The sequence below is a fragment of the Schistocerca piceifrons genome, chromosome 6 (assembly GCF_021461385.2).
Source record: "Schistocerca piceifrons isolate TAMUIC-IGC-003096 chromosome 6, iqSchPice1.1, whole genome shotgun sequence".
Lineage (NCBI taxonomy): Eukaryota > Metazoa > Arthropoda > Insecta > Orthoptera > Acrididae > Schistocerca > Schistocerca piceifrons.
The window spans coordinates 468,392,032-468,680,389 of record NC_060143.1 but is presented as its reverse complement, the minus strand read 5'-3'; the positions used below and the strand labels follow the sequence as shown (position 1 = coordinate 468,680,389).

General features: G+C 42.0%; 1 protein-coding gene across 1 annotated transcript; it reads right to left on the bottom strand.

Annotated features, from left to right (window-relative positions):
* Nucleotides 1-121,906: 121,906 nt before the first annotated feature.
* On the bottom strand, nt 121,907-245,576 carry LOC124803385 (serine/threonine-protein phosphatase PP2A 65 kDa regulatory subunit-like). The gene is made up of 8 exons (XM_047264570.1): nt 245,471-245,576; nt 229,772-229,929; nt 229,525-229,683; nt 229,015-229,155; nt 123,008-123,143; nt 122,669-122,826; nt 122,423-122,581; nt 121,907-122,059 (listed from the first exon to the last, which is right to left on the bottom strand). Exons 1-8 carry the CDS (start codon nt 245,574-245,576, stop codon nt 121,907-121,909), a joined length of 1,170 nt encoding a protein of 389 aa, XP_047120526.1.
* Nucleotides 245,577-288,358: the final 42,782 nt, after the last annotated feature.

Here is a 288,358-nt window from a genome sequence, read left to right as displayed (position 1 = left end):
TTCCAGAAGCTACGTACTTTGATTTATAGCATTCATTACGTATCCTGTTTCAGACCTCACGCCATCCTGCGTGAGTTTAAGCGCGTGCCTTTCGGTTACCCGTCACTGTGGACTGGCTGTCTTGTCAGTCCACAACACCAAGCGTCTGACCAAAGAAATTTCAAATCTTACAAAGCTGGTAGACAAGACGCGAGAATTCCGGCGCATTTGGTATGATTTTGTTATAATAGTTCACCTAGCGAAGAACGACTGCAGATCCTTGAATATCTGATGGACAGCTGAATTGCCAAATGCTGCGACATGGTAACTGAGTGGCTCAACGCCCTCCATACTTGAGACACTGCGTGCAAAAAACTTACCGTTTCCCAACTTACTGCACAGACCACTGGTCTTCACCTCGTGAAACACTGTCTTTAAGTTCTGCAGATGACGTTCCCAGGTGGTACCTGTGATAATTAAATCATCTCATTAAGTAACTGCAGATAAGCATTTCTGAAATCTGACTTCGAGAAATAGTGTGCACCAGGCAACGTACCCAATTACAATTCGGTTGGAGAAGTTAGATAAACTTCCACCTCGCTACGGGAGTTAGTTGCCCATTTAAAATCGTGAACGGCGTTGCCCTCTGATTGTAAGCTTTTGAGGAAATAGCACCTAATTTTGGAATCATTGTTTTCCATCTTAAACTACATGTTTCAGAGCAAATGAGCAAAGGCTAGCACGACCAAAGTTAGGGGTCGCAGGTGGGTTAAGTGAGTGTGTGTCAAAAATTCCTTTCTTCACGACTTTTTACATAACACAAAAATACAGTGTGTACATTCCGTCGTTTGTTTCACAAAAATTATGGTTCTAAAAACTCAAACAGTTGGACTGGTGTAGGGAAACGTTACCTTCAAATTTTCCTTTTTTATTATTATTCTATTGGCCCCTTCCACTTATAATCACTAAACGACAGACATATTTTAAATTACAAATATATACAGAAGAATGATGCAACACAATTGAAATGAGTAGAACTGCATGCCAATAGTATTAAGTTTTCAGATGGGGACATATGGTCCATGTTGAGTTTACGTAAACTTTACGATATGTGTTCATTGAATCTGTTAACATCTATAGAGTAGCCACATGCCTCTTTAGTAATAAATATCTTTCACGTTAACAGATGGTTGCGATTATAAATGAAGTATTACAAGAGCATAATAAGAAAAGTAATGTGGCGTATGAACTAAAGCTTCACCAAAAAAGACACTAAAACATTTACACTCCAAAATTAAGTTTCATTGTGCATAGTATTTAATCACGGTAGAAATAATATAATTTTCTTAAATGACCAGCAGAGTCCAATATATGAAATATTTACTAGTTACATTCCACGCTATCTGCTTCGTAAAAATTTGGCTAATACGCTATACGGGAAATTAGTGGGGTCACTTATAATCTGGATATGTTACAACTTACGAGATATGTGCATTCTCTCCCTCGCCAGATTTCGGACATTATTGACGCGTTGTTACTCGGTATTAGCATCTTGCGATGACTAACTTTTCATTGGCTGTGCCTGTGACGTCACATGATCTCCATTGAAGTGCCTATGAGCTTCTCTTGTGAACAGGGATGTAAGGGACATAAAAGATACGTCTTCATAATATTTACAGTTACGACTGGGTAACTGATATGAATAACATTTATGACCCTTTCACTCAAGTGAAGACGGCTGATACAAGAGGTGGTAGAGTGGTGTGAACTGCCGGGTCCAGATGTCCTACAGAACGTTTCCACTGGGTGATCCATCTTCTCGCGAGACAACCAATGGTGTTATCTAATTACCTACTTCCCAGAAGGAAACCATTGAATACGGTAGCGAGAGAGCAGCGATACAGAGTCGAAGGCGAAATAAGTCGTTACATGCTTCTCATCATTAGAGGCATAACTTTTTTTTTCCAAAATGCAAGCGAACCTGCTACACGTTGAGAGTTAAGTGTTTGCTTTACGCGGAAGCAAGTCGAGCAGCGAAAACAACCTTACATTCCGTAAGTAAATCCTGCTGAAGGCGTAATTGCAAATTTTTATTGTTTCCAAATTCTATACTGACATTAAATTTTTGTAGACATAAAACAAAAACAAAGTTTGGAATGAACCTCACGTTGTGGAACGGCCCGCTCTACGCTGATATAATATGAAAGCATAAAGTGTCAAGTTCTTGTAACTGGGAGTTGCTTAACGGAATGTATTAATAATTTGCGATCGACTAGCGTCATAAGATGCTACTCTTAGCAAAATGTTATTGTATACGAGTGCAAAAAAGCCCCAACCTTCCCCACAGTCGCTACACAATGGGTATAGTACAGTGGGGGGTGGTCAGAAAAATGACGTCAACATACTTTAACATAATCAGTACGATTTCTGTAGAAATGATACCAGACACTACATGTTACTCATTATCAGCTGATTTCAGCACAAATGACTATTTATAAGTGATAGCCAAGTGCACATATATCAATAGTGTGCGCATATTATGAAACAAAGAAATTGAGATCTCTTCCCAACTAGAGGTCGCAGCTTTATCGTCTGCGACCGAGATCTTGCAGATATCAGAACTAGCCTCAGAAAACAGACCGAATTTACACAGTACGGAACTGGTAATTCAACGCAGGGACTGTGTTAAATTCACAGTGTTCGAAATTGGTAAACCAATCTGATAATATACAGTTTCAAGAGCTGGTGGCAGAAATACTAAAGGAAAAGTCGTATATCAGTTGAAAATTGAAATTATCACCATCGAGCTATGAAAGTACACTTTGGAATTAGTAGCTTTTACGATTTAGCGTAAGATAATATGGATCTAGGGACAGTTCTTACAGGAAACTTCATCACAGGGTTAACTGCAAACACATTCAACCTTCGTCCCAACTCTCACATCTGGATTCAGCTCCCAGATCTAGTGGTGTACCAGAAAGAAAACTGTAATTAAAGGAAGAAAATTTTCCCATGTATTGAACACAGATACAAATATATTTAACAAGGAATAATAACTTAACATTCTCAGATTAGGAAAATGAAAGCTTACATTTTCAGACTGCTGTGATATATACTGATGGCGCTGTGTGTTTTATTTTGTAAGGCTTAATAAAATTATATTTAAGACTATATTCTCAAGAAAAAGAAGACGAGAACCTACAACTTACATTAACAATTATTGCTTGAGTTTTCATTCTGCAATATTCTCTTTATACTTAGTTACGTTTTATCAATGAAATGTGATGTATGTGTCTTTCTAGCAGGCATATTTTCCTAAATCCCACTATTCATTAACAGGGCGGAAGTTGAAGTGTTAAGTAACGTTCTATTTCTTACCTACGTTAGTGTAAATAGTTTAAAATTGTTTTTAAAAAATGTTCCTTCGGAAAACAAAATTTGAACCGAAAAGAAAGTCCCAATATGGAAAGTATTGCTTCAAATCAATTTCTTGTCTCCCCTGTAAAAATTGTAATATTGGTACTTAGGCCCTTTTACTACTCACAGGATCAGATAGTGATGATTTTTTTATATGTGCATGTAAGATTGTCTTGTCAAATATTACAAAGTGGATATCGTGTCAAACTGTGGTATGTGGATAAGGTCTGCAAAATATCTTACGAATACAATTAATAGTAATGAAGTAGTAGAGTATACGTCATAATTGATGCTGCAATTTTGCCATATGAACAAAAAAAATTTAGTAGGTTTTCGTTTCATCGTTTTGTGGAGCTGTAGGCGAAAAAAAGAAACAGGATTAAAATTTTGAAATTACGTTTAAGATTTGTTGACAGTTATTGAGTGTCCTCATTCTCAAATACTCAAACAATCAAACACTAGTGACTCTACTCAGGGAAATGTGCCTTCCGCTTTAAGAAACGGTAGTATTTTCACCCATGTAAATTTTTGTGGCGTCATATGTTTTGAACTATGTATCGTACAATGGTGTAATTTTACGTGAACATTCAATGCTATATGTAATAAGCATTAACCTATCTTATTTCCATTACTGTGTGCCTTTTTGCGGGGAAGAGGGGTAGGGATGAAGAATCAATGAAAATTTTCTTCAAAAACTTTTGAAATGACTTATGGCGTTTGTTGGAGGTCGCTAATTGTTCTCATTTTGATATAAGGACGATAATCCGCCAAATGTTACCATTTGAAAGCAATCAGCATACACCTTAAGACATTTATCATACTGGGAGACAAGATGTTCTCAATTTGTGTGACTTTTCAATTGTAAAATTTGTCTCCGCAGGGACACTTGTGGAGGGAGCGATAGGATACCTTTCTGTAACATCATTATGTAATATCCTTTTGTGTTTTTGAATGTATCAATTGAACTGCCTTGGTTGTGAGGAATATATATTTTGCTGCACATTTATAAATGATCTGATTACATTCCTGTATTTGTTTTCATGCCATTGAAAATAATATAAAAATTTTACACAACTTAGGTAATTAGACAAACAGATTATACATTTGATTTCCTTGTTCATTGAAAATTTGAGAATTTATGTGTTTGATGATTGAGACCAAATGAGTGATAGAGGAGGGGTAAATCAATGACCAGAAAACAGTTCATACTCCACGACATAGTAAATGATTAGGGACATTAGACATTTCTTACTATAGCATATGGTGTGAATGGGTGTATTTCTTTGCTGTAAGGCCTTTTAACCACCTATCAAATGTTTATCGGGAGTCTGTGAGGTAGCAATGGCCCATGTGTCTGACATAATTCATACCAATCAGAGCAAAGCTTATATGAATGGCTTATTTCAATAGTGTGATAGTATGATTGTGGTTCGATGAACCCTCTGCCAAGCACTTAAATGTGGATTGCAGAGTAATCATGTAGATGTAGATGTAGTGGTACAAGTCCATTACCTCCACTTTTCTGTCTATAATGCTTCTGAAACTAATGGTCGAAACAAACAGAAAGAAAGGTTCATCTCTAGCAAGAAGCAATATGCTTGAATATTTCTGGTATCTCATCTGCAGATCTTTCAGCGCTCATTTAATTTTAGGACTCTGTATCTCAGAATGAATAAAAATGGACATGTACCAATATTGAAATAAGCCCATCATATGTACTCCTGCTGGATCGCAACTCCATGTGAGAGAATGACCCCAGGAGCGAATGAGGTCAAGCTAGGATGTGTTTCAGCCATAGGCAATCCTGATTGGCGAAGTTTTCTTTTTTCACGTACATATCTGTTACCAGGATGAGATTCTCCTATTATTTTCAATGATATCCTCTAGTTCGTGTCACACTAAGCAATACTGAAGTGAGACACTACCCATGCAAGAACCAATGGCAGGTAGAGGGCAGTGAGAAAGGACAAGTTACTCTCTTAGCTACTTTTCGTATATGGAAAATTATTAAATATTTTATTACAACCTGACGCACCTTGAGCGAGACTCTAGAAAGTTACGGGCTGAGCAAACATTGCTGGAACCTGGTAGAGCGATTTAAGCATGAGGTATTTTCATGGTTCTTAGCTCACAGAAACGGCATTTGGGAATTGAAAGCAATTGTCAGCGAGCCCATCCCCCAGTAAATCTTGCCGGACAGGCCCACAGCTTTACAGGCACACAGTGCAGCCCCTCGCCGAGATAGGTCTCCAGCAGAACAATGCTGCTATACATGCATTGGCGCCAGCCGAAGGCTGGGTGGAGGGCGACAGACTCAAGGGACGCATCTACACAGAAGAGACATGAACCTGACATTCTGTGTGGAGCCACACATGATAAAATTTCACAAGTTTTCTCGTTCAACGATACTGCAAATAGGCCTGTGACCCACGTCCATCGACAGCCTCGGTTATCTGAGAAACTCTGGCGTCTGAAAAACGTTTAGGGATGGAATCTTTACTACACCTCATGGCTAGCATTTAGATAAAGATCTTTAAGATTGTATCTGTTAGCTTGTTGATGTGGGAAGTGACACGACTTCAGAGAAATACATCTCCCTCCCTCTGCAAGAACTTTAAAAAGTCAGTAATTGTGAGTTTCCTTTTTTTCAGAGACACAGGTTTCGTAACTCTTGCCCCGGTTCAACATGAGTTCGTGCCGTTCTCTGTTTCGTAGAACACAGTTGGCCTCGGATGGATCCACAACATACCCACTCTTACACTTCATCGTGCGACTGAAACTACTGTGCACACATGTGTTCCTTCAGGTCGTCAAAGATGTGAAAATCACACAGTGAAACATAGAGGCTGTACTGAGGATGTTCTAGCCTTTCCCATCCAAATACCAGAAGAGTAGCCATCGTTCGACTGTGGTTCTATATCCGAGGAACTGGTTTCTGTATGATCGCCGGTTTCCATGTAGCTAGCGAGAAAGGATTTCAGGCCACGTCTGCTACACAGCTGTCTGAAGGGTTGTCTTCCAGCAGACGCTAGCCGCCCGATATTAAGACAGCTCTACGAATACACTAGACCAGTCTGCCAACAGTGAAGGTCATAACCCAACAACTATCAGCACCTGTGATGTGGCACTATGCTGGTCCCCTACCACAGTGGTGATAGCGTCGTAACGTGACAACAGTGGGCCCGCCTTTCGCGTGGACTGTGTGTTATTGCGCAGCTCCTTCTTCATTTCACTGCCCCTTACAATCTGGGTAAATTGCGAGCTCTGAGTTACGATGCCTCCTCCCCACAAATACACCTTCTAACTTTAATACTTGTGTTACTGCGTTAATATTAAATGTAAAATTATGCCCCTTAATGAGTAAATTATGGGAAAATAAAAGTTTTCTAGCCTGCCTAAACATTCACATAGGCAACCTGTTAATGCACCTAGTGACTGTCTTAGATGTATAACAACGCAGATGTAATAGCTGTAAAGTAAGGCGTTATCCGTCGTAATTAAGTATCAAATGGATAAAATGTCTTAAAATGGAACAGATATATCGGTAGGGATAAAATCATTGAAGCTGGAGTACCATGGTTCTATATGATATATTGCAGACTGTTCAGACATGCTGCAAGTGCGATGTAAAGATCATATAGTGGAAATCAAAATCTTCTTCCACACCCGCACTCGAACCTGCATTTCCTGCCTCTAGGAAACAGTAAACCAATAGGCTACCTCGACAGGCTTCCATGTTTGATCCAGACGTTGAACATGTTCTCTATAGTGCGTGCTCTAACAGCTTTGAGCATTTGTTCATCTTTGCTGCTGTGCAGCACAACTCTTCTACTGAAGAAGTTCCCAGAGCCTCAGAGCTATGCATATTAGAGCCCATGTTTACTAGATAACTTTCCTTGTTTCGAACTATACTGCCTCCTCCCATAAGGTGTAGTCGAAGATCCGCCATATGTACGTAATTTGTTTCGCAGTGTCGAAGATAAAGAGGAGCTCACAGCTCTAATTGCATACATTTTAGAGTTCCTGTATATTAGACATTTTTGCTTCGAATAATCTTTTCTGTCATATCACTAAATACTGACCATTTCACTTGGGCCAGTCTGTATGACCTACACGAATGATCAGGGGTGTAAGGGACAGAAAAGATAAATCGTCATAAAAGTTACAACTTAACAGAGATGAATAAGCCTTAGGACTCTTTGATGAGTACGATCAATACGTATAAGGAAAGTACTGATAAAGGAGGTGGTAGGTTGGTGTGTCCTACCGGGAACCTACAAAATATTCCAAGTAGGTGATTCGTCTTCTCGGGAGACAGCCGATGATCTCATCTGCTTACCGAATTCCAGGAAGGGTCCCGCTGAATGTGGTAGCAGCAGAGCAGTGGTAATGAGTGTAAAAAAAATAAATCGTTAAAGGTTTTCGTCTGGGTTTTGATTGGTCTCAGGAGCATAAAATATTTCTCGTCATACAATAGACAATTAACTGTTTCTATTTGATATAAACATCGCAAGGGCTTTTTCGCGCACGAAAGAAACTATATGTGCTGTGTGTAAATAATACTGGATTTGTTTGAAAATTCTGTACTATCATTAAATTTTTTATACGATGGAAGAAAGCCTGTAATCGGGACCTCCTATTGGAACTGTTCGTTCTACGTCGATCTAATAAGAAGGTGTAAAGCATTAAATTCTTGAAAGTGAGGGTTGTTTAGTACAACCTGTCAATAATAATTTACAATTGACTACTGCAATAGTGGCTACCGGTAGCGATACATTTTCGTATACGGATATGAACACAAACGCAATCTTATCATAAATGCAACATAATGGGTAAGGTAAAAAATGGATTTTCAATAAAATAATGGAAACATATGTTCATGTAATTAATGCAAAGATGGACAAGCTTTACCTTCTTGTACTTAACAATTGACAGTGCAGTGTATTCATATACCGCCCCAGTTAAATGAAACAACAAGTTTACTGCTACCAGACACCGTTTTATTTATTTCGACGACGCGTTTCGAAGGTTTAAACCTCCATCATCGGGTAGATTTACATTAGCTAGTATTACATTTGTGTTAGTGTTGTGTTACGATTTTTGGGGGAACTTGTGGCACTGCCTCCGTTGGTCACAGGTTCCTTTTGCTGTCGTAACACATCACATGTATACTGCCGCATTTGTAAACAAATATGGCGTCTGGAATTCAGTAACAGTCACGGTAAAGCCTAACCTAAAAATGTTCGCATTTAAAGTACCGCTACAAAGTTGCTGATAATTTTTTCCATTGGTTTTACAGCTTGCACAGAGTTATTCAGTGAAGTAATCAATTTTTTCCTTTTTTGGGGGTCTACTAATTTGACCGAAATATAGAAGGGACACACATTTCTGGTCAGATACATATAAGGTAATATCAACAGCAGCAGAAAATTGAATAACAGAAATAGGATTCGTTGTCAACAGGACGGCAGTTCAGAGATTGAGTTACTGTGCACAGTTCAGTGACAGGGTTACCCTCATCAGAATCGACAGCAAACCAACACTGACAACGATAATTCTTGTATACGTACAGACATCACAAACAGAAGAATAGATAGAGGAAGTACATGACAATATTAAAAAGGTAATTCAGTACGTAAAGAGAGATGAAAATCTAATAGCCGCGGGGGACTAGAATGCGGTTGTAGAGGAAGGAGCAGAAGAAAGGGTTGCGGGAGAATATGAGCTTGCTAGTACGAAACAGAGAGGAGAAATACCATTTGAGTTCTTCATTAAATTTCAGAAGGTAATAGCGAATACTCTGTTTAGGAATCACAAAGGAGCAGGCATACATGGAAAAGATTTTAGATTAAATCGTGATCAGGCAGAGATTCAGGAATCAATATTGGATTGTGAGGCGTACGTAGGGGTAGATATTGACTCACATCACTATTTGGAAATGATGAAGAATACACTGAAGTTTAAGAACCTAGTCAGGAAGATTTATTGCACATAGAAATGGGATACGGAAATATCAAGGAATGAAGTTCTGTGAAGTTATAGACACAAGGGTTATGATCAGCTGAGTGGGCAGTACAGTTGAAGAGGAGTGGACATCTCTAAAAAGCGCAATCATAGAGTTTGGAGAGAAAATTATGGTAAAAGGAATTCAACTGCGAAATCATAGTAGCAGTGGAAGTGCTTAGAGAAATGTTTAGAGAAATTCAGCAATACAGAAATACACTTAGGAATAAAATAAATAGGAAGCGCAAGGAAGATAAGACGAAATGGCAACGTGAAAAATGTGAAGAAATCCAAAAAGAAATGATTGTTGGAAGGACTGATGCAGCATATAAAAAAGGCAAAGCAGACTTCGGTGAAGTTAAAAGCAAGGGCGGTAACATTAAGAGTGCAAAGGGAATTCAAAGGTTAAATGCAGATGAGGGAGCGGATAGGTGTCAAGCATGTATGAAGGGCTTATTTCAATAGTGGTACAAGTCAATTTTTGTTCATTCTGAGATACAGAGTCCTAAAGTTAAATGAGCGCTGAAAAATTTGCAGTTGAGATACCAGAAATACTCAAGTATGTATATACTGGAATATTTTTGGTAACTCAATTACGGGTTTTTCAGCGCTCATTTAACTTTAGGAGTCAGTATCTCAGAATGAACAAAAATGGACTTGTACCACTATTGAAATAAGCCCTCTATATTTGGGGCGTCTATGAGGGGGAGGACTTAGGTGATGACGTGAAAGAAGAAGAAACAGTAGTCGACAACGAAGAGAAAGGAAATTCAGTATTAGAATCAGAGTTTAGAAGATTTCTGGAGGACTTGAAAACAAAAAAAGGCAGAAGGGGTAGATAATATTCCATTGAAATATCTAAAAGCTTTGGGGGAGGTGGCAAGAAAACGATTAATCATATTGCAGTATAGACTGTATGAGACTAGCGAAATAACATCAGACGTTCGCAAAAAACATCATCCACACGATTCCCAAGGTTTCAAGAGTCGACAAGTTCAAGGATCAATCATGATAACAGCTCATTTAAGTAACTAAATATACAGAAGAAGGAAAAATAAATTTTTGGATCTGCTAGATGACTATCAGATTGGCTTTAACAAAGGTAAAGGCAACAGAAACGCAGTTCTGACGTTGTGGTTGAAAATGGGAGCAAGACCGCAGAAAAATCAAGACACATTCATAGGATTTCTCTACTTGAAAAAAGCGTTCGACAATGTAAAATGGCGAAAGATATTCGAAGTCCCAAGGAAAATAGGGGTAACCTATAGGGAAAGATTGTCAATCTACAAGATGTACGAGAACTAAAGAGGGAACAACAAGAGAGAAAGACCAAGAACGAAGAGCACGGATTACAAAGCTTATAAGGCAGGGATATAGTCTTTCGCCCCTGCTGTTGAACCTATACGTCGAAGAAGAAATGACGGAAATAAAAGAGTTTCGAGAGTGGGATTAAAATTCAACGTGAGACGATATCAACGTCAAGACTCGTTGACAGCATTGCTCCCCTGAGTGAAGATGAAAAAGAATTACAGCATATGTCGAATGGAATGAATAGTCTAATGAGTACTGAATGCGGTGTGAGAGTACAACGAAGAAAGACGAAAGTAATGAGAAGTAAAAGAAATGGGACAGCGACAAAACTAACATCGTAACTGGTGATTAGGAAGTAAATGAAATTAAGGAATTCTGCTATCTAGGCAGCAAAATAACCTATGGCGGTCAGAGAATCAGAACCACAATAGCACTGGAAAAAGGGGCATTCCTGGACCAGAGACGTCTACTAGTATCAAACATAGGACTTAATAGGTGGAATAAATCTGTGAGAATATACGTTTGGAGCACAACATTGCGTGGCAATGAGACAGGGATTGCGAGAAAACCTGAACTGGGCAGGATAGAAGTATTTAATATGTGGTGATACAGAGGAATCTTGAAAATTAGGTGGATTAATAATGTAAGGGATAAGAAGGTTCTCGCAGAATCGGTAAGGAAAGGAATACACGAAAAACTGTAACAAAGAAAAGGGAAAGGACGATAGGCCATCTATTAAGACACCAGGGAATAAATGCCATGACACCAGGCGCAGCTGTAGACGGTAAAAACTGTAGAAGAAGACAGAGATTGGTATAATTGAGGATGTAGATAGCATCTCCTTCTCTGAGATGACAAAGTTGGCATAGGAGTGGAATTCGTGGTAGGACGCATCAAACCAGTCAGAAAAAGTTATTAAGTATCAGCGGACTTCAGCCTCAGTGGCCATTAAAAAGTGATCACAAGGTGTTTTTGTATCAGAAATATGATTATACCATCAAGCACGCCAGACAAAAGGCAGTCACCCTGCAAAATCCTCTCGTGTGTTTGAACCTCTGTACAAGTATCTCAGTTCAATCGCAATCCGGTAGAAAGTGATATAGGTGACTAAAGTATACGGTCAGCTGCAGCTCCCACAGATGATGTTCCCAAAAGCAAATCTGATAGCGCATTCGATTCTTCAGAAGTTGCAGGCAGATGATCTGTGATTCTAATTAGTCGTACTGGCAACCAGTTTCTATGAAATAAGTCCCGGGATGCCATTACTTTACGTTTACTTAAGAACACCGTCAAACTGTAACAGTTTGCTCACAAACGATTCCTCTCTCAATGCTAGTAAGTTCCGAGAAATAAAGTCGAATAATATAAACGAACGTTATCTGTATACAACGTATCGCCGACTCTCACGTATGAAGAGGGTTAGGGTACCTCCTATAGATGACTGGTGAGCTTGGAGCGCAACCGGAATCTCCTGCGTGCTTCGCAACTCATTGTAGACCTTCGTTCACCTTCAGGAAGTTAACAGTATTCCGTTGTTTATTGAATTTATGGGTTTACTGCATAGCGTTATTATTGTGGTGGATCGACACACAATTCGGCGAGCAGTATTCCTTTGTTTATTGAATTTATGGATTTACTGCGTAGCGTTATTATTGTAGTGGACCGACACACAATTCGCTGACCAGTATTCCTTTGTTTATTGAATTTATGGGTTTCTGCATAGCGTTATTATTGTAGTGGACCGACACGCAAGTCGCCGAAGTGGCGTCAACTCAAAAGATTTGCACCAGGCGGCGGGTCTACCAGGTGAGACGCCCTAGCCACACGACATTTCATTTCATTTCATTGTAGTGAAGCCCTGGTGACCAGCGTGCTCCTCCCAGTACCACTTAATGTCAGAAGATGATTAGTATTTAATAAAGCAAAATTGATGCCTCACGTCCACACTAGTGGTCCCCCTAAACCTCACTTGTCAAATAAAAGACTATCACAAGGCTCGGGTTCCCTTCTCCACCATCACGCGCCGGCCGCTGTTGCCGAGCGGTTCTAGGCGCTTCAGTCTGGAACCGCGCGACTGCTACGGTCTCAGGTTCGAATCCCGCCTCGGGAATGGATGTGTGTGATATAATTAGGTTAGTTAGGTTTAAGTAGTTCTAAGTTCTAGGGGACTGATGACCTCAAATGTTAAGTCGCATAGTGATCACAGCCATTTGAACCACCATCGCGATGTATGGTCCGGTTGCTACCTCTGTCTCCTTGGGAAGGGGTTTCTGTTCACTGGTGGCTTGATCTGTAACACTGCCTAATACTGTGAACTGAATTCATCTACGTATAGAGTTTCAACAGACGTAAAATTTAGAAAAATAAAACTCTTCAAAGTAAGGGACACTTCACACATTGCTTCGGTGTTTCGTTTTTATTTTTTTATATATTACTTTTAAACAACTGGGGCACTCACATACTCCCTTCGACGTTTTCTTTTTATTTATTTATGTATATTTTTAAATAACAGGCACAACGAATGACATCCCAGAAATAACTTTTACGCTCCATGGGTTGTTAGTAATACTACATGCAATGATATCGTGCAAAATTGTTCTCTAACGGCTGCGCACTAACCTTGTGGTTCAGAATATTGGACAACAAAAACGCACATATTTTCTTAGGTGTTTTCAAAATTGTTTTATTGAACATAATTCCAATTCTGGAAATAGTGTAGCCATGATATTGTGGGAGGTACTAGCATCCTGTGCATACGGGTCATTGCTTCTTTGCTATGCAGCAAGCTTTCCCGTTTTTCCTTTCAAGTTTCAAAACAGGTATAAAATATAGTCATAAGCTATTTGAAGCAAATTCTCTTGCAAAGATCTTATGGGAGGTATATGGAAAACAAATAGAATTTATAGTTCCAAGGAAATATGAAGAGGATACTTTCAGTTTCTGAATATCCACACAAGATTTTCATTATATTCGCTGTGCTCTCGTGATGTCTATATCCTTTATTTTTAATGAACATTCTTCAACAATTGATACAGAGCAATACAATGAAGGAAATCCTTTAATTTAAACATTATAAACAAGGGATACCAGATCTGAAAGCATTCCCTTTAAACAGAGTTTTTCGAGCATCGTCATCAAATAATCCATTACATTAATTAGATATAATTAAACAGTTTATTCACACTTTCTGCATTTTGCTTACCACCCAGTCGAAATCCAAAGGAGCACCTTTAAGCATCTAATCGTAACATAAACATAAATACAAAAATAGATACTTTCAAGATCATCAACAATACACATAGGACATTCATTCTCTGTTGAATTCATAAAACCAATGGGCCATCCACCACAACACTCTGAACAATCATTTACAACTTGATGGGTGATCTTTTATGGCCCACAACATTGAGACGTAATTTTTTATTTACATCATATTCCACTCGAGAGCAGCATCTGCTGATCCTGGTGCAATGTCCTCGTTGTGCCTCGGGCTGCCATTCTTACGCAGTTTCTTACTGCGTCCCGTTTCTTTATCGATTGGGACTCGGCTTTTTTTCCCGCTTTGGTCATTTCGTTATTATGGCTCCATATTTCAAACACATCAAGGCATGAAGCATTTCATTGTAGGTACACGTAACAGGTAGAAATGTTTTAGGTACAATATAATAATAAGATTTTACATTTCCCTTCATGTCTGTATCATAGTAATTTCTCGCAAATAATGATTCCCTTCCACCAGTTATGAAATAACAGCGCCCTATTGAATTCTCTTACATTAATGGAGACACCATTAGAAACAAACTATTATATGCAAAATACATATTTACCAACATCCATTAACAATGGCAAATTTCATATTTTTGTGTTAAAGCCAATTGGTCTGGCGAAGTGCCCCAACTTACTGTCTCTGTGACGTAATCGTGTACCACGGACATGCCAGTCGGCCACCACCTCCAGAAAGGTCATTAGCCTCAGGCTGACCTCTTGGCCTGCACCTCTTTAAATGACTCGCTATGAGTCACACCCCTCACGATGCATCAACCTATCTGCTGTTCAACCCATTGCAACACGTTTATGTTGACGAATATTAATCAGATATTTTATGCACAGTGGCATTTTTCGAATACAATATTCTTAGCTTACTACACACATACACTTTTATGTAACATTTAAGTCCTTTAAACAACGTCAATTTATTTACAATGAGGTTCTTCGTCCACTGCCTGGTATCCATGACGATCACAGACAAACAGCTTTTCCTAGGTACTACGGTATTTTTTTATATCAGGCACGTTATATACGCCGTGGGTCGGGATGTGAGACTTCTATGGGATTTGGATGGATACTCGGTTTACCATATAACGACTTTCAGAAACTTCGCACAAGTTCTTCATCTCATGATGTGTTTTCGATGATTTCCATTGTGTCCTAATTAGTTTGGTATGCCTATCTAGTCATACCTAGCCATTCACTAGCTTTGCTTCTCTGTCAAAATGTCTAGAGCCAGCTTCCTCTCCTCTGCGAAACTCATCTTTTGCTCTTGCCAATCAGTGGCAGTGATCACTACGTAGTCCACACGTATAGTAACTTTAGCCAATAGTCCTTCCCCTCGGGTCTTAAGCATTCATATAAATGACGCTGCAGAAATATTATTTTGTTCGAGCAACAGAACCCTGAACTGGTAACATCTGTCTTTGTACACAAAAGCTATGTATTTTCTTTATTTTTCTGGCAACTGAATCTGTCCTAGTTGTCAGCTGTCAAATCCAGAGTGGACGGTCTGCTAGCTCCTCCTAATTTCTGTTGTAGTTTTCCAGTATTTCCGGCCTGTCATTGTAAGGTTTAATTAATTTATTTAATACAGATGCAACTAACGTCACCATCATAGATCCGTCCTTTTTCTTCATAAACACGAAAGGTCTACAATACTGACTCATAGACCTCTTTAGATGTTGGAAACTCAACATTTTTTGCATCGTTTCTCTGGATCATTCCTTTTTGCTAACGGTGTCACATACGGTCTCAATTTCTCCCCTCATTGACCTAAGTTTACTAGAAAACATTATTTTACGGTTTGTAAGCAGATTATCCGGCTCTCTTTTATTGTCTTGACCCTTTGCGTCATCGTTACCTACTTTACATCTTAACTCGTCATCTGTCATTTCTACACCGAACATGTCTTGTTTTTCAGTTCCTCTCACACAGTAATTTTGTTGGGAACTATTTTCCACTGAAAACACGCAATATCTTTAGGTAGCATGTCCTCTGCGCGTTTTCAGTAGTACCAACACGATTACCCATTCTAATCTCACTTTTTGTATTGTTCACGATCACAATCACCCTGCATTTAACGAAACCTACAACAACAGTAGGGCCCACAAACAGCGCCCTTCCTATAATAAGGCCAATACAATGATCTGATACTATCATAACACTAGCCTCCAACATTATCCGCCGAATTCTCGCTCCTAGTAACACTTGACACTTACCACTTTACTCATGAAAAATACTGTTTTGTGCATTTCCTTGTGTACTATTTGATCAATATTTACCTAGGAACTTCCCATTGAATTTTTCGTAAGAGTGTTAGGATTCTTCTGCCTCCTGTTCCCCAAGACGGAGCACCCAATTCCCTATTCCGTTCTGCTAGTAACACAACCTTTCTCCTGTCGTCCCAGTTTTCTGGTAACACTTCGTTAAACTATTTTTTAAAAAGCTTTAGGATATAATTTCCCCTTTGCAATGAAACCATTGAAAGCACATACCTTCAAGTAGTGGTCCTCATTGTGAAAATTTCTACTATTTTTACTCACAATAATAAAATAATATTTTTTATTTGCAATTCATTCTCTTGGCAAGGGCGTCAGTGCCCCTAGCAGTAACATCACTGACCTCCTGCTGAATAAGAGCTACTTTATCGGAATCAGACACCTCTTTTATATTATTTCTTACAAAATTTTGAGCTGAACCCATACTGTTAGAAAAAGTACTTACATTTTCACATATTTTAGTTTAAATCTAGAGATTACGACATAGTGTCTCTCAATCTCTTTACCAAAATTATTGTCTAAAGTTCTGATTCCGTCAGCAAAACTCTTCATACATTTGCTGTTTCCACTATCGTCACCTCATCAGCAGTGCTTCTACGATATAATTCTTTGGTTACTTTGTTCCGTTCCTTCAGTTTCGCCTATTTTTCGTCTACGTCACTGGACTATTTGTTAGAATCTGTAATACGTGTCACTAATATATCATTAGTCTCTTTGTTAGTTTCCTGAATGGTTTTTCCTATTTCATCAAATTTTTGATTAATTTCGCTAAGCGATTTTTTATTTAGTTCACTCATTCATTTTATTTTAGTACATTAATCCCTAAAAGATTTCGTATTTACATCTCTCATTCCTCTCATATAATTCAGAAAATATTCCAAGAATGCCCTGAAAATCTATTTCCCATTTTATTTTTATTAGTTTCTTTTCCTGTACTAACAATCTGAGTACTTGCTTCAATAGTATGTCTTGTAGCATCCACAACTGCTGTTAATTTGGATACATTCTCACTAATAGTTTCCTGAGTAGCCCGTTGCCCTCTGGTAAATCATCCGGTAGGCTCACAGTCCAATGAGGCATTATCTGCTCCTCATTTACCGTTATATCATGAATTTCTATTTCCTATATTTACACTAGATACCTTAGCGGAGTATAAGTCACTAATTCTTTCATCAGAGTCTTCATTTCCTTGACTGATACTCAGTTCCACATGTTCTACAGAGTTATTCATTCTGATTTCTTGCCTTATACTTCCACTACTAGGTATTATACCCTCCTATACTACAAACATATTCTAACCACGCTCTTACAGCAGATGTGAAATTTGACTTACTTTAGATAACTTTCTGCATTCTCCACTAGTTGTAGCTGCTTGAAGATAGGGCATTTCTATACAAGAGATGTCCTGTAGTATCAAATATAGGCTTTAAATTGAGGAAGAAATTTCTGAGAATGTACGTTGGGGCCGTAGTATTCTATGTTAGTGAAACAGGGACTGTGGGGAAAATTGAACAGAAGAGGACAGAAGCATTTGAGAAGTGATTCTACTGACGAACGTTGAAAATTAAGTGGACTGATAAGGTACGGAATGAAGAGGTTCCCCGCGAATCGCTGAGGAAAGTAACATATATTAAACACTGACAAGCAGAATAGACAGGATGATATTACGTATGTTACATTTTCCATGCTATTTTGGGGATCTACATGGAGTAAAACTCGAGGGAAACACACAGCAAGACGGAAAAAAATAGTCCCAGGATGCCAATAAAATGCGTTTTTCTGCCAACACTGTAAGGCAGTAACAATTCGGTGAAATGAAACTGTTTCTTTCTCAAAGTTAAAAAGTTCCGAGAGCATGGTAAAGTCTATTAATATAAATGAGCAGTATCTGAATACGTCCTATTACCGAGTCTTACACACCGCTTGGTACGCAGATGAATCCTCTTGCTTAAATCGTAACAGTTCGTAGCCCTTCGTACATCTTACCAAGTTAACAATATTCATTATGTAACTCAATAAAAAGAGGGTAGTTAAATTCGAGAAATTTTTACTGATGCTCGTATCACTCTTTCGAATGCTGATTATATGGAAGTTCAGATGAGTAAAGTTGATACATTGTAATTTCTACTGTGGATAGTGGTTTTGCGACTCGTTTACAGGATGTGTTGGTAATCAAGTGTCAAACAGTTGTTGGCAAGCAGATAAATTTCAGATCTCAGGAATGTGCTTGTATTAAACGTGATGGAACAAATAATTTTCAATATTGTGGAATAATAAAAATCGGAATGGGTAAAGTAAATTTACATTGCAAACATTCGACTTTCCTAATGTGTGCAAATCTGCACATAAGTAGCGCGTAGTTGGCGGGCATATCGACACTTACCAAATGGATGTCCTTTCAACTTAAGTGACACTGAAAAGAGACGTGTCTTGCTATCGTTACTGAGAAGGGTTAGCAGAGTGCTTTGAAACTGAATCGTAGAGAGATGTATAAACTGCATGTATTATTATTATAGGACGTAAATTGTGCCTTACTAATTTCGAACAGAATGTGGTAATCCCCATCTGGAATGGCCGCACGAATACAAGGTAATACAAAGAGAAAAAACAGATTCAATTGCTTATTACAAACTATAAGCAATGGAAACGAATTGTGTATGTCGCTAGATACAGGTGGGTTCGAAGTGCTACGTTCACAGAGACACTATACCATACACTTAACACGAGCGCCATACAATTCTCGAGGAACACCGAAACGGTGTTCCGTTCCACTCTACACACGAATCAGTAGGTCCCAGTTTACTGAATCGACAGCTTCAACAATTCCATTTCTCAGCTCTTGAAGAGTAGCTATTACATGTGGGACAAAGACTCTGTCTTCTATGTACTACCACAGAAGAAAGTTGCAAGGTGTAAGGTTTGGTGACCTGGGAGACCAAAAACGAGTAACTAGATTTTGTTGTTCACCTCTTCCAATCTAACGCAGTGGAATACTGTTACTAAGATAACGCAGCGCTTCAAAGTGATAGTGATTTGCGGGGGGAAGGAGGAGGGGGGAGGGTGCGGTCATGGATAAAAATGAAGTAATTGCAATCTTTGTGCTTTGTACCCACGTATGACATTCCTATCGCAGTTCCCCCCTAAAAAAGAAAAGTCCATAAACTTTGTGATCAGAAACGGCATAAACGCACACGAATTTGGTGAGTCTTTGTCATGTTCGTTGATGACATCAGGATTTAGTGACCTCTAAATTCAGACACAGTGGCGACTGACTTTACTCTACAGATGACACGTCTATTCGTCCGAAGAGATAAGACGTTCGGAAAAAGTGTTCTCTCCCAAATCCTGGAGACACGAAATGCAAAATTCGTACCTCCTGTTATGTCCCCTGCGGCGCAGTTACTGCAGTAACTGCAACTTGTATGGCTCCATATGCTTTCGTCGTTTCAGAACACACCTGATTATTGTATTTTATCTACTGTATTTTTATCATATTATGGTTCTTATGTAAATGAAGAATAACTCTCAGCTCACACTGGCGACATTTATGGAGCATATAGGCAAACATATTTCTGGTAGCTACTGCACTTCAGTATGTTTTGTACAGTAACATCAGTCGCAAAATGACTGTGTGGTCGATATGGCCTATTTCACATCATATTTTAGTTCTAAGTGACGGTGCTTTTCTGAGTGTATTTCTGGGTTTATACGATGCCATTATGGCTTTATCACATTAGGACATGGTGTAGAACAGGTATGTTTTACCTTATTTTATCTGTACTCTCCCATTTTGTATCAGACTATATCGTAATAGGAAATACTGTATTGTTTTGAAGGATAGATCCTCTCCTGGACCCACCATCTCCAGACAACCCAAGCCAAGGCACGCTCCTGCCTCTGTCTCCTCAAGCTCCTTTTTGGCTGTACATGGGGTCTGGACCCCTCTACCATCCTCCACACCTATAAATCCCTCCATCCACCCTATCCTCTGCTATACCCGCCCTGCATGGATCTCCGCCCCTCCTATCTTTTACAAATCCCTTCAAATTCTAGAACGCCATGCGCTCTGCCTCACCTATTGCATCCGTCTCCCCTCCCCCACACGGATCCTATATGACGTTATTCTGTTCCCACACCTCCTCCTTTTCCTCGAACGGATACAGATCCCCTACACCTCCCCTAAATTTGACCCCCCCCCCCTCACCTGCTTGTCTGTCCCATCCTCTCACACGCCCGTCCGGTGCCGCGCCTGTATTCCCACGCTCTCCATCTCTCCACTCTCCATACCCTCGCCCAAGGTGGCTTCCTACTTCTCCCCCTCCGTGGTGATGCTCTCATCCCCTCCATCTACCATTCCTACCAACTTTGATCCTCCCCTTCCACACCCTTGCTTTTTCCGTAGGGCACCCTCTATCTCTTCTCTCCCTCCTCCCTTTCTCCCACCTCCTCCCCCGGGCTTCCCCTACCCCCCGTACCTTCTTTCCTCCCCCTCCCATCTCCTCTGTCACTGGCATCTACACCCTCCCCTCTCCCTCCTCCCCCACCTTTTCCCGTTTCGGCAGGTCCCCGGACTCGTACATGTCAAGTGAACAATCGCGCACCGAGGATCATCGCCATCGGTTCTTTGTGTGTGCCATCGGGTTAGTGCTTCAGTGTTTTCATCGCCCACGCTCAGTCGTTCACATGTGTCATTTCAGTCATCAGTGTACGTGTACAAGTACGCCAGCTCTGTAGCACAGCATGTTCGGTCAGAGGGTTAAGTACCCTCTGTAAAAAAAAAAAATAAATAAAAAACTGAGTTAAATGAACATCAATGAACTTAATGAGATGTCTTACGACGTCCGCCCTGAGCAAATACAACGAACTAAAGTGAACAAAACGAGATATATAAAAAAAAGAAAAGAAACTGCTGAATGTTTCTTATTTTACTACACCTGTGAACGGCTCTGTGTTATTTACTGTGTCTATTGTTTTTTATCTACCATTATGTTTCGTTTTTCTGTATATTCCTTGTTTCTATTTGTACTATCTGTGGCCAAAGAGCGGCGTGCTATTGCCATTGCCGCTACTGGCCCACCTTTTGTATAAGGTGTTAAAATAACAATAAAAAAAAGAAGGATAGACTACCCATTTGTTGCACATTTTTTATATTGTACATCTGAAAATGGTCATTACTGTATGATACCGATCATCATTGAAGGACTTAATATTGTGATCAAAGATTGGAACAAAATACATTTGACACATATCAATGTCCGGCATGTTAACTTTGTTTCCATTGTCCTATTGCATATCTTGAAATCCTTGCTTTCATTTTAGGCTACAAATAAACCATTCTGCCTTTATTGGCTGTTTAATGCATTCCAGTGACCACTCAGAAGAAAGTGAGTAACGGTGCCCCAGTGTTTTCTAGTGAGATATACAGCTGGCAGTTGCAATTTGAGGGCGTTTTGTTCAACCAAGCACAAGCAGTGCAACATATTAATGCAGTCAAAGCTCTAAGGTCAGTCAGTTTGACCAAAAAAGTATGGACTTTCGGTCGTTTTGTTGCAGATGTCAATGACCTTCCATGACTCATCCACAGGTTGTGGGCGCGGTTCTGGGAGACAGGTCAGTATACGAGGCGTGTTGGACAAACTGTACCTATGTCAACAGGCAACTTTGTCACCTGTGAAATGTGTTATTGACAGACGAGGCCAGACATCCTCTGATACAAGGTGATGGCTGTGTTCGTATACGGAAGCCTCTCGTGCGCGGTTCCTGCTAAATGTTGTCCAGTAAATCGAGGTATTTCCAATTGTCTGTGAAGACAAGCAAACGGACCTTGTCGTTTCCCATGGTCACCTCACTGGCCAGACGGTACATGGAATGTGTCCTGTTCGACCATATGGTAACTGCTGCATAAGGTGGTGGTCCTGAATTCGTTCTAAATCCAGAGCCTGGATTACAGGTGCCAAGGGATGTCTTGCGAAGCCGGACACTGAACTAAGGGAATGGCCGGCGGTGATTCGCTACCTCAACTCAATGTGCACATGTGGGACGTGCTTGTAGACACATGTTCCTTCTCGTCCTGTTCCACAACAGACTCTCCAACAACTCTCAAGGGCTCTAATTGAAGAATGGGAACGGATACTACAAGGTAACTTTCAAAGACTAACACGGAGCATGCCACGTAATTGACAGGGAACGATGAACGCTCACAGAGCCCATACGTAAGTGAAGCTCAATGTCGAATGAAAAGCACACAGGGTGACGAGCTGAATGGTAGTCTACACTTTGTTTTCGACTCCTTTCGGACGTTTCAGTTCTTTTTAGGCAAACGATCGGGGATGGAATGACATTTTGTTGCATACATAGTTTGTGAAATATAGATGTATAATTTGTTAACGTAACCAGTCCTCAAGTATTTCTAAATGAAATATGGTAGACGCCCAAAGTCATGTCCCTCAATTATTTTCAGCAGCGTATTTTTCAAACAGCCCGTATTTTAACTTCATGTAGTGCTTCACTGCAGACGTTCGCCATAATACCGTACCGTTACAAAAGCCCTCGTGAATTCTCAATATGATTGGTGGTTACAGATTTAACAGGCGCTATTATAATGTCTAATAAAGCGACGTAGTGAGCGGAATAGCGGAACGAAGTTTGAAGTTCTTCCCTGAGTATCGGGAAGTCGTATTAAAACCGCTTCTGCTCCCTTGGTCGCTCTAGACTCGTCTCTACAGAAGAGTCATAAAGCTTTACCACACCATACAGGTTTCTGCAGTGTCATCTGAATTTAATTTATTCATAGAGATAGGAACATCGTTTCATTGTATCGTGATCGACGAATGACGTTATTCAAATGTCATACAGCCGTAAATCGATTAGTAGTTGCGAAGGTAACAGCGGGAAAGACCGCAGCCCCTTTATTACTGCACAGGATCCTCTGCGGAAACACAAACCCACACTTTTAGATGCTTGGCGATTTTATATATCCTTTTCATCTTCTCGTCTGCTAACAAATTCAGTGAATAACAACACTGCTAGCAAGCTGAAGGTAACTGCCGTTCTGAATGTGCTCCTGTCGTTGTAGTAAACATAATTACTTTCACTTCAGCATATCACGTGACTGTGGTGACTTCAGATCTTCCGGAGATATAGACGTTGCGATTGCGAACAAGATCTACAAGAAGCGCGACATGGATCACGGTGAGATCCTTCCTCACGTATTTCCGACGTCGACTTTTCTCATACCATGGGATCAAGGGTATACCACTAACACAAACGAATTTTTTTTTAAAGAAGGTCTGTATAACACATTTTTGTCCGTCTTCCGCATACTTTTATCTACCTTCGTACAAATTTTCCATTATAATCAAACATTTTTCATCCCACTCAACAAGTGCTTGAATTGTGACACGAGGGAAATCTGCCGCCTGTGAGGAAACGCATTTCGTGTCTGCTATTTTCACTACTACGTCGTTGTTGAACCGTTGACCACCAAGGAACTGCTTTACGTACAGAAGCAGCTGAAAATCACTGGACGCCCGGTCTGAATTTTAATGTGGAGGTCCCGGTTGTTCCCTTCGAAAAGACACGGTTGTACATCTCGGCACTCTGAGAGATGATTCGGCTACAAGTGGCGTTCAACCGAGCACGTGGCATCCTGGGAGTACACGCGCATGCGTACTGTGGCGACCACGCGTCGTTCTCCCGCTTACTCACAAAGGTACGATATACAACAAATACATTTTACAACTCATTTCCGACGTACTGGTTTAAAACTATAAAATCGCAAACGGCAGGGGAAAATCTGCCAGGGCCATACCAAGCTCCCAGAAATCCAAAGAACTAAACCAATCGAAACCCTACAGAAAACAGAAACGTCAACAGCACACGTAATGTGTCTAAGAGATCAGACGGAGATATACCCGTAAAGAAGCAATTGTCTGTGTGTAGTACATTATTAGCAAGTCTGGGTTCTAAATGAGCAAATCCACAAGTGATTTCAGTCGGCGACCAGCTTACTTGCTCGCCCAGAACACCATAGGCTGTCTCCAGTACACAAGGTGCCTGTACGCAACCATTTTGCTGGCTGCCAGCATCGTTGGTTCCGCGTCCTTCCTTGCAATAACATTAGCGGCTGTTGCAGATACGGACCCTTCCCTCCTTCAAGTGGCAGGTAAGGACGAAAGTGCAAAATTTTATGGCTTAAGTGCTCGGGTAGGGTCTTGAAACGCTGGAAGCCCGGCTGGCGGTTCCATCTGGATGCCAGTTATTGTCGGGCGTGGCTGCTGGCGGGCGTTCAGCAGGCTGGCGAGGTAGCGTCTGAGGGAGTTTCTCAACCTCCACTGGTTGTTCTCCCCACCCTGTGGAACGGGGGGAGGAGGAGATTAGTGTTTAACGTCCCGTCGACAACGAGGTCATTAGAGACGGAGCGCAAGCTCGGGTGAGGGAAGGATGGGGAAGGAAATCAGCCGTGCCCTTTGAAAGGAACCATCCTGGCATTTGCCTGAAGCGATTTAGGGAAATCACGGAAAACCTAAATCAGGACGGCCGGAGACGGGATTGAACCGTCGTCCTCCCGAATGCGAGTCCAGTGTGCTAACCACTGCGCCACCTCGCTCGGTTGTGTGGAACGTGAACGCCACCGTAATCTTACGTAATAACCATGGCACGACAATTGCGAGTGTCATCCCCTTACATGTTGATGGGAAATATAGACGTCGTCCGGACAGGTTACAGGTATCGGAGATAGGTGGCCGCGTATTATGTTCATGTCGAGTTCGTAAATGTTACATACGTCTCGCACACCTTCATTCTCTGAACACGACCACAAAAAGTTGCCGTCCGTGTCGTTGGACAGTCACCCTTTCTGTCCACCCTGGTCGACGACCAAACGTGTAGGCCCAAACCAACATAGGCTTCCGGAAATGGGGCGTAGAACATGAACGATGGAGTCACGAAGCAGGGCGCAATAGATCCGACGCACGTACAGGGCCATTGTCCGTGTAGAGGCTCCGCTGGACTACGTTCATTTGCTGGGGTGGGGTGTTACGTGGCTATGAAGTGCGAAAGAGCGTCAGCTACTGCCATACCTCGCACTGCTTTCCTCATTTACGACTTTGCACCTTTCCATCCTGCCTCAATGTCGGATGTAGAGTGGATTGGGGGGGGGGGGGGGTGGGAGGTGGCGATATGAGTGGTCAGGAACTTGGTACCACTGTACCGACAGAACGCCTGAAACCCCGAGGCTCTACACCTCATGCCACTAGCAGGGACCAGCATGCAACAGTTGTAAGAATCCTGATGGTGAATCTCACGCTTGTGGTGGATGTCTGTGCCAGACAAGAGAAGCTGAACTGGGTGTCAACTAGGACCAACGACGTTTACCCAAGAAGGGGACCGTCGAAATTCATGAACACTCTGTGCCGCGGCTGGGCTGGTTTCGGCGACGGGGTAAATTTCTGGTAGATTCCCACTTCGTTATACAATCAGGCGTGACACTGTCTCACTGGACGATCGCTAAGGGTTCTTATCGCAAGCCAGTATAACCTTAAATGCTGTCGAGCTAACTCTTCCATGCGAGATAGCCCCCAGTGAGAAGATTACAGCAGCTCGAGGACGCCTGAATGGAGCGAAGGCAGAACTACAACGCGGCACTCATCATCCTCAATTGTAAGGAGCAACACTAACTGCCACGTACTGAGCCTCTCTATCACACAGAAATAAGGTCTAAATGGGGCTGGTCATCCTTAGGACGGTGGGTGGGCCTCCTAACTGAAACGCCGCAAAAATGCTGCGCCAATCTGATGGTGACTGTGGCTTCTCCTACTTCTTTGTCGATGATGGGAAAGTCTTGCAGTGTTGTTTCTAAAGGCTGGTCCTCCCTGTCACACTCCATATTAGGGCCAATGGGCAACTTATAAAGCACATCCTCATTAGCACGTTGTGTGGTAGACTGGAAATCGATTTCGTAAGAGTAACTGCTAAGAAATAGGCTGTAGTCTCCGCGGCATCTTCCCAGGGAGTCCCGTCTTAGGATTAAACAACGACTCCAACGCTTTGTGATAAACGACCAACTGAGCTTTGGAGCCACACAGGATAGCATCAGACTTAACACATTACATGGCAGCAGCATCTCTTCTGTCCACGAGTAATTCTTTTGCCAAGGGTGAGACGGTCTTAGATACGAAGGCAGCTGCTTGTTCTGATCCACCTCGATTTCTGAGGAACAGTATGCTGCCAGTCCCGTACAACAATGAGTCAGCAGCCCATATGAAGCTTTTCTTTGGATCATAGGTATCAAGGCAAGGGACAGAGCGCAACATTGTGTTATCCGCGTAAAAGCATAATGCCAAGCGTCTGACCAAAGAAATTTCAAATCTTACGAAGGTGATAGACAAGACGCGAGAATTCCGGCGCATTTGGTATGATTTTGTTATAATAGTTCACCTAGCGAAGAACGACTGCAGATCCTTGAATATCTGATGGACAGCTGACTTGTCAAATGCTCCGACTTGGTAACTGAGTGGTTCAACACCCTCCATACTTAAGACACTGCGTGCAAAAAACTTACCGTTTCCCAACTTACTGCACAGACCACTGGTCTTCACCTCGTGAAACACTGTCTTTAAGTTCTGCAGATGACGTTCCCAGGTGGTACCTGTGATAATTAAATCATCTCATTAAGTTGCACACTTCAGTATGTGTCTAACTCTCTGCTCGAATGACTGGGATAGACGAGTCGTCTAGGGCGTCTTGCCGCGTTTCGCGCAGCCCCCCTTCCCCCTCCCCCCCCCCCCCCTCCCCCCCCTCCCCCCCTCCGTTTGAGGTTCGAGTCCTCCATAGGGCATGGGATGTGTGTTGTCGTTAGCGTAAGCTAGCTTAAGTTAGATTCAGTAATGTGTAAGCCTAGGGTCCTCAGCAGTTTGGAACCATAGAACTTACCATAAATTTCCAAATTTTTCCGTGCTAGAAGGAAAGCTGGAAAATCCTTGGGGCTGACTCAACACTAAAGGGAAATCTGGTAAATTATAGAAGCGAGATGGCGTATTAATAACGACGACCTACCGCGACTCAGCATCCAGCATCAAGGTGTAACTGCAGATAAGCATTTCTGAAATCAGACTTCGAGAAATACTGTGCACCAGGCAACGTCGTCAATAACTATTCGGTTGGAGAAATTGGATAAACGTCCACCTCGCTACGGGAGTTAATTGCCCATTTAAAACCGTGAACGGCGTTGCCCTCTGATAGCAAGCTTTTGAGGAAATAGCACCTAATTTTGGAATCATTGTTTTCCATCCTAAACTACATGTGTCAGAGCAAATGAGCAAAGGCTAGCACGACCAAAGTTAGGGGTCGCAGATGGGTTAAGTGAGTGTGTGTCAAAAATTCCTTTCTTCGCGACTTTTTACATAACACAAAAATACAGTGTGTACATTCCGTCGTTTGTTTCACAAAAATTATGGTTCTAAAAACTCAAACAGATGGACTGGTGTAGGGAAACGTTACCTTCAAATTTTCCTTTTTTATTATTATTCTATTGGCCCCTTCCACTTATAATTACTAGACGACAGACATATTTTAAATTACAAATATATACAGAAGAATGATGCAACACAATTGAAATGAGTAGAACTGCATGCCAATAGCATTACGTTTTCAGATGGGGACATATGGTCCATCTGGAGTTTACGTAAACTTAACGATATGCCTTCATTGAATCTATTAACATCTGTAGAGTACCCATATGCCTCTTTAGTAATAAATACCTTTCACATTAACAGAAGGTTGCGATTATAAGTGAAGTATTACAAGAGCATTATAAGAAAAGTAATAAGGCTTATGAACTAAAGCTTCACCAAAAAAGACACAAAAACATTTACACTCCAAAATTAAATTTCATTGTGCATAGTATTTAATCACGGTAGAAATAACATAATTTTCTTAAATGACCAGCAGAGCCCAGTTTATGAAATATTTACTGGTTACATTCCACGCTATCTGCTTCGTAAAAATTTGGCTAATACGTTATACGGGAAATTAGTGGGGTCGCTTATAATCTGGATATGTTACAACTTACGAGATATGTGCATTCTCTCCATCGCCAGATTTCGGACATTATAGATGCGTTGTTACTCGGTATTAGCACCATGTGTCTTGCGATGACTAACTTTTCATTGTCTGTGCCTGTGACGTCACGTGATCTCCAGTGAAGTGCCTATGAGCTTCTCTTGTGAACAGGGATGTAAGGGACAGAAAAGATAAGTCGTCATTATATTTACAGTTACGACTGGCTAAGTGATATGAAAAACATTTATGACCCTTTCACTCGAGTAAAGACGGCTGATACAAGAGGTGGTAGAGTGGTGTGAACTGCCAGGTCCAGATGTCCTACAGAACGTTTCCACTGGGTGATCCATCTTCTCGCGAGACAACCAATGGTGTTATCTAATTACCTACCTCCCAGAAGGAAACCATTGAATACGGTAGCGAGAGAGCAGCGATACAGGGTTTAAGGCTAATAAGTCGTTACATGCTTCTCATCAATAGAAGCATACCTGTTTTTTTTTTTCAAAATGCAATTGAACCTGCTACACGTTGAGAGTTAAGTGTGCATTTTGCTTTACGCGGATGCAAATCGAGCAGCGAAAACAACCTTACGTTCCGTAAGTAAATCCTGCTGAAGGCGTAATTGCAAATTTTTATTGTTTCCAAATTCTGTACTGACATTAAATTTTTGTAGACATAAAACAAAAACTAAGTTTGGAATGAACCTCATGTTGTGGAACGTCCCCCTCTACGCTGACATAATATGAAAGCATAAAGAGTCAAGTTCTTGTAACTGGGAGTTGCTTAACGGATTGTATTAATAATTTGCGATCGACTAGCGTCATAAGATGCTACTCTTAGCAAGATGTTATTGTATACGAGTGCAAAAAAAGCCCCAAGCTTCGCCACAGTCGCTACACAATGGGTATAGTACAGTATGGGTGGTCAGAAAAATGACGTAAACATACTTTAATATAATCAGTACGAAGCTGGATATGTTTTATCTTTCTTTCTGTAGAAATAATACCAAACACTACATGTTACTCATTATCAGCTGATTTCAGCAGGAATGACTATTTATAAGTGATAGCCAAGTGCACATATATCAGTAGTGTGCGCATATTATGAAACAAAAAAATTGAGATCTCTTCCCAACTACAGCTTTATCGTCTGTGACCGAGATCTTGCAGATATCAGAACTAGCCTCAGAAAACAGGCCGAATTTACACAGTACTGAACGGGTAAATTCAGTGCAGGGCCTGTGTTAAATTCACAGTGTTCGAAATTGGTAAACCAATCTGATAATATACAGTTTCAAGAGCTGGTGGCAGAAATACTAAAGGAAAAGTCGTATATCAGTTGAAAATTGAAATTATCACCATCGAGCTATGTAAGCACACTTTGGAATTAGTAGCTTTTACTATTTAGCGTAAGATAATATGGATCTAGGGACAGTTCTTACAGGAAACTTCATCATAGGGTTAACTGCAAACACATTCAACCTTCGTCCCAACTCTCACATCTGGATTCAGCTCCCAGATTTAGTGGTGTACCAGAAAGAAAAATGTAATTAAAGGAAGAAAATTTTCCCATGTATTGAACACAGATACAAATATATTTAACAAGGAATAATAACTTAACATTCTCAGATTAGGAAAATGAAAGCTTACATTTTCAGACTGCTGTGATATATACTGATGGCGCTGTGTGTTTTATTTTGCAAGGCTTAATAAAATTATATGTAAGACTATATTCTCAAGAAAAAGAAGACGAGAACCTACAACTTACATTAACAATTATTGCTTGAGTTTTCATTCTGCAATATTCTCTTTATACTTAGTTAAGTTTTATCAATGAAATGTGATGTATGTGACTTTCTACCAGGCATATTTTCCTGAATCCCACTATTCATTAACCGGGGGGAAGTTGAAGTGTAAAGTAACGTTCTATTTCTTACCTACGTTAGTGTAAATAGTTTAAAATTGTTTTTAAAAAATGTTCCTTCGGAAAACAAAATTTGAAGCGAAAAGAAAGTCCCAATATGGAAAGTATTGCTTCAAATCAATTTCTTGTCTCCCCTGTAAAAATTGTAATTTTGGTACTTAGGCCCTTTTACTACTCACAGGATCAGATAGTGATGATTTTTTTATATGTGCATGTAAGATTGTCTGGTCAAATATTACAAAGTGCATATAGTGTCAAACTGTGGTATGTGGATAAGGTCTGCAAAATATCTTACGAATACAATTAAAAGTAATGAAGTAGTAGAGTATACGTCATAATTGATGCTACAATTTTGCCATATGAACACAAAAAATTTAGTAGGTTATCGTTTCATCGTTTTGTGGAGCTGTAAGCGAAAAAAAGAAACAGGATTAAAATTTTGAAATTACGTTTAAGATTTGTTGAAAGTTATTGAGTGTCCTCATTCTCAAATACTCATTATCAAACACTAGTGACTCTACTCAGGGAAATGTGCCTTCCGCTTTAAGAAACGGTAGTATTTTCACCCATGTAAATTTTTGTGGCGTCATATGTTTTGAACTATGTATCGTACAATGGTGTAATTTTGCGTGAACATTCAATGCTATATGTAATAAGCAATAACCTATCTTATTTCCATTACTGTGTGCCTTTTTGCGGAGAAGAGGGGTAGGGATGAGGAATCAATGAAAAACTTCTTCAAAAACGTTTGAAATGACTTATGGGGATTGTTGGAGGTCGCTAATTGTTCTCATTTTGAAATACTGGACGATAATCCGCCAAATGTTACCATTTGAAAGCAATCAGCATACACCCTAAAACATTTATCATACTGGGAGACAAGATGTTCTCAATTTGTGTGACTTTTCAATTGTAAAATTTGTTTCCGCAGGGACCCTTGTGGAGGGAACGATAGGATACCTTTCTGTAACATCATTATGTAATATCCTTTTGTGTTTTTGAATGTATCAATTGAACTGTCTTGGTTGTGAGGAATATATATTTTGCTGCACATTCGTAAATGGTCTGATTACATGCCTTTATTTGTTTTCATGCCATAGAAAATAATACACAAATTTACACAGCTTAGGTAAAAAGACAAACAGATTATACATTTGATTTCCTTGTTCATTGAGAATTTTATAATTTATGTGTTTGATGATTGAGACCAAATGAGTGATAGAGCAGGGGTAAATCAATGAGCAGAAAACAGTCCATACTCCACGACATTGTAAATGATTAGGGACAGTAGACATCGCTTACCATAGCATATGGTGAATGGGTGTATTTCTTTGCTGCAAGGCCTTTTAACCACCTATCAAATGTTTATCGTTTGTCTGTGAGGTAGCAATGGCCCATGCGTCTAACATAATTCATACCACTCACAGCAAAGCTTATATGAAGGGCTTATTTCAATAGTATGATAGTATGATTGTGGTTAGATGAACCCTCTGCCAAGCACTTAAATGTGAATTGCAGAGTAATCATGTAGATGTAGATGTAGTGGTACAAGTCCATTACCTCCACTTTTCTGTCTATAATTCTTCTGAAATTAATGGTCGACACAAACAGAAAGAAAGGTTCATCTCTAGCAAGAAGCCATATGCTTGAATATTTCTGGTATCTCAACTGCAGATTTTTCAGCGCTCATTTAACTTTAGGACTCTGTATCTCAGAATGAACCAAAATGGACTTATACCAATATTGAAGTGAGCCCTTTATATGTACTCTTGCTGGCTTGCAACTTTATGTGAGTCAATGGCCCCGGGAGTGAATGAGGTCAAGCTAGGATGTGTTTTAGCCATAGGCAATCCTGATTGGCAAAGTTATCTTCTTTCACGTACATATCTGTTACCAGGATGAGATTCTCGTATTATTTTCAATGATTTCCTCTGGTTCTTGTCACACTAAACATTATTGAAGTGAGACACTACCCATGCAGAAACCAATGGCAGGTAGAGGGCAGTGAGAAAGGACAAGTTACTCTCTCAGCTATTTTTCGTATATGGAAAATCATTACAAATTTTATTACAACCTGACGCACCTTGAGCGAGACTCTAGAAAGTTAACGGGCTGAGCAGACGTTGATGGAGCCTGGTTGGGCGATAAAAGCATGAGGCATTTTTATGGTTCTTTGCTCATAGAAACGGCATTTGGGAATTGAAAGCAATTGTCAGCGAGCCCATCCCCCAGTAAATCTTGCCGGACAGGCCCACAGCTTTACAGGCACACAGAGCAGCACCTCGCCGAGACATGTCTCCAGCAGAACAATGCTGCTATACCTGAATTGGCGCCAGCCGAAGGCTGGGCGGAGGGCGACAGACTCAAGGGACGCATCTACACAGATGAGACATAAACCTGACATTGTGTGTGGAGCCACACATGACAAAATTTCACAAGTTTTCTCGTTCACCGATACTGCCAATAGGCCTGTGACCCACTTCCATCGACAGCCTCGGTTATCTAAGAAACTCCGGCGTCTGAAAAACGTTTAGGGATGGAATCATTACTACACCTCATGGCTAGGATTTAGTTAAAGATCTTTAAGATTGTATCTGTTAGCTTGTTGCTGTGGGAAGTGACACGACTTCAGAGAAAAACATCTCCCTCCCTCTGCAAAAACTTTAAAAAGTCAGTAATTGGGAGTTTCCTTTTTTTCAGAGACACAGGTTTCGTAACTCTTGCCCTGGTTCAACATGAGTTCGTGCCGTTCTCTTTTTCGTAGAACACAGTTGGCCTCGGATGGATCCACAACATACCCACTCTTACACTTCATCGTGCGACTCAAACAATTGTACACACATTTATTCCTTCAGGTCGTCAAAGATGTGAAAATCACACAGTGAAACATAGAGGCTGTACTGAGGATGTTCTAACATTTCCCATCCAAATACCAGAAGAGTAAACATCGTTTGACTGTGGCTCTATGTCCGAGGAACTGGTTTCTGTATGATCGCCGGAGTCCATGTAGCTAGCGAAAAAGGATTTCAGGCCACGTCTGCTACACAGCTGTCTGAAGGGTTGTCTTCCAGCAGACGCTAGCCGCCCGATATTAAGACAGCTGGACGAATGCACTAGAGCAGTCTGCCAACAGTGAGGGTCATAACCCAACAACTATCAGCACCTGTGATGTGGCACTACGCTAATCCCCTACCACAGTGGTGATAGCGTTGTAACGTGACAACAGTGGGCCCGCCTTTCGCGTGGACTGTGTGTTGTTGCACAGCTCCTTTTTCATTTTCCCCTTACAGTCTGGGTAAATTGCGAACTGTGAGTTACGATGCCTCAGCCCCACATATACACTTTCTAACTTTAATACTTGTGTTACTGCGTTAATATTAAATGTAAAATTAAGACCCTTAATGAGTAAATTTTGGGAAAATAAAAGTTTTGTAGCCTGCCTAAACATTCACATAGGCAACCTGTTAATGAATCTAGTGACTGTCTTAGCTGTATAACTATGCAGATGTAATAGCTGTAAAGTAAGCCGTTAACCGTCGTAATGAAGTATTGAATGAATAAAATTTCTTAAAATGGAACATATATATCGGAAGGGATAAAATCAATGAAGCTGCAGTGGCATGGTTCTATATGATATATTGCAGACTGCTCAGACATGCTGCACCTGCGATGTAATGATCATGTAGTGGTAATCAAAATCTTGTTCCAGACCCGCACTCGAACCTGCATTTCGTGCCTCTAGGAAACAGTCAATCAATAGGGTACCTCGACAGGCTTCCATGTTTGATCCAGACGTTGAACATGATCTCAATAGTGCGTGCTCTAACAGCTTTGAGCATATGTTCATCTTTGCTGCTGTGCAGCACAACTCTTCTACTGAAGAAGTTCCCATAGCCACTGAGGTATGCATATTAGAGCCCATGTTTACTAGATAACTTTCCTTGTTTCGAACTATACTGCCTCCACACATATTATGTAGGCGAAGACTCGCCATATGTACGTAATTTGTTTCGCAGTGTCGAAGATAAAGAGGAGCTCACAGCCCTAATTGCACGCATTTTAGAGTTCCTCTATATTAGACATTTTTGTTTCGAATGATCTTTTCTCTCATATCACTGAATACTGACCATTTCACTTGGGCCAGTCTGTATGACCTACACTAATGATCAGGGGTGTAAGGGACAGAAAAGATAAATCGTCATAAAAGTTACAACTTAACAGAGATGAATAAGCCTTAGGACTCTTTGATGAGTACGATCAATACGTATAAGGAAAGTACTGATAAAGGAGGTGGTAGGTTGGTGTGTCCTACCGGGAACCTACAAAATATTCCAAGTAGGTGATTCGTCTTCTCGGGAGACAGCCGATGATCTCATCTGCTTACCGAATTCCAGGAAGGAACACACTGAATATAGTTGCATCAGAGCAGTGGGAATGAGTGTAAAAAAAATAAATCGTTAAAGGTTTTTCGTCTGGGTTTTGATTGGTCTCAGGAGTATAAAATATTTCTCGTAATACAATAGACAATTAACTGTTTCTATTTGATATAAACATCGCAAGGGCTTTTTCGCGCACGAAAGAAACTAAATGTGCTGTGTGTAAATAATACTGGATTTGTTTGAAAATTCTGTACTGTCATTAAATTTTTTATACGATGGAAGAAAGCCTGAAATCGGGACCTCCTATTGGAACAGTTCGTTCTACGTCGATCTAATAAGAAGGTGTAAAGCATTAAATTCTTGAAAGTGAGGGTTGTTTAGTACAACCTGTCAATAATAATTTACAATTGACTACTACAATAGTGGCTACCGGTAGCGATACATTTTCGTATACGGATATGAACACAAACGCAATCTTACCATAAATGCTACATAACTGGTAAAGTAAAAATGGATATTCAATAAAATAATGGAAACATATATTAGTGTAATTAATGCAAAGGTGGACAAGCTTTACCTTGTTGTACTTAATAATTGACGGAGCAGTGGATTCATATACCTCTCCAATGTTGCTAATAATTTTTCCCATTGGTTTTACGGCTTACACAGTGTTATTCAGTGAAGTAATAGATCTTTACCTTTATTTTGGCGGGGGGGGAGTCTACTAATTTGTCTGAAATGTAAAAAGGACAAACATTTCTGGTCAGATACGTATAAGGTAATATCACCGGCAGCAAAAATGGTATAAGTGGAATAGGATTCGTTGTGAACAGGACGGCAGTTCAGAGAGTGAGTTACTGTGCACATTCAGTGACAGGTTTATGAGAATATTAAACGTGTAATTCAGTAGGTAAACGGAGATGAAAATCTAATAGTCGTGGGGGACTGGAATGCGGTTGTAGAGAAAGGAGTAGAAGAAAGTATTGCGGGAGAATATGGGCTTGTTAGTACGAAACAGAGAGGAGAATGGCTAATTGAGGTCTTCATTAGATTTCAGAAGGTAATATCGAATACTCTGTTCAGGAATCACAAAGGAGCAGGCATAAATGGAAAAGATTTTAGTTAGATTAAATCATGATCAGGCAGAGATTCAGGAATAAATATTGGATTGTGAGGCGTACGTAGGGGTAGATATTGACTCATATCACTATCTGGAAATTATGAAGAGTACACTGAAGTTTAAGAACCTAGTCAGGAAGATTCATTGCACAAAGAAATGGGATACGGAAATATCAAGGAATGAAGTTCTGTGAAGCTACAGATACAAGGGTTATTATTAGCTGAGTGGGCAGTTCAGTTGAAGAGGAGTGGACATCTCTAAAAAGGGCAATCATAGAATTTGGAGAGAAAATTATGGTAAAAGGAATTTAACTGCTAAGTCATAGTAACAGTGGAAGTGCTTAGAGAAATGTTTAGAGAAATTCAGGAATACGGAAATACACTTATGAATAAAATAAATTAGAAGCGCAAGGAAGATAAGACGAAATGGCTACGTGAAAAATGTGAAGAAGTAAAAAAGAAATGATTGTTGGAAGGACTGATTCAGCATATAAAAAAGGCAATACAGACTTCGATGAAGTTCAAAGCAAGAGCGGTAACATTAAGAGTGCAAAGGGAATTCAAAGGTTAAATGCAGATGAGGGAGCGGATAGATGTCAAGCATATATGAAGGGCTTATTTCAATAGTAGTACAAGTCAATTTTTGTTCATTCTGAGATACAGAGTCCTAAAGTTAAATGAGCGCTGAAAAATTTGGAGTTGAGACACCAGAAATACTCAAGTATATATACTGGAATATTTTTGGTAACTCAATTACAGGTTTTTCAGCGCTCATTTAACTTCAGGAGTCAGTATCTCAGAATGAACAAAAATGGACTTGTAACAATATTGAGAAAAGCCCTTTATATTTATGACGTCTATGAGGGGGAGGACTTAGGTGATGACGTGAAAGAAGAAGAAACAGTCGACAACGAAGAGAAAGGAAATTCAGTATTAGAATCAGAGTTTAGAAGATTGCTGGAAGACTTGAAATCAAAAAAAGGCAGAAGGGGTAGATAATATTCCACTGGAATATCTAAAATCTTTGGGGTAGGTGGCAAGAAAACGATTAATCATATTGTCGTATATAATTATGAGACTAGCGAAATAACATCAGACTTTCGCAAAAACATCATCCACACGATTCCCAAGCTTTCAAGAGTCGACAAATTCAAGAATCAACCATGTTAACAGCTCGTGTAAGTAACTGAATATACAGAAGAAGGAAAAATAAATTCGTGAATCTGTTAGATGACTATCAGATTGGCTTTAACAAAGGTAAAGGCAACAGGAACGCGGTTCTGAGGTTGTGGTTGAAAATGGGAGCAAGACTGCAGAAAAATCAAGACACATTCATAGGATCTGTCGACTTGGAAAAAGCGTTCGACAATGTCAAATGGCGCAAGATATTCGAAGTCCCGAGGAAAATAGGGATAACCTATATAGAAAGATTGGCAATCTACAAGATGTACGAGAACTAAAAAGGGAACAACAAGAGAGGAAGACCAAGAACGAAGAGCAGGGATTACAAAGCTTATAAGACAGGGATATAGTCTTTCGCCCCTTGCTGTTGAACCTATACGTCGAAGAAGAAATGACGGAAATAAAAGAGTTTCGAGAGTGGGATTAAAATTCAACGTGAGACGATATCAACGTCAAGACTCGTTGACAGCATTGCTCCCCTGAGTGAAGATGAAAAAGAATTACAGCATATGTCGAATGGAATGAATAGTCTGATGAGTACTGAATGCGGTGTGAGAGTACAACGAAGAAGGACGAAAGTAATGAGAAGTAAAAGAAATGGGGACAGCGACAAAATTAAATCGTAACTGGTGATTAGGAAGTAAATGAAATTAAGGAATTCTGCTATCTTGGCAGCAAAATAACCTATGGCGGACAGAGCATCAAAACCACACTAGCATGGAAAAAGGGACATTCCTGGACCAGAGACGTCTACTAGTATCAAACATAGGACTTAATAGGAGGAATAAATCAGTGAGAATATACGTTTGGAGCACAACATTGCGTGGCAATGAGACAGGGATTGTGAGAAAACCGGAACTGGGCAGGATAGAAGTATTTAATATATGGTAATACAGGAGAATCTTGAAAATTAGGTGGATTAATAATGTAAGAGATAAGAAGGTTCTCCGCAGAATCGGTAAGGAAAGGAATACAAGAAAAACTGTAACGAAGAAAAGGGAAAGGACGATAGGCCATCTATTAAGACACCAGGGAATAAATTCCATGACACCAGGCGCAGCTGTAGACAGTAAAAACTGTAGAAGAAGACAGAGATTGGTATAATTGAGGATGTAGATAGCATCTCCTTCTCTGAGATGAAAAAGTTGGCATAGGAGTGGAATTCGTGGTAGGACGCATCAAACCAGTCAGAAAAAAGTTATTAAGTATCAGTGGACTTCAGCCGCAGTGGCCATTAAAAAGTGATCACAAGGTGTTTTTGTATCAGAAATATGAATATACCATCAAGCACGCCAGACAAAAGGCAGTCACCCTGCAAAATCCTCTCGTGTGTTTGAACCTCTGTACAAGTATCTCAGATCAATCGCAATCCGGTAGAAAGTGATATAGGTGACTAAAGTATACGGTCAGCTGCAGCTCCCACAGATGATGTTCCCAAAAGCAAATCTGGTGGCGCATACGATTCTTCAGAAGTTGCAGGCAGATGACCTGTGATTCTAATTAGTAGTAATGGCAACCAGTTTCTATGAAATAAGTCCCGGGATGCCATTACTTTACGTTTACTTAAGAACGCCGTCAAACAGTAACAGTTTGCTCACAAATGATTCCTCACACAATGCTAGTAAGTTCCGAGAGATAAAGTCGAATAATATAAACAAACGTTATCTGTATACAACGTATCGCCGACTCTCACGTATTAAGAGGGTTAGAGTACCTCCTATCGCCGACTGGTGAGCTTGGAGCGCAACCGGAATCTCCTGCGTGCTTCGCAACTCATTGTAGCCCTTCGTTCACCTTCAGGAAGTTAACAGTATTCCTTTGTTTATTGAATTTATGGGTTTACTGCATAGCGTTATTATTGTAGAGGATCGACACACAATTCGGCAAGCAGTATTCCTTTGTTTATTGAATTTATGGATTTACTGCGTAGCGTTATTATTGTAGTGGATCGACACACAATTCGCTGACCAGTATTCCTTTGTTTATTGAATTTATGGGTTTCTGCATAGCGTTATTATTGTAGTGGACCGACACGCAAGTCGCCGAAGTGGCGTCAACTCCAAAGATTTGCACCAGGTGAGACGCCCTAGCCACACGACATTTCATTTCATTTCATTGTAGTGAAGCCCTGGTGACCAGTATGCTCCTCCCAGCACCACTTAATGTCAGAAGATGATCAGTATTTAATAAAGCAAAATTGATGCCTCACGTCCACACTAGTGGTCCCCCTAAACCTTAATTGTCAAATAAAAGACTCTCACAAGGCTCGGGTTCCCTTCTCCACCATCACGCGCCTGCCGCTGTTGCCGAGCGGTTCTAGGCGCTTCAGTCTGGAACCGTGCGACTGCTACGGTCTCAGGTTCGAATCCTGCCTCGGGCATGGATGTGTGTGATATAATTAGGTTAGTTAGGTTTAAGTAGTTCTAAGTTCTAGGGGACTGATGACTCCAAATGTTAAGTCGCATAGTGGTCACAGCCATTTGAACCACCATCGCGATATATGGTCCGGTTACTACCTCTGTCTCCTTGGGAAGGGGTTTCTGTTCACTGGTGGCTTGATCTGTAACACTGCCTAATGCTGTGAACTGACTTCATCTACGTATAGAGTTTCAACAGACGTAAAATTTAGAAAAATAAAACTCTTCAAAATAAGGGACACTTCACACATTGCCTTCGGTGTTACGTTTTTATTTTATTATATATTGCTTTTAAACAAGTGGGACACTCACATATTCCCTTCGGCGTTTTCTTTTTATTTATTTATGTATATTTTTAAATAACAGGCGCAACGAATGACATCCCAGAAATAACTTTTACGCTCCATGGGTTGTTAGTAATACTACGTGCAATGATATCGTGCAAAATTGTTCTCTATCGGCTGCGCACTAACCTTGTAGTTCAGAATATTTGACAACAAAAACGCACATATTTTCTTAGGTGTTTTCAAAATTGTTTTTTTGAACATAATTCCAATTCTGGAAATAGTGAAGCCATGATATTGTGGCTGGTATTGGCATTCCGTGCATACGGTCATTGCTTCTTTGCTATGCAGCAAGCTTTCTCGTTTTTCTTTTCAAGTTTCAAAACAGGTATAAATTATAGTCATAAGCTATTTGAAGCAAATTATCTTGCAAAGATCTTATTGGAGACATACGGGAAACAAATAGAATTTATAGTTTCACGGAAATATGAAGAGGATACTTTCAGTTTTTGAATATCCACACAAGATTTTCATTATATTCGCTATGCTCTCGTAATGTCTATATCCTTTACTTTTAATGAACATTCTTCAACAATTGATACAGAGCAATACAATGAAGGAAATCCTTTAATTTCAACATTCTAAACAAGGGACACCAGATCTGAAAGCATTCCCTTTAAACAGAGTTGTTCGAGCATCGTCATCAAATAATCCATTACATTAATTTACATATAATTAAACAGTTTATTCACACTTTCTGCATTTTGCTTACCGCCCAGTCGAAATCCATAGGAGGACCTTTAAGCATCTAATCACAACATAAACATAAATACAAAAATAAATACTTTCAAGATCATAAACATAACACATAGGACATTCATTCTCTGTTGAAATCATAAAACCAATCGGCCATCCACCACAACACTCTGAACAATCATTTACAACTCGATGGGTGTTCTATTATGGCCCACAACACTGAGACGTAATTTTTTATTTACATCATATTCCACTCGAGAGCAACATCTGCTGATCCTGGTGCAACGTCCCCGTTGTGTTGCGTTACGGGCTGCCATTCATACGCAGTTTCTTACTGCGTCCCGTTCTTTATCGATTGGGACTCGGCTTTTGTTTCCCGCTTTGGTCATTTCGTTATTATGGCTCCATATTTCCCACACATCAAGGCGTCAAGCATTTCATTGTCGGTACACGTAACAGGTGGAAATGTTTTAGGTACAATATAATAATAAAATTTTACATTTCCCTTCATGTCTGTACTATATTAATTTCTCGCAAATAATGATTCCCTTCCTCCAGTTATGAAATAACAGCCTCATATTTAATTCTTTTACATTAGTGGAGACGCCATTACAAACAAACTATTATATGCAAAATACATATTTACCAACATCCATTAACAATGGCAATTATCATATTTTTGTGTTAAAGCCAATTGGTCTGGCGAAGTGCCCCAACTTACTGTCTCTGTGGTGTAATCGTGTACCACAGACATGTCAGTCGGCCACCGCCTCCCGAAAGGTCATTAGCCTCAGGCTGACCTCTTAGCCTGCACCTCTTTAAATGACTCGCTATGAGTCACACCCCTCACGATGCATTTTTCGAATACAATATTCTTAGCTTACTACACACATACACTTTTATGTAACATTTAACTCCTTTAAACAACGTCAATTTATTTACAATGAGGTTCTTCGTCCACTACCTAGTATTCATGCCGATCACAGACAAACAGCTTTTCCTAGATACTACGGTATTTTTTGATATCAGACACGTTATATACGCCGTTTACTAATTGTGGGTCGGGATGTGACACTTCTATGGGATTTGGATGGGTACTCTGTTTACCATATAACGACTTTCAAAAACTTCGCACAAGTTCTTCATCTCATGATGAGTTTTCGATGATTTCCATACCTAGCCATTCACTAGCTTCGCTTCTCTGTCAAAATGTCCAGAGCCAGCTTCCTCTCCTCTGCGAAACTCATCTTTTGCTCTTGCCAATCAGTGGCAGTGATCACTACGTAGTCCAAATATACAGTAACTTTAGCCAATAGTCCTTCCCTCGTGTGGTAAGCATTCATATAAATGACGCTACTGAAATATTATTTTGTTCGAGCAACAGAACCCTGAACTGGTAACATCTGTCTTTGTACACAAAAGCCATGTATTGTCTTTATTTTTCTGACAACTGAATCTGTCCTAGTTGCCAGCTGTCAAATCCAGAGTGGACGATCTGCTAGTTCCTCCAAATTTCTGTTGCCGTTTTCCAGTATTTCCAGCCTATCATTGTAAGGTTTAATTAATTTATTTAATACAGATGCAACTAACGTCACCATCATAGATCCGTCCTTTTTCTTCATAAACACGAAAGGTTTAAAATGCTGACTCATTGACCTCTTTAGAAGTTGGAAACTCAACATTTTTGCATTGTTTCTCTGGATCATTCCTTTTTGCTAACGGTGTCACATACGGTCTCAATTTCTCCCCTCATTTACTAGAAAACATTATTTTACGCTTTGTAAGCAGATTATCCGGCTCTCTTTTATTGTCTTGACCCTTTACGTCAACGTTACCTACTTTACATATTAACTCGTCATGTGTCATTTCTACACCGAACATGTTTTGTTTTTCAATTCCTCTCACACAGTAATTTTGTTGGGAACTATTTTCCATTGAAAACACAATATCTTCAGGTAGCACGTCCTCTGCGCAATTTCAGTAGGACCAACACGATTACCCAGTGTAATCTCACTTTTTGTATCGTTCACCATCACAGTCACCCTGCATTTTACGAAACCTACAACAACAGTAGGGCCCACAAACAGCGCCCTTCCTATAATAAGGCCAATACTCTTGCTTAAATCGTAACATTTCGTAGCCCTTCGTACATCTTACCAAGTTAACAATATTCATTTTGTAACTCAATGAAAAGAGGATAGTTAAATTCGAGAAAATTTTACTGATGCTCGTATCACTCTTTCGAATCCTGATTATATGGAAGTTCAGATGAGTAAAGCTGATACATTGTAATTTCTACTGTGGATAGTGGTTTTGCGACTCGTTTACAGGATGTGTTGGTAATCAAGTGACAAACAGTTGTTGGCAAGCAGATAAGTTTCAGATCTTAGGATTGTGCTTGTATTGAACGTGATGGAACAAATAATTTTCAATATTGTGGAATAATAAAAATCGGAATGGGTAAAGTAAATTTACATTGCAAACATTCGACTTTCCTAATGTGTGCAAATCTGCACATAAGTAGCTCGTAGTTGGCGGTCATATCGACACTTACCAAATGGATCTCCTTTCAACTCAACTGACACTGAAAAGAGACGTGTCTTGCTATCGGTACTGAGAAGGGTTAGCAGAGTGCTTTGAAACTGAATCGTAGAGAAATGTATAAACTGCATTTATTATTATTCAACTCTTTGAATGCTGGTACAAGGGTGTTTACATGCTAAGCAACTGCAGACAAGAAGACAATGAAAAGAAGTGATGACCAAAGATAGGACGTAAATTATGACTTACTAATGTCTAACAGAATGTGGTAATCCCCATCTGGAATGGCTGCACGAATACAAGGTGATACAAAGAGAAAGAACCGATTCAGTTGTTTATTACAAAATATAAGCAACGGAAACGCATTGTGTATGTCGCTAGATAAAGGTGGGTTCGAAGTGCTATGTTCATAGAGACACTGTACCATACACTTAACACGAGCACCATACAATTCTCGAGAAACACCGAAACGGTGTTCCGTTCCATTCTACACACGAATCAGTAGGTCCCAGTTTACTTAATCGACCGCTTCAACAATTCCATTTCTCAGCTCTTGAAGAGTAGCTATTACATGTGGGACAAAGACTCTGTCTTTTACGTACTCCCACAGAAGAAAGTTGCAAAGTGTAAGGTTTGGTGACCAGGGAGACCAAAAACGATTAACTAGATTTTGTTGTTCACCTCTTCCAATCTAAGGCTGTGGGATAGTTTTGCTAAGGTAACACAGCACTTCAAAGTGAAAGTGATTTGCGGGGGGAAGGAGGAGGGGGGAGGGTGCGGTCATGGATAAAGATGAAGTCATTACAATCTTCGGGCTTTGTACCCACGTATGACATTCCTATCACAGTTCCTTCCTAAAAAAAGAAAAGTCCATAAACTTTGTGATCGGAAACGGCATAAACGCACACAGATTTGGTGAGTCTTTGTCATGTTCGTTGATGACAGCAGGATTTGGTGACCTCTAAATTCTGACACAGTGGCGATTGACTTTACAGATGACACGTCTATTCGTCCGAAGAGATAAGTCGTTCGGAAAAAGTGTTCTCTCCCAAATCCTGGAGACACAAAATGCAAAATTCGTACCTCCTGTTATGTCCCCCGGGGCGCAGTTGCTGCAGTAACCGCAACTTGTATGGCTCCATATGCTTTCGTCGTTTCAGAACACACCTCACTATTGTTTGAGGATGTTGAAGTTCTTGCTCGTCTTGTGGACTTCCGAGTGCTTCGTGTGGACGCGTCTCGGATACCTGCGAAGTTTTCATAAAACATGCATCGGCAACCTGTGCTCTTACCACTGCACATGCAACCAGCTGCCAAGAATTTTGTATGCCAATCATATATCTGCTTGTGCGGGGGTGCCGTCTTACGAAATCGATGAGCGTTGCACTTGAACGACGGATTGATTTCAGGATAATTTCAAGACACAAAAGGATTTGTATTGTGGTGCGGCTTGCATGTTGCTACAAACAAACAACAGCGCAGCTGTGTCAAAACTTTGAACCTTCCTCAATCAAGTGATATGCGCATGTTTTTCTATCTAATGTAGTTTGTATGTAATAAAACAACTTCAAATGGCTCTAAGCTCTAATCTGAGGTCATTAGTCCCCTAGACATAGAACTACTTAAACCTAACCAAACTAAGGACAGCACACATATTCATGCACGAGGCAGGATTCGAACCTGCGACCGTAGCAGCAGCGCCGTTCCAGACTGAAGCGCCTAGAACCGTTCGGCCACAACGGCCGGTAAAGAAGTAATCTGTCCTTACTTCCTGAATCATTCCGTATACACAATATCTGTATTTGACACTGAAATTGTTACTTCCAATTTGTTTACTAAATTTACAGCTTAACTGTACAGCTTTATTTTCGTGCTGAAGCACTGGTGATCAATATGCTCATCCTAGCACCAGTTATATCAACAGATAAGAGATGGCATGCATATGAAGTAGGTGGCTTTCTGCCAACTCATTGGTCAACGCTCAAACGCACGTTCAGAATATTTGACATGCTCGATATTACTCTGCAATTTCGGAAAGACTCGCCAACATGCTATTCGACGCTATGACGTCAAAAACACTTTCAACGCTCAACGATCGGATACACGTCGTTGTTCCGACGACCTCCTGTACGCCAGGTAGACAAGCGCAATAGAACGGCGATTCACTGTTGTCGGGATATAACATTCCTGCCAGTGCTGTCGTTACCTGCTCTTCTTGGCAAAGGTCAGGTACCGCTGGAGTTTTTACCTGTTTTCTGATCCTTTCCGCTTATGAGTCGTGAGGTAGGCCACAGTTCTTCCAAGTTTGGTGAGACAACGTTTGTCTATATTGCCTTCGCTATGTCGGGGAGTAATTTACCACATAACAAAATCATGGATATCCTTATAATTAGTAGTGAAAAAGACGGTAGTGCTACTTGGGACCTTCCTTCGGACGGAGATCCCGATGTGTCATGATTTACTCCTGATTCTTCAACATCATGACGAAGTTTGCCAGAAGACTTTTCTTCTGAAATTGAAAAACGAAGATGAATTGGTACACCCAACTTGCTCACGAAAAAACAGAAAAAAGTATGTTTCTTTGAATAATCATCCTGTGACGAAACGCCATCATTTCATGAACACCTTTAGCGATACAAGTCAGCGATTCAGTAAATCATTTAGACTTTTTTTATACTTATGTCGTTTGAATTTGTTTCTGCCATTTGTGTGGCGATAAATAATACTTACATATTTCTTATCGAAAAAATGACGACAGTACCTAACAGGTTGTCACCGTGGAAGAATAAAGAGCCCGCAGAATTTTATTTCTTCTTGGCATGTTTCCCGCTTAAGCCAAGAACTAAAATGTTAGAAGTGAATAAATTTTCGTCAGGCAGATTCTTTGCTTCAAACACCAACATTTTCACACTTAATGTCGAGAGTTCAGTGCAAACGAATTTTGCGTTTATAGTACTTTAGTGACAATTCGGCAGTATCTCATGATATTCTTGTGGAAATACGTCTCATTGTACAGCACAAAACAAACACCGTCCGAACTGATATTGAAGGTCCAACTGTAGCGATGGCTGTTGTGTGATCCTCGGCCCTTAGGCGTCGCCGAATGCGGAGAGGCATGTTGTCAGCACAGAGCTCTCCGGCAGAAGTTTTCGCGACCGGTAAAGCAACGCCTCAGTCAAGTGGATCCTCAGTTGACCTCGCCAGGGCTGAGTGCTCTCCACCTGCCAACAGCACTCGGTAGACCGGGACAGTGACCCAATCAAGTGCAGCCAAGTCCGAAAGCGCTTAACTTCGGTTATCTGACTGGATCCACTGTTACCACGGCGGCAAGACCTTTGGCGAGTGTAGAGTACACAAAGAAGAAATTCTGTGAGACCGTAGCCCTTTTCAAAAATTTAGTGACATGAAAGTCTGCTATTTTTCAAAGGAAGCGTTCGATTTAAGCAGTATATATGAAACAGGCGTAGACGTATAGGTATTGAAATTTTCGTTCTTTTTTATATACAAAGCGATTATATTCTAGATTATACGGTCGGAACTAGTTCCGCCGCGGAAATCGAATGCGGAAATGCTGACTACGGAAAATCAGACGATGTTGTTGTGACTTTGTTATTGCCATTCATCAACAAAGTTTTTTTGGACAAGGACTATTCGAGCCGCAAATTATTCCTATGGTGCCATAAGAAATGTACCAGTGCCATTGGAATAGTACGGAAAAACAGGAAATATTTACCACTGTTGCCTCATATCTGAAAAAAGGGAAATAAAATGTCCTGTAGAACACTGTTGGCTCTAAAATGGATGTACAACAAAGACGTCTGGACGTTTGAAAGCGTACATGGACCAGATTTTGTGGAAACTGAGGCGAAGGAACATAAAACGGGCAAAAATAAACTGAAACTGGCTTGTGTAGTGAGCTAAATAAGTCAATGGCTGCTGTTGATAAGACTTGCATGATGTTAAGTTCTGTTCAGTGCATTCTAAGGACTATGAAGTGGCACGAGATAATATCCTTCCATCTGACTGACTTTCGTTGCTGAATTCAATAACAATACTTGAAATTAAAAAGAAACAGAAAAAAACCACTCGTGAAATTCCATTTGGTGCAATTCCGCCAATTGCAGGATAAATTACGTGGACAAACGTGTAAAACCCGAGATACCACAGACAACAAAGCTGGGAACTCCTTTTCATGTGCAAAATAGGGGAGGTCGTTACCCAGGATTCCTTGTAGCAACGTAATAAAAGGAAACTCCTCAGAGACGCTTTGCAGTATATGCTGCTAATTCATAGTGAAAAATGACACGCATACTACGCAAAAAGTGTGGTGTCGCCCTTTGCATGATGCCATTTTTTCTAAAAAAATATCACACACTAAGGAAATATTACGTGGTTTCAGTAAGTATGTATATTTCAAGAAAAGGAAAGTAAAAACAATAAAAATAAAGGAAATGAAAAAAATTAAAGGAAATTTTTAATTCAGTCAGAGGCAGGCCAAAACCTGCATAAATAATGAGGATGGGAAACCATAATACGGAATCGGACCGAACCTGGCAAACGGAAAGAGAAAACAACGAGCCGGAAGCAGGTACAATCTCACTGTCGAATTTTTTTTAGAGAATCGAGTTTTGGCTTTAATAACAAACTATCCAATAGGCTTACCACAAACTGAGTTCTACCAAAATTTTCCTTGTTTGGTTCTGTGTCAGACTATAAGAGACAAAAACATGTGTGTGAAATATTATGGGACTTAACTGCTAATGTCATCAGTCCGTAAGCTTACACACTACTTAACCTAAATTATCCTAAGGACAAACACACGCACCCATGCCAGAGGGAGGACTCGAACCTCCGCCGGGATCAGCCGTACAGTCCATGACTGCAGCGCCTCAGACCACTCGGCTAATCACGCGCGGCTATAAGAAACAATTTGTTTTTAAAATTCAATAACGATTATTAATGGTTACAGTAAGAATTGCTTGTCCGAGTCTCGGGCGTCTTCGTTACGAACCGCTCATTTAACTATGTGTCTTAAAACACATTTGTCCGATGTTAATGGAATTATATTGAGTTACAGACAAATACATTGGTAGAGTGAATCTCAAGTTACAGATTGTTTCAATAAAAATACAAAATCTTTAACCATTTTTCTAAAGAATCTATTTTCTCATCCAGGAGTAAATGTACAAAAAAGTGTGACTTAGTTTGGATGTTCTCTTTCGCGGTTATCACAAGCTGCTACCACTGTCACCTTACAGTGTGATACTGACTTTATAAAGCGAAGAGTGGTTCTAATGGTGATGAGATGCACTGCTTGATTGAGCTGTGTGTCTATTATTTTAGTGTGAGTACTGTGTCCATTGGAACAACAGTTTTCTGCGACAGAGTATGGAGCTACTTAAGCTAATGGTCTGAAAGCTGTTGTAGTGGCACCCCAGGTTGTTCCTTTTAACTTCTGGAGCATGGTTTTATGAGTTTTGATTTCAGCTGCCATATTTCGGAGATAGATTCTGTATGTCAAAGACCTGTCTAGGTTCATACCTAGGTATTTTGAAGCGTTGCAACATTGGAGAGTTTGATCTCAAAAAATGATACTAGGTTTGTAGTTTGTATGTTTATTTCATAGGTGAAAAGTTGATGTAACGGTCGTTTGATTATTTGGCTGGAGAGAGTTATGTTTGAAGTATTCGTCCACCCTCTTCAGGTCTGATGTTAGCGTTGCTTCAGTTTCCCTAAAACTTTGATTCTGAGCGGGCAGAGCAACATCAGCAACATTAGAAAATTTTCTGGGCATTGTTACTGAGAGGTCGTATGCATACAAGGAGTGGGGCTAAAACAGAACCTTGTAGGATACCATAATTTATTTTGTGAAAACTCATCACTACTGTAAGAAATTCATTTCCCTATCCAATTTTTATGGAATTAGTTTAGGTTCAATTATTTTTACTGATATTCACCTCATAACCTCTTGTAAATAGCTCATGCAATTATTAAATTGATCTTCCAACTTGTTTAATGTCACTGGAAAAAATACGTCAGTGGGGAAAGTCAAATGTGTCATGCATTACTGCTGAACTTGAATTTCCGCTCCGCATTTCTCTTTTAATTACCTTAATGCTTGCATACTGCGTAGAATGAGTTATGGTGGAGGGCAGACTACAAATAACTCTGTCTGACTTCTTTCCCAATTCTTCCTCCCTCGATGTCATTTTACTTGAGTTGATTTATGAAGAGAGAGATAAACAACAGTGCTCTCTGCCCATTTCTGTCTGCACCAAAGCTTGTAGAGTTTCACTCCCTGTGATTCCAGTAAAGCCAATCGGTACCCTTCATAAGTGGCAGGAGACCCTTTATTAGTTCCTCATTAGACACAGTTAATTCAGGTTGCCTTTCACCCTCCAGAGTTTCACACTGTAAGATTAGATGTGGTGCAATTTCATCCTTCTCACCACATTGTCTACACTTATGGTGTTCTTTATACCCATCGTTCGTAGTTGTTTCTGAAAGTTACCATGGCCAGTAATGAGTCCTACCATGATTTTAATCTGTTTTCTGTTCCGGTTCAGGATTATAGAACTTCTCCTGAAACATGGCGTCAATATCATTAGTCTGCCATGGTTTTCGTTTTTGGAGAGTAGTCTCGTATTTCATGTGATGCCTATAAATCGTGTTACATCCTTCTGATTTTATACTCACTTTAGTGATAGTTAAGACAGGTTCCGTTCCAATAAACAGCGTCATCGCGCCTGTCCTGTCCCAATCTGTCAGCTTGTTCATTGTCATTAATCACTGAGTGACCAGAAACCCACAGCAGGTTTACCCTTTTGTTTTCCCCCACCAGGGCCTTTGGGATTCTGCAACAACCTTTGATGTCGCTGCAGGGGGTGACGGAGGCTTCGAAGCTGCTTCACTGACAGAATAACTGTAGGTGCGACAACCCTTCTAGCATCTACACAAATTATTCTCCGCGCACTCCCTGATAGCGCGTAATTCCATCTGGAATACTGTGACCAGCATCCATAGAGATACTGCTCTCGCTAGTCTAGTACGTACCTCGTACCCTTCAGTCCCAGCATATATGTTTTCGGCTCGTCAGTAAACCAGACTACATCTCCTGTTGTTGTGTAGCGGTTCATTCTCCATTGCTTCCTTCTTCCAACAGTTACATTTAAATGTTTATTGAAGCAACTGGAAATTATTGTATGGTCATGCCATATTTCCATTCCTATATTTACTACACTCTCTTTATTGGTGTGAGATTCTGAACACCTAAAGGAATAATCCAGTTATTTCCCATCTTTGACCCTAGGATGCATGGTGTTGAAACTTGAATCCATAAGCAGTGCCTGCGAGGCCATATCCTCATTTTAAATTGTTGTCTTTGCATACACTCATTTTTCGGAGTTGAATTTATTTGCTTCAAATTTGTTTAGGTATTGAAATGTTACAAAGTTGTACTAAGAGAATCTCGTGACCCCGAGTAATATCGCATTAATTTTTTAAAATTGCTCTAAAATTTATTTTTTTCAGTTGCAACTACTTACATGCAACTGCCACAAATAATTATATTAATGAACTAATCAGTTCTACATGCGATATCAGTTATTAAGTTCAGTTCCTTGAACTACAGCGTCCTTATTTTGCACAGTAACAGGAATTATAAACCACTGTTGCTGTTGTTGTGGTCTTCTGTCCGAAAACTTGGTTGATGTACCTCTCTACCCTACTCTATCCTGTCCGAGCCTCTCCATCTCTGAACCTACATCTTTCTGAATCTTCTTACTGTGCTCATCTCCCGATCTCACTCGACGATTTTTGCGTTCCACTCTTCCCTCTAATACTCACGTTTTGATCTCTTGATGTCTCAGAGAGTGTCCTATCAACCTATCCCACTTTCGGTCAAGTTGTGCCACAAATTTGTCGTCTAACCAATTCTTTTCAGTACTTCCTCATTAGTTACATGATCGCCCCATCGAATCTTTAGCATTATTCTGTAGCACCAAATTTGAAAAGCTTTTCATGTTTTTATCTAAACTGTTTATCGCCCATTTTTCACTTCCATACAGGACTTCTTTCCATAAGGTACTTTCAGGAAAGGTTTCTTAACACTTAAATTTATATTTGATGTTTACAAATTTCTCTTCTTCGGAAAGACTTTTCTTGCTAATGTCAATCTACTTTCATTTTATATCATCTCTACTTCGAGCATCATCATTTATTTTGCTGGCCAAATAGCAAAACTCATATACTACTTTCAGTGTCTCGCTTCGTAACCTGATTTCCTCAGCATAACCTGCAATAGTTCGACAACATGCCATTATTCTTGTACTTTGCTTTTGTTGATGTTCATCTTATATGCTCCGGAACTGTGCGAATGCTACGGTCGCAGCATGGATGTGTGTGATGTCCTTAGGTTAGTTAGGTTTAAGTAGTTCTAAGTTCTGGGGGACTGATGACCCCAGCTGCTAAGTCCCATAGTGCTCAGAGCCATTTGAACCATTTTTATATGCTCCTTCAAGACACTGTCCATTCCGTTGAACTGATCTTCCAAGTACTTTGCTGCCTATGACAGAATTACAATGTCATCGGCAAACCTCAACGTTTTTATTTCTTTTCCATGAACTATTCCATATGTTTCTTTGGTTTCCTAAACTGCTTGTTCAATGTACGTGTCGAATAACGTCGGGAATAGGCTTCACCCCAGCCTCACTCTCTTTTTCAACTACTGCCTGTCTTTCATGCGCCTCCACCTTCATAACTGCGTCTGTTCTCTGTATAAGTTGCGCCGGCCGGAGTGCCCGTGCGGTTCTAGGCGCTACAGTCTGGAACCGCGTGACCGCTACGGTCGCAGGTTCGAATCCTGCATTGGGCATGGATGTGTGTGATGTCCTTAGGTTAGTTAGGTTTAATTAGTTCTAAGTTGTAGGCGACTGATGAACTCAGAAGTTAAGTCGCATAGTGCTCGGAGCCATTTTTTTGTATAAGTTCTGAATAGCTCTTCGCTCCCTGTATTTTACCCCCGCTACCTTCAAAATTCCAATGAAAATATTCGAATTTACACTGTCACAAGCTTTGTCTAAGTTTACAAGAGCTATAAATGTCGGGTGACCTTTTCTTAACCTGTCTTCGGAGATAAATCGTAGGGTTAGTATTGCCTCGCGTGTTTTAATATTGGTCCGGAAACAAAACTGATCTTCTCCGACGTCAACTTGTACCAGTTCCCTCATTCTTCTGTAATGAATTAGTGTTAGTATTTTTCAACCAAGATTTATTAAACTTATAGTTCGGTAATTTTCACGCCTGTCAGCAACTGATTTCTTTGCAATTGGAATTACTACGTTATTCATGAAGTGGCCCATATATCTTGCAACACCAGACGGAAGAGTTTTGTCATGGCCAGCTCTTGTCTAACCTCTCGGCCTTATTTAGACTGAGATCTGTCAGAGCTGTGTCAAATTCTTCTCGCAGTCTCATATCTCCCATTTCATCTTCATCTATGTCCACTTCCCTTTCTATTAAATGGTGTTCGATTACCTCTCTTCTATAGGCATTCTGTATACTCCTTCCACCTTTCAACTTCCTCTCTTCGCTTAGGACTGGTTTACCATATGAGCTCTTGATGTTGTACTCCATTTCGTCTGCTTCATTTGCAGCATTTTTAAATTTCCTCCATTCGTCAGTTAAATCAATATCTATTATGTTATTCAAGGATTTCCTCTAGGTCTTGTATTTTTACCTATTTTATTCCGTTCCTCCTTCACTATTTTATCTCAAATAGCTACCCATTCGTCTTCTCCTGTATCCCTATTCGCTGTTGTAGTTAACCGTTCCCTAAGGCTCCCTCTGAAACTTTTGAGAACTTCTGGTTTCTTCAACTTATGCAGAGCTCCCATCCACTTAATTTTCTATGTTTTTCCAATTTCTTCAGTTTTAATGTGAAGTTCATGGCCAATAAAGTTTGGTCAGAGTCCACATATGCACCTGGAAATTCAAAATCTGGTTCCTAAATCTCTGTATGACCGTTACATAATCGATCTGAAACCCTCAGGCGTCTCCAGGACACTTCCACGTATACATCCTCCTTTTATGTTTCCTAAACCAACTGTCAGCGATGATTAAATTATGCTCAGTGCAAAATTCTACCAGCAGATTTCCTCTTTCACTCCTTTCCAAGAGTCCATATTCACCACCTATTTTTTCTTTTGTTCGTTTTCCTAGTATTGAATTACAGTCCTTGATCACATTTAAATTTTCGTTCCTTTTAACTATCTGAATAATTGCTTTTATCTCATCGTAAATTTCTTCAATCTCTACATCAGCTGCGGAGCTAGTCGGCATGCAAACTTGTACTGCTGCGGTGAGCGTGGCCTTGGTGTCTATATTGGCTATGATAAACTCTCGCTACGCTGTTCATAGTAGCTTACCGGCATTCCTATTTTCTTATTCATTATTAAACCCATTCCTGCATTGCCCCTATTTGAACCTGTATTTGTGAACCTGTGTTCACCTGACAAGAAGTCCTGTTCCTTCTGCTGCCTAACATCACTATTTTCCAGTATATATAACTTTAATCTGTCCATTTCCCTTTATAAATTTTCTAACCAACGTCCTCCGATCCATAGAATGCCAATCATATTTCTTCTGATGACGTCATCCTCCTGAGTAGTTCCTGCCCTGTGGTCCGAATTGGGGACTATTTTATCCAAGAGGACGCCATCATCCGTTAACAATATTGTAGAGCTGCGTGTCATCTGGAAAAATTATGGCTGTAGTTTGCCCTTGCTTCCACTCGTTCGCAGTACCAGCACAGCAAGGTCGTTTTTGTTGATGTTACAAGACCAGATCTGTCAATCACCCAGGCTATTGCCCCTGCAACTTCTGAAAAGGCCCCTCTTCATGAAACCTATCAAGAGACACCCTTCCGTTGTTGTTGTACCTACCGTACGATTATCTGTATCCCTGACGCAAGCAAGACGCCCAACCGACGACAAGCTCCAGAGTTCATGGGGGAATTATACACTATATTTTCACAAATAACCATCATACATTTATCGTAAAAGTTGCATTTCTCTTACTTCACAAAATTTTTCAAACGAGAAGCGTGAAGAATGCCATTATGTTCATTAGAGAGTTAATTTCCACATTCCATACCTATCACGCTAATTTTTCTATATTATATTGACAATATCTGCACCTTTTTCTCGTTCCTGATGCAACTAAATGGTTCAGCGGTAAGACACCTTCTTACACACATCTGTACATGGAATCAGTTATTTTCTTTGAGAGTTTATGGATCCCAATTCGAGCTCCATTAGTGACCTTGCCGTTTCCTCTCCAAAACTCTTAGCAATAAACTGTATGTCGAATGTTGAACAAAAAATTAATTTTCACTTTTCATTGCTGCGACGTCCATCGAATTCATTCACAATGGAAATGGCAATTTTCTTGTCCGTTTCTTGCAGGTACAATGTTGAATCTTATGTTGTCTTGATCTATGGAGACTTTATGGAGTTACAGCACATTCTTATAACGTTTCTCTTTGCGTGAGTTTCATCGACGTCTCTGTCGTGATGCATTTTGCTAATGTAAAACACAGTTTTTGTTATTTTCTTCTTCTGTTCCTTTTTGCGAACATAAATCAGCACTTTTATTTGATCCCTGAAGAAAAATAACGATGAGTACCTTGCTTTTGCCCTGAACGACTTCATCCCACTGGGAATTTCTGGTTTATTTTGTTTGATTGTACCCACCACGAAAATTTGCTTCTGAAACACCTCACTACCAGCTGGATACTAGTGAAGCAGCTGTCAACAGTAATATCTCTATACGATTCTTCTACGCTCTTAGCAAGATCTTCCACCATATTCAAAGCAAATTCTTTTGAATTGGTTCACGTGCCTTCCTTCCTGTGTACACAGTCCCGTCTGAAGAATAAGCAGACGCAGCATCCGACAATCAAGACTTTTTTGTGCCATACTTAGCGGATTTAGTAGGCATATACTAGATAGAGCCTCATTTTCCAGGGAATGGGAGTAGCTATTCGTCAACTGTGAGCGAATCATTAGGAATCATTGTGTTCCTGCATTTGACAAGAAACAGTTCCCATACATAACGAACAGCTGCATGTTTTTTGTCTACAGATTGAGCTCCACAGGGCACCAGCCATAGAATTTTATTACTCTCTTTATATCCTGGAATCTGTTTACTGACACTGTGTCCTTATATGTAGGATATGTGTTTTCACCCAAGAGAACAGGTACATCCCAACTCTTTTCAATATTAGGACTAGTTACTCAGGGAGATAGCCCACTATTCCTGAGGCTCCTTTTATGGCTCATATTCCCATATGCCATGCACCCCTCAGCATGTATCGCATCACACCTTTGGCTGAGTGTCTGGGAAAATGAGAAAGGACTATGGGAGTGAATGGGGGAAAGATTGGACTTTGTCGGATTAACTTCTTTCTCATCCACTGAGGCATATGTAGAGTGTAGATTCTGCCAGCAGATGTGCTACCGCCAGTATAGTCTTCAGCAGTTAATGCAAGCGTCTCAAAAAATGGTTCAAATGGCTCTGAGCACTATGGGACTTAACTTGTAAGTCATCAGTCCCCTAGAACTTAGAACTACTTAAACCTAACTAACCTAAGGAAATCACACACATCCATGCCCGAGGCAGGATTCGAACCTGCGACCGTAGCCGTCGCGCTGTTCCAGACTGTAACGCCTTTAACCGCTTGGCCACCCAGGCCGGCGCAAGTCTCTCCACCCGTGCAAACAGTACTTCTACAAGGCGGTGCCCCCCATAGAGGCTTTCTCCCTCACGTACCCGACTCCTTTATTTGCAGGCTGCTTTCTGTACAAGTTTTAAACAATCTTTTGCTTCTAGTATTTTAATCCTATTAGTTTTCTAAATTCGAAAGACCTGATTCCCGTTTGCATTACTGAAAGCTTTTTATTAATCTAAAAATGCTGAAAATCTGTTAACTATTTATTTTCATATCATTACGTCGAATCAAAAGGTCTACGTTAAATGTTGAAGACCTCTCCAGTATGAGCTAATAAGTTAACAATTTAAATTAATAACGTAATGCATCTTTATTCGGAAGCAAATAACTGATATTTCTTTGTGGTTTTTAAAGCCTGTCCCCTATACAGATGGAGTCGGTTTAAAAACTCTGCGCTGTATGTGTTTGTGGTTTAGTGTGGTATTAGAGACAGAGAGATTCCCCGCAGTAAGCGACTCGGACAGCGCGGTGCTTTAGCAGATTATGGGGTATCCGGACGACTGGGCCCGCATTCTATGGCTGTAGTGCTTGGAAGCTTTCCAAATACTGCCGCTACAGGTCTCCACGCGCTATAGATGCATGACGACAACGCCATAAGCGGCTAATATCGAGCATGCGAAGGTTCCCGTCCTGCGCCGTGCAGTGTTCAGACACAAGCATACCGGAGAGGATACGTAATTCAGGAAATATCACGTTGATTCAGTGTAACACCGTCTTAAACTCGATAACCTCCTCCATTTGCGGGGGAAAAGAGAGTGTACTGGTTCCTTCAGGTATGTTACATATAGGTTTTTTAAAAAAAGATGTTGATCAAAAGTAAAGAAAAGTTGCTATAACTATATATCTGTAAACCAATACCTGTTGGAATATGGGTCAATCTGTTTTCTTATTCCCATCTGTCTTATGTAGAAGCAGGTACAATTGGCAGTGCCGCGTGTAGTTTCCACGCATCCTGACCCATCCTTAGCTGTGAATCTTGCACTCTGTCGAATACATCAGGCTTCATTCCCACTGCGCCACATACGAGTAAATTAGTAACATACTCCTGTATCGTCAGGACATTATCTATGAGTGAATTACCCCAATGTCTCTAAGGGGATAGGCCAGTGTAGAAATTTATATCTGAGCCTAATTTTGTTATTATATTAAAATGTTTTTTGAATAAAATATTTTTAAAATTAATTCATGTAAAGTAAGCCATAAACGTTAGAATATGTACACACTGCAAGTTTACTCCATGACACGTTAGAGCGCTCGAATGCAACTGATGGAATACGATAACACTTTCCTAGAGAATAGGGGTCATGTTGATTTCCTATGGTATCACGGAGGACATTACTATCAATTAAAATACTATACCCAACAAGATTTATCTTCTTAATATGATTCGTTTACGGTAAACAGTCTGGAAAACGCGCTTGCCTCGCATGTACCTAACTTGTAATTACGCCTATTTTTTATCCAAAGTAAAACGTGAGTGCTTGAAAATGACAAACAAACGCATTTATACGGATAGAAATATTCGAAATGTAATTCCAGACGAGCAATAGACGCTTCGATTTGTAAATGTACGCCAGTTAATCTACATAAACTAGTCAAAATTAGAGTGTTTGGTCATAGGCGTGCCGGCCGCGGTGGTCTAGCGGTTCTAGGCGCTTCAGTCCGGAACGGTGCGACTGCTACGGTCGCTGATTCCAATCCTGCCTCGGGCATGGATGAGTGTGATATCCTTAGGTTAGTTCGGCTTAAGTAGTTCTACGTTCTAGGGGACTGATGACCTCAGAGGTTAAGTCCCATAGTGCTTAGAGCCATTTGAACCATTTTTGAAAACACTTATTTTGTCAAAACAACTTTTTACGTGGCTTCGGGAGCTATGACTCACGCAGTTACATTTCACCTTTTTGTAATATGAGAGTCGACTTTTTGGGGCAGATTTTTATTTCAATATTTTGTGCACGTTTTCAGAAGACATGTTTTTTTTTCGGAAAAAATTAATTTTAATGCAGAGTGCCTCCATGTTGTTAAAAACCATTGTTTTTAAATATTTCTACATACAACGTTAGACATTGTTCAAAGCAGGTTTTGAAATTTTGTTCTAGGATGAAAATTGTGGCGTTCAGAACTCCCACCAACCGCCCTCGCACTCCGCGAATGACTTTCGTGGATGTCATGTACTGTTATCAGGGTGCCAGTTCTTTACTTATAAATAAAAAATATATAATACAATTTCAAGGGTGTTCAATAAATTATCATGTCAGTTTTGTATTTTTTTGTTATTTTAGTGAAGAAATATCACGAATATCGGCATCACACTGGTCTACCCCCTCAATTGTACACATAGCCAGAATTCAAACGGATTCAACAGGGAAGCCATCCTAACAGACCCCGTCGATCCAACTGTTACCCATGAAACATTGGGATGATGTAGTGTCGCACGATGCATAGAGAGTAAGACAGTACTCCGTCCTGCATACACCACAATCGTTGTCTTCCAGATAATGTTCTCCAAAAACACTCGAAATTCATAGCGCAGAAATTAGTGATACTCAGTACCTGCTAATCAGTTTTGTAAATGAGGATGGCCATATTAGTTTGCCACCGAGGCAGGATTCGAACCTGTCACCGTAGCGGTCGCGCGGTTCCAGACTGTAGCGCCTAGAACAGCTCGGCCACACCGGCTGGCCTTGTGGACTGGGACATGATAAGTTACTATTGGTTGCCTTTTACAGTTACCCACATTTATTTCTAAAACAGTAATTCCAGACTCAAGACGTTATTAATGAAGGAGTAAACAACTGTGTAAATAATGGTATTTTCAGTGCGTTACAATTTAGCAAATCACTATAAAAAACAGTCACTGGTAATTTAAAAAAAAAACAGCTGTGATCCCGGCTGAAGACCTCACAGGCCAAGAATTGCAATAAATGAAGAATGTTTAAGAGCTCGCTGAAATTACAACTTACAGGTATTGAAATATTAACAAGTAAGTGGCCACAAACACAGCAGAACGTATCAGACGGCAGGAATGGCAGTAAATTAGGTTTTAAGGCTTACTACTAAAATACAAATATCGGATTATTTTTTAAAGCAAATGATGACAATCACAGCTGAAGGCCCTACACGCCAGGAACACAATTATATAAAGAATTTAGAGGCCTGGTGTAAAACAGCAAACACAAGGAAAGGGCAATGAAAAGAAACAAGCAACTGACCACGAAACGGGTGAAATAAGATGATGGTAACCTTGTAACACAACTCTTACACTGCTAGATTTATTCCAGAAGGCGACTGGAACTATTAAGTAAACATATAAAACCTTTACTGTAGGCATTACAAGGTATGGCAATAAATAATACAATAATAAAACACAAGGACCAGTCACAGACATTGCTCCAGGAATCGACCTCTGAGAAGTTCCAGCAACAAACACTTTCGCGAGCGATGAGACAGGCAGCCAAGAGTTGCATTCACTTCACAAGACGATAACTCAGTCTAGTGGCAGTCTAACGAATGACTAATGATTATCTTGCTGAAGCTACCTTACGTCCAATAAACCAAATGCAAGAATACAACAACACGCCAAAGCCAGAACCGGTGGACTGCACTACGCCCCCAGAATACTGTGCTTGGAGCGCACGGAACAAGAAAGGAATCACAAACGGCCTACAATCATGAGAGCTGTCAAAACTACTCGCCGTACTGGACAGCAATGGCAAGGTTCAAAATGGTTCAAATGGCTCTGAGCACTATGGGACTTAATATCTGAGGTCATCAGTCCCCTAGAACGTAAAACTACTTAAACCTAACCAACCTAAGGACGTCACACACATCCATGCCCGAGGCACGATTCGAACCTGCGACCGCAGCGGTAGAGGCCACCAGGCAGGAAAAATACCGCTGGTTGAACTTAACAAATTGTAACAAGCTGAACGCAGTAAATAGTAATAATAAGTCGAGGAAAGCTAATCAGATCCGCTTTCCCCAAGCACTCCACTCGCTGCTCTTCACCTCGGCGACACTACGAGCAGCAACACGAACCTAAGTCACTGAGAATCGCGAGATGTCACAATGGTGGAGGTTTCTCTGCATGAATTGAAATGGACTCATCTTAAAGCCTGCGGGATCCGGTTTACGACGAGGTCGTGCACCCTCGTGACCACAGCCCTTCCATCCGGCAGTCCATGTGCGCCGCCAGCAGTAATGGCGTGTTCTTGCACTCCGCGGACCTGGCTCCTCCTGATTCCCCAACCGAACTCAAACACATAACCTGGAAAACAACGACGTCGCCCCAAAAATAGGGCAACAGTTACTACATATCGATAACCGCCGCTGCTGCCACTAGCGGACAGGGCACGCTTGCGAAACGCAGAGGCGCCAGTCAACAAAAAAGAGACAAACAACCGCAACCATGATAACTAAATGATACCGTCTGGCCTGCAACAGATGGCGGAAACCTACAAACGGCACCAACGCAAGCCGAAGCATGGCTCACTACCTATTAGTGACATATGAAAATCCGTGCCGGGACAGTACTCGAATTCGAATATCCCTTTTATCGCGGGCACTCGCGTTAACCACTTTGATTAACCGTGCACGTTCCCAAGATCGAACCTAACCTCACCATTGCAAGTTGTCTACTTCCTCATGTCATAGTCCACCATATTCACCACCTAACACTCGCTAACGTTAGTAATTGGATTCCCGCGCTATGGAGAATGAGACTATGAGGAATCGAGACCACGATGTTATCGTTGTACTCCTGTATGTCACTAAAAAGTTGTACATCTGCATCTAATGCTGCTGATAACAGAGAATTCGTAGTCAGTGAATGAACTTATTACAGCTGTGGATCACCATAAGAATCTGTGTTTTCAGACATGCAAGTAAGTATTACTAGCCTCGAAGGGCACACGACGATAACAACAGGTCTCGATACCTGATCGTCTCATTTTCTTTGGCACAGGAATCCAAGTTGGCGGTCATTAGGTGATGAATTCAGTGAACTATTCCGTAATGAGGTGGAAACGTCACATAGCGAGGATTGGGTCGGTCCGGGGAGCGTGCGTGGATAGCCCAAGTGTTTAAAGCATCTGCAGCCCCCGTAAGTAGGAAATCCGGTTACGTGGCCCAGTCCGGCACAAATTTTCATGTCTCACTAGAATATAATACATCTGTGGCAAACACGGACGATGTCTAACAATTAGTAGTCAGTGAATGAATTTTGAATCATTCATTGGTGCTGAAGCTATCCTGATACCTCACATCAATGATTGTCCGAGGTTCTACATCTACTGTAGTGGCTTACTGTGTCTTACCTTTGCAGTCATGGACTGTGCGGCTGGTCCGGAGGAGGTTCGAGTCCTCCCTCGGGCATGGCTGTGTGTGTTTGTCCTTAGGATAATTTAGGTTAAGTAGCGTGTAAGCTTAGGGACTGATGACCTTATCAGTTAAGTCCCATAAGATGTCAAACACATTTGAACTTTTTTTGTCCTACCTTATGGAAATGTCTTACATGTAAATACTACAAATTCCTCCTCACAAGTAAAACAACCCCTATCTGAATAGGCACTATTATAGGAATTTCTTCTAGTTCTGATTGCCTCCGGTTGAAACTTGTGACACGTTTCTATGAACACCACGAGTAGCTAACGCCACATGTTGATGAATACATTCAGTGCAGTATGCAAACCCCGTGGTTCACTCCCACACTTGAATACGTCAAATATGCAACCCACGCGCACTCTCCACGTACTGTGATGTCTAAAGCTCGTATCAGATGGCAGCTCAACCTTCTCCCAAAACTGCCGCAGAAATATCTTACATGGTTTTTAAAGGTCTCTATCGACATACTCGGCTGTCTGAAAAGGCTGAACAAGCTGATTTCTCTCAGTTATTTTCCCACACAGTCTGTCTGGATTACAGAGCCAAGTGATTCATGTATTATGAATTTCATAAGATAATGCAGCAATATGCTACGAAGGATGATAATGAATCTCGATTGTCTGAATATTGTAATAGGAAATTATAGTTAAAGTAACTTTAATTGTCCTCTGAGAGTAGATACACGATAACACATGTCAGTTCCAAACACCTTACAAATATTAATATCAGAAAAATAAATACAAACGTATCTTTTCAGCAGATTAACTTTCGAAGCTTTTTGGACACGTTCTACTGACACGTTATTTTATGCGTTAAGGCTTCTCGGAACTGAAATTAGACCAAGTTCTGTGTAGACTGTACACATGCACACTTGTCACTAAACTCGGTGCCAATGACCAAGATGATTCGCACTGCCTATGATAGTCTGCAATCTTTCGATATTTTAATATTTAACTGCTTTTGTCAGTAGCATATAAAAGTTGACATGTTTTATTTTTGAGTGCTGGTTTTCCACGATGTCTCGTTCCTTTTCCAGGAATCCATCTGGAATGAGAGTGATCTTGGAGAATTATCTGAGCACAAATTAATGCCCAGTTGCGGCAGTGAGGTAACAGATCACGACTATGACGACACTGTCGCAAATATGTAAAAGTTAGTGGCAGAAGAAATGAGTACGTCACGGCTATTGGAACGTAAGTATCTATGCACCATTTATGGAGGAGATACTACCACAATTAAAGGTAGTCAACCACATCTGCCGAAATGATTTTCTTAAGCTCATTGAAAAATACACTTTTTTAACCAACTATTTTATTAATATGAAGTAAATTTTCACGCTTCTTTTCATTGCAGGACACCAGGGTAATATTTCCTAGTGCTAAGAAAGGCACTGTCTATGATGACTGATATAGCTGAAGAAGCTGATGTGAAATTTTATGCTTCTCATGTTGTACCCATTTTGGAGAAGTTACTGGAAGATAAGGTACATAATGTGGTATTTAACTAATACGCACACTAAATCATTTTCTTCAACTTCCGTTCATGTTTACAGACTGGGCTTCGCTTGAAGGCGGCATGGGTTTTAATCGCCTTGTTTAAATGTAAGAAGCTTTATATATGCAAACGTATTTTTTTACTACTCTATAAATACGCAAATACGCGGAGGATCCATATTGGCAAGATCGGTTCTTCATTGCAAACAGCATTAATGATGAACGGATGTCAAACACTTGTTTTTAGTAGTGTTGGATACTACTTAAAGCCCATATAATTCTTTCGCAGTATTACTGAGAAATTCTTTCGCAGTATTACTGAGAGATACTAGTTACCACACGGTTAAATTGTAAATTTTCAAACTCAAGTAGGGAAAACCTTCAAGGAAATATAGTGCAACGAATTAAGCTGTGATGGTGGAAACGAGGCACTTTACTTCGATATTCGGATGTGAAACATTTTCGGATGACCGAAGACGGTGTACCGGCATTCTTACTGTCATCTTCCGTTTTCATGCCAGTATGGTCGCCGAGAAAATGTATAAGCGACTTACTGACTCTACCCAATACTGAGAGGTGTTATGATCTGCATTCAAATAGTTGGGCTAAATTTCGATATAGAATTCATTGAACGTTTCTCATATTGCACTAATTACTCTGATTTAGTTACCAATTAACCTTTGACTTCGCTGAAATCGAGGGTCGTAGCTTTATTTTCATTATAGGTTTGTTTATAAATAAATAAATCTTCTGCTACCAGTCACGATTTTTATTTTACCATTCGCACGACGCGTTTCGAGAAATAATTCCCATTTTCAAGTGCGTTTTTTTATGTGTGTTAAGCCATTTCTTTTGATGTTGTCAGTGTGTGTGAGTCTGCTTCATTTTGTTGACTTTTACTGTAATACGTAAGAAACGCGATTTTTAGTTGGGTATCAATTCTTTCTGTGAGGTTAGTGACTAAAGTTTAAGAAAAATTTGTACTTAGCGTTTTCTAATGGTCCATTTGTGTAGAGTCTCACACACACTTAACATCACACACAACTTGTACACTTTACACATCGAAAATATCTTATATAAACAAAACAGTTACAAAGATCTTCTTACAGGTAGTTCACAGAGATAACATTATATGTCTTCCACATATTATGATATGCTTTTGTACAGAGGTTATTTATCTTAACAGTTTGGCTCATGAATTACTTATATTGATATTAGAATTGTGCTTTTTTGTATGTTTTACTATTATCGAAACATCTGAAGAAATTCACTGATTCACTTTCAAGTTTTTCATTTAATTTTCTGTAATGTGTATATAACCCCAGTTCTTCAAGCAAATCCATTTTATGTCCTTTATTTAGTCGGTGGAGTACTTTGACATTTTGCTCTATTTTTCCAAATGGGTGTCCTGTATTGTGTATGTGTGCTGCTATTGCTGATGTAGTGTGTTTGTTGTATGTGTATGCTCTAATGTGCTCTGTGTACCTGGTGTTGATATTTCGGCCTCTCTGTCGTACGTAGAACTTGGAGCATTCCTGGCATGTTACCTTGTATATTCCAGAGTCTGAATATGGATCATGATTACACTTTATAATATGTATTAGTTTTTGGTGTAGTTTATTGGATGTAGAAAACGCAATTTTTACTCTGTGATTTTTGAAAATATTTGCAATCTTCTGTGATACATTGCCTATGTATGGAATGCTAGATATATATTTGTTTTTCTCTTTTTCTTCTGTGTTGCAGTTTGTACCTGGGTTTCTCTTCACTTTGTCTAAGATTGTGTCAACCATGGAAGCATTGTAACCATTGGCAACTGCAATCTTCTTCACTGTGTTTATTTCTTGTTGCATATTTTCCTGGTTCAATGGTATTTTTGTTGCCCTATGCAGCATTGACCTGTATGCTGCCTGTTTATGGATATTTGGGTGACATGAGGTTGCAGGGATTGTGGTGTCAGTCACTGTGTTTTTCCTATAAATTTTGAATGTGCATGTGTTGTTGTGTCTTGTAATATTTAGGTCCAGAAAGTTGATACTTTTATTTTGCTCATGTTCCACTGTAAATTTGATTTTCTCATATAGATTATTTAAATGATTAAGAATGTCTGTGATGTCTTTGGTATCTCCTTTCACTAACAGTAGTGTGTCATCTACATATCTCCAAAAAATTCTATTTTCCTTAGGCAAGGTTCTTGGCTGTCAAATAATTTTTGTTCTAAGTGATTTATGTATATGTCAGCTATGGTGCCGGATGTACATGATCCCATTGTTAGGCCATCTGGTTGCTTATAAATATTGTCATTAAAGGTAAAGTAGTTGTAACTTAGGGTTAGCTGATGGAGTTCCATAAATTCGACAATCTCTGTGTATGAAAGTTTCTTGTGTTGCATAAGGTTTTTTTGTATTACTGTTGGAGCTTTTTGTATGGGTATGTTTGAATAAAGGTTGGTGATATAAACTGTGCATCTTGGGGGAGCTTTGAGGTTCTTAGTTCTTTGGCTAGAATCATGCTGTTTTTATGGAATATGTTGTTTCATATGTATAATTTTTTCACCAGTATGTTATTCAGTTTTTGTGACAGTTTGTATGCTGGGCTGTTTATAGAGTTGACCACGGGACGTATCGGGTTTCCATTTATGTGTATTTTTTGCTGTGCTCTTAGGCGTGGTGCTTTTCAGTTTCTGTCAACAGGAAATGTGTGTGCTTTAATTGTTCCTTAATTTTACTTTGGGATTGTTTGGTTGGGTCTTTTTCAATGTGCTGAATATTATTAGCAGCAAAAAATTCATTTGTTTTGTCTATGTATTCTTTTTCTTTCATCACAACTAATATATTACTTTTGTCTGACTTTACAACTATGGATTGGTTGTTTTTCAGTTTATTATTTATAGATTTTTAAACTTTTGTATCATTTATTGTATATTTAGATCTAAACTTTTCTTTATTCATTTCTTTCTCAAGAAGCTTGCTTACTTTGTGACCTATTGCTGCTTTTGTATTTGAATTTAATTTTGCAGCTATAACCTGTTTCAGTGTATCGTTGTTGAGGTTAGGTTTTACTTTGTATTTTAGTCCTTTTTGAAGTAGATCGTTTTCTCTTTGGTTGAACTTTATGTCAGTGTTTTTCACCACTCTACTGTAAAATGTGTATTTGCTTTTGTCAGTTGTCTCAAGGTTGGATCTTTTGTCTTCTTTGGATGTCAAGGTCTGTAGTTTCTTGTTATGTGTGTTGCAAATGGTCAAGTACTCCTTGTCGACTATGTCCTGGATATGCCTGCAAATGCTGTCATAAACTGTAGGTTCCATGTTGTTTCCTGCTTCTATCTGCATGTTGAGCAGCTTTCTGTTTAGTAAGTCATTTTCCTTATGTAAATGACTTATTTCGGTTTTCAGCCAGAGTTTTTCTGCTTTGTGTTTTATAAGTTTTGCTATGTTGCTGCTAGAACATATTTTCACTTTTATATATTTCGGAATTATGCCTAGTTGTTGACAGTGCTTGTTGAATCTTATGTGTGCAACTGTTTTTAGTACTCTTATTTTGAGGTTTTTGCATTTAAATATAGCTGTCATTGCCTGGCTTGGCACTAATAATCTGATTTGATCCATTATAAATGGTTCTTGAAAGCCTGCGACTGTAGATACAATAGGTTTGTTTATAAATAAATAAGTCTTCTGCTACCAGTCACGATTTTTATTTTACTATTCGCACGACGCGTTTCGAGAAATAATTCCCATTTTCAAGTGCGTTTTTTTGATGTGTGTTAAGCCATTTCTTTTGATGTTGTCAGTGTGTGTGAGTCTGCTTCATTTTGTTGACTTTTACTGTAACACATAAGAAACGCGATTTTTAGTTGGGTATCAATTCTTTCTGTGAGGTTTGTGGCTAAAGTTTAAGTCGCCTGTGTTGCGGTGATGGGGACATGGCGTGGCGCGGTGACACGGTTTCGACACATAGTTGTAACTTTATATAAAAATTGCTCTAACCGAAAACAGTCGCGGGGAAGACCCTTGATAGTTACTTCACCACACTGTCATGACTACGGCCAACTTACAGATAACGCCTGTTGTGCTAATACTCTTGTCTTGGTTGGTTCCACACGAGATCAGGGAAAAGAGACGACGCTGCTACACAGGCTGGTTAAATAAGATGTATCAACGTTGGAAACCGAAATGTCACCATCAATATCCGGTTCTACAGTACATGTGATGCAACATAGTTAGTAAATTATTAACTCTTGAATTTTGCCACTTTCAACAACCTATTGTAAACACCAATTAAGAAACAAGCCAGGAGAACGTTAATAGTCTTACGCATCAGTGAATCTTTTGAGAACTAATTAATCATAGATATCACTGTTACACGACTGTACCCTTAATGTCAAGTAGTACCAATCTTTCACTGTAGATAACATTTAAAATTTCCGTTTGCTAGATTGATAGCCGTGGTGCATTTACTATCAAGCTAACAATGTAGCTCATAGAATAGAACATTTTACAATTATATTCAAACAATTTAATTTATTAGTATGGAAACGTTACCTTGATCAAAGTAAGTGATTATTACAAATTTGTTTTTATTCTTCTACTCGTTCACAAATTGCAGAGTTCACGAAGCACAGAGTTCACGAAACACTGAGTTCACGAGGCTTGAAATCCAGTTTCTACACAATTATACTGAACTTCTTCAAGGACACAGAAACAAGAGTGATCGCCAGTTTCAAGGGTATTTGAGTTATTTGGTCACACTGTAACGTCCCCACTACAAGTGAATGGCCCTGACTAACAATAACCTATACCTCTCATCAATCACTTACCTCTCAAAAACCTGCGTTACTCGAACTACTGCAACACTCCAAGCGCCAATACTGTCAGCTAAATAAAAGATTCTAACTACTGAGGGCCCTAACTACTGACAGGCATAGTTAGCAAATGAAGGATTTTGATAGAGAACAAACAATGTATTTACCTTAATAGTGTTCAGAGGTCATTATATATATATATATATATATATATATATATATATATATATATATATATATATATATATGTTCATGACATCCAGTCTTGCAAATTTCTTTTTTCTGATGGACACACATCCCGATCGCCCGCTCTCGAAACTCTGCCCTCTCTCTCCACTCATCCACACTGCTGGCAGCTCACCTCCAACTGCGCAATGCTATGCGCTGTTCACAACAAACTGCCCAACACTACAATAGTGAATATTCCAACAATGCCAACCAGCCACAGACTGCACACAGCACAGTCAGTGGTTGTCATATAGAGCGCTGCGTAGCGTTACCAATATAAAAACTAAAACAGCCTACTTAGAACATAAATTGAGGTGAAGGTGTCCTAAACTTCTTATTGGCACATTCTGTGGGAGATATACACGACACAAAATCCCGTCTGAGGCCTGTGATCATTTTTATGTTAATAATTGGCAACCAATACCGTAAAATCGCAATAAAGTTATTAGATGTTCAATTGACTCTTTAATTAAAACATCTTACCCGTTTCGGGATTACACCCATCTTCAGACATCTGTGACAAAAAAGTGCAAAACATAAGTGAACAGCTACTCAACACGTCTCAACGTTACAGAAAATGAGATCACGTCATATGAGTTACATACCATAAACTTCAGCTCTTTCCTAACCAATCAGGCGAACAGCCTTGACAACTCAAATAACGTGTCCCAAAACAGATGAATATAACTATGACACATTCAGTTTTGAAGCAGACCGTATACTGAAACTAAACAAGTGAACTAGCAGCGAAGCACCCTCGGTAGGGGGCGCTGCATGGTCATGTGCTCCCTGCATTCACATGTAATTTAATAATAATATACTCTGCATATAACATCTACCAGCGTGTAATTACGACTAGCAACCGGAATGGTACTTCTGTACATGTAATACTGAAGGATATTTTTTAAAAAATTTTAAAAACTCCACAATTTTTACATTGCCGTTTTGTACCTACAGCCAGTAGTGGCACCAAGCACAACTCAAGCCACATCTCAATAGAAAATAAATAATGGTGTGTGTGTGGGGGAGGGGGGGGGAGTTCTTTCATGAATAAACCTTTCAACCACCCAAATTTCTAAAAGAATACCACCAAATTAAATATAACCAACATTATCCATCATAATGTAAAACCCTGTGATCAGCTAGCGTACGTAAGCGTCTTAGACATCCACAATAGCGGCAGCCATCCACCTATTTAATTACAGCCAAGTGATATTCATGGGCCATGATTGCCCCAATAGAAGCCTTCAAACACCAACTTACACCCCTCTACCACATAGAAAAGAGTTTAATGGTGAGAGGAAGAACATTTTCATAAATTGAATTGCGTGGTTCTATGGGTCGCCCTTTCCGAGTTTTTGCATGATGATGCAACATCCTCTTGGAAAATGGGTGGGAATTTTGAATTTCGGAGGGAATTTTGCTCTAAGACTTACTCCTGCAGCTGAGGGAGTGTTGATCCCATTACAGGCTGCACATGATGTCATTCAATACAAATATAATTTGTTTAAATTTTTATAAATTTGTTTAATTTTTTACGAATTTATTTCAATTTGAAGAAATCTATTTAAAATTGTTGTCTACCTACAGCAGTAGCGGATTAGTTTGTTGTTATCACCAAAAGAGGCTGATATATCAGTGCTTGTTGATCTGTCGGTGTTCAGTTAGCGAGATGTTGGTGCCAGACAGGGGGAGTTTTAATAGCTGTATGACATGGCCTGAAGCATCCGAGGATGCACCCTCACAGCTCACTGCATGAGGGAGGAAGCGAGAATTAATGCTTGAACGTATGAAGAGGAAGAATAGGGTCCTGAAAATAAATGTTTTGCATTAAATATGCATTACACAGTGCATGGAAACATCTGTTCCGTTGGAATTGTCTGTCATTTCTAAAACCTACATATAAGATCCCACCACACAAGAGACAACTGCCTCTGATCCACCAGACCAAAGAACTGACCTGGTTCGTGAGTTCACCGCTAGAGGGCACCCGATAGGTCACATAATTGTGCAGGTCACATGTTTCTCACAGCTGCACGTCTGGCCCAGTCCCCCCCCCCCCCCCCCCCTCCAGCGGACAGGGAAAAGGAATCAGCCTGTTGTCGGCTGCTGCAGAAAGAAGGAAGGAGTGTACTTTAGTTATTTTTTTCAACAATTTATTTGGATACGGATTTCACCTAGTTTATTTATTATGCCGATACAAAACACTGACCCTGCCAGCATTCTGGAGTGGAAAAGGAATCAGCCTGTTCTGGGGTGCTGGAAAGAGGAGCGAGTGTACTTTATTTATTTTCGGATATTTTATTAAGTGTTAGCGACGGATTTGACCTAGTTTATTTATTATGTTGATACAACACACTCACCCTGACATGCTTGAGGTCGCAAAATACAGTTTACAGATCTGGAAACTACTTGTAAATAATTCAGTACACTGATGTACAGAGATGCAGACAACTCGTAAATTTCCGAAATAAACCATTACACGGCATGAAGACGTGCAAACTACTCGCAGATCACCGACATAATGCAAGCAAACACGCGCACAACGTTTAAACACCCGAAAATAAATCAGTGCACAAACACTCAGTGCACGTTCAAAAGGCTCTGAGCACTATGGGACTTAACATCAAAGGTCATCAGTCCCCTAGAATTTAGAACTACTTAAACCTAACTCACCTAAGGACAGCACACAACACCTAGCCATCACGAGGCAGACAAAATCCCTGACCCCGCCGGGAATCGAACCCGGGAACCTGGGCGTGGAAAGCGAGAACGCTACCGCACGACCACGAGATGCGGGCACTCTGTGCACGTAAAAAACGCAACTTATCAGCGACTCTAACCCTGATTCTACTGGATGGAAAGCCTAAGTGCATCCCCTAACACATGGAATCTGCCCAGATGCGGGAGAGCATGGTTAGGTTAGGGTATTTTATATATTTTGCTCGGGAAACTGACGCAAATTTCCATCCTAATTACGTAATTAATCAGAAATATCTGTCCTCATTACACAATTATATGCATAGCGATGCACAAGAACGGCTTAAAATGGCAAAGAATAACTGTACTTACTGTGCTTGGGCAAAAATTTTGCAGTACCACTCGAAACTGACCCAAATATCGATCCCAATTACGTAACTAATAAGGAAACTTCTGCATCTAAATCTACATCCATACTCTGCAAGCCACCTGACGGTGTGTGGCAGAGGGTACTTTGAGTACCTCTATCGAATTTCCCTTCTATTCCAGTCTCGTATTGTTCGTGGAAAGAAACTTGGTCCTAATTACACAAAATTCTATATCTATAGCATTTCACAAGGACTGGAATGTTCCACAAAAATTGACAGTACCATTCAACTGGTGTTATCCTGCTGGGTAAAAAATCTCGCAGTACCATTCGAAACCAGCGACAGAAATACTCAACTCAACCCTACCCCTACAAGCTAGGGGGGAAAAGGCTGGGGCGTAGTGTACAATCTTTATTACTTTTTGTGGAAATATGTTCAGCTGACTAGATGCTTGTGTTGGACAAAGAGGAGTTTAAAAAAGTGTATTACCTGCAAGCATATGTCATCTTTCACTGTTTGACATCAGAGTTCACTAAACACGCCTACAGCCTACTGAAACAGTGATCGCATACTTGACTGCAGTATGAGGAATCAGTCGAAATGGAATGCAAAGCCATAAGACAGAGGACATGGATCAGAATGTGTTAATGGCCGTTTAGAATCTGGCACAGACCTCGAAGTCGTGGCGGAAAAAACAAAATGTATGAATGTATGACAGTGTACAATCCGCGTTACAGCAGAAAAGAACAATGTTTCAAACAACGAGACAGGGTAACAGGGAGCGTCTCTTACAACTTGCAGTATAGTCCGTGGGATACGATCATTCTCCTACAGTACAGCTGATGAAACTTTAAACTGGTCTGTGCAGTTGACCTATACCTATTTATTTAATAGGATCGTCACATGTGTTCGATACCGGCATGCATGCGGTATCTGTTTTCGATACATGGAAGGAGAGAGATCCAGTAAAAATCTACTGAGTTCTCTATCGAATGAAGTTAGTGGAGCTTCTGTAGTTCGTAATTTTTCTCTGTTGGATGGTACAGAATAACTAAGATAGCATGTTGGGGTGACTGATGAGAATGGGCCCTGACATGAACATCCTAGGCGTAAATGTTTTTCAAGTCCTGAGCGACTGTCAAAATTGTGTGCCGAACATATAAGACGGACGCCTTCCTCTTAATGTCAGAAAGGACCAATCCACTGACAGAAAGTAACTTCGTCACAATCTCTTGTCGCAACTGGAAGATATGACGTTTCCACAGAAAGACGACCGCACAGCTGCTGCTGTTCCTTAGTGGGAAAAGTTGTGCTGTGTAATATGCCTTGCACAATACATACGTATACATAATTCGCACTTTCTCAATAAGTAAGGGTGTGTCGTTCATGTTTCAGTGTTGTCCCCTGATCAGTAAACGATTTTGAATTGAGACTCACGGTTTCGCGCGGACAGGGATTAATAGCAGCTCCGAGGGACGTTTGTCGATCGACACCAGTCGCTCATATGATTAGTGCTCCACTGAAACCCAGTACATTGAGAAGATTACTCTTGCCCTCCTTAAGTCGCGTTCCCAAGACATGGCACTAATCATAAATGATCGCATTTCAACAGAGGTGTCGCCGTAAGTCAACGGTACATCGCGGTATTTGGCCGCAGGGATAAGAAAAGACCGACGAAGCAGCTGACAGTGGACGGCAAGGCAGACATGTTGCGGTTTACCCACGTCTCCACTCTCTCATAATCAGAATTCAGTAAAGTGGGAGGATGAACATTATCAACAGCATTACGACCAGATTGATTAGATATCAACACAACGTCCCTATATGCCCCGATAGCTGAGTGGTCAGCTTGGCGGATTACCGTCCTACGGGCCAGGTTTCGATTCCCGGCTGGGTCGGAGATTTCCTCCGCTCAGGGTCTGGGTGTTGTGTTGTCTTCATCTTCATTTTATCCCCATCCGTCGTGCAGGTCGCCCAGTGTGGGGTCGAATGTAACAAGACCTGCACCAAGGCGGCCGGACCTGCCCAGCAAGGGGCCTCCCGGCCAGTGACACCAAATGCTCAATTCATTTTTCACAACTTCCCTCACTGGAACAACTCCTACCGTTATCACCTCGTTCCACACGGATGTGAATGTGGCGCCATGAACGGCCAAAAACTGACATAAAACGAGAAGTACCCGTGGTCTAGGGGTAGCGTCTTTGATTCGTAATCAAAACATCTTCCCTCCCGGGTTCGATCCCCGCCACTGCCAAAATTTTGATAAATAATCAGCATTGGCGGCCGGAGACTTCCGGCATAAGAAGTCAGCCTCATTCTGCCAACGGTCTTGCCAAAGAGGGCGGAGGAGCGGATAGAAGTTCAGGGCACTCTCTTGTCCTAGGGGTGGGAAATTGCCCCTAAAGGCGGAAGAATCAGCAATGATCAACGACATGAGGATGCGGAAGGCAATGGAAACCACTGCATTAAAGACACGTAACGTGTACCCACAGGACATGTGGCCTGTAATTGAAGAAGTGTCATGATGATCTCCCCATTGGCAAAAGATTCCTGAATAGTCCTCCATTCGGATCACCGGGAGGGGACTGCCAAGGAGGAGGTTAGCATGAGAAAAAGATTGAATAATCAACGAAAGGATAACGTTCTACGAGTCGGGGCGTAGAATGTCAGAAGCTTGAACGTGACAGGGAAACTAGAAAATCTGAAAAGGGAAATGCAAAGGCTCAATCTAGATGTAGTAGGGGTCAGTGAAGTGAAGTGGAAGGAAGACAAGGATTTCTGGTCAGATGAGTATCGGGTAATATCAACAGCAGCAGAAAATGGTGTAACAGGTGTAGGATTCGTTATGAATAGGAAGGTGGGGCAGAGGGTGTGTTACTGTGAACAGTTCAGTGACTGGGTTGTTCTAATCAGAATCGACAGCAGACCAACACCGACAACGATAGTTCAGGTATACATGCGGACGTTGCAAGCTGAAGATGAACAGATAGAGAAAGTGTATGAGGAAATTGAAAGGGTAATGCAGTATGTAAAGGGGGACGAAAATCTAATAGTCATGGGCGACTGGAATGCAGTTGTAGGGGAAGGAGTAGAAGAAAAGGTTACAGGAGAATATGGGCTTGGGACAAGGAATGAAAGAGGAGAAAGAGTAATTGAGTTCTGTAACAAGTTTCTGCTAGTAACAGCGAATACTCTGTTCAAGAATCACAAGAGGAGGAGGTATACTTGGAAAAGGCCGGGAGATACGGGAAGATTTCAATTAGATTACATCATGGTCAGACAGAGATTCCGAAATCAGATACTGGATTGTAAGGCGTACCCAGGAGCAGATATAGACTCAGATCAGAATATAGTAGTGATGAAGAGTAGGCTGAAGTTCAAGACATTAGTCAGGAAGAATCAATACGCAAAGAAGTGGTATACGGATGTACTAAGGAATGACGAGATGCGTTTGAAGTTCTCTAACGCTATAGATACAGCAATAAAGAATAGCGCAGTAGGCAGTACAGTTGAAGAGGAATGGACATCTCTAAAAACGGCCATCACAGAAGTTGGGAAGGTAGCTGCGAAGAAACCATGGGTAACAGAAGAAATACTTCAGTTGATTGATGAAAGGAGGAAGTACAAACATGTTCCGGGAAAATCAGGAATACAGAAATACAAGTCGCTGAGGAATGAAATAAATAGGAAGTGCAGGGAAGCTAAGACGAAATGGCTGCAGGAAAAATGTGGAGACATCGAAAAAGATATGATTGTCGAAAGGACAGACTCAGCACACAGGAAAGTCAAAACAACCTTCGGTGACATTAAAAGCAGCGGTGGTAACATTAACAGTGCAACGGGAACTCCACTGTTAAATGCAGAGGAGAGAGCAGATAGGTGGAAAGAATACATTGAAAGCCTCTATGAGAGTGAAGATTTGTCTGATGTGATGGAAGAAGAAACGGGAGTCGATTTAGAAGAGATAGGGGATCCAGTATTAGAATCGAAATTTAAAAGAGCTTTGTAGGACTTACGGTCAAATAAGGCAGAAGGGATAGACAACATTCCATGAGAATTTCTAAAATCATTGGGGAAAGTGGCAACAAAACGACTATTCACGTTGGTGTGTAGAATATATGAGTCTGGCGACATGCCATCTGACTTTCGGAAAAGCATTATCCACACAATTCCGAATACGGCAAGAGCTGACAAGTACGAGAATTATCGCACAATGAGCTTAACAGCTCATGCATCGAAGCTGCTTACAAGAATAATATACAGAAGAATGGAAAAGAAAATTGAGAATGCGCTAGGTGACGATCTGTTTGGCTTTAGGAAAAGTAAAGGGACGAGAGAGGCAATTCTGACGTTACGGCTAATAATGGAAGCAAGGCTAAAGAAAAATCAAGACACTTTCATAGCATTTGTCGATCTGGAAAAAGCGTTCGACAATATGAAATGGTGCAAGCTGTTCGAGAGTCTGAAAAAAGTAGGGGTAAGCTATAGGGAGAGACGGGACATATACAATATGTACAACAACCAAGAGGGAATAATAAGAGTGGACGATCAAGAACGAAGTGCTCAAGTTAAAAAGGGTGTAAGACAAGGCTGTAGCCTTTCACCCCTACTCTCCAATCTGTACATCGAGGAAGCAATGATGGAAATAAAAGAAAGGTTCAGGAGTGGAAATAAAATACAAGGTGAAAGGATATCAATGATACGATTCGCTGATGACATTGCTATCCTGAGTGAAAGTGAAGGAGAATTAAATGATCTGCTGAACGGAATGAACAGTCTAATGAGTACACAGTATGGTTTGAGAGTAAATCGGAGAAAGACAATGGTAATGAGAAGTAGTAGGAATGAGAACAGCGAGAAACTTAACATCAGAATTGATGGTCACGAAGTCAATGAAGTTAAGGAATTCTGCTACCTAGAAAGTAAAATAACCAATGACGGACGGAGCAAGGAGGACATCAAAAGCAGGCTCGCTATGGCAAAAAAGGCATTTCTGGCCAAGAGAAGTCTACTAATACCAAATACCGGCCTTAATTTGAGAAAGAAATTTCTGAGGATGTACGTCTGGAGTACAGCATTGTATGGTAGTGAAATATGGACTGTGGGAAAACTGGAACAGAAGAGAATTGAAGCACTTGAGATGTGGTGCTATAGACGAATGTTGAAAATTAGGTGGACTGATAAGGTAAGGAATGAGAAGGTCCTACGCAGAATCGGAGAGGAAAGGAATATGTGGAAAACACTGATAAGGAGAAGGGACAGGATGATAGGACATCTGCTAAGACATGAGGGAATGACTTCCATGGTACTAGAGGGGGCTGTAGATGGCAAAAACTGTGGAGGAAGACAGAGATTGGAATACGTCAAGAAAATAATGGAGGACGTAGGTTGCAAGTGCTACTCTGAGATGAAGAGGTTAGCACAGGAAAGGAATTCGTGGTGGGCCGCATCAAACCAGTCAGTAGACTGATGACAAGAAAAAAAAAAAAATGAAATCATACACATCAACTCATCGAGAGGCGGCCAAGGTTTCGGTGTTCATCCCACGCATGAGTGATCCACCTACAGTCCTAATAGCCGAATCGAAAGGAAAGGGGATAGATGTATCCACTTCGTAAAGAGACACTTAGCACTGAGGTAAGCCATCTACTACGTCAGCATGCCATGTCAGTTGGCGGTTGTCAGCTGCTGTAAGGGAAGTAATTTAAAGCCGAACTTGATGTCAGAGCAGATGGTATAACGAAGTGAGTGACACCACCACTAGTGATCTTAATTGCGATCGCACCCACAACCCGTCCATCGGGCGCAGCTTCAACTGCAAAAACTTAGTTTTAATATATTGCACATCTGCAATCCGCAGGGAGATGCGATTCACACCCTAGTACAAGTCGCGGTAGAGAGAATCATAAAGTTCATAATTTCCCCGACATTTCATATCTTTAGCGGACCTTCAGATTAGCCACGACATTCCACCTTTCCAGAGTCACGGAGTACTTCTCCAGCGGGTCGAAGCCTACGCTCTCACATATAGTGTGCCACATCATAGAAAAAAGGTTCTGTCAACGGAGCGAAGTTTAACATCCACAGGGAAAGGAATAGTTTCATTGGCTGACGACGAAGTTGGAGAGTGGCGGTCGAAGGTGCTCAGAATATCTAGCAGGGTTAACGTCGACTGCAAGGAAGCGATGGCCCTCACTGATCTCTGCGGTTGTTTCACGCGTTGTTGCTTGTAGGTTAGCACTGACAACTCTACGCAGACGCCGCTGCTCTCGATGGTTAACTGACTGTCGTCAGTCACTCCGTTGTCGGTGGCGAGAGGTACTGAAATGTGGTATTCTCGGTACACTCTTGACACTGTGGATCTCGGAATATTGAATTCCCTAATTCCGATCAGCAAGATGAGTATATCTTGTTACTAGAAGTTGCCGTACAATTCGTAAATTTAACCAACGTCGGATGTTAATACTTCCACACCCCCTTCAAGTGCCTAGAGCGTATCATCTTGCTTAAATCACGAAAATAATTAAAATTGGGAGACTGGTCAATAGAACGCAGAACTTAGCTAAAATCACCACCCAAAAATAGACCCCGAGGGCTTCGACGTAAAGTTAAATAATCTCCAGTTTATAAAAACGCGAACGTTACACTTTGTGACTAGAGCCAGAGGGACAGTGTAGGAGAACCAAGGTGTGGTCAATAAACCTACAGCCTCTCACTCTGTCAGACTGAAGAACCTATACCTCAGAAATGGAAATGCCTCCTTCAAAGAATAGTCTAAGACAGTTCCCGTCGAAAATTTGGCGTCACACTACAAACGGTTCGAAATCCGGGGAAAGTGCAAGTGGTAAATAAAACTTGTTGCAGAAACACTATACCCGTACAGTAGTCATACATAAACTGACACAGCGAACGTCAACGTCAACGTGATTGTTCCAAAGAGCACAATGGAGCTGCCACGAGCTTGTCTCTGACCAGTGATATAGGTGTTCAAGGACCTGTGGCACTGGAAGGCGGAGGATTCGCGCCCTCCCATCGGCATGATAAAGAAGGTATCGAGAGTCGTCAGACCATTCAACGCTCTGCCACTGCGCTAACGTTCAGTGCCGATGGCCACGTGCCCAATTCAGTCGTAGTTGCCGATGACGCGTTGTTAAGATTGGCACATGCATAGGTCGTCATCTGCTTAGGTTCATTGTTTGGAGTAATCGGTGCATTTCGCCCCCAGAAACACTTGCATTCTGCCCAGCATTAAAGTCTGACGTTGGTACAGTTCGCCGCCTGTGCCAGCTGCCCAGACTACCACGTCCGACATCTGTAATGAGGGATGGCTGCCCAACCTCCAGATGTTTGGACGTGGTTTTACCACCTGTTGATGACACTCATCAAAGTCTTCCTCGAACACCCGAGAAGTCTTGTAGTTTCCAAAATGCTAGTGCTGAGTTTCCGGTCCATCAGGATCTGCCAGTCTTAAATTCAGATCGCACGCCTCCTCCATTCTACATGGAGACACCACACTCACTGATACTCCATGCCGCGTGCTGGTGTCTGACTAATAGTTATTCCTCGCTAGGTGAAGCTGCTATTCCCTGGACAGGTTTATAACAGCATTAGGTTCGTGATCATACTGTTCTGGCTGATCACTGTGTATGCTTGAGACATCAAAGAAAGCAGAAGAAAGACACACAAAAAACAACACAGCAGAATGGCTATTCCACTAGGTGCCCGCCACAGTCTATCGAGGAGTCTAATAACGAATCCGAGAGCCAGCGGCCAGTACCGGTTGCAACTGACTCTTTACACTTGGTTATTTTGCGCGACGCTGCACCTTCCAATTGCATATTCCCTAAAGCTGACTGCGCTCTGGAGCTGGCGGCGTAGGCGGCTCTTTCACTAATTTCTTTTCAGTCCGTGATATTCCAGGGTCAGAGGCTTGGACCACAGAAGCGTCAGTCTGCAAGGCCTGCTAACTCTCTAATGGAGGTCAGTCAGAGTGAATCTCAGGTAAAAAACAAACTCCACCACGGGATTCGCAAGTGATGGCAAATCACGAGTCCCATAGTCGAGAACAGACAGAGGTGGGGGCTACTACGGAGGCGACCCTAACACACAGTCGCTCTGGGGCGGCCCACATGAACCACCCCAGCAACAGTGGGAATGACAGTGGCTGCCTCGCCGATCTCCAGCTCTCCAGGGCTATGTCGTATAACAGTATTGGCAGGAGTGACATACAACTATGGCACAGGAGAAGGTGGGACAGGGGAAGCCACAACTAACTCATAACCATCCCGAGCGCGGCAACTTCTACTACGAATCGCTCATGCCGCTGTCGGAGCAATAGCAGTACCTGTACCAGTGACAGTAGCGGGGCCAGGCTTGGCTTGCAACGGCGGAGAATCACCCGTAGTGATAGTGGAAACTGTTGGATGTGTGGTGTCACCGCCAGACACCACACTTGCTAGGTGGTAGCCTTTAAATCGGCCGCGGTCCATTAGTATACGCCGGACACGCGTGTCGCCACTGTCAGTGATGGTAAACCGAGCGCCACCACACGGCAGGTCTAGAGAGACGTACTAGCACTCGCCCCAGTTGTACAGCCGACGTTCATAGCAATGGGTCACTGACCAATACGCTCTCAATTGCCGAGACGATAGTTAGCATAGCCTTCAGCTACATTTGCTACGACCTAGCAAGGCGCCGTATTCATTTGATAATTAATATTGTGAAGCATGTATCATCAAGAGCGATGTGCTAAAAATTTGGATTAAAGTTAAGTATAACAAGATTTTCGTACTTTATTGCAATTCTCATGACATTGTCCTGTTCCAGACATCACGCCAATCTGCGTGAGCTTAACGCGTGCCTTTCGGCTTCTTCCGAGTGGCGTGGCTGTCTTGCTACGCCACTACAGGATGACCACCAGAAACGAGGGAAGATGTAGCTCTAAGTTCGTTACCAGGGAGACGAAGTCAGCAACCGTCAACTTAGGGCGCTATCGCAAAGAAGACCGTAAAACAAAAGCTCTTCGCAGACAGTTGGTTCGAAGACGGCCATGTTCATTGCACAGAAAACATTTTCTCACCTGTCCGCTCTGCGAAACATGAACATGACAGTCACAAATTTTCTAATGAGACGGATTATCCTTTTTAATTTGCATTTGCAACGAACATATGCTGCTGTAACAAATTAGTCTGTGTTGACTTGACGGCTGTTCACGGCGAATCTCTCCCAAGTCACCATCTCGTGCCAAAATTTCCTTAAGATAAATATCCTCCAACTCAGGATGAATATAGCATATTCAAACACTGATATAATCAACTCACACATTCACAAGCATCACCACACTGACCGAACCATCTGTATGCTAGAAGGCAACCTAATTTTCATGATTTAATAGGAACTTGTCAAGTTGTAGAGGATCTACGAATTTTGCAAATAACACATATATCTGTGTCAAAATATGAGATATGCACGTGGTTCGAGGTAACACGAAAATTTTCAGTAACCAGGAGTGGATTCCTGCACATCAGGGAAGCACAATATGTGTCGGCTTATCAAATGACGAACTCACAGCGCCTTTACGAGCAACACACTATCGTACTAAGAGGCTGTCGGATTCATGCCCAATGAAGGACGAGAACAGATGTCTCTCCTTTCGTTTTCTCCGTTTTACTACATCACACATTTCTCTCAACTCTTCTTTCAGCTACGATAATATCATTTCGACTCCCAGTGCTATGAAGTGCTTGTTCCTACACTACGGGCCATTAAAATTGCTACACCAAGAACAAATGCAGATGATAAACGGGTATTCATTGGACAAATATATTATACTAGAACTGACATGAGATTTCACGCTATTTTGGTGCATAGATCCTGAGAAATCATTATCCACAGCAACCACCTCTGGTCGTAATAACGTCCTTGATACGCCTGGGCATTGTGTCAAACAGAGTTTGGATGGCGTATACAGATGCAGCTGTCCATGCAGCTTCAACACGATATCACATTTCATCAAGAGTAGTGACTGGCGTATTGTGACGAGCCAGTTGCTCGGCCACCATTGACCAGACGTTCTCAATTGGTGAGAGATCTGGAGAATGTGCTGGCCAGGGCAGCAGTCGAACATTTTCTGTATCCAGAAAGGCCCGTACGGGACCTACAACATGAGGTCGTGCATTATCCTCCTGAAATGTAGGGTTTCGCAGGGATCGAATGAAGGGTAGAGCCATGGGTCGTAACACATCTCAAATGTAACGTGCACTGTTCAAAGTGCTGTCAGTGCGAACAAGAGGTGACCAAGACGTGTAACCAATGGCACCCCATACCATCTCGCTGGGTGGTAAGCCAGTATGGCGACGACGAATACACACTTCCAAAGTGCGTTCACCGCGTTGTCGCCAAACATGGATGCGACCACCATGATGCTGCAAACAGAACCTGGATTCATCCGAGAAAATGACGTTTTGTCATTCGTGCGCCCAGGTTCGCCGTTGAGTACACCATCGCAGTCGCTCCTGTCTGTTATGCAGCGGCAACCGTAACCGCAGCCATGGTCTCCGAGCTGATAGTCCACGCTACTGCAAACGTCGTCGAACTGTTCGTGCAGATGGTTGTTGTCTTGCAAACGTCCCCATCTGTTGACTCAGGGTTCGAGACGTGGCTACACGATCCGTTACAGACATGCGGATATGATGCCTGTCATCTCGACTGCTAGTGATACGAGGCCGTTGGGATCCAGCACGGCGTTCTGTATTACCGTCCTGAACCCACCGATTCCATTTTCTGCTAACAGTCATTGGATCTCGACCAACGCGAGCAGAAATCTCGCGATACGATAAACTGTAATCCTACCACCAGGTAGGAACCTACACCGACACCGCTGGATTCCTGGCTGGACATGTTCAATTTTGCTGGCTCTGTGTCGTCAGGGAGAACTCCTGCATTGTGAGTTCCAAAGCGCTAATGATTGCCTGCATGGGACTTTGCGCCCTGGCGTTCTTCGTTGCTTGTACAGAAGTACTGGACGGCTCATATGAATCAAGAAACGCACTGGTCTTGATACAGGAATCCGTTTGTGTCGCTGGTAAGTGGCGAGTCCGCTGTTTTACGCTTATAACTGCAGAGTCTCCAGTCGTATTCGTTGCTGTGTTTAATAGGAGCTCAGTTTTAGGACAAGATATAATAATCTTGCCATGGTATAGGGTCACAGTTATTTAGGTCAAAGATACGTCATTTGACTATGTACATCGTTTATGCTACTGGCCCCTTTCAAGTACCACAAAACTGGGCATGATCAAACTTCTATAAATAACGTCATCGTTGAAGTATGTTAAACTTGTTTAGTGTGACGCCTGCATTATACAACAAAGTTAAAAATATCTTGAAAATGACATTCATTTTTATAAGTCTGTTCATATGCGGCATTGTGGTACTTGAAAATGGCATATTTCAAAATGGTGACAGTACAGTACCATAAACCATCTGGTAAAGAAGTCCCATTCTTCTTGACAGAGCGTAGGGGAACGATGCGGGAGACCCGCAGCGCCATGCTAGGCAAGGTCCTAACGGAGGTGGTTTGCTGTTGTCTTCCTCCGACTGTAATGGGGATGATTGATGATGAAGAAGACGACACAACAACACCCAGTCATATCGGGGCAGGTGAAAATCCCTGACGCTGCCGGGAATCTAATCCGGGACCACGTACTCGAGAAGCGAGAACGCTACCACGAGAGCACGAGCTGCAGGCTTAAAACCATGTACACAATCAAATGGGAGATATTTCATTTAAATACTTATAGTACATTTTGTAAAGTGCTTTCAAAAATTAGTAGCGCTGTTTATGTAAAAGGGAATTTTTTGTCTTATTGAGCCTTAATGTCACTCGTATTACAGCAGTATTTTTCCATGCATGTATAATTAGGTATTTGTAAATTCTTCCCTTCAGTTTATTTTACTATCGCGTCTTCCAGAAATTACTTCCAGAAATTTTGTAATTGCTGAGTGACTTGTTGAATTGAATATTGATGTTTCCCTTTAATGGTAGTATGGAGGTTTCTGAAATAATTTCCACCTCATTTTATCATTTCCACTCACTTATCTCAGAACACTCTGCTAGGAGAGCGTGGTTACAGAGCAGCGAGGTATCTGAAATATAAAAAAATTACTTGATCATGGGGAAGGAATAGTTACTTTGCTAATTGATATACACTCCTGGAAACTGAAATAAGAACACCGTGAATTCATTGTCCCAGGAAGGGGAAACTTTATTGACACATTTCTGGGGTCAGATACATCACATGATCACACTGACAGAACCACAGGCACATAGACACAGGCAACAGAGCATGCACAATGTCGGCACTAGTACAGTGTATATCCACCTTTCGCAGCAATGCAGGCTGCTATTCTCCCATGGAGACGATCGTAGAGATGCTGGATGTAGTCCTGTGGAACGGCTTGCCATGCCATTTCCACCTGGCGCCTCAGTTGGACCAGCGTTCGTGCTGGACGTGCAGACCGCGTGAGACGACGCTTCATCCAGTCCCAAACATGCTCAATGGGGGACAGATCCGGAGATCTTGCTGGCCAGGGTAGTTGACTTACACCTTCTAGAGCACGTTGGGTGGCACGGGATACATGCGGACGTGCATTGTCCTGTTGGAACAGCAAGTTCCCTTGCCGGTCTAGGAATGGTAGAACGATGGGTTCGATGAAGGTTTGGATGTACCGTGCACTATTCAGTGTCCCCTCGACGATCACCAGTGGTGTACGGCCAGTGTAGGAGATCGCTCCCCACACCATGATGCCGGGTGTTGGCCCTGTGTGCCTCGGTCGTATGCAGTCCTGATTGTGGCGCTCACCTGCACGGCGCCAAACACGCATACGACCATCATTGGCACCAAGGCAGAAGCGACTCTCATCGCTGAAGACGACACGTCTCCATTCGTCCCTCCATTCATGCCTGTCGCGACACCACTGGAGGCGGGCTGCACGATGTTGGGACGTGAGCGGAAGACGGCCTAACGGTGTGCGGGACCGTAGCCCAGCTTTATGGAGACGGTTGCGAATGGTCCTCGCCGATACCCCAGGAGCAACAGTGTCCCTAATTTGCTGGGAAGTGGCGGTGCGGTCCCCTACGGCACTGCGTAGGATCCTACGGTCTTGGCGTGCATCCGTGCGTCGCTGCGGTCCGGTCCCAGGTCGATGGGCACGTGCACCTTCCGCCGACCACTGGCGACAACATCGATGTACTGTGGAGACCTCACGCCCCACGTGTTGAGCAATTCGGCGGTACGTCCACCCGGCCTCCCGCATGCCCACTATACGCCCTCGCTCAAAGTCCGTCAACTGCACATACGGTTCACGTCCACGCTGTCGCGGCATGCTACCAGTGTTAAAGACTGCGATGGAGCTCCGTATGCCACGGCAAACTGGCTGACACTGACGGCGGCGGTGCACAAATGCTGCGCAGCTAGCACCATTCGACGGCCAACACCGCGGTTCCAGGTGTGTCCGCTGTGCCGTGCGTGTGATCATTGCTTGTACAGCCCTCTCGCAGTGTCCGGAGCAAGTATGGTGGGTCTGACACACCGGTGTCAATGTGTTCTTTTTTCCATTTCCAGGAGTGTATTTAGTCTTGTATTTAATTTAGTGTAAGTTCCTTGCTACTGCTCTGTTTCAGCAAGGCAGGCAGGGTGATACCCGGGGTTGTGGAGAGAAGACCTCATTTACGTGTTGAAGACCATGATACTGACATGTCGGGCCAAGGGCCGGAAATTGCAGATGTCTCTGGGATGTTGTTTCACTTCCCACGATCTATCCAGACGCGAAGGAATCAGAGGTGAGTGATGCCATCTCCAGCAGTAATAGTGCTTTGGCAGAGTTAGTTCGCTAAGTTTGTGGAGGGTATAGATTCTAGGTTACTCGCAGGTTAATGCTACTAGAGCCCGCATTGTTCATTATGATATCAGGGTTCCGAATTTGTGCATTGTCATACAGCTGGTTGTGTGTGTAAATTACTGTCTGAATGGCTGAGTAATTCACTGGCAGGAACACAGGGTATGTTAGCTCAAGTGGGGAAGTTCCCCAAAGTGAAACCGAGCGCACTCTTGGGTCAACAGATACGAAAAAAAATTCGCTGTGTGTCCACTTCTATAGTTAATGTGGTTGTCAAGTTACGGGATGGTGGCATATTGCAGAAGATGCTGCCGAGGAAGTGCGGCTATTATTATTGTTATTCTTATTATTAAGGAATTGCGGAATATGGTGTAATTTTTTGAGTCGAGTACTGAACATTGTTGTCAGTTGCTGAGTCCCTAAATGAATCGAAAGTTGTAGAAGCGTTTATCTGAGTACATGCAGCACAAACTATCTTTAATCAATTCTGGGAGCTAGTTCATCGAAATAATCTACACCCACATGCTCGACGGAAGCTAATCGACAACGGCTACTTTGTGGTGCAGCGAAATGGAGAACAGTTAGAATGCCATTAATAAATCTTTCTTGTGCATCCAACCACGTCGGATCGATAAAATCCCACGAGCTTTCGTCGAAGCTGTCCTCGGTCATTTTCAAGATCAAACTGACTAATGTGTCACTGTGGCCTCGCCGTTAAATAGCTGTATCATTGGTTGTGACATCACTTGTGCTCTCTTTCAGTCCAAATACGGTAACACATTTTAACTACCTGACGCACCTGGAAGCTCAAGAGGATTTCATTAATTCACACTGCTGCGAGACCGTGCAGTCATACTGTTAGAATAGTATATTAAGACAAGCAAAAATAGCGCTACAAGTTCGTGTTTTGGTTCTAGCGTAGGGTAAATAGCTGAAAATACGAAAGAATTAGGGTGTTCTAGTGACCACTTTGGATTGCTGTTTTGTGACTAGCCACAAAGCTTAGGATATTTAAAAGATTTTGTGATTTGTGGGCAACCTGCAAAAGTATGCTGGCCAGAATTGGAATGTTATGATCCTCGTTGGCAGAAAGGTACAGATAGTAACCCAAGGCGGCAGTCACATCGTCAATTATAAAGTGTTTAAGTGTAAAGTGGGTAAACACACAGCAAGGAACTGTGAAACACAGGGAGGTTTAGTGATAGCTAACAGCACATTAAGGGGGGATCACGAAGGGCATTCCGCAGGATTACTGCTATTCCTAGTGGCCAAGTCCAATTTGGAAGTTTGATTTCAAATAGGGAGCCCGTTAGTGCCTTTCTCGTTAACGGAAATTCTGGCACATTGTCACAGAGGATTGGGCGTCCGCTTGGCATGAGCGGTATAGATTGCCGGAAAGTGTGGCAAAGTTTAGTTCTGTAAGCTGGCCGGTTCAGCAGAGATAATGCAGAGTTAGTGAACTATTAAATTTAATTTTCGAATTGGTATCTTGTAGCCTGTCTCCACCTGAAGCAAAATATTCAGCATTTTGCTCGCTCTCAGGTAGTTTAAACTACATCTGGAACGTCAACCATCTCTCTTAGATACAGACTACCAGGCACGCAGTTCGGTACTAGCAAAGCCAAGGCGTAGGCGGCGAATCTGCAAGTGGACACTACGCATTGTTAGCGCTCCCATTTGGCGGCAGGCACAGCCGTGACACTGAAAATGTCGTGGCCGATGACTTGAGTCGCATGTTTAACGAAAATGCGGATGAACACCTTGATGAAAGCTTCCTGAGAGGAAGCTCACCAGAATCACCAAGTAATCGAAAGTGTGCTATTCTTAGTGGATTTCCACTTCTCTAAGATATGGCGACGTAATAGAATGTAGATCCTGAGCTAATTGCAATTACAGACAGGATAAGGAAGGAAAAAGCCTATTGTTTGGAGGGAGAAGTATTGTGTCGTGCAGGCTGCGGGATACAAGGGTATGAGGTCAAATTGCCGGCTGGTTTAGTTTCCTTAGGATTCAAGTATTATCATGAAACACCAGTGGCCGGTCATCTGATCGTGTTCAAAACGCGGATTAAGATTAGAGAGAATTTCTTTTGAAAGGGGAAGGATTAACAGATTAAGTCACTGGCATTGCGGTCTAGAATTAGCGGTATTAGGAAACCTGCATTGCATACACTGCAGAGGGACTGTCATCTGATATCGTTAATGAGACTGTGCAGCAATTCCCACGCATTAGAGAGCGTAACTGGTGCGTTTTAGAGTGCGTATACGCGTGCACATGCTTCTGCTGGTTGTTGCCTACTAGCAATATTACCTCGCAAGGGTGAATAAGGTGTTTACAAGGGATGCGACTTACAGCCTTGTCGAGCTTTCATTTCCCATAATGCAACGGCGTTTACATCTGCTACCTTTCGCAGTTTCAGTTTTTAAGTTGCGGTGGCCCACAGTACTATTGCACCACATTACCCGAATTCTTCCTTTGCGGAACGTGGTAACAGGACTTGGGAGGTCAGTCATACTGACCATATTAAATGGGATAACCCTTATTGTGGTCAGGGTTTACTCTTAATACTGCGGTCCACAAGGCAATACCCGGTAGTCTTGTGTTTACCTTTAAACGCAACCCCCCGCCAGCCAATTTAAGGTCTTTAAACAGCCTGCTCGCGGGTGAGAGGGACTCTGCACTGATCAGTGCCGACTAGAAGCGCAGCCGAAATAATTTAAAAGTAGCTCATGAAAGGATGGACGTGCTTTGTATTGCTGGATCCGACCATCCTCACTCAATACAGGGAAAGGGTATTAGGTGAACAATCCTGCCGCGGTAAGACGAGGTGGCGACGTGATGATGGTAAACTTCTAGCCTAGGGTTTTAGGGCGTGCTCAGATTCTACGCTTCATGACATCATTCAGTACACGTACGATACAGATTGAAACGTGCTCGGAAAGAAGTGGAGTTCAGTGAGTATTATCACTCTATGAACCTAACTCCAATTTTTAATGTAAACTTGTCGGAGGTAATATGAATTCCATCTACACGTTTAGTGGCTAAGAAGCATTGAGGTTAAGTCTAAGTACTGATAGCATGGTTTTTAAAGTTTTGAAGTTGAATGTTATATGTGGGGACACACACGTAATCTAGAGAAGATTATTACTAAATGCATTTGGAAAATAGGATAGCTAAATGTTGGGAACAACTTCAAAAAGTCATTCTTGAGAGGGCAGTAAAAACTACCACTCTTAAAAGGAAATGGTGGAGTGATGGTGGTGGAGTTATAAAGAGATTATAGTGTTGAGTTAATTACAAACAGACAACGAGCTTAGAATGTCTGGAACGCAATTAAAAGAGATAGGATGAGGAAAAGTTTTACAGAAGCAGGCATACAGCCATCAAGGGGTCCCGAAAAGATCAGGGTATAACGTACAAGAAATTAACTAAAACCAGTTGAGACACAATTTACGCGAAATAATAAAACGAACTTTTATAAAACATTGAAAAACAATTTAAGAATGTGCACACCACCAAGTTTACAGTTTATAGGTCCAAAAACACAGAAAATTGCATATGTGATGACATTGAGAACTGCAGAATAATTGTGGACTACTTCAAACAACTATACTACTGCGATCCACCAAAGGAACAATTTCATTTTGCTAATGTAATCCAAATACAATCTGATTCAAAGCTGTGCACATTAGAGGAAATCAGAGAAATAATGCAAACAAGTTAAAAATAATAAAACATCCGGAGAAAACAGTATAGTTGCTGAACTACGGAAATACTCTAGTGACATCATTACTTTATGCCTAAATAAATCGTTGATGAAGTTTGGACAACGAACAGCTACATAGAAAAATAAGGAAAACTCATTCTAGCAACTACTGAGTAATCTCTCTCTTGCCAATGTGATGTATGATCTCGTCTGTGGCATTTTTAAAGAGAGCTGAAGTAATTCTTGACCCACAACTAGGAGAGTAGCAGGATTTAGGAAGGGAATGTCTTTTGCAGAGCAAATACTATATCTACAGAATGTAATATAAGGCAAATAAGAAACTTGACATACGTGATAACTCTTTTAGATTTTAAAATTCCGTACGACTGAATTGATAGAAAATCAATAGTCAATGTTATAATGGAATTCCGACTAAACAGTAAAGCAACACAAAATATTAAAGTAACTATAACAAACAAAAACATCAAAAGCAAAATCTATGTAGGAACTTTTAATAACGTTTGCAATAATATCATGTTTAAGACAGGGAGATGGTTAAGCACTGTTAATTTTTTATGAGCGTTAGAGATGGTTGTTTGAGAGTGGAGGAATCCATCACTACTAAGGGAGTTCCTACTAAGAAGAATCCCCAATAATATTGCCCCAGATTGTCTACTTTTTGGAAATGTCACAGCGCCATTTACTGAGTCACTACATACACACAACTACAGAATCACACAACTACAGAAAGAAGGAGGCAAAATGGGACAAAAATTATGATTTGAAAAAGCTCATTTCTTGAGAAATGTTAATGAAACCCCTCCAAATCCTAAAATTTATACCAGCTTAGTATCTAAAACAAACTGTTTTAAATGGCTAGGTGAATAGATAACAAGCAACACAAAGGACAAAATTTCCATAGAAAAACGGGAACATAAAATGGAAATGGCGTTCCAAATGCTCATAAAATACATAAAACAAAACAAAAACTTCGTCCAAGAAGGGAAAACTAAGATAATGCCAAACAATGGTAACGCCTCAAACACTGTATGTAGCGAAGACGATTATACTAACAGGATTTGGTGAACTTGAAAAATTGGCGCTGCCATAGGTCAAACGGATATCAACTGGGATTTTTAAATAGAAACCACAATTTTTATTACATATTCATGTAGTACGTAAAGAAATATGAATGTTTTAGTTGGACCACTTTTTTCGCTTTGTGATAGATGGCGCTGTAATACCCACAAACGGATAAGTACGTGGTATTACATAACATTCCTCCAGGGGGGACGGTATTTGCTTCGTGATACATTAACCGTGTTAAAATGGACCGTTTACAAATTGCGGAAAACGGTGACATCGTGTTGATGTTTGGCTGATGTGATCAAAATGCCCAACGGGCAATGCTGCTCGGTATCCTGGACATCATCCAAGTATCCGGACCGTTCGCCGGATAGTTACGTTATTTAAGGAAACAGGAGGGATTCAGCCACATGTGAAACGTCAGCCACGACCTGCAACAAATGATGATGCCCAAGTAGATTTTTTCGCTGCTGTCGCGGCTAATCCTCACATCAATAGCAGGCAAACTGCGCGAGAATCGCGGATCTCTAAAACGTCGGTGTTGAGAATGCTACATCAACATATTTCTATGCACCAGGAATTGCTTGGCGAGGACTTTGAACGTCGTGTACAGTTCTGCCACTGGGCACAAGAGATATTACGGGACGATGACAGATTTTTTGCACGCGTTCTATTTAGCGACGAAGCGTCATTCACCAACAGTGGTAACGTAAACCGGCATAATATGCACTATTGGGCAATCCACGATGGCTGCGACAAGTGGAACATCAGTGACCATGGCGGGTTCATGTATGGTGCGGCATTATGGGAGGAAGGATAATTGGCCCCCATTTTATCGATGGCAATCTAAATGGTGCTATGTATCCCGCTTTCCTACATAATGTTCTACCGATGTTACTACAAGATGTTTCACTTCATGACAGAATGGCGATGTACTTCCAACATGATCGATGTCCGGCACATAGCTCGCGTTCGGTTGGAGCGGTATTGAGTGGGATATTTCATGAGAGGTGGATTGGTCGTCGAAGCTCCGTACCATGGCCCGCGCGTTCACCGGATCTGACGTCCCTGGATACCTTTCTGTGGGGTTAGTTGAAGGATATTTGGTATCGTGATCCACCGACATGCCTGATAACATGCGTCAGCGCTTTGTCAATTCATGTGCGAACATTACAGAAGGCGAACTACTCGCTGGTGAGAGGAATGTCGTTACACTTATTGCCAAATGCATTGAGGTTGACGGACATCATTTTGAACAATTATTTCAATAATGTGGTATTTACAGGTAATCACGCTGTAACAGCATGCGTTCTCAGAAATGCTAAGTTCACAAAGGTACACGTATCACATTGGAACAACCGAAATAAAATGTTCAAACGTACCTACGTTCTATATTTTGATTTAAAAAACCTACCTGTTACCAACTGTTCGTCTGAAATTGTGAGCCATATGTTTGTGGCTATTACAGCGCCAAGTATCACAAAGCGAAAGAAGTGGTCCAGCTAAAACATTCATGTTTTTTTACGTACTACACAAATATGTAATAAAAATGTGGGTATGCTATTTAAAAAAAGCGCAGTTGATATCCGTTTGACCTATGGCAGCGCCATCTAGTAGGCCAACCATAGCGCCATCTGGTTTCCCCCTTCAAACTAGACAGGTATCGTTCATTGTATTTTTTTCGTTTGTCGCTTCTTTCGTGAGATATTTTGCCCAGTCACGATCAATGGACCACCCTGTATACAGAATGGATTGTAACAGATTAACGTAGCAGATTTTCAACTTACTAAACAACTACAAATCCAAAAACGACATCGTTCACCGAAATTGAGAAAGATGTGAATGAATTAGAAATGAAATAGTAGATAACAGAATACTTTTAAGAGAAGCAACACATAAGCAAGATTTCAGGATAGAACGAGGTCTGAAAAAGAAAGAAAGTGGATCCAGGGAGAAAAGCAACCTCGCTGTCAAAGTATAATGGAACTCCGGGAGCAACGAAAATTAAACATAAAGCAGCAAAATCGAAGTTGATTTATTGGGTCTTTCAAAAGCATTATTCGAATAAATAAATCAATAAAATATGTGGATTACTGTTTTTTATTTATTCTGAATTGTGAGGACAGCAATTTGCATAGGGTGGTCCCCGATGCATTCGAAGTCCAACTATGTCCACAGCCTCCTAGACAAAGCTGCCTGCCGTCTGGTGTGAGTTCTCTTCCGCGACCATCGTGGAACGTGCAGAGACCATTTGCCGAGTCCATCCCGTAGAAGGCCTTGCTAGACATTCGTTTTTGATCCCTCCGTATCGTCAACAGCGGTGCCCAACATCGAGTGACCCAGCCTAATAATGATCGCCTACTTGCGGTTGTGAACCCTCTTGTTCTTCGATGCGTGCACAGAAGTTGTGAGAAAATAGTTTGTGAAATAGTGCCCTATTTGTGATTCATAAACAGTTGCTGTGGCTGACTAAAGGAAAGTTTGCTTTTTTAGATTGATGAATGCGGGGGCTACGGTCATTTTGGTTGCCCAGTTTTGGAAGAAATTATAACAAGTCATAAACATTGGATAGCATTTTATGTAAAGGAAAATAATTTTTTATCTTACTGAGGCTTAATGCTATTCATGTCACAGCAGCACATTTCGAAAAATCGATAACGGGGAATTATAAATTTGTTTTATAGAATTTGTAGTATTATTATGTCTTCCTTAAATTACTGTAGGTGCGTTTTGCAATTGCTAAGGAAGCTGATGAGATGAATATTATTCTTCTCTTTTAAAGATAGTTCGTGAAATAAAAGAGTTATGTGGTTTGAACAAAATAGTTACGTGGTTTGAAGAAAAGAATTACACTCACTTGTATCTGAACCTTCCACTCACTCACACCGCATAAAATTCACATTTTTTGCTAAGCTTATAGCTCAATTCCCTAAACTTTAGAAAGAGGCAACACGTGGATATGTGTTTGACGAGGGGTGAAAGGGTATTACCTCTATGTGTCCCGATTCATTTTCTTCGTTCACATGGTCAGACACGTAGATTCCTTAAGTGTATTCGTAGTTGCTTTCTCTATACATTACATTTTAATATGTTGAAAACACTGGTTTGTACATTCATTTCCACTACCCTGTTGCTCATGTAACACAGCGGAGCGCATAAACAAAATATACGCATGCGCGACTGTATATTGTCGTTGAATCTGTGCGATGGCTGATAAATATGAGTTACTTACCGCTAAAAGTGTTCATATTTTTGTTTATTCATTGTCCGCAAAGGAACGTAAAATGTGCGTCTATAAAGGCTGAGAACACCGAGTGAAATCTGTTGCAAGCGTCAGTTACTGAAATATCGGAGGACAATGTTGTGTCATATTCTGATGTTCGTGAAATACAAGTATCAGCTTTCTAAAAATTTTGTTCAATTGCTTTCTGGGCCATACTCGCATGTGTTTCAGGAACCAAAATTCTACGTAATTAAATGAATATACGAACGAAAACAATAGATGAAATGGCTTCTAAACCTCATATTGAAAACCAGTGTATTGCATACCAATGGGGAAAACATTGAGGCTTGACGCGGCGCATGAACTACTTTCTCGTTAATGTGTGTAAATAGTTGCAAAACTGGTTCGTAAATGCGAATTTGGAGCAAATTGCCTTCGATGATCTAACTTCTTGTTGCGATCTACATTGCTGTCAGCACACAGCAAAGCCTATGCCTCGTGTATAACATATGAATTAAAAAGACGGTCCCTTCATTCCCAATCAGACAAGCAAAGGCGCCAATAATAGGCATTGACAGAAAGTGACCCGTGACGTTGCCTAGAAACAGTCTGAGGCTTGCTAACGAAGAAAGCGATTTGCTCTTAGCAGTTTTCTTCTTGCCTTGCCGGTGAAGACTCTTGTAGCGCAAGGTAAGCATCAAATACTTCTCGTTTAATTGTCTGCCTAAGCTGTCGACAACTATTTTCACTGTTGCATCTGGGGTATAACGCAGTCTGATAACAAGTTACATCAGTCCGACTTCGATGAAGCACGACACGCAGAACTTTATATTCTTCTGTAGATCGCATGTAGTTAATTTGCGATACAATTCCCAGGACACAGCTACAGGGCAGGCGTATATGGATCAGTGAAAATATAACTATTACTTATCCGCCTCTTAAAATACTATTCGGGTACAATTTAGTATGATGTTATAGTTAATTGTTGAGTAATATTCATAGGTCACACCACGCATTTCCGTCACATGTCACGGCTTGCAACATATTGGGTGTTTAGTGACACCAGTTTGCACTAATTTAACTGCGGACTAAGAGATGGAGTAAACAGATGTGGCAGCTAGGACGAAGCTAATCTCGAGATTCCCTCGCACGTCATTGTGATTGCGTGCAGCGTTAAGCGTACTGCGTTAGTCGCATTGTAGATTCTTTTCGGATACGCTGTGAAAAAATGCAGCCATGCTTTGCGGCAGCAGAGGCAGGTGGTGATGGAGTGATTTGTTCCTTTCAGATTCTACATGTTTAAAAAATATCTTGAGCTGTCACTACTTTGAAGTGTGATAGATATGCTTGAACAGCTACGACCAGACCTCATGAAGTAGGGCAATTTCAGGGTTCAGTTCGTGACAAGAGCCTCCTTTGTTGGCGCGTTTAGAAGTTGTACTTCCACTAGGCCCTGGTCTCCGAGATATAGCTATATAACTTCGCACAAGTACATTAAATGCGCTGCCTGAGTTTTCTTAGTATTTCCATATATTATACAAGTAAGTTATTTCGTTTACTTTAATCATCTCATAACAAGTTTTTATCCGCTTCAAACCCTAGTTGCGCCATTTTTGCATCAGACAAGCTGCATGACTATAAACATTTATACTGCATTACATCATAAAATTGCAAAATTTTAGGGTCAAATTGAAACTGTATTTTAGGACAATCATATCAGTTAGGTAGTATCTGTGGTTGAGTCATACTATACAGGCACTACTTCTTAAGAGCAGTTCCTCAATGTTTCTTCCTCTTTACTGTTCTAGTATCTTGAGCAAGCTAATGAAGAGGAATGAAGGAATGTACCTCAACGGCTACATTGTTATGTCAGTTCCAGAATATTCAATACGAAAGTAATACCGAATGTAGTTTTGAAAAGTAAAGTAACTGTTTTTCAAAATCAGAAGGCACTTCCTTATTTTACGCCGATCTGATATCAAATGGTTCAAATGGCTCTGAGCACTATGGGACTCAGCTGCTGAGATCATCAGTCCCCTAGAACTTAGAGCTAGTTAAACCTAACTAACCTAAGGACATCACAAACATCCATGCCCGAGGCAGGATTCGAACCTGCGACCGTAGAGGTCTTGCGGTTCCAGATTGCAGCGCCTTTAACCGTACGGCCACTTCGGCCTGCGATCTGATATCAAAAACTAATTTTGTGCCCAGGAAGTGAACTCGTTTGAAGGAAGAAATTAACGAAGTGAAATGAAATATTACTCTGTTATCAGGTAGGATACAAAATATTGGGTCTCCGAGAAAGCGATGTTCTTATGCAGAATTAACAATACAAATACCCAGGGAGACAAATTTTCTAGACGGCCCAGACTCTTTAAGTGCCACATTAACGCATTTCCTTCAATTTCTGTAGGATGTAATTCGAAGATGTCGACAACTTTGGCTTCATTGAACAAAGTCTACTCTGTCAGATAACAGTGTCTAAATCTTGTAAATATCGGAGTTCGTCTAGATGATCTAGATCTCCACTTTAGGAATATATTCTAAGTACGTCTGAATCGAGCGACGGCCCACGCAATATCAATAGTGATATTGGAGTGAATCGAAGAATTCCTAATTAACAGATGGCAGTATGATGCATCTAAAAATTTCTCTCTCCATGCCTGTTAGAAAATGATGCAACTGTGTACAGCTACGGCAAATCGTCATAAAATATAAGAAAATTTCAAAATGAAAGCAAGACTGCAGATTATAAGAAGGTGAGCGATCACGTATATTGCATGCAAACACATAAGATGAACCGACAACTTTCATCTAACATAAGAATTGACAATTTGCAGAAGATAGAAACGCCTAATTTCTATCGATGAGCTCAGTAAAACTTAATGCACATCCACGACGGAACAAACATATTCATGAGGAAGGCTTACGACCGACTTCAGAATCTACCTCTCATTAATATGAATTCTTAACACCGAATATTGTTTCTGCTTGATAATCATCCAATATACACAATGGTGTTTATCTTAAACACCTTAATTTCAATTTTTCCATGACTGGAAACGCATCTCACTACATTACTCTTGTTTGGTGTTCGCGTTTTCGCTGTGTTTCTTGTAATTTGACAACATAGTTAATTCCTTGAACATTACTGTTAACAATAGTGATACCAGCACTGTTGAATTTATTGTTCCCAAACAGAAGGAGAAGAAGCTACAAAGGGCCCCATTGTTGCCAATCAGCCAAACACGATGTATTAATTAGCATGAGCAAATGTATCAGTTTGTGCTCTACCTCCTGAAGCCTTTAACTGAAATTAGTCAGCACATAAGTCACAATTTTGTATTGTATTCAACTGGAGACCTAGAAACGACGGAGAGGCTTCGTCTCCTCCGTAGCCCTCAGTGGTACACAACCCTTCGCCACTCCACGCTGAACACAGGGTTATTGTGATTTTCGAAAAATGGTTCAAATGGTTCTGGGCACTAAAGGGACTTAACATCTGAGGTCATTGGTCCCTTGAACTTAGAACTACTGAAACCTAATTAACCTAAGGACATCATACACATCCATGCCCGAGGCGGGATTCGAACCTGCGACCGTAGGAAGCGCGCGATTCCGGACTAAAGCACCTAGAACCGCTCGGCCAGTGCCGCCGGCCTGTGCGTTTCGACCCTCAGTGGACTCGCCCGGGAACGTCTCTCACCAGACGAGTGTAACCTTAATGTTTGCGTGGTAGAGTAATTATGGTGTACTCGTACGTGGAGTAAGTGGACCTCGACACTAATCCGCCGGGCGGATTCGTGCCGGGGTCCTGCTCGCCTTCCCGCCGGGAAAGCGGTGCGTTAGACCGCACGGCTAACCGAGCGGGCAGTCCCAATATTACTTCTCCAGGGTAATAATACCGCCACCGCCGTGTCAGAGGTAAGTACGTGGTAGTAAGGCCTCCGAACAAAACGAGTCATGTTAAATCTGTCGTCAAGAGCCTCAGTCGATTTCCGAGCAGTACTAACCAATGATCAGAGCTGTCCTGGTCCGGATCGGAGTACTTCTAATTCTCAGCAACTTTCGCAAAATAAGAATGCATGTTGATTATATGTCACCAGAGACCTCATGCAGAAATTATTGTTTTGCAGTCAGCAGTCTCTGAGTGAGACCAGTTGTACATTTGGCGCAGATGGAGGGCAGACTATGGTTTCTTACGTTGCTTGCACCTTGTTAGTGAGTAAATTAACAGTCGACTTACTGTCTACGTAATACTGAAACGTGTTACAATTTTCATCGAATACTCCGACTAAATTTTTATATTTGATTTAAAGCAACAGTCTCTCTCCACTGCTAACCGTCGCTGACGAGCGAAGACCCCAACATCTGGTATTGGTAGCAAGCGAAGTGTGTCGTTGCATAGAAACAGTCAGAGGCTTGATCAAGAAGAAAGTGGTCTGCTCGTAGCAAATTTCTTCTTGACTTGCCAGTGAAGGCTCTTCTAGAGCGAGGTAAACGTCAGTATTTCATTGTCTGTTTAAGCTGTAGATAGTGAATTCATTGTCAGATGTGAAGTATAGAACGGTTTGATAGCAGGCGACCAGGCGACTTCAGTCCGAAATTGTTAACGCAGTTCTGAATATTTTTCTTCAGATCGCATTTAGATAATTTACGATATAATTCTGAGGAAACAGATACAAAGCAGGCTTACACGGCTCAGCGAAAATTTTACTATTGTGTACCTACTATTTAAAATAATTCTCAGTGAAAAATCCCGCCGTATGTCAAGCATTACGATACGTTTTAGGTTTAGTGACATCAATTAACATGATCCGATCTGTGGACTAAGCAATGGAGTAAAGAGATGCGGTATGCAAGACGAAGCCACTCTCGACACCCTCTCTGACTTAGATGCGAACTCGTCTATCTTAAAATATGTGAACTAGTACTGAACTGTATCAGTCACATTCTAGATTGAGTAGGAACCGTGACGTGAAGCTGACATAGTCCTTTGTGGCAGCAAAGACTGTTTTGAAGGTAGTGTTTAGTTCCCTTTCTAAGTGCGCATGTTTAAAGTACATCGTGGTACTGTAAGGACATTACAGAGTGATAGATAATCTTCAATTCCAAAGGCCAGGTCTCAGCAAGTAGGAGGAATCCTCTGTTTTCGTGATCAAGAGAGACGCCATTACTGGCGTAGATAGAAGCTATCTTTCCGTCATGACGTAATCTATGAGATACAGCTTTGTAAAGTTTGTCCAAGTGTATTACATCACCCTCCTAATTTTCTTAATTTTTAAGTGTTATGTAGGTACGTCATTTCATTTCTCTTCATCACCACGTCTTAGCATTTTACCCACGTTCCTGCACAATTTTTTATCTCATCAGATGTTTGTTTCAATGTGAAAATTCGCATCTTATCGCATGGTAAACTGACAATAAGTCTTAAATAAAATTAATGAAAACTATGTTGTAGGACAACAATATACGTTACGCAGTACCATGAAGCAGTATCCCTGCGCTAAGTTATCGCAGACAATGCTTCAGAGCATTTCCTGTGTAGTGTACTAGTATTTTAAGTAAACTAAAGAAAATAATTTATTTATCTAACTCTGACTCCTGTAGTATTATGGAGGCTGTAGTGTTTTAAGGAAACAAATGAAATGCGTAACTCTCACTACTGTAATAAAATGGCAGCTGCGGAAGTTAAAAAGGGAAAGTAACACGAGAAACTGCCGTCCAAAGTGAGGCGCTTATTTTTTAAATGTTGTAAGCATTTCCGTATATTACGTCGATACGATGTGTTCAAGAAGTAATTATTTTGTTGATGAATCGAACTTACTTCCAGGAATCAACTTATATTTTGTATGATTACGGATATACTACAATAATACGACTGTATCTCCGATCAGAAATGAAAACTCACGCAGTCACAGTTGTTGTAGTTGTGGTCTTCCATCCAGAGACTGGTTTGATGCACCTCTCAAAGCTACTCTATCCTGTGGAAGCTTCTTCATCTCCGAATAACTACTGCAACCAACATCCTTCTGAATTTGTTTAGTGTATTCATGTCTTGGTCTCTCTCTACGATTTTTACCCTCCTGCTTCCCTCCAAATACTAAATTGATGATCCCTTGATGCATCAGAACGTGTCCTACCAACAGATCCCTTCTTCTAGATAAGATGTGCCACAAACTCCTCTTCTCTCCAATTCAATTCAGTACCTCAACATTAGTTACGTGATCTACCCATCCAATCTCCAGCATTCTTCTGTAGCATCACATTTCGATAGCTTCTATTGTCTTCTTCTCTAACTTATTTATCGTCGATGTTTCACTCCATTACATTGCTACCATCCATACAAATACTTTCAGAAAAGACTTGTTCACACTTAAATCTATATCCTATGTTAACAAATTTCTCATCTTCAGAAACGCATCCCTTGCCATAGCCAGTCTAAATTGTACATCCTCTCTACTTCGACCATCATCAGTTATTTGCTCCCTAAACAGCAAAACCCTTCTACCACTTTAAGTGTCTCTTTTCCTAATCTAATTCCCTCAGCACCACCTGATTTAATTCGACTACATTCCATTATCCTCGTTTTTTCTTTTGTTCATCTTATATCCTCCATTCAAGACACTGTCCATTCCGTTTAATTGCTCTTCTAGGTCCATTGATGTCTCTGAGAGAATTACAATGTCAGCGGCGAACCCCAAAGCTTTTATTTCCTCTCCTTGGGTTTTAATTCCTACTCCGAATTTTTCGTTTGTTTTCCTTACTGCTTGCTCAATATACAGATTTAATAGCATCGGGGAGAGGCTACAACCCCGTCTCACTCCCTTCCCAACCACTGCTTCCCTTTTATGCCCCTTGATTCTTATCACTGCCATCTGGTTTCGGTACAAATTGTACAGATTTGATCCTACTTACATCAATCTGGACATTACGTCTGCTACGGATGATAACGTCTTCAAATTAGATGATACAATCCAAATTTTCCTTCTTAGAAATCGATATATCCCTGCATACTGGTACAAAAATTCTTTGGGCCATATATCTTTTACTCTTCACGTCTAGGTAAACACAAGGAGAGGTTTATGTGGTTTCGCTATCATCTGCAGACGACTGACTATCGACATTAAAGCCGACATGTATCACGATCCTCTCTGAATATATGAAGATTTACCATTATTATTCGAATTCCTAAGAGGCATCGCAATTTTTTTTAATTAATTTTTTTGCTGATATCCACGATTCACGAGCCATTCAACAGATACTGATATGGCCGTTTGCATTTCGTAGATGTTTCGGAGCTTGTTCCGGAGTTTGCTGTGCAAGAAAGGAGGATGCTGCCTCTGGGTGTTCCTCAGGCGTAGGCAGCCCTTCTATGAGGATGATGATGACGAGATGATCTGCGACCCGGGCATGAACATCGCGATGTCGCATTGGTGCGGTGCCTCGCTACCTGAAGAGGTATGTCACACCACTAGCGCAACAACGGTCATTCTGAGATTACCTTCTGCAGTTACACATTATATTAAGGTCACGTTTGCTGTAAGACGCCATATATTCTCTCCCCTATTCATATTTTTAAATTAGAAATTAAAATTAAATTCCGAAGAAAATATTTGCTAGTCGCATTTCACTCTCATACTCGAATATTCCAAAAGTGTAGGTCATGGTGCACTCCCCACATAGGCGCACATTTTAGAGCACTTGTTAAACGGTGGTGCTGCCTTCCGGGGTAATTGTCGTGGAAAAGTCATACATCATGATTAAAGTTCTTTTCTACGATTCCTTCCAGCCAGGTGTTCTCACATCGTTATTTTGTCAGACAGTCGACACAAATTACAGAGCTACCACAATCACATACTTAGAAATTTGTAAGATAACTTATCAATTCCTTACGAAGGGTAACAATGAATCTTGACTGTATAAATACAGTAATAGAAACGCGGAATTAAAATAATTTAAGTTAGCATCTGGGATCATGATAATGCATATATGTAACAAACAGATCATAACTATGATCAACAGTGAAGTAGACCCAACATGCTCTTAGCAGATAAACTTTCGGAGTTCTTTGGAAACATTCTATAAACACGTTGTGGAACACGTTAAGGGCGACCAAAACTAAAATTACAACAAATTATCACTAAACTGGGTGCTGAATTTGGTGTTCTAAAGACCAAGTTGGTTTTCATTGTAAATGACAGTCGGCATTTGCTCTAGAGCATGGGGTTTACCTGGATTTTCACAATTATATACAGATGTTGTCAAACATTCTGTTTTCTGTGTTCGTTTTTCTTAACGTTCCGTTTATTTTTCAGGCTCCCACTTGGTATGAGTGTGCTCTTGGAGAAGTATACGAGCACAAATCAACCATCAGTTACGGTGGTGACGTAACACATCAGAACTATCGGGACATAGTTGCGAATATAGAAAAGCTAGTGGCAGAAGAAAGGAGTACGTCTCGGCTATTGGCTTGCAAGAAGCTATGCGCCATTTATGGACGAGTTACTCCTACAGTGAAGGGTAATTAATCAAATCTGATGAACTGTATCCTTGAAGCTTATTGGATAAGAAACCTCTGTAGCCTCCTATCATTTTGAAACTAATTTGATTTTCGTATTTTGTTTGATTGCAGAGTACCTAGGTGAACTGTTTCATCGTCTGTGTGAGGATGAAGATATGCTAGTGCGAAGAATGGCACTGTCCATGTTGCCTGCTATAGCTGAAGACGCTGATGTCCAGTTTTTTGCTTCTCATGTAGTACCCATTTTCGAGAAGGCCCTGGAAGATAAGGTACATAAAGACAATTTTTATCCACTTACGCTCTGTAACTAGTACACATAGCGAATCAGTTTTTACAACTTTCGTTTATTTTTACAGATTGGTCTTCACTTGGAGGCGACACAGGCTTTAATAGCTTTGCTTAAAGCTAAGAAACTATCTGATGATGTACACAGACATCTTCTGCCAGTTCTGTATAAATACGCAGAGGATCCATATTGGCAAGTTCGGTTCTTAATTGCCAACAGCATTAATGATGTAAGTATGTTAAATATTTGTTTTTCTTAGTGTTGGATACGTACTTATAGTCTATATAATACTTCTTAGTGTTACTAAGGGACACTTGTAACCGCATTGTTAAGTTACAACTATTCAAATTCAGTTCAAGTGCACTCAGCTAAGTTGTGATAATTGAAAGAAGGAAGTGTATTTCTTTCCATTTGTGAGCAGGGATACCTGCGCATCTGGAGTAGTTTCTATATGATCTGACATATTGGCAATGTACCTGATACAGCAGAACATTTTTACAATTTTATTCTAACAATTTATCTCGTTAGTACATAAATGAAACGTTTATAAAATTATGTGGTTATTATAATCTTGTTGTTCATCTTTTATAGATTCACAACTCTGTGAGTTCGTTTATCCTGCAATCAAGCTGCTTCTCACTGATGCTGAAGTTGTCAAGCGACGCAGAAACAAGAGTGCGCTCTGCAGCAGATCGCTGGTTTCAAGGATGTTTCAACTTTTTGGCGACATCAAGTGAGGTGTAGGTGTCCTAAACCATATTGGGACGCACAGTTGGAAATTCGTAGCAGTGATGTTTCCGAGTTAACGCCACATCACAGCCTGTCATGTTGGGCCCGGTTTACTAAAGTACAAGTGAACAACTCTAAATGGTTTATTCTGAAAAGTTTTGGCAATAAAACCCATTTAAATCACCTACAGTGGAATGTTTTATTGTAGAAATTAGTAGCAGTTCGCAATCCATAATTGACAAGATGCTAAACGTAATTCTCTTATTCAGTTAATAATTTACGCTTTCCAAGGTGTATTTTACTCCGGAGTCAAGGTTACTACTTCTTTTCCAGGATGAATTGTACCCACATTATTCTTCCATTCTTAAAACAACGGATACATCAAGACCAACCAATTAGCATCCCGCCGCCACCCCCCCCCCCCCCCCCCCACTCACACACATTCACCCACCCACTAACAAACACACACATACAGACTCAGACGCACTCTGACAAGAATTTGATACTGTTTCCATCTTCACATAAAAGGCAAAAAAAGAAGAAAAAATATTATCTAGAGTAGAATGAACTTGCTTCACCGTTTTCAGCGTTTTCAGTACATGTAGAAGTCAAGGAGTGAGGAGCATACAGTCCAGTATGGTACGTTATTAACGCGTGTTGTACTTATTGGGTTTATGTGACACACATTAATGCAGACTCACCATCAGCTACTGTCAAAGACTTTCAAAGTTATGTATCCAGATAGGAAATGTGTATTAGTGACGTGTAATAACAACAACACTGAAGCTTTTCTATACTACTTAATGAGAAGACAGGAAACAGGGAAATGCCATAAAATGCCGTGCCAGGATATTGTTCACATACCGGCCGAAACTAGTAGTAAATCTAATTTTTTGTAGCCGCTGATTACGTAATTCTACAACTATATCTTTGGTGAAACATATTGAAGTTGTGGACTGCCACATTATGAAAATATTCTTAGGTTTATACACCATAATGCACAAAATTGTGTTCTCGTGACCGCGAACATTCACAAATGCAGAAGACAAACTATGCTAGATCCTCCTTAAAAAACAAAAACAGTATACGTTTGAAATGGTCTGCGATGGATTATTTGCCGGAATAGTTGTTGGCAAAAGGATATGGAATTTGCCTACAAGGTGGTAATGCTGGGAGTGAGTAAGTGATGTTTAATTCTGGCAACTGAATATGAATATCAGGCCATCTAAAATGGAACTTCTTGTAACAGCGTTTTCTGGATAGTGCAAAATCTACGGGGTGTAAAGTATTTAAACCGACAAACTCTGAGAGGTTGTAGGGGACATCAAACAAATTTTTTTCCAAAAAATGTTCAAATATGTGTGATATCTTATGGGACTTAACTGCTAAGGTCATCAGTCCCTACGCTTACACACTACTGAACCTAAATTATCCTAAGGACAAACACACACACACACACATGCCCGAGGGAGGACTCGAACCTCCGCCGGGATCAGCTGCACAGTCCATGACTAATATTTTTCCCTAATATCATTTTCTCCTAAGAGGATTAATTAAACCGGTGGAGGCCGTATTACGCTCTTCAGTTGTTGGATGCCGTGTTACGCTCTTCAGTTGTAGGCAACTGCTGCCCACCAGTGCAGTAGCGCATTGTCTCTCTTTACTAATGGAGCGATACACCTGAGTGGTCTTTTTGAGCGACCGCATTTTGTTTTCTCTCAACTGCAACCATTCAGTTTCCCACTGATGCATGCTGTGTCAATCACAAAATGATATGATGGTGTGCAACAGGATGGGACACTGATGGACAGCACCACCGAGGTACACTTCCTCACTGCTTTGTCGGCCACGTCGTTACTCTGTATCTCGATGTGGCCAGGTATACAGCAAAACATCACCCCCTTGCCACGGTGTTGGATCTGCTGTAAGGACTCATGGATGAGGTGAATCAGATGATCTATTGCATACATTTTGTGAAGTGCTGGTAGTTTACTAAGCGAGACGGAACGGACAAGAAACCTTGTATAGTGATGTTTGTGAATCCTCTCCAGTGCCATCAGAATGCCATGCCAGTCAGAATCATAATTTGTAAATTGTTCCGGAAGATGCACTTTGAGAACCCAATCAGGCAAAACAGCAGAAGCCCTGAGAATATTCTCTTGCTGGAACCCATCAGCACAAATAACGATAAAACCGAGGTTCATACATAAAATGGACGAAAACAGAGTTGTAAAAACATAATCTGAGTACAAGTTTTCTTATACCACGTCAAACTTAAAAACACTTTGTGCCTCTGAAGACACCAAGGCGGCAACTCTTTCCATCCCTGGCTGTGTCTTTGGAGCTCTGATAGATCCATATTCATGAGACGGTCGATAGTGCGTATCCCTAATGGCTTGGTTGTATGGGGCCGATTCCTGAACAGTCGTTTAGTGGTGGCTTCGACCACTACACTAAACGCCACTGACCGAGGTGACTCTGAGAATTTCAGTGCCCGTCGAGCCAAAAGGATACATCGCCGAATTCAGAATGATGGTTCACCAGCCTCTACCACTGACTGTGAACTACTCTCGTCGAAACGGCTCCAGTCGATATCCAAGTACCATCAAGGCGCACAGCGTCTAACATCTTGAGGTAGGAAATACGGGCTGATCTATAGACCACGCTGCCATAATCTAAACGTCATCGAACAAATGTCCTGTAAAACTGCAGAAGGCGGAACTGTCAGCTACCCACGTTTTCCACTAAGACATTTCAAAATATTCAATGGCTGGCATCGTCGTCTTTGTAACGTTAGAGAAAGAGTAGAAGATTGCAAAGTCATCCACAAACAAAGAGTATTTGACAGGGCTCTTGGCTGTAGAGGAAATGCCATTGACAGCTGTGGCAAACGGTGTGACATTGAGTACACTGCCTGGGAAGACACCATTCGCTTGAACATAGCAGTCAGAAAAAGCATCGCCAACCCGATCTCGAAAACGCTGGGCCTCGAGAAAGGATTGGGTAAGAAGTGACAGGCGTCCACGTAGTCCCCATTCCTGGAGTTGGTTGGCTAAGGATGTTGTACATCCAAGTAGTGTCGTATGCTTTTTCGAAGTCAAAAAGCACACAAATAACATGGTTTCGGTGGTAAGAAGGACTCCTGTATCGCCGTCTTCAGTACAGTTAAGTAGTAAGGGGTGGAACGGTAGCGCCTGAAACCGCAGTGGGAGCGGATCAGGTGACCTCAGGATTCGAGCAGCAAGACAAGGCGGCGGTTGACCATGTGTTCATGAATATTACTCATAGTGCTGGTAAGGGCTACACTATGGTAACTGTTAGGGGCCCTATGGTCGTTGCCATATTTCTAAAATGGAATTAATGCTGCCTTCTTCCAAGGCCTGGGGTAGTGTCCACCAAACCAGATCTCATTGATACAAGAGAGGAGGTGTCGTTTCGCTTCAGGGCACAGATGACAAAGCATGGCATAATGGATCACATCAGGTCCTGGGGCAGTGTCTCTAGCCACAGACAGAGCTGATTCCATTTCCCACATGGAGAACGAAGGTTGTACTCATTATGCGATGAGAAATGGAGCTTCCTCATCTCGACATGCCTATGGAACATCTGGAAAGCACCTACTTGTCTGGATGACGTAATGACAGTAAGAAAGCGTTCAGCTAAAACCTGAGTCATGTCTTCTGGTGCGTCCGCCAAGACCACATTACTTGTAATTTCGTAAGGGATGTGCACGGGCCTTGCCTGAAATTAGCCTTATTAAGTCCCAAATTTGTGCAGTGGAAGTGGACCAGTGGATCAATTATGGGAAGTTGTAAATTCCTTGCAGGAAGCCCTCTTCCGTTCTTTTATCACTCACCTCCATGTGCTTTCGTGGATCCGAAGGCATGTAGGTTTTCTGTAGTTGGATGGTGTTTGAAGTTCTGCAGAGCTGTTCGTCTGGCCCTGATTGCCAATCGACATTCGTCATTCCACCAAGGTACAGGCCATAATCATAGGTGGTTACTAGACCTTGGGATGGACTCTGCAGTAGCCCATTGCACCTCACAAGTTAAATGGGCCACCGTCTCTTGTACACAATCCTTTTGCTCAAAATTAGCCTGTCGATTGTACTGCCAACATCTTACCCTTTGTATCACACATCTTCGTGGTCTCCTGTCAGTCTCCATTCAAGGCAGCAGACGGATCCACACAGGGAAGGGGTCACTAGAACATAAACCTGTAGTCACTTCCCACTGAAATAAGTCTGCAATAGCTGGGGAACAAAAACAATGGTCAAGGCCTGAAACAGACCTTGTAGCTGTGGAAAAGTGTCTCATCTGATCCGTGTTCAGAAGGCAGAATTTCTCGGAATGGAAGCGTCGCTCAATCGTCCGACCACTGGAGCAAGTGGTAGCCGAGCCCCACAGCACTTTGTGTACTCTGAACACCCCCAGAAGGAGGAATGGGCGTGGGATTGCCCATAAGAGTTCTGTCAGTGCCTCTACATCCAAGGACATCAAGAGGTGGAAGATACAAAGGGATAGCGTGGTGTTAAAAGGTGCTAGAACTATCATGGCAGTTGCTTGTATGGTCATGGCAACAGAGACAGGAGAGGAATGTCATCTGTCATCAACGAAAACAGCCATTCCACCTTTAGCCCCGTCTCCAGTTGTATTGTCCTTCCTGTAGGGGTGGTAACCCTCTAATGCAGGTGCGTCGGCGACTTTAAAATGATTGTCTTGTAAGCAGATGCAGAGCGCCGCGCGGTTTGAGGCGTCATGTCACGGACTGTGCGGCCCCTCCCGCCAGAGGTTCGAGTCCTCCCTAGTGCATAGGCGTGTGTGTTGTTCTTAGCATAATTTAATTTAAGTAGTGTGTATGTCTAGGGACAGATGACCCGAGCAGTGTGGTCCCTTAGGAATTCAGACAAATTTGAACATACAGATGCAGAGCGGTTTTTCCTGGACTAGGAGCTGTAATTCTTCCACATGAGATCGGTATCCTTTTAAAATCCACCTCTACGCAGATGTCCATGCGGAAGTCGTTGTTTAGCGATGCTTAGTAGTTTCTTTCTATCTCAGAGGCGGTGTTTTACTTGGGAGGACAGGGGGAACAGTAGTCGGTTCCCGGCTCTCCGCTTTCTCCGATTCAAATCCACACCCTAAAGAGCATAGTCCAGGTCTGAGAGGGATGCGAACGATTAACTGCCACTTTCTTCAACTTGGAACTACTTTTTGAAGGACGTTTTTCCTTAATTGTGGGAGGAGTTGGTTGCTTAGATGGAGGGAATGGCTCAATAGGCTTCTGATGGTCGACAGTGGTGTGTTGTTTGATGTGTTTTAGGGCGCAAAAACAACTCGGGTCATACGCGCCTATGTCAAAACTGTAGAACGCGAAGATAAATAGAGGAGTTAAATGCGACTACACATTAATCCCAATAGATAGAAGAGAAGACAGTTTAAACAGGGACATGGAGAAAAGTCTATAAGATACGCCACAGAGAAACGGAGGTCCACAAGTAAAAATTAAATGGCCGTCGTCATAATGCTGCGACGGATGGAAAGTAAAATGCGCTCGAGAGCCCGCCCGTCGTTCGATAAAGCGGCAGATAACTCAGACGGCAATCACAAACGTGAACGAAAGTGGTTAAAAATAGGGCATTCCATCAGGAAATGGCGGTCAGTCAAGCGTTGGGCACAATGTGCATAAAGTATTGGGAGGCACCACTTAACAGATGCCGATGGCTAAAGAGACAGTGGCCAGCACACAATTTAGTAAGATGATCTGTTTGCCGCGAGAGGGCCGAGAGGAGGTCGTCCAAGCCGCTAGGAGAGGCTTAATAACAGGGAGCAAACCGAGATCATCGCAGTATAAGAACTAGCGGGCTGTGGTATGAGGGCTGAAGCCTTGGCAGCAGTGTCAGCGGCCTCGTTTCCTGTCACTCCGACGTGACCAGGAACCCACATAAATATCACAATGGCTCCATCAATAGTGAGCAAGTGACAGCTTTCCTGAACCAGTTGCACTAAGGGATGGACGGTGTACAGCACACTGAGGCGTTGAAGGGCACATAGAATCGGAGGAGATGGCGGAATTGATAAGCCTGTGTCGTCCGATGTACTGCGTGGCCTGATGCAGAGCGAAGAGCTCTGCTGCAAATACTGAGTAGCGTTCCGGAAGACGATGCCGAGAAACGTTGGCGCCAGCGACCAAGGCACACCCGACAACATGGTCAGTCCGAGAGCTATCAGTGTACACAAAGCTACTATTGTGAAATTCCAAGCGAAGATCGTCAAACGGGAAGGCGTTAGAGCGAGACTGGAATAGTGTCCTTAGGAAGTAAATGAAGACCAAGGTGAACACTGGTAGTCGCTCGAAGCCAAGGTGGTGAAGGGTACACACCAACTGGGAAAAACGTAAGTAGCGTGAAACTAAGCTGTTAGAACAATGAAGGTGTCCGATAAGGCAGAACGCACATGTACCTTGAAAACGAGGTCTTCCAAAATTTCCGAAGGAAATGGGGCACGTTGCCACGGAAGCCCCATGTGTAGGAAGGCGGAGGACACCACTCATCCAGCAGGTGTCGTAGGCTTTCTCCAAATCAGAAAATACGGCCACAGTTTGGGATTTCTGCCGAAATCCATTCATACCATGGGTGTATAAAGTGAAGAGATGTCAGGGCGCTGATGACCTCAATGTTGAGCGCCCAAAAACCCCTACACACACGGTCGCCCCCTACGCCTTGGCTTTGCCACTACCGAACTGCGTGCCTGGTAGTCGGAATCTAAGAAATTGTTGATGTTCCAGATGTGGTTTAAACTACTTGAGAGCGAGCAAAATGCGGAATATTTTGCTTCAGGTGGAGCGAGGCTATAGAAGACGTTCGAAAAATCACAAATTCTAATATTAAATTTCATATTTCACGATCTCCGCATTATCTCTGCTGAATTGGCCAGCTTACAGAACTAAACTTTGGCTGACTTTCCGGGAATTTATACCGCTCACGACGACCGGACTCCAAATCTTCATTCATCAATGTCCCAGAATTTCCGTTAACGATAAGGGCTCTAACGTGCTCCCTATTTGAAATCAAACTTCCTAATTGGATTCGGCCACTAGGAATAGCAGTAATCCCGTAGAATGCCCTTCGTGATCCTTCCATAATATACCTTCAGTTTTTCGCTAGAGCTTCCCTGTCTTTCACAGTTACTTGCTATGTGTTTACCCACTTTACCCTTAAACACTTTATAATTGAAGCATGTGGCTGCCGGCTTGGGTTACTATCTGCAGATTTCTGCCAACGAGGAACATAACGTTCCCATTCTGGTCGGCATATTTTTGCAGCTTGCCCACAAACCACCAAATTTTCTAAGTGACGTAAGCTTTGTGGCTTGTCACAAAACAGCAATCCAAAGTGGTCACTAGGACACCCTAATTCAAGCGTATGTGCTATTTTCCCCTTCGCTAGAGCCCAAACACGTACTTCTAGCGCTATTTTTGCTTGTCTTAATATACTACTCTACCACTATGACTGCATGGTCTCGCAGCAGTGTGATTTAATGAAACCCTCTTGGGCTTCCAGCTGCGTCAGGCAGTTAAAATGTTTTACCGTATTTGGACTGCAAGAGAACACAAATGACGTCACAGCCAATGGCGCAGCGATATAACGGCGAGGCCACAGCGACAGACAAGTCATTTGCAACTTGACAATGCCCGAAGAGAGCTACGACCAAAACTCGTAGGATTTTAGCGATTTTAGCTACGTTGCTGGATGCCCAAGAAGAAATTATTAATGCTATTCTATCTGTTCTCCATGTCGCTGCACCACAAAATAGCCTTTGTCGATTAGCTTATTTCGAGCATGTGGGTGTTGATTATTTCGATGAATTAACTCCCAGAATTTATTAAAGATAGTTTCCGCTGCATGTCCACCTCTACAACCTCCGATCCGTTTAGGGACTCAGCAGCTGATAACAACGTTCAGTACTTGACTCAAATAATTATTCTACGTCCTGCAATTCTAAAATAATAATAATTATTATAATTATAATTATAATTATAATAGTAATAATCCCACTTCCTCGGTAGCATTTTCTGCAATATGCCGCCATCAAGTAACACGCCAACCACATCAACTATATAAGTGGACACTCGACGAATTTGCTCTTGTATCTGTTGACTAGAGAGTGTGCCCAACTTCACTTTGTGGACCTTCCCCACTTAGCTGAGATACCCTGTGTCCATACTAGTGAATTACCCAGCCATGCAGACAGAAATTTACACACACAATCAGACTGTCCGACAATGCACAAATCTGAAGCTATGATATCGTGACGAACAATGCGGGCTCTAATAGCATTTACAGCGAGTAACTTAGAATCTATACCCTCCTCAAAGTTTGCGAACCAATTCTTCTAAAACAGTCTTAGTGCCTGAGCTGGCATCACTCACATCTGATCCCTGCGAGTCTGGTAGGATCGTGGGATGTGCAACAACATCCCAGAGACATCTGCAGTTTCAGGCCCATGACCCGACGTATCAGCATCATGGTCTATAACATCTAAACATGTAATGATACCCCGGTATCTCCCTGCCTGCGTGCTGAAACAGAGCAGTAGGAAGGAATTTACATTAAATTAAATACAAGACTAAATACATCAATGAGCGAAGTAACTATTACTTCCCCATGACGAAATATGTTTTTATATCTCACACACCTCGCCACACTATAACCACGGTCTGATAGCATAATGTTATGAAATATGTGAGTGGAAATGGTAAGCTGAGGTGGAGGTGATACTTTTCTTCAAAAGCCGGCTGGAGTGGCCTTGCGGTTCTGGGCGCTACAGTCTGAAACCGAGCGACCACTACGGTCGCAGGTTCGAATCCTGCCTCGGGCATGGATGTGTGTGATGTCCTTAGGTTAGTTAGGTTTAATTAGTTCTAAGTTCTAGGCTACTGATGACCTCAGAAATTAAGTCGCATAGTGCTCAGAGCCATTTGTACCATTTTTTTCTTCAAAACACATTACACTTTTATTTCAAAAACTTCCATACTACAACTAAAGGAAAGCAACAATATTCAATTCCAAAACTTACTCAGCAACTACAAAATGCAACTACAGTAATTTCTGAAAGACACGATAATACGATAAATTCAAGAGAAAAATTTATTTTATATGAATATCTAATTATACCTGCATCGAAAAAACATTTCAGTAAGACGAATGACATTAAGCCTCGATAATACAAAAAATTCCCTAATTTTTGATAGCAGTATATAAAATATTCTATAAATTTTTAAATGAAATTTCTGCCATTTGATTGTGTAGATAGCTTATGCTACTATAGAACCACGATTTTGGACATCGCCATTTTCAAGTACCACAGTGCTGCATATGATCAGCCTTCTATAAAAGAAAGTCACCTTCGAGATATTTTAAACTTTTTGTATAGATGCAGTCCAGGCGTCAAACTTAACAAGTCTAACATATGTCGACAATGGCGTCGTCTATAGAAGTTCGATCATGCCCAATATTGTGGTACTTGAATATGGCCGAAGGCCGATATCATGACTGTACAGTAGCATAAACGATAGATAGTCAAATGGCGGAACTTTGATTTAGAATAACTGTGACCATATACCATGGCAATATTATTACAGCTTGTCCCAAAACTGAGCTGCTATTAAATACAGCAACCAATATGACCGAAGACAATGCAGTCATAAGCTTAACACAGCAGACTCGCCATTGGCCAGCGACACAAACGGATTCCTGAGTCTCGCCCAGAGCTTTTCTGGATTCAAATAAGCCACCCAGTATTTCTGCACATGCAACGATGAACACCATGGCTCACAACCCCATGCGGACGACCATTAGCACAATGGAACTCACAGTGCAGGAGCTCCCCCTAACGACATTGAGCTAGCAAAACAATCATGTCCAGACAGGGATTCAGAGGGGTGGACTCTGCCGACGGTAGCTGCAAGTTCCTACCTGGTGATGGAAGGGAACTCTCGTTGTCACTAAGCAGCAGACGGCAGACAGATTCGTTTAGTAGGCGCCTCATTCGCACTGCCCACAGCGACACTCAACATCGCTAGAGGCAAGAGGATGCGTAAGTGTTCTAATGCATTGGAAGATTGGTGACTTTTGTGACGACACAAAATTGACATTTAAAACACCAGGAAAGCATGCATTCACTGTTATTTCAGCGACAGTTTACGAAGTACGTAGCACAAAATTGCAGTTGGCAAGTATGATAGGCCAACGCGATATGTTCGCATTCGGCTCTTGTCTATGGGTCAATCTTTCCAGTGTGACGTATTAATTAGAGTTTTGAGGTACATCATTTTCATACAAGTTATTAACCATTCCAATGAGGGCCAGAATAGAGAGAGATTCTGAATTCAGGGTCACACTGTAAATCCGTGGAGCCTTCCTGCTATTATATTCGACTCTGTATCGTGTTTCAACATTGCAGTTTGTAACGTCACTTCTCGTTACTCAATACGAGGGCTTCTGTAAATAAACAAATACGTGATACAAGCAGAATATTTTCGTGATGGGTGCTGAATTCAAATGTAGTAACAGTTCATTCATCTGCATTGCCAGATCTAAAGATGAAATGTGTTATGGAATCAAGTATTTTACTTTCATGGTTTCTTGATTGCTTGACATCTTCTTATGAAACCGGCCACTGAACCAAGTGCCGAAGCGAGCAAAAAAGTGTGTACTACATACACTGTTCTTATGTGAATGTCTGTCATCTTGGAAGACATCAGATGGTGACCCAATCAAACAATCGCAGATTCTACCGGAATGTTTGCTCACGCCGTTACATCCGCAAGTATTGTGAATATTTGGCATTAAATTTAACGCACCTCTCCTCTAATTGGTTGCGTCTGTTGACAGCGAAAGATACTTAGATTTATTAAGTCAGATTATTTTCTGCCACTGCGGATTATGAATATTGCAGTGACCACTTTTGTTGGAAACGAAGGTATATTATAAATATGTCAGCAGCAGTTTACCATGTTGTGTCATGATGCTTTACTAATATGTTTATTTGATTCAGTTTTTGACGTACTTAAGTATTTTCAGGTTTCGTTGATGTGTCTGGGAGATACATCTTCTGTTTATTTTGCGCTTTCAACAAACGGCAAAGTTCTCCATTTTGAGACACGAAATCGTTAACTGAATCTTTATGTTTCACTAATGTCTCTGACTCATTAGAAGTGAAGTTCGGCAGAGCGCTGAGCTATATTGTAAGCAGGAATAAACTAATAAACCAGTATTGATGCTACATTCAATATGAACATTCAATCCTTTCAGATATTAGAAACCACAAGACAACAGCTTCAATGTTTCGCTTTATGTGGAGGCAGTGTCGATGGACTATTTAACGACTCTTACTGCAGACAGCTCAAAGGATTCAAAGTCTACCGCCGTCTGGACTAAACTAATTATTGGTCGCACACCGAATCCGACTGACTACTAAATGACGGAATCTACATGCCGTCTCTGTTGACACATAATAAACACACAAACTGATTTTCCATATCCCAGAAATGGACAACTCCAAGGCCTCAACTCCGAATCGTAAGGGCTGTGAACATTGCAGCGCGATAATCAGTTCTGTTCAAGAGTAGTGAAAATTTGTATGGGCCAGTGAAACAGCCGTAAAACATACCTTGAATGAGGGTATCACTGATCTTGCGGAGGAATATTTAGAGTAATGTACTGAATGTTTTCAATCAAATGATTAAAGTCACATGGTACAGCCTGATACTATTATTCTTGGACCGTAGTACATGATCTTTCTATACATGGACAATATCATGACCCTTAAAACAATACTGTTTCTACTCCGTCTATTTAGGAACAAATACTTCACAGCACTGATATTCGATATGATGTTAGAGTAGCTGAAAGAGGAATTGAGAAAAATGTATGATGTAGTAAAACTGAGGAAAGTAAAAGAGAGAAATCTATTCTCGTCCTTCGTTGGATATGAGTCTGAAAGCGTATTAGTCCGCTCCTGTTTATTTACCATGGCGTGTAAGCGTTTTTTTCGTAAAGGCACTGTGAGTTTGTCGTTTGATAAGCCGACACGTAACGTGCATCCCGGATATGTAGAAATCTACGCCTGGTTACTGGCAGTTTTCGTGTTACCTCGAACCAAGTGCATGTCGCATATTCTGACACAGATATACGTGTTATTTGCGAAATTCGTAGATCCCCTTCAACTTGACAAGTTCCTGTTAAAGCATGGAAATTAGGTTCCCTTCTAGCATACAGATGGTTCGGTCAGTGTAGTGCTTATGAATGTACCAATGTTCGAATATTCTATCTACTTCCGGAGGTGGAGGATATTTATGTTCAGGAAGGTTTGACGCGATATGGTCACTTGGGAGAGATTCGCCATGAACTTCGGTCAAGTCAACAAAAGCTATAATGAAACTTCCTGGCAGATTAAAACTGTGTGCCCGACCGAGACTCGAACTAGGGACCTTTGCCTTTCGCGGGCAAGTGCTCTACCATCTGAGCTACCGAAGCACGACACACGCCCGGTACTCACAGCTTTACTTCTGCCAGTATCTCGTCTCCTACCTTCCAAACTTTACAGAAGCTCTCCTGCGAACCATGCAGAACTAGGACTCCTGAAAGAAAGGATATTGCGGAGACATGGCTTAGCCACAGCCTGGGGGATGTTTCCAGAATGAGATTTTCACTCTGCAGCGGAGTGTGCGCTGATATGAAACTTCCTGGCAGATTAAAACTGTGTGCCCGACCGAGACTCGAACTCGGGACCTTTGCCTTTTGCTGTGAGTACCGGGCGTGGCACACCTGCATTTCAGGGTTACCACCCCTACAGGAAGGACGATACTACTGGAGACGGGGCTAAAAGTGGAATGGCTGTTTTCGTTGATAACAGATGCCTTTCCTCCCCTGTCTCTGTTAACATGACCATACAAGCAACTGCCATGAAAGTTCTAGCACCTTTTAACATCACACTGTACTTTTGTATCTTCCACCTCTTGATGCTCTGGATGCAGACGCACTGACAGAACTCTTCTGGTCACTCCCACGCCCATTCCTCCTTATGGGCGTCTTCAGTGCACACAATGTGCTGTGGGGCTCGGCTACCACTTGCTCCAGGGGTCGGATGATTGAGCGACTCTTCCATTCCGAAAATATCTGCCTTCTGAACACGGGTCAGATGACCCACTTTTCCACAGCTACAAGATCTGTTTCAGCCCTTGACCATTGTTTTTGTTCCCCCCCTGCTGCAGACTTAGTTCAGTGGGAAGTGACTACAGATTTATATTCTAATGTCACTTCCTTGTGGTGACCCGTCTGCTGATTTGAATGGAGGCTGACAGGAGACCACCAAGATGGGTGATACAAAGGGTAAATTGGTTGCAGTACAGTCGACAGTCTACTTTTGAGCAAAAGAGTTCTGTACTAGAGATGGTGGCCCATATCACTTGTAAGATGCAATGGGCTGTTGTAGAGTCCATCCCAAGGTCTAGTAACCATCCAAGACTATGGCCTGTACCTTGGTGGAATGACGAATGTCGATTGCCAATCAGGGCCAGACGAACAGTTCTACAGAACTTAAAACACCATCCAACTACAAAAAGCCTTTATGCCTTCTGATCCACAAAAGCACATGAGAGGTGAGTGATAAAAGAATAGAAGAGGGTTTCCTGCAAGTAATTTATGACTTCCAGTAATTGATCCACTGGTCCACATCCACTGCACGAATTTGGGATTTAATAAGGCTGATTTCAAGCAAAGGCCGTACACATCCCCTCACGACCTTTTCAAGTAATGTGGTCTCGATGGATGCACCAGAAGACATGACTCAGGTTTTAGCTGAATGCTTTCTTACTGTCATTACGTCATCCAGGTGTTCCATAGGACTGTCGAGATGAGGAAGCTCCATTTCTCGTCGCATAATGAGTAGAACCTTCGTTCTCCATGTGGGAAATGGAATCAGCTCTGTCTGTGGCTAGAGACACTGCCCCAGGATCTGATGAGATCCATTATGCCATGCTTTGTCATCTGTGCCCTGAAGCGAAACGACAGCTCCTCTCTTGTATCAATGAGATCTGGTTTGATGGACACGACCCCACGACTTCGAAGGAGGCAGCATTAATTCCATTTTGGCAACATGGAAACGACCATGGCGCTCCTAACAGTTACCATAGTGTAGCCCTTACCAGCAGTATGAGTAATATTCCTGAACGCATGGTCATCCGCCGTATAGCGTCCCTTGTGCCATATTACGAAAAGACTTAGAAAACGGTATTTATAAAGAAGAGACATTTAAAATTTTAATAATAAGTGGGCACTAGCCGCTTAGGCGAGCATACATTTTTCTCTATATTATAATAGTTTCTCTGTGTACGTTTCGAGGGCAAAGAAATATAACAAAATGATCTAAAGAGACGACGAGATACACTCTTTTGATAATTTTTTAGTCGACTTCACTTCTTCTCTTATTTTGGCACCTTGGTTGTGTGTAGACGGACATCTTGCGAGTGCTGGCAAATGTAAGCATATTTGTATGAGTTAAGCAGCTAATATATTGATTTAATATTATTGTGCACTTTTAATTTGTAAGAGGTGATCCCGATTTCATGTCTGCCTTCCTTGAATTAACCTGCATTCAAGTAATTTACAATTCAACAATCGCAGCGGCCGATGCAGCCAACGTGGCGATAGTAAGTTATGAAAAATTGGCGGAAGCGAAAAACTCGCCCGCTATTAACATAATATTAATTTTTTTCTACAGCCGCCAGACGTTGCAGAACATACGTAGGTTTAAGATTCTTATTTTCAGTACCATAGCCGAGAGTCAGAGCCAGGACTCCGACTACAATACAATGGTTAACGGAGGTAAGAAAAGTACTCTCGCGCGTGTGTGGGCCGCAATTGTAATTAATAGCTAAAGATCTTTTGCTTTAAAGTGAGCTGACTAACCGAGGAAATTAATATGAAAAGTTTATTACATTGTTCAGCTTATATGCTCTGTTTTAAGATTCAGCGAGTCTAACATTCATTAACGTAACAAATACACTCCTGGAAATTGAAATAAGAACACCGTTAATTCATTGTCCCAGGAAGGGGAAACTTTATTGACACATTCCTGGGGTCAGATACATTACATGATCACACTGACAGAACCACAGGCACATAGACACAGGCAACAGAGCATGCACAATGTCGGCACTATTACAGTTTATATCCACCTTTCGCAGCAATGCAGGCTGCTATTCTCCCATGGAGACAATCGTAGAGATGCTGGATGTAGTCCTGTGGAACGGCTTGCCATGCCATTTCCACCTGGCGCCTCAGTTGGACCAGCGTTTGTGCTGGACGTGCAGACCGCGTGAGACGACGCTTCATCCAGTCCCAAACATGCTCAATGGGGGACAGATCCGGAGATCTTGCTGGCCAGGGTAGTTGACTTACCCCTTCTAGAGCACGTTGGGTGGCACGGGATACATGCGGACGTGCATTGTCCTGTTGGAACAGCAAGTTCCCTTGCCGGTCTAGGAATGGTAGAACGATGGGTTCGATGACGGTTTGAATGTACCGTGCACTATTCAGTGTCCCCTCGACGAGCACCAGTGGTGTACGGCCAGTGTAGGAGATCGCTCCCCACACCATGATGCCGGGTGTTGGCCCTGTGTGCCTCGGTCGTATGCAGTCCTGATTGTGGCGCTCACCTGCACGGCGCCAAACACGCATACGACCATCATTGGCACCAAGGCAGAAGCGACTCTCATCGCTGAAGACGACACGTCTCCATTCGTCCCTCCATTCACGCCTGTCACGACACCACTGGAGGCGGGCTGCACGATGTTGGGGCGCGAGCGGAAGACGGCCTAACGGTGTGCGGGACCGTAGCCCAGCTTCATGGAGACGGTTGCGAATGGTCCTCGCCGATACCCCAGGAGCAACAGTGTCCCTAATTTGCTGGGAAGTGGCGGTGCGGTCCCCTACGGCACTGCGTAGGATCCTACGGTCTTGGCGTGCATCCGTGCGTCGCTGCGGTCCAGTCCCAGGTCGACGGGCACGTGCACCTTCCGCCGACCACTGGCGACAACATCGATGTACTGTGGAGACCTCACGCCCCACGTGTTGAGCAATTCGGCGGTACGTCCACCCGGCCTCCCGCATGCCCACTATACGCCCTCGCTCAAAGTCCGTCAACTGCACATACGGTTCACGTCCACGCTGTCGCGGCATGCTACCAGTGTTAAAGACTGCGATGGAGCTCCGTATGCCACGGCAAACTGGCTGACACTGACGGCGGCGGTGCACAAATGCTGCGCAGCTAGCGCCATTTGACGGCCAACACCGCGGTTCCTGGTGTGTCCGCTGTGCCGTGCGTGTGATCATTGCTTGTACAGCCCTTTCGCAGTGTCCGGAGCAAGTATGGTGGGTCTGACACACCGGTGTCAATGTGTTCTTTTTTCCATTTCCAGGAGTGTAATTTAAGATTAATATAGTTAAAAAGGAGAACTTCACAAAAGCATTTGACTGTAAATCAAAATTAAATGAAATATCATTTTTATTAAGGCCCACCACGTAAGTCGGCAACAATCAAATTAATAATAATAATACATTAAATTACGACGGCCGACGGACGCGATAGGCGCCTTGTCTGGCTGCTCGAAGGCTGAGGTTACCTGAGCCGCTCCCAGTGCGGTTTCAGGCGCTACCGTTCCACCCCTTACAACTTAATTGTACTGAAGACGACGATACAGGAGTCCTTCTTACACCGAAACCATTTGGTTTGTGTGATTCTTGACCTCGAAACAGCATACGACAGTACTTGGAGGTACAACATCCTTAGCCAACTTCATGAATGGCGACTACGTAGTCGCCCTCCACTTCTTACCCAATCCTTTCTCGAGACTCAGCGTTTTCGACATCGGGTTGGCGATGCTTTGTCTGACTGCTATGTTCAAGAGAACTGTGTCTTCCAAGGCAGTGTACTCAATGTCACACCGTTTGCCGTTGCTGTCAATGGCATTTCCTCTGCAGTGAAGAGCCCTGTCAAATACTCTTTGTTTGTGGATGACTTTGCAATCTTTTGCTCTTCCTCTAACCTTACAAAGACGACGATGCAGTTACAGCTGACCTTTAGGCGGTAGAAACCCGGGCCAGGACAACTGGTTTTCGGGGTCTCATCAGAGAAGACAACATGGATGAATTTTAACCGTGCTCATCTAAGATTTAACCAACCTGTACTCACAGTGGGGGGACAATAATTTGCGTTCTCAAGAAACTGATCGCTTTTTGGGTTTGTTATTTGGCTCGAAATTTACTTAGGCTCCCACACCTGAAAGACCTACGAACAAAGGGCTTCCAGCCATTGAACATTTTGAAATGTCTTAGTGGACAAACATGGGAAGCTGACGCTTCCGTCCCCTGCAGTTTTACAGGACATTTGTTCGATTACGTTTAGATTATGGCAGCGTGTTCTATGGATCAGCCCTTATTTCCTACCTCGTAATGTTAGACGCATTTCGTGTGGAGAGTATTAGGAAATCGACTGGAGCCTTTCAGACGAGCGTAGTTCACAGTCTGTGTGCAGAGGCTGGTGAACGACCACTCTGAATTCGACGATGTATCCTTTTGGCTCGACAGGCACTGAAAATCCAAGCGTCACCTCAGTCAGTGGCATTTAGCGTAGTGGTCGAAACCACCACTGAACGGCTGTTCGGGAATCGGCCCCATGCAACCAAGCCATTTGGGATATGTACTACCGACTGTCTCAAGGATATCGATCTATCAGACCTCCAAATACACAGCCAAGAATGGAAAAGCGTTGGTGTCTTCAGAGACCCAAAGTGATTTTAAGCTTGACATGGTATAAGAAAACTTGTACTCAGATTATGTTTTTACAACTCTGTTTTTGTCCATTTTAAGAATGAACATCGGTTTTATCGTTATTTGTGCTGATAGGTTCCAGCAAGAAAATATTCCAGGTGTTGTGCTGTTTTGCCTGATGGGGTTTTCAAAGTGCATCTTCCGGAACAATTTACAAATTATGATTCTGACTGGCATGGCATTCCGATGGCACTGGAGAGGATTCACAGACATCACTATACAAGGTTTCTTGTCCGTTCCGTCTCGCTTAGTGAACTACCAGCACTTCACAAGATGTATGCAATAGATCATCTGATTCACCTCATCCATGACTCGTTGCAGCAGATCCAACACCGTGGCAAGGGGGTGATGTTTTGCTGCATACCTGGCCACATCCTGATACAGAGTAACGACGTGGAGACAGTGGACTACCGCACTGGTGGACAGCAGTTGCCTACAACTGAAGAGCGTAATACGCCCTCTAACAACTGAAGATCATAATACGGCCTCTAACAACTGAAGAGCGTAATACGGCCACCACCGGTATAAACAATCCTCATTGGAAAAATGATATTAGGGGAAAATATTTCTTTTCATGACCCCTACAACCTCCCAGAGTTTGTCGGTTTAAATACATTTCACCCTGTAGATTTAGCACTATACATAAAACGTTGTTACAAGAAGTTCCATGTTTTGTGGCCTGATATTCAAATTCAGCAAACGTAATTAAATATTACTTACTCACTCCCAGCATTACCACCTGTAGGCAAATTACATATGCTTTCGCAAACAACTATTCCCGCAAATAATCCAACGCAGACCATTTCAAACGTATAGACCTACTCCTTTTGTTTTGTAAGGAGGATCAAGCATAGTTTGTCTTCTGCATTTGTGAATGTTCGCGGTCGCGAGAACACACAATTTGGTGCATTATGGTGTATAAATCTAAGAATATTTTCATCAGTTGGCGCTCCAAAACTGCAATACGTTTCACCAAAGATATAGTTGTAGAATTACGTCATCAGCGGCTGTCAAAAATTTGATTTACTACTAGTTTCAGCCGGTATGTGAACAACATCCCGGCACTGCATTTTATTTCATTTCCCTGTATCCTGTCTTCTCATTAAGTTGCATAGAAAAGCTTCAGTGTTGCTGTTATTACACGTCATTAATACTCACTTCCTATCTGGATACTTTAAAAGTCTTTGACAGTAGCTGATGGTGAGTCTGCGTTAATCTGTATCACATAAACCTAATAAGTACAACAGGCGTTAATAACATAACATAGTGGAGTGTATCCTCCTCCCTCCTTGACTTCTACAAGTACTGGAAATGCTGAAAACGGTGGAGCACGTACATTCTACTCTGGGTAATATTTTTTCTTTTTTTTTTGCCTGTTATGTGAAGATGGAAACAGTATCGAATTCTTGTCAGAGTGCGTGTGTGTGTGTGTGTGTGTGTGTGTGTGTGTGTGTGTGTGTGTGTGTGTCTGCATGTGTGTGTTTGTTAGTTAGTGGGATGGTAATTGGTTGGTCTTTATGTAACCGTTGTTCAAAGAATGGAAGAAAATTGTGGGTACAATTCATGCTGGAAAAGAAGTAGTAAACTTGACTCCGGAGTAAATTATATCTTGGAAGGCGTAAATTATTTACTGAATACGAGAATTACGATTAACATCTTGTCAATTATGGATTGCGAACTGCTGCTATTTTCTACAATAAAACATTCCACTGTAGGAGCTTTAAATGGGTTTTATTGCCAAAATTTTTCAGAATAAACAATTTAGAGTTGTTCACTTGTACTTTAGTAAACTGGGCCCAACATGACAGGCTGTGATGTGGCGTAAACTCGGAAATATCACTGCTACGAATTTCCAACTGTTCGTCCCAATATGGTTTAGGACACCTAAGCCTCACTTGATGTCGCCAAAAAGTAGAAACATCCTTGAAACCAGCGATCTGCTGCAGAGCGCACTCTTGTTTCTGCGTCGCTTGAGAACTTCAGCATCAGTGAGAAGCAGCTTGATTGCAGGATAAATGAACTCACAGAGTTGTGAATCTATAAAAGAAGGAAAACAAGGTTATAATAACCATATAATTTTATAAACCTTTCATCTATGTGCTAACGAGATAAATTGTTAGAACAAAATTGTAAAAAAGGTTCTGCTGTATCAGGTACATTGCCAATATGTCAGTTCATATAGAAACTACTCCACATAGGCAGGTATCCCTGCTCACAAATGGAAAGAAATACACTTCCTTCTTTCAATTATCACAACTTAGCTGAGTGCACTTGAACTGAATTTGAATAGTTGCAACTAAACAATGCGGTTACGAGTGTCGCTTAGTAACACTAAGAAGTATTATATAGACTATAAGCACGTATCCAACACTAAGAAAAACAAATATTTAACATACTTACATCATTAATGCTGTTGGCAATTAAGAACCGAACTTGCCAATGTGAATCCTCTGCGTATTTATACAGAACTGGCAGAAGATATCTGTGTACATCATCAGATAGTTTCTTAGCTTTAAGCAAAGCTATTAAAGCCTGTGTCGCCTCCAAGCGAAGACCAATCTGTAAAAGTAAACGAAACTTGTAAAAACTGATTCGCTATGTGTACTAGTTAAAGAGCGTAAGTGGATAAAAATTGTCTTTATGTACCTTATCATCCAGGGCCTTCTCGAAAATGGGTACTACATGAGAAGCAAAAAACTGGGCATCAGCGTCTTCAGCTATAGCAGGCAACATGGACAGTGCCATTCTTCGCACTAGCATATCTTCATCCTCACACAGACGATGAAACAGTTCACCTAGGTACTCTGCAATCAAACAAAATACGAAAATCAAATTCGTTTCAAAATGATAGGAGGCTACAGAGGTTTCTTTTCCAATAAGCTTCAAGTATACAGTTCATCAGATTTGATTAATTACCTTTTACTGTAGGAGTAACTCGTCCATAAATGGCGCATAGCTTCTTGCAAGCCAATAGCCGAGACGTACTCCTTCCTTCTGCCACTAGCTTTTCTATATTCGCAACTGTGTCCCGATAGTTCTGATGTGTTACGTCACCACCGTAACTGATGGTTGATTTGTGCTCGTATACTTCTCCAAGAGAACACTCATACCAAGTTGGAGCCTGAAAAATAAACGGGACGTTAAGAAAAACGAACACTGAAAAACAGAATGTTTGACAACATCTGTATATAATTTAAAAATCCAGGTTAACCCCATGCTCTAGAGCAAACGCTGACTGTCATTTACAATGAAAACCAAATTTGTCTTTAGAACACCAAATTCAGTACCCAGTTTAGTGTTAATTTGTTGTAATTTTAGTTTTGGTCGCCCTTAACGTGTTCCACAACGTGTTTATAGAATGTTTCCAAAGAACTCCGAAAGTTTATCTGCTAATAGCATGTTGGGCCTACTTCACTACTGTTAATAGTTACGAGCGGTTTGTTACATATATGTATTATCATGATCTACGACAATTACCCCGGAAGGCAGCCCTACCATTTAACAAGTGCTCTAAAATGTGCGCCTATGTGGGGAGTGCACCATGGCCTACACTTTTGGAATATTCGAGTATGAGTGTGAAATGCTCTAAAATGTGCGCCTATGTGGGGAGTGCAAAATGGCCTACACTTTTGGAATATTTGAGTATGAGTGTGAAATGCGATTGGCAACTATTTTCTTCGGAATTTAATTTTAATTTCTAATTTAAAAATATGAATAGGGGAGAGAATATATTGCGTCTTACAGCAAACGTGAACTTAATATAATGTGTAACTGAATAAGGTAATCTCAGAATGACCGTTGTTGCGCTAGTGGTATGACATACCTCTTCGGGTAGCGAGGCACCGCACCAATGCGACATCGCGATGTTCATGCCCGGGTCGCAGATCATCTCGTCATCGTCATCCTCATAGAAGGGCTGCCTACGCCTGAGGAACACCCAGAGGCAGCATCCTCCTTTCTTGCACAGCAAACTCCGGAACAAGCTCCGAAACATCTACGAAATGCAAACGGCCGTATCAGTATATGTTGAATGGCGCGTGACTCGTAGATATCAACAACAAAAAAATTGCGATGCCTCTTAGGAATTCGAATAATAATTGTAAATCTTCATATATTCAGAGAGGATCGTGATATGTGTTGGCGTTAATGTCGATAGTAAGTCGTCTGCAAATGATAGCGAAACCAGTAACTTCTCATTGTGTTTACCAAGAGGCGAAGAGTAAACGATATATGGCCCAAAGAATTTTTGTACCATTATGCAGGTATATATCGACTTCTAGGAAGGAAAATTTAGATTCCATCATCTAATTTGAAGACGTTATCATCTGTAGCAGACGTAATGTCCAGATTGATGTAAGTAGGATCAAGTCTGTACAATTTGTACAGAAACCAGATGGCAGTGATAAGAATCGAGGAGCATGAAAGGGAAGCAGTGGTTGGGAAGGGAGTGAGACAGGGTTGCAACCTCTCCCCGATGCTATTCAATCTGTATATTGAGCAAGCAGTAGGGGAAACAAACGAAAAATTCGGAGTAGGAACTAAAACCCACGGAGAAGAAATAACAACTTTGGGGTTCGCCCCTAACATTGTAATTCTCTCAGAGACATCAAAGGTCCTAGAAGAGCAGTTGAACGGAATGGATAGTGTCTTGAAAGGAGGATACAAGATGAATATCAACAAAAGAAAAAACGAGGATAATGGAATGTAGTCTAATTAAATGAGGAGATGTTGAGGGAATTAGCTGAGGAAATGAGACACTTAAAGTGGTAGATGGGTTTTGCTGTTTAGGGAGCAAATAACTGTTGATGGTCGAAGTAGAGAGGATGTACAATGTAGACTGGATATGGCAAGGGATGCGTTTCTGAAGATGAGAAATTTGTTAACATGGGATATAGATTTAAGTGTGAACAAGTCTTTTCTGAAAGTATTTGTATGGAGTGTAACAATGTATGGGAGTGAAACATGGACGATAAATAATTTAAACGAGAAGAGAATAGAAGCCATCGAAATGTGATACTACAGAAGAATCTTGGAGATTGTATGGGTAGATCACGTAACTAATGTTGAGGTACTGAATAAGATTGGGGAGAAGAGAAATTTGTGGCACATCTTACCTAGAAGAAGTGATCTGTTGGTAAGACACGTAGTGATGCATCAAGGGATCATCAATTTAATATTTGGAGTGAAGCAGGGAGGGTAAAAATCGTAGAGAGAGACCAAGGCATGAATACACTAAACAAATTCAGAAGGATGTAGCTTGGAGTAGTTATTCGGAGATGAAGAAGCTTCCACAGGATAGAGTAGCTTGGAGAGATGCATCAAACCAGTCTCTGGATTGAAGACCACAACAACAACAACTGTGACTGCGGGAGTTTTCATTTCTCATCGGAGATATAGTCGTATTATTGTTGCATATCCGTAATCATACAATATTTAAGTTTGTTCCTGGAAGTGAGTTCGATTCATCAACAAAAGAATTACTTCTTGAACACATCGTATCGACGTAATATACGGAAATGCTTACAACATTTAAAAAATTAGCCCCTCACTCTGGACGGCAGTTTCGAGTGTTACTTTCCCTTTTTAACTTCCGCAGCTGCCATTTTATTGCAGTAGTGAGAGTTACGCATTTCATTTGTTTCCTTAAAACACTACAGCCTCCATAATACTACAGGAGTCAGAGTTAGATAAATAAATTATTTTCATTAGTTTGCTTAAAATACTAGTACACTACAAAGGAAATGCTCTGAAGCCTTGTCTGCGATAACTTAACGCACGGAGACAGCTTTATGGTACTGCGTAACATATATTGTTGTCTACAACATAATTTTCATTTATTTTATTTAAGACTTATTGTAAGTTTACCATGTGATAATATGCGAATTTTCACACTGAAGCAAACATCTGATGAGAAAAAAATTGTGCAGGAACGTGGGGAAAATGCTAAGACGTGGTGATGAAGAGAAACGAAATGACGTACCTAAATACCACGTAAAAATTAGGAAAATAAGGGGGGAGATGTAATACACTTGGACAAACTTTACAGAGCTGTACCTCGTATATTACGTCATGACGGAAAGATAGCTTCTATCTACACCAGTAGTGGCGTCTCTCGTGATCACGAAAACAGAGGAATCCTCCTACTTGCTGAGACCTGGTCTTTGGAATTGAAGATAATCTATCACTCAGTAATGTCCTTACAGTACCACGATGTACTTTAAACATGATCACTTAGAAAGGAACTAAACACTACCTCATAAACAGCCTCTGCTGCCACAAAGTACTATCTCATTTTCATATCGCGTTTACGCACTAAATCTAGAATGCGACTGATACAGTTCAGTACAAGTTCGCACACTTTAAGATAGACGAGTTCGCATCTAAGTCAGAGTGGGTGTCGAGAGTGGCTTCGTCTTGCATACCGCATCTCTTTACTCCATTGCTTAGTCCACAGATCAGGTTATGTTAACTGATGTCACTAAACCTAAAACGTATCGTAAGGCTTAACATATGACGGGATTTGTCACTGATAATTATTTTAAATAGTAGGTACACAATAGTAAAATTTTCACTGATCCGTATGGGCCTGTTTTGAATCTGTTTCCTCAGAATTATATCGTAAATTATCTAAATGCGATCTGAAGAAAAATACTCTACTTGTCATTAAAATTGCTACACCACGAAGATGAAGTGCTACAGACGCGAAATTTAACCGACAGGAAGAAGATGCTGTGATATGCAAATGATTAGCTTTTCAGAGCATTCACACAAGGTTGGCGCCGGTGGCGACACCTACAACGTGCTGACAAAAGGAAGCTTTCGAGCCTGTTCCTCATATACAAACAGTAGTTGACCAGCGTTGCCTGGTGAAACGTTGTTGTGATGCCTCCTGTCAGGAGGAGAAATGCGTACCATCACGCTTCCGACTTTGATAAAGGTCGGATTGTAGCCTATCGCGATTGCGGTTTATCGTATCTCGACATTGCTGCTCGCGTTGGTCGAGATCCAATGACTGTTAGCACAACATGGAATCGGTGGGTTCAGGATGGTAATACGGAACGCCGTGGCGAATCCCAACGGCCTCGTATCACTAGCAGTCGAGATGACAGGCATCTTATCCGCATGGCTGTAACGGATCGTACAGCCACGTCTCGATCCCTGAGTCAACAGATGGGGACGTTTGCAAGACAACAAGCATCGACACGAACAGTTCGACGACGTTTGCAGTAGCATGGACTATCAGCTCGGAGACCATGGCTGCGGTTACCCTTGACGCTGCATCACAGACAGGAGCGCCTGCAATGGTGTGCTCAACGGCGAACCTGGGTGCACGAATAGCAAAACGTCATTTTTTCAGATAAATCCATGTTCTGTTTACAGTATCATGATGGTCGCATCCGTGTTTGGCGACATCACCGTGAACGTGCATTGGAAGCGTGTATTCGTCATCGCCATACTGGCGCATCACCCGGCGTGATGGTATGGAGTGCCATTGGTTACACGTCTCGGTAGCGCTTGTTCGCATTGACGGCATTTTGAACAGTGGACGTTACATGACCTCAGATGTTAAGTCCTATATTGCTCAGAACCATTTGAACCATTTTTCGAAAAGCACCATAACACGGTGTGTGGTGGCGGAGGGGTGAATGGACTGCTGTAGCCTTTTGTGATTTTGTGTACCACTGAGGGGACGAAGCCTCTACGTCGTTTCTAGGTCTCCAGTTCAATACAATACAACACAATATTGTGACTTATGTGCTGACTAATTTCAGTTAAATGCTTCAGGAGGTAGAGCACAAACCGATGCATTTGCTCTTGGATATTAATACATAGTGTTTGGGTGATTGCCAACAATGGGGCTCTCAGAACGTTATAGCTTCTTCTCCTTCTGTTTGGGAACAATAAATTCAACAGCGCTGGTATCAGAAATTTCATCGCTATAGTTAACAGTAATGTTCAAGGAATTAAGTATGTAGTCAGATTACAAGAAACACAGAGAAAATGCGAACACCAAACAAAAGTAATGTACTGAGATGCGTTTTCAGTCATGGAAAAATTGAAATTAAGGTGTCTAATATAAACACCATGGTGTATATTGGATGATTATGAAGCAAAAAGAATATTCGGTGCTACGAATTCATATTAACACACGGTAGTAATCACACTCTTAAGATGAAAGGCAGAATCTGAAGTCGGTCGTAAGACTTCCTCATGGATATATTTATTCCGCCGTAGATGTGCATTAAGATTTACTGAGCTCATCGGTAGAAATTCGGCGTTTCTTTCGCCTGCAACTTGTCATTTCTTATCTTAGATAAAAGTTGTCGGTTCATCACATCTGTTTGCATTCATTATACATGATCGCTCAGTTTCCATTCACCGCATACCTCTTATGATCTGCAGTCTTGCTTTCATTTTGAAATTATCTTATATTTTCTGACGATTTGTCGTAGCTGTACACAGTCTCATCATATTCTAACAGGCACGGAGAGAGAAATTTTTAGGAGCATCATACTGCCATCTGTTATTTAGGAATTCTTCGATTCACTCAAATATCACTATTGGTATTGGGTGGGCCGTCGTTCGATTCAGACGTACTTAGAATATATTCCTGAAGTGGAGATCTAGATCATCTACACGAACTCCGATATTTACAAGATTTAAACACTGTTATCTGACAGAGTAGACTTTGTTCAATGAAGCCAAAGTTGTCGACATCTTCGAATTACGTCCTACAGAAATTGAAGGAAATGTGTTAATGTGGCACTTAAAGAGTCTGAGCCGTCTAGAAAATTTGTCTCCCTGGGTATTTATATTGTTAATTCTACATAAGAACATCGCTTTCTCGGAGACCCAATATTTTGTATCCTACTTGATAACAGGGTAATATTTCATTTCACTTCGATGATTTCTTCCTTCAAACGAGTTCACTTCCTGGGCACAAAATTAGTTTTTGACATCAGAAAGTGCTTTCTGATTTTGAAAAACAGTTACTTTACTTTTCAAAACTACATTCGGTATTACTTTCCTATTGAATATTCTGGAACTGACATAACAAGTAGCCGTGTGATGTACATTCCTTCATTCCTCTTCATTAGTTTGCTCAAGATACTAGGACACAACAGAGGAAGAAATATTGAGGAACTGTTCTTAAGAAGTAGTGCAAGTATAGTATGACTCAAACACAGATACTACCTCACTGATATGATTGTCCTAAAATACAGTTTCATTTTGTCCATAAATTATTGTAATTTTATGATGTGGTTCAGTATAAATGTTTATAGTCATGCAGCTTGTCTGATGCAAAAATGGCGAACCTAGGGTTTGAAGTGGATAAAAACTTGTTATGAGATGATTAAAGTAAACGAAATAACTTACTTATATAAAATATAGAAATACTAAGAAAACTAAGGCAGCGAATTTAATGTACTTGTGCGAAGTCATGTAGCTATATCTCGGAGACCAGAGCCTAGTGGAAATACAACTTCTAAACGCGCCAATAAAGGAGGCTCTTGTCACGAACAGAACCCTGAAATTGCCCTACTTCATGAGATCTGGTTGTAGCTGTTCAAGCTTATCTATCACACTTCAAAGTAGTAACAACTCAAGATATTTTTTAAACATGTAGAATCTGAAAGGAACAAATCACTCCGTCACCACCTGCCTCTGCTGCCACAAAGCATAACTGCATTTTTTCACAGTGTATCTGAAAAGAATCTAGAATTATCGATTTACGATCGCACGTTCGGTATGTATCGTTTGGAACCCGCCACTTCGCTAGGCAATCATTCTTGGAAATTACCACAGTTAGCTATAACTTCATACTAAATTGTCAACGAATAGTATTTTAAGAGGTGGGTAAGAAATAGTCTATTTCCACTGTTCCATTTACGTCTGCTTTTTAGCTGTGTCCTGGGAATTGGATCACAAATTAACTACATGCGATCTACAGAAGAGTATGCAGCTCTGCGTATCGTGAGTCATCGAACACGGACAGATGTAACTTGTTATCAGACAACGTTATACTGCAGATGCAACAGTGAAAATAGCTATCTACAGATTAGGCAGACAATGAAACGAGAGATATTCGATGCTTACCTTGCGCTACAAGAGTCTTCACCGGCAAGGCTAGAAGAAAGTTGCTACGAGCAAATCGCTTTCTTCGTTAGCAAGCCTCAGACTGTTTCTAGGCAACGTCACGGGTCACTTTCTGCCAATGCCTATTGTTGGTGCCTTTGCTTGTCTGATTGTGAATGGAGGGATCCGTCTTTATAATTCATATGTTACAGACTAGTCACAAGCTTTGCTGTGAGTGACAGCAATGTAGATCACAACAAGAAGTTAGATCATCAAAGGCAATTTCCACCACTTTCGCGTGTCCGAACCAGTTTTGCACCTATTTACACACACAGCCGCGAACGTACTGTATGCGATCATATTAATTGCCGCGTCACTCTCCAATGTTTTCCCCAATGGTATGTGATACATTGGTTTTAAATATCAGGCTTAGCGTACATTTCAACTTTCACTTTCGTTCGTCTATTCATCTAATTAAGTACAATTTCGGTTTCTGAAACACATGCGAATATGTCCCAGGAAATAATTGAACTAAATTTGTTAGAAAGCTGATTGTAGCATTTCATGAACGTCAGTATACGACATAACATAGCGTTCTGCTATTTTAGTAGCTGACACTCGCAACAGAGTTCACTCGGTGCTTTCAGCATTTATAGACGTACATTTTAGGTTCCTTTGCGGACAATGAATAAACAAAAATATTAACAATATTAGCGGTAAGCAACGCATACTTAACAGCTATCGTACAGATGCACCGACGATATACAGTAGCACCTTCCGAACTTACAGTTTTCCCTTCTAATAAAACTTGACGGCATAAAGTTTTTCGTCCTCCTGACACATTCCTTTATTTTGTTTATTCGCTTCGCTCTACTATGTGAGCAACAGGGTGGAGGAAATGAATGTACAAACGAGCGTTTCCCGCATATTAAAGCGTAATGTATAGAAAGCAACTACGAATACATTTAATAAATCTACGTGTCTGACCATGTGAACGAAGAAAATGAATCGGGACAGATGGAGGTATTACCCTTCCGCCCCTCGCGAAACACAGACCCACGTAATGACTCTTTCTAAAGTTAGGGAACTGAGCAGTAAGACTAGCAATAATTATAACTTTGATACGTTGTGAGTGAGCCGAAGGTTCAGATTCGTATGGGTGTAATTCTTTTCTTAAAACAACATGACTCTTTTATTTGAATAACCATCCTTAAAGGAAGAGAAGAATATTCATCTCTTCGGCTTCCTCAGCAATTACAAAAATCATCTACAGTAATTTAAGGAAGACGCAATAACACTACAAATTCAATAATGATTATCGATTTTTCAAAAAATACTGCTGTGACATGAATGGCATTAAGCCTCAGTAAGATAAACAAATATTTTCCTATAACTTAAACAGCTGTCCACATTAAGGAACGCTGTTAATAAAACTTGTTATAATTACTACCAAAACTGGGCAACAAAACAGACTGTAGCCACCACAGTCATCAACCTAAGAGAGCCAACTTCCCTTTGGCCAGCCACAGCAACGTTTTCTGAATGACAAATAGGACACCAGATCTCAAACTATTTTCTCAGAACTTCCGTGAACGCATCGAAGTACATCAGGGTTCACAACCCCAAGCATAATACCATTGGCAAGCTAGGTCACTCGATGGTGGGCATGGCTGTTGACGATACGGGGGCAGCAAAAACAAATATGTCTAGCCAGGCCTTCTACGGGGTTGACTCCGCAGATGAGCGCTGCTCGTTCCAAGCTGGTGGTGGGAGGGAACTCGTCTTGTCACTCCACAGCAGACGGCAGGTAGCTTCGCCTAGGAGGATGAGAACTTAGCTGGAGTCAAATGCCTCGGATCAGTGGCGACTTCTGTGTCTCCATCACCAACACTTCCTAACTTATAAGCAGTGATTTGTGGGAAAGAGGGGGAGACTGAGGGGGAGTAACCTATGCAAACTGCCGTCCCCACAATTCAGAATAAATAAGAAACTGTAATCCACATATTCTATTGATTTATTTATTCGAATAATGCTTTTGGACGATACGGTAAATAAACTTCGATCTTTATTCTCTGTGTTTAATTTTCGCTGCTCCCAGAATTCCATTATATTTCGAGAGTACTTTTCCTTTTCTCCTGGATACTATTTCTTTCCTTTTCAGACCTTGTCTTTCCTGGAATCCTGCTTATGTATTGCTTCTCGTAAAAGTGTTCTGTTACCTGTTATGTCATTTCTCATTCCTCCATGTCTTTCTCAATTTCGGTGAACCATGTGGGTTTGGATCTGGAGTTGTTTAATAAGTCGAAAACCAACTTGGTTAATGTGTTACTATCCATTCTGTATATATGTGCAGGAAACTGTAGGCTTGTTTTCCGCATTGCGTCAGATGGCTTTTCAATTTTGATATAGAGCTCTCTGTTTGATCTTAATTTTTATTCAATGTTACTATTACTTCTGGTCCACAGTAGTTCCTTTATAGTTCTTATTTTAACTTTCTTCAATTTTAAAGGTGCCTTAAATGCTGTCAGTTTAAACGTCTTTGCTGCATATCGTGTTTCAGATCTTAGCATTGTTTGGTATTGTCTTAGTTTATGTTTCAGGACGAAGTTTTTGTTTTGTTTCATGTATTTTATTATCATCTGGAACGCCCTTTGCATTTTATGTACTCATTTCTCTATGGAAATTTTGTCCTTTCTATAGCTTCTAATTCATTCACGTAGGTATTTAAAACAGTTTGTTTTAGATAATGTGCTGCTAGAAATTTTAATATTTGGAGAGGTTTAATTGATATTTCTCATGAAACGTGTTTTTTTCCATTTTGCTTCCTTGTTTTTGTAGTTGTGTGATATGTTCGTTGCCACTCTGCAGCGCCATGTCATCTGTAAAAGCTAGACAATCTACGATGATATTAATGGGGATTCTTCATAGTAGGAACAAACATTCTTCTCAAACAACCTTCTCTAACTAACAGTGGTTAACCATCTCCCTGTCTTACCCATTATTTTATTTCAAAAGTTTTTGACAGTTCCCGCATAAATTTTACTTTTGATGTTTTTGTTTGTTAAAGTTGATTTAATTATTTTGTGATGTTTTACTGTTGAGTCCGAATTCCTTTATAACATTGACTACTGCATTTCTATCAATTCAGTCGTATTGCTTTACAAAATCTAACAGAATTATCGTGTATGTCAAGTTTCTCATTTGGATCAGTTCTATTATCTTTCTAGGCATAGTATTTGCTCTGCAAAAGACATGTCCTTGCTAAATCCTGCTTGATACTCTCCTTTTTCTGGGTCAGGAATTACTTCAGCTCCCTTTAAAAGTGCCATAGACAAGATTTTGCATTACACTGGCAATTCGAATATTATATTTAATAGTTCACGAACTTCGCACTATCTCTGCTGAATTGGACAGCTTACAGAACTAATCCTTGCCTGACTTACCGGGAGTTTACACCGCTCGTGACAAGCGGACACACATTCTGTATTGTTCAGTGTGTCAGAATTTGCGTTATCGAGAAAGGCACTAATGGGTTCCCTATTTGAAATCAAACATGCAAATTGGACTCTGCCACTAGGAATACCAGTAGTCCTGCAAAAATGCCCTACGTGATACCCCCTTAAAATACCCTCAACTATCGCTAGAGCTTCCTTGTCTTTCAGAGTTCCTTGCTATGTGTTTACCCTCTTAACACTTAAGTACTTTATCATTGGCGCATGGGGCTGCCGCCTTTGGTTACTATCTGTAGCTTTCTCCCAACAAGGACCATAGCCTTCCCATTCTGGTCAGCATACTTTTGCAGCTTGCCTACAAATCACTAAACCTCCTAAGCGACGTAAGCTTTGTGGTTAGTCACAAAACAGCACTCCAAAGTGGTCACTAGGACTCCGGCATTCAAGCATATTTTCCGCTATTTGCCCTTCGTTAGAACCCAAACACGAACTTCTGTCGCTATTTTTGCTTGTCTTAATACACTATTCTAAAAGCATGACTGCATGGTCTCGCTACAGTGTGAACTTATGAAATCCTTTTGGCCTTCGAGCTGCGTCCTGTAGTTAAAATGTCTTACCATATTTGGACTGCAAGAGAGCGCAGCTGACGTCACAGCCAGCGGCGCAGCTATTTAACGGCGAGGCAACGGCGACACACCAGTCATTTACAACGTGACAATGGCCGAGGAGATCTTCGAAGAAAGCTCGTGGAATTTTAACGACCTGACGTTGGATGCCCAAGAAGAATTTATTAATGCCATTCTAACTGCTGTTCAAATCGTTGCACCACAAAATAGCCCTTGTTGATTAGCTTATATCGAGCATGTACGTGTAGATTATTTCGATTAATTATCTCCCAGAGTTTTTTTTAAGATAGTGTCCCTGCATGTCCCCAGATAAAGACCTCTACAACCTCAAATCCATTATGGATTCAACAACTGATAACAACGTTCAATAGTTAACGTAAATAATTACGCAAACTCCTGCAATTCCAAATAATAATAATAATTCCACTACCTGTGTAGCATCTTCTGCAGTATGCCACCATCGTGTAACTGGCCAACCGCATCAGTTATGGAAGTGGACACACGACGAATTTGATCTCTTATCTGTTGACTTAAGAGAGTGCTCAATCCCACTTTGAAGAACTTCCCCACTTGAGATAACATACTCCGTCTAACAATGCACAAATCTGGAGCCCTAATATCATAATGAAGAATGCGGTCTCTATTAGCATTAACCTGGGAGTAATTTAGAATCTATATCGTCCTCAAAGTTAGCGAACCAACTCTGCTAAAGCAGTCTTACTGCTGGAGATGGCATCACTTACCACTGCTTCCTGCGGGTCTGGCAGGATTGTAGGAAGTGCAACAACGTCCCAGAGAAACCTGCAGTCTCAGGCCCATGGCCCCAAGTGTCAGCATCATGCTCTTCAACATGTAAATGAGCTTTTCTCTCCACAACACAGGGTATCTCCGTGCCTGCCATGCTGAAACAGAGCAGTAGTAAGAAAATTATACTAAATTAAATACAAGACTAATTATATCAATCAATAAATTAACTATTACTTCCCCATGACCAAATAATTTTATTATATGTCATACATCTCGCCACTCTCTAGCCACGCTCTGCTAGCATAGTGTTACGAAATAAGAGAGTGGAAATGCTAAGCTGAGGTGGAGGTGATAATTTTCTTCAAAACACATCACACTTTTATTTCAGAAACTACGATACTACCACTAAAGGTAAACAACAACGTTCAATTCCAAAAGTTACTCAGTAATTTTTGAAAGACAAGCTAATACAATAAATTCATTAGAAAAATTTATGAATACCTAATTATACACGCATGGAAAAATACTGCTGTAAAACGAGTGAAATTAAGGCTGAATAATACAAAAATCCTCCTTTTACATAATCAGCGCTCCTAATATTTGAAAGCATATTAAAAATGTACTATAACTTTTTCAATGAAATTTCCGCCATTTGATTGTGTAGATGGTTTATGGTATTGTACAATCGCTTTTACGGACTTTGCTATTTTCAAGTACCACACTGCTGCTTATGATCAGACTTCTATGGATGAAAGTTATTTTCGAGATATTTTAAACTTTGTAATATAGTACAGGCGTCACGGTAAACAAGTTTAACATACTTAAACTAGGACGTCGTTTATAGAAGTTCGATCGTGCCCAATATCGTAGTACTTGAAAATGGAAAAAGGCCGAAATCATGACTGTACAATAGCATAAACGATATATACAGTCAAATGGCGAAACATTGATTTAAAATGACTGTGACACTATACCATGGTAAGATTATTACATCTTGTCCCAAAAGTGAGCTCCTGTTAAATACGGCAACCAGTACGACTGGAGACACTTGAGTTATAAACTTAACACAGTAGACTCACCTCTGGCCAGGGACACCGACGGTTTGCTGAAACTCGACCAAAGCGCTTGTGGACAGCAAATAAACCAGCCAGTACTTCTGCACAGGCAACGAATAACACCAGACTCACAACCCTATGCAGACGACTATTAGCACATTGTAAAAAACAATGCAAGCACTCTCCCTGACGACAATGAGCCAGCAAAATCAAACATTTTCAGCATAAGATGCACTGGGATGGATTCCGCTGCACGTTCCCACCTGGTGGTGGAAGAGAACTCGCGTTTTTCACTCGGCAACAGACGGCATGGATGTTTCTGATGTCCTTAGGTTAGTTAGGTTTAACTAGTTCTAAGTTCTAGGGGACTAATGACCTCAGCAGTTGAGTCCCATAGTGCTCAGAGCCATTTGAACCATTTGAACAGCTTCGTTTAGTAGGCGCCACAGTCGCACTGCCCAAAGCGTCATCCGACATCGCTAGCCGCAAGCGGCTGCCCATGCATTGGAACGGTGGCGACTTATGCGTCGACACAAAATTGACTTTAAAAACACCAGAAAATCATGCATTTACGGTTATTTGTTCGATACTTTACCAAGTACGTAGCACAAAATTACAGCTGGCAGGTATGATAGACCATAGCGAACTGTTAGCATTTGGCATTTGCCAGTGGGTCAAACTTTCCCGTGTGACGTATTAGTTAGAGTTTTGAGGTACATCATTTTCACACAAGTTATTAACTATGCCAATGAGGGCCAGAATAGAAAGGGATTCTGAAGTCGGGATCATATTTTAAATCTGTGATGTCTTCCTGGTATTATATTCGACTCTTTATCGCATTCGGCATTTTACGTCTTTTTTCGTCTTTACAGTTGGCAACATCACTTTTCCCCACTCTATTCGAGGGCTGCTGTAAATAAATAAATATATGATACAAGCGGGATACTTTTGTGATGCGTACTGAATTCAAATCTAGTAACAGTTCACTCCGTTCACACATCTGCATTCGTAGATAAAATGATGAAACGTGTTATGGAATCTAATATTTTACTTTTATGGTATCTTGATTGTTTGACAGCTTCTTACGACCCTTGCATCGGCCAGTGAACCATGTGCCGCCACGAGCAAAAAAGGTTGTGCTACATACATTGGTTTTACGGGAACGTCCATCGTCTTGGAAGACATGAGATGGTGAGCCAATCAAACAATCGCTGATTCCACCGGAGTGATTGCACACGTCGTTACGTTCACAAGTATTGTGAACGTTTGGCATGAACTCTAACGCACCTGGCCTCTGACTGGTTGCATCTATTGACAGTCCCAGCACGTAGATTTATTAAGTCAGATCCTTTTCTACCACTGCATAATATGAATACTGCAGTGACGACTTCTTTTGGAAATGAAGGTATGTTGTTAATGTGTCAGTACCAGTTTGCCGTAGTGTGATATAATTCTTTACCAATGTGTTCCGTTGCTTAGGTTTTTAACGCACTTTAGTATTTTTATATTTCGTTGATGTTTGTGGGAGATACATTTTCTCTTTATCTAGCGCCAGTCAACAAACTGGAAAGTTCTTCATTCTGAGACACGACATCGTTAATTGAATCTTTATGTTTCACTAGCGTTTGTGACTCGTTGGAAGTGAAGCACGGCAGAGCGCTTAGCTACATTGTATGCAGGAATAAACGAATGAATCAACGTTGATGCTATACTGAATATATACATTCAATCCTTCCAGCTGCTAGAAATCACAAGGCAACATATTCAATGTGGAGGCAGTGTCGATGGACTATTTAACTACTCATATTGCAGACAGTTGAAAGGATTCAAAGTCTACTGCCATCTGGACTAAACTAAGAATTGGTCCCACACAGAATCCGTCTGACTGCTAAATACCAGAATCTACATGCCGTCCCTGTTGGCACATAATTGACACGCAAACTGATTTTCCCTATCCCAGAACTGGACAACTGCAAGACCTCATTGCCGGTTGGTGACGGCTGTGAACATTGCGGCGCGATGTTCAGCACTGTTCAAGAGTAGTTCAAATTCGTATGGGCTATTGAAAGAGGACGGAATATGCACAAGGATTCTGAAACCCTACCACCATGCGCACTTCCCTTGAATAGTGGTATCCCTGAACATGCAAAGGAATATTTTGAGTAATGTACTGAACACTTTCAATCAAATGATTCAGGTCACGTGGTACAACGTGATACTTCTATTCTCGCGGCGTAATACATGGCCTTTGTCTAAATAGGCAACACCATGGTGCTTAAAACGGTACTGCTTCTACTCCGTCTATTTAGGAACAAATACATCACAGGACTGGCATTCGAAATAATGTTAGCGTAGCTGAAAGAAGGTTTAATAAAAATATGTGACGTAGTAAAACTGAGAAAACAAAAGAAATCTATTCTAGTCCTGCGTTGTGTGTGAGTCTGACAGCTGTTAGGCCGCTCATGTTTGTTTCTCATGACATGTAAGAGTGTCCCTCGTAAAGGTACTGTGAGTTTGTCGTTTGATAAGCCGACACGTAACGTGCATCCCGGATATGTAGAAATCTACGCCAGGTTACTGGCAGTTTTCGTGTTACCTCGAACCAAGAGCATATCGCATATTTTGACAGAGATATATGTATTATTTGCGAAATTCGTACATCCTCTACAACTTGACAAATTCCTATTAATGCATGGAAATTAGGTTGCCTTCTAGCATACAAATGGTTCGGTCAGTGTGGTGATGCTTGTGAATGTGTGAGTTGATTATATCAGTGTTTGAATGTGCTAAATTCATCCGGAGGTGGAGGTTATTTATCTGAAGGAAATTTTGGCACGATATGGTGACTTGGGAGACATTCGCCGTGAACGGCCGTCAAGTCAACACAGACTAATTTGTTCCAGCAGCATATGTTCGTTGCAAATGCAAATTAAAAAGGATATTCCGTCTCATTACAAAATTTGTGACTGTCATGTTCATGTTTCGTAGATGTGAGGAAATGTTGAATATGGCCGTCTTCGAACCAACTCTCTGCGAAGAGGTTTTTTGTTTTACGGTTTTCCTTGCGATAGCGCCCTAAGTTGACGGTTGCTGATTTTGTCCCCCTGGTAACGAACTTAGAGCTACATCCTCCCTCGTTTCTGGTGGTCATCCAACAGTTTCCACTATCACTATGGGTGATTCTCCGCCGTTGCAAGCCAAGCATGACCCCGCTGCTGTCACTGGTACAGGTACTGCTATTACTTCGAGAGCTGCACGAGCGATTCGTAATAGTAGTTGCCGCGCTCGGGATGGTTATGAGTTAGTTGTGGCTTCTCCTGTCCCACCTTCTCCTGTGACATTGTTATATGACACTCCTGCCAATAGCCCTGGCGAGCTGGAGATCGCGGAGGCAGCCCCTGTCATTCCCGCTGTTGCTGGGGTGGTTCATGTGGGCCGCCCCAGAGCGATTGTGTATTGGAGTCGCCACTTAGTAGCGTCCAGCTCAAGTATAATTGGTAGTACCATGATGCCCCCCTCTCATCTGTCTGTTCTCAGGTATGGGACTCGTGATTTGCCATTAATTGCGAACACCGTGGCGAAGTTTGATATTTCAGCGTTGTTTCTGTGGGATTCCCTCTGATTTCCCTCCATTACAGAGTTGGCATGCCTTGCAGACTGACCCTTCTATGGCCCAGGCCTCTGAAACTGGAAAATCACCGACTGATAAGGATGCGGTAAAAGATCCACCTACGTCACAGACTGTTACTCCTCGCAGTCGAATTAATATGTGTGTGACGTAGGTGGATCTTTTACCGCATCCTTATCAGTCGGTGATTTTCCAGGTTCAGAGGCCTGGGCCACAGAAGGGTCAGTCTGCAAGGCATTCCGACTCTGTAATGGAGGGAAATCAGAGGGAATCGCACAGAAACATCGCTGAAATATCAAACTATATATATATATATATATATATATATATATATATATATATGTGTGTGTGTGTGTGTGTGTGTGTGTGTGTGTAGCAAGGTGAAGCGGTGTGCAAATCAACGAAGTGTAAAGTGTCAGTTGCAACTAGTACTGGCCCCTGGCTATCGGATTCGTTATTAGACTCTTCAATTAATTGTGGCGGCAACCATCACAAAAGTCATTCTGCTCTGCTGCTTTTTGTGTGTCTTTCTTCTCCTTTAATTGATGGCTCAAGCATACACAGTGAACAGCCAGAACATCATGATCACCGACCTAATATTTCTATAAACCCTTCCAGGCAATAGCAGCGTCACCTGGCGTGGAACGACTGCTAGCACGGGGCATGTAGTAACAGTGAGCGTGTTGCCTGCGTGTGGAATGGAGAAGGCGTGCGATCTGAATTTGAGGAGAGCTGAATCTGATGGACCGGAAACTCGGCACTAGCATTTTGGAAACTGCAAGGCGTGTCGGGTGTTCGAAGAGTACTCCGGTGAGTGTCTTCAACATGTGGTAAAACCACGTCCAGATATCTTGAGGTTGGGCGGCCATCCCTCATTACAGATGTCGGACGTGGTAGACTGGACAGCTGGTAAAACACAGGCGGCGTACTTTACTAACGTCAGACTTTAATGCTGGGCAGAATGCAAGTGTTTCTGAACGCGAAGTGCACCGATTACTCCAAACAATGGACCTACGCAGACGACGACCCATGGATGTGTCAATCTTAACAACGCGATATCGGCAACTACGACAGAAATCGGCACGTGACCATCGGCACTAAACGTTCACGCAGTGGCAGAGCGTTGAATGGTCTGACGACTCTCGATACCTTCTTTATCATGCCGAATACATCGCCTTCCAGTGCCACAGGTTCTTGAACACCTATACCGCTGGATAGAGACAAGCTGGTGACGGCTCTATTGTGCTCTTTGGAACAGTCACGTTGGCGTTGACGTTTGCTGCGTCAGTTTATGTATGACTACTGTGCGGGTATAGTGTTTCTGCAACAAGTTTTATTTACCACTTGCCCATTCCCCGCATTTCGAACCGTTTGTAGTGTGTTGCCTGAATTTTCGACGGGAACTGTCTTAGACTCTTCTTTGAAGGAGTCATCCTAATAGCTGAGGTATAGGTTCTTCAGTCTGACAGAGTGAGACACTGTAGGTTTCTTGTCCACACCTTGGTTGCCCTACACTGCCCTCTGGTGCTAGTCACACAATGTAACCATCGCGCTTTTATAAGCTGGAGATGATTTAGCTTTACGTCGAAGTCCTCGGGCTCTATTTTTGGGTGGTGATTTTAGCTAAGTTCTGAGTTCTATTGACCAGTCTCCCCATTTTAATTATTGTCAGGATATAAGAGAGTTGATACGCTCTACGAACTTGAAGGATGTGTGGGAGTATAAACATCCGACATTGGTGAAATTTACGAATTGTTCTGCAACTTCTAGTAACTAGATTTATTGATCTTGCTTGTCGGATTAGATGGGCGATCGCCTTCTTGCAACCGATTTTAACCCTGCTAGATATTCTGAGCATCTTTGGCCGCCGCTCTCCAACTTCATCGTCAGCCAATGAAACTATTCCGTTCCATGAGGATGTTACACGTCACTCCGTTGATAGAAGCTTCTTTCTATTATGTGACACTCTATGTGTGGGAGCGTAGGCCTCGACCCGCTGGGAAGTACTCTGTGATTCTGGAATGGTGGAATGCCGTGGCTAATCTGAAGGTCCCCTAATATCAGGAATTTTCGGGGAACTCATGAAGTTTATGATTCTCTCTACCGCGACTTGTACTACGGGTGCGAATCGCACCTCCTTGCGGATTGCAGGTGTACAATGTATTAAAACGAAGTTTTTATAGTTGAAGCGGCGCCCGATGGAAGGGTTGTGGGTGCGATCGAAATTAAGATCACTAGTAGTGGAGTCACTGACTTCGTTATACCATCTGCTTCGACATCAAGTTCGGCCTTAAATTACTTCTCTTACAGCAGCTGATAGCCGCCAACTGACATCGCAAGCTGACGTAGTTGATGCCTTACCTCAGTGCTAAGTGTCTCTTTAGGAAGTGGATACATCTAGCACCTTTCCTTTCGATTCGGCTATTAGGACCGTAGGTGGTTCCATCACGCGTGGGCTGAACACCGAAACCTTGGCCGCCTCTCGATGAGTTGGTGTGTATGATTTCATTGTCACTTCTAGTTTTATTCCAGTTTTTGGCCACTCTTGGCGCCACTTTTACATCCGTGTGGAATGAGGTGATAAGGGGAGGAGTTGTTCCCGTGAGGGAAGTCGTGTTGATACCTAATCATCCTGGTCGTATATACCGTTGATAATTTTCACCGTCTCACTTTACTGAGTTCTGTTTATGAGACAGTGGAGACGTCGGTAAACCGCTAGATGTCTGCCACTGCTGTCCGCAAGAGACATAGTTGACTTCGTCGTCGCTTCCTTTTTACCTTTGTGACCGAATACCGCCATCTACTGTTGAAATACGAACACACCTCTGCTGAAATGCCATCATTGATGATTAGTGCCATGGCTCGGGAACGCGACTTAACGAGGGTAAGAGTAATCTTCTCAATTTACTGAGTTTCGGTTGAGCAGTAACCATGTGGGCGACTGCTGTGGATCGACAAACGTCTCTCGGAACTGTTATCGATCCTTGTCCGCTCGAAACCTGGCTCTCAATTCAAAATCGTTTACTGATCAGGGGATAATACTGGAACATGAACGACACACCCTTACTTATTGAGAAAGTGCGAATTACACTCCTGGAAATGGAAAAAAGAACACATTGACACCGGTGTGTCAGACCCACTATACTTGCTCCGGACACTGCGAGAGGGCTGTACAAGCAATGATCACACGCACGGCACAGCGGACACACCAGGAACCGTGGTGTTGGCTGTCGAATGGCGCTAGCTGCGCAGCATTTGTGCACCGCCGCCGTCAGTGTCAGCCAGTTTGCCGTGGCATACGGAGCTCCATCGCAGTCTTTAACACTGGTAGCATGCCGCGACAGCGTGGACGTGAACCGTATGTGCAGTTGACGGACTTTGAGCGAGGGCGTATAGTGGGCATGCGGGAGGCCGGGTGGACGTACCGCCGAATTGCTCAACACGTGGGGCGTGAGGTCTCCACAGTACATCGATGTTGTCGCCAGTGGTCGGCGGAAGGTGCACGTGCCCGTCGACCTGGGACCGGACCGCAGCGACGTACGGATGCACGCCAAGACCGTAGGATCCTACGCAGTGCCGTAGGGGACCGCACCGCCACTTCCCAGCAAATTAGGGACACTGTTGCTCCTGGGGTATCGGCGAGGACCATTCGCAACCGTCTCCATGAAGCTGGGCTACGGTCCCGCACACCGTTAGGCCGTCTTCCGCTCACGCCCCAACATCGTGCAGTCCGCCTCCAGTGGTGTCGCGACAGGCGTGAATGGAGGGACGAAGGGAGACGTGTCGTCTTCAGCGATGAGAGTCGCTTCTGCCTTGGTGCCAATGATGGTCGTATGCGTGTTTGGCGCCGTGCAGGTGAGCGCCACAATCAGGACTGCATACGACCGAGGCACACAGGGCCAACACCCGGCATCATGGTGTGGGCAGCGATCTCCTACACTGGCCGTACACCACTGGTGATCGTCGAGGGGACACTGAATAGTGCACGGTACATCCAAACCGTCATCGAACCCATCGTTCTACCATTCCTAGACCGGCAAGGGAACTTGCTGTTCCAACAGGACAATGCACGTCCGCATGTATCCCGTGCCACCCAACGTGCTCTAGAAGGTGTAAGTCAACTACCCTGGCCAGCAAGATCTCCGGATCTGTCCCCCATTGAGCATGTTTGGGACTGGATGAAGCGTCGTCTCACGCGGTCTGCACGTCCAGCACGAACGCCGGTCCAACTGAGGCGCCAGGTGGAAATGGCATGTCAAGCCGTTCCACAGGACTACATCCAGCATCTCTACGATCGTCTCCATGGGAGAATAGCAGCCTGCATTGCTGCGAAAGGTGGATATACACTGTACTAGTGCCGACATTGTGCATGCTCTGTTGCCTGTGTCTATGTGCCTGTGGTTCTGTCAGTGTGATCATGTGATGTATCTGACCCCAGGAATGTGTCAATAAAGTTTCCCCTTCCTGGGACAATGAATTCACGGTGTTCTTATTTCAATTTCCAGGAGTGTATGTATACGTATGTATTGTGCAAGGCATATTATACAGCACAACTTTTCCCGCTAAGGAACAGCAGCAGTTGTGCGGTCGTCATATTGTGGAAGCGTCATATCTACAAGTTGCGACAAGATATTGTGACGAAGTTACTTTCTGCCGTTGGATTGGTCCTTTCTGACATTAAGAGGAAGGCGCCCGTCTTATATGTTCGGCACACCATTTTGACAGTCGCTCCGGACTTGAAAAACATTTACGCCTGGGATGTTCACGTTAGGGCCCATTCACATCAATCACCCCAACATGCCATCTTAGTTATTCTGTACCATCCAACAGAGAAAAATTGCGAACTACAGAAGCTCCACTAACTTCATTCGATAGAGAACTCAGTAAATTTTTTACCGCATCTCTCTCCTTCCATGTATCGAAAACAGATACATGGAAAACCTGCCTCGTTGTTTGAAACATTGTTCCTTTCTGCTGTTACACGCTTTGTGCACTGTCATACATTCATACATTTTGTTTTTTTCCGCCACGACTTTCAGGTCTGTACCAGGTTCTTAACTGCCATTAACACATTCTGATCCATGTCCTCTCGCAGAAAACTAGACGTCGCACAGTGTGAAATCATTTTGTTTCTCCTTCTACCATAACATACCACACACACACTGGATGACTTTAAATAAACTCCAGTTACAACATAAGGAAACTGGAAGAGTTTTGCAGCTTTGTGAAGAGTTTCCACACGACAGTCTGAAGGTGATTGACGAGCTCTACATTTAGACTCATTTGCCACAGCGACAGGATAACTTATGGCTTTGCATTCCATTTCGACTGATTCCTCATACTGCAGTCAAGTATACCATCACTGTTTCACTGCCAGCTATCCCCAGAAAGTGTTACCCCTCCACAAGTCTCTTTGTCCAACTCAAACAAGAGTTTTCGGTCAATTATTATGTGGTAACCAACAGCATAAAAATCACCCACTTCTTGTTCTTCTCAACTGCCAATGATAAATAATCCCTCGCAGAACGGCGGGTGAGTTCTCTACGATACTGTGGCTCTCGTTTGGTCCCTACTGGAGAGTCCACTTGATGTTAAACAGAAGTGTTTTCCATCCGGGGACGAGAGGCGTTGGAAACCTGTCTAGTCCGTGACAGCGGTGCCTCCTAGAAGTTACGGTCGGCAGCGCCACTACAGATGACCAAGACACATTTGGGGAGATCCGCCCTTTTATCTCATAGTTAACTATAACTGCTTTTCTGTTGGCAAAGCGTGATTGCATCAAGGCGGGCGGCGGCCAGTACGAGCCACGAGGCTGTCGGCAGAGTAGCTACATCATGTATGTTGATTTTAGGTAGTTTGTGATTGTACATGGAGGAGAACACACATTCAATAGCAGTCTTTCAGTACGACGGTTTTCCCCAGTATATGTGATCCATTATAGCCCGTTCAGTACGAGTGCTGGTTTTTTCGCGACAATTTCGAAGAGTAATTATAGCTTTGACGCATTTTTTCCATCAGCTGTGATAGCATGTATTGGCTTCAGTTAGCTTGGCTGGAGGGTGATTTTAGTAGGTATGTGTAGTGAACTCTGATGTCAAACAGCGAAAGATGCTATACGCTTGCAGGTAATACACTTTTTTTAAACTCCTCTTTGTCCAACACCAGCATCTAGTCAGCTGAACATATTTCCACCAAAAAGGATAAAGATTGTACCTTACACCCCAGCTTTTTTCCCCGTAGCTTGTAGGAGTAGGGTACAGTTAGACTGTTTCCGCCGCTGGTTTCGAGTGGTACTGCGAGATTTTTTACCCAGCAGGATAACACCAGCTGTATGGTATTGTCAGTTTTTGTGGAGTATTTCAGTCCTTGTGCAGTGCTGTGCATATAGTCTGTTGTGTAATTAGGACCAAGTTTCTTTCCACGAACAATTCGAGACTGAAATAGAAGGGAAAATCGATAGAGGTACTCAAGGTACCCACTGCCACACACTGTCAGGTGTCTTGGGGAGTATGGATGTAGATGTAGATGTAGAAGTTTCCTTATTAATTACGTAATTAGGATTGATATTTGCGTCAGTTTCGAGCAGTACTGCAAAAATTTTTTCCCAAGCACAGTAAGACCAGTTGTATGGTGCAGTTAGTTTTTGCCATTCTAAGCCGTTCTTGTGCATCACTATGCATATAATTGTGTAATGAGGACAGATATTTCTGATTAATTACGTAATTAGGATGGAAATTTGCGTCAGTTTCCAGAGCAAAATTAATAAGTGTAGGAGGATACAGGATGACTTGGACAGGATTTATGATTGGTGTAAAGAATGGCAGCTAACTCTAAATATAGATAAATGTAAATTAATGCAGATGAATAGGAAAAAGAATCCCGTAATGTTTGAATACTCCAGTGGTAGTGTAGCGCTTGACACAGTCACGTCGATTAAATATTTGTGCGTAACATTGCAGAGCGATATGAAGTGGAACAAGCATGTAATGGAAATTGTGGGGAAGACGGATAGTCGTCTTCGGTTCATTGGTAGAATTTTGGGAAGATGTGGTTCATCTGTAAAGGAGACCGCTTACAAAACACTAATACGACCTATTCTTGAGTACTGCTAGAGCGTCTGGGATCCTTGTCAGGTCGGATTGAGGGAGGACATAGAAGCAATTCAGAGGCGGGCTGCTACATTTGTTAGTGGTAGGTTTGATCATCCCGCGAGTGTTACGGGAATGCTTCAGGAACTCGGGTGGGAGTGTCTACAGGAAAGGAGCCATTATTTTCGTGAATCGCTACTGAGGAAATTTAGAGAACCAGCATTTGAGGCTACTGCAGTACAGTTTTACTGCCGCCAACTTATATTTCGCGGAAAGACCACAATGATAAGATAAGAGAGATTAGGGCTCGTACAGAGGCATATAGCCAGTCATTTTTCCCTCGTTCTGTTTCGGAGTGGAACAGGGAGAGAAGATGCTAGTTGTGGTACGAGGTACCCTCCGCCACGAACCGTATGGTGGATTGCCGGGTATGTATGTAGATGTAATAAAATACCGTAACCTAACCATCCTCTCCCGCATCTGGTCAGTTTCCATGTGTTACGGGATGCACTTAGGCTTTCAATCCAGTAGAATCAGGGTTAGAGTCGCTGATAAGTTGCGTTTTTTACGTGCGTTGAGTGTTTGTGCACTGAATTATTTTCGGGTGTTTAAACGTTGTGCGCGTGTTTGCATGCATTATTTCGGTGATATGCGAGTAGTTTGCACGTCTTTATGCTGTGTAATGGAATATTTCGATAATTTACGAGTTGTCTGCATCTCTGTACATTACTGTACTGAATTATTTACAAGTAGTTTCCAGATATGTAAACTGTATATTGCCACCTCAAGCATCTCAGGGCGAGTATATTGTATCAACATAATAAATCAACTAGGCCAAATCCGTCGCTAACACTAAATAAAATGATCCGAAAATAAATAAAGTACACTCGCTCCTCTTTCCAGCAGCCCAGAACAGGCTGATTCCTTTTCCACTCCAGAATGCTGGCAGGGTGAGTGTTTTGTATCGGCATAATAAATAAATTAGGTGAAACGCGTCCCTAAATATATTGTTCAAAAGTAAATAAAGTACACTCGCTCCTCTCTCCAGCAGCCGAGAACAGGCTGATTCCATTTTATCAGACCGCAGAGGGGGGGGGGGGGGGGGAGGGGGAGGGGAAGTGAGGAGGTTTGGCCAGACGTGCACCTGTGAAAAACATGTGACATCATCATGATGCTGTGTTCCCACGGACTCAACTGCACAATTATGTGACCTATCGGGCGCCCTCTAGCGATGAACTCGCGAACTACGTCAGTTCTTTGGTCTGGTGGATCAGAGGCAGTTGTCTCTTGTGTGGTGGGAGCTTATTTGTAGGTTTTAGAAATGACAGAGGATTCCAACATAACAGATGTTTCCATGCACTGTGTAATGTATCTTTAATGCAAAACATTTATTTGCAGGACCATATTCTTCCCCTTCATATGTTCAGGCATTAATGCTCGTTTACATTCTTCATGCAGTGAGCTGTGGATGCACTCCTTGGGTGCTTGAGGTCATGTTATACAGCTATCAAAACTCCACCTGTCTGGTACCAACATCTCGCTAATTGAACACCGACTGCTCAACAAGCACTGACATCTCAGCCTCTTTAGGTGGCAATAACAATCTAAGCCGCTACTCCAGTTGGTAGATAATAAATTTAAACAAATTTAAATAAATTTAAACAAATTTATACGAAATTAAACAAATTTATAACAATTTCAACAAATTATATTCGGATTGAATGACATCATGAGCAGCCTGTAGTGGGGGCAACGCCATATTAACTCCCCTCAGCTGCGGGAGTAAGCTCTTAGAACAAAATTCCCTACAAAATTCGAAATTCTCGCCCGGTTTCCAAGAGGCTGACGCACCATAATGCAAAAAGTCGGAAAGGGGGACCCGTAGAAGCACGTAATTCAAATCATGAAAATGTTATTCCTCTCACCATTCAACTTTTTTCCATGTGGTAGAGGGGTGTAAGCTGTTGTTTGAAGGCTTCTGTTTGGGAAATCATGGCCCATTAATATCACTTGGCTGCAATTCGATAGGCGGATGACTGCCACCGTCGTGGTTGCCATTGGCTTTAACAGATGGCGCCTAAGACGTTTGTGTACGCGAGCTGATCACAGGGTTTTAGTTTATGATGGATAATGTTGGTTATATTTAATTTGGTGCTATTCTTTTAGAAACTTGGGAGGTCGAAAGGTGTATTCATGAAGGAACTCCCCCCCCCCGTCCCCCTATTGTTTATTTTATATTGACATATGGCTTGAGTTGTGCTTAGTGCCACTACAGGTTATAGGTATAGTATGGCAATGCAAAAATTTTGGAGTTTTTAAAAAAAAATTTAAAAAATAAATCCCTCAGTATTAATGTGTACGGAAGTACCATTCCGGTTGCTAGTCGTAATTATACCATGTTAGGTGTTATATGCTGAGTATACTGTTATTAAATTACACGTGAACGCATGGAGTACATGACCATGCAGCGCCCCTTACCGAGGGCGCTCCGCTGCTAGTTGACTTGTTTAGCGCCAGCATACGCTCTGCTTCAAGACTGCATATGACGTAGTTATAAACATATGTTATTGGACACTTTCTTTGAGTTGTCAAAGCTGTTCGCCTCGTTGGTTAGGAAGGAGTTGATGTTTGTGGTAGGTAACTCATTTGACCCGATCTCATTTTCTGTAGCGTTGACACGTGTTGAATGTGCTGTTCACTTATCTTTTGTACTTTTTTGTAACAGGTGTCTGAAGATGGGTGTAATCGCGAAACACGTAACGTTGAGACGTTTTGAGTGTGCTATTCACTTATGTTCTGTACTTTTTTGTAACAGATGTCTGAAGGTAGGTGTAATCCAGAGTCGCGTAACATGTTCTAATAAAAGACTCAATTGAACATCTCATGATTTTATTGCGATTGTACAGCATTGGTTGCCAATTATTAACATAAAAATGATCGCAGGCCTCAGACGGGATCCTGTATATCTCCCACAGCATTGGCCAACAAGAAGCTTAGAACACCTTCACCTCATTTTACGTCGCCAAATAACTCAAATACCCTTGAAACCGTCAATCTGCCGCCGATTTCACTCCTGTTTCTGTGTGCTTGAAAAAGATCAGTAGAAATGTGATGAAACTGGATTTCAAGCCTCGTGATCTCTGTGCTTCGTGAACTCCGTGCTTCGTGAACTCTTAATTTGTGAACGTGCAGAAGAATAAAAACAAACTTGTAATAATCACTTACTTTGATCAAGGTAATATTTATTTTGTTTGAATATAATTTTAAAACTGTTCTATTGTATGAGCTGCATTGCTTGATAGTAAACGCAGTAACTAGGTCAACACCACGGCTACCCAGCTAACAAACGGATATTTTAAATGTTATCTACAGTGAAAGATTGGAACTACTTGACATTAACGGTACAGAATAGTAACAGTGATATCTATGATCATTTGGTACTCAAAAGATTCACTGTTGCTTAAGACAATTAACGTTCTCCTGGCTTGTCTCTTAATTGGTGTTTACAAAAAGTTGTTCAAAGTGGCAAAATTCAAGAGTTAGTAATTTAATAATGTACTAACTAGATTGCACCGCATGTACTGTAAAACTGGATATTAACGGTGACATTCCAGTTTCCAACGTTGAAACATCTCATTTAACCAGAGTGAGTAGCAGCGTCGTGTCTGTTCCCTGATCTCGTGTGCGAGCAACCAAGACAACAGTATTAGCACAGCAGCCGTTATCTGTAAGTTGGCCGTAGTGGTGACACTGTGGTGAAGTAACTATCAAGGGTCTTCCCAGCGACTGTTTTCGGCTACGGAAATTTTCGTATAAAGTTACAACTATCTGTTGAAACCGTGCAACCGCGCCACGCCATGTGCCCATGACCACAACACAGGCGAAGATACAGTTTACGCGTTACAGTTATATTTTCATTTTTGGAAGGGGTTCAACCAGTACTGTCCTTATTTTTGTCAAAGGTAAATCATTTCTGTCGGTGTCCTGTGTACTAATAATACAAGCTAAGCATCAGAATATATTCGCTCACTGAACAACAACAGTGGCACAGTGTCAGAAGAGAGTAAATAATTTGGGATTGCTAAGGAGTCAGTTCTGCTACTGTACGGATGGCAGGTGCTGAAATCACAGTGCGTCGTTCCAACTGGAACTGTGCTGCAAAGTTGAAATACACGAGGCAGCACGATAGTTGTGGGAAACATGTCTATATCGCACACAGATTTATCGTGACGTGATTTATCGACCACGTGCTATGTCACGAACGGACGCAATGAAATGGTGCCAACAGTTTGATCTAAGCCTCGCAGGAGTGTGCGATGGTGAAGCACATCTTTTGCTTAAGCTGGAAGACCATATGAGAGGACAGGAATGTTCCAACGTTGAGGACCATGCAACTTCAATTCTCGAATTGCTTAGTGTCCAAACAGCGAATTTCTATCATCGAGGAACTGATTGATTGGTGTAATGATCCGACAGCAGTTAACAGAAACTTGGGGACTATGTTGAGAAATAGTATCATGTGTTTGTGTCACTTCGAAGTCTAGTGAAGCATTCAGAATATGATACTTGGCTTGTCTTAATAGTGTGTAACTAGCTTCTTGGAACCGCTCATCGGTCGTTTGAGAATAGGTTACAACTCATTGTTGCGGGCGTATTGTATTGCCGCAAATAACACAAAAGAGGGAAACAACAAGGAGCCAGGAACGGATTGAGGCAGTAATGCGACAGAAACTGATGCCAGAGCGTCTTAGATCCCGTAGTAACTAACACATTCAAATTTTCAAATGAGGTGATATTTACACACATCAAAATAAAGCTTTGCATCAGCCCTGTTCCCAGAACTCTTGAAGACAGACGTTCACTGTGAATATTGTATAACAGAGATAGTTCCTTTGACTCTTCGGAGACGTCACTAAACCCGCCCAAAGATGTAAACAACAATGAGCAGCGCCTATTAGACGGAAGGGGTGCGACAGCCGATCAGTTCCAAGCATTCCACCAGGAAGGAGGTACACGGGTCGTGTTGTCTGTAGTTCAACCCTGCCTGGACCATCGATACTGCTGTTCGATCACGTCCGCATTGTTACTTTGTGCCAGGAAGGGCTCTCAACAAGGGAAGTGTCCTGGCGTCTCGGTTTGAACCAAAGCGATGCTGTTCGGACATGGAGGAGAAACGGAGAGACAGGAACTGTCGATGACATGCCTCGTTCTGGCCGCACAAGGGCTACTACTGCGGTGGATGACCGCTACCTACGGATTATGGCTCGGAGGAAACCTGACAGCAACGCAACCATGTTGAATAATGTTTTTTGTGCAGACACAGGAAGTCGTGTTACGACCCAAACTGTGCGCAATAGGCTGCATGATGCGCAACTTCACTACCGACGTCCATGGCGAGGTCCATTTTTGCAACCACGACACCATACAGCGCGGTGCAGACGGGCCCAACAACATGCCGAATGGACCGATCAGGATTGGCGTCACGTTCCCTTCACCGATGAGTGTCGCATGTGCCTTCAACCAGACAATCGTCGGAGACGTGTTTGGAGGTAAGCCGGTCAGGCTGAACGCCTGTACACAATGACTAGCGAGTGTAGTAAGGTGGCGGTTCCCTGATGTTTTGGGGTGGCATTATATGGGACGGACGTACGCCGCTTGTGGTCATGGAAGGCGCCGTAACGACTGTACGATACGTGAATGACATCCACCGACCGACAGTGCAACCCTATCGGCAGCATATTGGCGAGGCCTTCGTCTTCATGGACGAAAATTCGCGGCCCCATCGTGCACATTAAAATTACCGGTGTATGTAGCAATCTGGACTACGACCTCTGAAGGTCTGGCTGTATGGTCGTTCAAATGTTTCAAATGGATCAAATGGCTCTGAGCACTATTGGACTTAACATCTGAGGTCATCAGTCCCCTCGAATATCGAACTACGTAAACTTAACTAACCTAAGGACATCACGCACGTCAATGTCCGAGACAGGATTCGAACCTGCAAGCGTAGCCGTTGCGCGGTTCCAGACTGGAGCACCTAGAACCGCTCGGCCACAACGGCCGGCTAGCTGTATGTGTGGTTTTCATGAGCAATGAAAAGGTCGGAAATGATGTTTATGTTGACCTCTACTCCAATTTTCTGAAGAGGTTCCGGGATTGTCGGAACCGAGGTGATGCAAAACCTTTTTTGCTGTGGGTAGAAATGCATCAATCAACATAAACCTGTGAGAGCACTAAAGGCGACTTGTTACAAGGAATGTTAACGAGGGTACAAAATTACCTGAGAAGTCAGCTTCAAATGTTCATTTATGAGCGTGAAGACGTGTCGAAAAAAAAGAAGAGATAGATAGAGAGCGAGCGTTGTGAGCGAACACCCTGCATATTTCATGTAATGAAAATAAAGCTACGACCCTCGATATCAGCGAAGTCAAAGCTTAACTGGCAACTAAATGATAGTAATTAGTGCAATATGAGAAACATTCAATGAATTCTAAATCGAAATTTAGCCCAACTATTTGAATACAGATCATAACACGTCTCAGTATTAGGCAGAGATAGTAGTCGCTTATCAAATTTCTCAGCGACCATACTGGCATGAAAACGGAAGATGGCAGTAAGAATGCTGTTTGCGATGAAGAACCGAACTTGCCAATATGGATCCTCCACGTATTTGTTAGGGAGTAACAGTATATGTCTGCATATGCGGAGTTTCTTACATTTAAACAAGGCGACTAAAATCGATGTCGCCTCCAAGCGTAACCCAGTCTGTAAACATGAAAGGAAGTTGTAAAAAATGATTTAGTGTGCGTATTAGTTAAATACCACTTTATGTACCTTATATTCCAGTAACTTCTCCAAAATGGGTCAGCATGAGAAGCATAAAATTTCACATCAGCTTCTTCAGCTATATCAGTCAACACAGACAGTGCCATTCTTCGCACTAGCATATCCTCGTCTTTACACAGACGAGTAAATATGACCCTGGTGTCCTGCAATGAAAAGAAGCGTGAAAATTAACTTAATTTTAATGAAATAGTTGGTTACAAAGGTTTATTTTTCGATGAGCTCATTTCGGCATATTTGGTTGACTACTTTTAACTGTGGGAGTAACTCCTTCATAAATGATGCATAGATTCTTGCGTGCCAATAGCTGTGACTCTTTTCCATATTTGTGACGTGTCGTCATAGTCGTGACCGTTACCTCACTGCCGCAACTGGGCGTTTATTTGCGCTCCAATATTCCTCCGAGAGCACACTCATTACAAATGGATTCCTGAAAAAGAAACGAGACATCGAGGAAAACGAACACCCAAAAATAAAACATATAATCTTTTATATGTTACTGACAAAAGCAGATAAATATTAAAATATCGGAAAATTGCAGACTACATTGGCAGTGCGAATCATCTTGGTCATTGGCACCGAGTTTAGTGACAAGTGTGCATGTGTACAGTCTACACAGAACTTGGTCTAATTTCAGTTCCGGAAGCGTTAGCGTATCAAATAACGTGTCAGTAGAAAGTGTCCAAAAACCTGCGAAAGTTAATCTGCTGAATACATATGTTTGTATATATTTTTCTGTTGTTAATATTTATAAACTGTTGGGAACTTAACGTGTTATCTTGTACCTACTCTCAGAGGACAATTTAAGTTATTTTAACTATAATTTCCTACTACTAATACAGACAGTCAAGATTCATTATCATCCTTAATAGTGAATTGCTGCATTATCTTGCGAAATTCAAAATACATGAATCACTTGGCTCTGTAATTCTCATAGACTGTGTCGGGAAATAACTGAGAGAAATCAGCTTGTTCAGCCTTTTCAGCCGGACGAGTATGTCGATAGAGACCTTTAAAAACCATGTAAGATATTTCGACGGCAGTTTTGGGAGAAGGTTGAGCTGCCATCTGATACGAGCTTTAGACATCACAGTACGTGGAGAGTGCGCGTGGGTTGCATATTTGACGAATTCAAGTGTGGGAGTCAACCACGGGGTTTGCATACTGCACTGAATGTAGTCATCAACGTGTGGCGTTAGCTACTCGTGGTGTTCATAGATAACGTGTCATGTGCTTCTACCGGAGGTATTTCCATAAGGAAAGACACAGTAAGCCACTACATGAGAAGCACATCCTCGGACAGTCATTGATGTAAGATATCAAGGTAACATTGTATGATTCGACATTAATTCACTACTACTTGTTTGACATCATCTGTGTGTGCTATAGACGTATTACCTTTTAGTGAGATATAAAAGTTTGTGCCGGACCGGGACCCGAACCCGGATTTCCTACTTACTGGGGGCGCAGTCGCCTTAAGATCTTCGGCTATCATGCGCGGAGTGGTCGCGCGGTTTCAGGCGTCACGTCACGGACTGTACGGTCCCTCCCGCTGGAGGTTCGAGTCCTCCCTCGGGAATGGGTGTGTGTGTTGCTCTTAGCATAAAGTTAGTTTAAGTAGTGTGTTAGTCTAGGGACCGATGACGTAAGCAGCTTGGTCCCTTAGGAATTCAAGCACAATCTTGGGCTACCCACGCACGCTCCCTGGACCGACGCAATCCTCACTATGTGACTTTTCCAGTATATTCATCGCCTAATGACCGCCAACTTGGATCCCTGTGCAAGGGAGAATGATACAAACAGGAATCGAGACGCTGTTGTTATCGTTGTATGCCCTTCGAGGGTGCCGGCCGGGTTGGCCGAGCGGTTCTAGGCGCTGCAGTCTGGAACCGCGCGACCGCTACGGTCGCAGGTTCGAATCCTGCTTCGGGCATGGATGTGTGTGATGTTCTTAGGTTAGTTAGGTTTAAGTAGTTTTAAGTTCTACGGGACTGATGACCTCAGAAGTTAAGTCCCATAGTGCTCAGAGCCATTTGAACCTTCGAGGGTAGTAAAACTTACATGCATGGCTGAAAGCAAGGACTCATATGGTGATCCACAGCTGTACTAAGTTAATTCGCTGACTACGAATTCTCTCTAATCAGCAGCATTAGGTTCAGATGTACAACATATTAGTGACATACAGGCGTACGACGATAACAGCATGGTGTCGATTCCTCATAGTCTCGTTCTCCCTAGTGCGGGAATCCAATTACTAACGTTAGCGAGCGTTAGGTGGCGAATATGGTGGATTATGACATGAGGAAGTAGATAAAGTGCCATGGTGAGGTTAGGGTCGGTCGGGAAAACGTGCACCGTTAATCGAAGAGGTTAACGCGACCGCTCGCGATGAAAGGGATATTAGAATTCGAGTACTATTCCGGCACGGATTTTCATATGTCACTAATATGTAGCACATCTATACCTAATACAGCTGATGTAAAGGAATACGCAATAAATGAATGAATTTTGAATTTTTTCGTACAGCTGTGAATCATCATAATGTGTGTGTTTTGATATTTCGTTGTGTGCTTTCTAACACACAACTAAGAATCAATGCAGGGGCTGGAACTGTCGGTGGCAAACTAATAGGACCATACACGCTACGAAACTGATTAGCAGGTACTGCGTATCACAAATTTATGCGCGATGAATCACCAGTGTTGTTGGGGAACATTATTATTACAGAAAGACAATGATTGTGGTTTATGCAGAACGGAGTACTCTCTTACTTTCTATGCATGGTGCGACGCTACGTAAAGGTCTTAATTCAATAGTGGTACAAGTCCATTTTTGTTCATTCTGAGATGCACAGTCCTAAAGTTAAATGAGCGCTGAAAAATCTGCAGTTGAGATACCGGAAATATTCAAGTATATAAACTGGAAGAAGACCAGAGTTGAGATACCAGAAATATTCAAGTATATATACTGGAATATTTCTGGTATCTCAACTGCAGATTTTTCAGCGCTCATTTAACTTTAGGACTCTGTATCTCAGAATGAACAAAAAAGGAATTTTACCACTACTGAAATATGCCCTTCACATCATCCCACTGTTTCACGGGTAATTGATGGTTCGATGGGGTCTGGTAGGATGGCTTCGCTGTTGAGCGGATGTGAATCCGTTAGAATTCTGGCTATGTGTACAATTAAGGTGGTAGACCAGAGCGATACCGATATTAATGATCTTTTTTCAATAAAATAACAAAACAAAATACAAAACTGACTTGAGACTTATTGAACACCCTTAAAATTGTAATATATTTTTTTTAAATTATAAGTAAGAACTTGCACCGCGATGGCAGTACATGACATCGACGAAAGGCATTCGCGGAGTGCGAGGGTGGTTGGTGGGAGCCCTGACGCCACAATTTTCAGCCTAGAACCAAATTTCAAAACCTGCTTTGAACATTGTCTAACGTTGTAGGTAGACATATTTAAGAACACTGGTTTTTAACAAAATGGAGGCACTCTGCATTAAAATTAATATTTTTTTCGTAGAAAAAGTGTTATGAAAACGTGCACAAAAATAAAAATTTGCCCCAAAATGTCGACGTAATACAATATCAAAAATGGCGACTCACAAATTACAATAAGGTGTAATGTAACTGCGTGTATGTTTCATGAGTCATAGCTCCCGACGCCACGTAAAAAGTTATTTTAAAAAAATAAGCGTTTTAAGTTTCAACTTGTTTTTTTTTTGTGTGCCTATGTGGAGACATTCGCATTTTGACTAGTTTATGTAAATTAACTGGCGTAAGTTTACAAATCGAAGCGTTTATTGCTCGTCTGAAATTACATTTAGAATATTTCTATCCGTATAAAGACAATGATTTTACCTTGGAAATCTTCCATTTGTCCGTGTTTGCATAGAAAAACAGTAATATCAAAATACTGAGTCCGCCTTGATGAAAAACACGTTGTTATTTATTTATTTCTTTATTCACCCAAACTAGTTTCGGCGACCAATGTCAGCATCATCAGTGGGATTTTTAATCTAAAACATACAGGAAATAGCATGGTTATACAAACACAGTAGCACATTATTACATTTTTATTATTCGTTTTTTGAAATATAGTTTTCTATGGATAGTTTTATACTACCTTATTTATTGTATGTTACAGCATGTTTACAAATAGTATTGTCGCTGTCTGCGACATATTTTCAGTGCGCTTTTTTCTGTTGCCGTTTTTTACTTAGCGAACATCATGTCATCTGCGACCATGTGAGCGGCTTTTACTAAACAAAATACTAAAAGGTGAACTTCGTATGTCAGCAATATATACTTGGAGTTCTGGTAGCGTTGTTTACTAGCAGGCGCTCACATGGTTGCACGTGAAGCCGGCCGCGGTGGTCTAGCGGTTCTAGGCGCGCATGTCCGGAACCGCGCGACTGCTACGGTCGCAGGTTCGAATCCTGCCTCGGGGATGTATGTTTGTGCTGTCCTTAGGTTAGTTAGGTTTAAGTAGTTCTAAGTTCTAGGGGACTGATGACCACAGATGTTAAGTCCCATAGTGCTCAGAGCCATTTGAACCATTTTTTGCACGTGAAATGATGTTCGTTAAGTAAAAAACGGCAACAGATAAAAGTGCACAGAAAATATGTCACAGACAGCGACAATAATTGCTTAAAACATGCTGTAACATACAATAAATAAGGTAGTATGAAAGTGTCCATAGAAAACTATATTTCAAAAAACGAATAGTAAAAATGTAATAATGTGCTACCGTGTTTCTATAACCATGCTATTTTCTGCATGTTTTAGATTTTTAAAAAACCATTGATGATGGTGACACTTGTCGCCGAAACTAGTTTGGGAGAATAAAGAAATAAACGAATAATAAGGTGTTTTGCATCAAGGCGGACTCAATTTTCTGATATTACTGCCATATAAATACGTTTGTTTGTCATTTTCAAGCACTCACGTTTTTACTTTGGATAAAAAACAAGCGAAATTACAAGTTAAGTAGACGCGAGACAAGCGCGTTTTTCAGACATATTAAGAACATAAATCTTGTTCAGGATAGTATTTTAATTGATAGTAATGTCCTCTGTGATAGTATACGAAATCAACATGGCGTCCATTCTTTAGGTAAGTGTTATCCTATTCCATCAGTTGCATTCGAGCGCTCGGACGTGCCGTGGAGTAAATTTGCAGTTTGTACATATTTTAACGTTTATGGCTTACTTTACATCAATTAATTTTAAAAATAGGCTGTTCAAGAAACATTTTAAGATAATAACAAAATTAGGCACAGATATAAATTTCTGCACTGGCCTATCCCCTTAGAGACATTGGGATAAGTCCAACTCATAGATAATGTCCAGACGATACAGGAGTATGTTACCAATGTACTCGTATGTAGCACAGTGGGAATGAAGCCTGGTGTATTCGACAGAATTGCATGATTCACAGCTAAGGATGTGTCAGGATGCGTGGTAACTACACGCGGCACTGTCTACTGTACCTGCTCCTACGTAAGACAGATGGGAATGAGAAGACAGATTGACCCATATTCCAACAGGTATTGGTTTACAGAAATATGGTTATAGCAACTTTTCTTTATTTTTGATCCAAATTTTTTTTAAAAACCTGTACGTGACATACCTGAAGGAACCAGTACACTCTCTTTTCCCTCGCAAATGGAGGACGTTATCGAGTTTAAAGAGGGTGTTACACTGAATCAGCGTGATATTTCCTGAATTACCTATCCTCTCCAGTATGCTTGTGTCTGAACACTGCACGGCGCAGGACAGGAACCTTCGCAGGCTCGATATTAGCCGCTTAGGGCGTTGTCGTCATGCATCTATATTGCGTGGAGACCTGTAGCGGCAGTATTTGGAAAGCTTCCAGGCACTACAGCCATAAAATGTGGGCCCAATCGGCCGGATACCCCGTAATCTGCAAAAGCACCGCGCAGTCCGAGCCGCTTACTGCGGGGAATCTCGCTGTCGCTAATACCACACTAAACCACAAACACACACAGAGCAGAGTTTTTAAACCAACTCCATCTGCAGAGGAGACAGGCTTTTTAAGCACCACAAAGAAATATCAGTGATTTGCTTCCTAATAAAGATGCATTACGTCATTAATTTAAATTGTTAACTTATTAGCTCATAATGAGGACGACTTCAACATTTAACGTAGACCTTTTGTTTCGACATAGTAATATGAAAATATTAGTACATTCATTTTCAACTTTTTTAGATTAATAAAAAGCTTTCAATACTGCAAACGGGAATCAGGTCCTTCGAATTTGTAAAACTAATAGGAATAAAATGCTAGATTCAGAAGTTTGTCTAAAACTTGTACAGAAAGCAGTCTGCAAATGAAAGAGTAGGGCACATAAGGGAGAAAGCGTCTACAGGGTCACCGCCTTGTAGAAGGACTGTACCGCTTCTTGTGTTGCGAGGAGTGTAGGGCTGGTAACTTTAAGTGGTGGTAGTGTGGACAAAAACGAGAAAAAATGTCCACTAAACGTTTGCTCTAAATTGCATACCTGAGGAGTTATGACCATTCGTTCATCTTCGCTAATGTGAAACACATCTCCTCTACTGAGCAAGTGTTCATAACTGTTAAAGTACGCATTTTAGAGCCCACGTTTACTGGATATTTTTTCTCGTTTTTGTCCATACTACCACCACTGAAAGTTACCAACCCTACACTCTACGCAATACAAGAACCGGTACATGTATTAAACTGTCAGAGGTACTGGACTACGCAGAGCAGTATCTCTATGGAAGTTGGTCACAGTATTCCGGACGGAATTATACGCTATCAGGGTGTGCGCGCAGAAGAATTTGTGTAGATGCTATAAGGGTTGTGGCACCTACGTTCATTCTGACAGTAAAGCAGCTCGGAAATCTCCGTCAGCCCCTGCAGCGGCATCAATGATTGTTGCAGAATCCCACAAGCCCTGGTTGGGGAAACAAAAGGGTAAGCCTGCTGTGTGTTCCTGGGCACTCAGTGATTAGTGACAATGATCGGGCTGACAGATTGGGACAAGACAGGCGCGATGACTCTATTTATTGGACCGGAACTTGTCTTAACTGTCACTAACGTGAGTATAAAATCAGAAGGATGTAACACGATCTATAGGCAGCACATAAAATATGGGACTACTCTACAAAAACGAAAACCATGGCACACTAACGATATTAAGGCCATGTTTCAAGAGAAGTTCTATAATCCTGAATTCAAACACGAAACAGATTCAAGTCATGGTAGAACTCTTTACTGGCCATGGTAACTTTCAGAAACAACGACAAACGATGGGTGTGTAGGAAGAACACCCTAAGTGTAGGCAAAGTGGTGAGAAATATGAAATTGCATCACATCTAATCTTCCAGTGTGAAACTCTGGAGGGTGAAAGGCAACCTGAATTAACTGTGTCTAATGAGGAATTAATTAAGGGTCTCCTGCCACTTATGAAGGGTACCGATTGGCTTTACTGGAATCACAGGGAGTCAAACTGTGCAAGCTTCGGTGCAGGCAAAAATGGGCAGAGAGCACTGTTGTTTATGTCTCTCTTCATAAATCAAATAAAATAAAATCGAGGGAGGAAGATATGGGAAAGAAGTCAGACACAATTATTTGTAGCCTGCCCTCCACCTTACTCGTTCAACATAGTGAGCAAGCAGTAAGGTAATTAAAAGAGAAATGTCGAGCGGAAATTCAAGTTCAGCAGCAATGCATGACACATTTGACTTTCCTCACTGACATATTTTTTCCAGTTGAACTTGGAAGATCAATTTAATAATTGCATGAGCTATTTACAAGAGGTTATGAGGTGAATATCAATAAAAATAAGGTACTCTAAACTAATTCCTTAAAAATTGGATAAGGAAATGAATTGCTTACAGTAGTAGATGAGTTTTCACAAAATAAATGATGGTATCCTACAAGGTTCTGTTTTAGCCCCACTCGTTGTATGCATACGACCTCTCAGTAACATCATCATCATCGTCATCATTTAAGACTGATTATGCCTTTCAGCATTCAGTCTGGAGCATACGCCCCCTTATAAAATTCCTCCATGATCCCCTATTCAGTGCTAGCATTGGTGCCTCTTCTGATGTTAAGCCTATTACTTCAAAATCATTCTTAACCGAATCCAGGTACCTTCTCCTTGGTCTACCCCGACTCCTCCTACCCTTTACTGCTGAACCCATGAGTCTCTTGGGTAACCTTGCTTCTCCCATTCGTGTAACATGACCCCACCACCTAAGCCTGTTCGCCCTGACTGCTACATCTATAGAGTTCATTCCCAGTTTTTCTTTGATTTCCTCACTGTGGACACCCTCCTGCCATTGTTGCCATCTACTAGTACCTACAGTCATCCTAGTTACTTTCATATCCGTAACCTCAACCTTATTGATATGGTAACCTGAATCCACCCAGCTTTCGCTCCCATACAACAAAGTTGATCGAAAGATTAAACGGTGCACAGATAGCTTAGTCTTGGTACTGACTTCCTTCTTGCAGAAGAGAGTAGATCGTTGCTGAGCGCTCACTGCATTAGCTTTCCTACACCTCGCTTCCAGTTCTTTCACTATGTTGTCATTCTGTGAGAATATGCATCTTAAGTACTTGAAACTATCCACCTGCCCTCCTATTTGGCACTCAATCCGTTTATATCTCTTTCCCACAGACATTACTTTCGTTCTGTAGATGCTAATCTTCATACCATAGTCCTTACATTTCTGATCTAGCTCTGAAATACTACTTTGCAAACTTTCAATCGAATCTGCCATCACAACTAAGTCGTCTGCATATGCGAGACTGCTTATTTTGTGTTCACATATCTTAATCTCACTCAGCCAGTTTTTTTTTCAACATATGATCTATAAATAAAATGAACAACAGTGGAAACAGGTTGCAGCCTTGTCTTACCCCTGAAACTATTCTGAACCATGAACTCAATTTACTGTCAACTCTAACTGTTGCCTGACTATCTATGTAAAGACCTTTAATTGCATGCAAAAGTTTGCCTCCTATTCCATAATCTCGTAGAACAGACAATAACTTCCTCATAGGAACCCGGTCATATGCCTTTTCTACATCTATAAAGCATAGATACAATTCCATGTTCCACTCGTAACACTTCTCCATTATTTGCCGTAAGCTAAAGATCTGGTCCTGGCAACCTCTAAGAGGTCTAAACCCACACTGATTTTCATCCAATTTGTCCTCAACTAATACTTGCAGTTTCCTTTCAACAATACTTGAGAAGATTTTACCCACAACACTGATTAAAGAGATACCTCTGCAGTTGTTACAATGTTTTCTGTTTCCATGTTTAAAGATTGGTGTGATTACTACTTTCGTCCAGTCTGATGGAACCTGTCCTGACTCCCACGTCATTTCAATTGTCCTGTGTAGCCATTTAAGACCTGAAATTCCACTGTATTTGATGAGTTCTGACTTAATTTCATCCACCCCACCCGCTTTATTGCACTGCAATCTCAGTAACAAAGTCCAGAAAATTTGCTAATGTTGCATATATGTAGCAACGCTTCAAAATACCTAGGTTTGAAGCTAGAGAGATCTTTCACATACAGAATCTATCACCGGAATATGGCAGCTGAAAACAAAACTCACAAAACCATGCTCCAGAAGTTAACAGGAACAACCTGGGGTGCCACTGCAACAGCTATCAGACCATTAGCTTAAGTAGCTCCATACTCTGTCGCAGAAAACTATTGTTCCAATGGACACAGTACTCACACTAACATAATAGACACACAGCTCAATCAAGCAGTGCATCTCATCACCATGAGAAGCACTCTTCGCTTTATAAAGTCAGTATCACACTGTAAGGTGACAGTGGAAGCAGCTTCTTATAACCGTGAAAGGGAACATCTAAACTAAGTCACACTTTGCTGTACATTTATCCCCGGATGAGAAAATAGATTCTTTAGAAAAATGGTTAAAGGTTTTGTATTTTTATTGAAACAATCTGTAACTTGAGATTCACTCTACCAATATATTTGTCTGTAACTCAATATAATTTCATTAACATCAGACAAATGTGTTTTAAGACACATAGTTCTATAAGTGAGCGGTTCGTAACGAAGACGCCCGAGAATCGGACAAGCAGTTCTTACTGTAACCATTAATAATCGTTATTGAACTTTAAAAACAAATTGTCTCTTACAGCCGCCGGTGATTAGCCGAGTGGTCTAAGGCGCTGCAGTCATGGATTGTACGGCTGGTTCTTTAGAAAAACGGTAAAAGCTTTTGTATTTGTTATTGAAACAATCTGGAACTTGAGATTCGCTCTACCAATATATTTGTCTCTAACCCAATATAATTTCATTAACATTGGACAAATGTGTTTTAAGACACATAGTTCCATAAGTGAGCAGTTCGTACAGAAGACGCCCGAGAATCGGGCAAGCAATTCTGACTGTAACCATAAATAGTGGTTGTTGAAGTTTAAAAACAAATTGTCTCTTATCGTCTGATGCAGAACCAAACAAGGAAAATTTTGGTAGAACTCAGGTTGCGGTAAACCTATTGGATAGTTCTTTTTTATTAAAGCCAAAACCCGATTCTCTGACAACAATTCGACAGTAAGATTGTACCTGCTTCCTGCTCGTTGTTTTCTGTTTCCGTTTGCCACGTTCGGCCTCATTTAGTATTATGGTATCCCATCCTCATTTTTGATGCAGGCTTTGGACTGTCTCTGAGTTAAAAATTTCATTTAAATTTTTTCATTGTCTTTATTTTTATTTTTTTTACTTTTCTCTTCTTGAAGCATACACACATACTGAAACCACCTAATATTTCCTTAGTGTGTGATATTTTTTCCAAAAATAGCATAATTCAAATGGCAAGACTACAGTTTTTGCGTTTTATGCTAGTTATTTTTCACTTTTAATTAGCAGCATATACTACATAGCATCTCCGGGGAGTTTCCTTTTGCTACGTTGCTTCAAGGAATCCTGGATAACATCCTTCTCTATTTTGCTTCGTTGTCCGTGGTATCTCGGGTTTTACACGTTTGTCCACGAAATTTATCCTGCAGTTGGCGGATTACCTCCACATGGAATTTCGCCAGTGGTTTTTTATGTTTCTTTTTTCTTTCAAATATTGTTATTGAATTCAGCAACGAAAGTCAGTCAAGTGAAAGGATATTTTCTTATACCACTTCATTGTCCTTTGAATGCACTGAACAGAACTTAACATCATGTCTGTCTTATCAACAGCAGCCATTGACTTATTTAGCACACTACAAAAGCCAGTTCCAGTTTATTTTGGCCCGTTTTATGTTCCTTCTCCTCGATTTCAACAAAATCTGGTGCACGTACGCTTTCAAACGCCCAGTCTTCTTCGTTGTCCATTCATTTTAGAGCCAACGGTACTCTACAGGACTTTTTATTTCCGCTTTTTTCAGCTTGTGGGGCAATTGTGGCAAGTATTTACTGTTTTTCCCTACTGTTCCAATGGCACTGGCACATTTCTTATGGCACCATATGAATAATTTGGGGCTCGAATAGTCCTTGTACAAATAAATGGAGTGACCTTTGTTGAGGTATGGCAATATAAAAGTTACAACAGCATCATCTGATTTTCCGTAGTCAGCATTTCCGCATTCGATTTCCGTGGCGGCACTAGTGCAGAAATTGTAATTTGAAATGTAATTGTTTTGTACATCAAAAAGAACGAAATTTTAATACCTAAAAGTCTACGCTTCTTTGATATATACTGATTAAATCTAACGCTTCCTTTGAAAAAAATCAGACTTACGTCTATTACTAAATTTTTGAAAAGGGCTACGGACTAACAGAATTTTTTCTTTGTGTACTCTACAATGGCCAAAGGTCTTGCTGCCGTGGTAACAGCGGATCCAGTCAGATAACCGAAGTTAAGCGCTTTCGGACTTGGCCAGCACTTGACTGGGTCTCCGTCCCTGTCTACCGAGTGCTGTTGGCAGGTGGAGAGCACTCAGCCCTGGCGAGGTCGACTGAAGAGCTACTTGACTGAGGCGTAGCGGCACCGGTCGCGAAAACTTCTCCCGGACAACGGTATGCTGACAACATGCCTCTCCGCATTCGGCAACGCCTAAGGACCGCGGATCTCATGAGAGCCGTCGGTACCGTTGGACTTTCAATATCAGTTCGGACGGTGTTTGTTTTGTGCTGTACAATGAGGCGTATTTCCACAAAAATATCATGAGATACTGCCGAATTGCCACGAAAGTACGATAAACGCAAAACTGGTTTGTACTGGGCCCTCGACATTAAGTGTGAAAATGTTGGTGTTTGAAGCAAAGAATCTGACTGACGAATATTTATTCAGTTCTAACATTTTAGTTCTTGGCATAAGCGGGAAAAATGCCAAGAAGAAATAAAATTCTGCGGGCTCTTTATTCTCCCATGGTGACAACCTGTTAGGTACTGTCGTCATTTTTTCGATAAGAAATGTGTAAGTATTATTTATCGCCACACAAATGGCAGAAATAAATTCAAACGACATAAACATAAAAAGTCTAAATGATTTGCTGAATCGCTGACTTGTATCGCTAAAGGTGTTCACGAAATGATGGCGTTTCGTCACAGGATGATTATTCAAAGAACCATACTTTTTTCAGTTTTTTCGTGAGGAAGTTGAGTGTACCACTTCATTTTCTTTTTTCAATTTCAGAAGAAGAGTCTTCTGGCAAAGTTCCTCATGATGTTGAAGAATCAGGAGTAAATCCTGATACATCGGGATCTTCGTCCGAAACAAGGTCCCAATTAGCACTACCGTCTTCGTCACTGTTATTCATGAAGATTTCCATGATTTAGTTGTCCGGTAAATTACGCCCCCGATAACGCAAAGGCAATATAGATAAACGTTGTCTCACCAACGTGGAAGAAGTGTGACCTAGCTCACGACTCATAAGCGGAAGGGACCGGGGAACAGGTAAAAATTGTAGTTGTACCTGACGTTACAAAGAAGAGCAGGTAACAACAGCACTGGCAGGAGTATTATATCCCGACAACAGTGAATCGCCGTTCTATTTCGCTTCTCTACCTGGCGTACAGGAAGTCGTCAGAACAACGACGTGCATCTGAGCGTTGAGCGTTGAAAGTGTTTCTGACGTTATAGCGTAGAATAGCACGTTCGCGATTCTTTCCGAAATTGCAGACCAATATCGAGCATGGCAGATATTCTGAACGTGCGTTTGAGCGTTGACCAATCATATGGAAGAACGTGACCTACGTCATATGCACGCCATCTCTTATCTGTTGACATAACTGGTGCTAGATTGAGCCTATTGATACCCAGTGCTTCAGTAGAAAAATAACGCTGTACAGTAAACCTGCAAATTTAGTGAACAAATTGGAAGTAACAATTTCATTGTCAAATACAGATATTGTATACACCGAGTGATTCAGGAAGTAAGAACAGACTACATTTTTTTTTTTATTACAGACAAACTACAATAGATAGAGACACATGCGCATGTTACTGGATTGAGGAAGGTTCAAAGTTTTGACACAGCTGCGCTGTTGTTTGTTTGTATCAACATGCACACCACACCACAATACAAATCCTTTTGTGTCTTGAAATTAGCCCGAAATCAATCCATCGTTCAAGGGCAACGCTCACGCGCCAATCCATTTCGTAAGAAGGTACCTCCGCACAAGCAGATATATGATTGGCATACAAAATTCTTGGAATCTGGTTGCATGTTCAGTGGTAAGAGCACAGGTTGCCGATGTGTGTTTTATGAAAACTTCTCAGGTATCCGAGACGCGTCCACAGGGAGCACTCGGAAGTCCACAAGACGAGTCTGCCAAGAACTTCAACATCCTCAAACAATGGTGCTGCGCGTTCTGACATGACGCCTGCATATGGAACCACACAAGTTGCAGATACTGCATCAACTTCGTCCCGGAGGACATAACAGGAAGTACTAATTTTGAATTTCATATCTCCAGGATGTGGGAGAGAACACTTTTTCCGAACGACTCATCTCTTCAGACGAATAGACGTTTCATCTGTAGGGTAAAGTCAGTCGCCAAGGTGTCAGAATTTAGAGCTCACCAAATACTGCTGTCATCACCGAACACGACAGAGACTCACCAAAACTGTGTGCGTTTATGTCGCTTCTGATCACAAAGTTTATGGACCTTTCTTTCTCCCGGAGGGAACTGTGATAGGAATGTCATACGTGGGTATATAGAAACACTGGTTGTTTCCTCAATATCACGAAGATTACAGTGATTTCATTTTTATCCATGACGGCATCCTGCTCCCTCCCCCCCCCCCCCCCCAAAACAAAACAACGAAAACCACGTTGAAGTGCTGCGTTATCTTTGTAACACAATCCCACAGCGTTAGATTGGAAGAGGTAAACAACAAAATCTAGTTAATCGTTTTTGGCCTCATAGGTCACCAAACCTTACACCTTGCGACTTTCTTCTGTGGGAGTAGATAAAAGATAGAGTCTTTGTTTCACATGTAGCAGCTTCTCTTCAAGAGCCGAGAAATGGAATTGTTCAAGTAGTCGATTCAGTAAAATGATACCTTCTGATTCGTGTGTAGAATGGAACGGAATACCGTTTCGGTGCTTCTCGAGAATCGTATGGTGCTCATTTTAATTGTATGATATAGTGTCTCTGTGAACATAGCACTTCGAACCTTCCTCTATCTAGCGACATGCACAATGCGTTTAAATTTTTTGTTGTTTGTAATAAGCAACTGAATCTGTTCTTTCTCTTTGTATCATCTTGTATTCGTGCAGCCATTCCTGATGGGAATTACCACATTCTGTTGGAAATAAGTATGGCACGATTCACCTCCTATCTTTGGTCATCACATCTTTTCGTTGTCTTCTTGTCTGCAGTTGCTTAGCATGTAAACATCCTTGTACCAGCATTCAAAGAGTTGAATAATAATAAATGCAGTCTATACATTTCTCTACGATTCAGTTTCAAAGCACTCTGCTAAACTTTCTCAGTAACGATAAAAAGACATGTCTTTTTTCAGTGTCACTTAAGTTGAAAGTAGATCGATTTGGTAAGTGTCGATTTGCCCGCCAACTACTCGCCATTTACGTGCAGATTTGCACACATTAGAGAAGTCGACTCTTTGCACTGTAAATTTAGTTTACCCATTCCGACTTCTATTATTCCACAATATTGAAAATTATATGTTGCATCACGTTTAATACAAGCACAACCCAAAGATCTGAAATTTTTCTGCTTGCCAATAACGGTTTGTCACTTGATTACTAACACATCCTGTAAACCAGTCGCAAAACGACTATTCGCAGTAGAAATTATAATGTATCACCATTACATGATTTAACTCCGACTTATATACAGGGTGGTCCCTTGATCGTGACCGGGCCAAGTATCTTACGAAACAAGCGTCAAACGAAATTTGTCTAGCTTGAAGTGGGAAACCAGATGGCGCTATGGTGCATAGGTGTTACGGGAAATTGGTGGGTACGCTTATAAGCTGGATATGTTATAACTTACGAAATCTGTGCATTCTCTCCCTCGCCGGATTTCGGACATTATAAAGGATTGATGCGTTGCTACTCAGTATTAGCATCCTGTGTCTTGTGATGACTAACTTTTCATTGGCTATGCCTGTGACGTCACGTGATCTCCAGTGAAGTGCCTATTAACTTATCTTATGAACAGGGATGTAAGGGATAGGAAAGGTAAGTCATCATAACATTTACAGTTACTACTCGCTGACCGACATGAATAAGATTTATGACCATTTCACTCAAGTAAAGACGACTGATACAAGAGCTGGTAGAGTGGTGTGAAATGCCGGGTCTAGATGTCATACAGAACGTTCGCACTGGGTGATCCATCTTCTCGCAAGACAAGCAATGCTGTTATCTTATTACCTACTTCCCGGAGGGAAACCATTGTATACGGTAGCGACAGAGCAGCGCTACTGAGTGTAAAAATTAAATAAATCGTTACATACTTCTCATCAACAGAAGCATATTTTTTTTTTCAAAATATAAGCGAACCTGCTACAGGTTGAAAGTTAAGTGTGCATTTTGCGTTACGTTATGCGCGGAAGCAAGTCGATCAGCGAAAACAACCCTACGTTCCGTAAGTAAATGCTGCTGAAGCCGTAATTGCAAATTTTTATTGTTTCCAAATTCTGTACTGACATTAAATTTTTTTTGACATAAAACAAAAAAACTAAGATTGGAATGAAAACCTCATGTTGTGGAACGGCCCGCTCTAGGCGACATAATGGTTCAAATGGCTCTCAGTACAATGGGACTTAACTTCTGAAGTCATCAGTCCCCTAGAACTTAGAACTACTTAAACCTAACTAACCTAAGGACATCACACACATCCACGCCCGAGGCAGGATTCGAACCTGCGACCGTAGTGGTAGCGCGGTTCCAGACTGTAGCGTCTAGAACCGCTCTGCCACTCCGGCCGGCTCTGACATAATGTGAAAGCATAAAGTGTCAAGTACTTGGAACTGGGAGTTGCTTAAAGCAATGTATTAATAATTTGCGTTCGAATGGCGTCATAGGATGCTACTCATAGCAAGATGTTATTGTATACGAGTGAAAAAAAAAAAAAACCAAAACGTAAGCTTCCCCACAACCGCTACACACAATGGTTATAGTACAGTGAGGGCGGTCAGAAAAATGACGTAAACCTCTTTTAATATAATCAGTACGAAGCTGGACATATTTTAACTTTTTTCTGTAGGAATCATACCAAACACTACATGTTACTCACTATCAGCTGATTTCAGCCGCAATGACCATTTATAAGTGATCGCCAAGTGCACATATATCAGTAGTATGCACATATTATGAAACAACCCGGACGAAAGTAATCATCCCGCTTAACGCCGCATAGAGCCTCAATATAGTTAGACATATTTCTACAGGTAAGCTATACCATATCCAGCACACACCACTCGTCGACGAATGCCGGCCGTTGTGGCCGAGCGGTTCTAGTCGCGAAGTCCGGAACCCCGCTGCTGCTGCGATCGCAGGTTCGAATCCTGCCTCGGGCATGGGTGTGTGTGATGACCTTGGGTTAGTTAGGTTTAAGTAGTTCTAAGTCTAGGGGACTGATGACTTCAGGTGTTAAGTCCCATTGTGGTCAGAGCCATTTGAACCAATCGTCAACGATTCCATCGAGAAGAGGTGCTGAATTGCAAAGGATGTAGATTGCCACGTTTCGCCCGCTGTTGCAAATAGCCCAAACATCAGGTTACTTAATTGGACGGTAGAGGTGGGGTAGTGTGTCTGACTATTCTTCGAAATAGAAACATTAGCATGCAGACCTGTGGCAGTATTCCCATCATGATGAGAGGGAAGAAAGTCAACATTTGGCCACCGAGAACGTTGATATACAAACGCTGGTTCATGTCCGCGGTACATGGGTGGATCCAAGTCGTAGTACGAAGCTGACCACTAAAACATCACGGAAGCGTCTGCTGCATGAACTACTTCCTCCACACAATGCAGATCAAACGCCTTGCACCATCTGGAAACAGGAAAAATCGTAATTATTCGAACCACAGTGACGCCTCCAAATAGTTATTGCCCTCTTCTTGTCTAGTCTGACCCAACGGAGAAGTGCAGATGTATACGTCTCTGAGAGTAATAGTCTCTTGTAATATACACGACTCCAGATAACCATTACTTCGAGAGGACTTGCAAATGTTCGATCGGAAACTGGTTGCCATTTTCTAAAGGGATTAATCTTTTCGCTTTGGAGTTGTCTGTTACTGCCAAAGCGGCATTTTCTTCTCTGGTCCCCGCTGAACAGAAATTCTCTTACCACCACTGTCCTTACGGCGCATTAAGCACCCCCTATATTTTGCAACATTATTGACCGTCTATCAAGACTGCTCGATAACATTGTCAGTAAGACTATGCAATAATACTGTGATTCTGAACATGGACAATATGGACGCTTCGGTTGTTATAATTGAGCTAGTTTGTTGCCAGAAGAAGAAAGAAGCGGATGAAAAATTGGTTCAGGAACGACAGAAATCACTGCCCAAAACTTGAGAGAACTTGTGTTGAACAAAAAAGAATTCTATGATAAATATTTGTGTGTTGGGTTCAACATTCGATACATTTACTAGAAACGGTTCTACCGGTACATTGGCATGTCCATACGTAGACACTTCACCCCCCTCCACACTCCCAAAAACGCCGTAAAAATTTATTCGAACGCCCTTATCGCCATTACGAAAGAATAAAATAATACAATGAGCGAAGCAGTTCGAAGAAGTCAGCGCTTATCCGATAAGCTACCAGGCCTTGCTACTGGCAATTCTTTCGAAGACTTAAAATTTGAAAGTGCTGCTTCACCTTACAGTATCTGAGAGGTGATTATAGAAACGTGTCATGCATGTAATACGCGCACTAAAGGATTGTATTCGTGTAAGTAGTGTACACGCCGAGATTATATCACTTCAATTAAATTATTAAATAACATATTTCTATGTGGCTATTCCAGATATTATCTGAGCTACAAATCATCCCATTCACCGTTCTAAATATTCATCTGCTCTCAAAACCCACAATGTCGACAACTATTTAGGCATTTCGACGCAGTCTAATAAAAAAAAATCTCTTTCGTCTTGTTTTGAAATGTTTTTCTACAGAACAACAAACCTAACTTTACCTTTTCAGTCTGTGTAACACGTGAGTGTCAGTAAAAATGTTGTCAATGCTATCCACAGACGACACAATATTTGTAGGCAGCGCAATTTATTTTCAAAGCTTCTGACACTCGCAATATTACTGCGCTGTCTCTAAATTTCATTCCTAGACAGTCAGTGTTACGACGCATATCCGCACTAATACAAACAAGGCGGGGGAAAGTTGTGATGGCCGGTGGCAGGAATGCCAAGTGGTCTGTTCATAACACTTTCCAATTAATTGATCACTTTATTTCTCAACATGAAAGACACATAACTCCTTTTTATGAGGTGGTTCGGAGTGCTTTCTGTGCATCCTAAATGTAGTTACTTTCATGCACTACTACTACTACTACTACTACCATTAAGTCAGCTTTGACGTTGAAAGCTGTCTTCCACGAGATATGGCACTGCCCACTCTTTCCATTGGCGAGCGGGTCAGCGCCTTCTTGATGCCGTTTCGCTGCGCTGTGCTGGTCGGTGTGCAGTCGATGCTTTACGCCTGCACAGCCCTGCCCAGCAAGTTCCGCAGATCCGTTACCTTTTGAAATCATTTGGTTTTGAGTTGTCGAGGGACTGGAAAGCCACTATTTGCCAGCCATTAAAAATGATAAACACTGAAGGAGCATGGAATGAAGTACCCCTAGTCTATCGGTCATCGAGGCTCAGTTCTACAGTGAGATACCTTATTATAGAGGATACACTTCTGTATTCTAAATATTGCGCTATATAATCTTCTATCTCACCTACAAATTTAATCACATACTCTAATTCCTGTACTGTGTAAACAGAAAATGCAATATTTTCATGATTTCCTATTCTTCTTTGTGCAGTAGTTTCAACAGCCAGCAGTATTTATACCACCAAAACTCCGCTAAAAATCTTTTTTTCACAGCAGCTGGTTTCAAAAAAATGGTTCAAATGGCTCTGAGCACTATGCGACTTAACTTCTGAGGTCCAATCACCTAGAACTTAGAACTAATTAAACCTAAATAACCTAAAGCCATCACACACATCCATGCCCGAGGCAGGATTCGAACCTGCGACCGTAGCGGTCGCTCGGTTCCAGACAGTAGCTGGCTTCCACTGTAACGTCAGCGTCTGACAGATGTCACAGCTTATAAGTTTGTGTACCACAGTACACTACATCTTCATTCTTGCAAAACAAAAAACATCGCTGATTTTATACTGTGATGCTAATGGACCTTATCTATTATACAATACAATCCTTATAAAGCATACAATAATAATAATGTAAATAATGTAAATGTCGCGTGACTACGGTCTCCAGTCGGGTAGACGGTTCGACGGGTGCAAATCTTATGATTTGACGCCACTTCAGCGACTTGGGCGTCGATGGGGATGAAATGATGATGATTAGGACAGCACAACACCCAGTCCGAGAGTAGAAAATGTCCTACCCAGTCCGAGAGTAGAAAATGTCCTACCCAGCCGAGAATCGAACCCGGGCCCTTAGGATTGACATTCTGTCGCGCTGACCATTCAGCTATCCGGGGCTGACATACTACTACTACTAATAATAATAATAATAATAATAATATCGAAGAAACAGATGCCTATAAAAATCTAGGATACAGACAAAAAATAGGAATAGATAATACAAATATTAAAGAAGAACTAAAAGAAAAATATAGACAAAGACTAACAAAAATACTGAAAACAGAATTGACAGCAAGAAACAAGACAAAAGCTATAAATAAATACCTATGCTATACCAATATTGACCTACTCATTTGGAGTAGTGAAATGGAGTAACACAGACCTAGAAGCACTCAATACACTTACACGATCACAATGCCACAAATATAGAATACATCACATACATTCAGCAACAGAAAGATTCACATTAAGCAGAAAGGAAGGAGGAAGGGGATTTATCGACATAAAAACCTACGTTATGGACAGGTAGACAAGTTAAGAAAATTCTTTCTAGAACGAGCAGAAACTAGCAAAATACACAAAGCAATCACTCATATAAATACATCAGCTACACCACTGCAATTTCATAACCACTTCTACAACCCATTAGATCACATAACATCAACAGGTACGTAGAAAGTAAATTGGAAAAATAAAACACTGCATGGCAAGCACCCGTATCATCTAACACAGCCACACATCGATCAAGAAGCATCCAACACATGCCTAAGAAAAGGTAATATACACTGTGAGACGGAAGGATTCATAATTGCAATACAGGATCAAACAATAAACACCAGATATTACAGCAAACATAATGTTAAAGATCCCAATACCACAACAGACAAATGCAGACTTTGCAAACAACAAATGGAAACAGTAGATCACATTACAAGTGGATGTACAATACTAGAAAATGCAGAATACCCCAGAAGACATGACAATGTAGCAAAAATAATACATCAACAACTTGCCATACAACATAGACTAATAAAATAGCACGTTCCCACATACAAGTATGCACCACAAAATGTACTGGAGAATGATGAATACAAATTATACTGGAACAGAATCATTATAACAGATAAAACAACACCACATAACAAACCTGGCATCATATTCACCTATAAAAAGAATAAATTAACACAACTAATCGAAATATCCCTATCCAATACAACAAATATACAGAAGAAAACAGGAGAAAAAATTGAAAAATACTTCCAACTGGCTGAGGAAGTCAAAGACATGTGGCATCAGGATAAAGCTGACATCATACCAATTATACTATCAACTACAGGAGTCATACCACACAATATCCACCTGTACATCAACGCAATACAGCTACATCTAAACGTATATATACAACTAGAGAACTCTCTAATTATTGATACATGTTCAATTACCCGAAAGTTCCTAAATGCAAAGTAACATATACCGTACAATTAAAAGGAAGTCACGCTTGATCAAGGTCCGCGTCACTTTCCATTTTTAACCAGACATAACGTCTGAGACAGGAAAGAGAAATAATAATAATAATAATAATGGGCACGGGTAGGGCATTAGGCCATCCAATACCACTAACACGACCAACTCCAGATTAACATGTATCGCCACGGTATCGGTATACTAAAGTGCAGGAAAAGGAACAAAGACATGATCATAGCATTCTGACCGACAGGAATAATTAAAGGTCATTACGCTTTGTCAATAATAATTGCTTCTAAGCCCAACAGAAAATGCTGCAGTCGGTGAACGTATGTCAAATTCAACCGGTTACGAGCGAACATTGTGTGGGCGACTCCATGCAATTGTCATTTTGAATCCTCTAACCCCCAAAGTGTCTCTGATCACCGCAGCACATGAAGCTCCATGTCTTTGATGGGCTAAACAACACAGACACCTGATCTGATGGTGTCGTATGACGGGCAGTGGTTTCCTATCTTTTCAAAAGATGAGTGCCTTCGGGTGAGTAGACGGCACAGCGAGGCCATTAACTTGGAGGGTGTGGACTAACAAAGTGATTGTTGGGTGCTGTTTTGGGGAGACACATGGGTCCGCTTCTCGTGGAAATGAACCAAAATGTTAATTTCATCATTCTCGGCGGACAAATGTTGCAACTTTCTTTTCATCCTCTTATTACGTGTTACCCGTTCCGTGCCGCATATTCCCTCTCTATCGCTTCACCCTCTACCTGTTACGTCGGCATGTGTACTGTAATGTTCATGGTATGAAACATGATAAATGTACGGGTACGTGAGTAGCGATAGCTGTACCCCTTACTTCAAGTATCAATAGCCAGTACACCACTAATACATATATTTCTCTTACCTGATTACGTATGGAAAATTCTTTTGTATAGTAAGATGTAAATGAATAATATTAACCGCTAAGAATGACCGGTACGTACATTCGTAACTCGAAAAATTAAGGAAGATTCAATATCGATTTTAATTTCCGGCCAACAATATAAGATAAAGAAAGGTGTCACTTTGTAACTTTTATTAAATACCTTCCTTCATCCTGTGATGCTCTCGTTACTCAATTAATGTAATAAAAAAGACGTTTTCAATAAGTCGTTGGCTGTTTATTTTCCTGAAATTACGGTTGCTTCATCTTGTGTTCACCTAGCCACGGTTAACACTGATATGTTTCTGAAATGTAATACTTTGTCAAGAAGTAAGTTATTTTATAGTCTCCATAAATTCTAAAGCAGAAGTGAGACTTTTCAATAGCCACTTGTAACATAAAAGTTTTCAGAGTATTGTATCGCGTCATACTGTAAAAAACTTTCAGGGTAACTAACGTTTCGGACGCAATTACAGTAATTTGTGGACGCTGAAGAAGGCCACTGTAACCCTGGCCGAAACGTTGATTCCTCCTGTAATGTTTTTTTACATTATGACCAGAACAATGCACGGAAAACTTTTATGTAAGGTGACTCTGACGGCGAAAGCCTATGCAATAATATCAGCTTTTCTTTATATAATTCCGTATATTCAGCCAGTAGAACAAAAATAACTGTAACGACGTTTGAACTTGGCTCGCGAGAGTCTCTGGAATGTAACTCAGCAAGTAAGCAAAGATAAGAAACTCCAGAAAAATGACTCTAAATAAATCTAAGTATTACCATTTCTGAACTGTTGTTTTTGGCACTAGTTTGATTTCGATCCTGATGGGAATAATCGTGTCACTCGACTTCTTTGCTCTTTTCCATACTCTCTTATTCATATAGACTTCACCGCGCGGGGTAGCCGCGCGGTCTTAGGCGCCTTGTCACGGTCCGTGCGGCTCTCCTCCCTCGGGCATTGGTGTGTGTGTGTGTGTGTGTGCGTGTGTTGTCCTTCGCGTAAGTTGGTTTAAGTTAGATCAAGTAGTGTGTAAGCTTAGGGACCGATGACCGCAGCAGTTTGGTCCCATAAGACCTTACCACAAATTTCAATTTTTCATATAGAGTTCTATTGACGAATATACCATATTCCGTTGCTGTTGATATTAAACTATATTTATCCCACAGTAACTTCTTATTTTGTTTCTTTCACTTCAGAGACTTCTGCTATATTTAGACTGAACATTTGCATACGACTTCTTAGGTTTTCTAGCTTCCCTATCACATTCAAACTCCTGATGTCCTACGCTTCGACTCATAAAGTGTTAGTCTTTACTTGGTGTTTGGCCGGCCGGGGTGGCCGAGCGGTTCTAGGCGCTACAGTCTGGAACCGCGCGACCGCTACGATCGCAGGTTCGAATCTTGCCTCGGGCATGGATGTGTGTGATGTCCTTAGGTTAGTTAGGTTTAAGTAGTTCTAAGTTCTAGGGGACTGATGACCTGAGAAGTTAAGTCCTATAGTGCTCAGAGACATTTGAACCATTTACTTGGCGTTTGATATTTTTCTCATGCTCACCTCCCCCTTGGTAACCCCTTCGCGAAGAGCAGAATATATAAAACATCACCACACTACTTAAACGGCAGGCCGCATCTCCAGTGGGTACACGTTAACTTTAATTGCGTGGTTTCCTTTCCCTTCTGCGTCCTCATCCTCTTAATCATTGCTGATTGTCTCACCCACAGAGGCATTTCTCACACCAAGGATAAGAAGATGCATTGAACCTGCCCTCTTGTCAAGGCTTTTGGTGGAATGAGGGTCAGTTAAATTGGAGGTCTTCAGTCGCTATTTTTGGTGATTTTTATTTAAAGAAACTGAGAATATGCTAAGATCGAACATAGGACTTTCCGGAATAATTGTTAAAGACCCTGTCGCTAACTAGACGTAGAGTAGGTTAAGTTTCATATTTTAGAGCAGAAATAAGTGATCGCAGACAAACGTTGGAGACTGTATGGCGTCTCCAATTTGTAATACGTGTCAGGCACTGAGTACTGAAACGTGTTTCACATAATATAACTTTGAACACATCGAAATCATCGGTTGTGTCTTTGGAAACATAAGTACCTTCAAGATTTCATAAGTTGACTGGACCAAAACTACGAGCGCAGCAAAATGATGGCTCCGTATTGTCTCATAGATTTAGTTCGTTCCAACAGATAGGCAACTCAGTGAACAGATTTCCATAACGGACCTCTGTGGCACTTTCCATATCAAATATCCAGTACCTATCGCTTATGCGAATTGAGAAACCTCATCCATGTCTTACCATTCATTTTAAATGATTGAGGCAAATAGATCCTAGACTGCCTCTTTTTGTGCAAACAGCCACTGGACCTCTGAACGTCCATTATACCACGAAAAAATAGCGAAGGGAAAAGAGCGCAGAGAGCACGATTGCACCGAACTCAGAGAGCTGTGCCGACCGAAAAATGCCGCACCGAAATGTTAAACAAAATGTCGCGCTGTTACGTGTACCTCGAAGAAGGACCGAGCAAAGCCCAGTAGCAGGCGGGGCCTTAGCCTGCACGTGGCCAGCACACGCTGCACACTGTACAGAATTGTCAGGGCGTGAGTCCTACTCGCAGTTCTCCAACTCTCACTCTCCACCTCTCACTCCCTCTATACCTCTCTCTCTATACCCCTCTCTCTCTATACCCCTCTCTCTTTCTATCCCTCTCTCTCTCTCTATCCCTCTCTCTCCCTCTATCCCTCTCTCTCTCTCTCTCTCTCTCTCTCTCTTTTCTTCCTTTTTCCAGGGAAACTTTTCATGGTATTGCTGGTTTACTTCTACTGTCGTCAGTTCTTTTGCATCCTGAATAACAATCCTCGTCTTCTATTTCATGCACGTCATTTCTAATTATTTCCTTACAGAATTCGTTCACTCAATTTCAACACACTATAATATTCTTCCTTATTATATTAATATTATTCTGATAAACTATTTTAAATAGGCGGGACTTAGCGACTCTTCAGTTCCTCCCAGCATATTTTTTGATCGTAGAGTACACGGGTGTAGTGCCGGTTCATAGCAGCCAACTGGCATAATGTTTCGGCGATCAGACATGTCATCATTGTCAGATGCGCTGGAGTTCCTGATGGCGGGCGATAGCCTTATATGCCCTCCCCCAATGGCCGTTCCCTCCGCGGTCCGCGCCCGCCTAGACGCAGGGATCAGCGTCTGTGGCAGCATCAGTGCAGCTGCTACGTCCGCCCAGCTCTCCAGATAGTTTTCGTACAGAGTGCCTTCTTGTACTCAGTGCTGGTTCCATGCCTTGCTAACATTATGACCGCAGTCTCGGTCGATTAGTTCGTTCCTCGTGCGAATTTCGATGGTCTCTCTGATAACGCTGCCCCATTATTTAGAAGTCTGGGACAAGATCTCGGTAAGCTTGTAATATATCTCGTATTTTTCGAACAAACAGTGCTCTGCAGCCGCCGACTTGTTAGAGTACTTCAGTCGTGTGTGTCTTTGATGTTCTCGACAAACTATGCCGTGCTAAGGTCACGCGTCACATCCATTATGCAGCAGCCAAGAGAATTAAAAGCGGGCCAGCCTTGCCTTGATACGTGAGAGGGTGCAATTTATCCGCCACAGCCTTGAGTACCTCTCCCAGGAACTATTTAAACTACATCTGTAACTGTCCAATCATTTTAACTCCTGGAACTGGGACTAGATTGATGGTGTTACCTGGTGATAGCTGATTCAGTACACAGGAAGCCCACAGAACGTCTGATATCAAAATTCTCACGTCTCTCTGACAAATAATCACTGGAGGCCCCATGCAAGACGGTCATCAATCTCACTGAAATAGAGCTGACTGGCGATGCTGTTTCACTTCTGGAGAATGGCCTTAACTGTGCTCCCACCCCTAGGTCGGCGCAGTTGAACAGGTTGCAGTGCGACTACCACCTGAACCAGCTGAAGAAGTACGCCGGGAATCCTGCCCTGGTCTGACGAGAACTAAACCTACGAAGTCGAACATTCCCATTCGGGGACTGAGAGAGTGCCCTGAGATTGTTGTCCTACCGGCTGACAAAGGCAATGCTATTGTTGTTCTTTACCATAAGGCCTACATTGAGCAGATGCAGTGCCTGCTAGATGACGACTCCTACAGGAAGATCAAGGCTGACCCCACCAAGAAGATAGAGAACAAGACAAGGACGCGGATTTACCAGAGGGTGTCGCCAAGAAATTGTCACCTCAAGGACCTCTACCGCCAAGACTTTATGGACCCCTAAGGTCCACAAAGAGGGGGTGCCATTACGCCCGAATGTCAGCAATATTATGACACCTACATATTTAATCGCGAAACACCTGGCGAAAATACTAAGCCTGATCATATCCATAATTATGTGGATTTTGTAAAACGTCTGGACAATTTTATGACTCAGATAGCCTGGTGAGCTTTGATATTGTTTCGTTATTCACCAGGATGCCTCTACAAAATCAGTCGAGCTTATTGGACAGAAATTTGACAAGAGGACCACCGACCTCTTCAACCATGTCCTGAGCTCCATGTGCTTTCTATTTAATGGAGAATACTATGAATAAACGAAAGGAGTCGCGATGGGCAGCCCACTCTCACCCGTGGTCTCGAATTTGTATATGGACTACTTCGAGGGGGAAGCCTTGGCGTCGTCCAGATGGAAACCTACTGGTTTTTTCCGTTATGTGGATGAAATGTTCGTCAGCTGGCCCCATCTAGGGACAAGCTCCTGGGCTGCCTTACACATCTGAACTCGATACATCCCAACATCCCAATCACAATGGAGACCGAAGCAGAAAAAAGATTACCTGTTCTAGGCGTTATGATCAAGAGAATAGCTGATGGCACGTTGCATCACTGTGTTTACAGGAAGAAAACGCACACTAATCTGTATTTACATGCAGACAGCTGTAACTTCCCTTCTCAGAGAAATGGAGCTCTAAAACACTGGTACGCAGGGCGCGCAGCACCTCAGACGCATTGAGTCTTCCCCAGGAACTGAAACACCTCAGAAAAGTATTCTGAAAGAACGGGTACTCGGAGTGGCAGATTAGATGCGCTCTCAGCCCCACCACTACAGTACAAACTTTAAAAACGGAAGAATTCACGGAGGATGAACAGGCCTCTACATTTGTTCCTCACACTGGCGCACTATCGGGGCAAATTGGACGCATATTTTGTTACTGCTCGCGCGGCTCCCTCCATCGGAGGTTCGAGTCCTCCCTAGGGCATGTGTATGTGTGTGTGTGTGTGTGTGTGTGTGTGTGTGTGTGTGTGTGAGTGTGTGTGTGTGTGTGTGTGTGTGTGTGTTGTCTTTAGCGTAAGTTAGTTTATTGTTAAACTGGCGAAAGAACACCCCAAATGGAGTCTCCGAACTCTCCAGATAAAAGGATCTAGAAGTTTGACAAGAAAAGACGAATTGAAGAGATGGGAAGAAAGCATAAAATCTGAAGGATCAACGATTGATAAATATTCGATAATTGATGCGTGGACCTATGACAGTGTCGTGCAGTCTCACCAAAATTATCAGCAAGTAAGTGTTCATTTTTATCACTCTAGAACTAATTTTCTGTCTCTTCAACAACCTCATTCGAAGAAATAATTATATTAATAAAATGAAACTTTGATTTTACTTTTCAGGTAACTACCAAAAACCTACAGCAGTGGGCTTTGGCTACTGCAGGCCAGTTCCTATCGGAGGGCTTCATCTTCAAAGCATCGCTTTCATGGATAAAAAATTCAAACTACGGCACAGATTTCGGAAGAGGAAGATCACACGGTATGTGAGTTTGAGGGAATGTGCCTCTGCGGTAGAAACGCTGGAAGCCGCGAGGAAGTTTCAATTGCAAACGAGGGCAATCATCCCGAATTTCGAAAAAAAATGTTATCAATACAGACCAGACAGGTTGCCAGTAGCAGTCCAAATAAAACAGAACTCTCGCCGAAAGAAATTCGAAGACCGTGTTTGTCAGAAGGCGCGATACGAATAAGGTGACGCACTCGTACACGGCACAATATGCGAAATCATTGTGTGGCGAATTATTGCCGCACGTGTCTCTTTGTTTGCGAGTAGCCACGGGGAAGTTTGGACCACAGGTTCAGAATGCAGTTAACAAAGTAACGAAAGATCTTCCGAATGTCGTCACGAGTTCGAAATCCGGGAAACTTACCACGCAATTATATTATTAATTTTTATCTAGCGTCATGCTTCCCTTCGTGAAGAAAGAAAATTTCTTATTAATAATAGATTTTTTTGGGGAGAGGGGGGGGAGGGGCGGGTGAAACGAATTTTACCGATGATGATGGTCTTGGAACATGGACGGTTAAAGTCGTACCTCCGAAATGCACGCCAGTGTGCCAATCGTGCGATGTTTATTTCTACAGGAATGTTAAAAATTTCAGTAAGCTTGTTCAAAAATGTTCTCATTTAATCGAAAGAGAACAAGAAATTGCTTCTCGTGAAGACGCCATTAAAATACACTCGATACAGCATGACCAATTATCAGCGCCGATATTTAAGAAAATGCTGCGTTATGCATGATTTCCATCCAAATTATCGGCTGTACGAGAGGTTTTTGAAAATGTTAACGAAGTTTGTTTTTCCATGCAAAACCTCAAAAGACCTTGCGTATGCGGAAACATAGCATTTATTCAATGTAGCTGGTGGCGTTTAACTTTATATTTTCGATGTTTTTACGAAAAATACCATCTTGCAAATAGTACACGTAATTGTATTAGAACAAATAAGCCCTCGGTCACGAATATTAAGTCAAAATTGACCAGGTTTCGAGGGTTCTATGAACGTCGTCTTCAGAATTAGACTAATTGTTTTAAAACATTTTCACTCTGCCGTCCACCGAGCCACCTCTATACCACTTTCAACAGAAAAGTTTAATCAGGAGATTAATTTACCTAAAACCATAGCAGTCAATAATGAATATACGCCCAACATAGTGGACGTTATCCTAAAAAAGAAAACTGCAAGAACTACCACGCTCAACACCTCATGTACTGAAATTAACCCAAAAATCGTTTTTCTATTCCTTTCGTAGGACCCATTTCCTATCAGATTCAGCGCATGCTTCGCAACAAATACAACTGCAATGTTGCCTTCTCTACTAATAATAATCTAAAGAGAAACTTCATTCATAATTTGAAATCCATTCGCTCCCCTACAGAAAGTTCTGGCGTTTATAAGATCATCTGCGATAACTGCTCCTCCTATTACATAGGGCAAACTGAACGTGCTTTCACCATCAGATATAAAGAACATCTTTTGAGAATGAACGGCACCTGTCCCCTAAATTCATCCTTTGCCGATCATCTCTTAATTACCGGACACGTGCCTAAAGCCATAGGCGATAACAATATTCTGCATACCGAAAAGAAGGGGCGTAGCTTATATGTTTTAGAGGATTGGAGATTTTCAAACATCTCTCTCGTCATGATAGCCTCATTCTCAACGAACAGCTGCAGCTGCGAAATAAAAACTTTTTTCGAATGTATAAAGCCATTGCTTGATCTTTGATTCAGATTTCCTCATGCAATTTACCGAAATGTTGTTTTCCTGTTATATCTTTGCTGTTTTCTTGTATGTCATAACCAACGTTTTCCTTACGTTACAAAATATATGCCTGTTTAAGGCAGATAAATATGTAACTTCATCCTGTTATTATTAGTGCTTACGTTACGCCTGAATCAGCTGCATCACAATTTCATGTGTCTAATTTAGAAAGTACAGTAGCCTAGTTGTTTTTGCGGCTACTAGATGGCGCTCGTTGCAACACCATGTTTACTTACCTAAACTTTCTAATGTGGGCACCTCAGTCTTGTTGAAACCCTTGTTCACTAAAGTACGAGCAGCCCTTAGCGGCTCGTCATCTTAATTACAACTATTCATGACGTCGCCTTTCCGGCTTAGATCATTTTTAATATGTGACTTGTAAGTACTGCATCTTTTTCCTGTCAGTACAAACTTTAATTTTGTTAAGGTATTATATATTTAATATGTTTTAGAACAGTTAGTCTAATTCTGAAGACCACGATCATAGCAGCGTCAAAACCTGGCCAATTTTGACTTAATATTTGTGACCGAGGGTTTATTTGTTCTAATATAATTCTGACACGGCCACTGAAACTTAGCAGCTATATTCAAAGGTACACGTAATGTCGAAAGCGACGATTAATTGTACATCTTTCGAAAGCAGTCTGTTCCGGTCAAAACTTGAAGGGAACAAGTTGTTTCGGGCGCCTTCCACGAACAAGGGATTTGTCAAATCACGGACAAGAATACATATTCACTATATGTGTTTGGTCTTTCACTGGTCTATAGTTATAAATATTACATTATATGTGATAGTAAAAATTTGTAGACTGGCAAATAACATTGCAAATTTAACAAAAGTTCATCCGATTACACGTATTTTTCCCATTATATCAACTGTAATACAAACAGTACAGAATATGACTGCGTTGAAAAAAAGACTGACGAACAGGACTCGATCCAACGATTACGGGGCTTGAACGTTAACCACTCGGCTGCCACCGCTTCATGGTAAAAATGGCCAGGCACAGGTATATATTTGACAATCGAAATTATCTTGCGATTTTCTCAATAACGCTTGAGAAGTACGCTCTGCTGCTTACACATTTTGTTGTCCTCATGGAGTGCTACGAGTGTACGAAGTTTGCAGTAAATCCGCGTTTTAAACGTCGTGGTCTCCTCTTGTAAGTTAGATTAAGTAGTGTGTAAGCTTAGGGGCCGATGACATCAGCAGTTTGGTCCCATAAGATCTTACCACAAATTTCCAAATTTATTGGGATGTGTGAAAGATGATGACTTGCGGAAGGCCGGAGTATACCAGATTCCCTTTCAGTGTGGTAAGGCTTGTATCGGACAAACAGCGTGCACTACCGAAAATAGTTGCCGATAACATCGAAGGCACACACGGCTGAACTTTCCTAACAAGTCAGCGGTCGCAGAGCACTGTTTGTTCGAAAAACACGACATGGATTACGAACTTACCAAGATCTTGTCCCAGGCTTCTAAGTAACGGGACAGCGTTGTCAGAAAGACCATCGAAATTCGCACCAGGAACGAACTCATCAACCGAGACTGTTTCTATAATCTTAGCAAGGCGTGGGAACCAGCAGTGAGTATAATTAAGAAGCCACTCAGCAACGAAAACGATCTGGCGAGCTGGGCGGACGTAGCTACTACACGGACGCTGCCACAGACGCTGAACCCTGCGTCTCCACGACTGTTGATGGGCGCCCACGGGCACGGACCGCGGATGGAGCAGCCTGTGGGGGGATGGCACATAAGGCTGCCGCCCGCCCTCAGGAGGTCAGTGCGTCAGCGCACCTGACGATGGCGACATGTCTGGTCGCCGAAACATTGTACCCGTTGGATACTATGACCTGTCAGTACACCCGTGGTCTCTTCGATCAGGTAGGACATTCAGTACATTGATCTTCCTAGTCGTTAACTGCAACTGCCAAAATTACAACTTCTTTGGTGAAACTTAGATATGTCATGCATTCCTGCTGAACTACAATACCCTCACCGAATTCCCCTTTTGTTTACCTGACTTCTTGCTTATTCCACAGAGTGAATGACGTGGAGGACATGCTACAAACAACTCTGTCTCAGTTTTTTCTCAATAATTCCGTACTTAGATGACGTATTCTTTTACCAGCTTAAAACTTGTCTCGAAAGCAGTTTGGAGCCTTTTGCTTCCTGTTTTTGTAACACTTTAATTCGCGAAAAATTTATTCCTTTTGAATCTGTGAACAGATTTTTCTAAATCTTAGAAAGCTGAAAATCTCTGTGTTAGACAAATTTTACACCATGATATTGAATTATAAGATCGACTCCATTATGAGCTAAGAAGCTAACCATTTTAACGGATAACATAACGTATCCAGAATGAGATTTTCACTCTGCAGCGGAGTGTGCGCTGATGTGAAACTTCCTGGAAGATTAAAACTGTGTGCCCGACCGAGACTCGAACTCGGGACCTTTGCCTTTCGCGAGCAAGTGCTCTACCATCTGAGCTACCGAAGCACGACTCACGCCCGGTACTCACAGCTGTACTTCTGCCAGTATCTCGTCTCCTACCTTCCATACATTACAGAAGCTCTCCTGCGAACCCTGCAAGGTTCGCAGGAGAGCTTCTGTAAAGTTTTGAAGGTAGGAGACGAGATACTGGCAGAAGTAAAGCTGTGAGTACCGGGCGTGAGTCGTGCTTCGGTAGCTCAGATGGTAGAGCACTTGCCCGCGAAAGGCAAAGGCGCGGAGTTCGAATCTCGGTCGGGGACACAGTTTTAATCTGCCAGGAAGTTTCAGCATAACGTATCTTTAACCGAAATAATCGTTGATGTTTCTTCGTGGTGGTTGAAGCCTGGCTCCGCTACAGACGGAGTCGGCTTAAAAGACGCCCAGCAGTTACCGGCGTATGTGTTACTACGTGTGCGGGTATTAGAGAGACAGAGCGAGACTCCCGCAGTAAGCGGCTCTGGCCGTGCTGTGCTTTAGCAGATTACGGGGGATCCGGACGACTGGGTCCGCGATTTATGGCTGCAGTGCCTGGACGGCCTCCAAACGCTGCCGCTACTGGTCTCCATTTGTTGTGGATAGAGGACGACAAGGCCGTAAGCTCCTAGTGTCAACCGTGTGAAGGTTTACGTAGCGTCCCGTGCAGTATTTGTATTCAGTCACACTGGAAAGAAGGGTACTCCACGAAACATCACGCTGAATCCGCGTAACACTGCCTTCAAACACGTTAACGTCTTCCATTTCGCGAGGGGGAGGGTATGCTATTTCCCTGAGATACGCCGTACACAGAGCTTCGTTTACAAGAAAAAAATCTCACATTACTTCGAGACGTAATAAGGGTGCAAACTAAAAGGGAAGTTCCTATTATTATACGTCTGGAAACCAGTACCTGCTGGTATATGGGCTAAACTGTCGTCTTCTTCCGGTCTATCTTCGGTAGAAGTAGACACGTCATAGATAGTGCTGCGTATAGCTATCACGCGCACTGACACTTCCTCTTGCTTCAGTCCTCTTTGCACTGTGTCACGCACTCTTTCGAAAACACTGGCTCCGTTCGGTTTGCGTCACATATGTCGGTCACACATTCCTGTTACGTCTGCACGTTTTCAGTTATTTGGGCGTAGACGAATGTCCGTAAGTGTCTCCGTAGCCAGAAATTCAACGGATTCCGGTGCACTGAAGGGGGAGGCTATTGAACCAGACCACTTCGTTGCCCATGAAACACTTCGGTGATGTGGTATCATACGATCCGTGGAAAATGGAGTATACGTAGTAGGGCATGAATCACTTTCGTTGTGTCTCTGCAAGGGTAACGTTCTACAATAGCACTGGTAATTCATCACGTTGATACACAGTACATGCTAATCTCTTTGATGACGGGTGTAGCCATATGAGTACTCACCAACAAATCCAGCTCATTCTTTGATGCTAAAGCAATCCTTTGTGCAGTTCTTCATTGGGTAAGTAGACTGTCTAGTGAATGAGCGGACGCCAATACAAGGGACCTTCCTCGCATCGGCATACGAAGCGCTGTGACGAACCCGGACAATGTGCAGCTTATTCACAACTGGACTTTTGGCTGACAAACTCATAACGGTGAACGAATTCTGAATCCGAGCGAATGTAGGTGAAACGAATGTGCGCAAAGTATTAAGACAGATGAAGCTGACTTCCGAGAACGTTGAGAGGTGCCTGCAAAGAACTAAAACACTGAAACCCCCTCCCCAACCCGACAGCCCTGATATGGCGCCGGTAATTAGCACATCTTCGCAAAGTATTGAGAGAGATGAAGCTGAAAATTGTTTACTCCTGCTGACTTCCGAGAACGTTGAGAGATGCCTGCAAAGAACCGAAACACTTAACCCCCCACTCCAACCCGACAGACCTGATATGGCACCGTGTAATTAGCGCATCTCCGGTAGTCTGAAGGAATCTCTTAGCGGAATGAGATTTTAAAATGATGGCGTCACTGAAAAGGCTGAAAAATAGTGGCTCGAGCGTAATTCTCCTGACTTTTCCCATGGAGGTACCGCGACGATGAAAGGAAGCAGTGCGGCGGGGACGTGTCATTTCCGCTCCTCCTACACATACGCTTAGGCCTAAGTTTTAGTTTAGGTGCAGAAAACTGTCAGCTTGCCACATTAGGCTTCATGAAGCCAGTCACTATCAGTCTGTGAGAGCAGATATTGCTCAGTCAATGAAATTAAGTGCTAAAGAAACACCGTGTAACAGCTGCCAAACGAAGGCCACGTAACTCCAGCTTAGCGATAGTATCTGTAAGTTCGTAAGAAAATTCGGGATTCCACCTACTTTATTAAAAGGTTTAAAATTCACTAAATCCTGCTCTATTCCCTGTGAAACAAGTTTTAAATAGCCATCAATTCCACAATTGGCGGAAAACAGTTCTCATTACAAATTCGCTTTTATACTGTTTGACTACAAGTCTTCACACGTAGCGCAGCCAAAAACACACACGGTCAATCAAATAAATTCCACAATCTAAGCAGTCAAAAACCCACACCTATTCGTGAGTTATCACACCACATCAGTCGATAGTCTTCTCTAAAATAATCGTTCCTCATAATATTTCGTGAAGTATATATTTTTCATGAATAAAATAACGAAGGGTGCTTTGATATCCACACCTGCCTATAATTTCGTGGCACGGATTACGCGGAACCAATGATGCTGGTGGCCAGAATTAATGGCGGTGCCGCGTCGTGTTGGAAAGAAACTGTGCTGTCCGAGGCGACATTGTAAGGCGGCCGGAGACTCAACCTATTTGTGTGTTTGTTAGTTTAGAAGACAGACTTGCCAATATTCTGCCACAAAAAGACGGTTTCTTTTTCTTTGGCGGGGTGGGGTAACCCCATCTTGGGTTTGCTGCCTTGGCATATTACGGGTGCTGGTTTATCTAGTTTCGATTGATAAGGTCTTCAAACGTTATGCTGCGCTAGTATTAGTCTTAGTCGTAGAAAAGGGGAATTTTGTTAAAATTCAGTAAAGGCGCGACTGGGCGCTGAGGTCTGGGGCCGCTGGCGGTGTGGCGGTGCCGGCAGCCAGTAGTCCAGGCGGAGTAAACATGGCACAGAGCTGCTGCGGCGTATTGCACGTACGACGTGTTGGAGTGTAGCAACAGCGAGGCAGGGAACGACAGCGTTGCTTTAAGTTATTGCTTTGTACGAGGCGAGGCAGTAGGCCAGAGCCAGGAGGGTGATGGGTAAATGGATGACATATGGGAATTTACTCGTGCCATAGTTTCTCTCTCTCTCTGACACTACGCCAGAAGCGGGGGGAAAAGCAGTATAAATAGTCAGGCACTTTTAGCTTGAAGGGTGTGCCAGATCAGTCGAGAGTCGTGTCAGACGTTTCCTGGTCTATGCTTATGGGGGCCAGATTGGTAGCGATGTAGTAAATATTCTATGTAAATCTGTACTTTGTTTCCATGTACTTGTTTGGGCTGTATTCCGCCTCCTGGGACTCAGCACTAGGGCCGTACAGATTACGTCAGCTGGGTACTTGGAGATTGCACGGTCTGCCCGAAGGAGAGCATTGACAGCGGTCTGCAGTGGGTCCAGGACAGGCCACGTTCGCTTCCCATCAGGTGCACCGGGGTCCGGGCGAGGCGTCGCAGCGCTGGAGCAGCGCCAGTGTCGGCGGCGGGTGTTGCCATTAGGCAGGAACCACTAGCAGCAAGTTGCAGCATGGCGTCCAGGAGTGCGCAGGTTAGAGTCCGGTCCTGTCCTGGGAGCAGCAGCGGATGAGGGCCACACCTGATCCGTGCAACCACCTTCGTCCCATGGTCGGGCAGAGATGGCCAAATGGGGCGGAGGGCAGCGGGGACCAGGGACTGTAACTGATGTGTTGGTAAATGTGCCAACACCTTGTAGATAGAGGAGGCCGAAATGCACACCATCTAACGCAGACGGGCGTGAATTCTGGAACAGGATAAGTAGTGAATTCTAATAAGAAAAGTATGCAGCTCTTCGAATACTTATCTTTATTCCATCCTTGTGGTACATCGCTCTTGATAATACAAATAAGACTATCTTCAGATACGGTTAATGGCGCCTTGCTAGGTCGTAGCCATGGACTTAGCTGGAGGCTATTCTAACTGTCTCTCGGCAAATGAGAGAAAGGCTTCGTCAGTGTAGTCGCTAGCAAAGTCGTCGTACAACTGGGGCGAGTGCTATTCCGTAACTCGAGACCTGCCTTGTGGTGGCGCTCGGTCTGCGATCACACAGTGGCGACACGCGGGTCCGACATGTACTAAATGGACCGCGGCCCATTTAAGCTACCACCTAGCAAGTGTGGTGTCTGGCGGTGACACCACAGTAACAGTCTCTGGAAGCACAGGCAGCTATGCGACGCAAGACGCTACGCATCGGCGGCGGCGACCGGGGCGAGCGTGGCTGACTTCAAGCTCAGCGGCCTTGTTGACAACAGCAGCAGCGTCGGCATACCAGGAGTTGCTGAGCTGCGTGGACTCGCGGGACAACGCCGTGGGCGGCACGCAAGCAACAGGCTGCACCCAGCGAAGTACTGTAAACTATGTGAATAAAGGAATGCTTCCGAATACCGCTGTATCACTCTGCACTGCCCCTTGACGATATCGAACTTGCTTGGCCTACTGATGAGAAGCGGAGCTGTGGGGCCTGGCTTCAGCTCAGCCATCTGGAGTCCTGGGTTCGACCAGTGACACGTCCGCAACAGTTAGAATTCTTGCTTTTGACGCCACTTGATATGGCCCAGGAAGTGTGCGACATTTTTTCACTAGTGTGGAATCAACACTTTTAAGCCAGTACCCTGGGAACGAGTTGTGAAAGTGATGATGAGTCTGCCACATGTATGCATCACTCGTGTTGTATAATGATGTATGACCAGTTTATCGAATTGTGGCTGCAGAAGCTCAGCCATAACAGCAAAAACATGTTGAGATTCTCCAAGTGTTGACATCCCGAGAGCATTCGCAGCAACAGGAGCCGCCGGCCATGGTGACCGAGCGGTTCTAGGCACTTCAGTCCGGAACCGCGTGACTACTACGGTCGCAGATTCGAATCCTCCCTCGGGTATGGATGTATTTGTTGTCCTTAGTTTAGTTAGGTTTAAGTAGGTCTAAGTTCTAGGGGACTGATGACCTCAGATGTTAAGTCCCATAGTGCTCAGAGACATTTGATCCATTTGAACCAAAAGGTGCCACTGACCCCAGGACCCAGTCTGTCTCTCCTAAAATGTGGGGCAACTACCTGAAGTGTTCGTTGCTCTACTTCAAGGGGGCGTAAGTTAGCGAGTTTGTAGACAGGAGTGCGTTTCTCTTTCCTTCTAGTTCCTTTCTTTACAATTTGGTGAAAATGGTTTGTCGTCGCATAGTCTCCTCTTACTGAAAATATTATGACTTGTGTACGGCCTGAACAGCACATTTTGAGTGTAAATCGCATGTTGCGACAGCGCACCTTAATTTAAATCAGTGTCGAATGCGGCTTGATGAGTTGTATGCAGAATGGATGTAGATTTTGACTGCAATCCGGGTCGTGAATCTTACACGAAATCAATTATCCGCAATGCAGTTATTCGATTAGGTCCAGATAAGTCGTTTCAAGGGAAGTCCTTAAATTCGTCTGACCCATCTGTAGATCGCTCGGCACAGTCAGCGCTTTGCTGTTAACTGTCTGCAGCGGCCGAAGAAGCCTATATTAATGAGTGCCACATAGCGATACTGGATTGTAGCGCTTCTGGTGGTACGCCGTCAGGCGACACAGGTCTCGTTCCCTATGTGCCGACATACGCCGGTCCAACTTCGTGGCTGTAAAGCAGTCCGCTGACACTCTGTTAAGCGACGTAATACGGTAGGCTCTAGGAGTCCAGTCTCCCTGCCCTTGGAGAAGCCTTCGCACGAAAGGCGCAGTGGTCATGCAATTCCTGGTCCAGTACAGCAGACAGTAACGCCCGTCATCCCGTGGCGTTGATTATACTCTCAGACTTTAGTGCTTGTTACTGTTGCCACACTCGTTATAAGTGGAGGAAATGTTCGCATTTAAATGATGTTTCTTTCAAGTGCAATCACAGTGCCCACACTGCTATTCTAAGTGGTGAGTAGTGTAGTGCGCTGGCTGGAGTGGCGAAGCGGTTCTAGGCACTACAGTCTGGAACAGCGCGACCGCTACGGTAGCAGGTTCGAATCGTGCCTTGGGCATGGATGTTCGTGATGTCCTTAGGTTAGTTAGGTTTTAGTAGTTCTGAGTTCTAGGGGACTTATGACCTCAGCAGTTGAGTCCCATAGTGCTAAGAGCCATTTATCGTAGTGCCCGCCACGGAGACCATTTTCTACTAAGGCGCTTTCCGTCGACGAGCTCACATATCTGGCAAACGGCTCATAATGTTATGCAGCAGTTCTTTATTTGGGGGGGCTCAGTTGAGTTTCAGCTTGTGAGGCTACAGCCTTGTTTACCAACTTGGCTACGTATCATGAGGAGGTTAGCCCCCGTTACAAGCACTTTACAAAATATTAGTCTTCTATAGTCGGCAAAGAAGTTCGTTGAGTGGCAACTGGTTGTGGCGCTAAAATATAAGAATGTGAAGAGCCAAGTCACATTATTAAGGACCGGTTCGGCTTCAGAATCAATTATTTCATGTGAATTTTCTGGTGAATTTGATTTCAAAGTTCTTGATGACGTTAAGTTAGAGTCACCAGTCATTCTTTCTATGATCTTGACTCGTGTTTGCAGTCCAATCAACAGCTGCTCGGGCCATATTTTGGTAAAGCAAGGGATTTTTTTGATCCGCATTTAGCTTCAAGCCGTCTGCGACCACTAACTATAGCCGCGCTCGCCGTCTGTCGAATGTAGTTAAAGATTAATTACACGGACTACAGAATTAGGTGTTATTCTCTCAGTAGCATCGAGACAGAGGTCAGCGCCGTTCGGATATTAAATGGACAGTTAACTCCCATAGTGAGTTTGAAGTTTAACCAATTCTTCAAACAGAGGAGTTTTTGACGAGGCTGACTGGTGCACACCATTTTTTGAAAACTGATTTCAGAGATGCCTATCTGCAGCTACCTCCCGATGCTGAGTCGCAGCGGTTCCTCGTTATTAATATACCGTTTAGCCTCTATAATTTTACCAAATTTCCCTCTGATGTATAGCCAGCTCCAAGGATTTTTCAGCTTTTCTTCGAGGAGAGAGTTCGACACATCCCAAAGTGTGCAACTTATTGGGATCATTTCGTTATCACAGGTGTCGCCTGGGAGGAACATTTGAAAAACTTAAAAGCAGTGTTTCAGGTGCGGACGAACAGTGCTCTGCGTGGTAACTTGAGAAAGGGAAATCTTTTTGCACACAGTGTTAAGGATTTAGGGCACGTGTTAAGTAAGGAGGGCATTAAACCACTCAATTACGACGTCACAGAATTTGAAAAGTCTCCCGTCTATCAGATATTGCAGCAGCTGCGGTCGTTCCTTGGCAAGTTGAACTATTATAGCTAAATCATACCAAATAAATAGGAGTTCTCACATCCTCTCTATCACCTTCATATGTGAGGCTTGAAATTTCTTTGGTCATACGCTTCCCATGAAGCTTTTATGCGGCTAGCACAATGTTTCCGCTCTGCCCCTTGTCTTGCTACGTTTCATCCAAAGAAAAGCTTCATAATGGCTGCTGACCCATCGTTGTATGGGACTGGAAAGTTACAGTACTCATAAATAAAGATGGATCAGAACAATCAACAGCCTTCGTAACTAAGACTCTGTCACCTGCACAAAAGAGTTATTCATACTCAGAGGAGGAGATGTTGGCTACTGTGTAATGTTTTTAAGTTCGACGGTATCCTGTGTGGCTCCAAATTTCAATTGTTAACTTATCACAAATCTGTTACCATTTCAACCGCATCTCTTCAGAAATACGTAACTCAGTTTTTAAGGGGTGTTTCATCTCCTTAACGGAAACGGGCACGTGTAAAATAAGGCTCCTATTTTGCTCTACACTACAAGACATTAAAAGACGATCAAAATCGAAGTGTATCCTTGGGTAGGTTTACTTGTTAGCTCAATTTAAGTGGAAATGGGAGCCGTCACAACGTGAGGAAATTAGGATCATAGCATCCAACGACGCGCCGCTGTAAGAGCCGTACGGACCTCACTCTGCACCACTAGCCTCCAAGTTTTCCTAATCTCATTGCATGTGATGTTTGGGTTTTTTGGGGGGAGAGATAATGACACGCTTCACCAATGCGCCCCCTCCCCTCGAACAGATTTTCAGATTCCGGTAAACACCGCATGGTAACATCAGTGAACATAATACATTCAGACATACCTGCAATCGCATGAGGCGTGTTTGACTATCGTCTGGATGTCTGAAGAGCGTTGTGTGCAGTGTGCAGAAAATATAAATGAAAATTCTGAATCTCAACGTAATTGTATAAATTATTCCAAGATTATATATGCTTATTATTCTTCTGCGTTAAAACCATTGGAAGTTGGCCTGTTACAGTCCCCATATTATCCTTAGGCTTTAGCGGCACAGGGTAGCCGGGCTGTCAGGGGCGCCTTGTCACGGTCCGCGCGGCTCCCCCCGTCGGAGCTTCGAGTCCTCCCTTGGGCTTGGGTGTGTGTGTTGTCGATAGCGTAAGTTAGTTTAAGTTATATTAAGTAGTGTGTATGCTTAGGGACCGATGACCTCTGCAGTTTGGTCTCATAAGACCTTACCACAAATTTCCAATTTTTCTTAGGCCTTCCAGTCCTCGTCGGCCTATCATGTAACGAATATGTAAAGATGTTCATTCCATCAACTTCCGCTGTGTTTAGTTTTGTTAAGCATGCCTATTCCTAACATCGCTGTTTGTCTTTGATGTCACATCAGCAGCCGCTGTGGCCGAGCGGTTCTAGGCGCTTCAGTCCGGAACCACGTGGCTGCTACTGTCACAGGTTTGAATCCTGCCTCGGGTATGGATGTGTGTGATGTCCTTAGGTTACTTACGTTTAAGTAGTCCTAAGTCTAGGGGACTGATGACCTCAGATGTAAAGTCCCATAGTACCATTTTTTTAATGTCACATCCCAAATACTTAATAAATAGCGGTGAAAAACACAGCAGCTGAAAAGTCAGCCCATTAACAGCATGTAATTCGGTTCTATAAAAGCCACATACATACTCATAAGAGGTGTACACTTGTTCAATAGAAATCTTATTTTGAAAGTAATAACTCTGTGCTCCTGTGTGGAAACTGAAATCCACCCCAAATTTTACTCTCAGTCATGCCGAAGAAATAGTTTTGAGTAGTTGGTTGAACCTTTGGAAACGCAATGCATCTCTAACATTTCTGTCAGGGTAGGACATGTGCTAATTACTGTCACAACGTTGACTCTTGGTAAGTGTCATCGAAGCGTACCAAAGAAGGCAGGCAGGCAACACCACAATTGAGGAAGGCAGGACGGAATATCGGGATTAGATATCCTGTCCATGGCTAGGTCATTAGAGAGGGACCACAGCATTGTAATGATGTAAGGAAATAGGCCGCGACCTATTCCAGTGAACCGTTTTGGCATTTCCTTTCAGCTGTTTACGGACACCAAAGAAAACTTCAGTCAAGATGGTCGAGCCCTGTTTTTAAACCACCTGCCCCCCAAGATTGTTTTCTCAACTGAAGGAAGCGCGCAACAATTGCTGAATTAACAATACTTGTATTCAATAAAAATTTTCTGAATTTTTGACCGCATTGTCAATATACATGGTGTCGCATTTATCTTTATCTTTAGCCGTTAGGGGGCCACCAATCAGCATGATTGCCGTCGTTGTAGCTTTTTTTTCAAAGATATGAACAGCAGTATGACTTTTTAAATGGCGCCATGTATTTTTTATTCGGTAATTCATTTCCTCTCCTAATGACCTATTTCATGGCCAGAGAAGGAAGACTTACTGTGTATCAGCATGAAACTGAACAAATTATAAAAATCCAGGTATGGCATTTTGTACATCACGTGTTTTTTTGACACTCTCTATCGTTTGTTCTCTGGAGACCGGAATGTGTTGACCATTGCCTACGTAAGTATTTATAAGTTTCGTTAATAATAAGTATGTTAACATGAAATTGTATAAGCGTGTTTATTTCAAAGGATGATAATCATCATTTTCACAGCTGATGGACCATCAGGTGGCGAGTATTCGAGAGTACTTGTAACGCTTTCCGGTGTATCGGCCTGTCGACGAACAATTAGCAACCTTTTACAGTATTGTAACATTTTCTTTTGCACACACATCGCATCCAGATCGCTACTAACGGCAGCAAACATTTTTAAGAGCCTGCAGTCATTAATTTTCTACGAAGTCCCATGTCTTAGCTCAATCAAATTTATGCGCTCGTAGTAATTATTACTCACGCGGTCGCGAGATGGAAACTGAGATATGTAGAATCACTGTCCGCTGCCGGAACAATAGGGTTCGCAGTAGGTCATTGGATTAAATATTTTAAATAACGTCTATAATAAAAACCAGAAATCATTTGACGTATCCTTTCAGGTCGTCATAGACGCGCAGGGTAGTTGCGCGGTCTCAGGCGTCTTGTCACGGTCCATGCGACTTCGCACGTCGGAGGTTCGAGTCCTCCCTTGGGCATGGGTGTGTGTGTTGTCCAGAGGGTAAGTTATATTCAATAGTGTGTAGGTTTAGGAACCGACGACCTCAGAAATTTGGTCCTATAAGACCTTACCACAAATTCCAAATTTCAGGTCGTTTTGCATCCCAGTGTTGTCATGGAATAGAAGTTCCGTGTCTGAAGTATAAAGGGGGTAACCTAGGAATTCATGAACACGATATCACAACGAGGAAACAAGCGTCAACTGAACGTCATGGACCGATGGTGCAATAAACAAGTGAAACGAACACATTGTGAGGAAACACTTGCACAGATTGCGTGATAAGTTCCTAAGCTGCCCCATTGAACCCACATGGAGGAAAAATGAGTGGTATCGAATTGCTGGGTGTGTGTAGGCTCAAATAGCTCTCAGCACAACGGGACTTAACATCTGACGTCATAAGTCCAAATGGCTCTGAGCACTATGCGACTTAACTTCTGAGATCATCAGTCCCCTAGACTTAGAACTACTTAAACCTAACTAACCTAAAGTCATCACACACATCCGTGCCCGAGGCAGGATTCAAACCTGCGACCGGACTGAAGCGCCTAGAACCGCTCGGCCACAATGGCCGGCTTGGTGTGAGTAGTAGAAGCGCGGTCCGATCATGAAGCAGACGCCTAATAAGCTAGAGCTGTGGTGGCTGAACGTTTTAAACAGTTAGTGTGGGAAAACTGCAGTGGGAAAAGGGGATAACGAAAACGGAATAACATTGAGAGGGAAGAGAACCTGTACATTAACAAAACGTAGAACTGGAAATTTGGAAATTTGTGGTATGTTCCATGGGACCAAACTGCTAAGGTCATCGGCCCCTAGGCTTACACACTTACGCTAAGGACAACACACACTACCATGCCCAAGGGAGGACTCGAACCTCCGACGGGGAGTGCCGCGGGAACCGGGGCAAGACGCCTAGGGCCGCACGGCTACCCCGCACGGCCTACACACAACTCTGAAGTGGCTTGAATTTTGTCGTAACTAACTAAAATATTTTTATGATATCGGTCTCTGTGTTCATTAGTAGTATATCAAGAGGACGCGAATGGAGACTTTTGAAAATTTCAGGATCTTCCTTTGCAACTTGTAGGAAGACTAAATTGCCGCTAACATGCTACAGATAATGGTAGTTGTTACTCTTATGGGTGGTCAAACTTGACCTGAAATTGGCCAGAGCCTTGTGTTCTTTGAATCTTGTATGAAAATTCCTTCCCGTTTCACCAATGTATCTACTGTTCGATATCTGACACGTATTGCACTTGATACGAAGTTCACCACGATAAGGAAATGGTTCGTTCTTGAACGCTTCACGAGTCCTTAAGCTACCGCCAAGTGTTTCCGGTATATAATACGCCGCAGCTATGTTGGTTGACGTCGGTTTCCTTCCAGTCCTCTCAGGTTCGTATTCGTGATATAGGATATTGGAGACAGAGTTCATTTTCTTTCGTTCTGCTGGGGTAGGAGTGATGCTTTACCGTGTTTTGTAAGCTTTCGCTTGTATTCTTTATTCATTTCATCAACCACAGCCAAAGAATACTCATTACATGGGCCAAAATATATTTTGTGTCCAGCTCCCTCTCAGATGCCTTGAATGTGAGGGGAACACTACTTAATCTATTAAGGAGGGACTTGATTGCAGCAATTTTATATTTCGACAGGTAGTTTAATGCCACATTGAGCACTAAATCGATAGTCTCTATAAATGACAAACTGTACCTCATTGCTGTTTAACGTGATCTTCAAACCTAATTATGGCAAGGTCCCATTGAGATGATGTTGAATGGTAGAAGTAATCTCTACATGGACTGCGTTAAATTGTTCCCTGACACCATCGGGGTGGGAGATGACCTCAGTCGGGAGTAAGATCCCGTCTCTTTTCTATTGCTTCTTTAAGAAGTTCTTAAATGAGTATAATTTCTTACTCGTTACGTTACTGATTGGTATTTTAGTATTTCTAAACAGGTCGTCTAGGCAATAATAAGATTTTTGATTGTGAAACTATTGCGCGGTTCTTTCAATATACAAATTGGGCTTGTATAGTACAAACTGCCCCACTAGAAAAAATCTCCCGATTTTTGAAGCAACTGCCATTGCTCCACTTTTATGGCCCACTGAGTTGGCCTCTGTTCATTTTCCATGAAAAGATTTTTTTTTTCTTTTATGAACGGAATCGCGTTCAGCAAGCAGGGTGAAGTGACGCGCAAATTATTCGTCTGAACAGTTCACCTGTGATCCTGATTATGCATAATTTAGGACCACACTACTGACAGCACAGCCTGTACTACACCGATGATGGTCAGCAGTGCCTTTCTGTTCGGAGACGCACAGTTCCTAACTCATTTATTAATCAAGCTCTTCTCTCGTAATCAGTGCCAGTGAACACTTAAAGTAATCCGCGTTTTGATTAAGAGCTGCTAATTCTCTTTAAGCGTTGTCTTTGACTAACCATATGATAGATTTGTACAAAGTGTTTAAAATAGAAATAACGTATACTATCCGATCAAAAGTATAGAGATGGAGTCGTCAGTATAAAGGGAGGAGTGAAGTATTGTGCTGTTAGTAGATCGCCGACCGGAGTGGCCGTGCGGTTCGAGGCGCTACAGTCTGGAGCCGAGCGACCGCTACGATCGCAGGTTCGAATTCTGGCTCGGGCATGGATGTGTGTGATGTCCTTAGGTTATTTAGGTTTAATTAGTTCTAAGTTCTAGGCGACTGATGACCTCAGAAGTTAAGTCGCATGGTGCTCAGAGCCATTTTTTTGTCAGTAGATCGTGATTGTGAAGTGGAAACGCGAATGAACAACCTCTGCCAAACAAAGACAGGCAGACTTCATGAACTGATGTACAAGGACCTTTGATTACTGACGCATAGGACGGCCATCTTACCTCATGGTGGACGTGATCTACTGCAATCTTGCCGAGGAGTGTGGCCACCTTCACGTGCACGTGCAGTCTAACAGCGGACTACCGTCACATAGGAATGCCCCACATATCTGGATATAGCACGATTCGTCCTGTGGCTGTCTCAAACGAGTAATCGAATCTCCTTACTCTTTACAGTGATCGTTCAACATCAGACGCTGCTCACTTCCACTGTATATCCAGCCAGATCTGGTGATAACACTAAACACGACCAACCCTAATGCATTGTGGTGGCTTTTCTACCTGTCGTAGAGAAAAGGATCTCTAAGAATTTGCTTACCCGCCAATGGTGTGAACTTGTGTGATGTTACAGAGATATTACAGCACGTATTCGGGTGTTTCACTTTTTCCGCTGTAATTTTTATGTCCTACGATTTGGCTGCAGTGGGAAAGGATGCGACAAGCAAATAGGACTCCAATTACTGGACATATTGGTACACAAGGTGTAAATTATAAGTTGACAAAAAAGAAAAACTCGAAAAATAAGCTTCACACGAAAAAAAGTGTAGAATCCGAAGTATGTTATTTTCGAAGGGGACACCTGCTGGTGCTAAAATTAGCTCGCCATCCCAGCCCCCTGGGGCGGGACCGGAGGCAACAATAAAATTTCAAATGGAAACCCACATTCTTTATCGCAGAATCAGATTCTACATAAAAAACTACGTACATTTTGTCTTAAACATTTGTTTTGATTCTTGGTAGTTGGCACTGTATTTCAAGAAAATCCATGTTCTCATTTTTGCGTGGAAAATGGTTACGGATAAATAAAAATACTTATGTACTTCGAAAATTTTGATTCGCTAAAACTAAAACTATCCCTCTCTTCCCACAGGAGGGAATAGCCGATAGCCGAATTCATCCCAAACTGAGCGTACGGTGTCTTCTGTCACTGAAGCTACAGCAGCTCAGTTTCTTGTTTTTAGTTCATCAATGTCAGGAGGTAAGAGAGGAAAGTAAACACATTGTTTAACATATCCCCACAGGAAGAAATCACATGGTATTAAGTCAGGGGACCTAGGAGGACAAGAGTGTAAAGCCTGGTATCGCGGTCCTGTACGCACTATCCAACTTTCTTTACAGAGGCACCCTGATTCTTCAAACTGTTTATACCACCATCGAATGTTGTTTGGTGATGGTGGTTTACCACGAAATCGAATATGAAACTCCCGCTGAACTGTGATCGCTGACTGAGTACGACTAAATTCAATAAAACAATACACCTTCTGTTGCGCTGACCCCATATTGCACGAGACTGTCTGCACCCTCGTAGCGACAGCTAGCGGATTTTTTGTGACACTCAAGACCATGCTGATTACATCTAGCGCTGTTTAAGTTACCTAGTGCCTTTTGTCTCAATATTATTACAATTTAAAATCTGGTCATTCTTTTTGGGACGCCCTGTATATAATAATGAGAAGCGCTAGGCAGAGATTACTCAATCCAATTTGCGTTGGCAGTGGCGAGACTTAGTTACGATATCATTAAAATTTTTGCTATCACCTTCGACCTACCTCTAAGAAAACACCATAGTGCTTAACGCGAGAGGCTACTCCAACGCATAAACGCCGTGTATATATTTTTGCGAAAACGTATCTTCTACACAAAATGCTGCTAATTGCTGTTGCAAACGTTGCACATACGAATGCCACTCCTTCTTCATCTCTTGGAATGGCATGAGTGCTGGAGCAGCAGGTGGGCATGAAGAGGGCTAGGCACTCGCTCAGTGACCAGCATACACTGTGATGTCGCAACCAACTGACGAACCATGTTTAGTTGGTGCTGCTGTTGTTGCAACAATTAAACCAACATCGAATCTAGTGTATTTGCCAAACACAGAATGGAGCAACTTCATCGTCAAAAATTGTATTAAATCAAATATACAAGAAGTACAAAGGCAGTGACAGAGTGCGAATCACACAGGGACGTGGCAACATCAACAGAATAATAGTAGTCTAAGGCCTCTCTGATAACACGCGACGTTCGTCGTACAAAATCACAGAACAGCCCTAGTCGGTTAGGGGACTGAGTGATCACGGCTTAGGCGTGAGAGAAAGAGAGAGAGAGAGAGAGATAGAGAGAGAGAGAGAGAGAGACCCGTCGTCTTGCTGGCAGCGGTTGAACCAGGCGCTCCTGTTTCCGCCTCTGGACGGCGACGCCGAATACGAATTCTGCGGTCGTGGTGGCGGCGTGTGTCGCACCGCCGGCACAAAGGGTACCAGCATAAAAAGGCTTCACAGAAATTGAAAGGAATCTACGTTGCACTATTCACAGTGTCTCACTATCTTCAGGCAAGGTAAAAGGTAATAAACAGATTTCTAAAAAGTATGGATCAGTGTTCCACAATTGATACAAGATTACTGTTACTTTGCGCTGTTGTCTAAGCATTTACTATGTTACGTCGCGCCGCCTGAAACATGTTCCCAGTCAACATCCTCAGTACTAGGTTTAGTTCCGTGATAATGAGCCCACAATGTTCTTAGTGCATATTAACGACAAATATTAAGGTATAAGGTACTATAAAAAAGATGTGTTTTGGTATCTTACAGTAAAGTAAAAGATTTGAGTTTTACATTTGAAAAATAAAATTCGAGACATTTGTTTGCTTTCTAATTTTAAAGAAGCAGTTGATTTGCAAACTAATTGAAATATTTCAAAAAATGTATAAAGAAATAACTTTTTCTATAGCTGTGATGCTTAGTAAGAATTTATCGGCGTAGCTTCGATAATGCTACCAGCGTTACTATGTTATACTTCTAACTATGCGTTATTTTGTAAAGGCAAAGTTTAGTAGAGAAATAATAGATTACTCAATGCACTGGTTGCTATGACGACGTATGTTTTAGTTTGAAGTTTCATTGTACTTCTGGTCGGTTGATGTTGTTGTTGTTGTTGTCTTCAGTCCTGAGACTGGTTTGATGCAGCTCTCCATGCTACTCTATCCTGTGCAAGCTTATTCATCTCCCATCACTTACTGCAACCTACATCCTTCTGAATCTGTTTAGTGTATTCATCTCTTGGTCTCCATCTACGATTTTTACCCTCCACGCTGCCCTCCAATGCTAAACTTGTGATCCCTTGATGCCTCAGAGCATGTCCTACCAACCGATCCCTTCTTCTTGTCAAGTTGTGCCACAAACTCCTCTTCTCCCCAATTCTATTCAATACCTCCTCATTAGTTATGTGATCTACCCATCTAATCTTCAGCAATCTTCTGTAGCACCACATTTCAAAAGCTTCTATTCTCTTTTTATCCAAACTATTTATCGTCCATGTTTCACTTCCATACATGGCTACACTCCATACAAATACTTTCAGAAACGACTTCCTGACACTTAAATCTATACTCGATGTTAACAAATTTCTCTTCTTCAGAAACGCTTTCCTTGCCATTGCCAGTCTACATTTTATATCCTCTCTACTTCGACTATCATCAGTTATTTTGCTCCCCAAATAGCAAAACTCCTTTACTACTTTAAGTGCCTCATTTCCTAATGTAATTCCCTCAGCATCACCCGACTTAATTCGACTACATTCCATTATGCTCGTTTTGCTTTTGTTGATGTTCATCTTATATCCTCCTTGCAAGACACTGCCCATTCCGTTCAATTGCTCTTCCAAGTCCTTATCTGTCTCTGACAGAATTACAATGTCATCGGCAAACCTCAAAGTTTTTATTTCTTCTCCACGGATTGTAATACCTACTCCGAAATTTTCATTTGTTTCATTTACTGCTTGCTCAATATACAGATTGAATAACATCGGGGACAGGCTACAACCATGTCTCACTCCCTCCCCAACCGCTGCTTCCCTTTCATGCCCCTCGACTCATATAACTGCCATCTGGTTTCTGTACAAATTGTAAATAGCCTTTCGCTCCCTGTATTTTACCCCTGCCATCCTTAGAATTTGAAAGAGAGTATTCCAGTCCTATGGAAATGCAATCCGAAAACAAAGGAAGTAGGTTACAGTACGCTTGTTCGCCCACTGATTGAATACTGCTCAGCAGTATGGGATCCGTACGAGCTAGGGTTGATAGAAGATATAGACTAGATCCAACGCGCTTCGTTACAGGATCATTTAGTAATCGCGAAAGCGTTACGGAGATGATAGATAAACTCCAGTGGAAGACTCTGTAGGAGAGACGCTCAGTAGCTCGGTACGGGCTTTTGTTAAAGTTTCGAGAACATACCTTCACCGAAGAGTCAAGCAGAATATTGCTCCCTCCTACGTATATCTCGCGAAGAGACCATGAGGATAAAATCAGAGAGATTAGAGCCCACACAGAAGCACACAGACAATCCTTCTTTCCAAGAACAATACGAGACTGGAATAGAAGGGAGAACCGATTGAGGTACCCTCCGCCACACACCGTCACGTGGCTTGGGGACTATGGATGTAGATGTAGATGAACATTGTCGAAAGCTTTCTCTAAGTCTACAAATGCTAGAAATGTAGGTTTGCCTTTCCTTAATCTATTTTCTAAGGTAAGTCGTAGGGTCAGTATTGCCTCACGGGTTCCAACATTTCTGCGGAATCCAAACTGATCTTCCCCGAGGTCGTCATCTACACGTTTTTCCATTCGTCTGTAAAGAATTCGCGTTAGTATTTTGCAACTGTGACTTATTAAACTGGTAGTTCGCTAATTCTCACATCTGTCGACACCTGCTTTCTTTGGGATTGGAATTATTATGTTCATCTTGACGTCTGAGGGTATTTCCCCTGTCTCATTCATCTTGCTCACCAGATGGTAGAGTTTCGTCAGGACTGGCTCTCCCAAGGCCGTCCGTTGTCTACTCCCGGGGCCTTGTTTCGGCTCAGGTCTTTCAGTGCTCTGTCAAACTCTTCACGCACCTGAGGCGCCAGGTGGAAATGGCATGGCAAGCCGTTCCACAGGACTACATCCAGCATCTCTACGATCGTCTCCATGGGAGAATAGCAGCCTGCATTGCTGCGAAAGGTGGATATACACTGTACTAGTGCCGACATTGTGCATGCTCTGTTGCCTGTGTCTATGTGCCTGTGGTTCTGTCAGTGTGATCATGTGATGTTTCTGACCCCAGGAATGTGTCAATAAAGTTTCCCCTTCGTGGGACAATGAATTCACGTTGTTCTTATTTCAATTTCCAGGAGTGTATATTCCTTACTGTCATTTCTTGTTAAAATATTAGCTTACTCCCAAGAATAAGCAGCTTCCACTCACTTAATACTCGGCAGAAATCTAACCTGCCATTTGAACCATGGTTGCGGTTACCCTTGACGCTGCAACACAGACAGGAGCGCCTGCGATGGTGTATTCAATGGCAAAACGTCATTTTTTCGGATGAATCCTGGTTATGTTTACAGCATCATGATGGTCGCATCCGTGTTTGGCAACATCGTGGTGAATGCACGTTGGAAGCGTGTATTCGTCATCGCCATACTGGCGTATCACCTGAGATGATGGTATGGGGTGCCATTAGTGACACGTCTCGGTCATCTCTTGTTCGGACTGACGGCAGTTTGAACAGTGGACGTTACATTTCACATGTGTTACGACCCGGGGCTCTACCCTTCATTCGATCCCTGCGAGACCCTACATTTCAGCAGGATAATGCACAACCGCATGTTGCAGGTCCTGTATGGGCCATTCTGGATACAGAAAATGTTCGACTGCTGCCCTGGCCAGCACATTCTCCAGATCTCTCACTAATTGAAAACGTCTGGTCAATGGTGGTCGACCAACTGGATCGTCAAAATACGCCAGTCACTCTTGATGAACTGTGGTATCGTGTTGAAGCCATCCAAGCTCTGCTTGACTCAATGCCCAGGCGTATCAAGGCCGTTAGTACGGCCAGAGGTGGTTGTTCTGGGTACCGATTTCTCAGGATCTATGCACACAAATTGCATGAAAATGTAATCACGTGTCAGTTCTAGTATAATATGTTTGTCCAATGAATACCCGTTTATCATCTGCATTTCTTCGTGGTGCCGCAATTTTAATTGCCAGTAGTGTAGAATCCTGCATCAAAGTCAAACACAGTTAAAAAGAACCCCAATCCTCTAACAGAAAAGTGGCACAGCTGTAATGAGAGCACATGTCGACATTAGCTGAAACGATGACATCTTGACTAAAAGAGTCCTCGTTGGGAGGTTGTGTAACCCCTCATTACATATCTGGTATTTTTTGAAACTAAAATTAATTCGAACTTTCCATGAACAATTCCCATGTTTCATAGAAAACCGCCATTGCTGTTTTAAAGTAGAGAAAATAAAATAAAAGAATTCTAGTACCGCACGCCGCGGAATTTCAATCCCTGCCAGACGTCATGGACGTCGAAGACCCACCGAGGTCTCTGTACCATCGCACCGTAAGCTGTGGCGGCGCGCGCCTCCAGGCCCGCATTTAGAGTGAGGTCACCACAGTGGAACACGTGGTTGGAGCGGCCAATAGCGGCGTCCCCGATCGAGTACTTAAGCGCCTGCCTGTCGCTCAACCTGCTTCCTCCCCAACAAAATGGCTCTGGGCATCATGCGACTTAAATCTAAAGGTCATCAGTCGCCTAGAACTTAGAACTAATTCAACCCAACTAACCTAAGGACATCAAACACAACCATGCCCGAGGCAGAATTCGAACCTGCGACCGTAGCGGTCGCTTGGTTCCAGACTGTAGCGCCTAGAACCACATGGCCTCTCCGGCCAGCTCCTCCCTGACACCCAATGTGGCTTTCGACCTTCCTTCTCTGCCGACGACCAACTCCTACACCTCACTCATCTCCTCTCCCTCCAGCTTAATTCCCGTCGCTCTGCCATTTTTGTCTCCCTACACCTCAAAAATGCCTACGACCATGTCTGGCATCCCGGTATCCTACGCCATTTCTATCAACTACATCCGTCTCATGGCCTCCTTCCTCTCCTGCCGCCCCTCCTGTGTTACCATCCATAATGTCTAATCCCACACCTTCTACCACTCTGCAGGTGTGCCCCAGGGCTCTGTCCTCTCCCCTCTCCTTTACCTTCTGTACACGACAGATATGCCCCAACCCCTCCCTCCAGTTCACCTCTTGCGGTATGCCGATGACACCACATTCCTCGACCTCTCTCCTACCCTCCAATGGTCCCAACGCCTTCTCCAGAATTACCTTGACCTTTTTGCCGCATGGTGTAACCAGTGGCTCCTGAAAATCAATCCTTCCAAGACCCAGGCAGTCATTGTAGGTCGTACCACTCACTCCTTCCGGCTCCTGGATTTCACCCTTACCGTCTGCACCCATCCTGTCCACCTCACCCCCACCCTCAGCTACCATGGCCTCACCATTGACTGTCACCTCACCTGGATCCCTCATCTCCGCTGCATCCAATCCAAAGCCCAAAACCACCTCAGATTCCTCAAACTCCTCTCTGGCTAGACATGGGTGTTGCACCCCTCTACTATCCTCCACACCTACAAATCCTTAATCCGTCCCTCTGTTACGCCAGTCCTGCCTGGATATATGCCCCTCCCCCCCAATTCTATAAGTCCCTCCAGATTGTTGAATGTCATGCACTCCACCTCACCTTCCGTATAAGCCTCCTGCCCCCGACGCAGATCCTCTATGACCTAATTCCTTTCCCCCATCTGCTACTATTACTCGAACGTATCCACATACTCTACACCTCCCGCCACCTTCATCCCCGTCACCCTCTGGTTGCTCCTTTCCTCTCCTGTCCCTGCCCCCTGCCACGCCATCACTGTTGTGTCCCACCAACCCTCCATCTCTACACCCTTCATCTCCTTTCCCAAGGTGGCTTCCATTAACTCCCCCTCCTGCATGATGCCCTCTCTCCCTCCATTTATCCCTCCTATCAACTATGATTCCCACCCCCACCCTTTCCTCCACCCTTTTCCATGTGCTCCCTCTTCCCCCCCTTCCATGATGTTTTCTCCCTGCTTAATCATTCCATACCTCCCTTCTCCCGCCCCCCCCCTTTCCTTTTGTCTTCCGCTCCTCTGCTTTCCCCACTGCCTGTCGTGTCTGCCCAGCACCCCCCACCCCTCTTATGGGTCCTCACGCTCCATCGGCTCCTTTCCCCCCTCCCCTCTTCGTTTTTCTTCTCCTGCCCCCCTTTTATTTTCCCACCATCTGTCCAGTTTCCCACCACATGATCTCGGCTGTGGTATGTCTTATTTGCCAACTTTTTAGTGCAGTGTTGTTCGTCTTTCCAAAGTGTTGCGAATAGAAACCATGCTGTCACTGGGTGTGAATTCTATGTCATTTGCTAACAGAAACCAGACTGTCGATGTGTTTTTTAATTGTCTATCTATTATTTTACCTATCTGCTTCATATGTATTTTATTAGAATCATCATCCCTTTGTTCTATGTTTTAAGTTCCACGATTTTTCGCCATGTTACCATTTAAGTCTCCGATTTTATTTCCTGTTTTTATTATTTATTATCTTCATCTTTTTTAAAACAAAGTCTGTAGGCTGAAGAGCGGCATACTAAGCTGCTGCCAGCCTGTCCCCTTTGGGGGGAATCGAAACTCAATAAAGAAAAAAAAAGCTCAGCCTGCCAGTCTAACCTTGCATACATCTCAGAACATATCGCATCTACGCCCAAGTTTCAGGGGGGAGGGATCTGGTACCGCGCGCCGCGGAATTTGAATCCCCACCAGACGTCATGGACGTCTAAGACACATAGAGGTCTCTGCACCATCGCGCCGTAAGCTGTGGCGGCGCGCGCCTCCTGGCCCGCACTTATAGTGATAGATAGATAGAGCAATAGATTTACTTTCATTCCAATTGATCCGTAGTGAGGAGGTCCTCCTGGATGTGGAACATGTCAGAAAAACAACAATACATGACAAATATTTACAACTAAAACAAATAAAGTAATGTACCATTCGACAGGTCCCAAGTGGAATGATAGTCATTTTTAATGAACACTAAGAGTCATTTTACAAATACTAATGCACTGAATTTAAAATAAAAAACGTTTTTTTATTTATTTATAAGGTAATAAACATGTAATACAACTACTGTAATACTTATTTACAATGAACACATTACTGCACTGAAATGGTGCAGAAGTTAGATTACACTTACACACACACACACACACACACACACACACAAATTTTCAGTGAACACATTACTGCACTGAAATTGTGCAGAAGTTATGTTGTACTTATATACAAATCAGTTGGTTTTACTAAGAAATTCATCAATGGAGTAGAAGGAGTTGGCCACCAATAAATCCTTTAGGCTTCTCTTAAACTGAATTTCATTGGTTGTTAAGCTTTTTATGGCTGCTGGCAAGTTATTGAAAATGTGTGTTCCTGAATAATGCACACCTTTTTGTACAAGACTAAGTGACTTTAAATTCTTGTGAAGTGAGGGCGCCACAGTGGAACACGAGGTTACAGCGGCCAATAGCGGCGTCCACGATCGAGTACTGAAGCGCCTGCCTGTTGCTCAGCCAGCCAGTCTAACCTTGCGTACGTCTCAGGACATATCGCCTCGCATTAGACAGCGTATTGACTTTCGTGTTTCCATTACGAGTGGGTGTGGTTGTCTTGTTTGGTTTCCGTAACTCTGTTGTTTCGTTCTTGTTGTGTCGTAACGTCCTCCGTTGGTCGTGTCCGTCCTCTCCCATTGTGTTAATAAGAGCCAATGAAATAGAGTATTATACGCAAAGTAGGAAGGGACTTGAAAAGTAGGAAGGGGCTTTTTTCAAAGTGTTTCTAACGAACATCTCTTCTGTTTCGCGACTACTACATAAACCTAAGGCATGTGTTGTTAACGTCTTCAACGTCTGTAAATCTTAAGGGGCCTGGGAGCCTTCAGCGTCTGACAGTCCTTGTGTTCAAGATTTTAGTGTCTGAGCTTTTGGCGTTTCAGTTCTGAGTATTCGCGTTTCTTAAGTTCATGCGTCACTGCGTAAAATATTTAACTTCACTTGAAGACGAGCTAATAAAAGAAAAATATCTGGTGGTCCAATTTATTGTCGATAGTACGAAAACTGATAGAACTGAGTTAACCCTAACATTCACCGAACATCTAAATCGATAAAGGATCCATATCTCTAATTCCTATATACGATCTCCGTTTCTTGCCATAGCTACTATACAGACATTGCCTAGCAGCTTAACTTTCGATTATAGGCCCTGTTTGGGCATTTATCATCGGTCTGACGTGTGACCATTCATAGTAGCGAATTATGTCTAAGAAAGTGTGCTGAAAGAAAGCGAATTAAGAAAAACAGTAGTGTTCTACGAATTCGAACAGAGTTTAACGAGAAGTGAACCGTGTATTGTATTATCTCTTGATAATAACATCAGTAATATTTCATTCCACATCAATATTAAAGGGAATAATCATCGTGTTGTGTTAAATGACCCATGCGAGTTCTGAAGTAATTAATTCAGAGTACACGTGCTACGCAAATCAAGGACATCAGTTTATTTTGAAACGCATATCGGCCGGCTAGTAGCTGTTAATGAGAATCTTTGGCGGCAACCGCTTAGCAACGCACCTAGCTCGTAGTAATAACTAGAATCTAAGCTTATTAACAAAAGATCCTGATTCAAATTAATGCAAAGAGCGGACATAATCGACAAATATTGACTGCAATAGCAGACAGTGTTGTGTCGCCTCGTCTCACGTATCTCGAAGAGGTGAAGAACACTGGCTGGGCACAGAAAAACGGCATTACACTTTCTCTGATCGTGGAAGTTATTCATTTATTTAGCGTATGTGGTTTTCAATTACAAATGGTTTCATGTTTAAATACGTACAGACAGATAAAGATAAAATCAACATACATTATAACACATAAATAATGTCTCGTCTTATGGACATTCAATTGAGGATAAAGTAGGCATACACAGGTTGTTACAATAAGGTATCTTGTCATAGATAAGATAAAATTATCATATAGAAATTGTTGCTATAAGGCCATTCAGCAATCACATATATGGAATCTATAGAGTCTCTTTAAAGTTCTATGTCTAGGTTTTCCATCCACTCGACGGCTGCAGGGAGGCTGCATAAAGTTCTCGAATGGATCCTTTAAACGCACGTTTAGGGCATTCCTGAATTATGTGCTGGATCGTTTGCTCTGGATGTCCACAATCGCACTGTGGTGAATCTCGTATGCCCCATCTACAGAGCATCTCGACACTTCTGCCATGACCAGTTCTGAGTCTTGAGTATAACTCAAGTTCTTCTTGGCAGGTCTGTACCATGTAGGTTTCCACCGGGTGATATTTCATTGCAGTTCTTGGGTAGTCCGGTCTGAGACCATTCATTTTTCCATGAATCCATAGCATCGTAAGACGTAGTCATAAGGTTTTGAGCTGTTCTCCATGGTGGTCTTCTAGATCTTAGTCGGCAAAGATTTGAGGCAATGTCCTGATGGATTGGAAGGTTGGTATTGGAGGAGATTTTACGCAATTAATTAACTAATGCGATTTGTCGCCTAAGATGTGGTGGAGCTATACAGCAGAGAACAGAAAGCCAAGGTAGTGGGGTGGATTTAATGGTCCCAGTTATGGTTCTCATGGTATTGTTTAGTTGAGTATCCACTTTAGACGTGTGGCTGCTGTTAAGCCAAACAGGGCTGCAATATTCCGCAACAGAGTATACCAGCGCTACAGAATAAATCTTCAGAATATGTACATCAGCTCCCCAGCTAGTATTGGCGAGCTTTCTAATAATATTACTTCTTGTACGTATCTTAGCAGCAGTATCTATTAGGTATGGTTTGAATGTAAGCGATCTATCCAATTTAATACCAAGATATTTTGGGTTAGGGTTATGCTTTAATTTTCTACCAGCAAAGGTAACGTCAAGGGATCGGGTTGCCTGTTGGTTGTTTAAATGAAACACTGTAACTTCTGACTTGATTGGGTTGGGAATTAATCTCCAAGATCTGAAATATTTACCCATTACTCCGAGGTCTTAGTTAAGGGAGTTTTCACAGTGTTCAAAACATTCATGTTGCCAGGGCCATGTCATCTGCATATCACATCGTGGAAGTGCCAATAGGCAACAATACGAGACATCTCACGCAACTGGATCTTTCATTAACCTTTTGGACAGGTACATACCAAGAATACAGAAAGGCTTCGTAATGTATGACAATAGTAGAGGCTCTGTGAAATATGTGAATGTTTATTTTAGTGGCGCTATTAGACAGGAAATTGACTCATGTGTGAACATCACAAGACCAAAGGCGACTATAACAACGGTTCTCAATGACTGGGAACGTTACCAATTTATATAGAATATAGCCCGTATGTGATTAACACGACAAGCTTCTATTTTTAAATATGGTGGTGGCAAAATATTCCACGTAGTGCAGCCGAATAGTTAAATAGACTAAAACAAAAGCTAAACCAAGACAAAACTGAAAACATTAGTTTTACAACAGATCTCGCGCAGCTATGCGTCTTTATAAAGTACATCTTTCAGATGCAATTTGTGTGATACAGACGTGAGTCTTGTCTGTATCATACAACATCTAGTAAATGGGAAAGATCTGAGCCAGGTAGATGGCAGAACTATGTCTTCAATGCTGCGTCCCGGAGGCACGTATCATGAAGTTAAACTCCATACCTGGAAATTGCATTTAAAATAAACATTTCATCACAGATGAATGCATCACATTCAGCCTCTCATCACCCACCCACACACACACACAAACACACACACACACACAAAGACGAAGACAATGTAACGTAATACGAAAAACGCGAAACTCACAATAACGCAAATAGACAGCAAGCTAGCAACGATCTCACCATAATACGTAACGAAGTCGCTTAAATCTGACCATTTCAGTCTCACAAGACAAAATGTCTGCTCCAAACATGTGAGCACAATCTCGCAGCAACGTGCGGAAACAGAGACTTCCTTTTGTCCGCTGACCATGCGGCCATGTTAACCGACTCCGCTGTCAATCTCACCTACTGGCAAGTTCCCTTACGTGCAAAGAAACTAATCTAGCAGATGCAGAACTACTGCTTCTTCGAGACATACGAGTGGACAATGACACACACGCATAACTTCACAGTCTGACAGCAGAAGGTTTTCGTATGCGTCTCTCTCTCTCTCTCTCTCTCTCTCTTTCTCTCTCTCTCTCTCTCTCTCTCTCTCTCTCTCTCTCTCTCTCTCTCTCTGTGTGTGTGTGTGTGTGTGTGTGTGTGTGTGTGTGTAATTTTTATAGACCAGAGAAACTTTCATATATGTTGCACATTTCTTATATATATATTTCTTAACAACAGCGGAATGATTATATGCGTTCTAAGGGCCAAGCTTTACGCCACCCAGTCAAACAGAGTCATATTTTCAAGTTTAATTGGCGAATTACTTTTCCTTGAAATGCATCCACTGATTCTCAGCATGAAATATTTTGTTTCTGAGATTATTATTTTTTTTCGTTCCGTTTTAGTGCCCTCCAGACGATTGGTTACAGGTGTTTTGCCGTTATAAATGTTACGAATGACAGACACAACCACCATACAATCGAAAAATGTTTGAAATCTTCGTCCGTTTGTGTGTAATACTTCACTATGATATACGTTCTTGCCCTAATGCCAGTCCTTCATAATCAGTGAAGTTTTAACCTTCAGAAATAGAATTTTTAAAAGTATTATAAAAAGATATCTGCCTACAACGCTATTTTTCAGGTATACCCGAAGGAAATTTTACATCTTCCCATTTGGTCACCTGTTGAGTTGTTCCAGCACCACGTTTCGAGTCCAGTCAAAATTGTGGTCTAGTTCTCTACAAGCTCGCATTCTTATGACCGAACGGAAGTGAGGAGCTGTATCGAACACCTTCTGGATGTCCAGGAAACCTGGCCACAACTATCCACGTCACCTTATAGTTCATGATGAAATTCTTCGTGATATTCATTCTCCAAAAATAAGCGTACCCCGTGAACAAAGATAATTTTGCTACAGGGTAATGTCAGCATTATACTCATATAATCATGTTTATTTAGCTAACGACATTTCTTGAAACAGGGAAGATCTTCCCAGACGGAGCTACGGTAGGAAAGTGTACTATATGTTACCTCTGGACGCCCGCTAAACTGCAGGACATGACAGGTAAAGAATCCATTTATATCCACTAAGATGAGAATAGTATTGGAAAAATAAATTGTAATACTACTAAACTATAAGAACATCTTAGGTAAGCTTCTCATTCAGTGTTCCATTAATAGTCACTAAAGGTTTCGTCCATAAACTCTCTTAAAATCTGTGTGAGGAAACAAACCCTTGGTTTGCTCCCCATTGCCTTCATTAGCTAACAAATAGGTTCCCTCCTACGGACCGCGAATGGTCCGGTAACGTCCGGCTTAAACACGTTGCAATTTCTTGTTTAACCTCTTAACAGCCGATAACTTAGAGTGTTTTGTTAATAACACCTTATCATCTATGCTGAATGTCACAGCTCAACCCAATAACTATCGAATTTGGCGTTCCTTACTTGTGCGGCGTGCCTTAGTGATCCATGCACGTCGTCCAACTTCGACTTCCTGTCCTTCTTTGGCTAGGCAAGATAGGTAAAGGTTTAATGTACGCATTAGATTCGGGCGTGTTATGTATTGTCTCACTAGCGTATACCTGATGGATGAGTGTGGCATGTTATTTTGAATCTCTTCAAAGACCGACACGTATTCTACCCACTTATATTGTTGCCTTGCAGCATAAGTGTGAATAAATCTGTTAATGTCTAAATATATGTCCAATTTGCGACGCTTCTGGATGATATAGTTATAACCAGATATTCATTATGTCTGATTTCAACATACACATTTTCCAAGCCTCGCTGGTATAATGTGATGCATTATCTGGCAGAATATCACTCGCCTTACCAACCTTCGGTATGCAGTCTCTAATTAGTTGGTTCAACATAGACTTAACGTAAGTAGACCTTATTGCGTACATTTTAACGTATTTTAAAAACAAGTCATAAAAGGAAACTACACATTTAATTTACCTCTTGCAGGTGGAAGTGGCCCATCACATCACGAGGTACTATCGCTGAAGTTTATCATGCAACTATTGGGTGTAGTACTAATTTAGTGCCATAATTTACAGGTTTTAGTTTTTGACGTAGGGAATCCACCTTAAAAATGTGTGTGTGTGTGTGTGTGTGTGTGTGTGTGTGTGTGTGTGTGTGTGTAAGGTATGTATAAGAAATGATTTCTTACTGCTAACCACACAGATATTGTATTTATGTATAATAACCATCATTTATTCAGCAATGAAATCGGTGAGAAGTAACAAAAGGCTAAACAACTATTCTTGCAGGACCAATGCAAAGAGGTCATAGAAATAATACAGACAGGATCGCCGGAGTCGGTCTACAAATCGTAAGCATTTCTTTGGAAATAGGCAAATAAAAGGCAGTGGAATATAGTATTATATGAGCAAAAAAGATATGGTAGAAATGTGTAAACAGTACCTAGAAAAAGTGAAGACCTGGAACTGGAGAAATCTGAGGAAATCGATTTGGAAGAAAAGGGAGACTACAATTTGCGCTGTGAGTTCAATCTTGCAATCATGCAGCTAAAACATGGGGAAGCCATTGGAGTTGGTGATCTACCAGCAGAACTAATGAAGCCTTCTGGAAAAGGACTGTTCCATCTCAAACAAGCTGTATACGAAACCAGGGAGCACCTAACAGACTTTAGAAAGTGTATTGCAGTACCAGTACCAAAGAACGCATCTGCAAAGGCATGGGAGCAATACATGATCCTCAGTTTGCCTCGAAGATCTTCACCTCTATCATTCTGAGGCGGATAGAAGGCAGGATAGACACAGTTATCCCAGACGACCAGTTTGTAAACTAAAGAACGGCCGAGACATACATTGCCCTCCTCCACCCGAAAAAGCGTTAAGCAAGGTAGACTGGCGACAGGTTTTAAGATGCTGAGGGAGATTGGCATAAAGTATAAGGGCAGAAGAGTAATGCAACTTGTGTATAGAGAAGAGGTGACTGCGATAAGGTATGGAGAATATCAAGAAGAAACTATGGGGAATGGGTGCTGATAGGGAGAACATGTAAAAAATTAAAATTGCTAGTAAGAAAATAGACATTCTTTGATTTGCTGATGGTACCGCAGGTTTAAGTGAAGATGCAGAAAAATTAGAAGCGATGCTGGCCCAGCTGGAAACCACCCTCAGCTCTTTCTATTACATGAAAATTAATAAAGGTAATACAAAAATGTTAGTGTTGAGCAGACAAAACAAGGTTGCCCAATGCTCACTTAACAACACGCGACTGGAGACCGTCGAATGTTTTGTCTATCTAGGGAGAAAATAACATAAGACGCAAGGTCAAGAAAAGGTAAAGAATGCCGAAACTACCAGGCATAAGCTGGTTTCCGCAAGAGAATAACCCTTTCCACTTCCGGCAGCATAGACAAACATCTCAGGAAAAGTCTCATAAAGACGTTTGTTCAAATGTTCAAATGTGTGTGAAATCTTATGGGACTTAACTGCTGAGGTCATCAGTCCGTAAGCTTACAGACTACTTAACCTAAATTATCCTAAGGACAAACACACACCCTTAAGACGTTTGTTTGGAGTGTATGCTGTACAGAAGTGATACATGGGCACACGGAGAAGCAGGAAAACATACAATAACAGCCCTCGAGTTATGGTACTATCTCAAAATGCTGAAGGTTTCCTGGATAGACGAGATATCAAACAAAGAGAAGAACGGACACATGCATCGGCCTTCTGCTGAGACGTCATAGTATTAGTGAAAGTGTCGTTGCAGGGAAAGTATACGGGAAAATACAAGAGGCAGAACGAGACTATAATACATCAACCACATCATGAACTATATCAGCTACACCACCTATACCGTTCTCAAGAGTAAGGCTGAAGACAGTAATAAATGACGAATTGCTGCTAACTAACCTATGGTTGAATAACTACGAAGAAAGAAAAATCGACCCAGCATTGCGAACTGACGTACATCATCTCCTTTCTACGCTACTATGGTATACTTGTAACCGACAACAAACTCACGTAATGAATTTTCGGTTATATGGGCAGTAACGGAAACTCGCGAGCCAAGTATCTGAGCATACGGAGACGGCGAATCCGGAGATTACGTCGTAGTGCCTACTGGCGAGTTTAATGAGAGTATACGGAGCTCATTTACGATCTCTACTAGACAGCCGTTACTCATAGATAATACAAACAAATCCCAGGGAGCCACCTCGGCAGAACTAAAAACATCAATATATCGGTTTTTGACATCATATGGTAACATTTCGCCTGCTTGACTTGCTTGCTGTGGGCGCCTAACGAACAACGATGGCGTAAAAATGATTGCCTGCTGCATCTGTGAACACAGCATTGGTCTTCGACTATCCTCAGCCACAGAAGAAAACAAGAAGACCTTAGAGGATGATCCCAGAAGCCCGTTCGGTGGGGAATATGACGCAACTTGTAGCGGCTCGTGTTTCTAATACATATTTTTGACATAAGATTTGTAACTCGGATTTTTTTATTGTTATATAGTTTGACCCCTGTAAGTCGCCACGAATAGAGATCTAAATAAAAAAATCACTTAAAATTATTAATTTCCCAACTAAAAAATTATCACTGAGATCCTAGATTACGCATCTGACTGGCAATAATATGCAACCGCTCCGGTATTGAGTCAGCTCTAGTGAACGTCAACTGCTAAAACATGTAATAAATGAATTTTAGTAACTACTAACAAAAACTGCACACAGTAAATGAATTTCAATAACTACTAATAAATTCTGCACACTATACGCCATTGGAAATAGGTAATTACAAAGTCACACGTCCTCTCAGTAAGGTAAATGACCGTTCACTGAACTAAAAATCTAAATACAGTGTGCTAACAACATTGCAATCACTTCACCTCGTAAGGTCGTCACATTGTTTTAAATCAGAGTTAGTAATGACTGAAGTTATTCCAGCCGGGTGCAACCAAAAATATATGAGACAAAAAAGGATACAAGTCTCTGGCTGACGAATATATGTTGCACCGTTTTTCTAATTTCGGCTTGGCAGAAGCAAGATGGAGACTCCACGCTGTTAAGTGATGTTTCCGCGCTATCGCAACTTTCACTTACGTCATTCGCAACTGCATTGACCAGAATACCATCCAGGGCCATATAACAGACAGTATACAGAAAACGAAGCAGAGGGCGGCTTCTTTGATGTGTATGAAGTCAGTCGTTGCGCTCGACGCACTATCGAAACAAAGTACACGCAAAATGAAAGCTACTTAGTAATACGACTCGAAATTAACATTCTTACGAAATGGAAGTAATCTAACAGAATGACAGAAAACTTTTCGGAAGTAAACGCAGATGAAACAAGTCGTGATAAATATTTAGTTAAATATTATCACATAAGCTTTTAAATTCGTTAATGCTGGCTTACGCAAGCTACGCACTGCCACTGCTGTTAGTTTGAGGTGACTATGAAGCTACTTTCTTTTGAAAATGTCGTATTATTCTTTGCAGAAATTTTGTTTTACTTCTTAATTAATCTTTTCTGGAACTTTGAGATAATATATCAACTTCACTTCCAACAGAAACATCTGTTGTGAGACGCTGCATTACGTTCAGTGTTAGTTTCTGTTAGCAAAATGAATGAAAAATCCTGTACTGGGACACATATATATAGGTATAATTTACTTGCATGTCTTGATGAACGGTCATTAACGACGGTTGACAGTGGCTTGAAATTAACTGGAAATAAATTGGCATGTATAGGTAGCCAAAGTGGTTAATTCTGCCGCTAATGATAGGCGGGAAATCCAGATCCGTGTCCTAGTCTAGTACAAATTTTGAAATGACACTAATATGTAATACCTCTATACCTAACACAACTGAAGCAAAGATCTTAGCACTTACAGAATTTAGTTCCTTGTAACTCATGGGCCACTATATGAATATATTCAATTACTGCTCGATAAGTGTTCCAAGGAAACATTCAAGATTTCTCCGAAATGAAAGATATGTTTCAGATTTCCGGTTTGTAACTGGTGGTACAATATATATTCTTCTTTATCATTTTCTTCCAGCAGTAGGTACGACAGTAAATCGCGATCACAAATTTGAGAAAAGTTTGTCTACTTAGAACTGTTCACAATTGAGCTGCAGAATACTTTCACGCAGTGCCGTCAGGAATCACGCTCAAGTAATATACTATAACTTCTACTTCTTCCATACTGCTGTCCATAAAAGCGTAAGAGAACGAGGGTTCGAGATCTCTTCTGTACAGCTCGTTGCAAACCATCCCAGATATGCCGAATAACATTCACGTCTGGGGAGTCTGGTGGCCAGCGGGAGTTTTTAAACTCAGAATAGTGTTTTTGGAGCCACTCTGTAGCAGTTCTAGCCGTCCGCTGTGGCCGAGCGTTTCCAGGCGCTTCAGTCCGGAACCACGCTGCTGATACGGTCGCAGTTTCGAATCCTGCCTCGAACATGAATGTCTGTGATGTCCTTAGGTTAGTTAGGTTTAAGTGGTTCTAAGCCTAGGGGACTGATGACCTCAGATGTTAAGTCCCATAGTGCTCAGAGCCATTTGAACCATTTTTGTAGCAGTTCTGGACGTGTGGGGCAGCTCATTGTCCTGCTGGATTTCCCAAGTCCGTCGAAAGGCACAATGAACAAGAATGGATGCAGGTGATCAGAGAGGATGCTTACATACGTGTCATCTGTCAGAGTCGTATCTAGACGTATCAGGGGTCCCATATCACGTCAACTGTACACTGTGCCGCTCAATTTCATTCAATACGATCACGACGACACCCCTCGATAGACGTTAACACTCGTGATGTCACTCGCCTTCATACATGGCAGTGGACGTTTGAAAATTCGTGACGCTAGCTCAATGGTCGTCAATTGATTTAAATGTTATTCCCGGCTGATTCTTAATTCAATTACTGCCACGGGGGTGAGGAGAAAGAACACATTCTGGTGATACCAGCATTATGCGTATTTAGATGTTCGATTAATCTGAATGCTTTGCAGTGTTCCGGCGATTCAATTCGAACTCTATGCTGATGTACCGACAAGGACCATTTTCGCAGATAAACATGCAAGTACGCAATGGATATTCAGTTTCTCAATATAGTTCGTCGCACTCATACATTATACATCCGCTGTAAGAACAATTTCATGCATTTACATTTTTGGTGTCCCACAATATTGGTTGGCTAAATATTATGACGATACGATGTATACAACTTCCACAGATATTGTTTATCATGTAGTCAAGACTACGTAATGAAACCAAAATCGTGTATAAAATTGAAATGTAGTTTGTTTATTATCACTTTTTTTTCACTAACTAAATATGAAATATGAATTGGGATTGGGGGTGACGATCCTATCCTTCTATCCAGTATTAAAATGGTCGATATCGAGTTCTGAATAACGCGTGTCATATAACGTCCAAATATCGACACGACCCAGGCTATCAATTCGGCACCTAAATGTCTATTCTTCGCTCTCGAAATGTTCGATGTGATTGTCTTTCACACGCAGGGTTCAATTTAACGGTGTATGCACTGTTTTTAGTATTTTAGGTCCCCGTTAATTAATATCTGGTAGTTAATAAGCGAACTATTTTAATGCTGGCGCGTTGTTTGTGTCAGTTACCCCCGCAACCGTCCAAGGATAAGATTCTCTTAATGTTCCGCACACATGCGTTTCACAATTTTAAGAAATGTAGAATTGCGTGAACTATAGCTTTCCGTCGCGTACAACTTTTGTGGGTTCCACAACCATAATAGTGTCCCAAGAGTATTTTTGCCTGCTAACACGAAGTTCGAGTTATGTTGTCGGAATCATTTTCACTTCACCCGACAATAAAGTTCTCTGATCACTTCGTCACACGTAATGTATTTTAAACGTGCTTGAAGAGTCTTCAAATAAACTCCTTAACGAATTTCGCAGTAGCCTACCACTTTTTCATCGACTAGCCCGATCGCGATAACTGAAGGTTGAGAGCTCAATAATGTGTTACATGTTCTTTTGCATGTATTAAAAAACAATCGCGCCCCTATATCTTTCTGTCCCGCTTGGTCTTTGCTACTTTCCTTTTTATTACTTTTCATTATATTGCTTCTTAGTAACACTGTGCAGTTATTAAAGTTTCGTATTACTTTCCCCTTTTTAACTCTTCCCAGATTTTAAATAATATGATGCTAATTGACACGCCTGCCCGCAAAGTACCGTTATAACACGCTCCACACCCTTACAGAGCATCCACTAGTTTCAACAGTACCCTGCTGACATGCAGGTTCCATGGACCCATGACGTTGTCTCCATACCTGTACACGTCCATTCGCTCGATGCAATTTGAAACAAGACTCGTCCGACCAGGCAACATGTTTCCAGTGATCAACAGTCCAATGTCGGTGTTGACGGGCCTAGGCGAGGGATAAAGCTTTGAGTCGTGCAGTCATGAAGGATACATGAGTGGGCCTTCGTCTCCGAAAGCCCATATCGATGATGTTTAGGTGAATTATTCTCACGCTGACAGTTGTTGACGGCCCAGCACTGAAATCTGCAGCAATTTGCGAAAGGATTGCATTTCTGTCAGTTGAACGATTCTCTTCAGTAGTCGCTATTCCCTTTTTTGCAGGATCCGTTTCCGACCGCAGCGATTTCGGAGATATGATCTTTCACCGGATTCGTGGTACTCATGGTACACTCGTGAAATGGTCGTACGGAAAAATCCCCACTTCATCAGTAACTCGGAGATGCTGTGTCCCATTGCTTGTGCTCCGACTGTAACACCAGGTTCAAACTCAAATCTTCACAGCCTGGCACTGTAGCAGTAGCCACTCAACAACTGCGCCGAATACTTTCTGTCTTATACGGCCGTTGCTAAGCCGCAGCGCCGCATACTGCCTGTTAACATATCTCTGTATTTGAGTACTTATGCCTATACCAATTTCTTTGGCGCTTCAGCGTATGAATTTCATTCAGAGTAATGAAACGATGGTAAATTTATTACAGTCCTACGAAAAAATGTGTCTGGATGTTGGCTCATTGAGGTTCAAATTGTTCAAATGGCTCTGAGCACTATGGGCCTTAGCATCTGAGGTCATCAGCCCCCTAGGCTTAGAACTTCTTAAACCTAACTAACCTAAGGACATCACACACCTACATCACACACCTCCATGCCCGAGGCAGGATTCGAAACTGCGACCGTAGCGGTCGCGCGGTTCCAAACTGAAGCACCTAGAACCGCTCGGCGACAACGGCCGGCGCTCATTGAGGAAAAGGTACCAGACGCTCTGTTATTCAGTGGGAGCTTAGGCTCGATTGCAGACAACACGGGTTAGAATACAATATGCATCACATTAAAATACCATTTTCTGAAAGGCGTTGGTCGCATGCACTACAGACGGGTGGGTCATGTGCCAGAGGACAAATGACGTAAGTATCCTCGAATATGCAGTTTGTGAGTGTGACTGCCAGAACGAAGTGGCTTACGAATGTCTCACTCATTGTACCCAAAATGCACTAGGTACATCCTAGCACCCATACCTGCAGCATTACAAAGGAAATAAAGATATATCTCTCAACAATCCACACCTAAAGCTACAATCACTGTGCCGGCACTACGCACAACTATGCTCTTCTACCAACTGTAGGACATGTCTGAGGTGGAGTGGCGTTTTGTGCTGGACCTAGGGCAACCATGGGATGTTCTTACAACAGAATTTATTTGACAACCTATGCGTTATCATTAAACACAATGACGTAATAAAAATGATTGGAAGTGAAAACGTATCAACTGTGCTTTGCCTACAAAGGTCTCTTAAGTTAAAAGTAGCGTCACACAATAATAAATAAAAAATAATAAATTTATCCGAAACAAACAGAATTTGTACGAGTCGAATCTGATTACGCCATTGTGTCACACAAATAGAAACCAACAAAAACAACAGCGCAGAAATTACAAACATCAGCATATTACGTTATAATCGTGATATCGTAATTGACCACTATATAAAATGAATAAAATCGCAACAGGAACTACCTCCAATACCAGTAGCCTCCAACTGTAACTCACTAGTGCTACAGACAACAGGACTTCACCGCTGTATCTAGACAACTGGTCTGAAGAGATAAACATCAACACGAAATTCAAAAAACTATGTATGACAGCTGAACTTGGTTTCTGTGTTATTACAAAAGACACTGTAGAACTGTCCCTTGTTCAAAACTAAACATCCCCTTAGCGGGAGAATGAAACGCAATACACTACACGAACCTTCGTGATCCCATGGTCACAGCATACCATTTTTCATTTCTAACGGATGCGCTACAGCCACGCACACGCACACGCACACGCACACGCACACGCACACACCAGCCTCTCTGCCTTCGCTGTGCTCAGTACTGTCGCATACTAACCTCAGCCTCACAATCTGTGAGGTACCCATCAATCACTGTGTACAACGTGCTAGTGCGCTGATCAGCAAATAAACAGTTATACTTATATGGATATGGTGTCTGTTCTTTCTGACATGTCCGAAAGAACAGCACCCAATTGATGACCTGCAACCATTTAGAACGAAATTAGAATTGTATATTAACACCTTCAGCTGCTGACGGGCGTTTATATATATTAACGGGAACAGGTGAAAATGTGTGGCACGACCGGTCTCGGGCGCGGGATCTTCTGCTTACATGGCAAATGCTCTATCCATCTGAGCCACCGAGGGCACAGAGAATAGTGCGACTGCAGGGACTATCTCGCGCACGCCTCCCGCGAGACCCACATTCTCACCTTATATGTCCACACACTACATTCGTAGTGTCCCTACCCAACACATTCATCACTCGTGGAAGACATTCTTACCACGAACCGTAAGAGTTCGGGTAAAATGTATGCATCCGCACAGAAGAACAAGGTCATGGCATGTATTGCCAGAACTGTATACATACATGGATATGGTGTCTGTTCTTTCGGACATGTAACGTAGAGTGCTGTTGCCAACTATGATGATCACCCAAGACGGATAATTTTGAACGCAGTACAGTATAACGTGCGATACACGTAAGGTATGACACATTTACAGTATGGTCCTGATTTCGAAATGTGTCTCTTTTCCATCCCTTACCAGAATGCTTCAAAACATACACTGATGTGACGAAAGTCATGGGATCTGTCCTAATATAATGTCAGAACTCCTTCTGCCATATGTGGTGCGTTATTTATACAAGACATGAACTCAACAAGGCGTCGGAAGTCCCCTTTAGAAGTTTTGAGCCAAGCTGTCGGTCTAGCCGTCCATAATATCGAAAGTGCTGCTTGCGCAGGATTTTGTGCGTGATGTGACCTCTCTGTTGTGTCCCATAAATTTCGATGGGATTCGTGCCGCATGATGTGGGTGGCCAAACCATTCACCGTTCTTCAGAATGTTCTTCAAACCAATCGCAAACAAACGGTGGCACGGTGCCACGACATCAATGATTTGAGCCTGTAGTTCATGAATGTCTGCAAACAGCTTCCAGGTAGCCGAAAATAATCATTTACAGTCAATTATCAATTCAATTAGATCAGAGGATCCAGGAAATTCCATGTAAACACAGCCCATGCCATTATGGGGCCACCAGTACCTTGCACGTTGCACTGTGGACACCGGGGTTCATTACATCATGAAGTCTGCATCACACTCGAAACCCAGAACAGCTCTTTCCAACTGAATTCGGGACTCGTCAAACCAGACCAAGTTTTTTTTCAGTCCTAGGTCCCAACCGATATGATCACGAGACCAGAAGAGACTCAGCAGGCGATATCGTGCTGTTATCAAATGCACTCGTGTCAGTAGTCTGCTGCCAGAGGCCACTAAAGCCAAATTTCGCCGCACTGTCCTAACACATACGCTCGTCGTACGCCCCACATTGATATCTGCTGATATTCCGCGCAGTGTTGCTTTGTATGTTAGCAGAGACAATTCTACGTAAAAGACGCTGCTGTCGGTCGTTAAGCTGACTGTCAGTGTGTCGTCCTTGGTGAGAGGTAATACCTGAAATCTGGTACTGTTAGCACACACTTGACACTGTGGATCTCGAAATATTGAATACCCTAACGGTTTCCGAAGTGGAATGTCTTTTCGTCTAGGATCAACTACCACATCGCGTATGTTAATTCACGTCGTGCAGCCATAACGACGTCGGAAACGTTACATATGAATCAGCTGAGGACAAATGACGTCTTCGCCAATGCACTGCCATTTGTACCTTATATACGCGATTCTGCCATCATCTGTTGTTATCCGACGGTATTCGTCGCGACAGTGATCACACGTTTCTTCCACCTGGTACCGTGAGGCTGTGCTTTAGTATAAACGATTTGCCTTCTGAGAATTAAATAGGTGTATTCCTCGCAAAGCGAATTTGTCTTATATTATGATGAGATGGTTGCTGACTTGCTTGCTCGCTCTCTTTTTTCGTAGCAGTAGATTTGGTGTTTTCAGATTACATTACACTATATTTCTTTCGACAGGGTGCATTTATCACGGAGACGTAAAAGCGTGCCGAGTAACTTTCATTTATTATGTCGGTCGATGTTCAAGGTGGAAAAATTCAGCTCATTGCTAGTATCCAAAACTTCGTTAGAACACCTGGGGATAACTATAAAATTTTTATTTAGGCATCGGAGCTCTCGAGTCGAGGTTAAGTGAAGACGAATCGGATCTGTACGTGAAAATTCAGACTTTGTCTTAGATTACACAGTCTGTTAAGACTGGATATGATTTGAGATTGTTACGAAGTTATTTTTCACTCCTCTGTGTACACTTGATATCTACGTTCTCGATTACATTGCATTCACCTACACTAAATTATAAAGTGGAGAGGGAAAGAGGTGCCTTCAGCTGTGATGAAATTTTGATTTTAAGTGAAATGTTGAGTTCTGGAGGTAACTTCATGATACGTGCTTGCAGAGAAGCGATTGCTATCAAACTAACTGTGATCTCTTCCATTTTTCGGAAAGGTCCGGAAAAACAAAAGGCTCCCTTCTGGATGAATGAATTGCCACTATGGACAATGAATCCACAGCCTTCAGTGCGGATGCACACTTACTTTCGACCGCCAGTGGGAATCTAAAATTAGGGACCATGGACAACATGGACGGTTACTATGTATAGGTGGCGCTAGGTGAGTGTGGTTTGGCTGGGGACAGTGCCGAGAAAGTCGCAGCGAGTGCGATACCGTGTCTAGGTGGCGCTGTGGTTAACGCGATAGCCTAATAAGCAGGAGATCCCGGGTTCGAGTCCCATTCTGGCATACAACTTCGGTCGTCGCTGCTGATCCTGCATGAAGTACCAATGTAGCGCATATCACTAGTTCCTTCCATTTGCTTTCCTTTATCCCCCTCCACTTCCAGTTTTCATAATATGAAAGAAAGGTGTAAAGCTCACGCTTCAGTTTATCTTGGTTTAGCATTCGTTAAAGCCTACTTACTTATCCTTTAGCGTGAAGAGAAAGTTCTTACCACCGTACGACCGTGGTATTTAAAAGTAAAAGCTATTCGAAGCGCGATAATTACATATGGGTCAGATAGCATATAAAGTGGTAATATTTAAGGGCATAAAATCCCTTGTAACAGTCGTTTTTGAACTTGCGGCAGTTACGCCGTTCTGTACCATTCACCAAATACATCCATTTCTTATGAGGTTATTACCGACATAGCGAGAGGCGTCCGCAGCTCGTGGTCGTGCGGTAGCGTTCTCGCTTCCCCCGCCCGGGTTCCCGGGTTCGATTCCCGGCGGGGTCAGGGATTTTCTCTGCCTCGTGATGACTGGGTGTTGTGTGCGGTCCTTAGGTTAGTTAGGTTTAAGTAGTTCTAAGTTCTTGGGGACTGATGGCCATAGATGTTAAGTCCCATAGTGTTTACAGCCATTTTGAAGCGAGAGGCCGGAATATCTGCACCAGATTACCGGTGAGAGAGGTTGCTAACAGTTGGCAGAGAAAGAAGACGCTACGTTTGGCGTCGCTGGCAGAATGACGGTGGGTGGAGTGGGATTAGAGGTACGCTGTGAGTCTAAACATATGTGGCAGGGGGTGACAGCTGGTGTAAGGCCGTGGCAGTGGATGTTTACACGTTCTGCTGAGCAGTGCCGATGGCGGCAGCCGAGATTGGCAACTGCACTGTTGTGGCTCTTACGTTTGAATTAAGGACCCTTGAGCGGACATACTGTGGACTCATTCACGAGTGCACCATCTGGTGAATGATGGACCTATGGATTTTGTCAATCTCTAACAACTCAGCATTCTCCAGGTATCGTTACTGTGTACACAGAATAGCGAAAAAGTGCTTCAGAAATTATTAATTTATCTCTCTGTTACAATACGTTCATAGTTATCTTAAACAGAGTGTTGCAAATAGTCGTTGATCTCACCGACTGAAACAGTGAAGGGAGCAGTGACTGACACACGATCTACCAGAGCCCAAAAACTGAATAGTGACTTTCAAATAATGGATGTAACTAGACATTCGCATTACGTTATTATTCTATACTTCTCAAACGGAAACTTGTTTAGCCAGTTATAACTTGCATACACTACGGAGACAGTGAATGAACCTAAAGAACTCCATACAGCTAAAATTCAAATGAAATGGATGTAATCAGGACAGCAGCTGATAGATAGGCAGTCACAGGAAGCGTCGGAAAGCATTAAAAGTCGATGGGCACAAATCTTTCATAGAACCGCCTGCACTTGTTTGCACTTTCACACAATACACCAAGAGTGGAGTGCAAAACAAAGAAACGCAGACACGGATGCTAACATTTGATTTTTAAGATATACCTGCCTCAGCTGTTATTAGGGAGTTGCCACATATCCCCCTGCAAAGAAATAGGTCATTTCATTTCAGCGAGGAATAACAGCAAACAATGCAACAGCCAAAACATTTGTTCTGATGGTTCAGATGGCTCTGAGCACTGTAGGACTGAACATCTGAGGTCATCAGTCACCTAGAACTTAGAACCACTTAAACGTAACTAACCTAAGGGCGTCACACACATCCATGCCAGAGGCAGGATTCGAACCTGCAACCGTAGCGGTCACGCGGTTCCAGACTGAAGCGTCCAGAACCGCTCAGCCACCCCGGCCGGCAACCAAGTGTTCTAACTCCATTTCAGTCTTGCGATGCTCCTGAATTGCCAACGGGAATGGCGATTACTACGCCACATTGACATCATTCAGGTTGTGGCCTCGAACGAGAATTGCTATGTATTTAATTTTATTCAGCAGATACCCTTAGTAGAAGTTCCATGTTTGGAAGACTGATATTTATATTCAGCTGCCAGTGGAAATATCACTTACCCACTCCTCCCATTACCACCTGCTGGGAAGTTCCATATGCTGATGCCAATACCAGTACCCATAAATACTCCATGGCGTACTACTTTAAACGAATGTTCGTTTTGCTTAGTAACACGGATAAGGCACCATTTGCCTCTTACGTATATGATGTGTCTACGATCACGAGAACGTACAATTATAGCAACATGATATATAAACCTATGAATCTTTCGCAATTTTACTCTCCACAGCTTCAATATGGTTCACGGAAAATCTGTTTATATAGTTACATCGTCAGCGGTTGTAAAAAATTTAACTGAATTACTACTACTTTCGTCAAATATTTGATCATCATCCCGGCAATTTGTATTACAGCATTTCGCTCTTTCCTGTCGCAGCATTATGTTGTGATTAGTGATATGTAATACCAACAACACAGAAGATTTCTACGTATTCCCTAACTGGATACATAATTTAGATAGTCTTCCACAGTAGCTGACGGTGAGGCCGTATTAACATGTATCACATTAATGGAAATGCTGATGCAAGTACTTCCTTGCATATATTTTTTTCATTTTTTTACCTTTTATGTCATGGTAGAAACATCTAATATTTGCCAGACTGTGTGTGTGTGTGTGTGGGGGGGGGGGGGGGGGGGGGTGCGTGTGGTTAGTTGGCTGGTTTTTGTGTAACCGTTGTTTTTGGAATGGAAGAATGTTGTGGGTACAATTCATGTTGGAAAAGAAGCAGTGCAATTGACCTGGAGTAAAATAATTGTTCAGAAGTGCTGATAATTAACCGAACAGGAGAATTATGTTTAACATGTTATCAATCATGGATTGGCAACTGCTGCTACATTCTACTGTAAAACATTGCTCTGAAGGTGCTTAAAATTGATTTTATTGCCGAAAAGATGCAGAATAAAGTATTTAAAATTGTTCACTTGTACTTTAGTAAAATGGACCCAACACTAGAGGCTCTGATGTGGCATTAACTCGGAAATATCATTGCTCGAATTTCCAACGGTGTGTCCCAATATGAAGCTTAGGACACCTACACCTCACATGATGTCGCCAAAAAGTTGAAACATCCTTGAAACCAGCGATCTGCTGCAGAGCGCACTCTTGTTTCTGTGTCCCTTGAGAATTCAGCATCAGTGGGAAGCAGCTTGATTTCAAGACTGGTGAATTCACAAGGTTGTGAATCTATAAAAGGAGGAAAACAAGGTTATAATCATATAATTTGATAGAAGTATATTTATATGCTGACGAGATTTTTTTGCTAGAACAAAATTGTAATGTTCTGGTGTATCAGGTACATCGCCAATTTGTCACCTCATGTAGAAACTAAACCACAAACGCAGGTATCCCTGCTCACAAATGGAAAGAAATACACTTCCTTCTTGTAACTATCACAACTCCTTGCACTATGTTTCTACGAAGGTTTACCTGAACTGAATTGGGATATTTGTAACTTAACAATGGGGTAACGAGTGTCTCGTAGTAATACTCAGAAGTATTATATAGAGTATAAGTACTATGCAACGAAGAAAAACGAAGATTTAACATACTTACATCATTAATGCTGTTGGCAATTAAGAATCGAACTTGCCAATTAGGATCCTCTGGGTATTTATACAGAACTGGCAGAAGCTGTCTGTATACGTCATCAGATAGTTTCTTAGCTTTGAACAAGGCTATTAAAGCCTGTGTTGCCTCCAAGTCAAGGCCAATCTGTACAAATGAACGGACGTTGTAGAAATTGATTTACTATGTGTACTAGTTAAAAAGTGTATTTCGATAAGGACATATCTTTATGTACCTTATCTTCCAGGGACTTCTCGAAAATTGGTACTATATGAGAAGCATAAAACTTGACATCAGCGTCTTCAGCTATAGCAGGCAACATGGACAGTGCCATTCTTCGCACTAGCATATCCTCGTCATCACACGGACGATGAAACAGTTCGCCTAGGTACTCTGTAATCAAACAAAATACGAAAATCATTTCAGTATGATAGTTGGCTTCAGATGTTTCTTATCCGATGAGATGCAATATTTCATTTCCTCAAAATTGATTAATTACTTTTTACTGTGGGAGTAACTCGTCCATAAATGGCGCACAGATTCTTGCACGCCAATAATCGTGACGTGCTCCTTTCGTCTGCCACTAACTTTTCTATATTCGCAACTGTGTCCTGATAGTTCTATGTGTTACGTCACCACCGTAACTGATGGCTGATTTGTGCTCTTATACTTCCCCAAGAACACACTCATACCAAGTGGGAGCCTGGAAAAGGAACGAGACGTTAAGAAAAACGAACACTAAGAAACAGAAAGTTTGGCAACATCTATATATAAACTGTGAAAATCCCGCTAAATACTAAACTTTCGAACAAATGGTGACTGCCATTTACAGTGCAAACGAGATTGGTCATTAGAACATCAAATTCAGTACCGAGTTTAGTGCCCTCCGCCACTACCGTTGGGTGGCTTGCGGAGTATAAATGTAGATGTGTCCCGACCACAGAGAATTTGTTCTAATTTCATTTTTGGTAAGCCTTAACGTGTTCCACGACGTGATCCTAGAATGTTTCCAAAAAGCTCCGAATGTTAATTTGCTAAGGGCATGTTGGTCCTACTTCACTGTTGTTAATATTTATGAGCTATTTGGGAAACATGTGCATTATGATCCGAGATGCCGACTGAAATTATTATAATTCCGCATTTCTATTACTGTATTCTCACTGTCAAGATTCATTGTTACTCTTCGTAGTGTATTGTTACATTATCATATAAATTTCTAAATATGTGATTCAGGTAGCTCTGTAATTCCCATGGACTGTCTGATAAAATTACGGAAATCACCTGCTCCAAAGGAATCGTAGTGAAGGCCTTTAATCATCGTGTATGATCTTTCTACGACAATTACCCCGGAAGATCGCCAAACCGTGTATTAGGGGCTCTAGGAAGTGCGGCTATGTGCGGCGTGCATCATGGCCTACACTTTCCGAATATTCGGTTATGAGAGTGTAATGAGAGAGATATTACCACAAATACTTACTTCGGAATTTAATTTTATTTTTTTATTTGAAAATACAATTACGAGAGAGAATAGACTGCGTCTTACAGCAAACGTAATCATAATATAATGTGTAATTGACGACGATAATCGCAGTGCGGGCGTGGCTGCGCTAGTGGTGTGATATACCTCTTCAGGTAGCGAGGCACCACACCAAAGCGACATGGCGATGTTCATGCCCGGGTCGCAGATCATCTCGTCTTCGACATCCTCATAGAAGGACTGCCTACGCCTGAGGAACACCCAGAGGCAGCATCCTCCTTTCTTGCACAGCAAACTCCGGAACATGCTCCGAAACATCTGTGAAACGAAAAAGGCCTTTGTCAACTACTGCCTAACGGCGCAAGACTCGAAAATATCTGTAGCAAAGCAAGAGTATTTGAGATACTGGAAAAGGACAATTTTCGAAGCTGTTGCGATTAATCTGTGATTACTTTTTGTCATTCAGCGTTATTAGTAGCAAGGGGAATAGGAGCGATTCAGAATATTTTTTCGAAGTTCTGTGGTGATTTTCAACGATTTACTTAGTCAGCGTAAAAAGTGTGACAACCGTAATGCACAGAGTGGAACGTGCTTCAAGAAAGCACTTTGCATCACGGGCAGCTTTACTTTTAATTACGATATTGTAGTGCCTATGTTATTCTGATTACGATGCACTACTGCGGCGACGACACCCGTTATCAAACAAATTAGATGTATTTGCAATTGCGAATGATATGAACCGTCAGCTGTGTAAAAGATGACGACAATGAAAAGTGATGCCGGACCGGGACTCGAACCCAGATTTGCCGCCTGTCACGAGCGGTCGCCTTACCATTTGGCTATCCGTGCACGGCACAGTCGTTGCAATATCGTATTATTATGCCGATACAGGGCAAGTGACTTTCAAAGTACAACGCGTGACCAGTGCGGGAATATATATATGTAAGAATTCAGGTGGTAGACGGGTGGTTGATGATATGTGGAAGTTTAGGTCTGTCCGTGTGTCGTGCACGGATAGCCCAATGTGAGGCGACCGCTCGCGATAAGCGAGAAATCCGGTTTGAATCCTGGTCCGTCACAGATTTTCATTGACGTCTTATTCTATATTCTATAGCTGCAGGTTGTCATCATTCGCAACTGGGAATACATGTCATGTATTACTTTTATTATCCTTCTAGGCACTTAACATTACCAATCATGACATACGAGGCGTGTTGTTTAAGTTAGTTCCGTTTTGTTGTAGACACTAGTAATTAGCGCGTACACACTAGTAGTTCGCGCGCATACCGCGAAGAGAGCGTGTGTCGTGTACCGGCATGCCTCGGGAATAACTGCTCTGTTTCAGCTCTGTAGCTAACCTATACGGTTCTGTTCTGTGCTTTCAAAATGTTTAAGACTCGCCCGCCACGGGTGAGGTTCGCGCAGTGATACGGGTTATGTCAGCAAGGAACCTGGCTGCTGCAGAAATTCATCGATAGATTTTCGAAGTGTACGGTGATACTGCTATGAGTTAAGACAAATTGCGGAAGTGAGTACGAGAATTCAAAGACAGCCGCGACAAAGACCATGATGACCGCTCCGGTCGCCCTCCTTTCATTATCGACGATTTGGTGGATTCAGTTGAAGCGAGGATTCGTGAGAACAGGCGCTTCACAATAACAGGTCTCTCAAACGAATTTCCTGACGTGTCGAGATCAGTGCTTTACAACATTGTTTCTGAACACCTAAAGTTTAGGAAACTGTGCTGCCGCTCGATTCCGAAACTCCTAACAGAGTACCACAGAAACCAAAGATTTGAATGTGCGATGCAGTTCTTGACTCGTTATCAGGAAGAAGGTGACGGCGTCTTGAGTCAGATCGTAACTGGAGGCGAAAGATGGGTTTTGCATATCACGCCCGAATCGATGCAAAAGAGCATGGAATGGAGACACACACACACACACACACACACACACACACACACACACACACACACACACATTCCCCTGTGATAGTGAAGGCTAGGCAGACTCTGTCCCAGCGCAAAATCATGGCGTCGGTGTTCTGGGATAGGCATGGTGGTTTGTTGCTCGACTTCATGCAGCAAGGAACCGCTATCAATGCAGAAGCATACTGACAAGCCCTGAGAAAGCTACGCAGAGCGATTCAAAACAAAAGACGCGGCATGCTGACAAAGGGAATTGTCCTTCTCCGTAACAATCCAAGACCTCACACTACAGATCAGATCCGCGATTTATTGGACAGATTTGGCTGGGAAGTTTAGGCAACCCACGCTACAGTCCTGATCTTGCGCCGAGCGATTATCATCTGTTCCTCCACCTCAAACAACACCTCAGTGGCAATCGTTACAATGATGAAGACGAAATGAAAACGGCAGTGAACTCTTGGTTCTCGGAGCAGGCGGCAAGATTTTATGATGGGGGCATTTTAAAATTGGTTTAGAGGTACGATACGTGTTTCAACAAATTTGGCCACTATGTCGAAAAATAGAGTGCAGTATGCACTTTCTGAAAATAAATTTACTTTTTTAAAATAACCTTTCGTAGTGTAATTATGTTCAAACGGACCTTACTTAAAATACGTGCTTCGTGTATAGCTTTTACTTCAAGTGGCAGCAATATTTTCTAGACTCTAGAGACAAAAGCCCCTGGTGTCAGCCAATTTCATCGTAGCTGTACCAGACGAAGAGGTTTGGTGTCATACATCCGTTGCTTCATTCTCATTCAGGGAGGAAAGTTGATGCGCTGTGTCTTAGTGACATTTTAGGTAACTGACTGTTTTTTGCTACCAGTATACACTAGCAAAAGTGCCTCGAAGCTCTTTTTTCCTTTGATTATTTTATCCGCTACGAACAATTTTTCCAGTGTAACTTAAACCTTTATTGAATATAAACTGCAATATTTGGGGAGAGGCGTTCCAATACTCAAATTACTATAGCAGTATCGTACCGGTACTTTCTCCGTAGTTTAGTTACTATCATTCCCTTACTTCCAAAAGAGACCACAATTATAATTATTGAATACAGATCAAGTAACTAAAATTATTTTCTATGAGTTTTCTCCCATAAGGAGATAAGAAAACAATGTCTTTGTAATAGACACAGCTTTCTGTTTTGATGTTGCTACAAAGCTACTAATTTCTTAATTTTATGTTCCTTGTAAAATCATGTGAGTTATCGCCTTCTTATCGCATGGTTTGTCCAAGTCTCTGTACGGTTTGAAAATTCATTATTTCGCTTCTAGGGTTCCACCATCCATTTCTACTTCTTCTACGCCGGTAATGTACACTGGACGACGAACGTAGCCACTGAGATAAATGTCTTCAGTACAACATTTTTGCTAAAATTGAAGTTGGGTTTAGTATAATATTTCCTTGCAACCTATCGGCCAGCGGATCCAGCTCCATCCTAGGAATAAGCGACGTTCACAACTAGTTGCTAACTGGCTTTACAGCACTTGGATTGTGCTTTGTATGGGGCAATATGATTTTCCTGTAGGCGTAATCGTAAAGGTAAACTACAATTTTTCATTTTTACTGTGACTGCAGATGAACATCAACGAAAGCAAAACGAGGATAATGGAATTAGCCGAATTAAATCAGGTCATGTTGAGGGAATTAGATTAGGAAATGAGACTCTTAAAGTGGATGATGGGGTTTGCTATTTGGGAGCAAAATAACTGATGATGGTCGGAGAAGAGATACAATGTAGACTGCCAATGGCAAGGGAAGTGTTTCTGAAGAAGAGAAACTTGTTAACACCGAGTATAGATTTAAGTATCAGCAAGTCTCTTCTGAAAGTATTTGTACGGAGTGTAGCCATGTATGGAAGTGAAACACGGACGAAAAATAATGTAGACAAGAAGAGAATAGAAGCTTTCGAAATGTGGTGCTACAAAAGAATGCTGAAGATTAGATGGGTAGATCACGTGACTAATGATGAGGTTTAAATGTTTGTGAAATTTCATGGGTCTTAACTGCTAAGGTCACAGTCTCTAAGCTTACACCCTACTTAACCTAAATTATCCTAAGGACAAACACACACACACACACACACCCAAGCCCAAGATGGACTCGAACCTCCGCCGGGACCAGCCGAATGAGGAATTTGTGGAACTAGAAGAAGGCATCGGTTGGTAGGACACGTTCTGAGGCATAAAGGGATAATCAGTTTGGTACTGAAGGGAAGAACGGAGGGTTTAATCGTAGAGGGAAACCAAGGCGTGAATACACTAAACAGACTCCGAATAATGTAGTTTGCAGTAGTTACTCGGAAATTGAGCTTGCACAGGAGAGAGTAGTATGGGGAGCTGCATCAAACTAGTCTCTGGACAAAAGACAACAACAACAACAACAAGAACCACAAACGTCACTGCGTGAGTTTTCATTTCCTTCGAAGATACAGTCTTATTATTGTAGCATATCCGTAATCATACAAAATTTAGGTTTTTCTGGCAGAAGTGAGTTCGATTCATCAACAAAATAATTGCTTCTTGAACACATCGAATTGAACTAATGTACGGAAATGCTTACAAAATTTGAAAATAAGCTCATCACTTGGGACAGCTGTTTGGAATTTTACTTTCTCATCTCAATTTTCGCAGGTGCCTAATAACACATCAATGAAGTTTGGCATCACCTCGGTTCCGAGAGTTCAGGAACTGTACCGAAAATTGGAACAGAGAGCATTACAAACATCATTTACGTCCTTTTTATTGCTCACGAAAACAACACATTGCATGTTGAACCACCATACAGAGAGACCTTCAGAGGTGGTGGTCCAGACTGCTGTACACGCCACCTCTAATAGCCAGTACACGTACCCCTGCATTGATGCATGCCTGTGTTCGTGGTGGCGTACTATCCACAAGTTCATCAAGGCACTGCTGGTACAAATTGTCCCACTCCTCAACGGCGATTCGGCGTGGATCATTCAGTCGATGGTGGGTCACGTCGCCCATAAACAGCACTTTTCAATCAATCCCAGGCATGTTCGGTAATGTTCATGCATGGAGATCATGCTGGCCACGCTAGTCGAGCGATGTCGTTGACCTGAAGGGTCATTCACAAGATGTGCACGATGGAGGCTCGAATTGTCATCCATGAATACGAATGAATCGCCAATATGCTGCCGATATGGTTGCACTATCGGTCGGAGGTTGTCATTCACGTATCGAATCGGCGCCTTCCATGACCACCAGCTGCGAACGTCGGCCCCACATAATGCCACTGTATAACAGCAGTGAACGTCCACCTTGCTCCACTCGCTGGACAGTGTGTCTAAGGCGTTCAGCCTGACCGGGTTGCTTCCTAACACAACTCCGTCAATTGTGTGGTTGAAGGAATATGCGACACTCATCGATGAAAGAAATGTGATACCGTACCTAAGAGGTCCATTCGGCATGTTATTGGGCCCGTCTGTACCATGCTGCATGGTGTCGTGGTTGCTATTATGGACCTCGCTATGGACGTCGTGAGTGAAGTTGCGCATCATGCCGCCCATTGCGGACTGTGTGACTTAACACGAAGTCCTGTGGCTGCACGAAAAGCATTATTCTATACGGTGGCGTTGCTGTCAGGCTTCCTCCGATCCATAATCCGTAGACAGCGGTCATCCACTGCAGTAGTAGCCCTTGGGCGGCCAGAGCGAGGCATGTCATCTACAGCTCCTGTCTCTCTTTATCTCCGCCATGGCCGAACAACATCGCTTTAGTTTACTCAGAGACGCCTGGACACTTCTCTTGTTGAGAGCCCTTCCTGGCACAAAGTAACAATGTGGACGCGATCGCACCGCGGTACTGCCCATCTAGACATGGTTGAACTACAGACAACACGAGCCGTGTACCTCCTTCCTGGTGGATTGACTGGAACTCATCGGCTGTCGGACCCCTCCTTCTAATAGGCTCTGCTCTTGCATAGTTGTTTACATCTTTGGGCGGCTTTAGTGACACCTCTAAACAGCAAAGGGGAATGTGTCTGTGATACACAGTCAACATCTATCTTCAGGAGTTCTGGGAACCGGTGTGATGCAAAACTTTTTTCGATGTGTCTATTACAACAGCTACAGTCACACTTTCCATTAGTCTGCTTAAAATATTACAGCTGCCTTAATATTATAAGAGCGACAGATAGCTATACTCATTATTTTATTTAGTTTTTTTTTTAAATACCAGTACACTGCACGGGAAAAGATATGAAGCATTGTCGGCGAGAATTTAGGGCACCGATACAGATTGTTGTCCTAAAATTCAGTTTTCATTTATTTTATTTGTAACTTATTATAATTTTACCGTATGAAAAGATGCGAATATTCACATCGAAGCGGACACCCGGTGAGGGGAAAAAAAAACCTGTGCAAGTAGTTACTAACGTGCGTTAATTGCTAAGACGTGATGATGAAGAGAAACGAAATGGCATACCTGCGTAACGGACATAAATGTTAACAAAAATATAGAGGGAAATGTAATATACTTCGGCATACTGTAGAAAGCTATATCTCATAGACTACATCCTGAAGGAAAAGCAGCTTCAAACTATGCCCGTAAAGGAGTCTCTCGTGACCACTAAAACGCGACGATCATCTTACTTGCTGTGACCTGGTCGTAGGAATTGAAGATTATGTATCACTCTATAATGTCATTACAGCATCACGATATTCTTCTAAATATGCGCATTTAGAAAGAAACGAAACACTACCTCAACAATAGCCTCTGCCACCACAATGCACGATGTCAGTTTTATATCGCGTTTCCGAACAAAATCTAGAATGCGACCAGTACAGTTCAGTACAAATTCATACATCTTACGATGTACGCGTTCGCATCTACATGAGAGAGGGTAACGGGATTGGCTTCATCTTCGCTACCGCACCTCTTTGCTTAGTCAACAGCTCAAATCATACTGACTGGAGTCACTAAACCTAAAACGTATCGCAAGTCGCAAGATCCGACGGGAATTGTCACTAAATACCATTTTAAATAATAGATACGCAATAGTTAAATTTTCACTGATCCATATACTCCTACTTTGTACATGTTTCCTCAGAGTTATATCGTAAATTATCTACAAGCGATCTGAAGAACCGTACTGAGAACTACGTGTCGTGCGCTACCAATTTGGGACTGACGTCGCCTGGTCACCTGCTATCAAACTGCATCGTACTTCACATCTGACAATGAATACACTGTCGACAGTTTACGTAGACAATGAAACGAGAAATGTTGATGTTTACCTCGCACCAGACGAGCCTTCACGGGCAAGGCAAGAAGAAATTTGCTACAAGCCAACCGCTTTCTTCTTTATCAAGGCTCACACTATTTCCAGGTACCGACACGTCGTTTCCTACCTGTGCATATTGCTAGAGTCTTCGAACGTCAGCGATGGTTAGCAAATGGGCAAAGACTGTAGCTCTAAATAAGATATAAATGTTGTGTCGAACTATTCAAAAGAAACTTCTAACACTTTTCAGCACTGCGCAGTCAGTAAGTCGCCTGTCCAATATCTCAGAAGCTACGTGTGCATACAGCGTATGAAACTATAGTCTGCCACCATCCGTACTAAATGCACAACCGGTCTCACACCAAGACCGTCTGAATGCAAAACAATTTCTTTATGAGTTCTCTGGTGACAAACAATGAACACACATCCTTATTTTGCTGATAGATGCTGAGAATTAGAGGCACCCTGGTCTGGACCGAGACAGCGCTGATCATTGGTGGCCGATGGTAAGCACTGTTCGGAAGTCCGACTGATGTCGCTAGTTATCATATTGCGCTGTATCTCAGATGCAACAGTGAAAATTGCTTTCGGCATCTTATGCAGACAATGGAAGGAGATGTGTTTGATGCTTACCTTGCGCTACAAGAGTCTTCACTGGCAAGGCAAGAAGAAAATTGCTACGAGCAAATCGCTTTCTTCGTTACCAAGCCTCAGACTGTTTCTAGACAACGCTACGTGTCGCTTTCTGCCAATGCATATTGTTGGTGCCTTCGCTAGTCTGATTAGGAATGGAGCGACTGTATTGTTAAGTAATAGTCTTTGCTGTTTACGGCAGCACTGTAGATCCCAACAGGAAGTTAGATCATCAAAGGCAATTTCTGCCATATCCTAATTTCCAAAGCACTTTTGCACCTATTTAGATACATTATCATGAATATACTTCATGCAATCATGTTAATTGCCACGTCAGTCTTCAACGTTTTCCCCATTGGTAGCCAATACATTGGTTTCAAATCTCAGGCTTAGTGTCCATATCTTCTGTTGTTCATCTACTTAAGTAGAGCCACGCAGGATAGCCGCGCGGTCTAGGGCGCCTCGTCACCTACCGCGCTGCTCCCCCCGTCGGAGGTTTGGGTCCTCCATCGGGCGTGGGTGTGCTTTTTGTTTTGTTCTGGTTTTAGGGCGCAAAACTGCTATGGTCATTAGCGCCCGGTCTGTGACTTAGGAAAAGGTAAAAAACGAAAATGGAAACCAGCAGCAATGGGAACAAAACTCAAAAAATTCGAGAAACTAAAAGCAGAAGGAAAGCTTAAAAAACCACTACAGAAAGGGGTTGATTCTCCCCAAAAAGAGATTCAAATAACTGACGTCATCTCATTGGCACTAATAAACTCGAAAACGCGATCGGCTGAGCACGTGTCATCTGCTAAAATGGAGGATATATCAGGCGACAGCTGTAGACGGGCGCGTAACGGAGTAAAATAGGGGCACTCGAGTAAAAGGTGTCTTACCGTCCACAGCTGAGAGCAGTGGGGACAGAGTGGGGGATAATCGCCACTTAAAAGATGTCGATGGCTTAAAAGACAGTGCCCTATCCGGAGTCTAGTTAAAATTACCTCCTCACGACGACGCGTTCGGGAGGAAGAGGTCCAAGCACAGGGAAGAGCTTCCACGTCCCGCAATTTATTATGGGGAAGCGTCGACCAATGTGCGTGCCATAAAAGAACAACACGACGACATAAAACGCTCCGTAGATCGGCGAAGGGAATCGTGCGAATAGCTTGCCGAAGAAGAGAGACTGCAGCCTTGGCCGCTATATCGGCCGCCTCATTTCCACAGATACCAACGTGTCCTGGGATCCAGAGGAACGCCACCGAGACGCCACCCAAGTGGAGCAAGCGTAGGCAGTCCTGAATCCGGTGGACCAGAGGGTGGACAGGGTAGAGCGCTTGGAGATTGAGGAGAGAGCTGAGAAAATCTGAACAGATAACATACTGTATCCGCTGATGGCGTCGGATGTATTGGACAGCCTGGAGAACAGCGTAAAGCTCCGCAGTATAAACCGAACACTGGTCTTTAAGCCGAAATCGATTTGGGGTGTCGCCAACAATATAGGCACTCCCTACACTAAACTATGTTTTGAGCCATCAGTGTAAATAAATGTGGCTTCCTTCATTTGTGCACATAGAGCAGAAAATGCCCGACCATAAACAAGTGAAGGGGTACCATCCTTGGGAAACTGACAAAAGTCACGGAGCAGGCAGGTCCGGGGACGCAGCCAAGGCGGTTCTGTACCCCAAGTTGTCAAGAAAGTTTGAGGAAAGCGGATGGAAAGATAATGGAGCAGTTGACGGAAGCGGTCTCCCGGTGGTAGTAGGGAGGAAGGGCGGTCTGCATACCCTAAATCCAAGGAGGCGTAGAAAAAAATGTCATGGGTCAGATTAGCAGGAATGGAAGACAAATGGCTAGTATAACGACTTAGAAGGACAGCTCGCCGATTGGACAGCGGAGGTTCAGCAGTCTCAGCATAAAGCTCCAGACACTGAACGTAATCCACGGTGGTGGATAGAGTCGAGACGCCGAAGAATAGACGGCCGAGCAGAGAAGTAAACTATGCTTCCATAGTCCAATTTCGAGCTCACTAAGGCGCGATAGAGGCGGATAAGGACCACTCGGTCCGCTCCCCAGGAGGTACCTTTCAGGACACGGAGGGTGTTGAGCGATCTCAGACAGCGTCCCAAAAGGTAGGAAACGTGGGAGGACCAGCACAGGTTTCTGTCAAACATAAGAACCAAGAATTTAGCGACATCCTAAAACGGAAGGTTGACAGGTCCTAGATGTAAGGAACGTGGAAGAAACTCCGTACGACGCCAAAAATTAACACAAACGGTCTTACTGGGAGAAAAGCTCCAAGAGTGGAGGCGATCGAGACAGCCTTGAAGACGTCGTTCAAGAAGGCTGGTCCGTTGCGAGCTGTAGTAGATCGCAAAATCGTCCACAAAGAGGGAGCCCGAGGTATCAGTAAGGAGATAATCCATAATTGGATATATGGCAATGGCAAACAGTACAACACTTGGCACGGAGCCCTGGGGTACCCCGTTTTCTTGGGAGAAAGTACGGGAGAGAGTACTGTTCACCCGCACTTCAAATGTGCGCTCTGCCATAAATTCGCGAAGAAAAAGGGGCAGCCGACCTCGAAAGCCCTAAGAGAACAGTGTGCGGAGGATGCCTGTCCTCCAACAGGTATCGTATGCTCTCTCCAGATCAAAAAATATTGCTACTATTTGGCGTTTCCGGAGAAAATTGTTCATGATATAAGTGGAGAGAGCAACAAGATGGTCAACTGCAGAACGATGCTTTCGGAAAACTCATTGGGCAGGTGCTAAAAGACTGCAGGACTCCAGCCACCAAGCTAAACGTCAATTCAACCATACGCTCCAAAACCTTACATACACTACTCGCGAGAGAAATGGGGCGATAGCTAGAGGGGAGATGTTTGTCGTTTCCAGGTTTCGGAACAGGAACGACGATAGCTTCCCGCCATCGTCTGGGAAAAGTACTGTCGGTCCAAATTCGATTATAAAGGCGAAGGAGGAAACGCAGACTATGGTACCATAAATGCAGAAACATTTGGATGTGGATACCATCCGGTCCTGGGGCGGAGGAGCGAGAAGAAGAGAGTGCATGTTGGAGTTCCCGTAGTGTAGCTTTCGCGATTTTGAGAGGAGAAAGCAAGAGGTCGCAGTTCCGCTGCACGTTTCTTCAGGAGAAACGCTGGCGGGTAATTTGAAGGAACATAGGTATTCATTTTCCCAACTGCATTTAGTAACAATCTTCTCAGGTAACTTCTGTATCCATATACTTAAATATTCAACTTCAAAATTTTTGAATACCATGCTGTCAGTATTTGGGCCTAACCTTAATACTACCTAGTTCTAAAAGTGAGGGAGGAATTCATATTACCTCTGGGTAGTTTAGGGAGGCATTGAGATTAGGTTTATTGGGTGACAATACTTACTGAACTGCATTGCATTTAACCTGTGTAATTTTTAGTTTTGTGAATTATCTTCAAACAAGGTGAATGGAGTAGTAAGCATTGGCTCTAAGCATGCCCTGAAAGTCTGGGCAAGAGCTTTCCCATAACGTTGTCTTTACCTCCTCTTACCATGCCACAATTGTTTACTTGAAGTCCATCACCTGGTGAGCTCTTTCCCAGGAAGCCTTCATCAAGGTGTTCATCCGCCTCTTCGTTAAACATGCAACTCAGGTCAACGGCCACGACTTTTTCATTGTCACTGTTATGAGTAACCCTAAATCGGAACACTGAAATACGTACTGTCCAGCCGTAGATTCACCCCCTATGCCTTAGCTTTGCCAGTACACTACTGTGTTCCTGGTAGTCGGTCGCTAAGAGGGATGGTTGATGTTCCGTATGTAGTTTAAACTACTTGAGAGTTAACACAACTGCCAGCACCTCCAGCTCGCATGTGGAATATTTAGCTTCAGGTGGAGAGGGTTATGCGATGCATACGCAATAGGCTCTCTTCCGATCACCCGTTGCTGCAAAAGGATAGAACCCCACTCAGGTTTTCTTCCTTTCTTCTAAAGATCACTTGTAGATGCTGCCAACTGTGCCTTATTAAGTACAAATTTACAGAAGTAGTGTATCATCCCAATGAAATGAGAAACTGCCTTTTCATTTTTGAGTATGCAGCATTTCTCCGCCTCTGAAGATTTCTACTACTTTACTTAGAGACAATATGACCTGAGAATCAAATTTCAGGCTACCAAAAGTAAACTTTTGAAGGGTTAACCGTAAACGTTCCCTTACCCAATCACTGAAGCACCTCTCTAGACTGGTGTACATGTTGGTGGAGTTTCTCAATGAAGATCACCAAATCATCAGGAAAACCCTATAAAACGTACTGAACAGCACAATTACGCGTCTAAACAATCAGAATGGCACACAGGTATTGTCACACATATATTGTGAAGGCTGTGATTGGCTTTGACTCCTCAGCCAGCGGAATGTGATAGTAGGCTTGATTTAGGACAAATCTGGTAAAGATGTTTGCCCATTGGAACCAAGGTAATTACAGGTGTAAAGCAGGGAGGGTGTAGTTTGAAGAATTAATTACTTATTCATGGCCTGATACACAACATCTGGTCTCATGCCACCTTGTGGTTTTGACAGCACAAATGTAGCAGAGCTGTACGGGGACTTGGATGGCCTAACAGCTCCCCCACGAAAATTTCATCTATAGTCGTCGTTATCGGTCTCATGCTAGGCGGGGAGAATTTGTGAGGCATACCCAATACATGTCTATAAAAGCAAATTAACGGGCCACCCTCTGCTCCTTGAACGTAACATAATTTGTCAGTAAGCGCATCCCTGAATTATGCACACAAATCCACAATCAGTTTCCTCTGTTTCTTTGGTAAATGTTCAAAGTCATAAGCCGGAACATTGCTATCGCCAGAGCAGTAACTTAGTTATGACGCCCTAACTTTCTGTTCACTTCGTGCTTACAAAACTCAAGTACTTGCTGGCGTGGAAACTTAGAAGAAGCCGTTCACTGTCTATACTAGGGAAGTAACCCGATCTTACAGATGAAGTCAGAACTTTTAATAGACGACCTAGATAGAGATGTGCCACCTTAACTCGTAATTTCCATGTAAAATCACCAGTTCAACCCTAAACTTATCAGTTCACAAACTCCGAATTATATCTGCTGAACTGGCCAGCTTGCAAGACCAAACTTCGCGTCACATTTCCGGAAGTTTACACCTCTCGTAATAAGTGAATGCCCATTCTTCATTGATCAATGGAAAAGAATTTGCGGTATCGAGACAGGCAGTAACGGGCTCCCTATATGTAGTCATACATGCAAAGCTGACTCGGCCTGTAGGAATAGCAAGAATCCTGAAAAATGGCATTCGTTATCGCCCCCTTAATATGCCGTCAGCTATCGATAGAGCTTCGATGTCTTGTACAGTCCCTTGCTATTTGTTCAGACACTTTACACTTTAACATTTTTCTACTGAGCGATGTGGCTTCGGCTTTTATTATCTGATGCTGTCTGCCGACTAGGACCATAAAGTTCTTCCATTTTGGTGAGTATACTTCACATCCTGAATACGAAGCACCAAATCTTCTAAATGACGTAAGCTTCGTGGCTAGCTACAAAACAGCACTCTTAATTGGTCACTAGGGCGCCCTATTTCAAGGATATTTTCAACTATATTGTCCTTCGCTAGAACCCAAACACAAGCTTCAAGCGCTGTCTTTGATTCTATTAATATATCACTAACAGTGTGGCTGCATGTTCTCGCAATCAGGTTCATTCATAAAATCTACCTTGGCTTCCAGATGCGTGAGGTACCTGAATTTTACACCATATTTGCACTGGAACAGAGCACCAGTGACGTCACAGTTAGCAGCGCGGATATCTACCGGCTAGGCCACGGCGACACACGAGTGATTTATAACCTGACAATGGCCGAGGAGAGCTAGGTCGAAAGCTCGTGGCATTCTAACGAACTGACATTGTTGGATGTCCAAGAAGAATACATTAATGTCGTTGTACCACGAAATAGCCCTTGCCGATTACCTCATGTCGAGCTTGACAGTGTAGAATATTTCGACTAATTAGCTTCCAGAATTTATTAAAGATGGTTTCCGCTGCATGGCCTCAGGTAAAACCTGCTCGAATCTCCCATCCATCTAGCTAAGCAACTGTTGACAGTCTTCTGTGATTAACTCAAGATATTAACCTACATGCTTCAGTTCCAAAGTAATAATAAAAATAATTATAATAATAATAGTAAGAAACCATCTGCACCTGCTTGGTAGCGTCTACCGACAATATGCCACCCCCACGAAGCTACCTAGGGGCTTAGGTATTTGGCAACCATATCAACACTAGCTATAGAGTGGAACACACGATGAGTACGTCTCGTATCTGTTAACTTAAGAGTGTCCTTAATTTCAGTTTGGGCAAATTCCCCACTTGAGCTAATATACCCTGGGTTCTTACGATTAAATTACTCAGCCATTCAGACAGTAATTCACACACAGGGCCAGACAGTCTGGACTGCACAAATCCAGACCACTAATATCATAATCAATAATCGGTGTTCTAATTGTATCAACCACCATCTAACTTAGAATGTGTACTCTCCTTAAAGTTAGCGAACGAACTTTGGTAAGACAGTCTTAATGCTGGAGATGGCATCACTCACCTCTGCTTCCTGCAAGTTGGCAGGACCATGGGAAGTGCAACATAACAGGGACAGCTAACACCTCGGGCACATAGCCCAACATGTCATTGCCATGAATCTTTGCCATGTTAAATGAACTCTTCTTTCGACAACTCTTCGACCAGGGGCACCTCCCTGCCTTCCATTCTGAAACAGAGCAGTAGCAAGGAATTTATACTATATGAAACACAAGTCTAAATAGTCTACATCAAACAACAAAATAATTACTGTTTCCCCATGACCAAATAATTCTTTCAGTACCGCACACACTACGGCATTCTCTAAACATGCACTGCTACCACAGTGTATGAAGGGAGTGATTGGAAGGGCTAGGCTGAGGTGCATGCGATACTTTTCTCCAAAACGCTTTACAATTTTATTTCAAAAACTACCATTGAACAACCACATTCATCTCCAGATCTTTCTCAGGAATTGCTAGCACAACTACAGTAATTTATGAAAGATTTTTTAATACAATGAATTCAAGAGAAAAATTTTATAAGTACTCAGTTATGCATGCATGGCAATATACTGCTGTGACACGAATGAGATTAAGTGTCAATAAGGCATGAAAATTCCCTTTACGTATACAATGCTCCGTATTTATGAACACAGTTTATAAAAACTTACTACAGCTTTTTGAATGAAATTTATGCCATTTGACTGTCTACATCGTTTATGCTATTGTACATTATGATTTTGGCTTCGGCCAAATTGAAGTACCACAGTATTTCAAGTGTTCAGACTTCCACAGTGTCATCTTGGAAATACATTATTCTTAGTTATATAGTGCAGATGTCAAAGAGGTTTAACATACATTAACGATGACGTGGTTTGTAGAAGTTCGATTATGCCCAGCATTGGAGTCTTGACACTGGCCAAAGACCGAAGTCATGACTTTACAGTAGCATAAACGATCTATACAGTCAAATGGATGAACCTTCGTTTTAATGACTGCGATCCCATTCCATGGCAAAATTATTACTACTCGTCCTAAAACTGAGCTCCTATTACATACATATGACTAGAGACGCTGAAGTCATAAGCTTAACACAGCAAACTTGTCTTTGGCCAGCGACAACAACCGTTTCCTAACTATCGTCCGCCGACCAGGGTGGCCGAGCGGTTCTAGGCGCTACAGTCTGGAACCGCGCGACCGCTATGGTCGCAGGTTCGAATCCTGCCTCGGACATGGATGTGTGTGATGTCCTTAGGTTTGTTAGGTTAAAGTAGTTCTAAGTTCTAGGGGACTGGTGACCTCAGATGTTAAGTCCCACAGTGCTTAGAGCCATTTGAAGCATTTGAAGCTTTGTCGAAAGTTATTGTACACAACCTCCAGTAGGCCTTGTACTATCGTAGCCTATCGATAGCGCCAGGCTGGAGCCTCGAAGATTCCTCTCGCGCCGTTAACGGCGCTTTGAACATCACCATCAATGAGAAGCCGCCAGGTCGCCGACAAAGACCGCTACGTCGGTATTACTAGCGGCGGCCTCTTGGGCACCAGTTTTCTAGTCCAGGTTACTTCCGTGTCGCTAGTTTGTGCCGAACATTGCAGTTGATAGTTAGCTCTACCGCTGGTTGATGACACCCTTGGCGTGAGCATTAATTATTTCACTGTCCCTGATACCACAAAGTCGCTTTACCGACAACTTGGTGAGTGCCTCGTTACAACATTTTACTATCTGTGATCTGGTACATCAGATATTTACTTTTATTATTGATAGCATGATTGGGTATGAGCAGCTGTACTGACAGTCTGTCGGAATAATGACCTCCTCTTTACTTAAGCTGTCAGCATATTTAAGTCCTTCTAGTAATGCAGCGAGTCCTGGTATAAGTACTGAGGTTCCTAGAGGCAGCTAGAATTAGCCACCATGGCGTGTCTGTTCATCATAAAATGCGCTTCCAACGCCAAGAGAAGTACAGGGTATTTAGAAATGAATATCGGGGTTTTAACGCTTTATAATATTTATTACATTAAACTTGGAGTTATAAATGATATCTCAAATGAAAGAGCAACTCAAACAGTTATGTTTGGCACCTGTGCGCTTGCGCAGCGCTCAATCTTTCCGCCGCAGTTGGCTGAACTTCACTGCACCCAAGCCCTGGATAGGCCGCAAGGGGCCCAATGATGGCTTGCTTTACATGGCCTCCACGATCACCCGACCTAACGCCATGCGATTTTTTCCTTTGGGGCTTCATCAAGGATCCTGTGTACGTGCTTATACTACCAGCTGACCTCCCCGAATTAAGAAACCGGCTTGAAGCAGCTGTTGCTACAATCACTGGAGACACACTTATCAACGTTTGGGAAGAACTATAGCCACGAATTGTGCTGTGTGACAAACGGTGCTGACATTGAACATTTATAAGGTTCTTGGTAAAACTGAGTTGCTCTTTCATTTGACATTTCATTGATAACTAAGTTTAATATAATAAATATTATAAAGCGTTAAAATCCCGATATTCATTTATAAACACCCTGTATGTAACTCATGTGTGTAGAAACGGTAGCGCATTTTCCATCCCTATAAAAAGTCCTTTAATAGTTGCTGGCCCATATTAGATTCTGTGATGATGAATGTGTTCAAATATCTAAATCTTTTGTCGTATTCCCGTAATCTTTCTTGAAACACTGATGGTGTGAAGCTTTTATAACTCAGTGGGGAAAGCAAGTGGTGGAATTTTCTTTGCAAATCAGTATACACTAAATAAGTATTTCTCTGACAGAACCTGAATCCCCGAAAACAATGAGTCTTACACAGATTATGCGTGTTTGAGTAGATATTTGTAGTCAATGTACCTTATTCTGAGCTCGTGTGGAGGCTCATTAGCTTCGATAAAAAAGCGCATTTATGGTGGTGGATCTGAGAAAAATACAAGTCTGGCAAAAAAGTGAAGCACCCAGATAACTAGTTGGAAACGAAATGTAAATTTACGAGTTGAGCTGTTACATGACTTTATTTAATTGTTTATAACACAGCTGTATGAGCCAACTTAAGGCTGCGACGTTACATTCACTACGCTGTGGATATACACACTGATACTGGTGGGAACGGTGTGAAAGGCGTTGTATCGCCTCTGGAGGCAAGCTAGGCTACAACTCTTGGAAATGGTTTCTTATATCCTGTACACTGACATTGGGGTGGATGTGGTGTTCGAGTTCAGCTACTTATGCTATTAAGGTCATTGCAAATTTTGGCGATATACATTTCAGTAAATTAGCTTACCATGCTTATTTTCATTCTCTGCTTTCGTATGGCATCATATTCTGGGGTAATTCATCATTGAGTAGAAGAGTGTTCATTCCACAAAAGCGTGCATATTCACTTATGAAATTTGTTATTAACAATCCAAACAAAATCAAAAGTAATAGCAGTGTTGTAAGACGTCATGGTCTCCTGACCATCATTCCTTACGTATTCCGCCCTCACAATGATATTCCGCCCCTCAAGACGCTTCATCCGAACCCAAACTCGATAAGATAAGGTCAATGTTGTATAAATTCATGTAAACAATATGCAAATAACTAGTAAATCACAAATGCGCACAGAGACTGAAATACTCGAGGCTGGCATACACACACACATTGAATACATGTTCGTCGCAGGAGCTTTTAGTTCAGGAGGCGCAAACCACACGCCGGGGGGCCGGTCCCTTCAGAGGACGACTCAATCTACCTACATTGGCTGGTGATCACCCATAGAGCCGACAGCGTTTGCCCGAGTGAAAGGAAGAACGACCCCGTGTTCAGCTTAAAAGCAAATTCCGCTACATTGTGTGGGAGTGCCCTGCCTACGCATTCTTTACAAATATAGCACGCAGTTTCAGAGATTTTCACAGGAGACAGCGAACGCCAGACGCCAATGTTACAGATTTCTGGATTGGTCGCCTTGAACGAAACGTCATTCTCCCATTTTAGAAGAGCAATGCTGATTGTCAGACGATATTCCTGACGCCTTGAGCTGAAGGAGTAATGTAAGAGACTGAAAGATATACCCCTTCACGTCTGGCATAGAGAGGGGCCGTTCCGTTGTCACTCTTGGAGCGAGAACACGTAACTAGAGCGTGTGCGCTCGTACGTGTACTCAAAGAGCGAGGAACAAGCCTCTGCTCAGTACTTCACTGGGAGAGCACCTCTGTTGAGAGCAAATCGGAGGGCGACTCTATACTGAGTCTTTGCAATTCAGCATTGTTCACTGTGTTGTCCCCCACACTTATTGCGCAGTGTGAACAGACAGAATTATAGTTAAACATCTGTGAGCGAATTTTTGAGTGGAATTGCAGTGGACTGGTTATCTGACCGGTGTACCACACCAATAGTTGAACTAGGGGCGAATAGGAGTCCTCGACTTCATCAAGGCTTAGGGAGAGTTTGATTGGCGATGGTCAATCCAGATAGAACGAGAGTTATCTTATTTGTCAGCAGCAAGCGGCGCAGACAGCTTATGGTATTGTGCGCTACAGCTCTTGCGAGCCCCATAGTTTCTCCACAACAGTACATTTCACTGCATTTCACATGCGACAGCCTCTACCATACCTAGCAATATTCTAACGGATAATTATTCAAGTTGGGTAGGCGTGGGTCTCAGCCATTCTGCCAAGCCAATAACAATCTTAAACTTTGTGTTGTGGCATAGCAAGACAGCCACGCCACGGAAGTAGCCGGAAGGCACGCGTTTACTTTCACGCAGAATAGAGATATGTCTGCAACAGGATATGTAATGAATGCTATAAAGAAAAGTATGTAGCTCCTGGAATACTTAACTTTAATCCATCCTTGTGGTACATAGCTCTTGATGATACAAGTGAGACTCTTTAGACACAAGCTATGTAAGGCTAATGGCGCCTTGCTAGGTCATAGCCATGGACTTAGCTGAAGGCTATTCTAACTATCTGCTCTGCCAATGACCGAGGCTTGGAAAGTGTGCATCGCTAGCTATGTCGTCCGTACAACTGGGGCGAGTGCTAGTACGTCTCTCTATACCTGCCGTGTGGTGGCGCTCGGTCTGCGCTCACTGAAAGTGGCGACACGCGGGTCCGACATGTACTAATGGACCGCGGCCGATTTAAAGCTATCACCTAGCAAGTGTAGTGTCTGGCGGTGACACCACACTTTGTATAGAAATTTCATTAGCGAATCCTATCCTTAAGAGGTAACTTCACATTCCGAAAAAAAAAAAAAAACCGGAAATAACTTGTTCAGTTCATAATTAAAAGTACCATTGCGATTTCTCAGAATTTTTGCAAAATAAATAATAACTTTCGATAGTTTCATGTTTTTCTTAACCTAACTAGCACTACTCCAGTACCCAAGTATCTCACCAGTTACATAAGAAATTTTGTGAATTTTTGTGTGATTTCCTTACAGCGGACGACTCCAGAAGATACTTATTGCTGAAAGTTTTTCAGGCATTTCTCTTTAGAACGTTAGGAGCGTCTGTCTGACTTCTGTAGTAGTGTGGGAGTGGAAATTGCATCTTGCAGGAGCCACAGGGTAAAGAGTACATCTCAGATTAATCCGTTGCACAGAATAACCGAATAGCACCCACATGCTCACAGAAAATGGCGACCCTGCCAGGATATATAAAATAGGTAAGCTACTAGGATAGGAAAGTGTCAGGATAATTAGGTACAGCAGTAGCACTTTGAACAACTTTATTCCATGTATTAAATAGCTGTTTGCAAAGATTGGGATCAGAATTGATACAGGTAGTGAAGAAAGATGAATTGTAGGGAAAAGGTCGTGTGTTACTGTGATGGAAAATTTTGCATTTTTTTACGATTTTTGTGTAGCTGTTATCGCATAGAATTTTCAGGTGAGAGGCACAGACGCAGAGTGACGCAGAGATGCAGTGTGATGCAGCATCATATAAGTTAGAATTAAGAAATAACATTTTTCTCCCTTTGCAAGCGCACAGGTGGAGATTGGAGACTGTAGCAGAGCAGACAGAACATTAGCCGGGAAGTCACGACGTCTTTGTTGTTGTTGTTGGTTCAACCAACTGGTAAGTGGTTGTCCAGTTTTGTAGATAGGGTTGTGGGGTGTTGAAAGAATTTCCATGTTAATGAGAGCACAAGCCAAAAGGTTATGTGAGAGACAGCAAGTAGACAAGATGGAGGAAAATCAACCAGATAGACAGCAAGTAAACCAGCTTATTGTGAATAGGACAGAAGGTGAACCTGAGAATACGACAGACCATGAATCAGAGAATAGGACAGTCGGGGAGCTGCAGAATCAGCAGGCTCAGTTAGACTGGGATAAAACAGACAGATCAGACAAATGGGAATCGAATGGACGAGAAAATCGAATTTCCAGAATATGAAATTCTAGGTAGGGCATATTCTGAGCCAGAAATAGACAGCCCGCGTAGGAAATGGCACAGATTAGAAGCGAAACGAGCACAGGAAACGCGTTTGTTTGCCGCATATTCAAGGACGGAATACGCATCAATACAGTCAATGAACCGGCAGTTAGCTAACGTTCAAAGAGAAGTAGACACTTAGGAAGATGGGGAACATTCAGGATACGTCGAAATTATCGTACACATTCTAAATATGCCCCAACAACAGACACAGAATTTTGCGGAGTTACGAGCGCCACGAAAAGGTTCCGTAACAGACGCAACTGTACCTGCAAACAAGACATACACAACAGAGAGGGCAGAATGCGGAGTTGTTTGCGCCACGTAATGGTTCAAAGACAAACGCAACTAGTCTTCAACACAGACAGCACGGGTTATTGCAGTTATCAAACTTAGAAACGCCACAGCATAGCCCAGAAAACGACGTAACTGACCGAGTATAAAACATTAGATCGAGAATACATAGTACAGCAGAAGGTAGTGTTACAGGACCGGACACGATCTTGGAGATGTTGCAAAAAATGAACGCTAGTATGACGAAACAGAATACACAGATAACAAAACAGTATCAGTAATTGAAACCGGATAATCAGGCTATTAAGACACAGATCCAACAGATCAAAATCCTGATGGAAGAAGGGATCGCTAGAATTGATAGATCACTCAGATAAACAAAGACGCGAAAGAATATAGAGAAAGAATTCAGGTACTAACACAAGGTCAGCTGCAATTACGCACTGATGTGGAGAGAGTCCAATTGGATGTCGTAAACCTTGACAAAAAGGTGGAACGTTTTACGAAAAAAGCCACTCGAACAACAATACAAATTTCGGAAGAACAAGCAATTCAAAGCAAGGTCGCAGAGGTTGCACAGAATAAGTATTATCAGCGGATCAATGAAATAGAACTTAAAAACAAAGATCAGTTTGAAAACCTTCGAACAAAGTAGATACAAACTATCGAAGAAAAGATCGAGATCGATTACACCTGTAGCGAAACAACTGACACGTCAAGCATTAATTCAGTACACGAACACGCGCCGTCTAAGAAAGTTCAAGTAGAACCAGGGCTAGACGTAACACTCGCGCAGAAATCGAAATAGAAAAGACAGGCAACTGAACCAATAAATCCAATGACACAACATAGTAGCAGCACAGGTACTATACTGGGAACGCCGAGAGTAGAAACACACGAACAACACTTTTGTTCACCAGTGATACGATATGACGCGGTTATGAGTCAGGAAATTGAGAACAGGCAGACAGGCAGTTGATAACCAGAGAATAAACGCGACGAGACAAGCAGTGGCAGGTTATTTGAGTCCATGAATCAGCCACAAACCGGATTTATGAGTAGATATGATACAGACCAATTCCTTAGAGATAGAAAATTTCTGCATTTCAAGGAAGAAGGGGATAGCTTGCATGCACCCACATTCATCGATCAGTTTCAAGTAGGCTTACCAAACCACTGGAGCGTAGCTCACAAACTTGACTTTATTTGTGCACACATGGTTCAAATGGCTCTGAGCACTATGGGACTCTACTTCTAAGGTCATCAGTCCCCTAGAACTTAGAACTACTTAAACCTAACTAACCTAAGGATATCACACACAGCCATGCCCGAGGCAGGATTCGATCCTGCGAACGTAGCGGTCACGCGGTTCCAGACTGCAGCGCGTAGAACCGCTCAGCCACACCGGCCGGCTGTGCACACATGTCAGGGACAGCAGCACAGGTGATGGAAAAGATCGCGGCTGCGTGTACGTCTTACCTACAGTTCAGAATAGCATTTCTCGAAAGATATTGGTCTAAGGAGGCGCAAAACAAAATTAAATATAAGTTACTTCAGATGATACCATATGAAAACTCAGGAGAGAAAAACATGGTAAAATTCTTTGATAGAATGGACAAAAAGAAACAATGCCTAGACAAACCATACAGTACCGGAGAGCTGATACGTCTATGTAGAATGAAATTACCGGTAAAGTATCAACAGGCGACAGTAGGAAAAAATGAAAATACCGAGGAATTCAAAGAGGTTTTAAGGGAACTTGAATTTATGTTTAAAGAAGACGAGGTGAAAGAAAAAAGAAAGGAAAGGGGACAGCAAAAGGAGAGGACTAGGAACGAGTATTACAATAATAATCGTAATCCTAACACCAATAATTTCAGGCAATTTAACAGGCAAGGACAGTGGTACAATGGAGACAGTTGACATAGAAACGATAACCAGAATAATTGGTACTGAAATAGGAACGCTAATGGACACACATACAGTGGCGGATATGGGTTTAGGATTCAAAATGCCAACGGTCAAGGGTATTTTGAAAGAGGTCACGATGTTAGAAACAGTAACTGGCGAGACTAGGGCGCGAATAATTACCGAGGAAATTATTGTCCACAGAGACTAGAACAACACAGCAAAGGGAAACCAGAAGTAGAAATTAGGCCAACAAATCTTGAAGAACGTAATAATTGACGGGAAAATCCGGAAGAGGTTATGCAAACTGACGTCCATTCATTAAAACAATCAAAAAGGACACTCATGTTTTGGAAGTAGCTAGATCGAATTAGAAAAAACTGAAAATAGCCAAAATTCAGACAAACATGGACTTACGAAAATTTCCGATACAGAGTCAGCACTAGATGCACTTTAATTACGCTACATAGCCTGGGAAAACAACATAGAATGGGAAAACTCTGAAATCGAGGATGAGTGCCACCACTTCCGTTTATTAAAGAATTAAGCGATGAGGAATTTTTAACCGGACTTAGCAATATATTTAACGAAAAGCAAGTAAATGAACGCGATAAAACAGAGCAGAGTATCGTAGATGAAAACAAAACACAGACGCCACGAACACAAAAGACGTTTGATGTATACAACATGGGTGACTACGGGTAGATAGAGAGAGAGAGTACATTCGGGAATGTTTGCAAATGAAGGAAAAGGAGAGACAGGCGCTCGAAAACAGATGTAAAGAGTTAGATAGGTCGCAAACGGTTTTGCTCACCGAGTTAACACCAAAGCAAACACAAACACAAAGGGAAGGTACAAATATCCACAGGTTAAGCTATGAATTTAAAGCATTTGATGCAAGAAAAGGAAATCGTAATATCCACAATTATACAACTCATATCAAAGATAAACATTGGTGAAATCACGACACAAGCAATCATAGATAGTGGGAGTCCAGTGACGGCTATATAAACAAGCCTATTTGAAAGGTGCAATGGAGAGAAAGAATTACCGATGTTAAGGACGAAAAGGATAAGCCTTAGGAAAAAAATGCAACACAGGTTAAATACGAAACACGTCTTTCATTCAATTGCCAAGGTTACGAGTTTGAAAACAATTTTATAATCGTACCAAAGCTTAAAGTTGATATGATAATCAGTGTGGATTTCATTAATGAGTGTAAGGTTCACATTTGCATACCACAAGGCTTCACAACAATAGATGATGTAATACTATGCTTTATTCAAACTTTGGACGATGAAAAAGAACAGGAAAAAGTAAAGCAATTGCATTTAAGTCAAGAAGGGAATGAAATAGAGGATAAGAGACACCCTAGATATAAGTTTGAGGACAACCTTGACCCGTTCCCACCAGAAATAATAGAAGAAATTCATCAAGTGATTAGTAAGAAGATAGAGGAAATAGATGATATTTCGCTCCACGATAAAAAAAAATTTAGAAGGCATATTGAGATCACATGTGGAGGTATTTGCACCAAAGACAGGTAGCATTAAAGATTTTCAATATGAATTTGAGATCATAAACCCTTTTCTGTTCCACCTTATTCCATACCATATAGTTATCGAGAGCAATTATTTCCTGAAATCAGAAAAATGTTGGATCATGACATAATTGAACCCGCCAAGTCATCATATAATTCACCCTTACACGTAATTAGGAAGGATGGGAGCATACGTTTGGTACTAGATTCAAGACAAATAAGTACAATTATAATTTCAGAAACAGATAGACAAGAGAAATTGGAAAAGTTGATTCAGAAGTTTCATAGAGTACAGATTTTTTCATCCATCAACTCGCGTTCAAGTTTCTGGCAAGTAGAATTGGAGCCTTCATGTCGAAAATACACAGCCTTTACTGTCTTTGGTCGCTGTTACCAATTCAAACGTTTACCGTTTGGCCTCAAAATTCCGTCAGCTGCCTTTATTCGAGGTCTGAATTCTATAGTGATTCTCGACATACTTCAGAAAATTGCTTGCCATGTGGACGACGTTCTTGTGGCGAACGCAACTTGGGCAGAACATAATTATATACTGGATGATTTCCTACAAACTACGAAAAAACATGGGGTCACCGTCAACATTACTAAATTGCATTTTGGAAAATCAGAAATTAAATTGTTTGGACATAACATATCTGCAAAAGGTGTAACGCCAGACGAGAAAAAGACAGACGCCATTCGTAATACCCTACAACAAGAAAAGTCTAAGGGGATTCTTGGGGGTGCTAAATTTTTACAAAAAAATTATATGGATAGACACACTTGCAGTATCTAGACTGTGTGCACTGACAGGAAAAAAGACACCCTGGATATGGGATAAACAAGCAGATGAAGAATTTCATAAGTTGAAGGAGGCATTGAATAATGCTCCAACTTTATTACACGCAGATTTAAGTCAGGAGTTCTGTCGAGCAACTGATTGTGCAAAGACGGGGATAGGGGCGGTACTATTTCAACAAATTGAGGAAAACGGTAAGAAAATACATAAAACAATAGCCTTTGCAAGTAGAGTACTATCGAAAGCAGAAAGGAATTATCCTATATCAGAATTAGAAGCCATAGTGTGGGCATTTCAAAAATATCGACGTTTTCTGTTTGGCAGAAAAACAGAAGTATACACAGACCATAAAGCATTAGAGTCTTTAATCTCCTGCAAATTAACCCACTGACGTTTGGCAAGATGGATGCAAGTACTGCAAGAGTATTACTTTTCAATCACACACATACCACGACCTGAAAATATTCTGGTCGATGCATTGTCTCGTTCACCACAGGGAATGGCAGAGGACCAGAATATCAACATTGAAGATGAAGAGCGGACTATCCGTTATCTAAAAAACCTACCATACGAAAATTTTATCACAAATGCTTTAAAAAAAAATTATCTGACGAACAAAACAAAGATCAGACCCTCCTCAAGATTAAACACCAACTTACCGACAAAACCAACACAGAAATTAGAAAAAATTACATAGTAAAAGATAATATCCCATTTTTCAAACGTAACAATGACAATGCACAATGGTTAGCGTACTTCCCTGACGAACTTTTTAATAAATAGATTTGATATACCCACTTTAGCAGTGTACATTTTGGACCCAAGAAATGCTATCTAAAAATAAAACAAACAGTACACTTCCCAAATATGGAGCGACATATTCGATGCGTTCTTAAAAGTTGTAAAAAATGCATACAGTCACAACATGTGACATATCAGACCAGACCCCCAATGTTTCCAATTATCCCTGATGAATTAAGACAGATTGCTGCAACCGATATTTATGGTCCAGTTCCACAAACAAGGAAAGCTTTCACCTACATATTTGTTGTAATTGAACTAGCATCAAAATACACTACACTTACACCCTTAAAGAAAGCCACTGGATTTACAATTAGTAAAGATCTCAAAAGGAATTTATACAACAAGTTGGGAGAGTGAAACGAATCATCTCAGATAATGGGCCCCAATACAGATCAGTGCATTGGAAAAACACATTACACAAATTAAAAATCAAACCCAGCTTTATTTCCAAATATAAACCAAGTGGAAATCCGGCCGCACATACCATGAAAGATTCTGGAACACTTTGTAGACTATTTTGTAGAAAGAACCATTGTACTTGGGACCTATATCTACGAGACTTCCAAGAAGTCATTAATGAGACATCACATAGTACCACGACTTATCCACCAATTACAGTATTAAAGAATGTAGATCCACCAGAAAAAAATAAATCATTAAATTTCCAGTTATTCCCCGAAAGCAACATAGACAAATCGTCGCTTCTGCCCCACAAAACATCCGCTCAGCAGCAATGAGGCATAAGATCACTCAAGTCAAATCTGCCACAAAGAAACGCTTCACACTTTTCACATAAGAGTCAAAATAAATGCAGATATTTTTTTTTTTTTTTTTTTTTTTTTTTTGCAATCTATAATGGGCCAATGATAATTTCCAGGATCGCTCACGAAAATGCTGGAGAGCTAACGAACCCAAAAACAGGTAAAAGTATTGGCATCTACCATGTGAGACACCTAAAAGAACGTGAATGAAAGAAATGGTACAATAGAAGAAAGGGAAAGAGAGAGAGAGAGGGGCAATCGCAAATCGTGTACTAACCACTAAATCAAAAAATAAATTAAGAATCAACAAAATAACACATTAATTAAAAAAAAGAGACAGTGCACACTAACAATCTCTTATAGTATCAAGTACACTACAACATGCACACAAACAATGAATGGTACACAAAATTAAAAGAATGAAGAAGTGGTAGGCTATAAAAATGATATATGCTTTAATTAAATTATCATATGAGAAATAAATAATAATTTTCTTCATTTTTATAAACATTGCATAGTATAGAGTCAAAATCTCTTGTTATTTATATAAAACAAAACACTAAAAATTTTCTCTACACGAAAAAAGGGACATCGTCACCAACACCAATCACCAGCTCCCTTAACATCAGATGCTTCGAGATAGCGAGGGAGACGGTACAGTCATGTTGAGAAAGCACTTAGGTCAATAAAAACAACATGAAGACCAACGCCTCACTGGAAATGCAGGTTGCAACCAAGTTGGACTTCAGGAGGACAACACGCAGCACGGACATTTCATATGTCACGACACTGCTACACAACGGACGAGCGTGGGGAGAATCATAATACAACGAGACGATAATGAAGGTACCAACATTATCTAGAAAGATTCAGCAAAATGAAGAGTATTCTCCCTATCACATCATCAAATTGCTATACCGAAGTTTACATGGCTACAACACTAGGAGAAAGGATGATCTTCGCTACTCAAGGTTAAATCTAACCTTAGGTCAGAAGGTGGTAAATTATGCGGCCAGAAAAGTCTTTGGTACTTACCTAATAGCATCAAAAGTCTGACAGATAGCCATATAGCATTTAAAAGGAAATTAAAAGAATTTCTGAATGGCAACTCTTTCCACTCATTAGATGAATTTTTGGATACAATAAGTGGGTAATTTCCCACCCCCACCCAAAAAAGTATTACGTGTCATGTAATATTCTGTGTATAGACACCTTTTATGAACCTGACACGTCCCACATCATTACGAAGTGTCTTCTTCATGGTCTATGGAACAAGTAGTAATCTAATCTAATCGGTGGTGTTCGACATGGTCTCGCACATGTTCTCTCAGGGACAAAAACCATCACGTATACAGTTTGTAGAGACACGTGTCATGTGTGGGCGAGCATTGCCCTGTTGAAAACTGGCACCAAAATACTGTGGAATGAGAGGTAACACATGACAGTGGATGTCACTCAGTCACTACCCGTGTCCTGAAGCCATACCAGATGTCTCCCCACATCATGATGTCAGTAGTAATATCGCCGTGCCTCTCCAAAACACTGGAAGAATCACTTATCAGGTAGACTCAGTGAATCGGTGGTGGTCCTCTGGGGTAGTGCATGACTGCGATCCGTCACTGAACGCAATGGACACCACTCATCAGCAGTCCATGTTTCCCAGTCACGGCACCTCTCATGGCGCAGCTGCTTGTGTTGTCTTCACGACAGCCCACCCTTAGAAGGGTAATTCTCTAGCCCAGCTGCCGCCTATCTCTCATTAATGGTATGGAATGCCACAGAATGTGCCAGGCAATCCATTTCCTGCACTCGGACTCCATGCCATATGTGAAGGGGCCACGATGTGCTCGGTCCACAGTACTGCAATACGCTCGTCGTCAGATGAGGGCGACGGGATACCTGACGATGAGTAGCCCTGTTCTCAAGTACGAATGAAGTTCAACATCAGGCCACTGTCGCATCGGAATCCACACAAGACTGGATATTGCGGTATTGACCACCTAGCCAAATGCAAACCCACAATTAGGCCAGTTTCTATATCTGTCAGGTGCTGACGACGCTGTCTCACATCAGTACGCGGCACCTCCATATGCTTCACAGTGATCACTCAATATCTGACGCCTATCACGTCCTTGTGTACGCTAGCGGGCGTGTTAACATTAAACATAGACAACACTAATACGTTTACTTGTCCCGGATAATTAGAACACTTCTCATTTACATACCATGTACAAAGTTACAACATCCCGCGATGTCATCTGGGTACATCACTTCTTTAATTAGGCAGTGTATATTTGGAGATGCTTGATTGCACCACCACTAGATAAACTCAAAGCAGCCACAATCGTTACGTATCGTCGAGTGACCATACGAAACGAATTAAGACTGAAGCACTAGGTTAATATGGATGCGGTGAAGGCAGATTCCAGATGATTTACTCGAAGAGCCTTACGCAGTTTCATTTGTTCAACGATCCTTGAGTGACTTTAATGGATGTGAGACTCCTAACGCCTTGGATTATCGGAAATGTTAGGAAGGATTCAGCTAAGAGCTGCGCCATTCTTCAAGGGTTTCTTTAGCCAGCGGTAGAGCTCTACTTAGCATTCAGCCGCCTCCAGCGGCAGACGATGTGGGCAGGACGGTGTGCACCACCCAAAAGGCTTCCTTTCTAAATCCCAAGAGCTGACGTTCTATTACGAAGTATTTTGCTTCCTCTGTGGCACACCTAAGGTCCTGAAAATGACATTCGATCTTTTATATTGGTCATCATCAAACTTTTATCTTGATACAAGAAGGGAGAAAGTGATATGGATATAACTAACCAACGAGTATCAACGTAGATATAATTTTAGACGTTCTGCTCACCTCACACAATCATAACAATGGTTAATGTAGTCAACATCTTCCCAGAGAAACTTTTCCTAACAGGATTCTTAAACCTGTAGCAATGAAAAAGGTGCTATGTGCATAATTCTTAATTATTTTGTAACTGACGTTTTCGACAAACATTTTCGTGTGCTATTTGGAATTTTTCGAATTAAATTTAAAACTCTTGAGTAACTTTAAAGAATCAATGAATAAATTAACAAGACCAGGGAAATTAATAAACAAAACTTTTTTTGGCTCAGCACCCATGCCATACTACAACCCATTGTGTTGCGTAAAAAAACATGATAAATGACATGTATTATCATCTCATAAAACATTCAATATGACAAAATGTGTCTTTAAAGTTCAGAATGCAGGCATCTTCTCTTGTTAATAATTCCTACAGAACACACACACACACACACACACACACACACACACACACACACACACACAAAAAAAAAAAAAAAAAAAAAAAAAAAAAAAAAAAAAAAAAGCTTTGCATCATCCCGGTTCCCAGAACTCCTCAAGACAGACGTTGACTGTGGGTATTCTATCACAGACACAGTCCCTTTGGCTGTTCAGAGAGGTCACTAAACCCGCTCAAGATGTAAACAACCATCTACGTGGAGCACCTTTTACACTGAGGCGGTCCGACAGCTGATCTGCTCCCGTCATTCCACCAGAAGGAAGGTACACGGATCGTGTTGTCTGTAGTTCAACCATCCCTAGACGGTCAATACCGCGGTTCGATCGCATCCGCATCGTTACTTTGTACAAGGAAGGGCTCTCAACAAGGGAAGTCTCCAGGCATCTCGGAGCGAGCCAAAGATACGTTGTTCGGGCATGGAGAAGATACAGAGAGACAGGAACTGTCGATGACAAGCCTTCCTGATGCCGCTCAAGGGCTACTACTGCAGTGGACGACCGCTACCTATGGCTCAGAGGAAGCCTGATAGCAACACCACCATGTTGAATAATGCTTTTCGTGCAGCCACAGGGCGTCGTGTTGCGACTCAAACTATGCACAATAGGCTGCATGATGCGCAACTTCATTCCCGAAGTCCATGACAACGTCCATCTTAGCAACCACAACACCATGCAGTGCGGTACAGATGGGCCCAAGAACATGCCGAATGGACCTTTCAGGATTGGCATCATGTTCTCTCCTCACCGATGAGTGTCACATATTCCTTCAACCAGACAATCGTCGGAGACGTGTTTGGAGGTAACCCTGTCAGGCAGAACGCCTTAGACACACTGTCCAGCGAGTGAAGCAAGGTGGAGGATCCCTGCTGTTTCTGGATGGCATAAAGCGGGACGACGTACGCCGCTGGTGGTCATGGATGGCGCCATAACGGCTGCACGATACGTGAGTGCCATCCTCCGACCGATAGTGCAAGGATATCTGCAGAATATTGCTGAGGCACTCGTCTTCATGGACGACATTTCACCCCCCCCCCCCCATTGTGCACATCTTTGAATGACTTCCTCCAGTATAACGACATCGCTCGACTGAGGTATTCTCCACACATGAACCCTATCGAGCTTGCCTCGGATAGATTGTAAAGGGCTGTTTGCGGATGACGTAACCCACCAACCACTCTGAGTGATCTACGCCGAATTATCGTTGAGGAGTGGGACAATCTGGACCAACAGTGCATTGATGAACTTGTGGATAGAATGCCACGACGGATACAGGCATGCACCAATGCAAGAATACATGCTACTGGGTATTAGAGGTACCGGTGTGTACAACAGTCTGGACCACCGCCTCTCAAGGTCTCACTGTATGGTGGCGCAACATAGAATGTGTGGTTATCATGAGCAATAAAAAGGGCGGTAATGATGTTTATATTGAACTCTTTTTTGCAATTTTCTGTACCGGTTCCGGAACTGTCGGAACCAAGGTGATGCAAAACTTTTTTTGATGTGTGTGGCTGCACGTCCTCATGCGGATACTTCCTATCGCAGGTGCATCTCACTCTCTAGAAGCACATGACTTATCTATTTAATCTCGTTCCCGTTACCACACATGTAACGGGATGGATGTAAGAGAGCTCGCTGCGCTGAGGGAGTGTGGTTAACTCGTAAAATAGAGCGAATATGTCAAGATGTTTTGATTTGAATGTCTTTCTACATCTACATCCATAGTCCGCAAGCCACCTGACGGTGTGTGGCCTTGATTACCTCTATCGGTTCTCCCTTCTATTCCAGTCTCTTATTGTTCGTGGAAAGAAGGATTATCGATATGCTTCTGTGTGGGCTCTAATCTCTCCGATTTTATCCTCATGGTCTCTTCGCGAGATATACGTAGGAGGGAGCAATATACTGCTTGACTCTTCGGTGAAGATATGTTCTCGAAACTTCAACAAAAGCTCATACCGAGCTAATGAGCGTCTCTCCTGCAGAGTCTTCCACTGGAGTTTATCTATCATCTGCGTAACGCTTTCGCGATTACTAAATGATCATGTAACGAAGCGCGCTGCTCTCCGTTGGATAGTCTCTATCTCTTCTATCAGCCCTATCTCATACGGATCCCACACCGCTGAGCAGTATTCAAGCAGTGGGCGAACAAGCGTACTGTAACCTACTTCCTTTGTTTTCGGATTGCATTTCCTTAGGATTCTTCCAATGAATCTCAGTCTGGCATCTGCTTTACCAACGATCAACTTTATATGATCATTCCATTTGAAATCACTCCTAATGCGTACTCCCAGATAATTTGTGGAATTAACTGCTTCCAGTTTCTGAGCTGCTATATTGTAGCTAAATGATAAGGGATCTATCTCTCTATATATTTGCAGCACATTACACTTGTTTACATTGAGATTCAGTTGCCATTCCCTGCACCATGCTTCAATTCGCTGCAGATCCTCCTGCATTTCAGTGCAATTTTCCAATGTTACAACCTCTCGATATACCACAGCATCATCCGCAAAAAGCCTCAGTGAACTTCCGATGTCATCCACAAGGTCATTTATGTGTATTGTGAACAGCAACGGTCCTACGACACTCCCCTGCGGCACACCTGAAATCACTCTTACTTCGGAAGACTTCTCACCATTGAAAATGACATGCTGCGTTCTGTTATCTAGGAACTCTTCAATCCTATCACACAATTGGTCTGATAGTCCATATGCTCTTACTTTGTTCATTAAACAACTGTTGGGAACTGTATCGAACGCCTTGCGGAATTCAAGAAACACGGCATCTACCTGGGAACCCGTGTCTATGGCTCACCGAGTCTCTTGGACGAATAGCGCGAGCTGGATTTCACACGACCTTCTTTTTCGAGACCCATGCTGATTCCTACAGAGTAGACTTCTAGTCTCCAGAAAATTAATTATACTCGAACATAATACGTGTTCCAAAATTATACAACTGATCGACGTCAGAGATATAGGTCTATAGTTCTGCACATGTGTTCGACGTCCCTTCTTGAAAACAGGGATGACCTGGGCCCTTTTCCAATATTTTGGAACGCTACGCTATTCTAGAGACCTACGGTACACCGCTGCAAGAATGGTGGCAAGTTCCTTCGCGTACTCTGTGTAAAATCGAACTGGTATCCCATCAGGTCCAACGGCCATTCCTCTTTTGAGCGATTTTAATTGTTTCTCTATCCCTCTGTCGTCTATTTCGATATCTACCATTTTGTCATCTGTGCGACAATCTAGAGAAGGCTTTGATGCTAAAATCTAGTTCTCTTTGACCCATGGCGGCTTCCTTCTTTCAAACCTACTGCCATGCGCACCAGACAAACAGCGATTCCTCGCCACAAGTAGTTCTTTGCAACTACGGGGCGCAGTCCTGCCATTGTGAGCGAGCGGGTGGTTTCTGTCAGCGGCAGTGTGGTCTGCAGTATCGGGTCGGACTTTGCTGGGCGGGAAATGATGCGCTGTGTGGGGCACGGGTTTGGCCACGTTGGGTGTTCGTACTTGGTGAGAGGGCTGTTGACACGGCGGTTCTCCGACGTTAACCTCCATCGCGCATTAGCGTAACCTATCTTGGCCCTGTGGGTTCATTGAGGGCCAAAACATATTTCTTTTGTACGTTCAAATTTTTTTTCTCTTATTTGGAGATTCAGTTTGTTCGAACTAATGTACGTAGAGCCAGGCCTCTTGGCTTTCGGATTGAGGGATTACCGTGCCGTCCTTCGGCCCAGCGAGCTTGGAGCAGGCTGGCACGTTAAACGAGGTGCTGGGCAGAATCTAATGGCTGCAATAACTCGGGTGTGGTTTTAGTATTGTTGGTTCTTATGTTCAGCAGTAAATCTGACACGATAGAAGGATTTAAAAACCTTATAAATGATTGCTGTCTCATTGTACGGAGTAATCTCGACTTTTGCGGAGGTAATGCTTGTTAAGGGAAACCTTTCCTGACTAAACATGCTGTTACGGGAGACTGTGAAATGGGCTAGCGGTGGCGCAACTTAGACGCTCTCTCAGTCTGTTGCAGTATTACGGATGTTGTGACGCACGCAGAGGACAACGAACCTGTTTACCCCACAGTTACACTACTAGCCATTAAAATTGCTTCACCACGAAGATGACGTGCTACAGACGCGAAATTCAGCAGACAGGAGGAAGATGCTGTGATATGCAAACGATTAACTTTTCAGAGCATTCACACAACGTTGGCGCCGGTGGCGACACCTACAACGTGCTGACATGAGGAAAGTTTCCAACCGATTACTCATACACAGACAGCTGTTGACTGGCGTTACCCGGTGTAACATTGTTGTGATGCCTCGAGTAAGGAGAAGATATGTTTTTCCGACTTTGATAAAGGTCGGATTGTAGCCTATCGCGATTGCTGTTTATCGTATCGCGACATTGCTGCTCGCGTTGGTCGAGATCCAATGACTGTTAGCAGAATATGGACTCGGTGGGTTCAAGAGGGTAATACGGAACGCCGTGCTGGATCTCAACGGCCTCGTATCACTAGCAGTCGAGATGACAGGCATCTTACGCGCATGGCTGTAACGGATCGTGCAGCCACGTTTCGATCCCTGAGTCAACAGATGGGGACGTTAGCAAGACCATTTGCACGAACAGTTCGACGATGCTTGCAGCAGCATGGACTATCAGCTCTGAGACCATGGCTGCGGTTACACTTGACGCTGCATCATAGACGGGAGCGCCTGCGATGGTGTACTCAACGACGAACCTGGGTGCACGAATGGCAAAACGTCGTTTTTTAGGATGAATCCAGGTTCTGTTTACAGCATCATGATGGTCGCATCCGTGTTTGGCGACATCGCGGTGAACGCACATTGGAAGCGTGTATTCGTCATCGCCATACTGGCGCATCATCCGGCGTGATAGTATGGGGTGCCATTGGTTACACGTCTCGGTCACGTCTTGTTCGCATTGACGGCACTTTGAACAGTGGACGTTACATTTCAGGTGTGTTACGACTCGCGTCTCTACCCTTGATTCGATGCCTGCGAAACCCTACATTTCAGCAAGATAATGCACGTGCGCATGTTGCAGATCCTGTACGGGCCTTTCTGGTTACAGAAAATGTTCGATTGCTTCCATGGCTAGCACATTCTCCAGATCTGTCACCAATTGAAAACGTCTGGTCAATGGTGGCCGAAAAACTGGCTCGTCACAACACGCCAGATACTACTCTTGATGAACTGTGGTATCCCGTTGAAGCTGCATGGGCAGCAGTACCCGTACACGCCATCCAAGCTCTGTTTGACGCAATGTCAAGGCGTATCAAGGCCTTTATTACGGCCAGAAGTGGTTGTTCTGGGTACTGATTTCCCAGGATCTACGCACCCAAATTGCGTGAAAATGTAATCACATATCAGTTCTAGTATAATATATTTGTCCAATGAATACCCGTTTATTATCTGCATTTCTTCTTGGTGTAACAATTTTAATGGCCAGTAGTGTATATTGTGGACCACCCGCCTGCCTGCATCGGCTGCTGACATCGCCTTCGCCGAGCCTGCCGCCTCCTGGATCACCCCAGGTCGCAGAGAATTAAGTCATGTAACCTTTATACCGACGTCTTTGTAGTAATTAAAATATTCTTTATCTTCCCTTTTCTATAGAAATAATATTCTATTTCGTGTTTTAATTATTATTAATTCAAGAATTCACATTGCTGGTTTAATATCTTGGCGTGGTCAGTCGTTGCCTAGGTTGCAGAACCATGATTGTCCGTTTCTTAACGCGTTAAATTTTTAAGGTTCTTATTATCAGGCACTGACCAAGCTTTCTTAATGAAAAAGGCTTTCAGATGTAGAGGCAATATGCTAAGGTCATTCATTTACAGTGAGTGTCCTTATTACCATTATGTTCTTGGTTCATATTAGTCGGGATCCCTTTTGTAGATTTGAATTCTGATGTAAGAGTGTAGGAGACCAGCTAGTCATCTTTAACAGAATAACTATGCTGCATGCCGGCACTGTCTTCTTCCTTTTTCCCCTAAATGTGTAAGCTCACAATTACAGTAAATTCAATTATTGGTTGTCCATATTTTATTTACGTGCTCTGTGGACCTGCTCTTAAAAATATTAAAGAATTTTTTTGGATTTAGTCTATTTTAAATTTGTTAAGTGGAATTAGTCGTTAGTTGTATTCTGGAAATCTGCCTATTGTGTGTTTGTACTTTATAAACTTTTACAATAAATTTTTACAAATGGTGAATGATGTTTACCCATCTCCCGTTCCTGCCATTCCACTTCATTTATCCTGAGCGCCTGGGTGCCATTTGACACTTCTTCTACAGCCCTAATTCTCCCCAGGACATATTCCCCTTTTTTGTGCTACGGTAGGATGATTTTTCATTCTGGTTCCCAACTTTTACGCTACCATAATCTTGGTGTTAGACCGCCATAACTCGGCAGCCGACGTACAGTTTTGACGGCTCGCACGACGGTTCCTCTGTTTAAGGTTCTTGTTATCGTCTTTGGAACCGCTTTGCTCGTATTGTGTCAACTACAAAGCTTTGACAAAACAGGACGACCAATAATTACTTGCATTTGTTCACCTTCTTACAAAATTTCAACCGATTCCCACAAGTCTGAAGCCGAAGTAGCGCGCGTAAGCTGAAGCCAAAAAAGATGTGTTTTTTGCACATAATATCCGTATACAGATAGATATTCGAGAGCGAGTTTCCAATTTTATAGTAAGAATGCATTTTTTTTATTTGATTTTCACTTTAAACCGTTTTGGCGCATTTAATTTCCGTAAGAACGAATTTTAGGTACAACATCAAAATCGAATTTAAATCATCGTATATCGACAGCCGATAATGATTATTGGGTACAAAATATTCGTTTTAACTTCATCCAATTAACTAGGTTTGTGCAAAGTTTGAATAAATTCTTACAAAGCCTATAAGTGACGTGCTTCGTAAGTCTCCCAGAAAAACGTATTTTAAACCATATCTTAGACTAAGGTCTGACAACAGTGCACTAATTTTGAACCAACAGTCTCGCTCCAGCCATTTAAGGGTGCCTCTTTTCGTGCAGAACATGTGAGCGGTGCACATACAAATGGAGCCATTGGCTGAGAATGAACTGCAATCCAAGTTAATTTTTTTTTATAAGGAATTAATCGATTCACACAATTTTTCTGGGGTCCAGCTGTTGTTGGCCATTCAAACTGTGGTGTCACCGCCAGACACCACACTTGCTAGGTGGTAGCCTTTAAATCGGCCGCGGTCCGTTAGTATACGTTGGACCCGTGTGTCGCCACTATCAGTGATGCAGACCGAGCGCCGCCACACGGCAGGTCTAGTTTAGAGAGACTCCCTAGCACTCGCCCCAGTCGTACAGCCGGCTTTGCTAGCGATGGTTCAGTGACGACATACGCTCTCATTTACAGAGACGACATTTTAGCATAGCCTTCAGCTACGTCATTTGCTACGACCTAGCAAGGCGCCATATTCAGTTACAAGAATGTATTCTGAACAGATAATGTTGTGAATCATGTACCGTCAAGAGCAAGATTCATCATTAATGGATTAATGTTAAGTATCAAACTAATTACGTCCGCTTTCTGAATTCTAATTCCTTGTCATGTACCACACCTCACGTCTGTATAGCTCTTCCCTCCTCACGCCAGCCTGCGTGAGCTAAAACGCGTGCATTTCGGCCTCCGATCGTAACACGGTGTTGGCTCTTCTGCCAACACAACACAAACCTTGTTTAGTACACTGCATTATAACTACAGTAAGAAATATGTTTGAATGGCAATACGAGAGGCCGCTGGTCTAGGATAAGCCAAAAACTTCCTACCCGATGTTCCTAGCTCAAATAGGAACCGAGCACTAAGACACTGGACCAACCCCCCCCCCCCCCCCCACACACACACCCCACCGCACACCACTCCCTGTCTCCCGCCCCAAAAATACACGGATTTGCGTGCAATCTATTCAGACATACTTATTATAGCACCTCCGTGCTGTAACGATATAGTTAGTTACGAGTGCAGTGCATAGTTTGCCGACTACACTGGCTCAAGTTGTTGTTGTGGTCTTCAGTCCTGAGACTGGTTTGATGCAGCCCTCCATGCTATTTCGTCCTTTGCAAGGTTTTTCATCTCCCAGTACCTACTGCAACCTACATTCTTCTGAATCTGCTTAGTGTATTCATGTCCCAGTACCTACTGCAACCTACATTCTTCTGAATCTGCTTAGTGTATTCATCTCCTGGTCTCCCTCCACGATTCTTACCCTCCACGCTGCCCTCAGATACTAAACTGGTGATCCCTTGATGCCTCAACATTTTTTACCAACCAATCCCTTCTTCTAGCCAAGTTGTGCCACCAATTTCTCTTCTCCCCAATTCTATTCAGTACCTCCTCATTAGTTATCTACCCATCTAATCTTCAGCATTCTTCTGTAGCACCACATTTCGAAAGCTTCTATTCTCCTCTTGACTAAACTATTGATCGTCCATGTTTCACTTCCCATGTAAATACTTTCAGAAACGACTTCCTGACATTTAAATCTATACTCGACGTTAACAAATTTCTCTCCTTTCCTTGCCATTGCTCGTCTACATTTTGTATCCTCTGTACTTCGACTATCATCAGTTATTTTGCTCCCCAAATAGCGAAACTCCTTTACTACTTTGAGTGTCTCATTACCTAATCTAATTCCCTCAGCTTCACCCGATTTAATTCGACTACATTCCATTATCCTCGTTTTGCTTTTGTTGATGTTCATCTTATATCCTCCTTTCAGGATACTGTCCATTCCGTTCAACTGCTCTTCCAGGTCCTTTGCTGTCTCCGACTTCAAAGTTTTGATTTCTTCTCCATGAATTTTAATTCCTACTGGCTCAAGTAACAAACGTTTAACTATAACAAATGCTGTGCTGTGAAAATGTGCTACTTTGTTTTCTTCTTCTCAGTCGATTTTAACAAAGATCTTGTATATTTCGAAAATTGTAGTTATGATTAGAATGCTTCTGCGCAATCTGGATCATTCAAAACTTTTGGAGTTCGCCGCTCGCAGATTAATACTAAGCGAAATAATGTAATAGTAGCTACGAACCTCACAGATTCCAAAGTGGGAGAGGTCTCTCTCTCTCTCTCTCTCTCTCTCTCTCTCTCTCTCTCTCTCTCTCTCTTACCCCGTACACAAATGTTCTCAACCGATTTATCTGTTCAATTTAAGCTTTCCAAGGCAAGGTTTCGTTTGTGTTGAAAATAAAGAAGTGCCTACATCGCACATTCAAATACGTTGGAACTGATATGCGATCACAGTGTCTTGACCAAGGTCAATTGTATGCTCTCTTTTACAAACTCTTACCACACAGTATCCCCAGGACTACATTGTAAAATATTAGGACGTAAACCACGTTTTTAAACAATTATAGCCCATAGTATATACATGAAATACTAAAATGCGCAGTGAAACTGTGCTGATTTGCATTCTTCCTCGGAGTCAGTTTTAACTACAACAGTGCATTTTAATAATTCGCATGGCCAGCTGTATACTGCCCTTTCACGAGCTGATAGTGGAGAAAAGCAATTCATAAACTTGCCACACAATGTAGAAAAAACCATATACTGATGTTAGGTGGTTGAGCTGTGTACCAACAATTAAGATAATTTTTTAAGAACAATAAAGACAAAAAACAAGAGCAAAAGAGGCACTTCCATTCACATTCTTTATGATTTATTAGAGTTAGCGGCTCCATATCTTCAAGGTGGGTGAAGCAGCAACGAGAAGCAGATATTTGTGTATTCACAATTACGAGAGACACACAACATTAGAATGTATATCCAGTCACCACATGTATCAAGCAACTGTGAAGCATTGCCGGGTTCGTTAGTAAATTATATACACAAACTTATGTCATGAATCAGCATCTGTTACTGAAAACCATAACAAAGCCCCTACAGTATTTCCTCATGTGACATTTACACAGACGGAAAAAACTGGTGGGGGACTTTAGTTTGTAATATATGTAGATTCTGGATAGTGGCTTGTGACCACTGTAAGATATTTATATTTATAATGTTTGAAACAATTTTCTGATTGCAGCACAGCAGTAGGTATAAAATGCCAAAAATCAAATAAAACTGTCCATCGCGTTTTCAACTTTTTTATTTGGCAGAAATCGGTTTCGGCCTTTTCCTCAGAGCATCTTCAGGTTTCTCGCCACCGATATGGCTGCCGGAAGCGCCAGACAGGGTGAGATACGTAGAAGTACGATTATCTCAACCGTACGTCTATAGATCTCGCTCCTTCTGCCGCCACCAGCAGCCATAATGGCAGAGAAAAGCTTGAAGCTGGTCTGGTCTGGTCTGGTCTAGTCTTTGTGTATTTATCATTTCTGAGAACGCATGCTGTTACAGCGTGATTACCTGTAAACACTACATTAATGCAATAAATGCTCAAAATTACGTTCGTCAACCTCAATGCATTTGGCAATATGTGTAACGACATTCCTCTCAACAGCGAGCAGTTCGCCTGCCGTAATGTTCGCACATGGATTGAAAAGGCGCTGACATGTTGTCAGGCGTTGTCGGTGTATCACGATAGCAAATATCCTTAAATTTTCCCCACAGAAAGAAATCCGGGGACGTCAGATCCGGTGAACGTGCGGGACATGGTATGGTGCTCCGACGACCAATCCGCCTGTCATGGAATATGCTATTCAGTACCGCTTCAACCGTCGCTGAACACTTCCTGTTTCCTTGAACAACGTAATTATCCGGCGAACGCTCCGGACACTTGGGTGACGTCGTCCAGGATGCCGAGCAGCATACACAGCACACGCCCGTTGGGCATTTTGATCACAATAGACATACATCAACACAATATCTACCTTTCCCGCAATTGGTAAACGGTCCATTTCAACACGGGTAATGTATCACGAAGCAAATACCGGCCGCACTGGCGGAATGTTACGTGATACCACGTACTTATGCGTTTGTGACTATTACAGCGCCATCTGTCACAAAGCGAAAAAAGTGGTCCAACTAAAACATTCATATTTCTCTACGTACTGCACGAATATGTAATAAAAATGGGGGTTCTTATTAAAAAAAAAACGCAGTTGATATCCGTTTAACATATGGTATCGCCATCTAACAGGCCATCCATAGCGCCATCTGGTTTCCCCCTTCAAGCTAGACGAGTTTCGTTCTTTGTTGTTTTTCATTTGATGCTTATTTTGTGAGATATTTGGCTCGGTCACCATCAATGGACCACCCTGTATACGCTTCACTGGCAGACACCGCTACACAAGTTTACCTCCAGACGCCGCACGTAGAAATCTCTTGTTAATTTAAAGCATTCTCCACCATTTTCATTAGTTTTCCGATCACGATGTCCGAGACAGCTACCGATGGCTCAAGTGTTTTATTCGAAATGACGCGACATGTAAAGTGAGATTTTATTGAAGCATGCCACCGCAAAAGACTGAGAAAACTTTTTAGAAGTTTTCTATCAAAGTCAACATAAAATTCAATGTACACCAAACACTATTTGCAAAACCTGAATGAAATTTCATCTTTTAGAAAGTAAGACACGAAATTTTATGAGTTTAATTTCTGAATTTTTTTGAGGGTGTGATTGCACCACATGAAGCACTCCACAACAGGAATATTGCAAAACTCAAAGAAATCAATTTCGCTCCTGTGGTAGCTTTACCGATCTTCATGGTACTGACCTCCATGGTACGTGATTATATATAATAAGAGATAAAAGGTCTTATTATTAGTTTGCGAGTGCAAAATTTAAACGAAATTCATATCAGACAGCTTATGCAATGAAATCCAATCCACAGAGAACTAAGAAACACTGCAGGAGTAAAGATGTCATATAGCTTTCTCACCAGCCTGATTGGTCGTGGCCCTTCGGTATGTTCTAGGAGGGTACAATTAACGTACTGCTGAGTCGTGAGATATGTGAATAATATCGAAAGATGCCAATGTTTATTAGAGAAGCTTCATTTCATTCTCGTTTAATCTCTCAGAACCAAAAACGCATTAGAATATTTTTTTAAAAAACATGATTCGTGCCCGAAGGCATACTGAATAAGAATTTTGCTGGTTATGTTTAGGTATAACGATGTAGAAGCTGAATGCAAAGCGGCTATTACAGATACGTTTCGCTCATAAACACAGAGCGTAATTTAGACGATTTTTGCCAGACTATCGCTAGAAAGTGTTTGTTTGTCGTTAAGACCAAACAAGTAGAGACGTCCAGTATTTTGTCGGTGAGCGAGAAAACGTGATCGTGGATGATAAGCGGGGTGGAGAATTTTTGTCGCTGCTTTCGGGAAGGCGGAAAGGTGGGGCGTCGTCCGAAATTCCAGTAATAAAATCAGACCCGGAGGAAGGCTGCGTTTGATGTACCGACGATAGCCCTGGGGACCTCACGTCGGAAGATCGCAGGTGGGGGTGGGGACTGCCGGGTTTCTGCAGCACAGCTTCCGGCCTCTCCCTGCCTTCACACTCTCCTAACCTTGCCTTTCAGTTTACGTAGGAAATTAGTTCTTTGTTCTACCTTTTAACTTACTCCTTATTTTGAAGACGCGCTTTCCCTCCAACGCACATGAGGTACGATACGTTACTATTCATGGTCATAAAGCGTCCAGTAATTTTCAGAATGCATTCTGTTCACTACGAAACTCATCAGTCCTTCGAACTGTGTTTCCGAAACAGCTAGTCGGATGAGAGAAATACCTTGCTTTCCGATAACAATCGTACATCTAACATTCAAACAGTTACTTCACATTTCACTAACTGAGGTACCATGTAGTAGTTAGTGTTGAAAGTTGTTAATAAATGCAACAGTTATTTTCAGTGTTAACCTACGAATCAGAACTTCAGTAATAATGGGACGTATAGCATTAGAATCAATAACATCAATTCGTCTGCAGTTTTTCAGGTAAAAAGTGTAGAAAATCGAAATTACTGCATCAATAACGATTTTACACTGCCGACAGTATACAAATAAATATGAGGACAATGTTAGAAGGTGGAAGGCGAATTTGCGGCAGACACTGGAACGAAAGACAAGCAACACAGGCGAATGACAGCCAGGACAGAATAATACCCTCACTGTTTCTAGTTATACGTAACTCTAGATTTTCAATTAGAGCCCTGCTGGGAGAGCTGTATACTTTACCCGCTCAGTTTCGTAATCGCAAGTAATTTGAAATTTTAGGTCGGTTGTATTTTTAATTTATTAGAGCTCGTAGTTCCTACGAGATATTGATGAGTCGTATTGATGTTACCAATTCTCATGTAGAGACTGAATACACACGTCATAATAGGGTCTGTATACCTAATAGGCGAGCGAGAGGTTTTAGATCTATTCTGTGGTTAAGCGACAAGATATTAGTACTACATGCGCAAAGTTGACATTCCGTGCAACGGCTGATGGAAGGGACCGAAAAGGTTTTTCCCATTGACAGTCACTCCCCTCAGGCACTGTGCCGAATGCTAACTTAGTTTATGCGTATAATAAATCAAAATTCCAGAAATTCGTCTGTTTTTTTCTGATTGTAGCTAGACGATTATAAAGCATGATTTTATTCCGTGTGTGAAAAGTGAAAATGCATATTGTCTTCATCTGCCACTTAAAAGGACCGTCCCTTTCTATTCATTTTCTGTCTTGTTTGTTTCGCAGTGTTCTGTAATTTTAATTAAAGGTTTTATTTACCCATTTCAGAAACTATGAACGTGGAGACCAAAACTCAATGTATAAATGAAATATGTTAGTGTGGTGCTTATGGTATGGTAGGAGCTGCAAAGGAATGATAATGTGCAGCTCTAACATGAATTCAGACATCCTTTAAAACAGAGTTATCAACAACAATTCTTACTCAACATTTATTAAAACTGTGTCTTTGAGTCCAAAACAATAATAACATCAATTAAAATTTCAACTCAAGCTCGATAACTGTTTGTGAATGTTTAAAACGCCCAAGGCTATTTCAAAATTCATGCAGTAACCTTTGGCCAAATTTGCAATAAGAAACTGACAGCAATTCAAACCTAATAACAGTATTCAGATACATACAAATTAGCCAAAGCACTTGAAATGCAAAATTTATTATAGCGGGACTTCCTTATCACAAGTTTTGTAGACGCCTTTTATTTGGTACAACAGTTTAAAATTTGCTAATTCGCTGTAAAACCGGTTTCCTTAAAAAAATCGCAACCCAATATGACAAGCACAGCCAACTGTGGAATAATCATTAATTGGATACGCCGACTCCGCTACTGCATTTTACCATACAAGAGAAAATTATTACCTACTACAGAAAGAACCTCTCCGTTGACACGGCGACAATGTAAATCTGACTTTTGTACCTGCGGGATCTTGGAGAAGCGCGCAATATGCCGATACCATCGTTCGTCAATGAGAGAAAAATTACTGCTCGAGTCTGGTAGTGGACGAACAGGTTCTCCAAGAACCGTTGCCACACGTTAATACATTCACTTTACTCATCTTCATATTCAGTATGCTGATATTACTACACCGCCTCCTTTTTCTTCCGGTGTCAACTAGTTTTCCCTCTTCCCCGATTTTTATTACAGTCACGCCCAAGATGACCTTGTTCATTACAACAAAAACACCTGTAACCGTTTCTCGAAAAGGCTTGTTTCATCGTTTGACCCTCAGCACAATCACGTGCAAAATGTCCCTCTTTTTGCCGGCAGGAGATGCCGTGCGGTTAGATTAGATCAGAATGGATTAGATTAGATTAATACTAGTTCCATGGATCATGAATACGATATTTCGTAATGATGTGGAACGAGTCAAATTTTCTAATACATGACATAATTAGGTTAATTTAACAACATACTTAAGTTAATATAAGAACTTTATTTTTTTGTGTTTTTTGTTTTTCTTTATTTTTTTTATTTTTATTTTTTAAATATTTTTTCTTTTTTTTCTTAATTTATATCTAAAAATTCCTCTATGGAGTAGAAGGAGTTGTCATTCAGAAATTCTTTTAATTTCTTCTTAAATACTTGTTGGTTATCTGTCAGACTTTTGATACTATTTGGTAAGTGACCAAAGACTTTAGTGCCAGTATAATTCACCCCTTTCTGTGCCAAAGTTAGATTTAAACTTGAATAGTGAAGATCATTCTTTCTCCTAGTATTGTAGTTATGCACACTGCTATTACTTTTGAATTGGTTTTGGTTGTTAATAACAAAATTCATAAGAGAGTATATATACTGAGAAGCTACTGTGAATATCCCTAGATCCTTAAATAAATGTCTGCAGGATGATCTTGGGTGGACTCCAGCTATTATTCTGATCACACGCTTTTGTGCAATAAATACTTTATTCCTCAGTGATGAATTCCCCCAAAATATGATGCCATATGAAAGCAATGAGTGAAAATAGGCGTAGTAAGCTAATTTACTAAGATGTTTATCACCAAAATTTGCAATGACCCTTATTGCATAAGTAGCTGAACTCAAACGTTTCAGCAGATCATCAATGTGTTTCTTCCAATTTAATCTCTCATCAATGGACACACGTAAAAATTTGGAATATTCTACCTTAGCTATATGCTTCTGATTAAGGTCTATATTTATTAATGGCGTCACACCATTCCCTGCACGGAACTGTATGTACTGTGTCTTATCAAAATTCAGTGAGAGTCCGTTTACAAGGAACCACTTAGTAATTTTCTGAAAGACAGTATTGACAATTTCATCAGTTAATTCTTGTTTGTCAGGTGTGATTACTTGTATCATCAGCAAAGAGAACTAACTTTGCCTCTTCATGAATATAGAATGGCAAGTCATTAATATATAGTAAGAACAACAAAGGACCCAAGACTGACCCTTGTGGAACCCCATTCTTGATAGTTCCCCAGTTTGAGGAATGTGCTGATGTTTGCATGTTACAAGAAAGAACTACTTATTTCAACTTTCTACACTCTTCCAGTTAGGTACGAATTAAACCATTTGTGCACTGTCCCACTCATGCCACAATACTTGAGCTTGTGTAGCAGAATTTCATGATTTACACAATCAAAAGCCTTTGAGAGATCACAAAAAATCCCAATGGGTGGTGTTCGGTTATTCAGATCATTCAAAATTTGACTGGTGAAAGCATATATGGCATTTTCTGTTGAAAAACCTTTCTGGAAACCACACTGACATTTTGTTAGTACTTCATTTTTACAGATATATGAAGCTACTCTTGAATACATTACTTTCTCAAAAATTTTGGATAAAGCTGTTAGAAGGGAGATTGGACGGTAATTGTTGACATCAGATCTATCCCCCTTCTTATGCAAAGGTATAACAATAGCATATTTCAGTCTATCAGGGAAAATGCCCTGTTCCAGAGAGCTATTACACAGGTGGCTGAGAATCTTACTTATCTGTTGAGAACAAGCTTTTAGTATTTTGCTGGAAATGCCATCAATTCCATGTGAGTTTTTGCTTTCAAGCAAGTTTATTATTTTCCTAATTTCAGAGGGAGAAGTGAGTGAGATTTCAATTGTAAAATTGCATACGTATAGCCTCTTCCATTAACAGCCTAGCATCTTCTAATGAACACCTGGATCCTACTATATCCACAACATTTACAAAATGACTATTAAAAATATTTTCAACTTCTAACTTTTTGTTCGTAAAGTTTTCATTCAATTTGATGGTAATACTGTCTTCCTCTGCTCTTGGTTGACCTGTTTCTCTTTTAATAATATTCCAAATTGTTTTAATTTTATTATCAGAGTTGCTGCTTTCAGACATGATACACATACTCCTGGATTTTTTAATAACTTTTCTTAATATAACACAGTAGTTTTTATAATTTTTGATAGTTTCTGGGTCACTACTCTTTCTTGCTGTCAGATACATTTCCCTTTTCCGGTTACAGGATATTTTTATACCCCTAGTAAGCCATGGTTTGTTACAAGGTTTCTTACGAGTATATTTAACTATTTTCTTGGGGAAGCAGTTTTCAAATGTATTTACAAAAATGTCATGAAATAAATTATATTTTAAATTGGCATCAGGTTCACGGTACACCTCATCCCAGTCTAACAGCTGTAGGCTTTCCCTGAAATTTGCAATTGTTAAATCGTTGACTGAACGTACTACTTTGGAGGACTGTTTAGTATTGCTGAATGGAGCTATGTCATATATTGTAACTAGCTGTGCACCATGATCAGAAAGACCATTCTCAACAGGCTGAGCATTTATCTGGTTAAACTTATCTTGGTCTATAAAGAAGTTATCTATCAGTGAGCTGCTATCCTTTACCACCCGAGTAGGAAAATCAATAACGGGTGTCAAATTGAAAGAACTGAGTAATACTTCAAGGTCATTTTTCCTATTACCCTCTTTCAGAGAATCTACATTGAAGTCCCCACAAATAATAATTTGCTTCCCCCTGTCTGAGTGATAGCACAACAAGGAGTCCAAATTTTTCAGAAATAGATGAAAATTTCCTGATGGGGACCTATATACAGTTACAATTATAAATGTGCCTTTATTTAATTTAAGCTCACAGGCACATGCTTCTATATGTTTCTCTACACAAAACTTTTTTGTTTCTATACTTTTTGCACAATGATAACTTTTGACATATATGGCAACTCCTCCTTTCTCCATATTTTCTCTCATTACATGTGCAGAGAGCTTATATCCACTTACATTTACCTTATCCATATCAGTAACAATGTGATGCTCAGACAGGCATAGTATATCTATTTCATTCTCAGCATCTAAATCTTCTAAACACACCAGAAGCTCATCTACTTTATTCTTTAAACTCCCAATATTTTGATGAAATATACTTACATTACTTTTAATTATACTTTTATGAGAACCTTTCCTTATTCTAACATTTGCAGTACTCTCCTGTCTGAGTTTCTCATTGTGCTTAGGCCTAGTTCCTATACCAGTGGTCACATGGTGTTCAGAGAGGCAGATTATGTCAACTGGGTTGGGTGACTTTAATTCATCAATGCAATTACCTAGGACTGAGATACAACTTGGTGGAGATAAAATTTCTGGTGATTGGTGAAAATTTATAATTGATAGCTGTGATTGGTGATCAATTGTGCTAGAATTGTGCTGTTTAATTTCTTTCCTAAACTGAAGATTTGTTTCAATCCTGACCTCTCGTAGAACTTTACATCTTTCTGTCTTACCTATCCTAAAAAAGGTGCTGCTCCAACACCTGTAACCACTGGTATTTTACCATTCATGGCAGTGCCTCCCCCCCTTAAATTTCCTGCTATTACCCCAGCCAGTTTCCCTTTCCTGTTGAGATGTAGGTCATGCCTGGTATAGTCCCACCTACTGAGATAATCAACAGGAACCACACCAATATGATCCACCGCACCCGACCCAAGCAGCTGTTCCAACTCCAAATTAACTCTCCCAACAGAAGAGTTCAAATGAGGCCGGTCATGGCGTCTCAGGACAGATACAAATTCAACATTGGTGTGTCTCGATGCTGACGCAATCTTTACCAGGTCACACTATACTGTACCCAGGATCTCTGTCGATGCTGTTCCCTGGCCCTCCCACAATAACCACGGTGTCTTCCCTAGTAAATCATTTACAGAGTGAACCTAAATCCTCTGTCACCTGATCCAGACTAGCACTTGGTTTGAAAAAATTTTTGACCTGGTATTCTGGTCCTAATTCCTCCTACAGAAGTTGGCCTACACCTCTGACATGAGAACTGCCTAACAACAAAACTTTCTTCCTTATCGATGACTTTCCTACATTCTTTTTCAATTTCCTATTGAAAGTTTGTTGTGTCCTGTCTACACCTACCTCTGCTTGAGGCTCATCAGTTTCTAACTGAAGCAACAGGTCAAACTTATTTTTGACACTCACCACAAAACTGTCAGACTTAGTTCTAGGCCTGTTCCTTCTGCTACCTGTTGCCACTTCCCACCTCTCTTTGCCCTTCTCCCTCCTTAACCTCTCCAGATCTTCCCTAGCCTAATCTAGCTCAGCCTGAAGGGCAGCAATTTTCCCCTCCTGTTCCACTATCTTCCTATCTCTGCTGCAAATACTACATAACCACTGATGAGCCTGATCCACTTTCCCAACACCCACGCCACTGCACTCCCCCCAGTGAAAAAAACTACTACATCCATCACACCAAACCCCGGAATTAACAATTCTACGGCAAGTCAGGCACTTCTCACTCATGGCAAAAATAATACTTTAGCTAGAATAAATCAATTAAATTACCGAAAATCAAAAAAGACGTTACAAGAATTAAGCCTATTCACAAATGTATATAAGCAAGTTTCTGATTTAAAATTCCGCTGTTTTTCTGAAATCTGTATGAAAACAATTAAGTTATACGCTATTTACGGTAGTTTACTTATTTGTTACCGAGAAACTAGTTAAATTACCGTGAAACAAGAAACAAACACGTTTACAAAATTTAAGCCTAAGCGCGACTTCGCGAAGTTACGATCTTTTCGTGTTTTCTGAAAAAATACGCAAAGAAAAGTCATACCTTTAATGGCAAGACTAAACGATACACTAATGCACGTATTTAATTTGTTGTCGGCGTTAAACTAAATTATATTCCTGTTTAAATCACTTAACTTTCGGGAAATGGTTTCTGGCGTCACTTACTCGGCGGCCATCTTGGCTAGGCGCTACAGTCTGGAGCCGCGCGACCGCTACGGTCGCAGGTTCAAATCCTGCCTCGGGAATGGATGTGTGTGATGTCCTTAGGTTAGTTAGGTTTAAGTAGTTCTAAGTTCTAGGGGACTGATGACCTCAGATGTTAAGTTACGTAGTGCTCACAAGGGAACCTCCCCATCGCACACCCCTCAGATTCAGTTATAAGTTGGCACAGTGTATAGGCCTTGATGAACTGAACACAGATCAATTGAGAAAACAGGAAGAAGTTGTGTGGAACTGTGAAAAAATAAGCAAAATATACAAACTGAGTAGTCCACGTGTCGCATAGGCAATATCATGGACACAGTGAGCTCAGGAGCGTCGTGGTCCCGTGGTGGCGTGAGCAGCTGCTGAACGAGAGGTCCTAGGTTCAAAGCTTTCCTCGAGTGAAAATTTTATTTTCTTTATTTTTGCATAGTTATTATCTGTCTGTTCGTTCATTGACGTCTTTGTTCACAGCAATAAGCTTAGTGTCTGTGTTTTGCGACCGCATCGCAAAACCGTGCGATTAGTAGACGAAAGGACGTGCCTCTCCAATTGGAACCGAAAACATTTGATCGCAAGGTCATAGGTCAACCGATTCCTCCACAGAAAAACACGTCTGATATATTCTATACGACACTGGTGACGGCATGTGCGTCACATGACAGGAATATGCTGTCGACCCACCTAATTTGTACACTTGGCGAATGGGTAAAAAGATTCTTCTACCTTGCCCCATTAAGGTTTTCTTGTGGATGTGATAATCACTCCCAAAAAAGTGATGAAAACATAAGAGTTTGTCACATAAACTGAAAATAAAAAATTAAACTTTTCACTCGATGGAAGATTTGAACAAAGGACCTTTCGTTCCGCAGCTGCTCACGTTACCACGAGACAACGGCGTTCCTGCGTTCCTAGCGTCCTTGACGTTGCTTATCTTCCCATGAACTACTCGGTTTGTATATTTTGCTTATTTTTCCATAGTTCCACACAAATTCTTCCTGTTTTCTCCATTGATCTGTTTTCAGTTTTTCAAGGCCTATCCACTGTGCCAACTTATAACTAAATCTGAGGGGAGTGCGATGGGGAGGTTCCCTTGTCAGAGCCATTTGAACCATTTGTCCTTTTTTTACTACATGGGAAACACTATCATTTCTAAATTCAACGGTAGGCTGTGTTTGTTCACTTGCGGAAGCTTGTATCTGATTGTTACAGAGATCTATTTCCCCGTTCTTGCGTTTCGTTTCATTGAACCTGAACTCAGTGTGCAAGACTAATTGATCTAATTCAATAAACGTCTAGTGTAGTGGAAAATATCGCCCTGGATCTGTCTTCTACTCGACTCTCAATTATATTTCCTACTGTATCACTGTGTGTGACACACAGCACTTTCAGTGCTAGTCTGATACCCTCAAATATTTGGTTCAATTCTCTGAACTCCGTTGCACTTAATATACACGAGAACAATATACATGAGAACGTATAAGATCATATCCTGCTCGCTCTGAGAGCAGATTCTGCAGAATTTTTCCTTCTAAAATTACTTAGCGATAAATTTTCATTAATGGCTTCAATAATCATTCTTCAGTTTCCCTACAACGCGAGGAAACATCATCTATAACCCTACCACGCCAGGCGCTTGCTACTGTGAACCACGGCAATTGCATAGTTTGTTCATTAGTATCTATTGCAGAATCTGTTACAACCAGATCAGAAAAGGGGTTGAGTATTTGTTGCACATTTCCCAAACCCCTGCACAAAAGCCCATTATTACTTTCACTGATCATTTCACACACGGCACTACAACTGTGCATGCCATCCTTCTCATTTCTTTTCCAGGTAAGAAAACTACTTTATAACTCCTACTATTACTTTATTACGTAAATCCTTAATAAGCGCTTTCTGTTTGGAGTCAGCTACTAAATTTTCAAGATCTTGAACACGATTGAGCAAATGATGCATTTGCGCTTGTATTCGGAAAACTTGTGTGCGGCTGGGAACACTACACTGCAAACAACTCTATACTAGCCTGCACAGTTTCTACACGCGCAGGTGTCACTCACCTGGCCCACAGTTTCCGTGTTGACAACAAGGCAGGACTCCAGCACTCCACCGGTGCACCAATTCATTCACGCTTCCATCAACTTTTCCTTGACGAATAGCGATCTCGTATTGAAGTTTACTTTCTGTTAAATATGATATCTACACCACGTTTCTGGCTTCCATACTACACCCGGTGAACCCTGCAACGTAAAAAAGACTATATTTAGGCAATAACAGTAGTGTCAAACACTTAATGTTGTGTCCTGCCTACTCGTCTCTTATACGGTGCCTAGGAAGCTGTTTTCCCAGGTAGCTAGAGAACATAAAAGCAAATCATATAAATGTAGTTTATTACAGTAATTGAATTGACAATACTTAACTTCGTATTTAAAACGAATTGTCGCAAGCGATTGGCGACATGCAAACAATCAGTGTCCTTCGCTATTTACAGTGCCCATGCAAATTAATCACACAAGTTCATATGAGTTACAAGTCACGGCTGTTCTAGTGCTCTCTTCTTGTCGGGGTCTACTAGTGTCCAGCCGTGGCTGGCAGGAGTGGCGCTTATATTCTCTTCGGATAGAGGCCGCTCCTGTCATTGTGCGGTCCCAGTCAGCGTACTATCGGCTGACATCGTCTCACAGCCTTCTCTGTTCTTGCGTTCTTTATTTTCGTGCCAGCGCTTCTCGTTACGCTGGAACACTTAAAACGGAAACAAGTTCTACCACACGACAGGCTCGGAACCTCCCCAACTTCGTCTTGCACACTACTACCATCAGTATGGCAGGAGCTGTGAAGCAGTGGTAAAGCGCCGGGTAACATGTATTCAGACATCCCTCAAAACAAATTTATTAACAAAGTCAAGCGCCGGCACGCCAGTCTGGAACAATAGAACAGAGGGTTGCGAGAAGACGTCAGTTCTCCAGGGTGACAACGCGATAGCAGCGGTCTCTATGCGAAGAGGTCATAAGCGACGTGCCCGACCGATCGCGGCCCAGTTGAACAGCAGCCTCAAGACTAGTGACTTGCATTGAAGCGTCAAAGCTCATTTCTTCACTTGAACCCACTACATAATAGACTCAGGAATTGTTTATCTGAAGAAACTTGATTATTTCGTGTGACGCCCTTTGCTCGCGACAAATCTGTGTAACACAAAGTACTGTAATTGCTCATTTTGTAATAAAACTCATTAATATGATTTGTTTTAATGTTGTCTAGCAATCCGAGGAAGCAGGTTTTCTGGACACCTCATATTCGACGACTAGGCAGGACATGATTACGATACTTTGTCCACGGAAAGGGCTTTTAAGCGAAATATCAATTATGCTAACAGGACTGACGAGAAACCGCCATCTCACTCTTCTTAGCTACCGTTTGCCTCATGGGTCACTGAACGCATTGGCAGAATTCAACGGAAAATGGTATTCAGACCTCTTTCTTCATATAAAACAACATAAAAGAGATTTTCCGGCGTACATTTAAATACCTCCGCTCTTTAGGGCTCCTTTGAAATAATGGGTGGCTGAGGCAACTATATACAGGCCAAACTGAAGGCACTGGTAAAGAACGTTTTAAGGAACACGCAAGCCACACGCGGCTAAAATACAGTGCAAGAATAGGAAAGGAGAGAATAGATAATATAGTTGGCTGCACTGGAGAGACTGCAGTCAACAGCAATGGAACGATGTTAAGAGATTTTGCAACTTTCAACAACTCCAGAAAGTTAAGCTCTTTCTTTAAACACAAAGACATACACAAACACGCATGGTCCGTCAGAGGATTTAGAACCATAATTGACTACTTCGTAGCAAACCAAAAAACAGCTGTTCTGTTTCAGGATGTGCTTGTATATAGAGAGTACGACATTAACACAGGCCACTTCCCGCTACAAGCAAAAGTTGCCGTAAAGCACAGATGGCATGAAACACGTAAAAAATCCCCAGAACAACCAAGGGAACTACATAAAGTCTACTTACCAGAACAGGAGTCTATCGAGGATCTTTGTCACAATAATGCGCACAGTTCCAGAATCAGAGAGTACTGAAAATTAGTGGGAACAGATTAAGAACATGCTAAGAACTGCAGCCAGTGAAGCTTTAGGTAAGACAGCGTATAGAATCTATGCTAAAATAATAACCGAAAGACTAAAACCCGTAATGGAGCGCCTGCTGTCAGAAGAACAAAATGGTTTCAGGAAGGGAAGATGCTCTACAGACAACACATTTATGCTACAGCAAATTATAGAAAAACCTAAGGAATTCAATAAAGAAACACACATCATTTTCGTCGATTATATAATGGCTTTTGATAAAGTAAATTGATAGCTATTGTGGGAAATACACATTGTACATATACACTCCTGGAAATGGAAAAAAGAACACATTGACACCGGTGTGTCAGACCCACCATACTTGCTCCGGACACTGCGAGAGGGCTGTACAAGCAATGATCACACGCACGGCACAGCGGACACACCAGGAACCGCGGTGTTGGCCGTCGAATGGCGCTAGCTGCGCAGCATTTGTGCACCGCCGCCGTCAGTGTCAGCCAGTTTGCCGTGGCATACGGAGCTCCATCGCAGTCTTTAACACTGGTAGCATGCCGCGACAGCGTGGACGTGAACCGTATGTGCAGTTGACGGACTTTGAGCGAGGGCGTATAGTGGGCATGCGGGGGGCGGGTGGACGTACCGCCGAATTGCTCAACACGTGGGACGTGAGGTCTCCACAGTACATCGATGTTGTCGCCAGTGGTCGGCGGAAGGTGCACGTGCCCGTCGATCTGGGACCGGACCGCAGCGACGCACGGATGCACGCCAAGACCATAGGATCCTACGCAGTGCCGTAGGGGACCGCACCGCCACTTCCCAGCAAATTAGGGGCACTGTTGCTCCTGGGGTATCGGCGAGGACCATTCGCAACCGTCTCCATGAAGCTGGGCTACGGTCCCGCACACCGTTAGGCCGTCTTCCGCTCACGCCCCAACATCGTGCAGCCCGCCTCCAGTGGTGTCGCGACAGGCGTGAATGGAGGGACGAATGGAGACGTGTCGTCTTCAGCGATGAGAGTCGCTTCTGCCTTGGTGCCAATGATGGTCGTATGCGTGTTTGGCGCCGTGCAGGTGAGCGCCACAATCAGGACTGCATACGACCGAGGCACACAGGGCCAACACCCGGCATCATGGTGTGGGGAGAGATCTCCTACACTGGCCGTACACCACTGGTGATCGTCGAGGGGACACTGAATAGTGCACGGTACATCCAATCCGTCATCGAACCCATCGTTCTACCATTCCTAGACCGGCAAGGGAACTTGATGTTCCAACAGGACAATGCACGTCCGCATGTATCCCGTGCCACCCAACGTGCTCTAGAAGGTGTAAGTCAACTACCCTGGCCAGCAAGTTCTTCGGATCTGTCCCCCATTGAGCATGTTTGGGACTGGATGAAGCGTCGTCTCACGCGGTCTGCACGTCCAGCACGAACGCTGGTCCAACTGAGGCGCCAGGTGGAAATGGCATGGCAAGCCGTTCCACAGGACTACATCCAGCATCTCTACGATCGTCTCCATGGGAGAATAGCAGCCTGCATTGCTGCGAAAGGTGGATATACACTGTACTAGTGCCGACATTGTGCATACTCTGTCGCCTGTGTCTATGTGCCTGTGGTTCTGTCAGTGTGATCATGTGATGTATCTGACCCCAGGAATGTGTCAATAAAGTTTCCCCTTCCTGGGACAATGAATTCACGGTGTTCTTATTTCAATTTCCAGGAGTGTAGTTCAAAAGATCTATGCTAATACAAGAATCCAAATAATTGGTGATAATGAAGAAATAACGGAGGTTATTAATTAAGGAGTTCGACAAAGTTGCAGCCTCTTTCCACTGTTTTTTAATATATACATTGACGACATTATACGGCAATGGAGAATGAAACTAAAGAACCATATATATAACTTCAACCAAAGAGATTACATTATGACTGTGTTATTCTCAGACGACCAAGTGTTAATTTAGAATAATGAAGATGGAGTGCAGAGAGGTGCCTATGAACTGTACCATAAATGCCTGTTATATAATATGTCAACATCAATAAAAAAAAAGCCATGGCTTTCTGTGAAAGAAATCCAGCAAGAACAAAAATAACTATAGCCAACACGGTTATAGAGGAAGTAGAGAGATTCAAATTTCTGGGAACCATGCTGTCGTACAGGGGAGATCTAGATCAAAAAGACAAAATTCAGAAATTTAACTACTTAAATGTCACTATCAGAAGAGGTCTCCAACCTAAAGTAAGAACACAAACGTATCTAAAATTTTATAAAGTTAGTCAGTACCAACATTACTATAGGGAAGTGAAGAAAAATAAAATAAGACTACAAGCCAATGAAATAAAATTTCTCAGGTAAATAGCAGGATGCAAGAAGCTAGACAACAAAATAAATACATATATCAGGAAGGAATTAAATATTTTTTATATAAACAGTAAGTTTGACGAATACCGACAAAAATGGATTTCCCATCTGTTACGATTACATTTTTGGGGATATACTCCGCAAGGTAAAAGATGCATTGGAAGACCGTCAAAACGATGGAAAGACCATGTGTAGCTGCAACAGACTGAGGGAAAGCCTTACGCATGACGGAAGAAGAAGAAGAAGAAGAAGATAGAGAAGAACTACTGTAGCATGATCCTGACCTTGTAAAGCCGAACATGCCACCGCTGACGGGTTGCACAAAAGCGTGAAGGAATGCGGATGCGAATGGTCTGTAATATTGTTTCCGCGGTCCGCAGCCGTTATGGTGCTTTCCATTAGTACCATATTTCCCATGGAGATGTCCCTCACAGCAAGATACTATCTCGACTGGTCAGTGTTTGGACGCTGTGCATATTTCGAACTGCCGTTTGCCTGGATGACAAAAAAAAAAAAAAATGTAAATCGTCTGACCAAACGACGCATTTGCATAAATCCACTGTCCAAGCTCAATGATCTCGTGTCTACTGCAGTTGTAACTGAGATTATGTCAGTTCAAAAAAGCTGTAGTGGACATCGTATAACACGGAGCCTCATGACCATTAATGAACGCTGAATGGTGTGGACCAGAACACACGTGCCCAATCAGCATTGTACTCTGTCGTCGCATCTGCAATAGACCGCCACCTATACTGCCCCACCGAGTGGCAAGCCTCCGACAGCCACGTCCTGTAACGAGGCGTGGATGTCCAACACCTAGTCACACTCAAATACTTTCTGTAGATGCTCACAACAGTAGCCCGCGAATAGCCAAGCAGCTTCGCCGGCTCAGAGATGCTAGTTCCCAGGCGTCAGACTATAGTAATTTTCCCTATGTCAGAGACGGTTATATCAGTATATTTCCC

What these genes read in the sequence shown, in the direction of transcription:
- LOC124803385 (XM_047264570.1), bottom strand. Translation starts at nt 245,576, where the DNA reads ATGGCAAAGATTCATGGCAATGACATGTTGGGCTATGTGCCCGAGGTG. An exon ending in CCAACTTGCAGGAAGCAGAG is followed by an intron (nt 229,930 to 245,470) that starts GTGAGTGATGCC and finishes GTTTGATTACAG; the next exon opens with AGTACCTAGGCGAACTGTTT. An exon ending in AGAAGGCCCTGGATGATAAG is followed by an intron (nt 122,582 to 122,668) that starts GTACATAAAGAC and finishes TTACTTTTACAG; the next exon opens with ATTGGTCTTCGCTTGGAGGC.